General features: G+C 38.0%; 3 protein-coding genes and 1 long non-coding RNA gene across 10 annotated transcripts; 3 read left to right on the forward strand and 1 right to left on the reverse strand.

Annotated features, from left to right (window-relative positions):
* The first annotated feature begins 8,268 nt into the window (after nucleotides 1-8,268).
* On the forward strand, nucleotides 8,269-31,334 carry LOC109144245. Its single transcript, XR_002044870.3, has 3 exons — nucleotides 8,269-8,351; nucleotides 8,925-9,000; nucleotides 31,094-31,334. It is a non-coding gene; the product is annotated as an uncharacterized LOC109144245 (long non-coding RNA).
* Nucleotides 31,335-32,640: 1,306 nt separating this feature from the next.
* Nucleotides 32,641-102,802, reverse strand: PHKB (phosphorylase kinase regulatory subunit beta). 7 transcript variants are annotated; one of them, XM_039558145.1, is made up of 34 exons: nucleotides 102,658-102,773; nucleotides 100,130-100,224; nucleotides 99,153-99,274; nucleotides 96,157-96,174; nucleotides 93,976-94,065; nucleotides 92,048-92,186; nucleotides 91,297-91,396; nucleotides 89,414-89,521; nucleotides 87,414-87,494; nucleotides 84,002-84,117; nucleotides 78,008-78,071; nucleotides 75,310-75,405; nucleotides 73,492-73,689; nucleotides 72,849-72,906; nucleotides 70,877-70,954; nucleotides 68,896-69,054; nucleotides 64,881-64,975; nucleotides 58,123-58,178; nucleotides 57,864-57,957; nucleotides 54,283-54,366; nucleotides 53,990-54,094; nucleotides 53,102-53,184; nucleotides 52,931-53,021; nucleotides 50,510-50,571; nucleotides 50,261-50,423; nucleotides 49,373-49,454; nucleotides 47,201-47,258; nucleotides 45,364-45,454; nucleotides 43,593-43,795; nucleotides 41,334-41,468; nucleotides 37,859-37,988; nucleotides 37,367-37,474; nucleotides 35,898-36,038; nucleotides 32,641-33,653 (listed from the first exon to the last, which is right to left on the reverse strand). In XM_039558145.1, exons 7-34 carry the CDS (start codon nucleotides 91,336-91,338, stop codon nucleotides 33,516-33,518), a joined length of 2,919 nt encoding a protein of 972 aa, XP_039414079.1. In that variant the 5' UTR covers nucleotides 91,339-91,396; nucleotides 92,048-92,186; nucleotides 93,976-94,065; nucleotides 96,157-96,174; nucleotides 99,153-99,274; nucleotides 100,130-100,224; nucleotides 102,658-102,773; the 3' UTR covers nucleotides 32,641-33,515. The 7 variants fall into 7 exon arrangements, with proteins under 7 accessions (XP_039414079.1, XP_039414072.1, XP_039414074.1 ...); XM_039558138.1 differs by lacking the exon at nucleotides 99,153-99,274 and having other exon boundaries at nucleotides 100,130-100,242; nucleotides 102,658-102,745; XM_039558140.1 differs by lacking the exons at nucleotides 45,364-45,454; nucleotides 99,153-99,274 and adding an exon at nucleotides 46,324-46,414 and having other exon boundaries at nucleotides 100,130-100,242; nucleotides 102,658-102,745.
* A 68-nt stretch (nucleotides 102,803-102,870) lies between these two features.
* On the forward strand, nucleotides 102,871-176,548 carry ITFG1 (integrin alpha FG-GAP repeat containing 1). Its single transcript, XM_039558225.1, has 18 exons — nucleotides 102,871-103,087; nucleotides 106,494-106,566; nucleotides 107,988-108,133; nucleotides 109,912-109,969; nucleotides 110,573-110,647; nucleotides 112,168-112,262; nucleotides 124,221-124,282; nucleotides 126,149-126,233; nucleotides 138,619-138,713; nucleotides 146,613-146,785; nucleotides 153,941-154,091; nucleotides 154,342-154,450; nucleotides 157,026-157,069; nucleotides 158,937-159,015; nucleotides 168,227-168,351; nucleotides 169,222-169,304; nucleotides 170,926-171,043; nucleotides 174,452-176,548. The coding sequence occupies exons 1-18, from the start codon at nucleotides 102,898-102,900 to the stop codon at nucleotides 174,509-174,511; spliced, it is 1,821 nt and encodes a 606-aa protein (XP_039414159.1). The 5' UTR covers nucleotides 102,871-102,897; the 3' UTR covers nucleotides 174,512-176,548.
* Nucleotides 176,549-181,985: 5,437 nt separating this feature from the next.
* On the forward strand, nucleotides 181,986-212,415 carry NETO2 (neuropilin and tolloid like 2). Its single transcript, XM_039558399.1, has 9 exons — nucleotides 181,986-182,297; nucleotides 194,263-194,319; nucleotides 195,766-195,906; nucleotides 197,739-197,987; nucleotides 200,061-200,105; nucleotides 200,195-200,322; nucleotides 203,596-203,824; nucleotides 207,647-207,760; nucleotides 210,706-212,415. Exons 1-9 carry the CDS (start codon nucleotides 182,156-182,158, stop codon nucleotides 211,284-211,286), a joined length of 1,686 nt encoding a protein of 561 aa, XP_039414333.1. The 5' UTR covers nucleotides 181,986-182,155; the 3' UTR covers nucleotides 211,287-212,415.
* The last annotated feature ends 12,390 nt before the right edge of the window (nucleotides 212,416-224,805 follow it).

The raw sequence follows: 224,805 nt of genomic DNA on the forward strand, positions 1-224,805 counted from the left end.
CACTGTCTTTAAACAGAAAACTTTTGTCGAGTGATCTTCTAAAGCTTTTTTTCTTTCCAAAGAGGGGTTTTTTTGAACTAGTTTGCAATAAATTAAATCCTTACAAATTAAACTTGCAGTAGAAACATTGTCGAATCTGTGGAAATTACAGATGTTGCAACGACTCTGGCAGTTAAATCTTTCCTGTGCAGCAGTGCACAGCAGAGGGAGCCTGAGGAGGGAGGGAGTCAGCAGGAGACAGTAGGAGTGTGTGAATGGGAACACCAGATCCCTCAGTGCAGCCTGCACTTCTTCGGGAAGAGTAACAAAGCAAAGGCAAAGCATTTTGTAAGCACTGACAGGCACTAGGCAAATCTCGGCCGTTTGGAGTCACTGCACCCTTCAATACAGCTCTTCCCTCCATTTGTAATACAAAACCCACCTCTCTAAACCATAATTTCCCCACCTCTTTAACTTGATTCCTTTACAAACACTAAATCTGTTACGACTGTGCATCTTGCTGCTCTCATGATCTTTTATTTCCTTCCTCATACGGTTTTTGACCTGTCCCCACCAAACCATTTTGTTCCACATCTGAACTGTGCTATTCAGTGATCTATAACAGTGAACTCATGTGAGAACCTTGTTCATCCATACATCCAGCCCTCTGAGTGTCACACAGCCTATCCGAGCCTGGAGAACATGAAAGATTTTTTAGGCTGCTTTAGGTAACCTGAGGAAAACCACTTCAGAAGCCTTATTAGCACTTGCCAAGTCCTACTGAAATTCCTGGTATGCCTTAGTATATCATTAGGCCCCACTTTACAGACACATTTGTAGAAATATGTTTTCTCCCAGTTGACAGATGCCACTGAATCTCAAATTCAGTAGCAAAACACTTCATGTGATTTAAGCAACCTCACTCCAGTGTGATTAAATAATTATCAAAGAAACCTGGTAGAAAGAGCACAATTTAAACCTTGTGAAAGCATCCCTGAATAACCTTGGGTAAATTATTACCTACTTTGGTCTCTATAAAATAGAGATAGTGGTATTTCCTTCCATATAGGGGTACTATTCAGCTGAATAGAGGCCCTTAGGAAACAAATATAGGCCATAGTGCCACTTACAGAGCACAAATTTTACGCAAGTTCCCTTGAGAAGTCACATTGTTGAAGCCTGTAAGGCATTGACAGGAAGTTAAACACTTTGCATACAGTCTAATGCATATGGTTATTAGCAGTTTTCAATGTCTTCAAATCACTCACAGGAATAGAAACATTCATTTTAAAGATTAATTAACACAAATAAAAAGGACAAAGACAACCAAAATTTTGTTAAGACTTATTTTTCATTAGCACAGGAACAAAGGGGAGCACTCCATTGAATACAATGTCTTTGTTCCTTTATGTACATTTTTGTGAGCCTCTTAAACTGTAAGGCTAAATATATGGTATTTAGGATTCTTTATTGGAAGTTGGATGTACTTAAGCAAAAAATTCATTCAGAATCACTTTTAGACAGTACAGTATGGTTCTTAGTAGATATTTTGTATGCTATGTTTTTGATTACTAGATTGCATTACTCTTGTTCACAATAAATTAAAAATAAAAAGGAAAAAAATATTAGACCTAGATTTATTAAGTACAGGAAGAAATTAAGGCCAGTAACTATAAAACCACTCTGTGAAAAGCAGCGAGTTTTTTTGACTAAAGGCCTTTTTTATTTTTTAAACACCAGAAACTGTTTTACAAGATTGTAAAACCTTTTCTTATAACAACATCCAATATAATGTCACTTAGATACAAAAGAAGGTATTTGTGAACCTGACCTTTATGGTCATTTTCTCCAAACTCCACTATTGTTCAGACATGTTTCCCAATGCAGACAACTTAACAGTCCCCAATATGTAGGAAAAAAACCCCTCAGAGAAACTCTGAACTCTCAGGAGCTTAACTCTTCACATATGTGGCCATATCTGAAATAAAACTGCATTTTACTGCAGAGCATCAGAAACAAACATCTGTTTCTATATTTCATCTTATATCTTGTTATATTAAAGAAAAAAAAAAAAAGGGGGAGTGAGGGGGGGAGAAGACCACTACAGTAGTTATGGAACACAGTGATATTCATTAAATGTTAAGATACATTCAGATTCACAGAACTACCAGGCGTAATTTTTTTTTATAACTGGTATGAAACTGATGCAAAAAAAAAAATCTAAATCTGCTAGAACGGAGTATAGAGCACTTACATAAAGGTTAAGAGGTTAAAGGTTACTGTAAAAGGTTTTGCATTAAATGAATTATCTGCATGGCTAAACACAGGCAAATTTTACAGTATTTTCCAGTTCTTCCAGACATATTTTTAAAAAACCCAAATTCTGCATCTACATCTGTATACAGTCACAATTCCATAGTGACACATCTTTCCTTTGATGACAAGGCTTTGATTGAGACCTCTTATGGCAAGGATCATTTCCTTCAAGTTTAGATGATATTCAAATCAAATAATGTTTTGAAGGGGGAGCAAGGAAAACAGAAGAAATAAATTCATTTTTGTAGAAACAGATGGAGAAAATGCAGAACATTGTTATATTTCATGAAACTGCTGTCTGTGTAAGAAATGAAGCACAATTTATTATGTATTCATTTTGCCCATCTGCTAAGTGTATCATTAAGACAATGAATTCAGTTCATTTCCTTCACTCCCCAGCTAAGCAGTGCAATTAGAGATTTAGAACACAGCTACTGATAAAAGGAACTTTTTCTATTATTGTTTTTATTCCAAGTATTCTCTCATTAAATAGCTTGAAAGGCTTTCTTGCCTTCTCTTATTTTTTCTTACCAACTTCTCTTCCATATTTTCAGACAGATTCTGAGTTCTAGGGTTCAATACCATTTGGGGCATTTTTTTTTCCAACTGCATTTCTAGCCACATTAGAATATCTAGTGGGATGTAAAACAAAACCATTATTAACAATACAAAAAAATGGCTGGTTTGAGTTGCTGAAGTTTTTTCCTTCTTTTTAAGAAACAATGTAATTTTCTGTAAAATATAACACTTTAGAGATGATAATGACAATTGTGAAATATGGTAACTCAGTAAGACAGGGCTTTTTATTGTTATTACTGTATCACTGTCATGGAGATGAGAGGATATGAGCAATAAACAATAATAAATTATAAATATCTTCTCCTCAGTGTGGAATCCCAAAGGCTCAGGCATAACAATATGGCACAGAACCAGGATCCAACACTGGCAGTATAAGCGGCTGAAATAGAGGATAGAATGGGAACCATCGCGTCATCTGAGTGGCTTTACAGAGGATCACAAGATTTGCACAGACCTTGTGTTACTGTCAGTGATGAACATCGAGCCAAAATAGAGGCAAGATGGGCCCATCTACAGTTTTCTTCTGCCCTTTTTATTGTTTAACAGTATTACAACACATAAATAGTAGGAATATTTAGGTATATGCAGGTTAGGTATAAAAAACCCAAGAACCCACTTCAAAGCTACTAACATAAGATTTTTAATACCATGATTTCTGGTATTCAAAGTCTTGGGCCTTGCTCACATTGTAATGTCTCATCTTGATCTGTATGAGGATCACTTACCACAGATACAAGAGGGCTGTAATTAGCAGCATCATCACAGCCCTATTTTTGGTAGCATAGAGCGAGCAGCTTTTATCAGCACAGTTACATTAGGCACAAATTATCCCTCAGATGCCATAGTCATGTTTGTAGAAGCATGTTTTGGACACCAAGCCAGACCATCCAGCTTCTCAGCAATCCTGTTTTGGCAGTCACCCTGATAGTAAAAGCTTCATCTTTGACAATTCTGACTTTGGCTTTACTGCCAGGCACTAAATATGCTATTTCATTAAGTCCCTGTGCAAGTTCTCCAACAATAAAGCCTGTAAATGTAAAAGCATTTGCAACAAAGGGATCAGGTGGTCTACTTCCACAAAAAAACCCCCAAACAACAAAACAAATAAATAAAAAAAAAAAATCCAACCACCAAAAAGAACCCCAAAACAAACACAACTTGAAAAAAAAAATACAAACCATACATACTACCATACAAAAAGCACATCATTCTCTCAGGATAATGTGTTCCATATGGCTAAAACATTAAGGATGCCAATCTTTGTACATCAAGAAAATTGTTCAACAGAATTCAAATATACTGTTACTGACAAATGATTCACATTAAATCATTTTCAGCAGAAGTTCCAACTAATATATGCCAGCCACAAAGTTTTCTAATTGTAATCAATGTGCACTACATCAATTCAGCTCAGATGTGTTCTTTGTTCAGCTTTCTAGCTGTTCTGACAAAATCCCTTCAAAAAAAGAACTTGAATAAGACAATTACAAATCGTGCTAATGTCCTTTCCCTCAGTGCTTACACCTCTAATCAATAGTTATCATTACAGATGTAAGACTAGCAGTGATCACTTTAAACAAAAACAATATTCACAAAAGCAAGAAAATTCCTAATTAAGGTTGATATTTCCAATTCATTCTATCCACCCTAGATGCCACTGCTTTCAGAGCCTGTCAAATTACCCACAGGCTGAAGACTGAAGCTGCATCACAGGATTCAATAGGGACTGAGAACAGCCTAGTATGGAGTCCTCCCACTTCGAAATGGACTTTAAATTATATCAATCAGTAGTGGCTCCTGTAACACTTAAGATTTGCTTCTCAGTGAATTGTTTTTCCTTTCACAGTATCCAAAATGGCCTTCTGCATGAACAACAGATTTAAATTCTGATTTCATGCAGAAGTTTGCTATGACTCCATTACTACTGTTGCATCTCATGCATGTATTCCTCCTCCTTATCTGGTACCCCACTCACTGCTGAGGACTGAACAGTGTTCTTAGAATTCAGCAATGTCACATTGCTACTCTGAGTGAAACAATTTTAATAAATCTGATAATAATAACTGTGTTTTTTCCAGGAAGAACTGACATTTTTCAGGCAGCTTGATTACACCTAGATTTTTCCAAGTATATTTAAAGCCATTAAAGACTGAAGCAAGCAGTAAGTTTTAGTAAAGATGAAGGATTCCACTGTATTTATATATGTGTGAGATATTCATTAGACACTTTTCTCAGAAGAAAAGTGAAAAATTTTGGGGAAAAAAACCAGAAGATTCTCAGGTCCATGTAATACCTATTAAATGTTTAGGCAGAAAAAGTATTTTGACATTAAAAAAAAGACTGAAACTATCTTCATGGTTTCCCTCATTTGTTTGCATTGTTCCACCATACTGATTAAAGGGAGTTAAGAAAAATAACTTGGATCAGGATTGATGTTATTTGAGAGAATTCCTTGCATCAAAGTGAGGAAAATAAAGCAGGGAAAAGCCAGGTGAGGTTAGAAATTGCAGGCTCAAGCCTTGGTTTTACAGTTCTAAATGTCTGATTTAGCTGTTGAATGCCTGGAGCTAAAAAGAAATGATAGGAAAGGATATGCTTATGTAAAGAGAAAATCAATATAAATATGTCTTTCATTTATCAAAAGGCAGGGAAAATACACTCTTGAATAGTGAGGTCATCTTGTTTACATCAAAGTGCTGCATGACTTTATTGATTAAACTGGGAAATATGAAACTGGCATAATTTATGATAAATTCTAAAAGCAAGACTATTACTTCAAACAGGTGAAGAAACAGGGCATTCATTCACTTAATAAAATTTCTACACAAAAAATTCACAAGCCAGCATCTTTAAATTTTGCTGAACTGCAGCACAGAGTGTGAAAGAATGGAATCCCACAGTCCCATTACCTAAAGACAGCTCATCCATCAGACAGAAAATTTTTGATCAGTGGGGTAATCGTTTGAATTATTCCCAGATCCCATGGCAAAACAGGATGCTAATCTAATTTTTATTTTGCAAAATAAATTCTCCTCTGGAAATCTTCCTATAAAAAAAGCTTTTGTGGAGCCAAAACTGTGACAACATAACTTGGGATTACAGTCTAAAACCTTTCTTTAGTGGAGGCCAAACAAGATCTCCTAATAACGCAAAACTACTTCTGATAAATTAATAAAGAGTAATTGTGGTTTTCCTGACCCTTGAACTTTTGCACTATGTTCATGCTCAGTGGCTGTTAGACATTCTCAGCACAAACTGACCAATATAATACATTCATGGGGATGCAGTATGCTCATCCCATGACTATAAAAGTGGTATTTGTGCATATGAAACCTCATCATGAGGAAAAATATTTTATTGAAGCAAGATGCTAATGAAACTTAGACAACTCATCCATGATTAAGGGATACTTTTCCTTATTTCCTCAAAGCCAACATAACTATTCAGTTAACAGTGACAAAGTGTTAAAACCTGAGGCTCCAAGTGAACTGTGTGGATGCTCCGATCCTCAGCTTCCCCAGGGATGGGACAGCTGAGGACAGGATGTAGTGGCTACACGAGCACACCCTTCTACTCATTCTTGAAAAACAACCTGAATTTTGCTGCAGTGAGAGTTCATTAAAACAGGTTGCTTATCCAAGGAGAAGCACTAAGTATCAGTAGCCTGGAACAGAACTAAAGCAGAGCTGCCCTAGCATAGTTACAATTTTGTGAAAATATTTAGTGCATACGCTTTTCTCAAACTGTTCTATTGCTTTATAAATTAAAACAGATTCATGAAAGGTTCTGCTAGAATACTGATGAGGACAAAATGAATATTACTTTCTGGCTCATTTCTTGATATTAAAATATTCCCCACAAAGCAAAATACATTTTTAAATGATCCCTGAAAGAATAAGCTATTTCCCAGGTATCCGTAAACAAATGTGGTCGTGCCCTTTCAAGCTGCTGATTTCTGAAGCAGATCTCCAGCACCTTTATCACTACGGACCTGGCTGCAGTTTCCTTCTTATGCCTTCAGACACAGTCTTCTTTTTTTATTTTTTTGAGTTGGAAACCAATCAATCAATCTTTGACACAACAAATCGTTCACTTGCATTGTTTCTGCTCTAGTGGAAGCAAACCATTAAAATCAGATTTTTTTTTTTTTTATATGTGAGGTAGCTTTACAGCTTTGGTTTCCAGCAAATAATACCACTGCTGAGAGTCACATCGCCCCCTTTTCCTTCCATTGGCAACAGCTTCCCCTTATTACTTTTATCCACTAATGTTTTCTGAGTCACTTTGATTTGCTGACAAGTATGGCCCCTCCCCTAATGAAAAGATGTGCAATCCATTTTCACTACAGCCCTCTTGTTTCTAACAATGACAAAATACCTACTTTATGTCATGTTCTACTGCATGGCTAACAAGAACACAACATTTGAGCTGTGCATCTGTATTCTTAAAGCCTCAAATTAGCACCATTTTTAATATAACAATAATCCTATTAGCATAAATTCTCTGCTGTTGAATGATAACACACTCAAGTTAATTTAAATGGTTGAAATTATAGACTTTTATAGATCATTAAGACTATTAAAGAGACCATTCTTGATACCAAATTACATACATATCAGAGTCACCCTTACTATGGTTTGAATACAGACCCAAATAATCTGAAGTGAATTGTTTCTAGTTTGCTCGGTTCTACTCCTTTGCAGTTTTGTAGTCTCCAGATTATTATATCTGTTGCAACCACAAATATTATACACATGGCATCTGATATTAAAGAACTGTATAAACATTTTTGGTTTAGTAAAATCTGTTGTAGGCATTCACAGAAAGCTTTGGCAATTACAGTCTGATAATACAGTTTGAAGGTGTAATAACCAATTTTGAAAAAAAGTTATGCTGATGAACATCACTGAAACTGATACTTAAGTTAATAACTCAAATACTCTTAGTTAAATGTTTATATCCTTTAAATGAAACATGCTAAGTGCTTTTCTTTCCTGGAGTCTACAAAGTAAAAAGCACAAACATTAACTTTTTGGGGGAATTACAAAATTTTAGAGTATCTGTCTTAAAGCATCAGTGTTTCTACATTTGTTCTACTTATTTTTCTCTTCATAAACCATATACATATATTTTATCTTTTGAAATTTGTAGTTTCTCCAATCCCTACACCCCTGAGAAAAGTCCTGCGGGGCCTTACAACCCTGTGGTGCTTTGTCCCTCCTCCTCCTCCCTACGCAGGGCCACCATCACTGCTGGGAAGGTCCCCCCTCCCTCACTCGCTTGGTACCCACCTCCATCCCGTAGCTTCCCTCTCCTCAAGGTGCTTCCTCAGCTGAGTGGGGAAAAATGGGAAATCCTCCTCACGCCTTCAGTGATTCCTCACTCTCTTTGAGACCAGGAGTTTGTAAGGAGAAGGCTGAAGTAAAGCCACTACCCAGGGCACGCCTGCTCTGCTCCCTCACCACAGAGCCGCTCAGGTAAGGACGTTCTCTCAAGCTTTTCCCAAAGCACGGCCTAAGAAGGGACCATAGCCCCGAAGAGAAGAGTGAATACATGGCAGCCGACACAAAGAGGCAGCCTCGGGAAGCGGGAGCTCTCCCCCTTGTTCCAGGGCACCATCCCTGCCCTCAGGAGTGCGGAGGGGAGGCCGGCGCCACCTGGCCCCTCAGCCCAGAGCTCATGCCCCGCCTGAGGCGGCCGCTGCAGGGATGGCTTTTCCTTCCCTGCTCAGCAGCTTTCCCAGGGAGCAGCTGCGAGCCCCAGAGGAAATTCCTCCTTTCAGGTACTTCCTTCGGGCTCCCCGACACGGAGTCCCAGCGACTCCTCACACCTTCCCCGTGCCGGGCAGGCCTCCGGAGGGTGCTCAGGGAGGCACAAACCAGCTCCCGTTAGCGGCCCCTTCTTGTCAGGGTCCCATTTTACCATTTAATCTTTTGAGAAACAAGCCCTGCAACGGGTCTGGGGCGACCTTGCCTCTCCCCGGTTGTATCAACTCTGTCTGACAAGGTGACTTCGGGTAGGTGTGCAGCTCCTTCTCCTCTATCCCACAGGGGCTGGCGTTCCTGCTTGCCCAGCTGGAGCTTTTTCAATGACTGTGGAAAGAGCAGCTTTGAGGAAATGTCCCAGGTACAATTCTTCTGGTTTTGTTACTGTATATATACATGGTGTTTTACTGTCCTGGCAAGCCGGTTGTTTTTTTAGATGTATAAATGTGTAACTCTCAGTAGGTAGATTGCATAAGGTGATGTATAGAAAGTTCTAGGTGTAGGCAGCAACATTTTAGATGCAGTAGAATGAAAATTAGTGCAGCTAGTAGAAGGGAATAAAGATACTTGGGGTTGGTTGGTTGGGGTTTTTTGTTTGGTTTGGGGTTTTTTTGCACCGCAGTAACTTCTGCCCTATTTAGTTTGGTCAGTGGTTCTGGCAACAAAAACCTCCTCAATAGTTAAATATCTCGGCTTTTTCCCTTTTTTTTTTTTTACATTGTGCAAAATTTCTGCGCTGACAAAATCGTAAATGTTGACACTATGTAAGAATAGAATGGACTTTGCTTCACCTACTCTCTTTAATTTCGCAGAAATAAATGGGGGCTATGGAAATGCTATAAGTAAGCAGGTATCTTGATTAATTGCTGAAAAGATACAAACCTTGAAGAAGAACATTCTTCACAGTAAATAGATTTTCCTTCTTCAGTACTAGTAATTTATTTCTTTGTCCAGCACACTTTCAGGCAAAAAAACCTGTCTTCCTTCTCTTCCATTGGCAGGTGCTTACCTTGTCCTTGCAATGTGATTTATTATTGCCATGTTGCTGATCCGCACTCCTTATCTTCTGTACTTTTGGGTTTTGGGGGTCTTTAGGGGTTTTTTTAAGTGGAATCTTGTATTTTAAAAAGGCATAAAATTTTTTCTTCTGACAATTATTAGATTGCTACTTTTGCCCAGAGAAGAATTGAATGAGTGCAAAAGAGAGGGTTGTGAATCTGGTTTTTGCTTAGGTGAGCAGTTGTAGTAGTGGAGAATGCTACTGGCTCTCAAAGCTTGAAAATCTAGCTATGAATGTTCTGGATTTGCTGAACTTAAAATACCTAATTCATGTGACAAACCCACATTAAATTTTCCCATGGTGATTCAAGTCATTTGGATAAAAAAGTATACCTGCTGTGCTTTAGATTACAGACGAGGAGCTCTTCACTTTGAAAAGTTTTGAATTCAAGACCTACTACTCAAAGACTGTGATCAGTGTCTCAAAATATGAAACCAACCTGTTCCAGAAAATTCCATTAAAAAAATTAGTAATTCAAAGTTGTAGAAGTTATTTTAATCTATAAAGTTCAGACAATTCTAACATCAAGAACTTGTGAATAGTTAAAGAAAAAAAGAATTTATTTTTGTATTATTGTTGTACTAATATTTTAGTATTATTTGACAGTGCTCACCAAATAGCCCTGGAAGAACTCATTTGTATGAAATTCTGAAATGGTGTTTTGAAGAGACCAACTGAAATGTTTAGGCTTTCCTAACTGTCAGATTTCATGTCTGGTAGTCAAATGTATAAATGAGTAATACAGCACTTGGAACTGAAATTTGTAAAGAAAAATATGAGCATTCTCTGTAACACACAAACAAGGAATGAGGTAAGTGTTCCAATGCAAAGTACTTGTGCACAATGAGCCCACTGGAACCCACCTGTGAGCTAAGGGAAGTGTCAGGGGGTTTTACTTACTTGTAAACTGCTTATTTTTAATCTTAAACAATGTTAATAGAGCAACTGGCTTTAGGAATTAGTCATGGAAGTTAAGTATGACCTGAAAAGAAAGTAATGACATTTTGTGCAGAATGTGGACTTTGTCCTAAATAAATGACTGTTGTCCTTGCTGAGACCCTGAAGACCTTTACTTCATAGAGATATTATGTTCCCCTACACTCCTCTGACATCTTGTTAGTCAAGATGTTTATCTATATTAGAGTGGCTGACAATATAGGTTGTGTAAATAGCACAAATAATGAGTAACAAGGATAGAAAAGAGGAAAATGAAGCTCTAAACAAGGCAGTAATGGCTGTAGAACCATTATGTAGAACACAGCAAATTAATACAATTTTTTTAATTACTGCGATTTTCTTTCAAATCCATCCACAGCACTCATTCCATATTGTTCTTTCTCCAAGACAGCATGCTTATCTCATTTCTCTTAATTCCATTGTTCTTATCTATATTTCTGTGATGGGCACGTTTCTACAGCCAACTTTGAGACACAAAGAATAGATGGAGGTAGAAAGTGAACTTTAGACAGAATGAAAGCGCTGAAGTTTAAGAGTAGCTACGAAGTTTTATGTGCAACTCAAAGCTCTGCTTCTGTGCATGTGTAGAGCTGTGCTTGGCATTAAGGACCATTTGCTGCTTATCTCACTCCTAAGCCTGATAAATATCTCTAAAATAGCCATTTTTCTTCCTGAATCCAACATACATGATCAATAAGTGTTGAAAAGCACATTGAAGTTGTGCCAGCAGGAGTGGTTGGTGCACAAACCCCAGAAGCATTCTTATTCAAAGAAGAAGGCATCTTATATTAAATTTGTGTAGAGGGCAAAAAGAGTAGACCTCCACTATCAGATGAATTTTCATGTTTGGTGACTCAGATTGCTCTAAGGAAGTCCTAGTTTCAAAATTAAAACAAACAAACAAAAATCCCTGAAACTAACCAACCAAATGAAACCAAAGAGTCAGACCCCAAGAGCCACACAGACACCAAATATTTAAATCTTAAGAGAATGTTTGACTTATGTAAGATTGCACCAAGTGTAGGGAGGGGAAAGAAATAAAATAAACCTGCTACAGGTGTTTCTATGGATGACATTTCTTCCATCCCTTTGACTGGTAGAGCTGGAGATACTATTCTAAAACACTGCACAGATATTTAAGAAATGGCTAGGAGTAATGTTTGCAGACAAAATTAGGAAATAAGGTGGGAGGGAGGATATCAGCTTCAGAAAAGCTTTAAGCCCTCTAGAAGTGGTAGGTTCTCACTATCAAAATACCAGGAAAAGTTTAACAAAACTATCATAATCAAAGTTTTTGTTACTTTTTTGCAGATGTTTGAGTGTTATTTTCTTTGAGTTAGCTCTGCATTTCTCCTTCTGTCTCCTTGTAGTTGATGCATAACAATTTTTAATTTTAAAATATTACATCCCCTCAGTCTGTAAATAGCAGTTTGGCACCTGCGGCTTTTCCAGGACTAATTATGGAGTTTTATTTCCTGATGCTTTAATTAATCTTGTGTGAGCTGTAAATGTCAGTACACAGTTTTACAACATCTTTGCTGTTGGGAAGTCAAATAGTTGAAGGATTTTCTAACAGGATAACTTCCTCTTCCCTTTCAATTTACCGGGTCTAAATTTATGGCAAAATGCATCTGTCTGAAATGACTGCAGTGGTTTTAGTTCTTCATTTCTAAGCACTGTTTCTTTGCATGGTGTCACTGTTTTATTTGTATTCCAAGTTGAGATACAAGTGATACATGTTTGTTCAGACGCTATATCCTCTTACCTTCAGTTACAATGCCTTCAGGCTGGACTTTTCCTTTCTGATGTTGATGTAACCTAAATTTTTTTCTACTCCAGAAATAAAAATAGTGCTTCTGCCCTGTCACAGTTGGAACAGTTGTTAACCAGAGAACTGCACAGGAAGCAATTTCCCAAACCTGTGTCTCCTCTAGCTATGTAATATCAGAATGATGAGAACCTAATGGCTAACAATGAGCTGCCAGTTCTTAATGAAAACTATGCAGCAGTCTCAGTGATAGCCCTTCCCAGCCCTTTTGTCAAAGACTTTTGGCCCCTTGTATTCTAGATAAAGCTTTCAAAATACACCTAGTGTGCTTTTGAACTCTTCTTCATGTGCACAATCCATGAAGCATTAAATTTTCTGAGAATTGTTATAGCAGAAGTGTCTCTATATGAACTATTGGCAATCAATGAGCTGTTAAGCAGTTTGCTAAGCATTATACAAAATGCTAAGTCGTATGTATTGTCTTTCCAAAACCAACCTAACAAAAAACCTGGAATTATGAACATATTTGCTTTGAATGATTTCAGCTTTCTATAAGGGAATAAACCTACACCAAAAAAAAAAAAAGTTTTTATATCTCTATGTATATCTGTTTGGCTGACTGGAAATGTATTAAATGTGGTACCTTTCCCTTCAGATGGACTTTGAGATTTATGTACCAGTTTTAGGAGCCTCTTTTTTATTTAAAATAAAATCCGGAGCTTCCACAGTGTGGGCAGGAAATGTCCATTTTCCTTTGAACACTTGTGCATAGGAAGGAAAATGAGTTGTCTCAAGGATATTACTTGGTAATAAATATCCTGATTCAAGAACTTTGCCAAATGAAGAACCAGTGTGGTGTAGTAAAATGGAGATCAAATTAATCCTTGAGAATTATTTTCTTTCAGACTAAAGGGGGTTACTGATACCATTTTGGATTCCAGCCAGGGTATTTCCATTCATCTAGCAGGTTGTCTACTTGTTTTACCTTTCTAAGTTGCAAAAAATAAGGGAGGGAATAAAGCAGCATCTTCAAAAGGTTTTGTATTGTGAGAAGTTTGCAGGAGAAACGTATTATTTTCAGCAAGCCCCTCAAAGATCTCTACATTCAGAGTCTGTACATCTACAACACCTCCTAAGAAGCAGTGGATGCAACTCAAAGCCAGTTTTGGTCAGGAAAAGCCCTCCCATTAACTCTGAAATTTGCTGGTAGACCCATTATGTATATAACATATGTCAGATTTCATGCTAGTGGCAGTACCTGAAGTGATATATCAAGGTATCAGTAGGTTATCCTAATGTGTGTAGTACAAGTTTTACCTGTATAACAAAATCAAATATTCTCAATTCAGATTGGTTTGTTGGCAACAGAAGGCAAGGATCTGATTTCTTTAGGTTAGAGACAGGCTAATGCCAGCCTTCACTAACCAGTCCTTTCTTGCCATGTGTTACCACCCTCTGTCAGTAGCACAGTTTAAGAGGAAGCAGAATGTGGTAACATGTAAAACTTCCCAAATCCCTCCATGTGGGAGATGTATCTGTAAGGACCTGGCTAAGAGAAATCTGCATTGCTGTTGGAAATGGTTCTTCTGTGCATAATCACTACTGGATTTTTTCCTAGTTAACTTTCAAAGTTTATAGTACTCTGTCATCCCAGCTATTCTTTACTGGTTTAGAACTGAAGGCTGATTTGCATTTGGGGATTGGGTTTGTTGGCTTGGGGTTTTCCTCCTTGCCATTGCCTCAAAAACAGTTCTGTTTGGTTGCTTTATGCAGTTTGCAGAACCTTTTGATGAAACCTAAAGTAAGAGTAGAGCAATGTAAGCTCAAAGATTTTGCTTTCAAGTCCTGGGCCGCAAATAACTTGTGGCCACATGTGGAAGCAGTTTGCCAGGAGCAGCTGCATATCCAAATGAAGATGCCAGCAGCACTTTTCTGGTTATGTAAACAGTGATCTGACAATAGGTCCCCGGGTTACTGGACTTCAGATGTTGGTATCAAAACATCTTTGCAAACCAAGTATCGCAATATCCATGTTTAGCAGATCTGAGTTTATTTAACAGTTTGTTCAACTCCTCTGGTAAAATATTCTACCAAAACACTTGTTTCATGCTTTTGTGTGTTCAAGGGGATTTTTGGAGAACATTGCCATATAAAAAAAAATATATTCACATCAAATATTTCACTAGCAATAGGGACCCATGGGAATAAGATCAAAGATTACTTTTTGATGTCTTGAGACAGAAGCTAGACAGGGGTTTATGGTTCCTGTCATCAATAGGAAAAACATGACAGGAACTAAACATGAAAAGCTGTTGTCTGGTCTGACTGTTTTGAAATGGAACGTACCAGGACCTCTCAGTGAGCTGTATTGTAAAAGCATAGGGGCCATTGAGCTTTTTCCACGTGTGTGAAGTTAAAAGTAGTATTATTTTGCATTTTATTTCTCTCAGTGAGTCCTACAATATGCACTTGCATTGATACATTCAGAATGCCCAACATATATTTAAATAAAATGGATTTACATCAGTGTATCTGAGAATTGCTGAGAAAGATGCTCACTTGCTGTTTTTAAAAAATAGCATGTCTGCAAATAACTTCAGTTTTGAAATGTTACTTTCTGCTTCAGTTTATCCTTTTTTAAAATTTTGTGATATCCAAGTGTCCGTACATCATTTATTTTCTACCACGTTTTTTTCTATTTAGTGCTGGTTTTATCTCTTTTCTGCTTTTCTCTTAGTTTTTCTTTAGGATTATCTTGAGTGATTGATTTTCATACCAGTCTACTTTTAAAGCAGTGGTTTATAAGACTGTGTTGCCATCCAGAAACATCTTTCTTTTCCCTTCCCTGCTGTGTTTTATCAGCTGTGCTGGCAGAGATGTGTGTGCAGCGAGGCAGAGGATTAAATCAGGCAGCAGCCTGAGGGGACAGCCAAGGTGGCACTTCCACATCGGGATCAGGATGGGTGCTTGCTACGAGAAGGGCAGGGGGCACTGGGCTCCTCTCCTCACTTGGTCTCACCTGGTGGGGAGTGTTGGAGCCTTCCCAGAGTCAATAGTTACACTTTTTTTTTGCTGGACTGTTGCATTAAATTGTGTGGAGAGTTGAGAGTGCTGTAACCTAAAACCAGATAGAAATGAGGAGCAGAAGAGCAGAGTAGAACAGAGCCATTTTGGGGCTCAGAAGCAGTTATGGTCCTTGCTGACTCTTCTACTGGAGCCTCCTGCTTTTGGGTGAAGTGTCAAAAAGTGTCTGAACTGATGCAGGGAGAGCAGAACCACATCTCACATGGACTGACTTTAACAGCTGTAATTAGGAGCCCATTTGGCTCATTAAATTTCCTCATGAGAATCCTAGAGAAATATAATGAGTCCATGAAGAAGTGTTTTATTGAATCTTTTTTTTTTTGGTTTTTCCCTTCTAATGGGGTCACGTAGTACTGTGTCTTCAGTGCCAATACTGGTTCACGTCAATTTACTGACATTATTAACTTCACCATCACCAAGGGTAGTAGCTGACAGATTAAGGGCACTCTGGCAATCTGTACAGACTGAAATGTGTGTCAAAATGCTGCATTCACGCTTTGTATCTTAAGGTTTTAGTTTCATATATATAGGAGTTTTATGACTCTCATCACATTAACTACAAATGCAGATACACAAGCCTTGGGAGCAAATATCAATTTGCTTCACTTTAATAAGCTTAAAAATTCTGTTCAGTATGATGTTGATATCTAAGTACTTGGTCACAATAGAGTAAAAGGGGTGGAAATCTGTTTCTAACTGAGCTTTCTGTGTGTGATTGATGCTGTTGTTGATGTGTATTCATAGATAATTGGCCCTAGATTATGCATAAACTAACACATAGAGCAAAAATGTCAGCTTAACTGGTGTGGAATTTACGTACCCCTGTGCAGGAGAATAACCATGATGGTAATGCAGTTGCACTGTCTAGAGAATGCAGGTGTCAATGAAGTATTTTATTTGATAGTGTTTGTTGCCTCAGGTATTAAAAAATAAGCTGATGTTAAAAATAAAATATGTTTCATGTCACTGCAGCATTAGAGAAGTGCTTTTTCAGATTTTACAGATGATGGCTCAGGTTCTGTTAAATCAGGATGGATTGTGTCAGCCCCTCTCTGTTACATAACAGGATATGAGTGATAAAAACTGACAGAATGCTGTGGATGGAAATAAAATCTAGTTTCCTCAAACCTGGAATAGAAGGAATCCAAATTCTCATGAAGCATTTTGGTACTCTTAAGTACTAAAGAGGTACGGAGAGGGCTCTTACGCAGAAATAACTCTGCTGATGTCTTGGAACTGGTTTTCTGCTTTGTACACCAAGTACTGCTCCATGCAAGTAATTCTGCTTCAGTGGTGCCAATGAGAGTTTTGTTTTGCCTCTTATTTATGTCTTTAAAGCAGTCCTTTCAATAAACATATTTAACTCTTCCTAGTTCAGAATTAAAAACCAAATATTTTGTGCTTAGATTATTCTCCTAGCCTGCTTTTATTTTCTTAAGTATTCTTTCCAAGGTAGTTTTGCACTAGCAGATGCAGCCATAGAAACAACTTAATGGCTCATTTTGCTCTTTGTCCTTTAATATATAATTCCTTTTTTGTTTCTTCATATGTTCAGAATCTACAGCATGTCAAATAATAATTTCCTATTTTTTGTCCAATACAGATTTTTGAAATGTTGATGTTTTAATTTAACATAAACCTCTTAAATCTGAGTGTATTATTCTGTCTTTGTGTTCTCAATTCTAAATCAATCTACTAAGACGGGGTTTTTTGTTATGTTTGGTTTGGTTTGGTTTTTTTTACAGAATCATGCCTGTAGATACTGTAGATATTGCACATACTCTAGAAAAACACAGTATTAAATACAAGAAGATATAAGCTGTACTAAACCTTATTTTTGAACTGGGGTTGGCCTAATGATGGTATGCAGTGGACTAAAAGAATTCCTGATGATACTGGGAATTTCTCATTTGGTGCAGCTGGTTTCTTAATCAGTGCTGGGTCCTTTCATGTGGATGACCTGACCCAGTGTATTCTACAAGCAGCATTGTGCAGTTTGTCCTGTGTTCCAGGATGACATTTTCAGGAGTTTGCCTTAGGAGGGAGGGTATAAACCTGTAATTCCGAGACACCTGCTTTTTCTTGCCTCTGGCTCTTTGAACTTTTAATTGATCCCTCTGATTCTCCTTTATGTGGAATTCTTTTCTGGAGGAAGGACACCAATCTCCTTTCAGGGTTAATTCTATACGTAGTGAAAGAGACAGGCAGAGCAGTTTGGGGCACGGAGCAGCTCCAGTGATGCCCTCATTAGTCTCAGAAGGAAGGCAGGAGTGCAATTGCTGGGAAAAATATTCCGAGTCTAAGTCGTGCTTCAAGATTTGGTCATATGGCAGATAAGGAACACGAGCACATGCGTGTGCAGGGCAGTCATGGCAGCTCTTTTCCTGCCTGTTCCCTGTCCCTGAGTGTTAAACACTTTGGCGCTGGTGACTCCTGTTGTCCACTGTGTCAATAACAGACACAGTGGACACCTTTAGCACAGACACCAGCTCAGTGTGAGCCCAGCACGTCTGTTTGCAGAGCTGGGTAGTGGTGACTGCTGCAAACTGCACACCACAAAAGTGGATTGCTGCAGAAAATGTGCTTTTCCTGTGTTTAAAAGTCATAGCTTGACAGTTGTGATTTAATGTGCAACATGACAGGTGCTACAGTTTGGGTCATTTTCAATCTCTTCCTCACGCGTGGGCAGCTGTGGAGGCTGGAGACACTGCTGGAGCATGTTGGTAATGTGTGCTGCAGTTGCTTTAATCCCTGTTATAATGCTCAAACGGCAGCTTCCAGCTGCTCTTCCATTACATGCTGAACAAGTTTTTGACAATTTTGGTCTTTGAAAGATCAAACCCACATATTTATGGGTTGGAATCGTTACTGTCCTTTTATGGTGGTTGTTTTTAACATTGATATTACCTGTGTCAGGCTCCAGGAATTCTCTGCCACTGCACCAAACCACTAAAGGAGTCTGTGTAAATGAGAATAGCAAGTTGGCTACATAACAAAGATACAGGGTGTGCCCTCTGCATGCACTGCATCACTTGTGCTCTTTCTTTTTGGTACTGTGTGACGTGTGTCCCTTCTCCCCCCCTTTTTTCCATTTTGGACAATTAACCTCTCATTCTGGTCTCCAGTCTTCCCTTGATTTTATCGACCGTATATAAGAAATAACACGAAGAAAAAAAATACTATAATGGGAAGAGGTTTCTGGTTTGGTTTGATATTTTTTTTTTTTTTTTTTTTAAATTTAAGGCTAAAAATAATTTCACTGAGTGAATTATAGCCCTTGTTGATGGAGGTTTTTCTCTGAATTTTGTTTGGTTCACTGTGACAGGTTTTTTCCTTCTGTATTTCCTCAAAATATGCACCTTTTTGCTCACTGTTATGCCCAGTTACTAGCAAAGAATACTTCTATGCTTCCATATTCTGTGGTAATACCTGTTTAGTTATTACTTCTTCTGTAATGATGCAAAACCTGATGTGTTTCCATTCTCTGCATTTCAGCTCTCTTAATTTTTAATAATTTACCAGGCCACACAGAACAATGGATAAATCAATAAGCAACCAAACAGCTCATTCAAGATACTTAATATTTGCATTGTTAACTGATGTTGGTGAAAGCTAGACATTGGTAGAGCCTCTTTTGGCTCTGTATGAAAAAAAAATTAATTAATTGATACTCTTTAGCTCTCTGTCACCAGATACCTTTCATATATGAAAGCTATTAAATATGCCTTTTTTTATTTCCAAAACTTCTTTTTAATTTGCTTATGAATTACGCTGGCCTAGAAATTCCTAGCAGATTTTTCTAGATGCATTTATTGTATACCTGACTGTGTTTCCACTGAAAGCTACAAACATAACTAATGATATTTTCATAGTAACACCACAACATCCATTCTTTGTGGAATTCTCTGAAAATACACATGAAATTAACTATTTTTTTTTACATTAAAATAATCGTATTGTAGGAATGTTACAAGTCAAATTTGAGAAGAAGAATAAAAAAACCTAAATGTAAATGTTTTCTTGCAAAACTCCATAGAACACAAATCTAATGCTTGCCCAAAGAACCTGCATTAATGCATTAAGGGCCTTAACATCCCAATTCAAGAGAAATTAGTGTAATGTAATGGAAAAGTATAGCTGAGATGGACATGACCCCAGATTAGGGCACTTTCATTGAACATTATATTCTGTGGAGTTAGTCTGAGAAATTAATTTTCCAGCTTTAATGGGTTTTATGTTCCAGGTCATAGTGGACTTGAGGGTTTATCGCTGTTGCTAAAGAGCAGAAGACCATTAAGGTTGTTACATGATTTTTGTATCAATGTCATATGTGAAGGCTAGAGGGTTTGCCAGCAAGTTTCCAAAGTTTGTACTGTGGGAACAGGGAACAATAAAGCTTTTGGAAATGTATGTCTTTGAAAATGATTCTGTTTTAATGTATAGGTCAGAGCAACATTTTGACATCAGGAGAAGATGTTACTAAAGGCAGGCTTTGGTTCTAAATGGACTCAAATTCCTTAAGTATCTTGGATCAGGATAATCTTTTCAGGATAATTGCACCTCATCTTTTCTCATGCACAAGAGTATTTAATGTGATCTTCATAAAATATTAGCCACCAAAGTCATAGAGCAGGGATAAAAGTTTACCTCAGATATTGTAAAGAAAGCAATGATTTAAAAAAAAAAAAAAAAAAAAAGTAGAACCTTAATGCCTTACTGATTACCCTAAAATTGTTCCCATTATCAGGGAATGACAAAATCCATGAGTTAATTACCATGTATAAGGGCAAATGGAAACCTCCTCGCTGAGGATAGATTTGTTGTTCTGCAGAGTATATTTTGCTGAAGCAGGAAATGCTGTGATTGCCTCAGCTTAGGAAATAAAGGGGTAAATCTGTCCTGGAGAGGCCAGTTGTGTTTGGGAAAGAGGTCTGACTTCTGCTGACTCACTGTGAGGGAAGAAGAAATTACTGTGCCTTTCTATTTGGTTTTTGATGGAAGCTTCTTTACTTACTTTGTAGCAGTTCCTGAGTATTCTACACTGGGGAAACATAAGCTGTTCTCTGCAGTTTCCAGAAGCCTAAACAGAGTCACAGAGAAGGCAAGGGGATTGAGCACAGCTTTACAGAATTAGTCAGAAAGCTGGGTGTAGTACTTAAACACCCTAAAGTCACATTGTGCAGTTTGCTTTTAAGCAAATTGGTTCTGCAGACCAAAAACCACACACAGATACTACAGCAGAGGCTGTTGTATGGACATGGCAAGAGGTAGAGGCCTGTTTAACCCTGTGCACACATAAATTTGTGTACAGCCATGTATAGATATACACACACCCGTGTGGAGGCCAGCCAGCACAGGAGCATTAACCCGAGGTGGATATTTTGCTTTTGAAATTCAGGCTTTAGAACACAAAACTCCTCAGCAGTAACATTTTCCTCTTTCTGCAGGGTCTGAGACATGGTTTGTGGAAATCAGACATTGACTTGGCTCTCATATTTAAATAAAACCTGGAAATTGGGGAAGGATGTGAAATGTCCAGGTCAAGATGTAGATTAATCAAACTTTCTTGTTTAATTTGAAAGGTTTTTCTTTTGCTATCTCTTGCAAATGTCTGTATGAGAGTGGGGTGCCATTGATCAGCAATGAATCTGAAATAACATATTGGGTCTTCTTTTGACTAGCATGTATGATTTCATAATGCAGGTTAAACTTGGCCTCTTTTCACTTACAACTTAAAATTTTTAGTGTCAAAAAAGTTTGTACTTTATATGGAAACCATAAAACAACTAATATGACTCATAAGATTTGAAAACGATTCTGGCCTGTTTAGGTACTGGAAAAATGAACAGATGCAATACATGCCATCAAACTAATTTTTTGGAAGTAGTGGAAACCCACTTCATTTCTGGGTTAAATTGCCTGGCAGAAGTGCAGTTGCTGCCCAGCTTTCCTTTTATTCCTATAACATTTTATGTTACACAACATTAAAAAGCTCAGTGGAAGAAGTAGTAAACAATCAAAATTTTCATGAGTTAAGCTTTGAGTCCCCCATTTATCTAACTGATATAGCCTGGATATTTACTGATACAGCATTCCATGGTAGACAAATTATCCTTATGTGCTTCTAGGTATCCCCAGCAATCTGTAATAGCAAGCTTTATAGTGACAGCAAGCCAGGAACATAGTGTGTGGCAGGATTATACAGGGAAAGCTATCTGGGTTACAGAAATAAATTCTACTTCCCCAGAATAGCTGATGCTATTTCAGTCTTTAAGTCATTTAATTTAAATAGTTCCTGTCTTGAATTGTTGACAGTCTCCACATTAATGTCTTAGGTTTTTTTCAACCTTGCCATGTAGACTTTTGATGAATATGTATATATATCCCCCTCCCTCTGGTTATGGAGTTAGACACTAAAAACCGTGCAGTAGTCTGTAAAGAAAGCCTTGAAAATTAAGTAATCTGTTATTAGACTAACTTTTGAAGCACATAATATAGATTGGTCCTTTTCCAATGGCCTAGTGCTCTCTTCCTTTATCAAAAGAAAAGGAGAAATGTAAACTTTCCTGGTTAAACTGCAGAGACAGGAAAAGAAAATACAGCTGTGCTAGTGAAGCCATGCCAGTCTCTGGTGGATTTCTCCTTTTTTCCAGTTTCCCATAGTTCTCTGTGCCTGTTTTCCTTCTGCTGGTCCTTGCTGACTCTCATTAATAGTGAATATAGAGAAAGCTATTTTAGAGGGGAACCTGAACAGTCCTTATTGTCTAAAAAAAAAAAAATCATGTTTGAAGCATTTTGTCATTCCAGAATGAGGATTTCACATTTCCCTTCTTCTATCCTAATTGTTACGTTATATATAGTTTTCTAACTATTTTTGTGATTCTCTTTGAAATGTAGAGCAAGGGGGGTCATTTTGGTTTCATGTAACTTTGTTTGGATTTGGGATAGACTGCTGGTCATTCCTAGTAGAAAATTTTGGTGCAGTCAGACAGCAGAGATTTGGGTGGAAATCTTTATGGAATGGAGTGGTGGGCACAAAAATATGCCTAAGCACCAGGTTTGCAACAGTAAATAGCAAAAGTAATGAATTGTACCTTGAGGTCTGAGAAGAGGAGGAACAAAAATCTTTTGAACTGGAGCTGTTTTGTGCAGCTGCCTTCTTAGTTCAAAGACCCCAGAGGAAAAGTGAACCAGGTGCAGGATGTTTTTAGCTGTTCCCTCTTCCTGCTGTCTCCAGGGCGGGCTGTGTGCTCTGGACTGGTGCCACGTGGAGGGCTGGAGGCTGGGGACAGAGGGGAACTGTGCCAGTCCTGTCACTGCTCTCTCTGGTGACTCAGAGAGACTAACAATTAGAAAGGCTTGGTTTGCATCAATATTCAGCTACCTCTCTATGATATCTGAGTCTAGCATAACTTACAAATCTAATTTGTCTCTTAATTTAGTATGAGACATTCAGTCTTTAAATTTGCATGCTGTGAGAATCACTTAAAACTCAGTTCTGCCACAGTCAGTTTACTGTGTGCTCTCTGGTGCAGTATATGTTGCCTGTTCGCCTATCAAAGAATCCAGAGGGCTTTGTGAAATTTGTACAAAGTGTCTGAGGGTAGAACATGCTGAAAGGGTGGTTAGTTTAAGTGTTGCTAGCCCTTCAATTGGGAAAACTCAGAGAAATCTGAAACCACTAGTATAGAAAAGTTATTTAATGTAATAACAACAAAATGTAATTAATATTCACAGTATATTACACTTTCAATTTAAAGAGATCATTAGAACCTTGGTTTGGGCTGCTTAATGGATATAGGCTTTGCATTTTTGAGTTACAAACATTTTTAAGTCATGAAAGAATTAGTAACACCCAATCTTAGCATAACAGCTCCTCTCATAGAATTTAATAATTAATATCAAATCTGTAAGAGGAAGGTTTTTGTGGTTCAAAATAAATTATAGAAGAAATCAACAGAGAAATCTCTCCTGGCAAGCCTTGTGTATTTATTTCTGTCTATAAAAATAGTGCCTGATGAGAAGGGAATCTAAACTTTGCTTCCTTGCATTTAGTCATGTTTTCCTCCATCTTTGAGAAGGTTGACATTTTTAGCTTGTTTCCTCACTACAAACAGAAGGCATCAGATTTGCTTACACAATGATACAGAAAGCACAGTGGATGTTTAAAATGAGACTTCTTGGACACCAAAGGTGGCAAATCTTGTGACAAACTCTGTCTTGATTACCCAAGATTATTCTTGTTTTGAGATTTTCATTCAACCTTCTATCTTTACAAGCTAAATAAATTTTTTTAGCTTGGTTCAGAATTTGTCTGTGAGTATCATATTTTGGGATCACCATGAACAAGTTGGATGTATGTGCAAAGCACCTGTTGCAGTTCACCTAAAAGCACATATACCTTCTCTGTTGGCCTTGTTGGTTTGGGTTGATTTTTCTGCCCCCCACAAAGGTGAGCTTCTTTCTAAATTTTGTTGGTATTGCGAAAAAAAAGAAAAGTAACTGGAAATCATTTCCAGTAAATATTAATAACAATCTTTCCCTCTCCATGTAGTCTTCCTTATCTAAAATGAAAAGGTAAAATGTTGGATTTATTTTCTTCTCTTGTACAACCTTTATTTTAAGAGTGTTGCCTCTGTGAGTGAGCTTTCAACTAAGAAATTTCAGTATTTCTAACATGTCTATTGTCACCAGGATTTTTGTGTGAGTGTGATTTAAAATACGATTCATTTGAAAATTTCAACTGCTTTGTTTGTGCTGATCTAATTGTTGTATCCATGGAAACTGGAGGGCTAATGCCAGACAGCTGCCGAGTTCTCTTCTAAAATGTTATTGAAGTTTGTCAGTACAAAACTTCATAGGCCAGCTCCCAGTCTGCAGGCTTGGATATTGGAGATTTTCTGTGAGATTATGTAAAAGGCATGGTGAATCTTCTAAAGTAATCTTTTGTTTCACATCCCACTGTAGACTGTTATTTAACAAATTAAAAATTTGAGCTGACAGCCTCAAACACATAATGCTGTGACCTTTGGAACAGCCGGGTGGAGCAAGCAGCAGAGAGGAGTGACTGGTGTCTCAGGAGAAGTCAGTGGCAGCCTCTGGGGAAAAAGAATATGGGTAACACTCGGGAAATTGTTCATTATTGACTCAGACACTGAGGGAAACTTTACTATTGGTATAGGAGAGAGCAGCATCCCACAGTTCAAGTGAATGTATTTGAAAATCCTATCCAAAAATAGCCCCACTTGCTGGCATGGTACCAGGGTGCATTTTTAATAAAAGTAGTTTAGTTGTACTGTAGTAAAGCTCGTGTATTTGTTGTAACTTCATGGCAGATTTTTTTTTACCAGAAATAAGTAAAATGTGATATTTTAAAATATTACCATGCATAGTCTGTTGAGTATTTCTGCATTAAAGAGCAGTTCTAGGAAAGTCTGGGTCTAGTTAGTACTTTAATACAGGCATGGCTTTATTCATGAGCAGTCCTAATTGAGTCTGTGTTACCAGGGCTCCTCTAAGGGAAGATCTAAAATAAAGCTCTCTCTACTGCTTTCACCTTTTTCTATCCCAAAACTATGTTGGTTCTTGAGGGCTGAACTTTGTAAGGCTTGTATCAGTTTTTACTTGACTCTTTGTTCAAAACCACTGTAGATTTCAGAGGAAGTTTTGAATACTGAAATGTGTTTTGTATTGAAATTTTTAATTGAAAGTGATTTGTCAGTGAGATTGTACTGGAGTCACCTTTCAGTACAAGATCTGTTTTTCAGCAATCAAAAATTGATTTAAGTTCATCTGGTAGGAAGCTCTGAGTAAATTAATCTTACTGCCTTAATAGATCCCTGACTGAGATGCAAATGAAATGTTTTACATCTTGTCAGTGGAATGAACACAGGAATTGTTTTTCTAAAAGTCCAGTAGAAATTGAAGTTCTGATTCTGTACCTATAAAAGTTCTGTATGAATAGGATACAAATAATTTCCTACACATTAACTGGTTTTTGAACAAGAAATGGAAGAAGACTCAAGTCCTGCAATGACACCTTAGTGGGTTTTTTTGCTTCCCTGTCTTACACTGAACCTATTTTCTGTGGCGGCCTTTGTACCGATGACAAAATCCTCTGCAAAAGCTCTTTTCAGGAGAGGGATGGGGATGGAATTCTGGCTTTGGGTTGAAGCCTACAACAGGGTTTGCAGCACAGGCCAAGTCTCCCTGTGGTTTATCTACAGTGTAACTTGCTTATGAGTGCAGTGAAAAGGGAAAGATTGCTTGCACTATACCAAAGTGGTATTTCTTTCTTCATGGAGATGTCATTCCATCTTCTGCGAGAGCATCAGCAGTCATTATAAAGCATTAATGTTGAAACTACTGGCTCTAGTCTGTAATGCCATGTAACAATCTGGTGCAAAAACACAGCATTAAAAAGCTACAGGTTTGAGGGTGGGCTGCACAAAGGTTTGTGCCAGCTCAGGCAAGAACTACTTTGGTCATGTAAACAGGGGTGCCACTAACACAAAATGCCACAAAGGCATTTAGGCAGTGTCTGTTCCTTTGTAGGAAGCCAAATGTTTTCAGCTTTAAATGATATCAGCTTTAAGTATTTGCACGTAAAAATTATATGTGTAGAACTAAAACTCAGCTTAAAGACATGCAGGAGTGTTTTCTGGTTTTTTGAATTAATTAAATTTAAGTCTTTTATGCTGCTTTTTAGTCTCTTGATACTGACTTCAATCACTTAGTGATTGCTTAGTTGTTTGTTAAGGCATAGCTGATTCTATTCAAAAGCAATGACAACAAAAATCTTAAAATTATTTGAAAGAATGAATCACTACTGCCTGTGCAATAGTAAAGAGACGTAACCAATTCTTTGTTTGTCCTTGTCTTCTATCTTCTCTCTTGCATAACATCTTCCATCTTGAATCCTTGCTTTGCAAGGAACTGCAGAATACTTTCGGAAGCAATAATTTCTCTAACTGAAGCTTGGTTCAGAACAGTGTTCCAGTCTGACAGGTCATTTAGGTACAGAGGAAATAGTAATGTAGCATGATGGACTAGAAGAGATAGCTGACATCCCATAGACAAATACTTGCCTCTGCTTTATGCATTTTTTTGGTGCTTTATGTTAAAATTAATAAACTGCTGCTGTCTTTGAAGGTTTATCCTTTTCTATATGCAAATTGCAGTGTTGCTAGGGCAGTGCCACTGCAATCGGTATGGGAGGGAAGGTGTCAGTTGATCACGAACATCCACTCCAGCTGTCTCTTAACCTCTGTTCTATATATCCCAAAACGTACAATTTTCGTACACTTTCTTTTATTTTTGCATGACAAGTAAAGTGTTCTGAAATGAAAGCATTTAAAGTAAAGCAGAGTCATCTCCAGTACAAGACTTGATAGTGTAATGGGGTAAAGAAATTTTTAGCCAATTGAGGTGATGAGATATTTAATATAAAGGCTTCAAGATACAAATGAGTTCTCATAAGCACACTATTAACCTGATCTAAGGTAATGAATACTCCAGTATTGGGAGGCAGGTGGCATTAAGGTAAAAAAAAAATATCCAGAAGCAGTAGATTCATTTTGTCACTTGAGGCTTGATGCAAAGCTCGTGTGAATCATGGAACTGAAAGAGGCTGACAGGTCTGAATCTGAAAACTTGCATTGTGAAGAAACCTTAATTTGAGAAGGTTGGTGCACTCTGTCTTGGCCAATGTGTCAAAGGACAGGAAGGACATTATGATGTCTGCATGATAAGAGGATTTTGGAAACAAAAGATAAATTAGATCCAAATACTATTAATTGTTTTCATGTTCTCATATCTCACTATAAAAATTTTTTAATACATCTAACAAAAATAAACTTTCAAGGCTAAGATCTCGCAATATATTTGCATTTTTAAAATATATATTAAATTATTCCAATACTTCTTGTTTATATGTGGCATAAAAGATGTTAGCAGACCACATACAGGAGGAGGGACTGTAGCCTCCCCAAGCATGGTAGTTAAGCAGGTGCCTTCCTACTCATCAAGGAGAGGCATGGGAACCTGTCAAGGCTCTGGAGCAAAAGTCTCTTGCATCTTTCCCGTGAAACATCTGTGCTTTGAAGAGAGAGAGCATTTATTGCAGCTAGAAATATACAACATATTTGGCTGGGTGCTGTGAGGGTAGTTACTTGTCATTTGGTTGAGAGAAGAAAAATTTCTAACCATACATCAGGTTCTTTCCAGCAGAGATCAAAAAATCAGACTGCCAACCTCGACTTCCCATTTTGGAGGATTCTTGTGAATACAATAACTTACCATTTCCAGCAGCATACCAGTGATGTGTGTACAGTCTTTTGGGAATATTTTTGATGTTACTGCCTTGGCTGGAGTAAAATCAGGCACAGGAATAAAGCTGGAATGAGGCTGATTAGTGGTAACCTCTGCTGTCTGCATGTACAGGAACAGCTTACAAAATATCCTCTGATCCTGCCCGAAATCTTTTGGCCTTCCAGCCAACAGGAGGCATCAGTGGGGCACAGGGCTTGTCAGTCCAAGGCCTTTAGTGCGGGTCTGGCTGGTAACAGTGGTAGAGCACACACAGGTAAGGATGAGGTGGGACTGTTCATTGATATTTTTACCATCATATCTTCCCCATGTACTCTGAGATGGTAAGGAGGCCAGGAAGCACGTTTTAAAAGTGATTTCCCTGTGCCCAGTGCTTGCAGGGTTTACAGCAGCCACGCTTGGCCATGTGACAAAACACCCTTCTTGAGTTCATTTACATGGCTCTCTAGCCATCTCTTTTTTTCTGATTTTACACTTGGGTCTTCTACATCCTTGGAGAAGGGGAAATCACCAAAAGTAAGGCCAAAGCACAGCAAGTACTTAAATCATTTCACCTGTATTTAAACCTCTTGAGATCCCTACTACTGCAGAGAAAACATCATTGGGAAGGACATTTGTTCACTAAGAAAAGCGTTTTGGATTTAGTTAGCTCAGTCTGGAGACATGCCATGAAACTGTAGGGAGTCATTTTTGCATTCTTACAGTCAGTTTTCTTTTTTCTTGCAATGCTTTTATGTCCTAGCCAGCAATGTTAAACACCTTCCAAGTATATGGGAATCTCTGTTAACATTTTCTTTCTGGTTTGTTTTTATTATTTATCATTGATTATAGAGCGGATGCACAAACACTGCAGGTTAACAGAATGTGGTACAAACTTCTCTAAGCACATGGTTCATGTTTCCTTTAGAAATGTTGCAGCATTATTTATCTTCAGGCAATGCAAGTTCAGCTGTGCCGCAGACCTCACTAAATACACGTAGCCTGTCAATGGAACCCAGAAATCTGTGGGGTTTGCTTGCCCACAACTCAGTCACCTCCTGTGAGGGTCTGAGGTGCAGCCAGGTGACTCCTCCATGAGCAGCACCAGTACTTCCAGCTTTACTAGCACAGCTGACAGCCCTGCTGCAGGGACCACTGACTGAAAGAGGAGCCTTCAATAAGCAAACCAGGAATGTGAGATGTTTGTTTGCAGCTTGAGCAGCAATGTCAAAAAATATACACTTGAATAAATAGTCCCAGTCCCATTCAAGGAGGAATTAGATTATAGGTTTTAGGTTTTGGAACATAACCCAGGGGGACATCTGTACATTATTCTTCTGTGATGGGGTAGAAAGTGGGTTTAGGAGGTGTTATTTCCTTGCAAGTTATTTTTTAGTAAACTGTATTTCTTAGCAGAATAGTGTGATATGCAAGGTTTAGGTCTGTGGTACAGATATAAACCAACATGATGCCCTCTCTTCATACAGGCCCTTGCACCTGAGTGGATTTCCTGAAGTGCCAAGGCACAGAGACCTCTTTCTTTAGTTTCACTAATGTGAAAGTTAAGTAAGAAATGGTTCCTATGCATGATGTCACCCTTTCCCCCCTCTGTCTGGCCTCAACATTTCATCCCTAGAAACCTCAGCTATGGCATTCTGAAAAGGCTGTCTGAGCTTCCTGTCACTTGCCCATAAGAACAAGGCTCAGGTGAGATCAGTCCTTACTGTCTGGTGCTAGCAGGACCACCTGTTCCAAAGAGCATCTCTTGTCTCAGAAGGTTGTTATTTTATGAAATAAGAGTCTTAATTTTTGACCTGATCTGAAAAAAGTAGCAATTATCTTGTATCTATTTAGGTGAAGAGGGGAGTTAATTCCTCTTTCCCCTTCCCTTGTCAGAAACATGCAGTGTTATGGAAGGTTACAGAAAGAACCCTTGCAAGCCTTTAGGATTCATGAAAGACCCACCACATGTAGACTTTTATATTCCTTGTATCTGGTTTTTTCTGCATTTGTTTTTGTTCCAGTTCCTGCTAATGTGCAAAAGGAAAAGCATGTCCTGGTGGAGAAAATACCATTTATAGTTCCTAATGGCAGAGTGCTACATGGGTAAATGAAAAGAATGCAACTTCCTTATTCCAGTCCCACAAAACAAACACAAAGGGGAAATCCTTTAAGTTCTCTCTAGTTAAGATCTGAGCTGAGTTTCCTTCTTACCTTCTCCCCATACTCTCACACACAACCCATGGCTTGAACTGAGTGAAAGGAGCAGAGGTAAGTATGGACAGTGGATAGAACCCTGCACGTTTCCTTTGGGCTCTCAGCATGTTTTCCAACACTGTTGCATTTGTGTTTATAGCACAGCAAAGATTTTCTTGCTCATTTAATTTTCCCTTCCCATGCTGCAAGGCTTAGTTCATTAGCTTAAAAGACGGTCACGCTTCTGGAGAACAGAATATATTTGGCAGGGGGTTTGTGGATAGTAATTATCTAAAAATTCAATCAAGCCATTTTTTTGATTGATTTTTGGGATGAGATATACAGGCTTCAGTGGAATTAATTGCATCCTAGTATTTTTTTAATTAATGTTTTAAGCATCAGATTGCCCCACCGCTCCCACTTCCTTTGGTACATTTTATTTTTTTCCTCTTACCAACTACATAAAAAGTCCCTTCTAGGTATATACTCTGACCGTATGATTTTTTTTATTAACCATGTCTTCCACCTACAGTGATATTAGTATTGTAACACCCATGTAGCTGAAAGGGATTTTTATGGAAGGATAATTTTCAGTCTTAAAAATGCCACTGGCCAAGCAGGTAGACCTTCTTGAAAACTGCAGAAGGTACAGAAACATAAAATAACAGTTATTGTGAATGATGACCCTTTCTTAAGGAACTTATTTTCATGGCATGAACTCAATGTATAAGGCTTAAAGGAAGTATTTTAAATAGCAGAGAAAACAAAAAATAGGAGACCTAAATTACAAAAGCAGAATGGTATTATGACAGTAATCCTAAAGCTACTGTTATCTGACACTGCTTGTTGATGGACCTTGATGAGAAAATGTTGTTCAGAAAAATGCCCCATCAGTGCTGTGATACCATCACATGCCCTGCTCCAGGACTTGAGCTAAAAAAACCCCTGTTCAGATCTGCATGTCTTAGTACATTTTCTGCTGTGGTGGATTAGAAAGTAATGAAGAGGATTTCTCAGAAACTGAATTATTATTAACCTAGTTGTGCATTTTTTTTCTTTATCTGTTCTGTATCACTCACACAGACTGATGTGTAAGATAATAAGACTGAAAATGCATGTGGAGGAAAGCAACAAAGCCAACAGCAAAAATGCCAAGAAAGCCTTGAAATGCCTGTGTCAACTTCTTCCCTCCTGAATTCTCCTGAGGACTAGGGCAGTCTGAAATGTCTGATGCACTGGGAACATGACACCTATTAAGTGGCACAGGAATCCAGTGTGAAGATAATGGTTTTGGTAAAATTGAAAGTGACTGAGTTTGGGGGTGGAGAGGGGGGTGGGGTTATATGTATTTACATGAGGAGTTGACACTGGAGGTTGGTATTTCCCCTTTTTCTAATAGCACAGGAAAAATGTTTTTATAAAGCTGTAATTTAAAAGGCAACACTCTGAGAGCCATTTGTGTCAAGCTCCTCTATCTTACTCCTACTTCACCCTAAGAAAAATTAATGGTATTGTCCCTCCAGACTCAAGAACCTTTTTCAGAGAATGTGAACTCTGCTGGATTTTGGTATCTTCATCTTCTAATTTATCCTTATTTTGTAGCAGCTGAAAAATTGTCCCAATCATAATTTCATAAACCACATGTTCAAGGCTATAAAGGAAAACAGGAACAGTTTGCATGGATTTTCATTCCAGAGTTGTATAAGAGTAAGTGGTTACTGGCATTTTCATTCCTTTGCAGTTCTAAAGTTCAGACCAAGGTCAGCAAACCTGAGGCTTACCAATAACTGAGGTGCTAATTGAGTAAGAGCAAGAGAGAAGGAGAAAGTAGTGGTAAGAATTAAAGTGAGTTACACTTTAAATCGTAAGCAATTGCAAAACCAAAACCAGAGCTACTGTCAAAGAAACTGCCAGTGCTCCTGGAGTAATGTGTAGGTTCTGTATGTAAAGGATTGTTTCCTTTCAATAGCATTTACAGTTTATAGACAAGAATTATATTCTGTATTTGGATGGCAAGAGATACATCCATTTCCAATATTATTGTTAAAACCCACTAGAAACAGAGATCTTCCTACTCATGTTATCACTGAGCCATGGCCAGCTGCAGGCAACACTTAACAAAAGGGCAAGTGGAATCTATTGCAGCTGCTAACTCCTCGGGCAATAATGCAGTAAAAAACCCGAGGCCACGGACTGTTTGAAGGAGTGGCTCAGCCACTGTTCTGTGCTGCTGAACTGTCCCCACCTTGCTGCAGTCAGGGCAGTGCTGCAGCCAGCACTGGACTGCTCCAGGACAAACACTCCGCAGGCTGGGCCCACGCCCGAGCGACTGGGGCTGTCCTCTGGATCAGCATCCCTGTCCCCCTGCTTGCAAAGATAAATGTGTTACAGCAAGGGGAGCAGCAGGACCACTGGCTTTGCCCTCTAACAGCACCTGCCTTTGACATCAGCATGGCAATAAATCAGTCACAGCTGAGCTGCAGCTCCTCACTATCAGTTTAATTAGGAAATCGTTTAAAGACCTGTTCTAGAACTTTAGTATGTTTTGTGCTGCTAAAAGAGGCACTTCTGTGATTCAAGGTGGTTGCAATAGCAGGTCAAAGGTTGCCCTTAAAGTCAGCAGGAGTCTCTTTGCATGTCACTTAAAGTATTTTTATTTACGGGGTTTTTTTACAAGCATTTGCTTTTTATTATTTTCACCAAAATAAAGCATAGAGCATATAGTGTTTTCACACATTTAGGAAATAAATAAGTATATCTTGAATTCTTTAATGCCATGATACCATATGTAATACAAAGTTATTTCTTCATTGATTTTAATTTTAAATACAGCTTATTTGCCCTTTTTTTAAAAACAAAGTTTGATTGTGTTACCATACATTTCCCTTTTTAACTTATAGATGTTTAAATAACAACTGGGAAAATACAGTGATGTGTATTGCTAGAGATAAAAAATTGCTCTATTAGGATGAAACCTGTATATCAAGTTATCAACTGATAAATTAAAAAAACCCAACACATTAAATGAATGTGTCACTTGAACTGATAAAGAAAACCTTAAGAGAATAACAAATACTTCCCCTCCAATTTGTTTGTAGAATAATAAGAAAATAATCCAGTTTTTGTATTTCTACACTGATTGGTATGCATGTTAATTTATCTTCTACTTGTTTGCAACTATAAATGAATAGAGGTATAAAGACAAAATCTCATACTGCCATTCCCTTGAATTTACCAGCTACAGTAAATGCATAAGATCATAAATACATTCCCATTCAACTTAAACACTACAGGACTAACTTCATGTGCTCAGTTTCATGCTGCATAGTTGAGAAAGGAAAAAATCTGGTGGCACTTGGTATCTTTAATGGCACTTCTTTCAGCAAAGGGTAGGATACGTTTGTGTCACTAGCCAGGGCTACCCCTCAAAACAGTACCCTAAGTATACTTGAAAAATACATAGAACACTAAGTAAAACAGCAATTCCTGTGTTGTGTGCCAAGCTTTAGCTAATGGTACAAGGATCATCGTTGGTTGATTTCATTTCCCCTTCCAGCAGCAAAGTGATCACAGCCTTGCTCAAGTAGCTGCACGTTCCCTTTTTTCCAAGTGGGTGGGTGTTGTAGAATGCAGTCATGTCACTCTGCAGAGAGGGAAAGGAGGCTGCCATTAGTGTGAATGTGGAAAGCAGCCAAACCCAGAGAAACAAGAACAAAATCAAATATGTTAAAAATGCAAATGTGTTTTTTGGACTCTAAAACTAGAGAAAAATTCTGCTCAATTTTCAGAATTCTCCCATATGTACTTACCTGCATCTACTTTCCCACTGAGTTTTCCAGGACTGCACAGATACCACCTTCTTAACATTTTTTAAAATGTCATAGCTGACAGAGAACAACTGCTCTCCTAAAAGATGCAGCTGGGTGATGCCTGTGTGGTAGAATGGTGAGCCAGGGCCTTGGGTGTACACGAGGTGTAAACTGACTGAAGATTTATTCAGAAGGAAAAAATCCAAGATCCAAACCACAGGTAGCACATGAAGTCATTCATTAATCAGATCACCAAAATAGGTGTCCTTCACTGAACACCTGTTTTTCACAGTTAGTGACATTAAAACACCTGCTTACTCTCAAATTATGTACTAGCTGCTCTAAAAAAGGTTCAATGCTTTAATTCAGGAAATTGATTACTTTTATTATATCAAGGGCAGAGATTGTATGGAGAAAATACAAGACTTCTGTAGCTTTAGGGTGTGTCTAAACTTACTAGAATAAATAATTTTGATATTTATTACATGTTAACAGGGAATTAACAAAGTTCAGAATATTTGCAAGTCAGTTAATAGAAGACCATAGTTCAGACAACTGAGGAATTTTTAGCAGTGTTAGGAAACCTTGAGACAGAACACCCTAAGAACAATCCCAGACAGGGTTACAGTTAACTGCCAGCAGAATCCATCTGGGAATAGGGGAGAGTCAGGTGCCAGAAAATTTTAATGCAAGGAGCTGAATTTCCAACAACAATCTTAAATACTATTCACAACTCTAAACTGGGGGCTCTTTCTAAGAGATAAAAAGGCATTATTCTAAGTAGGTCTGGGCTTGGAGAAAAAAATTCATCACTTCAATAGAGGCTAGGGCAGCACCAGTAAAAACTGGGGCTTGCATGGAACTTTCCTTTCTGTTTCTAGCCACTGGGGATTTGCAGCTTGTCACAGAAGTCAGTAGGAAATTCCAGATGCTGTGTGGAGCTGGCACTTGAGAGCCATTTGTGCAGCTGATGGGTGGTTTTGCTACGGCCACAGAGTCACTACCCTCCAACATGGACCAAAAGGATCATAATTTCAAGAAAATTGTGTTCTTTTCTAAACAAAGGTATTTTGAAATTGACACATTGCTGGGGCTGGGTATTTGGCTTGCTTTCAAATTGTAGTACAAAAAATGAGTGGCAAAAAAAGTGAACATTGAAACATTTGAAAGAGTTCTTAAGCAGCACATCCTTCCTCATCTTTTAAAGGAGCTAAATTCAGCAAGAGGAAGGGCTGGTGCATGTCAATGAATGAATCAATAGATTCTTCAGAGCTAGCACAGATGACTTCAAATATATTGTGCACAATAAAATGCCAGCTGGAGTGAGGAAGATCATCCTCAGTAGATCTGGGACTTGGCCCCACTGCTTTACTCCTATCTTCTCCTTCAACCAGTCCAATAAACCTGGCTTTATTACAGAATTTCAGAGCTTTGAGGCACCAAAACTTGCAGTGAGAATATTTAGAGATCTTTAAAGCATAAAACCTATAATTCTAGTCAAGTAAATATTAAAAGCCTTTACTCCTTTATTTGAATTTTAACCAAAAGTTTGCCAGATCATGAATGCAACTCTAGCAGAAAAATCAGTAACTAAGAACAGTTCTGTATTGCAAGTTCTTACTTGAATACTGTCAGTATGACTCCTTTGGTTATTAAAGTTTTCTTAGTCTCTGTGTACATAAGATCCTCAGTTCACACTTCCTTGCTGAGCTTTAGTTTTTTTCTTTTATTTTGTTATTTTTAACTCTTCTCAGTTCTAGTGTCCTTCCTAATGAATTCTTTCCCCTTTGAGGATAACTCTTCCAGCTTTACTGAGACTCCACTGCAGAGCCATGGAACACTGAGTATTCTCCTTACCATAACATTTTGAATTTACAACTCAGCAGTAAAGTGCACCTCTTTCATCTCTGCTTAGAGGCTCTTTGCAGACCTAGGCAGCACTTGGATATATTAATTTCTTGTTTGTGTTCCATTCTGAACTTCTATCAATTGCTTTTTACTCTGAACTGCATGGAATTAACACTTAGAACTAACTTCAATAAGAATGGTAAATTCTGTAACAGCAATATTTCACTCACTTGATTTTCAGCTCCCTTTGGACTGCTGTGATCTTTCTGAAAGTCATGAAATGCTTCTTGCACCACTTTGTCCAAGTCCACTTTGTCCTGGAACTCTAGTTCAGGATTTCTCTCCAAAATAACAGATATAACCATCAGCAACTAGAAGGCAGAAAAAGATTGTAAGACTTTAAATTTCATTTTTTAGAATTCAGGTTACATAATAGCACTGCTAGTAATTGCATATGCCTCTTTGAAGCAGGAAGCCATTTAATAATGGCACAGGTAATAGTGCACAGATAATAGAATTCTGACTTTGATAAAAGAATCACTGGAAAAGCAGGCTTTTATAAAGGTTACAATTGCTGGTGACTGCCTATGTAAGGGCACAGTGTAAATGATTGACATTAACATCTAACTTGGCTGGGAGCCAGGGAAGTTATTTTCCATTTTCTTCAGTTCGCTGTGTGGCTGCACAAATGCTGGTGCTCGGTGGAGAGAGTGAAAAGCAGCAAACACTGAACCTCAGCAGTTGGTCTTCTGAGGCATAATCACAGATGGCAAAATTCTGTTATGACAAAGTTTATAAAAACCAAAGACAACAGTGAGCAGTAAAGCCTCTCTTCATCAGAATTTACATTCCTTATATCTAAAATGGCTTTAAAATAGGAAGGTGAACATGATGAGTGTCCTGTTGTAGTATCTACAGGTAGGCAGTGGAGTTTGCTCTGGCCACCTTGGGCTTGGTAATTTGGTTATCTTTCAGCAAAAACGGGGGCTGTTCCTGCAACCAGCCTGACCATGAGCTGTTAGCCAGAATTGAGAAGGGTTTGATGTTCCTGGGGAGTAGCACTCACAAGCACCAGGGACACGGACTTGGGGACTAACAATGAATGCTGCAATGAATAGACAGCACAGATGCCAGCAACGGTGCAGCTGCTCCTGATCTGTTCTAAAAGCAAACATTATATGCAGTGGTGGGGAAGGATTTAAACAGCCTCTTGCTTTACTGTTAGGATGAGGAACACAAGGAAATGGGAAGGTGGCTGATTCAGTAGTGTAAAGCTACTTACGTCAGCTACTAGACAGCTAAAAGCTACTAGACAGCCTCAGCAAAAAGGGAAAGAAGAACCCTTCAGAAGGCAAGCTGGTTATTTTAGAGCAGTTTTCCTTAGATCTAGAAAATTGTTAGGAAAAGGCTAAGGACTTGAAGGAAAGCTACTTCAGAATTATTAGATTTTTACCTTCTCTGACCTAATTATATTGGTACTGTCATTAATATTTGCCAAAGGGGAAGAACATCACAAACTTGCTCTATTCTGAACATGTAACAGGAACCTGGTTACTCATAAGCAATCGATGGAGAAACCACTGAAGCGAGTGTTTATATGGACAATGCTATTTCTTCAAATACATGAATCTGTTTTTTTGTTTTAGGCTGTAACATGCTAAGGCACATTATAAAATGTCATTAATTATTGGCCACAGACCTCTACGATGATCTGCCTGTATTGTGGCTGGTCGATGTTTTGCAGCATATCTTCAACTAGGAGGGAAAAATTCATTTCATACATCGTCATATCCGATAAGGTTGGTTGCTGAAAAACAAGTAATATTTTTATTCAAAGACCACATGCATTAAATCAAAACCACCCTGCAGCAGAGCCTACTTGCCTGTTGAACAGATAATACTCAACTAAGATATAATAACTGCTGTAGGATCAAAAAGGGAGCATATTTCAGAGTCCATGACTTGGAAAGAATCTTCTACACTTACGGTTTTATAAATGTGGTTTAAGAGAAATAGTTTGCTTTTATTCTATTCTAATTGTATTTTACTCCAAATAAAAAAGAAAACTTGAAAATACATTTTTTTCCCCCACTTAACAAGTTACTCCAAGTAAAAATAACCATTAATGATAAAACATTTCACCATTATTGTCAGGTGGAACAGCAATACCTGAGACTCTGTGCTGGTTTACCTGGGGCAAGAATCTCCCTGCCACGATTAAGCCATTGGGGGTTCTCTCCAGGATCTGCCACACGCGATCATAGAAGCCGGCGGGAGTTCTGTTCAGGGAGCCATCCAGCTGCCTCCTGTTCAGCCAGCTCCTGTGGGCACACAGGGACACCCTCAGCAAACCTGGCACTGCAAAGCCCTGGCCTGGGAGCAGGCAGGTGAGCAGTGACCCCAAAGCCATCTCCTGCTGCACTCACAGCACAGGTTGTGCTCCCTGCTGAGGTGCACCCTAAAGCAAACACAAGGGCTCAGCATGCAGAGATCACCATGGCACCCTTGGGGGTGTCTGTGCTTTATGGAACTGCAGAAAAACCAGCAACTGTGAAATCCATCCAGTGCAGGTCAGTAACGGTAGTAGATCAAACTCATCAGGTCTAATCATATTAGAAAAATGCATTTCAGCAGAATTGTTGAAGGCAGGGGTTGTTCCTGATGATCTGTAGAAAACAAGTGGCCTGCAAATTTAGAAAATTCAACAGAATGCTTTTGTTAAACTAAGGCTTTGAACAAACTGAGTTACATTCTTCATGAATCACAAATCCTGTTTGCCTTCAGAAGCATACTGTCCCCAACCTTTTTCTTTTTTACTTAAAACTATGAAGTCTGGAATTTAATTTTCATGGTTTTTTCTTCTCAGTGTTACTATAGGAATGGGGCTTTAGCCAAAATGTTTAAGACACCAGCAATGGAACTTGACAAAGTGGCATCCATGGGTATGATTTAATTGGTGGATTCATAAGACAGATTTAAGTTTTGTGTGGCAGTCCTGCATGTATTTGACAGAGAAGACTTCCTGAAGTTACTTAGTCCTTACTTGCTTTTTGAATTTTAAGTAGAAAAATAAACACACACATTATTTTTTAGAAAAACTACAATTAAATTACTGCTTTGCAACATGCCTTTCTATATTTCTAAGACCTGGTTCTGGTAGGCTGCTTGAAAAGAAAAAAAAAAAAAAGAAAAAAAAAAAAGGAAAAAAAAAAAAAGGAAATTCCCAGATCAACTTTAACAATATTGCTTTGCAGAACTTTTGTAGCCTAGCTCAAATTAATTCAGCACTAATAAGTTTGGAATTTTAGTTTTTGCTCCATTTGTATTGGTAGATTAACATGACACGTTTAGAATAAAATTACTTGTTTGCAAAATTACCTTTTCCTGCAGCCACCAGTGTGCTTGATGAAATTACTAAAATACCTTGCATTAAAAAACCCTTACTCTTAAATACTGGAGAGAAATTGTGAGAATTCCTTCTGAGATACAACCAGTAAAGAGAACACTAATTCTGACAACTCCATGCATGGTTTCACACTTAAGTTTCTTAGTGTGTCTTGGTTTGGCTTTTTCTGTTGGGTTTTTTTTTTAAGAAAAAAAAAGGAAAAACTTATCACTAAGTGGTGTGTTTTCTGAACAAGTTTGAGCTCTAGGTAATTGGGATACACTTTCTCAGAACAAAGGAGATGTTTAAAGTTAATACGATAAAGCCAGGGTTGACCCTACACACAGTGGGGCTTTTTTTCTGTATAACTGTACTGGATAAACATGACAAGTTAAGGAAAAGTGTCTCATAAATCACTTCTCAGTTATACGCTCAACTACCAAAAAGTTGTGTCTACTATGACAGTTTCATCCTATTGTCTGCACAGCTCTGTCCTTGGATTAGGACAAGAAAACTTCCATAAAAGCAAAAAGTCAGGTGGTGTGATAAAATAACAAGTTGTTTTCTTAATACAAAAAAATACGTATTTGAAGATGACAAAATGCTCTGACCCATCTACATTAATAGAGTAAGGAAGAGAGTCCTGCAAACTGAATAAGTAAAGTGAGTTTTATAACTGTTTGGACCATTAAAAGAACAATGCTCCATTTAAAAAGGGTTACTTGCAATCTTGTGACCTACATAAATAGATTAAAAAGTGTAATCTGTAGAGTCTTGTGCTTGCAAAAATTTTACCCTCTGTGAAAACCTGGAGAGAGGTGAGTTGTGGAGAGACTGTTAGGGAGGTAAATAGACCATTAGCCCTTGCTGTATGACAAATTAACTGGCAGTGAGATATGGTATCACATTAGCAGAGATTTTTCTTCCTAAAAAAAAAAAGAAAATCACAAGAGTAGGAAAAGAAAAAAAAAAAAAATTTTGTACTTCCTGGCAGGAAGAGAACTTTTAAAAACAAGTCACTAATGGGCAAGGAAAAATGAGTTAGTAATACTGTACAGGAAGAAGTTAGAAAAGAAGTCAAAAGACTGAAAGTTTTGAAGGATATGCTGGCGAGCTTTTGTACTCAGATAACCCAAAAAAGAATCCTCATCCTCAGAAAATCAACCCAAGTGCCCTTCAGTGACCTACCCATCACATGTTACAGGAATCAAAAGCAGCAGCTGCTGTGGCAACTCAGGTAAGATCTCTGATGAAGGATGGTGCCTGAATTGCTTACTGAGATTGACCAAACTGTTTCCTAAAGAGCATTAATATTTAATGGGAAATGCTGCAGAGGGGTTGTTCTGCTATGGTTTTACAGGACAATGTCAGCACCAACATGAGCAGAGACAGCAACTAAACAGCAAGCACTGATAAGCACAAACAAGACTCTGAAAAGCATCTGGGAGATACAGACCAGAGCCAGTGGGGCTGAGAGATGAGGCACCAATTTAAGGAGGTTGTTTCTCAGGGATTATAGACTGGGGAAAAACACAGGTGTGTTTTGAATGAAGCAGGAGCATAAGCAGCAGGATGTGTGGTGTAATTCCTCTTGGTTGAGAGAAAAGACCCATCATCCATTCAGTCAAGGACTATGGAAATTACCAGCAATATCATGTGCCAAAGTTGAACTTAACTTGAAGTAAAACCAAGAGGAAGAGTTTTAACTTCACTCTTATCCATACAGTTAAATGGAAATATTACAATTTTAACTTTTGTCTTGCATACTTTGTATCACAATGAATGTTCTTTTTGGCAGCTGGTTACAGCTCAGAGAAAAGATTCCAAGTTTCAGGCAGTACCACTATCTTCTAAGAATTCTAGAGAACATCTGCTCTTATTCATATAATAACCTAGAAGAAAGAGGGCACTGAACAGCAGACAAACTGTTCTTACAAGTTACTTAAGTAGAGGTATTGGGTAATTTTTGGCTCCTTTCCCCACATCAAAGAGTGTAATGGTTCACATTATAGCAGACAGATCTCTTGTCTGTGGCAGTAAAGAGACTTCCACATAGATAGAGCTGAAAAGGGAATATGCAATAGAAAAGAAACAATTCTAGAACCTGGCCCCATGTGAAAGAATGAAAAAGTGCATTTTTTGCTACCATCCCTTGAATAATTACATAACTGATTACAGATGCGTGGTGATTTCAGGTGCACACAAAGTAGTTCAGGAATGAAATGTACTTGAACAGAAGTTTCTGAATAAAAACAGGAGCCACAGCCCCACAGCTCATTACCTGCCCGGCTGCTGAGGCTGAAGAATATCCAGCAGAAGCTGCTTCACCTCACTGGGGGACATCTGGTACAAGTCCTTGGCTGGCATATCCCCAGCACGGATTTTGAGTTCATACTGCATAGCATGGATAATCCATCTACATAAGGGGAGGAATATATTTATTCATTAAATACAAAGTTTCCAAATAGGAAAAATTAGTCTAATAAAACAGCTCATAAGAATTCCACACAATCCTGCCATTTGGCTGTCAGGACATGCATAAAATATCAGACAAATATTCTCCTACTCTTCCTGTTTGATTGGAACATGATACAAGCTGAAAGGGATAATGCACAGATTTTAAGAAATGTGTTGTGAAGCATGTTTTCCATAGAGAAAATTGATTGGACTACATTCCCTATATCCCATGTTCATTAAGACAAACATTTACCTGCCTTTTGATGTTAAAATTCCTGCTCAGAATTATGCTCTGACAATATATGCATTTTGCTGATGAGTTTTAAAAAGCCATAAAATTTACAATATTTTACATTTAAAAAGACTTCAGGGCTTATGTCTACTTTTAGCCTTTGAAATTCCTTTTTGCAGTCTATCACGCTTTGTTTTTCTGCTTCTTTTTTAAAGAAAATTTGATTCAATAAAAATATAGCAACAGTGAAGATTTTTAGCTTTAGGTATCAAAGAGGCAGAACTTGGCAAAATGGTAAAGGGAAATGCCGAGTTTTATTGTGCACATTATGTAAAACCAGTGCTCCAGCCTCTGATGCAGTATCAAAGATGAAATAACGTACAGATACACCTGAAGCCAGATAAGCACAGAGCTCAGCCTCTTACCCTCTACACTGGTTCAGTTCAAGTAGGCATTACCAACAAAAGGCAATGTAACTGTTTTTTCTTCAAATAGTCCATAACACCTGATCAAGGCTTGGTTACGTCAGAGCCTTTCTGTGTTTATCTGAAAATGCAGTGTATTCTTAAGAGATTTAGGCTGTCATCTCTATAGCCACATTCTGTGGTCATTTAACTATTTAGCCAACAAGGTGCAGAATGTTTTTGCTTATATAAGCAAGTTATTTCTTCTCTAAGGAATTCTTAGTAACTACACAGAATTTGGACATGTCTGGCCAGCTGATTCAGTGTTGGTTAACATTTGAGGTTTCAAATGCATTGGCCGTGCAAGATACCAGGGAGTGTTAAGCAATATGGGCCCATCACATTATGCAGAACATAGTACTTTCATTTATTTTAGCGGGTGAATAGAGTCCTTCTCTTGTTACTAAGATTAACAACACAACTGGCTCAGGAATTCTTTCCCCACTCATGACTCAAATGTGTCTGAGTCCCTTGCTGGTATTTTCTCTTTGCAGTGGCCTACAAGCCACACCAAAGTCAAGACCGGACCTTCTGCTGAGCTCTTCACTGATAAGAGGTGAATTCAAGTCAGTTGGCTGGGAGTTTTTACAGTAATAGGGCTGTCAGAAACTTGATCTATTTCAGCATGAAACCCTGAAAACAAATCAATAACAAGACACTAAATCAAATCATTATCAAACTGGAACGGCTTTTCTGTGAGAAGGTTAATTTTGCTCACTGGAGTGGGTGATAACACTGAAATAAAGGAAATTGAATCTCTAGCATTAACCTTGGGAGAAAAAAAAAACCTGCGAAAAGGATTAGCTACAGAGAATAAGGAAGGGGAGGAAAGAGGAGTAACGTGGATCTGTAGAGAAGACAGAAAAGCATTTAAGTGCAAAAGGATAGATGTACTTCCAGTTAAACGTAATATAGGCAATTTTTGGTTTTATGATGACTGGAATGTACTGCTAAAGAAGATATATGAATCTTGTGTGCTAGAAAAAAGGCTGCTTGTATCTACCTCCAGTGCTGAAATGTTACATGTTTATGGAAAAAAATATGGAAGATGAAAGACTTAAGTTCTGATTCTAAAGCATGCTCACTGATTCTGTAAATCTCAGTCAGTAGCACCTGGCCTCTTCAAAGAAGTGCTTATTCAAATGCATTTCTCCTCCTAAATGTGAAAAATTAATTAACTTCTGTGGGTAGCAAAGTAAATGCAGATACCACGGAATGTGACAACATTCCAGCACAGCGTCGTTGTAGGTCACCTTGCCAAAGAACTAAATAGAACAGGTGGGAGCTAAATGATGTTTTAACCTCGATTCAAGTTTGTGGTTCTCTGAAGTCTGTACATTGCCCTGCAATTCCAGCAGTAATAAAGAAGAGCAGATACTTTACTGACCCAATGCGTATCTTCAGCATTCCACTGAACAGTTCTGGGGAATTTGAGATGATCCAGCCAATATGGATGACAAGTTCCTGCTGCACCACAGCTTCTCTTTCATCTTGTAATTGGCATTTTTCATAGATGATGTTCTTAATCACTGCTGGTGATAAGGGGTTAGAAATAACTGCTTCCTCCTGGCCAAAAGCTCCCAGTGTCACCTGTGGTACAGTGAAAACAGTTCAGAAAATAGGGACAGGAACAAAAGCTCTGCAAAGCAATTCAGAAACTAAACTGCATCAACTCTGCCTTGCTTGTTAACAATTTCACAATACAAGGGTAATTTTATTCCAATGGCTGATGCTTGTTAATACTATTAATTGGATGCTATTGAAGTAATAAACTTCACTAACAACCGCAGTGAATATGGAACATACTTTTCCAAATTAAAATACCAAGTACAAGACCATTGCTTTGGTTATAATCAGGACTGTACATTAGGTTTAGACAGTTATATAATTTCATACATTTTAGATGTGGAGCTCAATTAAAATTCAGAATTAAATTTATATTTTGTTTTCCTATTCCTACTAGCATGCTAAAAGTTACAGCCTTGATTTTAATAAAATGTATTGCTGGTTCTGGATTGTTTAATGACAAAAAAAGGAATTTTGTTAAAATTCTGGTTTGTTTTCAATCTACTGTCAGTAAGACAGTTTTTCTGTTCTAATAAAGATCATTGTTATTAAGTGATCAAGGAAGGGAAGCAAGGTTAAAAACTTGCAAATAGCCTTAAATTATGCTGCATGCAGGTGTAGTTTCTTCTACCACTGAGTAGCACTCAGTCTGGAGTAAGACAACAACATTACACATAAGCAAGTATACACATACATATATTTAATACAAAAATACAGAAATATTCAATTAGTATTATTTGGAAGCAGCTATTCGTGAACTTAATTAAAATTATTATGCTCAGGAAGAAAAATAATGTCCTCCTTAGGAAAGGAAAAAACACTGATGATCAAACTTTCTTTCAAACAGAAAACTCTGAAAGACCTTTTGCTCAGCTGCCACCCACAGGTTGTCTTATGCTCAATCATACAGAGATTTGCATTTAAGAGGTCTTTCAAAAGATGCCTTATTACTTCACTCCCTCTACTTTTGTGAATAAGAAGGCATATAGATAAAATCACAGAAAGGTTTGAGTGGGAGGGGACCTTAAAGATCATCTCATTCCAACGTTCCTGGCTCCAAACCCCATTTAACCTGGCCTTGAACACTCCCAAGGATGGGGCAGCCACAGATTCTCTGGGAACCTGCACCAGGCCCTCACCACCCTCACAGGGAAGAACTTCTTCCTAAGATCTACTCTAAACCTACCCTATCTCATTTTAAAGCAGTTCCCCTTTGTCCTGTCTCTACATGCCCTTGTCAAAAGTCCCTCTCCAGCTCTACTGGAGCCCCTTTAGGCATTTGAAGGGGTTCTGAGGTCTCACCAGAGACCTTAAACCCAAGGAGTTACATAAATCATGGCCTCTTCCCCTCTTCCCTAAAACCTGAACTGTCTTTTCAGTCTTATCCTGTCATTAATTAAAATTATTATTCAATTCCAAATACAATTATTAAACATATCTCTATTTTCTCTGGATTTTTCTTCTTTGGTAAGGTTTTTTTTTTAGCCATTGGGTACTTTTAAAAGAAGCATCAGAGGCCTTCAAAATGAACAAGCCATTTGTTTAGTTTCTGTTATCATTCCTTAATACATTTCTGAGGAGCAAAGACTTACCTGCTTGCCCTGAACTAAAACATTAGTAATAGATGGTGCAAGGCTGTCCACTAGTTTACCTAAAAGACTTGCTGCGAAGCGCACAACAGACCTGAGGGCAGAAAACAGAGCAATCCCACTACATATCACATGCTAGTTTAATGAATTCAGATATCAATTTGAAGTCTGCAACAGCAGAGATCTCAAAATTAACTCAGTGAATACATACATTATTTACAAAGTGGAATTCAGATCAGATTTTATGCAATCTTCTGTAGATTTTCATTTTTTAGTTTAGATACAGGTTAATGGATCAAAAATATATTTAGATAGAACTCATTAAACTACCAGTTCCATAAAAAGCTTCTTGTTCTCTTCTCGACATCATCTTGAACAAAGACAGGTAAGAAATCCCAGCTCCTCTTTTATGACATTTTCATCATTTTGCAAGATAACTTTGGTAATTTTTAAATCTATTTAAGGAAGAGTCAGGAAGATTTTGCAAGAGAAAGTACAACACATAACACCAAGGCTTTGCTGTGTGTTCCATGCTGAGGTAATACTTTGCATGTGTGGCATGAAAAGAAGAGACTTGTGTCACCTGCTAGGTTAAAAACAAGCTGTAACTTCTAAGAACCACATTTTTGCATATATGCAGTTGATAGTCAGAGATAAGAATATATTTAATAACAATTTATTGACACAATACAAACCTAACAGACCTGTAATTAAGCTTTTCTAGCACAGATTTTGAGGCTACTAAAAACCATTTATCTGCAGAGATGAGGAACAAGCTGTAATACTGTACGGTGTTAGTAAAAAACTCAAACATTTGATGTTGATTCCTGTGAAAACTGCTACACACTTCTTAAGATCAAGAGCAAAGCATTTCAAAAATGCATTAGCTGATACTATCAAAATGCAAAGAAGCAAAAAAAAATAATCTCACAGAGCTGCACTTCAGATTTCTGGGCACTTTACCTGTTTCCCATGTACCAGTAAAGTAGTAATATGTGGGGTTATAGAAGAAGAAAATTTCTGTGCAAATGCAGCACTGTAGCGCAACACCAACCTATATGTGTGTCACATGGCAATCATGGAAGAGAAATGAAAAATAGTTTACATATTTTGTTTCGAAAAATACTTCTGATTTTTATTATTTACAAAAAATACCACCAAGGTATTTTGGTTCTACCTCATTATTGGCAAAGGCCCATTTAACTGTACAAAGAGACAAAAATGAAAAACAGCTTTTATATTTACTGACCTGTTACAAATAGTTACAGAGTGAGAGAACAGAGTTCAGGACAGGCTTGACTTTGATAAAAAGAAATTAAACTTCTACTGAGCTTCAGGGCAAAGAAATTAATAAATAACATGTAAATATCAATCTGCTTGCTGAAACCTTTTAAAGTTACTGTGTCAAAGTCAGGCTCAAAGCAAATTACTTCAGGGCAATAAATCTGAGTTAGTGCATCAGCTTAAGTGATTTATATCTGATCACCAGCCATCCTACATAAAGCTATTGACAATATTTTATCATGCCCTGTAAGAAATAAGAATATTAACATTCTACTCACATTCTTTTAATTTAATGAGGCCTGTGTATTGGCAATAGCACTCAGTGCAAAACCAGCCTATTGCTTTCGTATTTTAAAAGAAAACAGTAAGAAACTGCTTCTTAATTTTTTGAAGTCTATTAAACCAGACCTGCAGCTGCCATGCACCAATACAATTGTCAGGAAAGCTGTCATTTTCCCTCCTTTAAGTGTGAGAGAATTCAGCCTTACTTTCTATAAACACATTAGGAAAACAAAATTGGTGTAAGCCAGAAGGAACACGATATTTGTATACAAACCAGAGCTTTCTGCTGCCAGCTCGTCTGTAGATTCTTTCTATATGCTCAGCAACAGTACCTAAAGGCATTTAACAGAAAAAAGAAAAACAAAACACAAGCAAAAAAAGATGCACAGTTTTAATTTAACAGTAATAAGGCAAGTTTGATGAGACCAGTTAATTCCGAATCTGCTTGAGTAAAGCACTTATCTATTATGCTCAACATCTAAAATTCAGATGCAATCAAGTCCTCTGTCTCCCAGTATATGTTGTAATTCAAAAAGCCAAACCAGATTTCGGCTAAATTTCCTGCTCATGCTATAGAGACACCTATAATATCACCTATTCCTACAATATATTGGGGAAGATTAATCCATATACAGATTTGGCCTATAAAGGTACACCCCATCATAAGGTGCATCCTCAAACTGCAGAACCCAGGGTTCTGCAGGTTCTGGTTTTAGATTTATGTTTCATTGATTGTTTGATTATTTAATGTCAGTCTCAATAGTCTCCATGCAGGGAATGCAGGGAACTCTTTGTCTTAATGACTCAGAGCATTTAATACAGGGTGCATATTAAAAAGGTTACCATCACCGACTGTTTCATATGGGATGGCACAAAAAGGTCTGTACAAGTTATCTCTGAATACTCAGAGGCACAACAGCACTTTCATTGGATCTAATTGGTTTCAACAGTTTTTAAGTTCATCATCATGATCCAATGGTTGTAGGTGGTAATGCTGCTTGCTTACAGAGGTTAGGGAATCTGCCTTGAGGTGTTTCTAGAGTAAGGAACACAATATACAAAGGACTGAAGAAAGCTCCTGAGGCTCCCAAAGCCTCACAACACTCCAGGTAACTGGTGGAAAAGGCCACTTCAGAGGCTACATGGGCCTAATGTGCAGATTCCAACCGTGACTTGCACCAATGCACTGGGTTATCAGCCTTATGTGGCTTTCCACTCCTTTGTGCAGTTTTGGGCACCACAACAGAAGGAAAATAAAAAGACATTAGAAAGTATCCAAAGGAGACACAGGAAGATTGTGAAGGATCTAGCAGAGAAGCCACGTGAGGAGTGGCTGAGGTCACTTGGCTTGTTGAGCCCAGAGAAGAGGAGACTGAGGAGAGACCTCATTGTGGTCTGCAGCATCTTCTAAAGGGACAGCAGAGGGGCAGGAACAGGTCTTCTCACTCTGGTGACCAGTGACAGGCTTCGAGGAAATGGCTGGAGCTGAGTCAGGGCAGGCTGTTTGCATAGCAGGAAAAGGTTTTTCACCCAGAAGGGGTTGGGCACTGAACAGGCTCCCCAGGGCAGTGGGCACAGCATCAAGCTTGTCTGAGCTCAAGAAGCATTTGGACAATGCTCTCAGGCACACGGGGGGATTGTTGGGCTGTCCCGTGAAGGACCAGGAGCTGATTTTGATGATCCTTGTGGGTCCCTTCCAACTCAGGATATCCTATGGATTCTATGACATTTTTAACATAGCAATACGGATGTAATGTATGTTTATGTCAACATGACAACTTTTCTCCACATGAACCAGCCATCTCACATGAAAATTAAGAAGCAGGGCTCTGTAACAGGAGGTGGGAAGTCCTACTGCTTAATTAATAAGCCCTCTTTTTCTGAGGAGTATTCATATATACAAAGGCAGCTAAAAAGCAGTCTTTGGAAGAAAAGATAAAACACCAAACTTTCCAGCACAAAATCCTAAAGCCTCAGTAGCCTTTTCAGAATTATATTACAGGAACTTAGACCCTGTGCTTTAAAACAAAGCCATAATACAAAACAGAGTTTCACAGATACATTGAATTGAAGTCAGATTACATCAAAGCAGAATAAAAATTCAGTATAAAGCCTCATATAGTTCAGACTGTTACAGACATATAGACTTACGTTTTGATTTTCTTTGTAAGGTCAAATCCTCTATTTCTTTTTAATCTATGCATTCAAAATTACAACCAGATACAGCACTGGCCTACAAACAATCTAAAAGAGTTCATATATCCAGCAGCTCATTCCCCACCACACCATCAATTTGCATGTCCTATTTAACACAGAAATTGCTTTAAATGGCACAGAAAACAGCTACACAACTGCTGGCATGCACAGCTATTATTCATGTTCATTGCAACTCAGCACACAGCTGCTTCCTCAATGCTCAGAACAGTCAAATGGAAGAAGTTCTTACCTTCCTTGGTGATAAAATTCGGCCCTTCCCTTTTAAGCAATATACTTGAGAGTAACGCTTGACTTGCCATGCAATTGCAGTCCTTAAATAAAAAACAGCAACAACAGAACCACAAATAGCCTTCAGATTTTCACTGAAGCAAAACCAGAACAGCTATTAAAAATTTCAGGTGAAACCAAAGGGCCTTTTTTCTTTTCAATTTAAGGAAAAGTCTACATATTTTATTTTCAAGGGGATTTCACAACTCTTCCATACCCTATGTATGCTGTATCCTTGTCACTGCTGCTTGCAGAGGCTTCTCTGTGGATCATATTAAGTTGTAATAATTTAACCTGGGAAAAGTTTCCTGGTTTTTCATTCTCAGGTCCTGTCACTTACAGCAGAAATGCTTGTAATGAAATAGGGAACCAAGCAGAATACTTGTGTATCAAACACTAGATCCAGAACAGTTACTGGTAGTTTTCCTCTAGATGCAGGAAAAATGCCAGATTGCAACTATCCCTTGATGCCATTGAGAAGTTTCCAGTCCATCCAAGTGAATACCCACTGCTCAAGTCTTTTGAACTACAGTTTGTCAATAAAATATCTATTCTTAAGACACATGACAAATGGATGCCCTCCTAGATGGTCACTAGCACCAAGGATGATTGGGGCAGCTGGGAGAATTGAGAGCCAACAGCTACATGTGAAGGGCCAGGAAGTTCTGTGATAAGATAAAGAGGAAGATTCCCTGAGTATGAAGGGGAACTTCAGACATTTTATGTTATTAGCTGTGCCACAACACTGATCTTGCTGATCTAAGTAGGCTGCTGGTAAAAAGAGTATCAGCACAGAATTTCTTATTTCATGAGAATGAAGTTACACTGTACTTTTATCAAGTTTTCTTACGTTAAGTTTCTGCAGGATCTCATACGTTGACTTGTTTTTCCAGTCATTAATATTTACATCTGGTTGCTGCTCAAGTTCAGAAGCATTGGGAGTACTAGACTGTCTCTTAACTTTTGAATGTTTTGGAAGATCCAGCTCCTCCAAACTCTTAAATACAGGAGCCCTGAAAAATAAGTATTTAATTTCTTCATAGTTCAGAAAATTTTAATTATCAAATAAGTCATCACTACTATTTACACATAGCCTTACTCTTCTGTTTCAGTGATTCTTAGGAAGTCAAGCTGTTCAACAACTGCTCCAGATATTAATGTCTGAAATGAAAAATTGAAAACAAATTTTAAAATATGTACATAACTATACAGCTATCTTTTCATCTCAGTATGTTGCTGGTGGTTTCCACTGAGAAAGTAGTTTTTTTATCTACAGTTCCAAATATTTTTACACTTTCAGAATATCTTCCCTCTTTCATGAGGAAAAAGACAGCTTAAGACAGCAGAAGTCTCTTGGGGCTGCTGTCTCCTTTTTGGTCATGTTCTGTTGTTCTTTTGCCCTGGCCAGCTTCATCGAGCAATGCCCAACCCCCAAAATCCAAGTCTGATGAAAACACTTGAGATGGAGGATGTGCATTCCTCAGAGACCTGTACAGTCCCCATGTTCTGGGTCCCAATGCTCATTATTCCAGGGATGGCTGAAGGCCAGGCAGTTTTCTTGTCATTTTCACTGATGTTTCAGGCAAACACTACAAAGAACATTCCTACACTCTATTCATTCCCTAATCCAAGCAGGCCTGGCCTAAGTTTGCACATCAAATGCATCTTACAAATACTTCCATCTCAAAAGATTACACACCTGAAACGCAGTGTTGCATTTATCTGATGTAGTCATTACAATTCACTCACTCTGCATTTATACGAATTCCCTATTTATCTACTGCCAGAGGAAATGTATTGTACTACAGCATTCTTAAGACTGCTTTTGATGGTTCTCATTAGCTAAATACAACTGAGTGTGTTTTGTGAACTTTTATATTCCATTTTCATTGTACATGAGTTGCAGTAAAACATTGATCTGTTACGCTCTGAGATGACAGAATATAAAAACCCTGCTTTGCTTTTATTACTGGTGCCATTCATTCTTTGCCTTGCCTATCTGCTTGAACACATGATGACAATGGAGGTAAAAATCAGAAAAGAGCCACAAATCTTCTGAGCATAAAAAATCTTAAATCAGATTTGGTACATTTTACAGGAAAAAAAGAGTATTCACCCAATTAGAGAGACAGATTCTCTCTGGGCATGTTTAACATGTGCACCTAAAGGAAGGAGCTGAATACAACTGACAAAGATCAATATATATTTTGTTGGAATAAATGAATTATTCAAGAAAACGCCATGAATTAGACATGTCCCTTGTTCTTTTCCCCAAATCCTCCCCTGTAATGAAACAAGACTGTTAATAAAATGTGACAACTGTGCAGTAAGACAGAGATTCCAGTTCAGCTGCTGGAGCAAGCACACAGTATCCCAGCAGGAAAGGCACCCACCACCATCTCCCCTGGCCTTCAAGCCAAACAAAGATTTGTTTGTAGTTTTCCCATGTGCTCTTTTTAATGGCTAACAAATAAAGCAAAGACCAGTGGCTGTCAACATCTTAAACCCTTTAAAACTCCTCCTTAATTATTATATTAGAAAAAAGATCTTTCCAGAAGGTCAGTGAATATGGAAGGGAAAGTTTATTCCCTGATGGCTGTCCAGTGTAGTGCTTAAAATAAGGACACAGATAGATGGAAAAATGTCTGATAAATCTTTCTTGCAAGGCAAGAAAGTCATTGCAGTTAAATTTAATAAACAAACAAACCAACCAACCAAACCACAACAACAACCCTGCAGCCAAATGAAAGGTTTTCCATGGGCAGTAATGGCATTTGCTATAGGAAGACTTAGTTGTACCAGGAGAGACTACACGACCTATGTGTGATCAGCAGAAATACATAAATACTTAAAGATTCCAAGGATATCTTAAACCACCATGGCTAGGAGCATTTCCTTTACAAATGACCCAGCTCTTCTACAAATTAATGATTTTCTAGGGAACAAGAAGTCATTACTCTGTCTTTAGTCTTCTCTCTTAAAAAAAAACCCAATAGTTCAATAGGTGTAAACTAAGATTAACTAGCACATAGGACTATGTAAAATCAGCACCTGTCTTGGTAATTTTCACATTTTAATGAAGGAATGTTCCTGCTTTGAGATTCATCCAAACAGCAAAGATGTTGAAACTAGATCTTAGTTCTTGTAAGAATTTTAATATATGTGAAGCACCTTTTTTTCCCCTCCGTGATTACCTAATCAAAAGAAATCCCTTAGTGCTTGACACCGTGGCTTTATCCTTTGGTAGTCATTTCACAAGACTGCCTAACAAAAAACACCGTTTTCCCTTCTGAAAATCCTCTGTGAAGATTATGACTTTCAAAAGACTCATCAAAAGGAATTAAAATAAACCCATGTTTCTGTTGATACAAAAAAAATAGTACCAAATGTCTTGAGTCTTGACTCCTTACTTTTATGAACTAAATAAAATCCTTGGAAGTCACATAAACCCCAAAAATAGCAAGAATACATGTACCAGTACCAGAAGGTAAGAACACAAAAGTCAGGAGAAACATCTTACCTGTACTCTGTCAACATGAACCTTCACTCCTCCAACAATTCCCTTTCTAAAGGCTGCCAGCATATCTAATATGGGACTGAATCTGCTCCCTCTGAAATTTGAAACAGAATTCCATTAATCTTGCAGTTGGGTAAATCCCACACAGCAAATCCTGCTCTTCTCTCTCCCTACCTTATGTTGTCTTCCCTGATCAGTACCACAAACAGGGGCCGGCCGTGCATTTTCCAGTACTGCTTAATGAACTGCAGGGCGTTCTGGGCAGGAAAGCATGTCAGTCACAAAAAATCCCAAACAACACAACAAGCACAACCTACCAGAACACACAGTACAAGACAGTAAAAGACTGATAGCCCTGAGAACACCAACAGGTTAAAAACACCTTAGCTACTAAAGCACCAACAGGTTTCTGCAACAGGTACAAGCTGCGGTCAAGCCCTGCTATTTCCTAAGTGTTCTGAAAATAGTCCTAAGCAAATGTATGGATCAGGGAGCAAACCAGGAGACAGTGCAGTGCTCTGAACTACAGGCAACGACCTAGAAAGGGTGTGAGGGGATCCAAGGCTTGAATGCCAGGGCATGGAATCACCAGGGCCACCTTCCGTGCACTGACATCGCTGCTCCAGCCCAGGGCACGTGGCAGGTGAGCTCTGCACTGCTGCTGACCTTACAGGGAAGGGGGGCAGGTTTTACTATTTGTGCAAAATCAAGTAGTGTTTCCTCCAGGTAAGGCTTTCATATTTCCTGTAAACACCAGTCTTGTTCCTTTTTTCAGCCAAGAACGTTTGTTCTCCCAAAGAAACAAATGATAATTTGCTTGCTGCCCTGAAGTACTCCCAATCACTTTGGGGGCAGTTTTTTTGTCACACAGAGATACTCACTAGAACTCACACTGGGCTGACAGGATATTTGTCTCAATACACTTTCTAGCAGCAAGTTTTTGTATTACAATAATACACACTGTACTGCATTCCTCCGTCAGTCTTCTGTTTTATCAGACTGCACAGTTTATTCTTCTACAGACTGTTTTTGTCAGTTATTCAGATGAGAAGTTACAAATACCTTAATGTCATCAATCAACATCATAACGTCCTGAGACATGTAGAAATCACTGAGATCAAAAATGATCGAGTAGCAAACTACAGTCTTCCCTAGTATTCGATAAATCTGTTGAGAGAGAAAACTTCCATTTATCTTCTCTTTAAAACATTCATAAGGGCCAAATACAAGGACTTGAAAGTCAGATACATGCATAAAATAACACTACATGTCAATTCTAGTTAAAATCATACAGAGACTAAACGTTTATCTAAATACATAGCAATAACAAGAATATAAACTTTTCTTGCAACAACCTTTGATGTCCCAAGGCAGCCTATGGGTCTGTCCGGTCTTCCAGATAATCCCAGTTTCTCATTGACTCCCAAATGGAAGTAAGCCTGTGAGAAAGAACCATGAAAACTGATATAAACCTAGATACCAGCCTTTCTCATGCTCCTGCCACGTCTCACAAAGAAGGCTGTGTGCAGTCTGCTTTGATTAGAAAATGATTCAGAAAATGTGGCTGTTATTTCTATTCAGGGTTGGTTTTTTTAAAAAACACTTCTTGTTTCCTATATTACGTCTTCTTTTTAATTTCTTGCTCCTATTACTTTTCTATTCTACATAAGTAAAATATTTATTGATTTTTCAAATTGCTTATTGAAATAATTTTTTTAAAGATCATTTGCATGTATTGGCTAGCCGAATTTGCCTTCTGTAATGCTTTTCCAGTGTGGATACATAACTAGAAGAGTAACATAAGAATCCTTTAAAGATCTTTATTCAAATGTTAGTACAAATCTGGAAAATTAATGCATCAGCAACACAAGCAAGAGGGAACTATCTCATTATTCATAGCTTGATTCTTATTAGAGTTATGTATGCCTAGCATTACTTCAACTGATAAAATTTTGCAAAAAATAATCTTCATTTATTACAGGGTATGAAAATAAAACCATAAGAAAACAACTAATCTGGGAGCAATAGAGTGTAAATGTATCAGCTAAACCTGACTGAAAGATGTAATTTTTCCTTATTTGGCCCAGTTTAGGTAAGGAACCCATCATTACTGCAGAATATTCAGAATTCTGAAAATTTTCTGAAGTCCAATCTTTCTTTATGTTATAGGAAGATAATTCAGAAGCAAATGGAAGCAAACACTTGAACAAACATTACACTCAACAGCTTTCTATTGCTGTCAGCTTTAGGCCTTCCTGATCCTACCACATGGTTCTGCCTTAATACCAAGAACTATTTTAAAAAGAAAATAAACAAAATTACCCACATGACCTGTTCATCCAGAGTCAGGAACAGTGTTCAAGTGGGAAAGGATGGAGACATCGGAACACTGATAGCTTTCAATAACCCATCTGCGCATAGCAAAGCCAAACAGTGCTGAACCTCTTTCTGTGGTAAATAAGGGAGACTGGAAGAATGGCAGTAGACAGGGCAATTTAACACTTAAAGGAGCTGCATTTTTCTGGAATGCAGAACATCAAATGCTTTCTTAACAAAAGCAGAGCTGCATTAGCGTTGTGACATTGTCTCTCTCCTTGAAGACTCTTTAGCTTGAGGCCTCATGTTTACACACAGGCTACTAAAGCAGTTTCCTCTTCTAGTGATAGTTCTCCATCCTGATCTGTTACAATCAAAGCTCAGATGCAGCACCAGGCACTGTAACAATGCACAGTTTCATTCAAGTCCAGCTGCTTCAAGAACCTTTGGTCTTTTATTTTTAATAAAATAAAAGCCCTCAATTCTGGATTACTAAAGCTGCTAATAGCAAGAAATGGCTGTGAAAGCAGACTGGGCTGTTGGGTTGATTTATGAGCATGAACCAAACTGCAGTGGTCTTGCACACCATCTGTTTCTGTGCTCCCTTTCCTCCTCTCAGTTCATGCCAGGGGTATTCTGCTCCTCTCCTGTGCTATACTTCCACTCCAGATGTACATTTTCCTATGTATTACGTGTGTCTTGTCCCATTTTATTGTTTATCTCTTCTTTCTCTCTCCGCTTTGTGGATATGTTTACTTGACTTCAAGTTCTACTTTCAATCCCGATCCATTTGTTTTACAGCGCTTTTTTGGACACGTGCCTGTTAATAAGTCCAGAGATTTAAACTGTTATCATGTGCTACTTAGAGCAGTTCAAAGGTTTCTGATTAAATTAAATACTCCTTAGAACTGACAGCATCAGTGTAGGAAATACTGAGATCCATATTTTCCATGGATCAACCTTCTGTTCCCCAAAATACAATGACTTCTCCATCACTGGCTTCCTCTCCCCACAAAGGATGACAAATAATACCAGAGTTTTTGTTTATTTGCTTTTTGGTTCATACTGATTATTGGCATAAGCCCAGAGATCAAACCCAGTTCTCATAACACCCCAAACACTCTCTCTACTTCACAGCTCTTATTAGAGCCTTTATTAGAAGCCCATTAGGAAGAGGTGTTGTAGCAGATGAATTAATATTTTTATGGCATTCTTTGAAAAGTAAATTTTGATGAGGCAGATGTACCTACCCATCATGAGGATAAGGGAAGTGTCAGAATTGCCAGATATCTCAACAGCTTTAGAAAAATAAATCCTAACACAGACATTTTCATAGATAGGAATTTAATTGATAATAAAACTTAATGAAGGTCTCATCTTTTTGTCAGGGAAACTAAAGAAGTGATGGATGACAGAGACAATATATACTTCTATGGTAAAGTTATGGAGTAGTCATTTGTTAAACCAAAGTTTCAGGTACAGAATTCCAGGACAGATACAGACAAAGAGAACATATTTTGGAATATATTATCAAGAAAGCTAGTGAGTAAAAATGGGTTCAGAAATGAACAAGGATGAATGGAAACATGGATATTTCTCTTCTCTCTGTTTCAGTACTTCTCAAGTGTTAGTGGCAGCCATTATTTAGGGTAAGCATTTTTCTGAATAAGCCACAGCCAGGTTTAGTACACCTGTTATCCTTGCAAACTTACGAGACCTGAAATATATCACTATATTCTCTATCTGTGAGTTTACTTTTTTCCTGTGTCCTACAGACTCCTGATCCAGATCATGGCATTGGCCATGTGACTTGATTTCTGAGGGAGAGCCCCACACGGTGCGTGGTCTGTCCTACCTCGGGACTGACAAACGAGAGTTTGTCACTGCACTGCCCCCAGACATTCATCGCTCTTGTGTGAGACCATTGCACAACACAAGGTTAGACAGGAGCTTTGTGGACCTGATCTACAAACAGGCCTAAAAGGGCCAGCCTAGGACTGTGAGTCAAGTCCCTCAGGAGACTTCTTGTCCCTAGAGAAAACAAGGCCTTCAGGGAGGATGAAGGGGATCCTGAAGATGATCCTTCATCCCAGTAATTTCTGACTGTGGGATTTTAAATGTGCTCAGCGAAAGAGTTAAACCAAAAAGGATTTCAAAACCGAAACTTCCTGGATATAGTCAATCCAAGGGAAAACAGTGACAGAGATGTGGATAATGCCTGTTACAGGGGCTGCACTATGAAATCCTATGATGGTTTGTGCCTACTGCATTAACCCATTTCTTTGACTATTGCTCATTTGCTTGTTTCTCCATTGAGATTCATTTAGTTTACCAACCTACTAATATTATTAAAATTTTATTATTCATTCATTATACTTTGAAAGTGGCTCAGGCAATAAGCCTAATCAGATAACATAGAACACATGGGCTCCCACGTTCCCCTGAAAGCTCCAGGCATCTGTAACTTCCAGTGCCAGCACACCTTGCAACTGCATGAGGAGAACACAAAAATGTAGGTAACAGCTTAGGGAGATACAAGGGTAATAGCTTGATATAAATCCTTATTTTTACAAAAGAAATATACAGATGGATTAATCATTTTAAATGCAGAATTCCTTACTTTGACAAGTTCTTTCTGAGCCCATATCTGAATTGGTTCCACCTGCTGGGGGGTCTGAGTTTGGATTCCATATGTGTTCAGAAAAACTTGGAGGCTAGAAATGAAATACAGATAAATTTAATGACAAATCACAGAATAGTTTTAACAATTCTCTTGGAAGCACATATATACAAGTAGCAGTATTTTATTCTACACCATTTCAGATGTATTGTTCAACCCTTCCTTAATATATAGGTACTTAACAAAAGTAAATACATACCGCTGGCTTTCTGCTATCAGGGCCACATGTACCACCACATCATTTTCTAAAGGACCCTAGAAAATAATGAGAAAATCATAACTAGCATTGCTAACTAAAGATTGTACTCAATATAGCATGACCAGGGACAACAGCTATTTAAACAATTCCCAGCTATGACAGACACCACTGTCTGCATTGCTTTCTTTTATGGTGTGAGCAAATTGAAAGATTTGTAAACCTCAAGACTACAGGAATACTACCAATAATACTCTGCAAGACACAATTTTGGGAATTAGTAATAAATAGACTTCTGGTAATCATTATACTTTTTGGATTAGTTTGGGCGTTTCTTTAATTAAGAAGAACTACATGGGGAAAATATTTTATTTCATACAAAAATTTAGAATTTATCCAATCAATATATCTCCTATATGCCTAATATGACCTAAAGGTTTGATACATAATTTTTTTATGAGTGAAATTATTCAGCTTTTTGGGTAAACAATAAAATTCACTTATGAATAATGACCTGATGATTTCAACCCTTTACTCTGAAAAATTGTCATCAGACAGCTGTTCTTTAGTGACATGAAAGACATATTACATTTTACAGAGGACAGCTGCATTTCCTTGCATTATTACACAGACACTTCATGTTTGAAATAAATACTAGCATTTTACATCAGGAAGCCATGCAAATAGGAGTGAATTCAACATGCTAGGTGAGATCATTGACTTGACTCCCTGGGTCTCAAACTGGCAATGCACCTTTTCTGTCACTGGCAGAATGAGCTATGAACAACCACCCTAGTCCTTGTTCACTCCTCTGGCATTCACTGGCTGTAAAATGACAGAACTAAAGAGCAGCTCACATTTTCATTGCTAAAAATGTTTCTTGCCTGCTTTTGAATAGAGACTACCAGAACATGAATGACAGAAATTAAACACATCTTCTATCAATTGTATAAAAGGACAGCATTTTTTGTGATGATAGAAGGGTAGACAAAGATTCAGAACAAGAAGTTCAGAGGGAACAATTGCTTGCTCAGGCATCTGTGAGCCTTGGTATCAATAAAGATCTCAGGGATTTGCAGAAGAAATTCTTGGTAACATTTTCCCAGAAGTCTGTCAGCAACACATTTGCACTAAAAATTTTGGACTTTTTGCCACATGGAATAAGTTTCTGATGAAAGTATATGCACAAAGACACCAGATGAAGAAGTTGGAAGTGACATTAAAAGATTTTCGTGTTCAGAATAAGATCATTGTGCTATCACTTGCATTAATATGAACAGTAGGAAAACTCAACCCAAAACTCGGCCATAATCATTGTGTATAAAACAAATACCCCACCTGAAAATGAGAGAGCCCCTTCCAAGATTATTGATTTGTAGACAGCCTGTCATCTAACCTGGGCAGTGGTCTTCAAGTTCAGACTCAATTATTACCCTCTAAATAAAGAACTTAGCAGGACTGTGTAACCACAGCCTGTAAAACGTATATAGCCCATGAGTTCTGCCTCTCACACACAGCCAAGGACAGGATTCATTTACAGCATTAAATGGTGGTTCTAACACAGGCCAAGACTACACAAATGCACAGCTGGCACAACACAAAGTCTGTGTTAAAAACTACTAGATCTTTCAAAGTATTGTGGGAAAAATGTAACTATCATTGCAGCACAACTACAGGATTGCTGCAACATTAAACAGAAAGTTACTTTCACTGTCATTTGACATGTCACAGCCTGGAGGATCACAAGTAGGGGCCTAGAGAAACACAGATCAAAATAACAGATAAAACACTCAAAAATGTAAGTCACCCTTTCCAACAATGATTGTGCTAGATAGCATTTCCTGTATATTTTTAAAAAAAGAGATACGGAAAAGCATTAAACTGCTAAATATTCCACTAAATAAATCTGGTTGTTGTTAGAAGTTCCATTTTAATGTCTTGGCTTTCTCATTTGTCTAATAAGGCCAGCTCAGATTCCCATAACATCAATCACTGTCTCCCTGAGACACCACAACAGCCCCCCTGCCCAGGCTCCCCCTCCTGCCTTGTGTTTCCACCTTGGATCCTTGGCAGAAGGGTCGGTTTCAGCTGCATTCTGCATGCTGTGCAGATGATAAATATACCTCAGAAGAACAAGATAAAAGACTGATTCGTTGTTCTTCCTCTCCAAAAAGAAGAACTTAAAAAAAAAAAAAAATCATCGTTTTTAACAAGGTTATAAACTGTTGGAGGTAGGATAAAGGGAAAAATCCCTTACTCCTTTCCTGGCACAAGCAGAGAAAGCAGCTCAGTATCAGCCTTTTGCTGCACTCTCTCTGCACAGATGTTACCACTGTGCCTTTCTGCTTTACACTGCCAGGAAACCTCAGAACTCTGAAAAAACCCCATTCATTGTGAGCATGTGAGAGAGGGGGCAGAGCATTGAAGAGCCCCGATGGAAATGGTACCCACCGGGCTTTCCAAGCACACGGAGCGAGGAGAGGCCAACGGAAACAGCTCACAACAGGAGAGACTGCACTGCACCCCCATGACCCACCTGGCTGCTCCTGACCCACAACCCAATGGTCACAGAGCTGCTCTGGCAGCACTGACCACTGCTGACCACCCTGTGCCCATTGGCACTGAGTTGCTTTTGGCAGCACTGACCACTGCTGACCACCCTGTGCCCATTGGCACTGACACACCAGACCCCTGAAATCAAACACAGCACACCTATGTGCCTCAAATTCCAAGAGAGTGTTTGGAGGTTTAGAATTGTGTTAACTGTGGTAGACAATTGAATTAACAGGAATGAAAGCAAGAATATGTTTATAATTAATATGACAAAACAAATCATCCAATATGGTTCCATCCAAATTAGACATGCTCTAATCCTAAACATAAAAAATCTTAAATTATCTCAGTCTACCTACAATTAATAATTTTAGTTCCTTCTTTACACGTTATCTATTTCCCTGAAAATAAAAAAAAAAAAAGCAGTCTATTATTTTGAATATTCTCTTCCCAATTCTCTTCATCAATAGGCATTCATCTTAATTCCCGGTAACTGAAATGAAATCCTTACAAATGATTGCTAACTCCACACAGCAAAACATTAAAAGAATACAGTCATCACATGCAGAGAATTCAGTCAATTAATTGTAACCGTAAACACATATTTCACCTTAACTCAGAAGATAAAATAGTCCTACTCCGGCAATTTAGTCAGATTATGATTTTTTGTTAAAAATGAAATTAAACATGAGACAGCAATAAACCGTCTTTCACATGTGCCAGTAAAATACAAAACAATTCCAAAAAACCCCCACCCTACCTCATTTCTCAAACATTATTGTTACCATCCAGGCCCTCCTCCACACTACATCCTCCCAAAACAGAATGCAACAACCCAGACTGAGTTATAATCTCTCCCAAATCTGGAGACAGTAAAGAGAAGTAACAAAATAAGCTCTTCTAAGGAATCCAGTTCTACAGAGTCACCCTGAACGAGAATTCCCTGCATTATCTCCTTTCAAAGCAAACAGAGTATGGATGATTCAATTTTTTTTTTTTTTTAAATTCCTGAATGGGCTCTAAGGTGACCATTAGGGCTGCAAAGCAAAGGAGAAAGAACCTCTCTGACTGCTGTTAGACCTCATTGTGCTTTGGAACACAGACTAAAAAAACCTAGCAAAGGCAGCCCTGCTCTGGCACCAACCACACTGGCACTTGCCCAAGGGCATATGAACACAGCCTCCTGAAAGTGGAAAATAGGGGGTTTTGGCATTGAATTAGGAGAAAAAACATTTCCTTCAAACTATAAACAGACCAAATTAATATTAGTGGCCATTAGGTTTTTACTGTACTGCTCAACTGATGCCTCAGTTTTCCACAAGCAATGAGATTGTCCTCTGATCTGATTTTCTGATGCACTCACAGCTGTAATTATACATAGTTATATATACAGTTTTCATAGCACTTTTGCCTTTGGGGGTCTATATTACCTTACTTTCCTTTGCCTAATTTTTCATTGATGCTTCCAAGCTGTAAAAGTAAGGTTGGCATATTTTAAATACTTTCCATTGCTTGCTTAAATCTACACTATTATGTGGGTATCGAACATATTTTTATAGAGGCACCAAAGCCACAAATATATTAAATTAATCACATTTTTTCAGTGGCAAGTGTTTAGAGTTTATAGTCAATGCAACCACAGTATGAAAATATGCCTACATGGAAAACACATTTCTTGAAGAAATATTTACTCAGCACAGAGTTTCAAATAAAAATTTTAAAAGCCTTCTTTTTGGTACATCTCCTGCCAAAACACTGTATCACAACAAAATTTATATACATGGGTATTTGAAAGTTTTGTGTATCCTTGTTTATGGCTTACAGGAATAAAATTTAATACAAGTGGAAATACTTTTCTGTTCAATTTAACTGAAATTCTTTAGCTATATGGAAAAGAGAAGACATCATTAAAGAGAAGAAACTACTTTTGATTTCTAAAGACATCATTAAGATGTGCTGTGTTCTCATTTTGTATGGTATTTTTAGTCATTTTCCCTGCACTTTAAGGCAAATACTAGATACTGATTTTGCATAAATTAGCTCAATTAGATAAAATGGCATAATCAAATATTCAGACAAACTGTTTAAACAAATCTAAAATGTGGATTAAAAAAAGCCAAACTCAAGACTCTTGGCTGGAACTTGAAGACCTTTGCTGATACAGCTCACCTGAGTCATGTCAGGACATTTTTGCATCTTTAACCTTCTCTTAATGATGACCCATTTGACATCTGCATGAAGGAACATTTTGCCCTGATACTGCTGTAGCAGTAAAACCACCCAAAATACTTCAGCAGCTGTTTCAGTACAAACAATCCCAAAGAAATTCCACAACCACCTGGCTGGCCATACCGGGACATGAACCCTTCTGGTCACCATCTCTGTCACACTGCTGCTCAGAGGCTGCAATGCCAAAGGCCTGATGCCAGAGGCTCCATTTCTCACTAACTCAGAAGGGCATCCCTTCCTTCTAACCCACACTGGGAACCACATCTTGGATAGTTTTGTCATTTACATATTGAAGAAACACGTGCACAGTCATCTATGGCAAAGGAATATCACCACTGGGAAGAACAGAGCTATAAGCAGACCTAGGCATGCCCAGAATTTCCTTCCTTCTTCATGCATTGTCTGCAGATGAAGTAAAATATCAAAAAGCTGTTTAAGTTATTTTCAATGCATTCAACACTGTTGACTTTTGAAGTCCCTATTACATTGCTGAATTTTACCAGGTAGCTGCATTTTACTAAGTTCTCTAGTGACTCAGTAAGTGGCCCTCGATGAGTAAGTTAAGAGAAAATAAATTACCATTGTATTATTTATTCTCAGTTTTGGGAAGCTCTCAGGGCAGAGGCTATTTCTCTCTGAGGATGTGGAAATTGCCTATCACATACTGGGTACCCCAAATAGCAGTAAAAATACTTTTCTACTAAGACATTTCCTGATGAGTCATAGAGTGCCTTTAGAACAAAGCCTCATCTTCTTCAAAGTGCTCAGCTGTGGCATATTAAAAGTGACTGGTTTGAAGAATCAAAGAAAGAGGAATTGGATGGGCTGCAGCAACCCTGACTCAGTACAGGCTCCTCCTGAGGGCACCCCTACAAGGGCCAGCAGCTCCCAGGTTCTGTCACATTCATAATCCCATGATGTAAGAACAAACAGAGAAACCAGGAACAAATGACATCACTGAGCTTTCATTATCTCACAGGAACATGGCACAAGTGCTGCACTGTGAACAATGAAAGTCTCATTATGAATGAACCAACAGCCAGGCACATGAATTACCTTGGTAACAGGAAATAGTAGGAAACTGAGGGGATAAGCAGCATTTGGATAGAACAAGAAAAACATTCTTCAGTTCTGAACTTGGAGTGAATCTTAAGATAAATACTTCATCTTTTATGCTTCAATAACAAATTCACCATGCTGAACAAGGAACTTCTTAAATATACATGCCTCATACCAAGAAATAAAAAAGGCTGAAACACATCTTTTAGTACACATTTCCATACACACAGTTCTTACCTCTTTAATAAAAGAACTCCCCTACATACAGACATGTTCATATCTTGCTATCCCATCCACTACAGATTTGAATTAACTGTGTTTCAAGAAGTCCCCATCCCTGGTCACTCACTCCTGCCATGCATTTAATCCAAATACAGGAGCACATGGAATCACAGAATCATTAAGCCTGGAAAGGACCTTCACAATCATCCAGTCCAACCATTGACCCAACACTCCTAAACCCACCACTGAACCCTGTTCGTAAATGCCACATCTGCACATCCTTTAAATACCTCCAGGGATGGTGTCTCAACCACACCAAAAAAAGAACCTCATCCTTGTAGCTCTTAGGAGCTCTGAATACAAAAAATATTAATATGTTGCAGTTGAAATTACTTTGAAGGTGTAAGAAAAGCAGGCTCATTCTTGCCTTCCTGACATAACTCAAAGACACATACTTATTAGCACCTATTTAAACATACATTTTATCTATCATTTTGACTGCATCACTTAATTTGAAGGCAAATGTGCATCACTTCCCCAAAACTGCAGCTGTTATAATCTTCCTTTTAAAAGCACTCCTCCAGCAATTCAGAAAATATACACACATTGAATACTTTCCTTGAACTTTAACTGCAATATTAGAGCACTTAGATGACAATTTTCCTGTAAAAATATTGTAATACTAAGCTAATGCTTACCTGATTTGAAAATCTCATGCTGATGTTCCGCTGGTCCTCGGGGGGTACATACCGGCCAATGGGGTCGAGATCTTTAGGACTCACTAATTTATCAGCTGAAAGCAAATGACAATAAAAATACAGAATGACTTGAGTACTTTCTGCAGCTTTTGTGAAGAAGTCATGTCAACTTGTGTGTTGTAGTTGGTTCTGCTTTGTTTTAGATTGACTTATAAAAGCACATTCTGAAAAATTCAGAATTCCATTAATTTTAAAATGAGTGACTCAAGCATTGTTCTTGCTACAGCTAATTACAATACTGTAGTATATAAAACCAAACCTTTATTTGCTCACAAAGGTATGTTAGTAGATTAGATGCAGACAACATACTCCACAACACAAGTCACGTAAAAAGCCCTTAATTCACAACCATGGAATTACTCTAGAGCTTTAACTATAAACTTAATGACCATCAAAAATTGTTTAGCTTTGAAGAAAAGCAGACAGCCTCTATCTCAAGGTAATCACATGACTTGAATCCTGGAAAGGACAAGAGATAAAGGTACCTCTCAGTATGGTATCTCACGAAGAAATTGTGAAAAAAAACCTAACTAAAGGTATTTGAAAACTAGCAAAGTCTATGTGGTGTTTTTTACATGGAGGGTGGAGAAACCCTACCAAACCTAAAACCCCAGTATTTTAACCCTCTCCTTAAAAAAAAATTAAGCCCTCCAATAAAAATATACTATTAAAAAGTTTCAGCAAATTCCTGGAATACAGGTTCATAATCGAGTATGAGCTATTATACCCTTAAAATAAGCATTCCCCTGCCAAAATTGTATTTTGACAGGAAACTGTCCAAACTTCATCTAATTTCTGCTACAGAGTAAGTCAAAACACATTCTCATTTCTTCTATCTCAAAGTCAACAATTTTGTACCTATTCTTAAAAGCCCCAACCCAAGGGAATAAGGTATTAATCTAAACCAGGAGTGACTCATGGCTCCACTCAGCTCCATGAGAAAACCAGCTCTGCCTTGATCAGAATGTTTCTGAATGCTACACCACAGAGTAAATGAAGGCAACAGCTTAAAGCTCAAAATATGCCCTGCCTGAAGCTTGCCAGGGCTAGGACTGCACAAAGTAATGGGGCAGTGGGGAGCAAACCTACGGGCAGCAGTGAGGGGCCCTGGCTGGGCAGCGCAGGGGGAAGCCCTGCCAGAACTTCTGCTGCCGGGAGCTCTGCCAGCCCTGGATGCTGTCCTGTCCTCAGCCTCCTGCTGGGACCATGCAGCTGGACTGCAGCCAGGAGAGGACCCTGTTCCTGGCTCTGCACTGCTCCTGCAGGGCCATGATCCATGAACACAAACCCAAGCAAAGCTAGAAGATAGAAGATTGCTATGAACAATAGATTAATATACTGACACATGAATTACCAAACCACATCTGAGCAAACCACTCATCTAAGCTCCAGTCCACACAGAATTCTTATGCTGGCTAAAGGAATGGAAACTACTTGAATTATGTGAAGTACTGCTGATGCAATGAAATAAATTAACCAAATGATTTCAAGATCAATGGGCTCTGCCTCATAGTTCTTAAAAACGAGAGGTTTCCAGGATATATGTTCTATTTCCACTGGTTTTAACACTGATTTACATTGCTCAGTAATTAAAATATATGGTCAGAATAATTTCATATTTAAAGAACTGTATCAATAGACTAATATAAAACAAGCTAACTCCTAGTGAATATTCATCACCATTATCACAAATACAAGTATTGGACTGCAAAAGCAGATTCCTTTGTTAGCTCCTTATCTGCATCAGCAGAAGCTGACAACATTCAATCCATTTGGTCTATAAAAATATTACTAAAACTCTTAGTTCCAGGCAGCACTGAATCCACAGAACAAGATACAAAAATTCTAAGGAAAAACAAAGGAAAGAGAGCTACTAAACAAAAGACTGAGTGAATTTTCAGTTCAGCTGAATACCTGAGATTCCTTTCCCTTACTCCAAAATGGGAACCTTAACATAAAGGTTTTACAAACCTCCTCATCCAAAGCAAGAAGGAAATTCTGTGAAAAACAGCATCACTACCTGCAAAACACATGCTTTTTTCCTTCATAAACAAGTTTTTCAGTTGCATAAACATGGGGTGCCTTCCAACAGTGACACACAGGCACTTTTACTGCCTCTATTACTTGGAGCATTTGTAAGAAGGATCAAAATTTTGATTTCCCTATTTCTGTTTGCCCCTCTGTGGGAGGGTAAGAATTGACTCAGGTTCGTGTTGCTGCATTTAGAAATATTTGGACCTCAAGAGGCAGAGCCCAGGCCCAGAGACAGCAGCAGGAGCTACAAAGGTGATACTGTGTGCTGCCTACACAGCAGGAGTGAGAAGGCTGAACAAACACAAATTAATTGATACCCTGGAGGCAACACAATGATTTCTGAATGGATAATGAAATGGGAAACCAATACCTTCCCAAGATATCAAAGTATTTGGAGCCAGGCTTCCGCTTAATTAGCGGCCACCAACAAGCAAAGTAACACACAAACACTTTCATCAAGGACAAGATTGTTATTCAGGTAGGTTTTCACCAGTAAGGAGCAAAATTGAATGCACCAATTCTAAATTAGTATGAGTAAATGGAGTTCCTGATATAACCAGTGGTGAACACATTGCTGTAAGATCTCCAAACCTTGTTTGCAAGGATTATGACAGAAGCGGGAAAAAATTACATTGAAATTTTGAATATTTTGGGAAAAAAAAAGAGAGGGTGAATGAAAAGTAGCAAATAAAGTGGAAAAAAAGTTTTGAAACAATAAAGGAAACAGTTACTAAAGACAACATTTCAAAAAAAGATTTAGCACAACTATTTAGAAAAAGCAGTGTGTAAGAATGTTCAGCAAAGAACTGAAACACAAGAATGTTATGTTACACAAATAACAGTTAGCAAACTATAAATAGAATTTATTTAACCAGCATTCTGCAGGTACAGAAATACACAAATATTCATAAGATCAATACTAGTGTAACTACTACAGTATACCTACACACACACACACTGGAGAATTACTTGGCTAATACACTTAGAAGACAAATTAGTTTTTTAATTAACAGTGGGATTGCCTGCATTTCCTTTGAAACATTGGCTAAAAGAGGAATTTTGCAAGGAATACAGCAAAACCAAACAGGTGGAGCACCAGACATACCCTGTCCCTCCATAGCTGAAGAGAAATCCACTGTTCTTGCCAACTGCTGAATTTTTAAACTCCCCTTCAATTTTTCTCATTTTTGTTACCAATAGCCTGTTTCCCTTTGGTGGGAAAAATAGTTTCCAGAACTCCATCTACTGATTACCTGCTGATCATGTTAAAATAAATCTTTCTCCTACAAGAAATCCTAAAGAAAAAACCCAACTGTGAAGATTTTTCTGGATTAACCACTCTTTATGCATTAGCCTATAATAAAATCACTTCAAGTAAGACTGAGAGTTAGTTTGTGACTGAAATGCACCGTAACAACCTTCAATGGTCAGACTTTGATACACACTTTCAATTGCTCATACAGTTTCTTCTTTTTAAAAGGGTAAAAATAACACAAGAATAAATCATTAACTTTCTCTGAGACTGCAGCTATTCAAAGTTTCGACCTGTCTTGATTAAAACAGTCAATAATTTTAATTCAATGCTATAAATCACTTACAAACATTACTGTAGAGGTGCAGCTGATACAGTTAACCCAGAAAGCATCACATTAATATATTCTGTCATGAAGAAAAAGAAATAAGAGGGAAAGCCAGGAAAAAAAATAAATCTATCATCTTATTTAGATTTTCAGTACTCTATGAAATATTCCACTAAGCTTTATAGTAGGCGGCATAAAAAAAAAAAAAAGACTGCAAAGCAATTTTTGCCTGACAGAGGACACACAAGCCACTCAAGGTCCATTCAAAACTCAAGCCAGAATGTTGTTCAGATTCAAGAGGAACACAGAGTGCACAGCTGCTGCAGGTGCTCAGCTCTCACCCAGCAGCTTGGCAATGATGTACACGGCCTGGCCCCACAGGAACAGCTTCCCGTCACGCCCGTTGTTACTGGGGAACCTCCTCTGGCTGCCAGGGCTCTTCTTCTCCAGCTCCACAAAGTCAGCAGGCACGTAGTAATACTTGGGGACAACAGGGCACCCTGGAGAATTGGACAGCAAGCACAGCCAGTAAGTAAATATCACTTTCCTCATTATTTGACTGGCATCCTCTAATAAAGCTGAAGTGGATCCAAACCAGGAAAAATTGCACCCCAGTAACAGTTTGATTGAACAGAGATTGTCATTCATTGTTATCTCTGCAGTGAGGAATCCCAGGACAATACTAAACTACTTTGTATTTCACCAGACATTTCCTCAGAATTTCTACCCAGAACAGGTATGTTATCTGTGCAGCACCTTCTGTGCAAACTAAAACTAAAAAAGTCACCTGAAGGAAAATGCAGTTCAGTTAAGAAGGCTTAACCAAAAGCAATGAACGCTGGGTCCCAGTGAAACACTTGGGGTATTGTGCCCCCCAGTTAACACAGGCTCAGTATCAGACAACTCTTTCCAACTAAAATTCCTGCTCAAAACAACTCAACTTGGTTTTGCACACTTTTATTCATTAAATGTTTAAAACCAACACTTGAACTTTGAAACAACATGAAACAAAATGGCATAACTTCTCTACTGGAAGATACATACCTTGTATCTAGAATTATGCCACAAGTATTGCTGATCATTGGAGATCAATTAACGTTATATCAAAACTCTTTAAGTGGACATGCATCAGGAATTGTGAGACATGATTACAAATGATTGACCTAATTACATGAAATTGAAAAGCAAATTAATATGCTTCCCGCATAATTTAATTCCACCTTAATATGGCTCTACTCTTGAATTAATTTGGATAAAGAACAGGTGATAAACAGAATAAAGTTGTAGTGTTTTACTCTTTGCTTAGAAAAACAACCTTAGTGGGAAGAAGCCAAGAAAAAATGGAAAAGAGAGAGTTATTAGAGAGACAATGTTCAAATGAGTGAGGCACCAAAACACATCCAGAAATTTTAAGACCTGGCATTTGTGATGACATTCAACAAAAGGAGCCACAAGATTAATTTAGTGTCCACAAAACTTCAAATACTCATTAATAATCAGAAAAAAGCACCAACCAGCAAGAAAAATTTGCTACATAATGCAAATTTGGTAAGGGAATGTTTGATTGTCTTAAAGAAATTAACTTCAAAAAGTTTAAAGAACAAGTCATATTCTGCATGTACTTGCATAACTGTACCACAGATGTAAGAACAGGTGACTAAAATGCTGAGTTTTAAAACTGGATTGTTCTGTTCTCAGGCCATTTCTTTTCCTCCCACTCAAACTTACGGTCTTTTTTTTAACTAAATTTTGGATGGATGTACCTGACAAGGTCACTATTAGCCTTATCTGCAGTGCCACAAAAATCCTGAAGCGCACAATTTAAATAAGAGAACATTTATATTTAAATGATTATATTGCTACTTTCCCACCTCTAAGCTGGAAACAATTTCACATGCATATACCAAATTATTTTTTAAAGCTTTCAGAATTAAGTGACAATGAATGATGTGTCCAAGTGGGACAGTGAAACACTCTGACTGCTGGTAGTTAATATTTGCCTGAAAAGTCAAAGTGAACTTTGTAAACAATGAAGCAGAGGTGAAGGAGGGGAGGAATGAGTGGGCACAGTGTAAATCTTACATTAGTATCAGTAGCATTTTTCCAGATAACGTTATTTTTATTATCACACTTTATGATGCCATGTATCTACACAAAAGAGGTTATTTTAGAATTAGTATTTTGCCATTGGGAAACATGTTGATATTCTTACTTCTCCTTTGCTCTGACCACAATATACATTAATAGGAAGGTCAATTTTTTTATAATTTCAGATCAATAAAAAGCTACAAGTGTTTCAGAAGAACCATTTCCAGATAATACCTTCAGGTGTATGTTGAAGCAGAGGGTCCAGAAGATCCTGATATTCCTTTACTTGTGTAGGATTTCCTTTAAAAATGCCTAAAAATAATCAAACAATAATTGATTTAATGGAAGAAATAATTTTTCCATGACCTTGAAGTTCATAAAAGAAGAAGAAAAAAAATTCCAGTGTTTACTTTTCAAAACTAAATATTTAGTGCCTACACACTAAATAGCTCATGAAAAGTAAAAGATGGATCTGTAGATCACAACAGTCAACTCCCTGATGCTGCTTTTTGGGAGGCACTGGTATGCTTGGGACTACCAGTCCCTTAAAAGTTGTTTTAGCAGAACTTCCCAAGATGAATCTGATGAATACCAGCATGATCAATGTTCAGTTTATTGAAAGTTCTTAAATGAAAATATATATTAACAATATAAAACCCTTTTCTGCTCAAAGAAAACACATCTATTTGACAAGCAAGGTGATGTTTTAAAGTAGAATATTTTTTAACATTTAAAGGGGAACAAGCTAGATAAAAACTTTACATCATAAATCTTATACTAATATTCCCTTTTTCAACCACCAAATTTTTTTTCTTTCCATGGCTCTTCAGTGCTCCATCAAACCCAAAGCTTGACAAGTATTGTTCACTACATTTTCAAATATTCCTGAGTATATACAGGAGTATATATAGTTGCCAAGAGACACAAATGCAATCAAAGTTTGCACACAAAAAAGGGTCTGTTTTAAGTGACACACCGGACTATTTCAAAACACTCAAGGATCGTCATGACGTAAGAGCAGTATCTGCTCCTCCCATGTCATTGTCTTTTTGCCATTGCTGAGTATACACTTCAAATTTTGCATTAAGAAAGCCTGTGGCTTTGGAGACATTTGCACAAAATCTACTAACAGAATTGTTCTACTGTCTAGAAGTGTGGGCCAAGCAAAAAGGACAAGGACAGTATGTGCAAAGTATGTATTTTTTAGGGTTTTTTGTATACAAGAAGAGTAAAATGCTTTTTTTATTCTTTTGCTAACTTCAGTTGAAGATGACTGTATTTTTGTTCTCAAAACTGCAAGTGGGCAGCATTAAATGTCAGTGCCTTTCTCCTCAGTTTTGGGCCTCACTGTTCGAAAAATGTCAAACATTTCTTTAGAAATATCAGTTGTGAAACCTTATTAGATCTTCAAACACAATACTTTAGTCTGTGGGTGGCCGCAGACAGAGGAGTCGAGGCTGATGGCAGATTTCTGTGCCCCTCGCTGTCTTTATCTGAAAACTATTCAACATGCTACAGGAGAAAGAAAAGATGGACAGATTTTACTCCATCTAAAAATCTTTTTGACAGTTGTAACCCTACTCATTTTCTTACCCAGACTTCTGTTCTATGCAAGTTTTAGCTTCTATCCTGAAATCATCCCTTGAACTTCTCTGGTGTGTCTCCTGTCCTCAAGTCAAGGGCTAGGTAATGTTGTTTTTGTTGCTCTTGTTTTGATTTTTATTTTATTATTCAGTCAGACTGACTACATGAAAAATCGTGGCCAGGAGGAAATTAGACCTTTCCTGGTTCCCTTTCTTCTCTTCTGAATTCTCATTCAATTGCCACACAATGCTGAACTTGAAAAGCCCTGGTGCACATTGAGCATGTCAGTGTGTTCTCCCTCCCTGTTCTCTCCCGTGCTGCTGTGAAGTTCTGATACATCTGAAAGTTTTTAGGCTTAAAAGGCAATGCAGGACAATGCCACAGATTGAAGCTTGTAACAAACCCTTATTGAGTTACATTCTAAAACCAGTGCACATTAGAAATGCTGAAATACAGGGATGCTTGGGGTTTTTTAACCCAGGAGGCAGAACTCTCAATGAGATGTTTAGTGTCACTGCATTATGGTTTACTTTGGCAGGACAGGAAAATAATTTTGTATCTTTCCTCTAAAAGCTCATCTCTCTAATGCCTTTAAGGAACAGGAATGTAAAGCTATACTTACCATCAATTATCATAAAAATAAAAAACAGAGGGAATTCACACTCAATGCCATCAAAAAGCTGCAAAGAAGGAAAATTCATCAGACATTTCATCATTTTCATTTAAGGACATGTATCTGAATAACCCTGTTGAATAATTTCTAAGCAACAAAAGACAAACATGAATGCAAAAATATTTTAGTACATTTAGGTTATCGCTTCTTAATTCTGTGGGCACTTTAACTGTGCCTTTATGTCTGCTGTGGCTTGCTCTCAAGCAGAATATTTAAATAATCTATTTTTTATTTTTCACAGAGAAACTACGGGGGAAAAAAGAAACAAATTTTCATTTAGATAACCTTAACTGATAAATACTGTGATCAAAAGCAAAACTGTTTTCCACACACTCAGACTGTAGTCAGCTGTGAAATGAAATGATAAATAATTTCCTTATTTGTTATGTGAAATCAACTGTACCCTAAATGTAAATGAAAGCACATTCATTACAAAACAAACCAATGACTCACTTGCTGACTTAGCAATCTCTGAAAACTGCACATGCAAATTACAGAAGGCATCTCCTTGCCTTGAAGCCTTTAGGAATCCCTGTGCAATTCTGATTCCAGGGCCTGGAGGGGTGTCAGGTACATGGGACAGGAATTTTACCTTAATTTCTGCTGGTTTATAATAACGCCGCGTTCTGTCCTCCAGGGCTGTTCTGTACCCATCTCTCAGAAATCTTTTAAATCCATATTTTCCTTTCAACTTCCTAATAATTTTATCTAGTGTTTGACCAAACAGAACCTCATCATCCAAAGCAAATGCAGGATAACTAAGACAGGGCAGAAGAGCTGCATCAGTATTCTGTAGCAGAGGGAGAAATAGGACATTACAAATTTAATTAGATCTCTGACAATTATTTGATGCACAAACAAAGACTGTTTAACTCACTAAGTGAAATACACATTTGGAACATTATCAAAATCATAGCACTAATATAGGGAAATAGTGTGCAAAATAAGACTTCTTAGCAAGTATCAGGATAAACTACAAACCAAATGTGCAGATACACAATTTAGAAGAGAACTCCATTTGACTCAGAATGTCACCTGTTTTACAGCTGATCATATGCAGGCATAATTGAAAACATTCTAACACTTTGTGTTTGGGGATTTTTATTTGTTTGTTTGCTTTTTAAATATATTCTCCAGATTATTCCTGGAGGAAACACAAACATTTGGGTATCATATGCTCAAAAAGAAGCACAAATATTTTATGAAGGTGCAATGCTGAAAAGTACCTATGATTAAATCATCATTTCTGAACAGCTTTTCCAGAAATATTCTTAGGGTGCTGAAACAAACAAGCCTATCTGTCAATTAGGAAGAAAAGAGAATAATTCCAAAAAAAAGTATGAGCAACCTTCTCAGGAACCATGTGGATCTATTCGGAATTAAAAACACAAGAAAAATTACTAACTAGTGCATCACCTCTACAGGTAAGCTTCCAGAAACACACAAGAAAGTATTCTTTTCTGCTGATATAGCCAAGATAGTCAACTGTTTAAAATAACTGTTTTTTCCAATATGACTGACACGAACTCGTAAAAGGAAGAAAAGGACACAAAGATTTCTATGGGACAAGTAAGTTATAAAATCAGCTTCTGTTGGAATATTTCAAGTCTCCAGCAAATAACAAACAACAAGAGTTCTAAAAGACCATTTGACTATTAAAAAAGTAGCTGACAGTGCCTTTTATTTTAATTATCCAGCACATTACAACTCTGCTGTAATTCTTCTACACAATAAGTAAACTATTAATGTATAAGATTAATAGCCTGTTTCATGAACAAAACTGCTATTATATTCCAGAATGAATAAAAAAGCAGAACTCTATTATCACTCAGTTTAAATTACTGATTTTCTAACACCAAATTTACCTTTGATGCTAGTACTGAAATAGATGTTTTTTTGACTAATCTATACTTATGTCACTTAGATTTACTCACTGAGGAAATACATTTGTAACAATAGCTTATAACAAAAAGAAATCACTCATATTCAGCAATTTATGATAAGCTAACCTTAAAGGCTTGTTTCCCAGACAAAACAAAGAATTAAAGCTAAAACAAAGGGTCTCAAAAGTGCAGACACGGTGTATAGTGGAAACTAGGCCAAAAGAAAAACAAATTACCAAGGCTGCAAATCTCACTTAAGTTATTTCAAATTTTATTTCAAAACTGTTTAGAAAGCTACCAAGAGGTTAACATTTTAATCTAAGTATTAAAAAAATAAAGAACACCATTTTCATTCCTCTTCAGAAAAACTACTGCATCACAGTGACACTTAAGAAGCAAAGATTTAACACGTTCCAAGTAAATTTCACCTTTATCAGGCAGATCAGAAGGTCCACCATACAACTAAAAATTCACATCCATTCGTTTTCTCCACACTCTGTTGAGGTGAATTTCTTTTAATGACTTACATGAGACCTTGACTCCCGGGGCAGCAATGAGCACAGGGTCTGTCTGTTCCGGTTATGGGCATCAAAATCCACAAATATAACAGACCAAGAGCAGCCCTGTGAACACAACATTGCATTTGTTTAAGGGAGAGGGAAGAAGGTTGGTGCATCCTGCTGAAACTCACTGGTTCTGTGTTTAATTTGTGTTGTCATTGCTTGATAGCTGAAAATTTTAATCAGAAAACATAGCACAACATCAAGTTGAAAATATTTTGGTTTTCAAATATACTGAAGTATAGCCAAAATTAGATGGTTTGATCACTGATTAGTAATTATATGATTCATTCAAGCTATTAACTCTTCCATTAATTCTTGAAGAATGAGGCCTGTATTAAGGACAAACAAAAGTGGTTGTTCGTCCTTATGAATGCAGGAAATGTTCTAAACAGTGATGCTGAATATTTCACTACAAGTCAGTTAGCAAACATACAACTGGATATTCAGCACAGGTAATGCTTTGGAAAAGGACTTTCATAGCAAATAAAAATGTTCTGCTTTTCAGTTATTTTAAGGACTGCATTATCAACATTTTGCTCCTTAGCAAAATCTACTTCCTTATAAAATCAGCAATTTTACACTATATTTCTCTGTCAACTTCTTGATGCTTCCTGAAACACTCAATCCCCCTGGCTGAGATAGAGTTTAAACAGAATCAATACATTTAGAAGTATTACCAGTAAGCAACTTCTGGCAAACTCTGGTTTGTTAATGAACAGGTATCTTCATACATGTTGCAACTGATAACGAATCTCAGGATCACTCCCTGACTGGAAGACACATTCAATGTGAATTCATTCCACTAAGGTCATAAATACCAGAAATTTTCATAAATCCACCAAATTTCTTCTAAACAACAGTCAGTTTTTTTGGTATACTACTTTCCTAGGAAGACTGTTCTAGAGCCCACCATTCTATTTATTAAAAACTTTAATTTCCAGTGAAGTTTCTACATAAATACCTCACCACACTTCTTCGTGTGTCAGTACTACCATCCACTGAGACACCTTTCCAAAGGGTTTTATTCTTACTCTTTAACTGCACTCTAAGTATACACACATATAAAAATACTCAGCTTTTGCTTTACTAGGGTAAGCAAAACATTTAGTTCACTGTCCTCATGGAAAATATAATCTGTTTTCTCAGTCATTCTAGCAAGATATACCCTGAATAGTGCTGCAGTAAGAATGTACACAAATAATCACATTGGCTTTGATGATTTGTTAACTTTCTTCTTAATCCAGATTCTGATTATTCACAAATCTCTAAACTCATCTACAAACTCTGAACACAACCTGCCTACACACACAGTTCCAAAATCTGTGATGCAGGGAAGGATTCTCTGGGGATTCAGGAGCAGGCTCATTTGCATTTTGTAAACCCACAAGCACCTTGTTTGACAAATGAACTACTTTTCACTCCTCTAAAGAACTGTAAACTTCTGTAGTAAGAACACCTTACAAAGACTTGATTTATGAAAAAATCTTTTTAAATTGTTTTTGCCCAAACCAATAGAGGACACGCAGCTCATACACAAATGACTGGTCCCACTCTGCCCAGGTCAGCCTTTAACATGTTCCTCGTGCTGTAAGTAGTGATTCCCCAGCAGTGATTTATGCAGGTTGCACCTGTGCAGCTGCAGGTGCAAACAAGTCTCTTGAGGGGCTCAGTGGGATTTCTCAAAGCTACTGGAACACAGCTGGAGCTAAGAACAAAGGCAAACTCTGCACAGACTGAAGGTCAAAATGGGTTCTGTTAATGCCAACTACAGATTTCGGAAACAAACTCTCAAAGCATTTAAACTGGTCTTGCTTCAGCAATTTATTCATCCATTTCAGAACTCAGCCAAGAATAATTTGGAAACCCAGCAGCCATGTTTACTTGAAACTGTTGGGAAGGTAAAGATTATAGATAAATATCATTTGTGAAATAATAACAATGCATGTATAGTGTCTGATCATTATTGAAGATCCTTACTAGCTCCTAGTTCTTAAGACTTGACATCAGCTTTTAGAACGTATGGCATCTCTCTTCCATGTGTGCATTTTCTAAACCCTTAATTTGGAAGAGTAGTCTTTTATTTTAGCTACAGACTACTGTAGGTATAGCACCAAAAAGAAAGATGCACATAGAAGGGGAATACAAGGCAGACAGAAACGTCTCAGAAAAGGTTTGCTTTCCTAATTGATCCAAGCCATATGAAAGGATGAGAAAAGACTTTATGGCTGTGCAACACACTGAAATAAAAAACAGGTTAAAAAGTGGGATTACATAAAAGCAGCTTGGTTAAAGTCTTGGTCAAAAGCCACGTGAAGGAAGCAGACAAAAGGAAGGCAATGCTTGAAGGTGGAGGAATACTCTAGTAACAGCAACAGATAAAGCTCTGAAGGAAAAAACCATTTTGGCAACAAAATTATTTTTAAGACTAAGCTGCCACTGCTTTAGAATTTTTTTAAGGGAAAATCCCAAGTAATTCTTGTTAGTAAGAGCACTAATGATTTTATCAGATAAATTCTGTACCTGAAACAGCAGCAGTTTGCAAACTAACTCACTTTAAAGCTGGAATCCAACAAATGTGCTAGATACTTCTGAATACCCTCTGATCCACCCTGTAAATCATTATTGCTAACAAAAAAGGAGGAAAACCAAACACTTTTATTACCTGATTTCCAAAGAGATTGAAACCGTTAATTGCTTCTAAAGCGGCTTTTGCCAGCCCCACGGAGCTGAGAACAAAACAAAAACACAGAGATATCACAATTCAAGCCCAGGCTAAAACTTCACACACTTGACAGATTTCAGTGCCATGATCTTTTCTTGATTTGCATTTTGTGCTTAACCTTAATGTTAATAAAATGATGAAGCAGCAGATTTGGGGTTGTTTTGGTGGTAGGTTGTTTTTTCTTTTCTCTGAAATACTACTCAGCATTTTTATTTGCCTTCAAATGTCAGAGACCATCTGAAAAAAGCACTTCTGTTCTCACCTTGCTATCAGACATCTGGCATTACGTATTTCAAGGTCTTGCTAATAGTGTACAGAGGATTTACTTCAGCACAATTTTTCAAACCAGCTCTCAAGCATTAAACTTCAAAAGACTGATTTCTAGCTTTCAATATAATAAAAGAACTCATCAATCCAGATTCATAAGAGAAGGATTTTCCAATGTCAACTATATAGAACCACATCTTTTATTTCACCCCATCACGAAGAAAACAGGACCCAGATATTCTATCAACAAGACTTCAAGTTAGCACTCACACTTAAAGACATTATGGACTAAAATCACTAATAACTATACAATTTAAAAATCAAATTCTATATTAAAATTGTTTATTAACTATCATGTAAATTCTACAGTACAAATAAAAATATACATTTTAACAAAGTCTTTTCATTAAAAAAGTGTAGTTTTCTATTTTCCTTGTGAGTACTTAAAAAAAAAGTGAAGAAGCATTCTTCTCCTCTCAGTTTCACTCCTCTCTTTTTCTCAGCTTTAAAGAATATATAATTACAGAGAGGCCAATTTCACTTATGTCCATTCAACTGCAGTAAGGAACTAAAGCATTAACATACACATAAAACACTACATTTTTTGCATGTTGATTCCAAAATTCCAGACATTATGGTCACATGGCATCCAAAAGTAAAATGTTACATGAGCTATTTCCTGAAAGTCCCAGTGTAGCGGTCCCAGGTTTCTGACAGTTCTGTCGAATGCAAACACTGCAGGTAGGGAAAGGCCTTTGCTCTGCTCACTCAGTGGTTACAGACAAGTGTACGACCTGGAATTACTCCAGAGGCCCAGCTAATTAAACAAACACCTCTTACATTCTCTTAGGCAGTCTGGTAAAACAGATTCAGAGCATCCAGTGAAACAAAGCATAGTTTGTTTATAAAAATAACTAATGAAACACTGAGTTATAGTAAATACTCAGATAATAAGCACTAACAATTCCCAACTTCTACAGAAGAGGAGTTGTGACTGTATTGACAAACAACTTCATCACTCAGCGCCCCCCCCCCCCCCCCCAAAAAAAATTTACAAGACTCAAATTGGCAGAAATCTGCAAACAGGGACTGTGCTTCAATCTTTATTTTTCTATACTCCATGCTGCACTCTGAGATGGAAGCAAACATTTTACCTTACTGTAAATAAACTGATTTTTACTATCTATTAATGCAAAATATGAAATTTCTAACTAACCCAAAATATGAAATTACTAACTAGCCCATATTTTAAATTTTAAATTTTAAATATTACACAGAAAATATTGAAAATAATGAAAAAAATTTAGTGCAGTTACAGGATTTGTATTTTTAAATATTACTTTACCTGTATTCATTCTAATATTAGAAATACTTTAGACTGATTTCACACTTTATCATTTATAAACCTCCATGTTCCTTTCTGAAACACTGCCAGAAATAATACTCCTGGGTGTCAGTTCTAATTGGTGCAACAAGAGAAAGCTGACCAGCTTAACCACAGCCTGCTCTGAGCAGCTGCCTCACCTCGGTGTCTTCTGATGCTGAAAGCTTTTAGAGCTGGAGAATGAGATGAAGAAATAAACTGAACTCAGAAGTGCTGTGAATGTAATTATTTTTCTGGCTTTGTTTCAAATACCAAAAAACAATGTAATTGTTCTAAAAAATTGCTCTATTCTAATTATCACCTAGTAATTAATCAAAAAAATTGACATGATGACTCAGAACAGAACTTTTCAGAGGAATTAATATTATTATCAAACTGCATATACAGAAGATGAAAATCAGAGAAATCCTGCACACTGAAGGCTGCATCACATGTTAAAATCTCGTATTTCCCTTTCAAGTAACAGTACTAATACCAACATTACACATTTTCAGAGTGAGAAAAAAGTTACTGATAAAAGGTAGAGAAGTAATAAATGTTCAACTGGTATTCAGATAACATAAAACTACTTAATCTGTCTACAAAATAGGATGATACTGCTTGAGGGAAGTTCAAGGCAAATATGTATAGCTTCCTTGAAATCATCTCTACTTTGCAGACTCAGTCATTATTCTACAGTAAGAATAATTTAATAATTACTGTCATTGATCACCATTTTTCTATCTCTAGTTATTGAAAGCCCATGGAGACTTCACTACTGTCACAATTACTTGCAAGTGACCATATAAATGTCCCAACATTGTCAATCACTCCCTTAACCACAGACACAAGTACTACTTGGGTTATCAAAAGTTTTATGGGTAAATGACAGGAGGAAGTAACTTTGAAAGAAAAAAAGAAGTCTGTGAACAGCCTTTGTATCAAGTGTGTCTTTAGAAGAGTGAACAATCACACAGCACAGCGCACTTCAGGACTGTGATCACACTTCACACATTTCATTCCTACTGATTCATGCCCTCCTGTTGGGCAAATTACTAAAGAGATTTTACAATAAACATTATGCTCATGTCTTTGTCTAGAAAATACATTCCTCATACTCTACAATTTAGTAACAAAAGAAATGGAGTGTCTTAACAAAATGATTTAATGGCAAAATGTATTTAATAAATACATTCCTCCTCATTAAGCCACTATGAACACACTGTACCAACTTGTGGGACTCTGCCTGGAGAAAAAGGTGCTTACTTGGAGGTGGTCCCAAAACAAAACCTAACCCAAACCCTCTTGAAACGTTCCTCTGAAAATTTCAGAGGATCAGTAAGTCATTGGCTGGAAGGGACATATTGAACTCATCTAGCCCTACAAAGCCATATAACATAACCAAGACCAATTTAAGTAAACCACATTCTCAACTAGACAAGTCTCAAAAACCTGCAAGAATGGAGGTTCTGTTTTGAGTATCCTGTTCTTTCCTTCACTGTGCTTCAAATGAAAAGGTTTCTCCTTAATTTCCTCACTGAACCTCACCAGGTGCAATCCTTAGACCTTACTGGAGCCACCAATTATTTTAATGTGTCAAGGATTATCAAAAGCAATCCTGCAATCATAGTGCTATGGGTAACATTTGACCATGAGCCATATTTAGGGCAGGGGAAGATGAGACTAACCTAGAGAAACCACTTACAGCTTGCTAAAAGAGGTTTAGTAAATGCACTAAAACAACATTCATAATTCCCACTAACTTTTAATTGTTAGATTCACCTCCTCAGTAAAATACTTGAGGGCAAACACTAAAATTCGCATATTCTTAGCAAATATAAATCAAAATACACCTTCAAGTATATCCACCCTTAACCCTCCTCCCATTCAATTTCTTGCCTCCATTCGAGTGCTGTGCATTTCAACTGCCATATCAAACACCACAGAGGATGTGAAAAATAAGCAAACAAGAAAAGATTTCTACATCACTAATAATTTTGTAACTATATAACCCAAAATGAAGAAGGAAGGACAGCACTATAGCAATGTAACACCTGCACTCCAGAGAAGAGCAAGACCGAGGCTCTGCAGTCCCGCATTCAGAATATGAGGATGCTGCACTTTGGCAATTTCCTCGTTCTCACAGTGCATATGGGAGGTGTCAGAGGCAGTTTGCACAGGTACTCAGCAGATGCCTGCAGAGCAGCTTGATCAAATGGTTACAGGACAAATCATTTTTCTGAAGTTCAGCCGTATGGGAAGGGATCACACTACAATAAAATCTTGCCTTTGAACCAATAAAAGACATTAATTTACATACATCAGTGAAGACCTGCTCCACAGAGTGTTTTGCTATTTATCATTTATTAGAAGTGTTTGGAGCTGTACTAAGAGAGAATACCAAGGCTGTGAAGGCTTAAAATATCTGCATCTTTTATCATGGGCCATAATGTGCAGCTGTTATTCACAGACTTCCAATTGTATAATATCCTCTTGGAAAAGAAAGCCTCTTTCAATAAAAGACAAGAATTCCCTACTCATTCTGAAAGCAAACACAGCCTGTATGGAGATTTCCAGCAGAGGCTTTAAGGGTCAGGAGTGCACCATCCATAACACTGACCCTGAAGAGACCACTCTGGGGTCCAAAACCACAGAAGACACACAACATCATTTGTGAGTAGACCTGATACTCGTAATTGCTTCACCAATCTAAAACAAAAATGTTTTTATAGCTCTCTTTGGTAGATACAATTGGAACATAAAGTATAAAGAGTATCTCAGTGTACCCAGGGCTTTCCTCAATAATATCTAAATATGTCTTTTGATGCATGTTTCCTGTCCATTTTTCCTGATTTATGAGAACAAGGGAAATTGCCTACCAGCTTTCTACAATGAAGCACAGTGCCCACACATACACAAAGAAAGATAAATAGGGGCAATACCTGTTTCTGATGACCAAAGTCTACTTCTTAAATTAGGATCAAGCTCTGCGCTTCCCTTTGTGCTAGCTCAATGATCTGTTAGATTGGCCCAGTCCATCTCACAAAAGTTTACCCTTAAAAAATCCAACTTATAAATGTCAGTCTAGATTAAGACAAAACAACATGCCCATTTCCATCTGCTTAAAAGATGCTCAGTTTTCCCTGGAGGAAATTCACATACTGAATAACCAGAATGCTGCAAACAACAGCAGGCACAGGAGTTTCAGTGTTCCTTTTGCACATTTCTATGAGATGAGATGTGGAAAGAAGCATTCGATTCTCTATGTGAATGCTCATGTAGTCTGGCATTTGACAATTCTGCAGACACAGTAGGAGAAAACAAAACCAGCAAAGTAATAAAGCAGATTATAGAACAACAACTTGGATTTTTTAGCTCTCATATTGATACAAATGTTCTATAAAAGCCCTGAAAAAACGGACTAAATTAAGAGTTTTGCTGCAAGAACATGTAACTATACCAACAGGTTAAAATATACATGCCTGCATGTGGACTAAAAAAAAAAATTCATTCTCAAATGACACCACAGATTTGTTTGACAATATTGAAGACTGGAAGAAACGTGTATTCTTTGCAAGCCCTTGATAATTAGGATGGTCAACAGTGTTTTACAAATCCTGAGATATCCGATCTATATCCATTTTTATGATTAATAAAACCTCAGAAGTCACAAAGTGAAGAAAACAATAGTAAAACTAGAAAAATCAAGTTGTCAGATTACAGATTTGATCCTTCAAGGCAGACAGCACATGAGCAATTCCAGTGAGGTGAGCAGGACCACTCCAGCATTAAAATGCTACCAGCATTGCTCCCTGTCTCCTGGGACAGGGCTCAGAACTCGCAGCATCTGAAGAACCTGGAAAAGCGTTTGGCACTAGGCTGCTCTCCAGTGTCCAGCATCATCTTCCCACCATGGTGGAGATGAGAAAAATCTCAACTCATAATTCAACGCCTTTTTAAAGCAGGATAATCCTAACCAGTTTTATGAATCCGATTCCAATCCCATTGCACATGCCTCAAGACCCTGAACTGTTCTGAACACAATTTTCAGAATTATATACAGGCAGCTGCACATAATTATTGGAATTTGAATATTCAAACAGCTAAGCATCCGTGTGGTTATTTCAGCATGCACATCATGATGAAATGATCTTCACATTTTCCCAAAATACATCCCTCAGTCTTTAGAGAACCTTAATTTAGTTCAAACAGTATTTTCATGCATTATTATTTTTAGCTCACCCCATGAATCCGTTTTATTCATTTACTTGCTTTGACTAAAAGAGCTACAATTTCTCACCTACCTTGAGTGCAGCTCTGGACTGCCATTGTTGTATTTACTGCCTCTTTCCCAGACACCAAAATCTGGCACACGATAGGCTCTCTCCACACAAAACACAAGATTTTGGATAAAGGACACCTGTAGGAAAGAAAAGTGACTGAAGGAAAATGAAAGCACAGTTTTTCTGTTTTATCCAAAAGATGAAGTTGCTCTCTCTTGTAACTGTTCTTTCCATCCTTTTCTGACTGAACCCAAAGAATGATGTTCCCAAGTTCAATTATTTTCTTTAAAACCAGTTCTTAATCACAATATGTTAAGAGCTCTCCCAACTGAGGTGTCAATGTGAATTTACAAAGAAGTTCCAACAAAGGCAGGGATAAAAATGATTTCATATTCAAGACACGTATTTGAAGAGCTCCAAAAAGGTGGTGTTTTGATCTTTTCAAAAAGATTTCTCCTAACAACATCAGAAACCAAAACAAAATTACAACACAAAAATCTTGGTGCTTTTTCTTAATTAATTTTAGAGAATTGATATGCCAAAATTTTATTAAATTAGCTCCAGATAATACATATTTATGCAGATTCAAACACACTCTTTTATAAAGATAAATTAAAATCTATACCAATTTATTATAATTAAAATCTCCTCTTGGACCAACACATTTCAACTGAATACTAAAGTACTGAAGGGTATTTTAAGGTATTTAAGGTGTGTTCAACTATAGCTGCGAACTTATTTAAGCAGATATTTGTTCCTGATTTACACTGTTGAAAGAGATATTTGGAGTTGCTCGACCGTAGAAAAATGAAATTGAGCATAAGTTTTACAGTTCACTTTAAAGAGTCCACAGATTAGAGCTTAGAGAAAATTTAACCACAAGCACGAGATTTACACCCAAAGCAGGGATTCCATTCCCTCCCATCCAAATTATTCTAGGGAACTGTGGAAAGGAAAATATTGCAATGGCTATAAACACAACCATATTGGGGAACTACAGAGAAAGATCCACTATGCTACAATCAAGTGATTTTTTTTTAATGACTATACTGAAAGGTACTTGCTTCTATTTTAAGTTACCTGTATATACCTCTGTTTTGCCTTTTTTCTCCATTTTTCTTTAAATTTAAAAAATTTACTATTTCAGATACACTCTTTATGCCAATACCAGTCCAGCAGCAACATTATAATTCTAGACACACTTGTCTCTGTATATAGTATGCCTATGCTAAAATTTCACCATGGGGTGCCCATGTACAATTATCTGCACACTAAATCTTTTCATAGCTACTACTTTCAAGAAAACCCTGTCTTACTCTTCAGCTATGCCCAGTATATTCATCCCTGTAATTTAGCACTTGGTTGTATTAAAATGAACTTTCTCTGAATGATGCCAGAAGACCCAGGGATTAAAAGTGTGGCCTTTCCCACATCTATCAGTAACTGAAATTTATATGAAGAGCAAATAGCACCACATAGAAATATATAACCTTACTGATTACTTTTTACCAGTGATGGTGTTTGGAACACAGGAAAAAAATTGTCAATTACAGACATTTTATGACACTAACTAGGGTTTCCAAACAGCAGATTTACAGCAAAAAAGCCATCAAATAGCTTGTTGCAAACCAAAATCTTCAGAGAACAAATCATTCATATGACAGGTATGTAAATGTTATAACCAGACCAATGCTATGGCACTTACAGAAATTATGGGTTGTGTGTTAAGCTTATTTATGCAAAGTTGAGCACGTGGAGATGGAAGCGTTATAAAGAGCACACACACAGCATGGATAACTGCAAATACTCATGGTGCTGGTTAATGTGTGGCTAACTGCTCTCATTCATTCACTCACACAAAGATACACTGTTATCTTTGCTGTGGATGCAAAGATGCAATTAAATTAATTTTCCACTGCCAACAGATGAACCAGAGGGTAACTCAGTGACAGCTGCCACGCCTGCCATGGAGAGGCAGCACTGCCTCTGAAGCCAAGGGCTCTGTGTACAAACATTCCCACAGCTGGTTTGGCAAACAGCACCCATCTGCCAGCACCCTGCACCGCGCCAGCACCGCTGCTCTGCAAGGGAAGGCCTGGATCCAGCCCTCCATGGTGGCACTGGGGAGGGACACCCAACTGCAGGTTTGGGCAGCAGAGTGCCACATCCTCTAGACACACGGGAAACCTTGGACATTTCATCATTATGTGGTGTTAACAGGATCTGACAATTGCTGAAGCCACGCAGAGACCAACAGAACATGCAGGTCTGTGGTAAAAAAATCTATGAATCTCCATAGTGCAGAGATTTAGACGGGACAGCTGCTAGGAAAATGACATCCTGGCAAGGAAGTGGAGAAGATCCACTGACTGGAGTCTATAAACGTGCACTTTTTCTGCAGAATCTGTAATTAAGCGCAAACATCTGGAGGATAACATAAATTATATATCAAGCTAATTAAATACTTAATTATATACATTTGCCTCCTCACAGATATAAAGGCAATTCAGAGGAAATAATACAGACCTATCATATGATCTAACTAAGAAAGAAAGAAAGAAGACATATTGCAATATTTAGTTTTCTAATTATCTAAAAAAAATCATTACTGAATATATATGTTTTAGAAAAATAATGCAAATTCACTATTACTGGAAAAATCTCCCTTTCTTTAATGGTAGTACTGCAAGCGCATTTAAGCTTTTTAAGGCAATACAGCAGCAACTATCAAACAGAACAGAGTAAATTTAAACAAATCCAGATTAAGAAAATTGGAGAAAAAAAGAATTAAAAAAGTATATATAAACACATCTGTGCTTTCCATTCCAGTTTCAAAACATAACCTCATTTTAGAGCAGGCCAGCAGGTTGTCCTGACATGACTTGTACTCAAGCCAAGGCTATTATTATCTTATTTACAGAAGAGTTAACACACTCTACAAACATCTCTTACTAAGATATAAAATTGTTTTATTTTCAATTAAAGATACAGCAAAACTTCTTAACCCTCATACACTTATATTTGAAGATAAAGTCCTTCAGGCTTCCCTGAAAATTAACCCCATTATTTATTATATTGAATTTCCACTGGACAGGATGCACTGACAGAGTTTGAAATAATATGAAAAATGAGAACAATGTAAGTAGAAGTTAATAATCCTAACAGACCTTTTAATTCTTGACTTTGTAGCTATCAGAAACAGCAGAGAACTACAAAAGTTTTGATGTCATGTTACATATACTCTTTGCACATCGAACACTTTTTTAGCTATTATTTTATTATCCATTCATTCCATTACTTTTTCTGAGTTCCACTCAAATCATAGAATACCTGCAGTGTATTTTCAGGACAATTACTTTACAGCTGGTAATGAAATAAAAACAAGAAAAACCACAATTTGAGGCATGTTTTAGGATGGGAAATCGATTTGTACCTCATCTGTGTTGTAGATAATCTGCAGCCCCGAAGAGATCATCTCAACCAAATAGAGGAGAAACAACGACACAGCATTGATCTGAAGTAATTAAACACAGAAAGGAAACTATAATTAACTTTCTGTTTATTGGAGTGATGTAAACAAACTAAACATGGTATAATTCACTAACAAAGATGGTCCCACTGTAACCCACTTCTGCTCCTTCAAAAATTCTGGATCTAATGATGTGGAAATGATCAATAGGAAAAGATGGCACAAACAAGCATTGTCCTCTAAAACTTCTGATGCTTTATGATTTTTTAATTTCAAACTGTGCTAGGAAAAGGTTTTCCCTTAGGCACACTGCTTTGACCCCTAGGTAATCACTTTAGTCACAAGCTGGTTTTGTGCTTCCATATATGACAATTTACTAGCAAGTAGGTTACCAGAAAGGCAAGCAGTATATTGAATAGTGCACAGCACACCTAGAAAGCAAATCACTTCAGCCCTAGTGGGAATTGTGGTGTTATCAGCTGACAGGAGGAGAATTACAACATTTAGGTATTATCAGATATGTGAAAAACTAATTTTTTTTTGTACCCATCCACAGCACATATAGTTAGCAGTAATTACCTTCAGCAGCTGTACAGATGTGCATCATAATGCCAACTCACTGAGGAATCAAAGGCAACTGCTGGTTGGGTTTTTTATTACAGAATTTTACTATAATTCAGAATTTATATAACTCCAATAGAGAAAGTAAGTTTAGCACAGTATGAGGTATAAACCACAATCTCATCATACGGAATTTAGAGAAACCATCTAGAACAAAAAAGTGGATTCTTATCTGGAGCACAGCAGATCAAAAATTAGGTCCAAGTTCTAAAAATCTGAAAGTATTTAAAGACCACTGACTCCAGTGTCTTATGCAAACTGAAAAGCACCGAGTACAGCAATAAGGGCTACATAATACATTCAATTTTCTCCAGCTAAGCCCCCTTCAGTTACTCTGTACTCTTGTCTCCACAGAGCTGAAAACCCTCTAATTTTGAGGTACGCTGATGACAGATGGGAATGTGCATTCATGTTTATGGGAAGGGTTGAGCTGCCACAAAAACCAGACTTTTAACTGTCATACAGTGCTCCCCAGGTCCCCAAATTGTCTCCTCCTGTAGATAAAACATGCCTTTTCAGGAAATTCCACTTAGAAGTCCAAAATGCTAACTTAAGGTAACTTCATAAAGCATTTTTCCCAGAACATACACTTTCTGAAAGCAGAACATTTACTGTACAAACTATTTAAGTAATACTGTCACCATGAAATGAAATAATCATCAACCTACTGTCTCAGTTCTGATTAATTTCACTAGCAAATTTTGAGCTAAAAGGACTATGCAGACTTATGGAATGCAAAATAACAAGGTCATGAAAGCAAAGGTGGGTCTGAAAGTAAAGAGAAGGGGAAATAAAAAGAGTAGATTAGAATTTAGAAAATGAGAGAAAATAAAACAATCAGTTATGCAATGAGTCTGACTAGAAACCACTATGCAAAGCAGTGAACAATTCCCAATTGGGCAAAGCTGTTGTCAGTGTACATTAAATGAATGAAAATTGCTCAAAATTATGGAAAATTAAGCTAGGAATGTTAATATTAACTGTTACGATTATATTACATCTTCCACTTTACTGACTACAACATTTTTTTGCCAGGATTATTTATTGACAGCCATCTGTTGGTCTCAAAAAGAAGCAACTTAGTAAACAACCAACCATCTACCTCTACAATCACACAGTTATTTCAGTACCTTCTTGCCAAAACATACCACTGAGTTATGTTTCAAAACACTCTTGTCTTTTTCAGTAGAAGATGCAAAAGGCAACTCAGTTTTACCACATACAGCACATCTAACACAAATTAAACCAAAATGAGACAGCAGCATTACAGAAGAATGGAGACAACAATAATATTATTAAAAAAATCAGCCAAACTTGGATTTACATCTACAGGCATGTGTTACCTGAAGGTGACCATACTCCTTATGGGAGAAAACCTCATCTCCAGTGTGTGCACTGAACACAGAATGCAAACATGCAGACGGTTTGGGGTCTTGTTTAAATTTCTGAACCTAAAAGTGAATTAAAGGCAAAACATAAAAGCAAAGTGAATCATTTTAGTATGTTTAGCAAACACAAATTCATCATATACCTTATTTAAATTATTATTATTACTACCAAACTAAAAAATTTCTTCGTTTGACCACTATGTAAACCTTACAATCAACAGTATCTTTTCGGAACAATTACTTTATAGCTGGCAATTAAATAAAACCAAGGTAACTCCATAACTCTTCAAGTCATGCTTTGCTCTCTGTCATAGGTTATGAGTAATGAGTATTTTGGACCAAACCACTACACTCTCCAACAAATTTTAGAATTTTCTAACCATTATTGCCAGTACCTGATCCATATTTCACAGTATTTTCAACACTGATGCTACCTTCATGAGATTTTCTTCTCTACCAACAAAACATACAGCACGTGCCTCAGAACAAGCAAACAAATACTGTATTGTGGAGTTGTCACATCCGCTCCACAAACACATTAAATACACTTCAGGTCAGAACTCATATGTTCATTGGCAATAGAACACAACATCTGCCATTTTTGTTACAACCAGCAGAATCTGCTCAGGTCATGTCCTGGGCATATATAATCCATATTATTAAAAAATATCTTCCTTTTACATGAGGCCATACACAGTCACTCAGAATAAAGTCCAGCTTGACTTCTGTCTGTTAGGTACCAGAAATCATTTATTACTACACTGTAGGAAGAGAAAAGCATCTGTAGTAAACAAGGCAAAACCAGACAGGCAGTGTGCCAGCAGTGTGACACCTCTGTTAATTTAACACTCATTATTCAGATCTGCACTCATCCCCAAAACAAACAGCTGTACATCAAAGAGAAAAACAGCAGCTCAAATGTAACAAGATCAATTTAGGTCAAGATTATTTAAAGATGTGAGACTCTCAAGAAACAATCCAACCCCCCAGAAAATGTATGTCAGCATAAATACAACTGGCAATAGAATACTTGCTTATTATTATTGTTACCTGTGGACTTCCCATTTCAGTTTGTGTGCTCAGCTGTAATGGAAGCTATGGGCTTCATGAAAACTATTTCTAATAATACAGTTAAAAGTCAGTGACCTGAAACTTCAAATAACCACATGGAATATATATATTTAACTACTTCTAGATCTGCTGCTAACCACTATGCAAAATTAATCCACCACACCTAAATTTTGATAAGGAGAAGGCCTGAATATTTAGAGTATACTCACAAGAGAATTATGGGCTGAGTAAATCAACTGTATTGCAACACAAATAAATTACTCTGTTTCCCCACTCATTTTGGAAACATGTGCCTTTGTGAACTTATGTCATTAAGTAATATACTGCTGGGAAATGTCTGCTAAAGAAACCAAGCAAAGCAATCAAAATTATCACCTAGGTAAGGAGAAGAACTGCAAACGCAATAACCAAGATAACAGTGCAAAGAAAACTCTCCAGCCTCAACAAAAAGTAGTTCTACATCTTTCCATTTAATCACTAAAAAGACATAAAACCCCCCACAACTACCAGTGGTGTAATATTTAAATGGGACAAATAACTGCAAAATGAACACAAAGAAGTTTCAAGCGTACACTGCACTTTCCTTCCCAAAATGCTCCTGTCTTCTATTCCCTAAAACAACGCTGTGACCTGACAACAATAAAGCAGCTGTTCTGAGCTGGGGCACACGGAAACACTGAATTTGATCTCTATTTAGCAGTTAGTTTTCCCAGTTTAATTAATCCCTTCGAATGAGGCGAGTGCTCACGTCTGCCGCACAGTTTTACCTTATCGGCCTGGCGCATGTAGCAGTAGAGAATTCCTCTCATGCACTTTATAGCAGAATGCTCCAGCTCATGAGTCCTTCCCTTGTCATCATCAATACGCCTGGGTGAGAGAGATAACTCATAAAACAAATTGCAAATGCATTGGAGGGGGAGAAGAAAAAAGGAGACATTAATGATTTGGAATATTAAGTATTTAACTAATGTTGCTGCATAGTGGTGCCCTCACTCATATCAACATATTTACTGCTCTGGTCATCCTTTCTTATTAAAAATAATAATAAAAAAAGGGGTTTTTTATGTGACTTACACAAGCATTCATATTTCAAAATTTAAGAATTAAAAAAAATTCTTCCTGATATTATAACATCCAGTCTCTTGCAAGTAAATTATTCTTAGTGCCTGCAACAAGCCTGCCAATGCCCTGAACTCTCCTACTAGATTTAAAACAAGCAGTATCCCTTGAGTACAATCTGCCAGAAGAACCTCTATTTTTAGTAGCATGCATTAATTCCTCTGTAACAAATACTGGTACCAATTACATTATATGAAAACATGTTTACTTACCAAAAGTAGAGTGACATTTTTAACCTAGCACCTTCATAAATATTTTTATTGAGATTTGGAAACACACCATTCTCTACAGGTTTACAAATGTACTTTTAATAAACTTCCATCTTTTAAAACCTTCCCAGGGAACTGAGTAAGAGAGGGAATGTAACTTGGCAGAGACACGAGTGTAGAAGTTATTCACCTGTAAGCAAGGGCCAACGCCCAGGCACAGGCAGCACAGTAAAGGCTGTCGTGGACTTTTGCCTTTTGGTTATCCCCGTAAGTCTTAGTAGGGAACAGACCTGTGGTTGGGCTTTGATGGAGCAGCAACGTTGATTTAACTGGAAGAAGGAAAAATAAAAAGGTTGTTAGCAACATTTGTATTTCTTCCCATTTCTGAATAGATTTTCAGGAATAGATCAAGGTGTGAACAACCTGTTAGAACATACACGAGATAAAATAAGAGAAAGAAAGGTAAGGAGAAACACACACAAAATTTGTTACATTGTTTTTACAGTCAAATTAGACCTTTTTACACAAAACCCCAGCAGAATTCAAAACTATTTCTATGACTCTGTTCTAGCACAACCCACTTTGTACAGAATTCCTACAAAGCAACCCAGTAATTTCCTTTCTATGCAAACAGAAGTAAAAAGTGACTACATTATGTCAACTGCCCCCCCAGTCAGTTAAATGCTTAAACTCTCCAGAACTCTACATTCATAATAATTACATTTTTAATTCAGGCCAGACAACTGCATCAATATTTATAGAAGTAGAAAGGAGTAAGTGAGGAAAAGGACAACTACAATTACTTAAGTCAGTACCTTGATACAAAAACAGAGTAAGACAGGAATTTTCAAGTTGCTAAAACTGAGTTCAGAAAAATACTAAATATTCTTTTAATTCTTTTTGTACTTCAATATTTTGCATTTGGGGAATTGTTTTTTCATAAGGCTATATAATAACCAGAATGCTACAAGACTGAAACTGGGCTTAATGCCCTCAAATGTGACCTTTCTAACAATAATCTGTTCAGCATAAGACAGGAAAGCAGGTTTTTTTTCCACAGATTGTTATCAAGCATCAATTTTATGAAGGCCTCTTTATTGTCCTTGTGGAATACTTAGAAACTAAGTATTTTAAATGAAAATTACAAGGTTTTACAGTTTTTTGCATTATATTCTTCCGTGTCATGATACCCTATAACAAAAACTTTGATAAAATATGACCTGAAAAAGTCAATATAGACTATTAAAAATGAAGCATAAATTCAGTAGTGATTCTTACTGTAGCAGCAGCATAATTGCCTGAGATAAATAGCAAGCACCATCACAGATTTGTTGCTGCCAAGTGTTAAAAAAGCAAATTGAACATCTCCTTTGTAAGAGAGCTAAAAGCAATGCATCTAAAAAAGCAACACATCTATGGATAAACCAGGTACAACTGAGATTTCACTTCAAAAAGCCATTTGAATGGAGTCTCATCCCACATTTTTAGAGTGATGGGAAAATTGTTTCTATTCTATACCCCCACCTGAGTAAAAATTAAATTTTAAACTGTCAGTTGCACAGCCATTAAGCAACCCTGATTTTAGAATACAGGCAGGACTTCATTATAACACAAACACACTAAAACCCAAAACAATCTAAGAAGCAATCATTGCTTCTTGAATGGTTTTGGCGTAAAATAGCCTCATAATGAAAAGAAAAGCACTAAAGTTGGCTTGAAATTAGCTAACAGATTAAATTTCAACACAAAAATACATTATGGCACCATTAATAACAAAAAAGAACTTCTAACTGATCACCTACCAAACTGCTCCAAGTGCTGCAAGAAAGCTTTTGTCCATTTAAATTTTTCCTCAGCTGTATCTGGTCAATGCTCCAATCCTAAGCTACCCCTTTATGCAAAATAATACTAAATTCAGTCTTACAGCTGGACTGGATTTTCAATAGACATTTTGATTTTCAGCAAGAAGTGTAACTCAGCCCTCCTCTTTGCATCTTCCAAACTTCCAGCAGAAGTTTAGGAAACTATCTTTAAGTAGGAATAACGTAGCACCGGTATTTATCATGCAAATATCAATTCTAACTCACATCCAGGTTAGTTCAAGCATTATTAACTTACCAATTCTATAGTAATGATTTAATTTATCCCACAGAGTTTCCCCCTCTGGTTTTGGAAGGTTAATACATTTAAGTGGCTCATAAATTGAACCTAAAATAAGAATAAAAAAGGAAAACCAAAATCAAGATCAGAATCAGTTTCATAATTCTAATACTGCTAAAAATTACTGCAATTGGGTATTTTTTCATGTTTGTTATACAAAAGCACAATTTACTGAACTTTAATTGAAACAAAAAAATTGTTATCTCTACAGTCTCAGAGAATTTTTTCTACAGTGCCTGTCTACACAAACCAGACCTCCATCTGTATCTCCAATGCCTCCTAGATACTCAACTACAGCAAATGCTACATATAGTTAATTATTGACGACAACCATTAAATGTTAAGAATTTTCTAGGAACATTTTCTTAGCACTCAAGTACGTTACAGAGAAAATTCCAGAAGATATGCAGAAAAAGAGAAGAGGGACAAAAGTAGACCATAGTCAATTATTACTGCCCTACCTGCCTTCTAAAATGGTGAAGATGTTCAATACTATCAGGGTTTCACCTATCCCAACCTTGTTTGTACCCACCACCAGAGTCAGCCCAGCTGATCTCATGTCAGAATAAGAGTGGCTTGTTCCCACATGCTACTGAAGCTTAAACGAGCTATTAAACAGATAAAGCCCACAAATTACCTGTATTCCAGAGAAATACAATGCTATCAATTCACCGTCTTTCATTCTCACTGTCCCACTGCTTCCCTATCTGCACCTGAGAAGTCAGTTTTATTGAGAGCTGACTTGAGCTACCTATTAAAAATTACTGGGGTGAACCATTTCCAAGTTCTAATTTCAGAGTAACATCTTGCTCTCCTCCATAAATCACTTGGGCTTTATTCAGTGTTCTGGACGGCAAGATCTCCCCTAAAGCCATGTGCTAACAGGAAGAATGAGAATTCCCCCTTTCCGGACTGGATGCTGCCCTTCTGAAAAGCTCAGGGAATGCAGGGCCAGGGAAGCCCAGCCAGCCAAGCAGTTCTGGCAGGACACAGTGAGTGCTCCTTTTCACAGTGCCTCTTTGGCAATCCCAGCACATTCCCAAGCATCAGACATGAGATTGTCCAAACACAGGACTCTCATCCCCATGAAATCAAGAAAACAAAATGAAGAAAAAGAAAAGTGTTCAAGAAAGAACTGGATGTGGCACTCAGTGCCTTGTCCAGTTGCCAAGACAGTGTTTGGTCAAATGCTGGACTTGATGACCTCAGTGGTCTTTTCCAACCTAATTGAAATGTGTGTGGAATGGTGACAGAAGCTTTATGAATCAAGTCCTTCAGTGGGGAGAGAACAAAATGTCTCTTGCCCTTCAAGAATTCGAACCTCACCCAGGTTAGTATTACCTTTGCTTTGCAAGCACAGGAGTGGAAAAATATCCACCCCTCCCTGAGCAGACCCCTGGGTGTCTGCTCTGCATGGAGGCCCTGGTGATGCTTCCCAACCCATCTGAGCTTCCCCTACAGCCTTTTCTTTCCTCTCTGGGTGAGGTTAAGTTAGAAATAAAAACCTGCATGTGGGAAAGGGCCTGAAAGGGAAGGACAGAGAGCCCAGTTTATTTGAGCTGCCTAAAAAAACAAAGTCAAAAGAAATGAAATTGTTCTGCAATGGAAAAGAAAAACTTGTAACATACCACAGCTTTTGTCTCTTCTATTACAATAAATAAATAAATAATGAACATTCTGAACCAATTTAAATCCATTTTTCAAAGCAATTTCGTTTTTCTACTTTTAGCCTACAAATCCCTGTCCATGAGATGATTCATAATTTATAGTGTTATACAATTAATTCAGTTATCTTGCAAAAGCACACAACACAGTGAGCTGCAGTAACTGTAATTTTGTACAGTGTTGTAGTGAAAGGACAGAATACACAAAGGAAAAAAAATCTTCAGGAAGTCAGTGCATAAAAAGCAGCAAATTTATGAGAAATTCACTTACTAGATTTTCAAAGGCAAAATTAAGATTCTACCTCTTAGATTAGCAAATTATATATCATATGCATATCCACCACCATATCTGTGTGTGAAATAGGTTCAGAATGCCCACTTCCTGCAGGCTGCTAACACACCTGAGCATCCACAGGCACACACACACACAAGTCAAAAGTTCCTGAACTAAAATTGTTCTAATTCAAATACTTACCAGACAAACTGTGACCCTCTGTGGCCAACAGAGAAACAAAACAAAGTTATCAAGAACAAAAAGCAAACATTCTTCTATTTCAGAGCATTCAAAGGTTTCAACTTTGTGCAGAAAGAAGATTAAACAGAATAGAGAGCATGAAAATGTCAAAACACCACCATCTACAAATTACATTATTCTAGATGTTCGAAACTTTAATAGAAATATAGTAAAACAGTCAGAGTAGACTGTTGATGGAACAGAAAGGTGAAATGAATTCTAAGTTTGAAAAACTGACAAAAAGGAAAGTTTTATGCTTTGGAAGTATTCCCTAAAATTACTCCTACTACAAGGAGGAGAACTTGCTTTAATCAAAGTTTTCCACATATTCTTCATTAATTCCTCATTAGCATCTATATAGTTTATGTTTTGCTTGGGTGTCTACAGCATTCTCCTGGAGAAATGATGTGGTAAATTACATTTCATTACTATCACAACTTAATCAAAGCAAGGAACAGTCAGGACAAACACGAAGCTGCTCCTTCCTTGTGCTTTTGGAGTGAGCCTGTAACACAGAGGAAGCTATTTTTAGGATGGCTGGAAAAAAAGCCTGTCTACAGTCTCATCCAAAATCTATTTAAGAGTTCAGCAATATAAAAACCTGTCATAGAAAGCTATTTTCAATTACATATTTAAAATAGGTTTTCAAACTGAAAAAAAAAAAAATTTAAAAAATGACAACAGCAAGACTGCAGCACTCTAAACATAACAGAATGACATATGCAAATAGTACCCTGGAGGTCTCAGTTTGTATGTTAGCATTTGGAAGGAACAGAATGAGGACATTAATTTTAAATACTGTTTTTCATAAATACATCACTTTGTTGTAGCCATACAGTGTGAGTTTTATTTTGGGTAAATAAGTAGGTGTGCTAGGAAGAACATAAAAACCCATTTTGTTGATTTACTATTTCTTCTGCTGTCTAGTGGTGTAACTATCCAATATTTAAATAGGGTATATGGGAGTTCAGCTTTTTTTCCACAAAGAATGAAGTGTGCCCATTATTTCCTTACACCACAAGTGCATTGCTGCAGGCAGCACCTACTTCAAGATCAGTAAAAAACTGATAGAAAATCAAAGTGTCACTTCCTGCATTAGTATAATTAATGTCTGATAAGAGAACACTCAAAGTCTTGATCCCAAGTCCAATTAAACCCTGTTTGCCTTTAGACATTGCACTGACTAAACATCCTATATTCATAATCTGAAGGAAAACTAATCCCCTTTCGTTTCCTACCATTTACAGGTTCCAGAGTAATATGATTTTGCCACTCTTCAAGTTGAATGATTACTAAAAATGATAGACATTCCTTTCAAAGTATTAAAGAACAGGAAGAAACTTCAATCCTTTGTATACACAAGCTCTGGAGGCTGAAAATATTATGTCATCCTGAAGTTAAAGTACTTTCCCATCCACCTCATTTTTATTCCAGTTATAGATTAGCATTAACTGCTCTTTAAGGGAAGAGATATAAACTGTCCAAATGTTTCAACTCAGAAGCTATGACCAAAATGACTTTAAAACAACTCTGCTCCCAAATTTGTATATACAGAAGCTTTGAACACACACACACCTCCTTGAAGATGGCAGTAATTGTGGATATTAAAGAAAAATAGGGATTAGAATGGAATTCTGTACTGAGTCTATGGATAAAGATTTGCTTTCAAGAAGCAAAGATTTCAACAAGCACGGTTTATTCAATTTTTTTCAAAGTACAGAATTAATATAAGCAAACACTTGCACAAAGTTAATCCCAAACAAATGGAAGCAACATGGCAAGAACTTTATTCCCAACATTTCACATGCCAGAAGAACACAAGAAAATGTTGATTTGCATAATTAAATCAGGACAGACCAAAAGAAAAAAGCTGAGAATACAAGATTTCTTTCTAGATTTGATAAGAATGAAAGCTGACCACAGCCTTTAATGTGACACTAGGTCTGGACATAATCAAACTCTTGAGCCAGGAACAAGCTCTGGACCTCAGAACACTGTAACTTTCATTACCCAGCATTAGTAAGGGCAATGACATCTTCACATTACAGAAGTCATTGGGACCAAAGAGGATTTTATTTCTACTCACAGCAAAGTTTAAGAAATGATATCACATGGGGATTTTTAATGACTACATACAGGAGGAAACTATGATTTCATAGTTGATGACCCTGCTTTGAGCAAGAGGCTGGAGTAGGTGCCATCCTGACAACCCTTCCAGACTGAACTGTTCTACAATTCAATGAAAAAAGGGTAAGGAAACACCAGGAGAAGGGCTTGGAGAAGAAGATGCAAAAGGTATTAAAGTTTTCCTCTACCTGAATACATAGTAGAAGTAAACAAAAGGTATGAATTGTTACCTAGGTTGAGTGATGATAACACAGGTAAAAATGAGTAAAATCTTGCAATAGTCTCATTAAAATAGGACTGAAGTGCCAAAGCTTTTAAACTATCATTTACAAAGCAAAAATCATGTGTTACACTGTGCAAGTAATTCAATTAGTATTTCACAGAATCACAGGATATCCTGAGTTGGAAGGGACCCACAAGAATTGTCGAAGTCCAGCTCCTGGCCCTGCACAGAACAAGCCCAGAATGCCACCCTGTGCCTGAGAGCATTGTCCAAATTCTTTCTGAGCTCTGTCAGGCTTGGTGCTGTGGCCTGTCCTGGGGAGCCTGTTCCAGTGCCCAACACCCTCTGGCTGAAGAACCTCCTTCTAATACCCAACTTAAACCTCCCCTGACACAGCTCCAGCCATTCCCTCAGGTCCTGTCACAGGTCACCAGAGAGGAAAAAGAAAAAAATATCTACCAATTTATTTTGTCCTTTCTCTGTTTCCTAATCATCTAAAGGTAGTTCTCTGTGCCATGTATTACACTTAATGCAAACTACTGATTTCAGGATTTACAGTAACTAACAACTCACAAAAGCTACTGAACACCAGAAATAAAATACTGACCATTGTGCCAGTACACAGGAACTTCACATAACCAAAATGCCAAAGTCTACCACACAAGCCTTGCAAATGCTACAGCCAAGGCAGGAAACCATTCAGGATATTCAAGGCAGGCATTGCCATTTCTGAGAATTCAAAACAGTAAGTGTTAAAACTACTAAAAATGTTTATTTTGCATCATAACAAGAGAAACATCAAGTATCTATATAATAATTAGGAAAGAGTTATTTTTTTTTTACACTGTAAATTCATCATATGTTCTTTGATGTAGAGAGAAGCAAAACTGAAAAGCCACGGGCAAGGCAGGGGAGTCCAAATCACCCAGTTGTATCCCCTTACTTGGTTAGTCTCACTAGCACTTGGACTACTACTGTGCTTCAACAAGGACTACACAAGAGTCTTCCCCAATCACAGTTTCACATATGGATATATCTGATCCCAGTCAAACTCCTTTCAAAATACACAGTAATAGTCTTGACTTCATGTATTCTAGCTTCTGCTGTACCTGAGGAGAAGCTGTGCCAAGGGCCTTTACTTTGCTTCCACTTAATTTCCACAAGTCAAACTTTGTAACCAATGATGACTGACTGACCGGAAATTTTACTTATCTCTAAACCAGTCACGTTGGGGCTTTTTAGGAGCCAATTGTAAACACCATTCTTAAGGCATCTTTCACGTGACTGTCATCTTAAAAGAGAAATTTGAGTTCAGAGATGGTTGCACTAAGGGATGCTGACAGGAACACAAAACACAAACAAAACAGGAAGATTTGACAGCAGATTTCAATCTAAGTAGATTACAATTTCAAGAAATTTACACTGAAAGAGTTCAAATTTTTAACTTAAACTTACAGTTTAAGTTCAACTGTACAGTGCTAAAAACCTACTAGCACAAAACACTGCTTGAAACAAAACACACAATTATTTTTTGTTGAATTAAATAGCCACAAACAAAAACAAAACACAGAACTGCACACTTACCAAATTTTAAAAAAGCATGCGCAGAGGAGGCTCTGTCATCATCCAAATTGGCCATTTCAAATTGGTGCAGCTAATCACAAACGTCTCAGGCTAAGCTACAGTAGGTTTCAAAACTGTTTAGTAAATGTTAAAGGCAATCAGCATTAAATTAAGTGAAAGCAATGTTAGTGGAGTTATTAACATGACAGAGTGCACAGCACAAACTTTCATTACATCTAATGTTTCCTTCTTCTACACTGACCTCTCAGTTTTATTTTGCTTTTACTTCCATGAAACTTATCTGAGTAAAAGGACACAGTTTACAAAAAATCCATCTTTTGGATATTTGATGTGAGCTTTGTTATTCAATAGAAAATTTGCTATAAACACCAAAAGGTGATGAATGCAATCTGATATATTCAAGACGAAATAAAAATACTGATTTAACTAGCACATAAGAAAGTGTGAAGCAACATTAATGACAAGAAGCTAAAACTCTGCTTATGCATAGTGCTGCTTTCATCCCATGTGAAATCTACACCAGGATGTTTCTTGCAGTCTTATATATTACTTATGGCACTGAATATCTCAGCTATTTGAGGTAGGACATCTTCCACTCTGGAATACACAATAAGAAAAAAAGTGTTTGCAATTATGATGACAAGTTTTTCCAAATCTTCAAAGTTTACATGTTTTTAAGTAACCAAAATTTCAGGGGCTTTAGATTAGTCAACTACTGAATACCTTTATAATCTGCTCCTAATCAGACTAGCAACAAATGAAACAGTATTTTATTGTTTCAGGAAGGGAAATGAAAATTTCTAAATAAAATTTGGTTTTACTGGAAAAAAAAGTAAGTCATAATTTAATACACATAAACATGAGGATACAAATTACCTCCCACAGGATTGAGTCTTACAAGATAAATTGCTGCAGGCTATAAAACATGAATCACTTGTGCATTTCAGGCACATGTGCCTGTACTCCATGTTTACTACACTTACTCCAAGCAGCACACTAGTAAAGAAAAACCAAAACCAAACCAAAGAGTGCTGTTTGTGAGCTGGGACTCCAGCACAGGCCTCAGCCAAACCAGAAACACATGGGGGAGTTTCAGTCACTTTCTACGATAATCCCAACCACGTTGCCTTCTGACAGGGCCAGAAAGGAAGTAAAAAGCCCTGAAGTTATACAAATTTCAACATAAAGATGCAGCAGTAAGCTTGAAATAGAAGAACATTATTTTTATTTTTAGATATGAATGTTACCTGAAAGATATTAAATAAAATTTGATTTTTAAATAAACTCTTTTATCAGAAGAACTTTTCAACTAAAATAATGTTTATTTCTTGAGTAAATTTCTTCAGTTATTATATAAAATGCCATGAACAAATCTCTAGACAATCTCTGGACAAAATCTGTATGAACTGGGAAAGAAAGAAGTGAACTATAGTAACAATCTGTCATTGCACAGAAGACAATTCTTTATACATTTAACAAAATTGTAACGGGCAGCAGCAGTTAAGAAAAGGTCAAGCGTTTGCAACCACCCAAATGCCTTCTGCAAACGCAGGCCTGACTCTGCTGCAGGGGATTCCCAAAGTTCGTGCGCTGCCCTGAGACTTGGGATTCACACACTCCGAACATGCAGCTGCCAGCCTTGGTTTTGTACAGCTCTGTGGCTACATTTGTCAATCAACCTTCAGATGACAGCACCGTGTAATCGTAACCGGCCGCAAAGTAACACCTCCTTTAGTGGGCAGTCTTAATCGTGGGATTTGCCAATCAATCTATACCTAAAAGGAACTTTTGAAGCCAAATTCATCAGGCCAGTCTTTAAACAACCAATTCTTTAGAGCCCTCATAAAGCCCCATTTTCCTCTCACACTGTCTGATCAGTCATTAGCACAACAAAACCAACCAAACATGCAAATAAGAAACAATTGAGTTTTACAAGCATGTATGGCATATAAATAAACACTGGGATCTTCTCGAAAACTTTTTTCATTAGAACAATTAAGCCCTATTAGGACTGTATTTTACTTTAAAAAAAATAAAAATTCAAACTCCGAGTTTTTTGAAGTTCAGAAATTCAGGCTAACTGGGCAAACATCACCCTTTGGTTTAGGCCAGAACGTAGCTGCCGCACAGTCCACGTTCAGAACAAGAAACTCTCATGCTGTAAAAAGGTTACGTTTATCTAAAAGAAACCTGGCAAAAGCTGGTGCATTCCTCTAAACACTTCATCTGTTCCACAGCTGCAACACTTTATACAACTGCGGTACTAAACACGCCACGAGCAGCTGCCTTTGCACCCGTGGGCACAAATGACACCTGAGCGGCACCTGGGGCTGTGCCCGCCAAGGCGTCCCCTGTGCCCCTCACGGCCGGGACCACCCGGGCACCGCCACCGGCGAGAGACACGGCGGGGACGGGGAAACAGCCCCGGGCCGGGCCGGGAGCGGGGCAGGGAGCGCGGGAACGGGGCGGTGAGCAACAGGAGGCAGAGGGATCCCCGAAGCTCCTCCGGGCTAGCCAAGAGGTCAGACCTGAGCGTTTGGAGCGAGCGCGCAACTCCAGCATCTTCCAGCTCACATCAGCCATGTGAGTCGCCGCCATCGCGGAGCGATCCCGGAGCGCCCCCGGCGCTGGGTGCAGGGCGCGGGCCGGGCCCTGCCTGGCTCCCGCCGTAAAGCGGCTCGCGCAGGCTCCGCCGCCGCTGCCGCAAACCGCGGGCCGGGCCCGCCCCGCGCTGCCGTCAGAGCGCGGGCGGGGCGAGGCCGTACGCGATGGGGGCCCGCGGGCCGTGCCCGCCGCTGGCCCCGCTGCTGGCCCTGGTCCTGCTGGCCCTGGCGGGGCCCGCCCGCGCCCTGCAGAATGTGACCGCTCAGCTCTTCGGGCCCGAGGCCCGAGGGACCCTGGCAGCCTTCGGCGACTTCAACTCGGACAAGCAGACGGACCTGTTCGTGCTGCGCGGCGGTGAGTGCGCGGCCGGGACCGGCGGCAGGCCCGTGGGCTCTGGGGGCACAGCCGCTGTGAGCTGGGCTCCTCGTCCTCTCGCAGCGCAGCCGGGGCCCGCGGGGCGCGGACAGCCCCGGGGATCGCCTCCCCCAGCCCCGGCAGCCCCGGGGGGAGGGGGTGCCAGCGGCTGCCGCGGGGCTGGGGGTGCGGGACGGCGCTCCCGGGGCGAGCTGCCCGGCGAGGAGCAGCAGGTGGGCTCGCTGAGCCCTACGATCCCTGTGGATCTGTGGGTTACCGGCTGCTCGCTGTCTCCCCGAGCACGGCCTGAGTGCCCGGGGCTGTGTCGCCGAGGGCCGGCGCAGTGAGCACTACACTGTTTGCAGGATGAAACTGACAGCTGCTTTGCTCCCGAGGTATTTCCTATGTGGAATACTATGTATTCAATTTGCACTGGAGTAAGGGTTCATATAGGGCATATATTTCTTTAAAGTTGAATTTATGGTCGTGAAATAATTCCTACAAGTGGAATGGTCATACATTGGTTTTTTGCTCCTGCTTTCACAATGTTTTTGGAAACGTTTTGCGGATGTGAGGAGGATAAATTGCACATTATCCTACTTTGAACGTTATGTTAAAGTGTCAGGGTAGAGAAATTTGTTACACACAGCTACCACCTGCCACAAGTTTCTCTTAAGGCTTCAGATATGGGAAGACCTCAAATCAGGGCTTATTTTCAGTGGTCAGTGTTATTTGCAGACATTAATCTTGGATTATTTTATTTTCTTGAAGTTGCACATTAAGATAATAAATTTATTCTCAAATTCACCTTTTTTATTCCTTCAATCTCAGAAATGTTTCTCTAAGTAGCTTTGGTAAAGCATGAGTGACTTTCCCATCTAGCTGAGGTATTGAAATGCATGGCTCCTTGAAAATGCTCCACTGGCTCATCTACTGAAAAAATGGTCAGAATTAAAATGAATGTCCATGATAAGAGATTTAGTTTCTACTTTCTTATCTTTCATATAAAAACATGGAAGTTTCAGAAAGGAGATTCGTTATTTATTTCTGTCTCCATAGCAGCACTTGATAAATCATTTTCCTATGTGATACTTACTGTAAAAATCAGCTTGAAATAACCTAATTGAAAACATTATTTTTCATAACCTAAGTCTTGATAAGAAGTAACTATAGAATGCCTTCAAAACAAAAGGTAATAGACAGTTCTAAATGGTGGGATAAATGGCAGCCAGTCGTAAACAGAGTGAGGAAATGAGCACTGGAGATGACATGAGAGTTTGGGGAACAGGGGTATGTAAAGCAGCCCAGTTCTAAGCATCCTGACCCTTAATAAGGAAATGGGAATGATGTCTTGGGCCTTTTGCTGGATATATATTATTGTTCTGATCTTGCATTACTTCAGTTGAATGAGAGTAATGTTCCATGTGCTCAGATGCATAAAAGAAAATCAGGTTGTGCTCATGTAAGAAATGATAAACTCGCTGAATGTATGGGGTAATCTAGATCCAGAAGTATCCTGTTGCAAGACCAATTCAAAAGTACCAGTGGACTCTGGGTTTAGTCACTTTTTGAAACTCAGAATATACAAATAAATGGAATTGTGCATACACTCACCTGTTTTGTGAGTCTATGCATGTGACAGGTAAGTGGGGAAGCTCTTGCTGGTTGCTTGTACCATCTCCTGGTTATGTTTGATGCCTCTGCTGGTAGTTCTGGGCAATGAGTGATCATTCCCCTAATCACCCGCTGCATTTCCTTGGGGAATTTGGGAAACTTCCGTGGTATTTATCCCTGATATATGTGTGTGTGTGTGTGTGTGTGTGTGTGTGTGTGTGTGTGTGTGTGTGTGATATATATATCTGCTATATATCACACAGATATTCATCCTGAAGACCTCTAATCTACATAATTGTTGTTTGTATGGAAACTGTTCCTGTTTTTTCACACCCTCCAATGCACTTTTTTTCTTTCTTACTGTCCTCTCATATCAGAAAGAATACAGAACTGCAAACAGCATTTAGGATTGATGTAGTGGTGTAGTAATTCTTTCTTCTGTTCATGTAATAATTTTTAATAGTTAATTTGTTTTGACTATTGGTAAGCACTGAGCTGGAATTTTCATATATCTATCTTTAATGACCAAAAAAATCTCATTTCTCAGTGTTGCAACTAACTTGGAACCTGGTATGTGTAAAAACCCATTTGCTTCTTCATCCTCATCATTACTTTACCAAATAGCCAATAAAAAAGCAGGTGAGAATCTGAGGTGTGAAATGGGAATACCTGGACTGTTCCACCAGTCAGCCCCCAGATATGCTGTCCAAAGCTGAGGCAGCCAGCACACTCCTGCCCCTCATCGTGTGCCAGGCCTTTCCCCCATTCAGGAATGTGTCCCATCCCTGCCGGGTGGGACTGAGCTGGTCTCCCCTGGCCTCTCTGAAAGGGCTCCTTTTCAGTTACTCGTGTGGTGGTGTAGTCTCCTTCTCTTCAACAGGTTTCTGGCAGGTGTCTTTTCTTCGTAGTGAGGAACCTTGTAGTCTGCTATTTCACAGCTGTGAACTCTGCTACAGAACAATGCTCTTAAAAAGTACTGTAGTAGCTCAAGTTTGGAGCCTTAGAATTGTTCTTTTATAGGTAATAGGTTTGTGATGCTGCAGGTAGGTTTATCAGAGAGTGAAGGAAAGAAAGAAAAAATACAGTTGTTTCACTGTGAGCTATTGTTTTACTTACAGAAGTAAGTGCATGTGTATTGTGGTTTACTGACTGAAAATTTTATTTCATCATTGAGGTTAAAGTTCTTCTTTCTCTTGCCTAAATTTCAGTTATTTCTGCAACATAAAATATGGGCTTTTATTTAGATTGTCCTGAAATAATGAAATGATACTTGCTTGTATCATTGCCTCTACGTGAGGAGATGCTGCAGGGAACCAAGTAACTTCTGAGTTTCCTTTAAAGTGCTTTTGGCAGCTGACATGGGAAAGCAGTATCAGATCCTGCTATCGTCAAGTATTAAACGAATTAATTTGAGTTAGCTTTTAAGCTTTAATTAGTTTTGTGGAACTGCTGCCTATTACTTTTCCAAGTGTAATATTTCTTAACTCATTACAGAAAGTTTTATTTTAAGTGATGTGATAAAAATGACAGAGAGAAGTTCTAACACTAAACCCCCAAAGAAGATTAGTGATATTAGCATTCCTTTGAGATGCAACTGGCTTTAAATTGGGTTAAAGAAGTGCTCCTTTTCCTTCCTTTTGAATGAGAAGGAAGTAGTGGTATGGGACATAACCACAAAGCTTTTGCTGTTGTGGGGAATGGTCATTTGGGGCACAGTTGTTTCAAGGTTGGGTTTGTATATAAGCCATTTACAGTCTTCCTCTGTTGCTCATGGTCTTGCTTGCTTTGGCAGGAAATGAGTTGGTTATCTTCTTGGCTGACCAGAAGGAACCCTACTTCAAGCCCCGTGTTAAGCTACCAATGAAGTAAGTATGGATATTCAATGCTGAAAGAACCTAAGGCTGTTTTCCTTGAAAGTGCCTCTCTGCACTCAGTGGGAACTGACTGCAATTGTCTGTGCTCTTGTTACCTCTTTGACTTGTTCAGTTTGCCCTTAGAGCTCTAGTTCTTTGACCAACTTCCTGATTCATTTCCTGATACATTTTTGTTTTGTTTTGATTTTGTGGGTCAGATGACTGAATTTGTGGAGATGAGTTTTGTCATTCATGTTGTTAACTAATAAGTGTGACTTCCCACCCCTTATGGAATTTTTATGGTTTAGGTTTTGTCCTCAAATTAGTATTTAAAATACCCATATATTGAAATATTTTTGCTGTTGATTTGGATCTTTATAATTTTATTTCTGAGTGAAGCAAACTGTCATTCCATATCATACATAGGTCTCTGTGGTGGGTATCTTTAGTCTCAATCCCAAGACATGTTTTCAGGGAAATTCATGCAGTTGTTGTAGTTACTAATGGAATCCAGCCAATACCATCTGCTTTAGAAGAGATGTGAAGATTGGTGTTCTGGTATTTCTATGTAGAGATCTGTTCCTTTCTCAAATTTACATGTGGCCTTTAAAAAAACATCAATTTTTAATAAATGTAAACCAATCTGTTTATGTGCATATGTATGTCTAGCTTTAATATCCTGTAATGCTATTACAGTTATTGCTTATGAATAATGCTTACCAATAGTATTATGTTTGTTAAAAGTTAAATTGCTTTTACAGCTCAGCTTCATCTTCTGTATTCTACATATTTTTATTTTTCCTTATTCCCTCCTGTCGTGGAAGGAACTAATTTGTTTAATGCATTAGAAATTACCTGCTTTTAATCCTTAACAGTGATCTGTGTTTGTGTGTGTAAAGCAGAGTCTGAGTAGGTAAGCAATTAAAAAAAGATAGGAAGAACAATCAAAGGTAGGAAGGAGTGGTAAGACCTGGAAGAAGATAGGAGGAAATGGCATTGTCTTTTAAAAAATCTACCTGTGCCTGACGCCTGCTGTTTAAACAGCTGCTGTTGCTTTATGTTCGTGCTCTTGGAATGAAACCAAAAGATCCTGCTCACTGAAACACATTTTAGAGGACTGGTTCTACAACAAATGCAAGGATTTAATGACGTGTAGATAGCATTAACAAACAGGATATGGCTGAAGAATGCCTGATAGCTGAAGTTTAGAGTTAAAATGTCATTTTCCTTAGACAATGACAGCCTGTCAGGTGCCTGATTTTGAGATACTTTTGCAATGGATAAGGACTTTATCATAAATAAGGTTGTGGAAGGGTAGTATTGTATTGGACCAACTAATTATAATTGGGCAAGCCTTTGGCCACACAAGTGCTTTTTTCAGGCACACCTTTTTACAATTATTTGCATGTGGGGGCTTTTGTTTTTAATTCCAGATCTCTCGGTGTCACCATAACCAGTGTGGTTCCTGGAGATTATGATGGAGATTCCCAAATGGATGTTCTCCTCACTACCCAGGCCCCAAGTCATGGCAAAGATGAACTTTCAGTGTTTATTTTCTGGGGACACAACCAAACGTTAGGTGAGTTGCTGAGACTGGTTCTTAATAAGACTGTTAAACTTCTTAATTCAAAGTATTGTCAAGAAGTTACAACTCATTTTTACAGTGTCGTGATTTTTATTACAATTAAAATAGGGATTAGCAGCTATTCAGCTTCACACCCATATATTATCTTGCTGTTAAACTGTGTTCAATAATTAATGAAAGAGAACAATGCTAAAATGTTTGCACTGTATTATGCAACAGATATAACCAAACATCATTCTAATTCGGCAGTACCTATTAACTGAAGAGCTGCTTCTCACAGCTCCCCATCATGCATGTCTGCTTCACAAAGACTATCTTAAAAGATTTATCTTCAGTTTAGAATGCACGGAGAGCCTGGTGTGAACTTCAGTGCATCGATTTGCAAGTAGCATTCCTAAACCTACTATCAGTAATATAAGTTATTATATAAGTAACATATACTACTATCAGTAATATCAGTGATACCATAATAAGTAACTTATATTACTATCAGTAATAAAAGTTACTATGAGTAACGCTTATTTATGTTAAACCAAATTCTTCAAAGACAGTGACACACTTAAGTGGGTGTTGGAAGAGAGGTTTCTAGAGTCTCTATTGCTGCAAGTTTTCAAGAACCTTGGAATGAAGTTTTCAGGAGTCTATTAGCAGTGTTCCTGGTATAGCTGATCCTGTCTTGGGGTAGACTCATGGACTGTGTGAACTCTTGAGGTCTGTTTTGTTTTCTGTTGACTTTGCTAGGAAAGGGTTTCAGGAAGAATTTATGGTTTGAACAAGGACAGATAAGCAAAAGAAGATACTATTTGAGTCCACAAAACCACTGAAGAATAATCACTATTGTAAACAACTGTGTTAAGGCATAGTTACAGGTGAGGCACTTTTGCCTTGGATACCATTGCTTCTGGCTTTAATCAGAGCTGAACCAAGCAACCTGGAAAAGTGCAATGGATCAAATATTAAGAGAATAGCAGATATCTCTAGTACTGGGAAGACTATGAGGACTCGGATTAAGTTAATCTGTCTTGCTTCACAAAAAAACCCCAGATATTGGCGGAAGCACAAATATGAGGCCTGGAAGAGGAGTCAGAGGTTAAAAATTCAGGCAGTGGTTGGTATGTGCTGAGGCTACTGGGAAGGTATGGGGTGTCTCCTTGGGTAATAGAAGTATGACAGACAAGTCAATAGGAGGGGACTGTTGTATAAAATGTGGAAATTTTAAAGACAAAACATTATGGAGAGAGGAGGGAAATGGGAATAATCTGGCAAGGAGTTTGGATTACAAGTAGAAGTGAAGTCTAAGGTGATAATCTGACTGGAACTTAGTCCTCATTTCCCAGTTAGAAAGTCTACCTTTAATGCTTATTTCAGATACTCGGTGTGTATAATTAAGAGTGTTTTTTACAGTGACAAAACATTAAACAGAAGTCTAACATAAAATGTTAAACTTTTAGCCTGTCATCATCCCAGCTGTTTCAGATTTCCTATATCTGTGTGATTGCATTCATACACAGAAGTAAGTTTCACTAAGATCTACTTAGAATAATTTGTTGAGGAGTTTAGTGGAGAGGGAAAAAGCCTTCAGTATTTTAACTATAACTCATCTTTCCTGCAAAATTTCAGGAAGCCATTTAGTTGTTTGTATCTTAAGTGGTGCCTTTTTTAAAATCATAAAACTGGTGGTTTTAAATGAATAGAAGAATGGTGTCTTAGTTGAAAATGCAAATATCAGAATATATTGGTAACCGAATCAAGTTAATGTTTTCTGTTTTCAGATCTTAACCATAAAACTATGTTAAATAAGACTTTTCATGATGAGCCTCTAGTAATGGAGTAAGTATGACCTACTTTTTTAGAAAACCATATTTACAGTGGTGACTAAGAGCAACTTAAATATGTTTTAATGCTAGAATTTGAAACACATGCTCTTTATCTTTTAAGGACAGGGTGTTTTGTGTAATGTTAACTGATCTAACAAAAGATGATGAACCAAAACAGTTACCTTTACAAGTCTTGTATATTATGTTATCCTGGCAATAGTAACAACATGATCTTATAATTTCTTTAATTTCAGTACTCTGCGTTATTCGGAAAAAAAGCTATTCATTTCTCAGTGAATTTTGTAAAGCAAAAACCTTACTGGCTTACCAAAATGAGCAAATATCCCTTTCACAATGTGCTTGCCTCTGTGTGAAATGCTGAACCAGAGGGGGGGGAAGTAGATCTGGAAAGCCAAACTACAGGCAGAGTGTGAAATACTGATAGACCTTTGCTGCTACCAGCAACTCGGACAAGAGCCAAAATTCAGATCAGACTCACAGCTGAGAGTTCTTCGTGACTCAGTGGGAAAATGTACAAGTATTGAAAAATTTAAGAACAGATGGTTTGAACTCCTGTAGTTACTGAAGTGGTACTGACATTGTTTTCTATTTTCAGCTTTAATGGAGACTTGATTCCTGATGTGTTTGGTGTCACAAGTGATTCAAATAAGCCGCAGATCCTGCTAGGCGGGTAAGCTGAGGGCTTCAGTGTCAGCATGGGCTTGGTAACTTGGGGATTGTGCATCCACTTGTCATTAAAGTGTAGGATTCATGTTCTACTCATCTGTGCAAATGGGAATCTTCTTTCTGTCCATGTATCGTCAAACAGTCAGTGACACTGTGCATCTGATCTTTAAAGTGTTATTTTATAGGGCATTTTAAGTAGACATTCTGTGAGAGCTGAGACAACAGAACCCCTGATATTTGACATCAGAAATAGGAAAGTTGTTTCTTGGAACAATTAGTTCCAAGAAGTTACAGTCTCATTTGTTTAGTACACTTTTGATATTTAGTATTATAATCTGCATCAAGACACAAATAAACTTACTCATCATAGCTCAAAATAAGACTGAGTGCTGTAGGTAACAGCATAAGCCATGTCTTGTACATGGAAAACAGCTTTGTCATCTGCTTAGAAAAGCACTTTTCTATTTTAATCTAAAATGTTTTAAAATATTTTCTAGATCTGTATGACAAATTTAATTGGCAATCTTCAAGACTCAATACACAGAAAAACCTAGAGAAAATATTTAATTATTTCTTTAAGATTAACTGATGCATTTTAACATTTCTAAGACAGTTATGATCTCTGGGAAGTAATCAGAATATTATTTCTTTTTTTACCATAAAATTAGTCAAGGAAGATAAGGGCTTCAATAATAGGTATGTAATGTCACTGGAATAAATAAAGCAATTCCAGACTAGTAGTAGTAGTATTTGTGCCTGCTGTTGTACAGTGCACATTGAGATTTTCCTGAGTGTTTTAGCTAAGGGTTCTGAAAGTTACATATCTGATGATTCAGCCACTGTGACTTTTGAAGGATTTTTTTGCACTTCAAATCACTGCTAATAGGGAGGTTTGCTGGAAGTTCAGCCATTTTTAGAACAGAAACCAGCAGGGCATGTATATTAATAAATAAATAGAAGTATCACCTGCTTGGGAAATTACATAATTAGCTAGTAGTCCATCATAATGTGAGGGTTTAATTCATGTGTTGATTCTTTAGTGAGCTGAAATAAAGTGTATTTACATGCAGCAGGCACAAGTTGCTCTAACAGCATGTGGTCACTTCTGCTCAGGTTTATTAATCAGAAAATAGATTCCAGAAGTACTCCAGAAGTCAAGCTGCTTGAGGAAACTGGGAAAGACAGGGATCAGTGTCTCAGGATTTGCATTACAATTGGAGCCTCGGCACTAACTATAACTTTGTGGGTAGTGATAATGTTCTGTGCAAAAAAAAAATTGCTTTAGAAAGTTCATGAAATGGAACTGAAGCCCCTGTGCTGTGAATCATCCTCCGTGGAACTTTTCAAGCAATTACTTGAATTATTTAGTATGTTGTAAGCTAAGTAGTAATTTTATCTTAGCATTAGGAGAATATGATTTCTGTCCAATTTTATTTAAAGTTTCACAATTTTTAAAGCTGTATTATTATGATTAACAGTCCCTACACATTGGTGAAATGTATTGCTTTCTATTCCTGTCTGTAGGAACTTGTCGTGGCACCCTGCGTTGGAAACTCAAAGTAAAATGTATATACCACACTCTCATGCCTTTATAGATTTAAATAATGATTTCACTGCTGGTAAGTCATAGAAGTGGTAAATGCCATCCTAAAAATAATTATCACTAAGTATACAATGTCATGTATTGCAGCTTCCTTCAGTAATTATATGATACTGCTACTTCTGATTTGGGTATTTTAATTACTTAATTCTAATATCTGAAATCTGAAAATTCTGGGTTTTAAAAAACAACTTTTAAAATAAATAGCATTTTCTGCTTCTTGATGATAATCATAACTATTGCTTGTTCTGAATGTTGTGTTCATCCTTAAAGTGTTGTTTCCTGCTCTTCACAATGCTGTACTCTAGTATTCAGCTGGCAACTGCATCAGGGCTGCAGTTTTTCATCTTGAGTCTGAAAATAATTTGATAATTTGATTCAGCAGAATGTTTTTAAGACTGGACTTAAATTTTTTTTTCAAGATTTCGTTATGACACTGCTTTTATTTTAGTGCAGTTCTATCACTGATAGAATTGACTGTATTCTTCCTTTATTTTGTTTGGGGTATTTTGTCAATGCAATCCAGTTACCATGATGAATCTATTTATCACTTACATACCTGGCTCATACTTCCAAGCACATTTAAATATTGTGCTAAACTTAATTTCTTCACACACTAAATTAATTCTGAAGTGCTTTATCTTCTGCTAGGTGTGCAATGTACATCAATTCATATATGGTAATTTTGGAAAGAGAGCTTATCTTTTTCCTGTTTATTGCATGGGAATGAGAGAGGAATGAGTCCATAAATTTAATTAAGATGCTTATAAACATTGGGGATTAAGTTAATTGCTTTAGCATGCAGTCAAACCTTAATATTCAGTTCTGGCACATTGCTATGTGAAGCTGTCAAGTGGAAATTCCAGCTGGAAAATTAAATATATGGTTGCTTACCATAATCAGTGTCATGTAATAACCAGTTCTAACACACTTAGCTCTAGAAGCATTTTGGAATTTTGTTTTAGTGGCATAAGCAGCATAGATGAGTATTCCAGGTAGCATTTTAAGTTGAGTACATTGAAATCTAAACACCAAGGTGAGTAAAAGTAGGAAGTCTGAGTTTCTTACATTGATCGGTCACAGATTGATCAAATTTTCAAGGTTGTTGACAGCTGCCAGGCTAAAGAATGTTCCAAGAGTTCTAGGTAGTACTGCTGGTATGTGGAAGCTCCTCTATTAAAAAGAAATGAGAGTCAGTATCTTTGTGTGGGTAGTGCTGGGAGCTTTTATGGATTCACATCTATTTTTATATCTCAAGATGTGAGTCGAAGCTTCTGTGAAGCTCTTCCCATAAAGATCCTGACTTTTACTTGCTTGTAGCAGCAAGGCTGTGACTCCTCAGGCTGAGGTACTACATTACAGTGTTATGTAGAGTGCTGTGGGAAGTGTTATGTTACAGGAACCTGGGGAAAGTTGTAAGGAAAATAATTCATTCTCACAAGAAAACTGGAGAAAATATTACAGTATTATTATTTTTTAAAGTAATGTTTTACTTCTAAGGTGGGAATGATACATTTTTTTTACTGTCCCTATCAAGATGGGACTAACTGGGAATAAGACATATGTTGCTGAAAAGTAGTATCAGTATATCTGATATTTCATGACTGATGTGTTTTTCCAAGAGTGCTTCCTGCCAAAATGAAAAGTCACCAATCATCTGGTCCTGCCTGCACATTTATGGCAGTTTTCTGACATCAGCTCTAGTAACTACTTGGAACTGGGGCTGCTGAGGAACACAGTTCATTGTCGCTGGGGTTATTAAGTTGATCCTACTCGCCGTGCAGGATTGTCAGAGCCAATGTAAACAGAGGGAAAAGGTTGACTCCTCTTCTAGTAGCAGCAGTTGTAGCCTGCCTTTAACCAAGCATGAAATTGTACCTTGAGTCTCACTGTGCCTCTTCCAAGAAATACCTGTGCAGTGTTCTCACCATGTGTGCTCTAATTTATGTGTCTGTACAGAGCTGGGCAAGTGACTCATAGGTAGTCATCAGAGTAGTCAGGTGATAGAAATTAAGGGGAAAAAAGGGCAAAACAACAAAAGCTGTAAGTGTGTGTGCTGTACTGGTGGGACTGTGGTGGTAAACGCACTCTACCAGGCAGGGCAGAGGCAGTACTGGGTTACCAGTGTGTGCCCACAAGCAGAGTGTTTTTCCATGGAGCCTGGCACTGCTTGGGTCACAGAGAGCTGGTGAGGAGGAGAGCATTCCTGTGACTCAGTATTCACCCACACAGCCATTCTTCAGTTGGAACAAAGCCTCATTAAGAACAGGGCTTGGTGCACATTAGAATTGTATTAATTAAAAGGGAGGCATTGACGAGATGCAGGGGAATAAACTGCCTGCTGAAATCATGTGGTCTGAAACACTTAATAATCATGGCATTTGATGCTGCTGTGGGACTTCTGGACTGAAAAATTCAGGCTGTTTACTTGCAGGCAATGCTACTATTCATGATTATAGAGTTGCACCTAATAAAGGATGCAGTGTTTTTTTTTTTTACAAATAGATCACCAGGACATGGCATTTTACTTGTTCTTGGTGGATTTTTTGCAGATTTTTTGAAATATTTTTCTAATATTCTGCAATATTTTGGGGCTCTTTTTATTCTGTAACAGATGCAGCCAATTTGATGAGTTTTAGCTGGGCTATTTTTGGCAACTCTATCATTATAAACAGCTTAGGAGATTTAAAGTGTGCTTGACATTAAAAAAACAATCCTCTCTGGGCTAAGAAGCTTTTTGCTAGTTTATTGCCTAACCCGTTTTCAACCTGCTGATATTAAACACTCAGAACGGAGCTTTTAATTGCCACACTTCTCATGCTCTGGGTGAAAAGAAGTTGAATTGTTATGATTTCATTATATGAGCACTTGCTTATAAAGATGTGTTTAATCCCTAACAGTGCTTCATGAAAGGCTAACAGTGTAAGGATTTTATAATCCAAAAATCCTCTAACCACAACAAAGATAATACTAATCTTTCTTGGTGAGAGATAAACTGGGCTGTTTTGGAGGGTAATGCTGCTGCTGTTCTTAAAGAAAAGCATCCTCATGCAAAAGTCTCAGCTCCCTATAATGATTAACTCAGTAAGTAATTCTGAGTTACACCAGGAATTTCATAAAAAACATGCAAAAATTTGCAGTACAAAACCTTTTACCAAAGGGTCTGTATGTGCTTAATGGATAAACTAAATACAAAACTTCTAAGTGTCTTTTGCATGCATATTAAGCACATGTTGCTCCAGGGAGGAGTATCTGGTTTGTAGAGTGGCTGAGTTGGGAAGAGATGTCTGGAAATGGTCTGGTCAAGCAGCCTCCCATCACTGTTACTGCTGGTACATGCGCTGAGAGAGGCTGCAAGATGAGGAGCAAATGTGGTGGTCCTTGTTACATCAGGGCTACTGGGTGTCTAGTAATTCATACTCACACTTGTCATTAATACCTTTTAACAGCTGGCTTAGGAAAATAATCTTGAAGCTGATAATAATAGGCTTGGCTGAACAGATTAATGTCAAGTGTATTTTATAAAGCAAACAGTCCAGGAGAGCATTTCCAAAGCAGGATCCTAAGTAAGAGGCCTGTCTTTAAAATGTCACCGTTGAAATTTTTAGGATAGTGATTATTTTGCTGTGTCTTTTTTTTTTTTTTTTCTAATTAGCCAACTTTGTTACTTTTATTGTAAGCGTCCTAAAATGTCAGATGTTCACTTAGGGCTAATGCTGTCTTTCTAGGCCAAAAATATAGTTCCTAATTGCTTGGGGGAAAAAAAACAGGATTATTAAACAATAAATCTGTTTGCATTCAAAGTTACAAGTCTTCTACCAAGAAGTCAGGCCCTATGCATAGTTCTAAAGTGCTCAAAGGCATGAGACAAGCTGCCTTGGACTGTGAATCACACTGTAACTTCATACTGTACATCTGTCAATGTATCCTTGAATGCTATGAAAAATAGCTGATGTATTAAATACTGTGTCACTTGGTTATGTGATTCCACAGTTTGGAAATGCTGGTTTTACAACTGATCTTGTGTTAAACACTAGCACATGGTGTATATAATTGGAGATTTTTCTGGAGCTGTTTATATAAAATGAAGGAAAAATCACAGATTTGGGTTTGGGAAAACTAAAGTGGAAAAATCATTAGTCAGAAACAGCTTGCTGTAAGCTAATTGTTAGTCTCTTTACTGATTTCTGGTGGTTAATTTTCTTATGTTGTTTTGCTTTGGGAATTCAGAAACCTAATGTACCAGAACGTTAACAATGTGTTTTCTTTTTGATTCCCACTTAGTTTAAATGCGTAAATGTAGATAGTTTTCTTCTTGAAAATCAATCATTCAAATCATAGGTGATATTTCTGTTGTAGTCATTTAAACCTGGATTCCGAAGATATTGTAATGCTCAGTGTCAGATTCTCTGGTCTTATTTTCAGTGAGTTTCCTCTTCATGGAAGCTGGCAGCCTCTCTGCAGCTCATATTACCAGCAAAGCTTATTTTCTGCAGTAGATCAGCATTTATTCGCTATTAAAATAGCTGGCAAACAAAGTATCTGAGTGGCATTTTAAAACTTGGATGGGGTGTGGGGGTTGTGTATATATATTTGAAGTCAAACTGTTCTCTCTGGTTTTGCCCCCTCCCCTACATTTCTCCCAGAGCAAATATTCAGTAAAGCCATGTCACTGTGTGTCATTCCTTGAAGAGCTACAATTTTTTAAATTTCTTAAGTGCTTTAGCTCTGATAGCAGAGTTTACAGCAAATAATGGAGGGAAAAAGTGTATCATATAAGATAGGATATATTTCAGAGGACTTTAGTCTGTAAAGTTTTGTTTGTTTTTCATTACTTCAACTCTTTACATGTTTGTTATCTCTAATTAAAAATGCTCTGGGTGATATGATCTCCTGTCACCTCCATTCCTCCACTTGTTCCTTCACAGTGTTCAATACCATAGAAAGTTCCTGCTCATAAAATCAAACCAGAGCTGGAATTAGCTGCATCTCCTGCTGCTGCTGGGACTGGGCTGCTTTTGCCAATGGCTTTACTCATCGCTTTCCTTACAAAGAGAACCAAAGGATGGGTAGAGATTGTTAGAGAAAAGGAAGAGTTTTAGGTTTAACTTCTTTTTCCTAATCTTTCTAAAGGAGCCCATAATCTCTGCTATCTGCTTAGCAGTTTTAATGCCATTATGAACTGTCTCAGAAGCTATTCCTTTTGCAATTTTTGATTATATACTGATATAACTATATACACCAGGGAGTTATAATAGTATATTTTTATGGGAATCAATAACTTAACACAGGTGAGAAGTAAATTGGTTCTGCCCCAAATAGCATTTTGTTGAGAAAACATGAATGTAAAAATGGGTTCTGAAAACACTCTTGAGAGTTGTCATTTTCTGTTCCTTGAAACAATGTTGTTGCCCTTATTCTGAAAATAAAGAGCATTTTCTGTCTGAAAGCTCATGTTTGAAGTGCTAAAAACCAAAAGGATAGTCCCACCTGTTCTGTGTGTTCAGAAGCATAAATCTAAAGCTGAAATCTAATTTAAAGTTCTCCGGTTAAGCAAAGCTTTTGAATTAATATATATGAATTCTTTCTATTGTAATTTTTAATAATGAAAGGGATTTTAGTGCTTAGTTATGTTGTTTATCATTGTTTATCACCTGTTTTACTAAATAGTTCCAGTAAAAACTTAATAAATTTTGAAAGACCCATTTGAACAGAATAAAGTCACAATCTCTTATTATATGCGTATTTCTTAAAAATTTACCAACACAAATTAGCTTGTTTGGAACGTATGAAGTCCTTTTGTTTTGCTTAAGTTTTTCAGAGGAGGAAGTTACTATTTCATGTAACTAGCACCAAAAATTTGTGAAAGTGAACTGCAGGCTCCTTAGCACTGGTACTTGTAGCCATGTCTGTGTTATAACAGCTAAATCATACAGCCGGGCAGTAGATTATTCCATTTGCTCTAGGACAGTCCTGATCCCAGTTTGACAAATCTGAATACCTCATGTAGAGGGCTTCTCTACCTGAAAGAAAAACTTATGGGCAGAAGCATGAAACATGTAAGATTTTGTTTTCTTTTTCCATGTAGTAGAGAAATAAAGCTGACTATATCCAACTTTTTTGTATAAAATTAGGTTTGTGCATACTAGGAGTATTCTACAGCTAAAACTGTATAATTACAACTAAAAAAATTGTAAATAATGTTTTTAATTTTGGTTTTAAATACTTTTTTTCCTACCAGTGTTCAATCTGTAATATAAATAGAGGAAAGTTCTCTCTTACTTTGCCTTAGGTTTTATAGCATTTAATGTTTTTAATACAGTTGCTACATTACCATTCTGTCAACACACTGCAAAGCAGAGATTTTTAATTCAGCACATTATTTACATGTAGATACAAGCAGGCACGTTCATCTCCAAAAGTAACTTCTGGTTAGAGAATATGCACAGACACCCCTGTTCTTCCACATTAATGAAAACATTTTTAGGCATGTTGGGAGTGTACACATGTATGTTGTAATTGACTACTTGCCTTGTCCATGGTGATAGTGTTTATAATAAGGGCACTTTCTCCCACCTCCTTTATTAACTTAAACTTCTGAAGTGAATTTGAAATCAAGCAGTAATTTAATGTTGCTTGTACCCTGGTGGCTTCTCAAGACAGTCAGATGCTGAGGGTTTTTATTCTGAAATAAAGCCCTCTGACATTAAACAGAAAGGTCAAATCAGTCATTAGTGAAATGAATGCTCCATCTAAAAATAGTACCATTTTTTATAACACTCAAAAGTGACAGAAAATAACAAGGATCATCAGAAGTAAACTTGGAGCAGGTTCTATATAGTTCGGTTTTATTGCAATTTCTAGTTCTAGTAAGTAAAATCAGTGGAAGTAGGGTGAGTTTGTAATAGTACCAGTTTTATTTACTGTTCTGATTAAAAGATTCATCAAAACTAGGAGCCTGCCAGGGATGGGGCAGCCACAGCTTCTCTGGGCAACCTGTGCAGGGCATCACCATCCTCACAGGGAAGAATTTCTTCCTTACCTCTAACCTAAACCTGCGCCCTTTCAGTTTAAGGCCATTCCCCCTTGCTCTATCTCTGCATGTCCTTGTCCAAAGCCCCTTCCCAGCTCTCTTTATGTTCTGGAAGGGGCTCTAAGGTTTCTCCTCTCCAGAACAGCTCCAACTCCCAGCCCATCTCCCCAGGAGAGGTGCTCCTGCCCTTGGATCCAGTGTGGTTGCCCTTCTCCAGGTGCTGGGTTCCCAGTAGCTGATTATCTTTAGTGCAGATCGGTGGTTCCTGAGCCCCATGGCACAAATCCCATGCTCTTGGTGCCTGAGCTGGGCCACTGTAGACATTAGTAGGTAGGTAAAGCTCCTTTAGATATAGTGTACAAGCATTGCCAGAAATGTGGCTAGTTCAAGATGGGGTGTGCTGTATTCAAATTACAGTGTTAGTATTTATGGCTGTGTCTGGGGTGACTTGGACATTGATACAGGATAGTTCTAAATGCACTAAATAAACTCAATGCAGTCTAGCCAGTCAAGTTTTATGTAGCTTTTGGGAGAAATTTTTCAGTCTTCAGTGGACCATATGTTGATACAATATTGAAATTCTCTGATCCTATCATGTAAAGATGGATGGAAGTGCTGTGGTTCCTCTATAACGAGCTTTAGGTTAGAGCTTGGAACACAGTACTTGAATAAGTTCCCTTTTACAGGCAGAAACGTACATTCTAATAATCTCTTTCCTTTTTTTGTAAGAATGAATGGTGAATTCAGTGTTTTTCCATATATGTGTTAGCTGGTGACCAAATGTAGCAGAACTTGGATAGCAGCATCTTATTACTAAGCCAGTTAAATTAAATTATAGCCAAATTCACTCACCAACTCACTTTTTAGGGTAAGTAAAATGCTAGTACACAGTGATTTTGTGTTGCAGCATTATCAGATACCTTCTGTATTAAGTGTTTGGTATATATTTAGTCTGATTTTCATTATTGTAGATCTAAAATGCCAGGTAACCTCCATGCTTCCTTATTGTATTCCCAGGCTGTTTAATTTTGTTGATGAATATTCAAATTACTTATGTTGTATTTATGTTAATCACTGGCTGTTAAATCCTAAATAGGATAGTGTATTTAAATGTGAACACACTTTACTTTGCATTTGTTTAAGAGAGAGGTTTTCTCTCAGGCAGTATTGGTTTTTTGCTACTACTTAGCAAAAAACCATTCACTTCGGCTGTAGGTGCTACATCTCAGGAAATCTGCCTGAATCTGGCATCGAGATCTTCCACCATCCCAACTATTGAGTATTTTCCTTATCTTTGCTCCATCATGTCACAAATTAAGGATGCAAGAAATGCCCTGCAGGCTTAGTCTAGTCGTCCATCCAGCTAGTTCAATTCTTTCTCTGACAGTAGCAGCAGGAAAGTGGATTTTTTTCCTCTTCCTGTTTAATATTTCCATTTGTATATCTACAGAATCTACAATTACTGTAGGGCTGTTAAAGGTACCCCCTTGTTTTTAGCATCCCTTCATGTACCTGTTGTCTAGTAAAACCATCACCTTTGTATTCTGTTACTAATTGCTTGTTGAGCTCCAGATTAGTTGATTTTATAACTTCAGATTGGAAATATCTCTCACTGTGCTGTTGTTAGGTTCATAAGAATTTGAACACCCCTCAATACCTTGTCTGTGCTTTTTAAATGTAGAGATCTTTATGGAATAGATTTTGTTTCTTACAGCTGAAATTGCAACCTGAACTGCCTTCCAAAGGCAATGTGCAGCATATCTATGCACAAGTGACTTTTGCTGAGCATATGTAATATGATAGGCATTCCTTGTAGGAAAAAGGGACTGAGTATTCTTGGTATAGCCAGAAGCAAAAAGTGTAGAAAAGATCTGTGTCTTCATTATTGTGTAGCCCCAGTACTGATCATACGGATATTAATGCATTTGTTGGCTCCATCTGTTCTCCTGCAGCTCTTAGATATTTAAGAATTTAGTTATAATAGATATGGAAAGCCATAGCAGTGAGGTGGGAGATATGTCATGGACCCCATTCCTTTGGAAAGGAAAGGCTCGCTTTGCTATGGCTGTTAGATATTTATAGATTGCACAGATTCTTGTTTCCTCTCTGAGATAATCTTGGAGTTAAAAACTTACATAGTCAAACCAGAAAGAATCATAAAGTAAGGTAGATTGAAAGTAACATTTGGGAATTAACTGGTCTAGAACACTGGTCCAGACAGGACTTGCTTTTTCTTACACATTTCTTTCACAAACTTGGGAGAAAACACTTGTAATTCTGAATTATACAAATCTGTGAATAGTTCCTTGGAGTGTCTAAATTGCATTACCTTTTTTATACTGCTGCTGCAAAGAAATGTTTTTGTTTGGTTTGGTTTGACATCTCTGACACTCTTGATCAAAATGGAAAATTACTTGTAAATAGTAACAATTTGATTTGGTTGCAGTGCAAGAGAGTTTAATCCCAGAATCATGCATGAGCATTTCAAACATGTAGCTTCTAAGAAGGCTTAAGGATAAAAAGGAGGACAATTGGCAATAAGGTACCAGTGGGATTGGTTCAGAGGGCTCTAGAGCTAGAGGTGGTGTTGCTGTACCTGTATTAAGTTGTCCTATGGGAAATCACAGCTTGTTTCTTTATGTAAGAGCAGCGTGGCACCAGCTCCTCTGCACTATTTTTAGATTACTTGCTCTCTTTGCCTGCCTTTGCATTTTGCCAGTGCAGTGTGATATTGCAGCAGCCTTGGAACGGCTCTGCTGTGTTGGTTCCATTCGTTCTATATAATGTTGTGTGCCTTGAGTTAGGAAAAAGGAGACACGGAGAGGAACAGAGTGCAAAAGTAATTTACTGACTTTGGAGAGAAACTGGTTTGGGGGAAAGAGTTTGGTGCAAAACAGGAGCATTGCTGAATGTAATCATCCTTAAGCTGCTGGAGGGAAAGGCAGTGCAGGGTCCTGCACCTGGGAGGAACAACCCCAGCACCTGCACGAGCTGGGGGTGACCTGGAACAGCTCTGAGGAGAAGGGCCTGGGGGTCCTGGTGACAGCCAGGCTGTCCATGAGCCAGCACCGTGTCCTTGTGACCATAAGGCCAATGGGATCGTGGGGGCCTTTAGGAAGAGCATTGGAGCAGGTCAGGGAGTGGGGCCAGTGGAGGGTGACAAAGATGATGAAGGGACTGGAGCATCTCTCTGATGAGGAAAGGCTGAGGGAGCTGAGCCTGTTCAGTGTCAAGCCTTGATCTAGCATGGTGACACTGGGTGAGTTATGTCTGGTGTTGGTAGCCATGCCACTTAGTCTCAGTCTGGGATAGAGTCCCCAAGTATGTATAAACAGTGGGAGTGCTGAGTTACTGCTCCCCAAGATCTCCTCTTGCACCAAGGACTGAGCAGAGAGAGGATTGACTCAGCAGTGAAGGTGGGAGGTCAGCTCTACAGTGTGAGGCAGAGTCAGGGAGGTGCTAGGGAAAGGTTACACTGCAGACAGAATGGCTGTGAGGGTCACCCAGCCAGCCCCAGCTGGGGATCAAATGCTCATCCTTTGCTGGGTATTTCAATAGAACACTTCAGAGCATGTTGTGGCATAACCCATATGCAGCATGGAATATTTCAGTACCAAGTACAGCAAGGACAACCCTATTTGAAATAATTATTTAAACCTCAAAAACATTTTTCTAAGATGTAGTGGCATTTTGGCCTGTAGGAAAATTAGTTAAAGCTTCTGTTATTCCATGTTCCTCTTTTACCCTCCATGAATGTTTTGGATATTTTAATATTTTTCTGGTTTATATCTGATAGTAATCAACAGTATTGCACAAGTTTCCTTCTAGATGCAAAGTTAATATTTGAAAGTGTATATAAGTTTTCTAACTTACATTTATGCTGTCTTCAGATTATTTTCATTATTTTTGACTCTCCTTCAAGAAATCCTTAAGTATCACTGTAATTCATTCCAAGTGCGCTATCATGCTTTTCATGTGTGTGCTGTAAAGGAAATGCCCATTTCACATATTCAGAGGAATAAAATTAAATGGTAAAGCTTTTAAGCTGTGGGAGAGAAGTCTATAAGCAAAATCTTTGTTGGTTTTTGTGTGTATGTGGGATTTTTGTTTGGGTTTTGCTTGTTAGGTGTGGGGAGGTTTATAGTTTTGTGGTTGTTGTTTGTTGCTGGGTTTTTTTTCCCTGGAACACAATATCCCTTATTGTGCCATTTGAAGTTCCCTGTACGGCCAGCCATCTACCTGCTTATTCCGTAAAACAGTTTAGGGTAAAGCATTAATATTCTCTTTTCTTTTTTTTTTTTTCCCCCTGAAAAGTAACCATTGTGTTCTAGCTCAAAGAATGGCAATTGAAATTGCCGGGAGGAAGGAGACAATGAAAAACAAGCTTTTAAAAGAGTAGTTTTCTTAAATCTGGATTTCTTAATACTAGACTTAATTTTTTCTTATTCTTCAACCTCCACTTTTTTTTTGTTTTAAATAAAGGCTTTTTCTTTCCATTTTCCTAATTTGGGGACTTTTCTAAATGGTGGTGAATAAGCTTCTGTTTAGGCCTTGCCAGATAAATCCTTTGAAGCTCTATTTTGCACTGTTTTGATGTTTGAGAAAATTTTAGTGTATAGGAAGCCAGAAATATTTCTCCATCTGCTTTTCTTCTCCTGTCAGTAGTGTATCTGTTGCTTAATTCGACATATCCCAAATAAAAGGCTAGTTTATATTTATTGATATTTATTTAAACAGAAGAGTACAAGACAGGAAAATAGTTTTGAGGGGTATGTTTTTAATCTTTCTTATTGTATATATTTACTTCTAAACATCACTGGAATATATTTGTAACTTCTAAAAGATAGGTAATATTTTTAAAATTAAATCTGTTTACTAATTGATTAAATATTTTTGTATGTAGTCTACTGTTAAATATTTTATTTCTCTTAAATTTTCTTACAGATTTGTTCCTTACCACATCACCAAATTCCAAAACCATTCAGTTTGAGACATGGGTAAACAAGGTAAGAGAAAAAACACAAATAACCATTCTGTTGAAACACAGACAAGTTACAAACCCCAAAGAGTCATTTTGTGACATTTATAGTGATTTATAGCTAAGAGACTGATTAGTTTGGTTTTATTCTTTATGTCTGAAAGATTTTTTTTTTTTTTTTTTTGAAAGTCAGCTTTTTTCTGACTGCAGGTCTTGGATAAGATTTTCTGGGACAGAGGCTCAAATGTTGCTTCTGACTATTACAATACATGTGCAAGTTACATTTGGGGAAATTCCTTTGTGTTAACTAAATATCATAACTGAAATTCAGGTTGAGGAGTAACAGATCAATGGATTAACATTTATTTATTTATTGAGATTCTGCTTTTGTATTGCCTGACCTGGCCAGGGGCATCCTTTGTACCTTGTTATCCAAAATGACTATAGCTAAAAGTTCACTATTTTATGATAATAGAAAGTGCTTAATGTGTTTCTTATTAGCTAAGGAATGAGTTTTTGAGGGTTTACCTGAAAATGCATCCATCCTATCACAGTGAGTCACTGTAGAACAGAGTCTTGTCTGAGATAATGTGTAGGAAGGAGTAATGAAAGCAGTGAGTCATGGATCTTGCTCTTACAGCTTTAGGTAGACTTTAAAAATCACCGGCTATTAAGTGTTTGTAAGTACACAAGGTGTTTGTCCTGTCTCCCGTTAGTGGGGGTCTTTTTTAATTTTCTTGCAAATACTAGACTGCATTATATATTTTGTATTGATAGATTTGCTTATCTTTAGAAAGAATTCTGTTCTTTGGAATCAATCAACCCAGTAAAATAGGTCATACATGTGAAATGCTTGTACATGTGTATGAACCTACAAATACCTTAACTGATCCATTAAAAGCTGTTAAATTGCTCTTTGTAGAAAAAAGTAGTTCCCTTCACTGATATTTGCCTATACAAGATATGCTTTTGGGGCCAACTAAGAGCAGGGCCTCTTCTATTTCACTGCATGGAAATGCATCCATTTTAATTTTTCTCATCAGAGTCATTATAAATTATATGTCAAGGTAAAGATACATAGTCAGACATCCAGTACAAACAGTACTAACTGTGTCCAGAGTTGCATGGAAGTCTACAAACTAAATATGACATGAGTCATGTTGGATATGGATAACGGTGCTCCGTTCCCAAGCCTTTGGCTCCGTGCCTTCCTGGGCATTTGTGGCAGAGCACTGCGCAGGAGCTGATGGCAGTGACTGGGGACATGGGCCTTGGGTCATCTGACATGGCTATGAAAACTCAACATCTTAAATGGGTTTGTTCAGCTGTGATCCAGTTCTGTGATAAACAATGATCCAGCACTTTTCATCTTTCTGATGGTATAATGGACTATTACTTTCTGTAGGCCTGGATTTTAATAACAGATAAGTAAAACAAGTTCTAAGCCAAACCTAATATTAAATCAGTTTATTTCCTAATAGAAGGCAAATCAGGACCCTATTTTTAACAGGTGTGTAGGTGTGTTGTTATATATTACATATGTCTATAAATTCACATGTCAATATGCAAAAATGCACAGTAGTATTCATAATCACTTAATTATCATTTAGATAATGTTGCTGAAATAATCCAATCTCTTCCTCATAGCACAGCAAAATATATGGAAATCGTATCTGAATATTACTATTGCTGGATTTCCATAAGAATACAGGAAGGCTTAGAAATGCAAAAACTCAGTCCTAATTTTTGAAAAGTGCAGTTTTTTCCATAGCTGAGATGTCTCTTATCTGCTAAAGCCCTTCATTAGTAATCTGTTTTTTCTTTGGTTCAAAAGTCAGTTTTTATCACTTAGTCTGCAATTCAGTCTTTCCATCATCTTTGTCCTGTTTGCTAGGATGGGAACTTCTCTAAAACTGGAAGAAGTAAGGAAATGCCCAGTGGTGCCAAAGTCGTTGGACAGTCCGTGTTTGCAGATTTTGGTGAGTTTTCTTCTTTTACACTGACCTGAGTGTTGCTTTCTCATGTTTTGGTTAGGTACTCTACACTGGAGAACAAATAAAGGTGTTTAGCTCTAAATGGAGTTTTTATGTTTCTCTACTTTTTCTGCTTTAATGTGTTATGTCTATTTGTAACTCTTGAAGTGTCTGGGAAAAATTATTAACAAATTCAGCTTTGGTTTTCCCAGTGCATTCTGCCTCACGTAGCTGATTTTTGTTGCTTTGAGATGCTTTGTTGCTTTAAACTTAATTTTATCAAACATTTGTCATGATTTTTGGTTTTTTCTCTAATCTTGTTCAGAAAACATTATCTGACTAAATGTTTCTAAATTCTTCACTTGTATGAACTAATAAAGACAAAATATAAATGAAATAAAATTACTTGAAGAAAGATTGCTGGAACACGGTAAAATCTTAATGGTTGTAATTGAAATTTCTGGAAGGCCTTTGGACAGGAGAAAAATTTAATTTATATGTAAATCTATTTTTGCAAGGGTTAGTGAAAGCCTATGTTTTTCTATTAGAATGTACCTTTCCAGTCAATTGTGGCTTATCAATGTGTGTCATGTTACAGAGAATGGGGCATGTTAGTTTTGTAATGCAAAAAATACTATTTTTCTGTGCACTAACAATTTTCCAACCAGAAGCAAAGTGTTGCAGGCCTGATTCTGCTGACATAATTGACTGTAAATAACTGCTTGGAAATGTAATTTTCTGTATTTATTCAACACGCTTGTTAACAGAGACTGAGCCTGTCTTTAAATGTTGTCAAATGGTAGCCTTGTTTCAGCATTTTCTTAAAAATTTATTTTAAAGAAAATGACAGTTTTTAAACTTCTTAGACCCAGGGTGTGACTCACTCTATGCTGCCACTTACAAGTGTTTTGAGGATGACATGTGAATGCAAGACACCTCTGCTGGATGGGTAATGGTCCTTAGATCAGATCTACAGGGAATGAAGTAAGGTAGAACCTGAACTGTGCCCTAGGCTCTTCTGTGAAATGTTTACCCCATTTTCTAAAATCTTTGACAAAGTTTTAATACAATATTTTACTATTTATCTTCAAGTTTGAATACTTATCTATATGGTATATGAAGGAAAGAATAGAATAATACAGTTTTTGCAGTTAAAAAAAAACTAAGTGTGCTGGGTCTTTTGTAATCATTTTCCAAGCTGATGTTCTGAATAATGTGTCTTAATAGGTACTAAATAGAAATTTTTTTATAATTTTTTAACAATGGCAATGTGAAAAGCTATCTTAATGTAGGATAATTTCATGTTAGGTGGCTAGCGAGCCCAAATGATACATCATAATTTTAGAAAGTTATAGTAATTAATGGAATTTTAATAAACCCTGGGATAGGTTTGCAAAGAGAAGTGGAGCTGTTCCAGTGCTAAAGTTGAAATTTTGAACATGCAGCTAAATGGAGTGTGCAGCACTATGGCAGGGCTGAGGTTGGGAGAAACGGCAGCATCCCAGGGGCTGCTGGGCTGGAGTTCCAGCACCACTTGTTTAATGCCCTGCTCTGCTAATTATCATCAAATTCATAGGCAGAGCACTGCTGTGAGGCAAGGTGGAGCAACCTCTCTAGTAAGGGTGAATATCAGAGAGCAAGTGTGTGCAGGGATGTAAAAAATACCTGCAAATCAGTGTAGAGGGGCAGCACATCTGCCAGAGCAGGGAGAGGCCAGGGACCACCAGTGTCACCATGGAGGAGACACTGACCTTCTGAACTGGTTACTCTGAAAGCTCTCAGCCCCTTCACCTCTGAGAACACTCAGATCTTGCCATGTGAGGGTCCCGCTTCCTCGTCATGAACAACTACGTACACACCTTCATCTTCATTCCAGATCACTCCACCTTAGCCAGAGGGAAGGATGGGAAAGGTCTCGTGGTGTTTCTTGCCCATGAATTTTTCTAAGTGAGTGAGAAGATTGCTATAAATGTGTGCTTTGATAAAGGAACAGAATTCATGCTGACAACTATGGAAATACTTAGAACTATGATTTCAAACCAGGGTACAAATTGAAGAAGAGCATCAATTTTTTTTCCCTTCCATCTTCTTAGCATTAATTTAAGACACTTAATGCAACAAATAGTTACTTTCTCACTGAACAAAGTTGAGGATGTTGAAGTGAATATGGTACTAAAGCAGCATATGAGTAATGAAGGGATATAATCCTAAACTCCATGTTCTTTATGAAAGGCAGTCTGAAGAAAGTTGAATAATATCCCGCCATCCAAAAATCATACTTAGACCATAATAATTGGTTGTGAGAGTGGCTGTACAGTAAATGGTGGTAGGAAGATAAAAAGCTTTAATTTTCATTCTGGTATTTTTTGTTCTGCACCAGTCCAACAACAAAGGGGAAAAATCTCACATTATGACTATAATGCTCTATCACAGTAACTGCATTTATTTACCCACTGTGCTGTGTCTGCTTAAGTACTTCAAAAAGCTGGCTTTGAGCGTACAGCTGCATGTACTGAGCTGGAGTTAAAAGACAATGCATTATTAGAAATGGATTGTCAGACTTTAACCTCTCCTGTTTTCAGTTTTCCATTTCAAAAATGACAGAATAATGATTGTTGTAAGTCAAAGGAAGTTAAGGTATGATGGTTTCCAGTTTGGAATAATTTGTCTATCTGTAGTGGGGCCTGATTGGTTGCACAACAAATCAAAATACCACAATGAAATGGAAAATGAGATGTGTTAGAAGATTGTGCTGCCTTCTACCTAGGCAGGTTTTGCCAAGCTGTGTGTGATGTGGAATGTGCTGTACACTCCCACTCTGCTCTGCCACAGGCATCCTCCTCTTGGCACTGGGATGCAGCCACTGGCACTAGAAATGTTCGAAATACAGGCACAAGCCTCTGACATTCTTACTTCTGGGTTGCCTGCCTCTGTTTTTCTTCCCCTTCCTTGACATTTTCTGTACCTCACAGCTGATATGCCAGCTTTGCCATTTGCTACAGGTCTCAAAGGGTTCTGTATCTATGCTTTCTCTCTGCCACTTCTCATGAACTTAACCTTGTGCATGTTGGACTCTGCAGTGTTGTCAGGTCCAGATGTGAGCTTGGGGCTGTGCCACTTGAGCTGCTGCCTTCCCTCTTACACCCACCTTTCTGCTTGTGCCCTGTTGCACTCCTGCAGTGCAAGATTCTGGTTTACTGATCACACCTGCATCTTAGCAAAATAAGCATTGTTTCAAAAGGTCGCTTTGTCTAACATTCTTTCCTGCTTCTGAAAATTTTATTTGAAGTACCCTTTCCAGCCATGAATATTTACCTGTCATTTGAAAAAAGGGGAGAGCTTTGTATAATATTCTGACTGAGAACTTCCAAAAACAACTAATTTGGGGTAAGATTTCCTTTCTTGAGCTACGCAGGTTGAACAACAGCTATCAAGTATAAATTATTTGGATAAGTGGAGTTGGAAAAAACAGCAATTAGGTGACTCATGAGAAACTGTCACAGATGTTGGTATAATATTAGTACCAAGTGTTCCTGAAGTACTGAAAAAATAAAGATATATTTTTTCATTAAAAGAATATGCAAATGTATGTTTGTATATATCTGAAAGTCTACTACAATTATATATATATATATATGTATGTGCGTATATTTTAATGGAAAATTACATAGAAGAATGTGTGTATATATCAATACATTTATGGTAATGGAGTAGACTTTACACTTTATGTCTAAGTTGGAACCTCTGTAATAAGTAGCACTCCCCTCTTTTACATGATAGCAGTGATTCGTACATTAATCTGGCCAAAGGACAGGGAACAATTGACAGATTTGTACTGCCCTTTTAAAAATGAATCAGAAATGCTTTTTGACGTCTCTTACAAATGGCATTTCAATTGATTAAGGTGAGCAGAGTTGGGCGCTAGAGGATTCTGCACTTATTTAGCTGCCACATTGCTCCAAACAAGTAAGAGCTCTTCATTATTACTTTTTCTATTCTTTTCATGTCACTATGGTAATTGCAGTGCAGTGGTTGCTATAGCAAAAATGATTAATCCTGCACTGTTGTTATCTGTGAGCCAGCAGAGGATTTTTATAAGATCTGCTTGTACTGTCTTTAGAGGAAATCATAGATGTTGTCTAGAATTCTGATAAATACTTGCAAGTATATAGAGAGTTTTATTAATTGTCACTTAAAGGACTAGGAAAATGTATTTTTAAAGAAATTGAAGGATTTCAATGGGACAATCTGAAAATGAGTGATTTTTTTGGGATGAGATGAATGTGATCCATCTTTCGGACACACAAACCTGCTATTTTCTTGTTAATTTAAAGATTAATGACATATGTTTTTCAAGTAGTGAGTCAGAAATGATTAGCATTGTGCTGATTATACAGTCCATTAATTCATTTCTATAGGAAATTCGTGTCATAATTGCTATTTAACTATGATTGGTTCAGTTGGATAGCGAGATTGATAGATCATCCGTTGGTATCTGAGATTGTAAAAGTTTGATTAATCAAACTTTTGATTAATCAGTCATTGATTTTGCTTAGTTAGGGCAAAGAACTTTGTTGTGGCCTGTATTTAAATGAGAGTAAAAATAGCTTTTTGAAATCAAACTTCATCATGGTGTCCTCATAAGTAAATACAGCACAACTCTTCCTTTCTCTTGGTAGCATTTAGTTAACTCAGTCCTTTATTTTTTAGTTACCACTTGGATTTCTTAACTACTGCCCTTTCCCGTCTCTAATTTAATAAGTTTGCGTTCACCCCTACTATGCACACTTGCTTGCTTTTTGACAAAACATGGGTTGGGTTTGTTAAAGTTCTATCAAAGTCTTTTAGAGACCTGAACTCAATTTTTTCTTGTATTTGAAATCCAGTTATCCAACTAATAATCCTAAGAGAATCTTCTCTGTTCTCCCCCCTACCTAGTAATCGAACTACTTCATGTATGTTAACTACTTGTATGACATGTGGTAGTAATTATCACTTTCCTTGTAAGAAATGATAGCTCATTATTGCCAGTTAATTATGTTTAAACAGGATAACATAGTGCCTAACCTTTGGGGGTTTTTCAGCCTTTCACTGCACTGTGCCAAATGCATTTTGTTGAAAGATTTTTATTTAAAGTAGACCTTAATTATCCTGCAGCTGAATATACTTTAAATGCACTGCTTTTCTGCCTGCAGTTGCATTTTGATTTTTTACCTTTTAATTTTGTCTGTCAACTTCATTTTAGCATCTGAATTTCTTTTTTCCTTCAGAATGTTGCATCCTCAGATGCAGTAGCAATGTATCAAAGGGAAATTTTAGTGGTACATCTGGTAAATAACCCCTTAAGAAAACCATTCTCCTTTGAGAACTGTGTTGTGAAAATACTTAGTGCTCCTGTAGAAAGGATTCTCTAGGAACCTTAAGGTGCAGGATGACAATACTTCTGTGTGTGAAATGCTCTGCATATGAGGAAAGCTGGGTTTACTGTGATCAGTTTGGATGAAAAAGATATGAAAGTTGATGGAAGTGAAGCCTTCCGAGTGACTTTAGATGTGGAAGAGATTCTTTTAGTACCAGATCCACTTCTGAAACAGCAGTATATAGAGCCATACCAAGTTAACTTGTGTTTTGAGTCCATGAAAGCGTATTTAGGAGCTAAGTCTGTCTTATTTTTTAATTGGTAACCAGTAATGCTCTTCAGTGATGCCTCAGTGTTTTACATGTAGTTCCCAAACTGTGTCCGTTTCTGAGGGGGGGAAATCAGGTTCCCGTATTTCGCCAAGGTCTTTCACATGTGCTGACAAATGCTAGTATCTCCTGGGAAAAAGAATTGCTGTTGCTTCATGTTAATTTTTGTCAAAGGGGCTTGTAAATTAAGAATTACTTTGCTTTCTTCCCAACAATAAAATTGGTGGAGTGCTGCTTGTGTCACTTGTTTATTCATTCCTTGTCGAACAGCTTCATCACAGGATTGAATTCATGGTTGGTGTAAGAGGAGCTCTCGACCTGGGTTGAGCTGACCCAAGGCAGTTATACCAGTGGCTTGCCTTGGTTACTGTTACCCCTTGGTTTGGCAGCACCCAGAGGTTTGTTGCCATGGGAGCTTTGAACATGTGTAATATCACAGAGCTCCAAACGTACAGCAAGGCTTGGGAGTTTGTTTTGAAATGAAACAGGTGAAACAAGCAGCTTTCAGCATAAACTGCAACAGGAGTTTCAGTGATGATTTTGTTTCGTGTGGAAGGGGGGTTCACACTGTATTTAATGCAGTTTCTTTTCCCTGCTTGGATCACATTTGAGGCAGAAGGCCGCACTGTTGGCTCCAGTGCAGCCTGGAAGTCTCTGTGTGCAGTTTGCTGGCATGCTGTGTTTAAGTGCTTCTGTGCAGTGGAGCTGTGAATATGGATTCTTTGGAAGGACTTAAAATCAGAATTGATTTAGTGTGAAGGAGAGGATGATGAGGATTTCTTTAATGTCCACAGTACTTTAAATCATCTGTAAAAGCTCTTGGCATCTGTTTTTTGAAGTTATGATTCACATTTTCTAAAAGCAGCTGACACTGATTGTTTTAGTAATGTGTAATTATCTTAGTAATTTATTATAACTGTCTCTGTCATGACCATCTCATTGAGCACCTAAAGGCACAGAGTGACAAGAGTTCTAATGATTTAATTACTTGAGAAGATAAATTTAAGATAATGAGCTTTCAAACATACCTTTATTTTGTTTGAATATCAAACTCAGTTTTACTTAGTGTAGGCTTCTTGCCTGCCCCAGAAGGGTAGTGCTACAGTATAACCCTACAGGGCTTCTTTCTTCTTTATCCTCTTACTGTTCTTCAGAACTGTGAATTAAAGACTCATGAGAGAGGAGAATGAGAACTGGGCAAAGACAAGAGGGAGAGATGTATGAGTGAGAACTTTGTGGTATATGAAGGGTCTTGTTTTTATGTTCAGAATTATGAAAGCTGACTTTCTTAGCCTGTATAGTTACCATATTTCTATTTCACTGAATAGTTAAGGTTGGAAAGGACCTCGACAGATCATCAACTCCAACCCCCAACTTGCTAGAAAACAATTTCTTTTTATTTAACAGAATCATAATAAGTTACCATAATCAGTCTATGATCTCAGAATAACCCCAAAAAGTTGATTCTATTTTTGTTTTTAAAGGAGCAGTAAGTAAGATTACACTGCAGCAGAAGTACAGAGCATTTAAATTAAAAAGGTTTAGATCATACACCCACCAAAAGCTGTCTTGCTCTTCATAGCTACAACTTTATCTTGCTGGATTATGAAACAGTTTTGGAGTGAGTGATCACAGAAGTTGTCATTTCCCCAGGTTCCATTTTCTTTTCAGAGCCCATTTTGGAAAGTACATTGCACAAGCATTAATCTAATAACCTATGAACCTGCTTGTAAAGGAGCACTTTTGTGACACCTTTTTCTATGTTTGTAAAGGAATTTGAACATTGGGATTGAGAATCTTTTGCCTAGGTTTACTCATGCTACATAAAGTACGAGTGTGTTTGCTTTACAAGCACCTCTCTGATACCTCTGGGTTTGGGAAGAAGTTTCTTGTGTGGAACTCCTTTACCCATTTGCTCTTTGTGAATTCAGTTTAAAATGTGTTCTCAGGCTGCAGTACCTCAGTATTGCTTTTGGAGCATCTAACAATTCTAATAACATTATGTTGGGTTTAATCTGATTGACAAGATGTTTTCTGCTCTCTCCCATTCAAATTTACTTTTAGAACAGATTGAAAATACTTGAGCTGTGGTTTATGCAAGTGTGAACATTCACAATCAGTGTTAAAGCTCAGCAGTGTCTCTCACAAAACCTCTCTGCAAGGTGTGCTCTCAGGGACCTGCACAGGCAGTGGCTTTGGAGTACTTGGATTGGGCTGCCTGCACTTGGCAAACATGGGCAAAGTATTGGAAAGAAGGCTCTGTATCCATGGTCTTTGTTTGAAATACAGCAAGCAGGCAGTTGTAAGTAATGATTCTCACATGATTCCTAGATGGAATAAGACTTCTAATTTTGTCTTTACATATTCAGACATAACTACAGGTTTGCAGGTGATGAGTACGTGGGACTGTTCTTTTTCTAGCCGGTTCCACTGCCTACAAAACTTGATCTTTACTAACCATGGAGTTATGCTGTATCACAGTCAAGACAGAGTCATGTGTTGAGAACGTGCTCATTAACAGTTGAGTTTCTGTTTCTATGTCAAAGGTGCTCCAAGCTGAGTGGTGCTAGTGCAGACATTTGTAGCCTGGAGTGTTTGGGCACACCTACTGCTACAAATTACATTGAAATTACAAACACAATTTCCACCAGTTTGGACTGAGATTTCATTTTTAAATCCATACAGTGATAGAAAGAGAGACTAGTAGACCCCAGAAACTAAGTGCAGGCTACAGAGGGTCTCCAGAAATAGGTTTCCTAAGTAGACCTAGGCTGAACGAGATTATTGAAGACATGTTATGCAAGGTATTTTTTATAAATACTTGAAACCAGTGGAGGTCTTAGAGGTTCATCCAGCCATTGTCACCAGTGCATGTTTTGTCACCTGTGAACACCTAATTGCACTGATCAGTTGTGCTAATGATACTCCTTTGAATGTCTGTCTTCCTTTTCCTTTGTGGAGAAATTTCACTTCAAGATCAGAGTTTAAAATTGAAGGATGTTTATTTACATTGAGATTGAAACCAGGCATGAAGATGAGAAGAGTTGCTCGGGTCAAAGATGAATTTGTTGTCATTGAGTTTGAGCTGTTAAGTGAGCAACTGCTGGGGGTGTTTTTTGTGTGGTCTTCAATGTCAGTAGTTTGCATTCCAGCAGGTGCTTCCAAGGTGGAATCATGTAAAGATGAAGAATGAAATACTTGCTTTCAAAACTGGAAAAGCTGCTGCATCGATTCGTTGGTTTCACAGTGTCTTTGAAAAAGCTTCAGAAATGCAGGAAACATTTCTGGTTATAAAAGATGAATCTGTGCATTGTAAGATGTGCTTTAGAAATAAAAACTGGAGAAGAAATAAGATACCATATTATGATAGAGATGAAAAATGTTGGGCTTTTCTTCTTTTGATTTCTACTTTTCTGTAATTTGACTAATTGTGGATTTTCTTAAACTATTTTGCTACAACTCAGAAGATATTCTTGTTTCATTGATGTCCTATTTCCAGCTACATTCTCAATGCTGGAGCTTTACTTGAAGCCTTTTAAGTTCAACATTTGTTCTGTCTGCTCTAAATACTGAATTAATGTTTTTATATCTCATCTTTGTGATCTTTAAATTCAGCTGAGCACAGAGTGTAGAAGAGGAGAATAAAAACCAACCAAACAAAATCCAAGCAAACCAGTCCGGTATCCATAGGATGGATATCTCTGTCTGAAAAACTTTCATGAGGTGGATACAACAATAATTTGAGATATGTGAGCTTAAGAATGGCCTCTCATCTTGTGTTCAAGATGTTTTTTGACAAAATTTATTTTTAAAATAAATCTTTTTTTCAAAACTGTGCTGTAAATTTTCAACAGATTTTTCTCATATCTTGAACTTTATTTTTTTAACTACTGGATTCTTAAATATATGTTATGCAGAATTGAAGAGAAATTGCAACTGAAAACATGATCCTGTAAAAGAAATTATGTAAATGGGGGTTTATCTTCTGGTCAAAGGAATTGAGGAAACTCTGGCCTTCCAATATAGAATGTATTTTGTAGTATTTTCTTTGCAGGGACAAAGGCTTGTTGCTTGATGCATATTTGCCTTCTATTCATTTGTTGATCATACTGAATTTTTTAATCAAGTCTTAAGTAATTTATCCAGAACACCTGCATCTGTAAGGTGATGGCTACACGTGTAATTATATGCCAGTTCTGTCCTTACTGTCCTAGGATTGGTTATTCCTCAAAGCTACAAGGGTGTTTTCATCAATGTCCTGCTCCACTCTGAACATTAACTACCCACACCGTCAAACTGAGTTATTGGCATAAAAAGATGAATGTTTGCAGTATAAGTAGAATCAAACATTTTATATTCCTCTCTGCTCCATAGCATAATTTAAAATGAGAACATCCTTGTTCTTATCCCTTTCTAAAACAGAGGAAGGTGGTTCTTTGTCCTTGCATGTTACTGAAAATCTTCTAAAATCGCTTCGGATGAAAACTTTTGTAGAAATGCAATTAAAATATTAGGGCTTAACTTACATTTTATATTCAGAAACGTATCTCTGCAACTTAATTCAATTTTAGCAAACCCTTCAATATTCCTATGGTTTATAATTTGCAAATTGAACACTTTTTTCCATTTAAGTTTAGAAAAAAAGGTAGTCCAACAGCATTTTAATCTAGTTCATGTAAGCAAAGATTCAAGACAGTAACATTTTAATTGTTGTTTTTGAATGATGCAGAAGGAAAGCAAACACTTTCAAAAGTTGGTGCTGATTTCAGATGGTCAGATTCAATAGTTGCTATGTTGATTTCTCTCTGTCCAGTGGGAATTCTCTTTCCCATCTCTTTGGATGTGAACTTACTGGATTTCTGTCACCTAGGCTACTTCACATCCTAACTTCTCTATCCTTGAGAACAGAGCTGCCATGAGGATTTTGGAGAGGTTTGGTGGTGAGGTAAAGTAATTCATGAGGCAGATGGGATGTAGGAAGCCACTAAAAGTTTGGCTTTATCACTTGGAGATATTTGGGGAAGTCTGATATTTTCATCACTCCTCCTCCCCTTATAACCCTCCTTTCCATCTCCCAACTTCCTGATGAAATAAGGGAGGGACCCAGAAAATGTAGCTGTGCACAGATATAGATGTAAACACACCCCCAAAAGGAGGTTCAGCTTCATGGAAGTACAAGCTGGCAGGCTGAGAAAGCCTTTCTTACGGTACAGGTAAATTACGACAGGACCTCTAGGCTGTGGCCAGTACTGTACTGAAAAATGAATAAGGGGTTCAGTGACTTCGGCAGATGATCCAGCGTTTGCATATTGGCTAAGGAGATTTCATGAAGCAATTTTTCCACTTGCCTAAATAAGCTGGTTTGGATTTCTGCAAACCCAAGCAGTAGGTATGCCTGAAGCCCCTTGATGCCCTGAGCACCTTTGTGGTTCATACAGAAATCCGTTTTGTAGCATGTTCGTAAGCTGCATTTCTGAAACATCAAACCAGTGAAAATGTAATTTATTGTGGGATAGCTGAGCAGCTGTCAGGGAGCCAGGCTGAGAGGATGTTTGTGACTGTAACCTGCAATATTTGATAGATATAAGATAGAATCCAGTAGTGGAAATGATTCAAGTAATTAACGTGCCAGATGAGGACCTCTCTTTATTTCAGTGTTCACAGTGAACAGTGGTTATCTCAGAATGAAATATCCAGCTCCTCAGAACTGTAAGGGCTAAGGGGCAAGTTGAAAGGGTGAATTTTTTTTATTACACTGTGAGCTTTGATTTCATAGCCTGGAAAAGTAGATTACCTGAAGTCTGCCTGAGCTGGGGATGCCATCTCTGTGGCAAGCCAGGTTTGGTTGTGGTCGGGATCTTACAGCCGTGGTTGTTGCTGCTGCTTCTTGGTGCTCGTGTTCCTCTCCCCCTCTGTGTTCTCCTTCCCAGCCCAGACAGGGAGCTTCCAGTGCTCACCTGGCCCCTGGGAGGGCTGCAAGTTCAGAATGGCAACATAGAGATTTCTCCTGGAGCAGATAATGGACAGTAAATTATTACTTTTTTCCTCACTATATGCTCTGTGTGTCAGAACTCTAGATGCAAATAGTCATTGCTTGTTTAAATATTAAAAGGTCATTATTCTGCTAAAGGTTTTGGAAATACATGGATTAAAGGCACTTAAAGAACATTTCTGAAAACCTGTAATTTACTCAAATTTACCTAATTCTGTAAGCCTGGGATTTATTAGCCATTGTGTTAATCAACTCTCCAGTGTTGTTTTTTGCGTTAAGTACAGATTAAGATATTACATGTAAACTCATGACTCTTCTTAGTCTTCCTGACAGCAGAAGAGTTTAAAACTAGTTCAGAAAATTAAGTAAGTTTTTATGGTGGACTTGTAATGGTGGATTTGTATTAAAAGTAATTTTCTTCCCAACTGAACATAGGGATTGATTAAATTACTAAGGACTTACTCTTCTCAGTAAAATTTAAAATTTCCTCAATATTATGGGTCAAGATAAAAATACAATAGCGAAGGCAATCTTCAAACAAAAGACCCAAGTTAGATTATTAGGTTGAGGATTTTGAGTAGGTCTAGTTTATCCCATGTAATTTTTCAGATTTAAAAAATAGTAAGTTATTCACAGCTGATTATTTCATGTAAACAGGGTTTCTGATTACAGAAACAAAGCTGACAGGCTTTTTTTTTTTCTCTTTGACAGATGGGGATGGACAAAGTGAACATTTATTACCAGTCTGTGAGGATGAAACATGTCAAAGAAGTGCCATCTACCTAACCAAGCTGGGATTGGATCAGGTAATGTGAATTTGAATAGCAAAGACAAAGCAAAATACTGTGCTTTATGAAATTATATGAAATAGAAATTTTTCAGGAAGGAAATGAAACCTCCTCACCTGTAATTATTAAATACGAGGGACTTGTATTTGTTCACTTGTGTTCCTTATCTGAAAAAATACAGGTTTAGTGGAAGAGGTTGCAAACCTAGAATTCTTTATAATGGATAATTCTACTCAAGAAAATGATGGACACTCCTGAAGAGTCGCTTTCTTGGTTGCAAAACACTGTATTCAAAGCACCATAACTGTCCCAGCATAAGATGAAAAGCAAGGTTTGTGTTAAGAGTTGGAAAGAAATCTAATTCAAATGATGAGCTTGTTTAGTTTAACTTAGGGTGTTATTTTAGAGTATAAATATATATATACACACACACAAACATCAAGTTGAACCAGCCCACACCTCTTACCCCTAATTTCTACTTTGTTTGTTATTAATGAAGTAAATTTCCAGGTGGTATAGAACACTTTCTTAGGCTGTGTATCTTCAGGGCTGGGTTTCTGTTAAACTGTTGGAGGTTCATTTGTTCATGACACTACTGGCTTTCAGAGACATGGTTTAAGTGTGTGATCGTCTGGTTGAAGTATTTACAGTAGCCTGATTTATAATAAAGTTGCAGCATACAATAAATTAACCAGATGTTTGTTGGATGGCTTAATAAATGTTCTACTAAATTCATATTTAGCAATGTGAACCTAAAGGCCAATGTGACCTATAAAGTGCTTGTAGCTGACAGCAAAACCCACTGTAGGGTACTCAGAGAAAATTACAATGTGTGCCATACATGTTGCTACCATGATAGGAATTACTGATTATTCCCTCACTGAAAAATTGAAAGTTTAATTTTGTGCTGATAGTATACTCTCTGATCTATAATTCAGAATTTATAGCTGAACTTGTTACAGTCTGTAGCCTAAGTTTAGAGCATAGATTTTCTCATTTAAGGAATCAAAATTTATAGAACACAGGCTGTAGCTTACTAGTGAGGAAAATCACTCTGTGTAGGAAAGCACACAGCTCCTAGTCAGTGCAGGAGGAATGACTGGGATGGAGCATGCCATCAGAGTAAGAAAGAGTAACTCTAAATTTGGTACTTTGTATCTTTTAGCTTTCTGAGCTTGGCAGCTCTGTTCTCAGAAGTCACGTTCTGCTGTGCACGCTGTTTGGTTGGTTGTGGTTGCTGGTTTCTTGTTTTGATTTGGATTTTTTTTTTTACATTGATCCCCTGTAAACACAGAACACAGACAATAGATTGTAGCACTGCTGGATGCACAGGGGTACAGCAGAGTTTGAGGTATGGGTCAGAGCCTTTGTACAAAGCAAGTGGATGCTCAGTTTGGAATCCTTGCATTGCTTCTGCCCCGGGGAGAGCTCAGGCTGCAGCCACATGCTGGAATGGGGGAGTAGCTGGGATGCTCTTTGGCAAAGGACAGCTGCACTTCAGCTCTCAGTTTAGTTCCTTACTCTTGATAATACAAGAATTAAAAGGCGTTTGAGTTTTGTTGCTCAAGTAAGTTTGAGGCAAATACTTTAAATTAAAGTAATTTCACTGTAGAAAGTGAACCCCCACACAAACAGTTGGAACCACTGAGAGTAGTGGGGTCTGAGGACCAGTTCTGGTAGCTGTTGTTCAGGATATGTTCCCAAAAGGAAGTGGTGCAGTGGTGGCAGAGGAAAGTGTGGGTCAATTTGCCTAATATCAGAACTTTTCCAAGTTAGAGTCTGTTTTTGTAACCTGCTCTGAAGTAACATTGCATGCAGCCAGTTTTCATCTTGCTTCATTACTTCATTTGTTTAGTCACAAATACATCAGATAGTTAACCTATATTTAATTTGTTTACTCAATTTAGGAATTTCACTGTGTAGTTTCAATTTGAGAATACTTTCCAAGATAATGACTTTCGACATCAAAATTAGCAGTTAAATATTGTCACATTATTTTAAACAGCAAAGAATCCAGGAGATTCTCAGCCTGCTAGAAAAAAAGTATTAAATAGTATTTAATTTAGACTTGCCTAGAAACTGTAAAGCAATTATCCCTCCCTATTTTTAGAATGACTTTAATTAAAAATGACAGTATCAAATGGCATGCAATAATGACTTGTTCTGGCCTAACCTTTTTAAAGAATTCTATCTAGAATACTCCTTTCTTGCACTTATCTGGAGGTGATGGAGCTTTTTCTTTGGAAATTTTTTCTCTTTTCTGTTCTGAAACAGTGAAAAGTATCAGTGTCTTCATTCATATGTCTGCAGTTTTCCCATGCATTGCATGCTTCATTCATATCAATTCTTACATTTATTTGAAAGTAAAATGTTTCATTTCACTGCATTTGGTCATTGTGAGGTCATATGACAAGCTTTGACTAAGGTTAATCTTCATGAGAAATGTTAAACATAAACTTTGTGGCAACGGACTGGAATAAATTCTGTTTACTAATCACTTTACAATTTGAGGGAAATAATAAGGAGCCCTTGTAGTGCAGAATGTGTTTCAACGAGGGTGTGGTATCCCTTGTGGAGCAGGTAGGTAATTATAGGGAGTCTGTGGGAAACTGAGAAATTGCAAGTCTATTATTGAAAAAATAGAAGACTCTGTATCTCCATTGTCTTAGTTCAGTTTTTGCTGCAGGGTTTTGTGGCTTATTTTTTTAGTTGAGGCTGTAGCAACAAATTCTTCTCAGAATCTAATTATTTTTTTAGAGAAACTGATCTCAAATCTGAAAAATCTCAAATGAGATGACAGTCTTGTAAAAAAATACTTTGCCTACTGGGCCTGGTTCTGTCCTTCCTGCTTGTTTGCTGTCGCGTTTGATGAAACCCAATGAGAAACAGTTAATGCAGTTCCATGATAAATATGATGCTTTGAGATGAAATGCATAACAATAAGAAATGCACATCTGTACAATTAGTGGCTCTAAAGCCTATAGTGAGGAGAGGCAGGCAATGGCATGTCAGGCTTTGCAGTTGTTCCAGTAAGATCCTGTCTGTCAGTATATTTCTCATGATGTCTTTGGCCCAACTGGATGGCTACTGGAAAGCCAGGCCAAGCTAGGAGAATTGTTTCAAGGATAACCCTTCATCATAGGTTTTAATTTATGTAATGTTGATTGGGGGGGTTTAAGTATTAGAAATGTCTCAGATTTTCTTCTTTCGGATGGTGGAGCAGAAGTAAAGGCCAACAAAATACGCACAAGTGACTTAAGGAGATACAGACCTCCTAAGGTTTTAATGGAATGTGAATGATTTCCATAGCAACAGCAGAATTGCTGTCAGATCCAAGTGGAATCCTATACACCGTTTCAGATTGTGGCAGGAGTTAGGACACCTCAGACTTCTTCACATTCACCTGCAATAGCTACAGTCTAATCTGGGAAATGTTTTAAAGTCGTTGGTACTGTTTAATGTAGGAACTCTAGATACTGTGATATTCTTAGAGATGACTAATCTTTCTTTAATTTTGCCAAGTATTCAGTATGATTTTTCATTTGTTTCCTGAGGCAAACACTATTATTTCAGTCCCTTCATCTGAGAGTTTCTTTGTGGGCTTGATGATTCTTACAACCTTTCTCTGTGCAATAGAAAGGTTATAGCTTTATTCCTCTTGGAAATCTAGCAGGTCTGAAGTAGAACACAGCAGTGCATCCTACTGCAAACCCCAGGTCTTTGTGGTGTCGTTCTCTAGGCCAGAGAGGGAGGTGACAGCATTGATTATCACCTGCAGTCAGTCAATGTCAGAAGTTTTTCTTCATTCCTGTGTAACAGTTTAAAGGGGGGGAATGGATTCAGCTGCTGTAGTTTTCATAAATGTCATGTTCTACAAGATCTTCTCATCATTTTTAAGTTGCTTGTCTTTCTGAAAGCAGCTGTGGGGCTGTGACCATTGCAAACATGACTTTTACTGCTTTGGTTAGTTTTTTTCTATGATTCTAAACCACTGCTGTGGAGTGTCAGCTTCTGGGCTTTGAACACCAGAAGTTAGTGATGTAAAGTACAGTCATTTCCTCAGCTGTCTAAGGGATTCAGGTGACCGCTGTATGCACTGAAAGCCTAAAGCTTGCTGAAATCCTGCCAGTTATTTGTTGTGTGCAGCTGAACTGCAGCGTATGGGGACTGAGAGAGGGAGCCCCGGGAAAGGGCTTGTGTTACTTCTGGTGCTGTGATAGCTCTTTTAGCCCACTCCTGATGCTCATCTTTGGCATTCCCAGAAAATGTGTTGGCCAGGAATGGGCTACCAATTTCCAAACTTTGCGACTTGCAGCTGGCTCCCTGCCTGTGTTCTGTGGCCTGGAAGCAGCAGCTGGCTGGGGGTGGGTTTTGTGCTTCATGGGTTTCTGGCCGTAATTTAAAAATGGAGATGTGTTAATCCCATAGTTTGGGCTCAAAGACCTGCTCACAAGCTTTCGAGCAAAAGAAGTCCCTTCCCTAATGTATAGAAGAATGTGGGCTCTGTAAGAAATGAGCCCTTTTACAGTGACTGCAAGGAACTTTACATTTTTCTCAAATCCCTAGATCTTTTTCAAAGTGAAAATTATGCTGTTTCCACAGGGCAAGAAAACATTCTTTTTTCTACTTCTTGAAAAACAAATGTTTGAAGAGTTTAAAAACAAATATTCAAGCACTTAAATATTTTTTATATTGTAGCCTACAAATCATTAATTGAAGCATCCAAAATATCTATATAAATGTTTTAAGTAATGATATTAGTGATGCTGTGCAATGGAATTTAACAGAAAAGGAAGAAGTAAATCTCATTTCTCTGACTGAATTTTATGTGTTCATCTAAAATTTCTTTTAAAAATACACTTACTCAATTTTTCAGTCTTTTCTCATCTGAGCTGTGTAGGAGAAATCATATGATCAGAAAACTGGAAAAAATAGCTTCATGTGTCCTCATTATACCCACCTATTTCCATCTTAGATAGAAATTAAAAAATTAGTTCTGGTCTTTTCCTTTTAAAATAGTAACAGGAAACAGGAAGCTTAAAGTAATTGTCTGGATTATCAAATACAAAATAAGCAGAGGATTTGTATTGTTGACAATCACGTTTTCAGTTTTTTGCCTTTTGTACTGAACTATATGTCCCGAGGCACTCGAACAATTAATCTTGCATTACATTACATAGTAGTGCAGTTCGTAATAGAAATCTACAGAAGGAGTTTCGCCAAAAGCGTGGATTACTCTGAATTTAAACTGTCAGAGCAAGTTACATCTAGTGCTGGAATGGGATCTGGTTGTGCATCAAACAAGGCTGATGTTCTTGAACTGTGACACAGCTGCTCTTAGGAAAAGTCCCACAGCTGCTTCAGTGGCATGGATGGATTTACTCTGTGCATCAATGGTGCTGGTGCTTGGTAGTAACAGGTGATGTTTTGCTCACCTGTTGTTTTTTGTCTCTTGTTGTAGACCTTAGGAATGTGAAATTGCCTTCTATGAACCATTCTGAATAGAGTAAAAAGAGAAACAAATTTGTATTTGTGCCTAAAAATTCATTTTTAATTTTGTCTCTTTAAGATAGTGTTACCTGGGAACATTTAGAAAGTATATGATGGATATAATTGGATTTTACTGCAACGACTGTGTGAACAATACCATGTAAAGTAAAAGCTATATTATATTTCATGGTTCTGATTTCAATCACTGTTTTTCAAAATTAGACTATTTTGCAATAATATTATTTCATCTGTCTTCTGCATGACAAGTAAGTACTAAGAAATCCAACCCTTTGAAAAATTTCCCTCAGGGTAAGAGTCTTTCCCTTATTTTCTGTTTCTTAGACTTTTCCAAACCTTCAGCAAGTAAGAGTAACTAACTAGACATATGCATGTTGTTTGGTGTGAGGGTCCAAGTGTGTTTCATTTCGGGTTTGAGGTAGCAGCAGGTGCTGCAGATGATGATTTAGTTCAAAGCCATGGCCTACGCGGGCAGCACGCGCTGGGTGTGTGCAGTGACAGGCAGGACTGCCCCAGGCTTCTCAGCCATCTCTGGGATCCACACAACACCAACCTCACTGCATTTCTGCAGACATTTTGGGAGCTTCTCTAAACTGCCTGTGCTTTTTTGTAATCCCAAGGGAGCAGTCAAGTGTCAGACACGATTGCCATGTGGCAGGAATGTTGTTGATTACTGGATTGTGCTAGCGAGGGAGTCTTTCCATGGCAGGATATGAACTGTCATGGATCTCGTTCTGGTTCCTGAAATAGCTAAATTAAGGCTTGGGTGAGAGACATGTAAGATCCGTTAAGTGCTTTTGATGTTGCTGATAGTGATCCTTTAAGATGGCACCCCTCTGTCCTTTTGAAGGCATTGTCAGTTAGTTGACATATAAAATTACTTCTGACTTTTAAAATGACACTGATTTTTTCTGTAGCACTGAAATATTAACCCTGGCACTTCAGCTTCATACTAACTTGCAAAATTACCTTGATTTTAATTAAGATAAATTCCTATTTAGCACCTCTGCAGCATTTTGGAAAGTAAGTGCAGTTGCATTCTGTTTCTTGTCCTGGAGAAATTATACTTCTCATTTCTTTCGTACTTTCAGTTTGATACTTTATTCTTAATTTCTTATCAAACAGTTCAGTATCTGGTGCTTCGGGGGAGATAGGAGGGGAATTAATCTTGAACTTCTAAATATCCATGAATAATAGAATTGTTCAAGTTGAAATGAACCTTGGGAGATCCAGCCTCCAGCTTTAAGCAGGAACAAACTGAATTCAGACCATGTTGTTTAGAGCTTTGTCCAGTCAGACTTTGAAAACCCCCAAGGACAAAGGCCCTGCAACTTCTCAGGGCCTCATTTGTAGTTTAATTTGGTTGTTTATCTCTAGTCAGAACCTCCCTTGTGTCAGTCTGACCATTTTCTCTTGCTCTTCTGCCATATATCACAGTAGAGAGCCTGGCTCCATCTCATCAGCTGGTTCCTTGCAGGCACTGCAAGATCCTGCCTTAATCTTCTGTTCTCCAAATAATCCCCGTGCCCTCAGCCTGTCCTCTGAGGAAGTACTCAGTGCCCGACTATCTTGTTGACCCTTCTCTGAACACACTCAGTATTCTCAAATCCTTCTTGAACTGTGGGGCATAAAACTGGACACAGAATGCAGATGCAGATGAACAAGTGCTGAATAAAGAGAAATCCTGGGTCATCCTGATGAGCAGGAGCACAGGCAGCAGCTCTGGTGCAGAGCTGGTTTGCTGCCCAAGCTGCTGTGCCCAGCTTTACCTTCCTGCTCAGCAGGACCCTCCCCTCCCTCAGGAGGGCTGGTACCCAGCTGAGCACTGCCCAGCCTGTGCCAGTGCAGGGCTTTACTGCTGGTGCAGGGTGTCTGTAGCTGAGTGTCGGTTTTGCCTATTCTTGCCTTTCTAGGTCCCCTCTGAATGGCCATCCTGTCCTGCAGCATACTGACAGTATCCAGCAGTTTGGTGTTGGCCGCAAACCTAAAGAGGCTGCATCCATCCTCCAGTGTTACGATGTCTATTGCATTGCCTTGCAATTCCAGGGGAAAAAATGAGACTCAGGATCTCATGGCCCTGATGGTTTGGGTTTACCTACACTTAAAGATTTGTATAAATTCCAGGCAAGCGTGAATTTCAGTTAAGGGGTTCGTGAATGTCCCCATATGCTGGTTGTATTCTTACAACCTTAACTATATTTTCCTGTTCTGGAATAACTGAGTGCATAAGAAATACTTCAAATTATTTTTTTCATTTGGTGACAGAGTTAGGAAATAATCCTTATTTGTAAGTGGTTAAGAATCCTGATGAAGTGAAGAAGTGGCAGCTGTTTTAAATAGAATTACATTGTTTAAGTAAATAAAATGGATTTATTTACCTTGCTGGGGTTTTTTTGTTTTGTTTTACAGTGGATTCCAGTCTTGCAAGACTTCAGAAATAAAGACACTGTCTGGGGCTTTGTACCATATCAAAATGACAAATCTTCAACAGAAATTTCATTTCCAATTACACTTCATATTGGAGATTACAATATGGATGGATACCCAGATGCACTTGCTATACTAAAGAACACTTCTGGAAGGTAGAGTATATGCAAACTTAGAAATAAAGCTATCAGATTAATGTTCAATCATCAGTCATAGAAATTACTAACTTCAGTGCATCTCATCCATTTTATCCAGTGAACAAGACTTTTGATCTCTGCTAACTGTTTCCCTTTGAACAAAAGTGTGCATTTTTCATGCTACATTCAGAATGCATAATTACATAGGCTTAAACTGGGACTCTGGGTGGGGAATTGCATCAGGGACTGGAGTATGAGGCAGCATTTTAGGCACTCCTCCCAGAGCTCAGGGGCTGATTCTCTCCCTTTCCTTTCCCAAATAATCTTCTGTAAATTCCTGACTTCAGCTGTCAGTTCTGACTAGTCACACCAGGCTGGTGAGAGCTGGGGAACCTGTTCCGTGCTGTCACATGGAGTGAGCACTGACTGGTGACTCTGCTGAAAAATGCAATAGTGGTTTGCCCTTTTTGAGAACCAGGAATTTACCAGTGATTTTTTTACTGTCCAAGTCTAACTGAAAATAAATAACACACGCACCCCAACCCCCCTAAAAAAGAAACTTCTAACCCTTCGTATTAAATTTTTCAGCATAATCTTCTCATCCTCCTTTTTTAAATTTTTTTTCCTCCTTGCTTGCTTTCCCAATACTTTCTATTGCTACCATCTGGTGCTAGGTAGGAGAGGGCATGTGGGGATGCTCACAGGGAGACTGTTGTACACAGAGGAGTCAGTGATCCATGTAAGAGCTGACCTGAGTAGGTGCATTCCCGAGCTGTTCCGCACGTGCTGCCGGATAAACGCTGCCGGCTGATCGCAACAGAGCAGCCTGTGGGCAGCTCTCACCTGGCACCTGGGGATGCTGCTGCTGGCATGTCCTTATCTTTACCTTGAAGTGTACAGCACGTTTGCATGTGAACATGCTTTTGCTTGACAGTAGGGATGATGAATAGGCTTGTTCGCTTCGGAGAAAAACGGAGAGCCCTAGAGACCATGGTGTCAGTGAACCTCAGTACAGACAGGATCTGTGCACGTATCCTGCAGTCTGTCTGTGCTGCACAACTGACTCTGCCAGCATCTGCAGAGATGGAAGATTATCTGTGCTATTCCCTTTTTCTTCATGTCATCACTTGTAAGAGGTATTTTAACGCATACTTTGTGGAGTCTTAATGTCTTCCTTACTTGACAAATACTTGCACTAATGCATTACAAAGCAGAGTAAGTGTCTCATACAGATGTATTTGTTATCTTCCTTTACGTGGTGTTTTGGATGAGCTTGGGTGTCGGTTCACAATTCAAATGAATACTCAATAAGGAAAACAAGTGAGGAGCTCACTTTGATGCTTCAGACAGTAAGAGAATTTGGTGCTGAAGTCCAAGAAGTCAATTCAGGTCTTCTAGTGGTTGCCTAAACATGAGTCACCCACTGACATTTTTGTGTTAGAGTTCTTCAGATAGTGACACACCTAAAAATGACCCAGTTTGAAGAGTAGCGTGCCTGTATTCAGCCTACGTGATGTGATTCATGACAAGGCTGTGAGCAGCTGAGCTCTGTCTGTACCTCTGAGCCTTAAAATAACAGCAGAGCAGCTGTTTCTATTCAGACACGGCAGACAAGAAGGAGGTGATGCTGTTACTGCCCAGAACTTGCCAGGCAAAGTTAAAGCACTCAGGCCCTGAATGTCACGTGTTTGACTCCAGACTTTCCTCAGCTAGGACTTTGCATCTTCTGTTCAGCAGTCATTGAATAAAGACTGCAGACAGTCTAGAGAGCAAACTAGAACCAGCCTTCCTTTTGCCAAAGGAACACGGTGACATAGAAACTGTAAAGTTGCTGTCTTTGCTTTTGCTTAAGCCTCAGAAATCCTGTGTTTTGAGCTGTACTATCGTGTATGCTGATAGCTGGTGCACTTCAGAAGGGCTGCGTGAAGATTTATGGAGTTCAGAAATGTACTTGAAGCTGTTTTAACTTTTAAGGGTCTTAGGAGCTTCTGTCCTCTGGCTGATCTATAATTTACTGCAATGTAGTATCATGTAAAATCATTAAAGTGTTTGTAAATAGTTAGTCCAGTAGAAGCTCAGAAGTCACATATGTCTTGTTGCAATGAACTACTGTGATACACTTTTATTCTCCTTGCTTCTGAATTTGTTTGCTTATTCAATTGAGTGCATTCAAAACTATTTTTAAACTCGACATCAAAGTTGAGTGACACAGTAGGGCATAAGGACTGAAGGTACTGGCAGATGATGTGACAAGCTATTAAAAAAAGGAGGTTCAGAAAATTGAGGAATTCTGGCAAAAACAAAGTAAGTAACCTAAAAATGAAGAAATACATTGCATGTTAACATTGTATATATCCAGTATTTACAGTAAAGTAATGGAAACATGCTTTGTAGTTTGGGATGGGAACGAAAATCACTTTTTTTTGCACTCACTATGAAATGTCCCATTCAATATTAATTCATTGGTTCTGAGAGACTTAAGCAAATACTTCCTTTTAAAATGTGCAACTGGATCACTGATTGGAGAGAATTAAAACAGTGTGGGAATTAAATTAAAAGCTGTCCTTAAATTAGAGCAAATTAAAATGAAAACCTTATTTAATCGATTTTAAACACTTCTGGATCAAGCTGTTTATTTCTTTCTCTGAAGCCTTTCATGCTATATCTAGAGATCTAATTTCAGTGATTGATTACTGTGATTAAATGATAAAAGCATTTTTGTAAACTCTTGACCTCAATCTGTGCTATCATTTAGGAAGCCTGGTTTTTACTTGCTGCCTGTAACATAAAGAAATTAAAGCAGGCAGAAACAATTTTGTTCATCTGAAAGTATACCAATACATGAAAATGGAAGAAAAGGATTAAAATCAATTATATGCTTCCATCACAATTCAGGAAAGTACTTTCAGATCAAATCCTTACAAATCCCTACAAAAGACTGAAATAAAGATACCATAGTTGGGTATAAGGTTGATTGACTGTCCTGCCCAGTGGGCATGCCAGGAAAATGGTCAATAGCTTCAAGTATTGTCAGAACTGTTGTAAGACTCTGCTGTTTCATCTCCTGCTATTGATGCCTTTTCCTGGTCTTAAAATCAAGAATCAAACATGGTTAGAAGGGAAAAAGGGATTTTACCTCTGTATTTATTTTAAGGATCCTTAGGTGCACTACATCCAGGTGGAACGTGCCAAAATGTACACTGCAATGCACACTCCTGATAGATCAGGTGTAACATTATAGGTCTTACTATAGCTATGAAAAATTCCCCAATGAGAGGCTTGAGTGAGCCCCCCTCCCCAAGGAACCTTCCCCTGGATGGTTCTATCTTAGTTTACAAAATGTGTTCTGGAGAGGACCTTGGGGTCTGGGGCTTTCAGATCCCTAACTATGAAGCTTCTAAGATGTTTAGTCTCCTAGCTTGACAAATAAGTTTAAGAATGTAAGCTAAAAACCACTAAAGATAAAAAAGTTATAAAAAGGTATATAAAAGGGGTATAAAAGAAAAGGTAAAAATCATCATGGCATCACCATAACCCCTTGATTTCAAATTACAGTGTGTACTATTCCGACAGTGTGGAGCCATTCCTTACCAACAGCAAAAAAGGAATGTCATTTGTGGTTGCAGGTGTTGTGGGGGTTTGAACCTTTTGAGCCTTTATTAAGACTCAATGAATTCCAGCAGGTGAAGGTGCTAAATGCACTGTAGGTCCTCACATATTTGTCTGTTCAGTCTGAATTCTTTTAACTTTTGACTTGAGTTAGAAACCTGCACATTAGAATTCAAGTCCACAGGTTTTTCTTCAGGGTAGATACATACATGAATTCTGTATTAGAAATTGTGTGTGTATATAGAATAATAATAGGTGAAGGGATTTTATCAATAGTTAGTAATTGGTTCAGCTATACCTCCTATCTTACCTAAATGAATTCATTTTTTCACATGCTGATTTTAAATTGACTCTGGTGACATTGGAAGTGTAAGTACTGCATGTGAGTTTATAAACATCTATCTTTCTCCCATCTAATTAGATGAAACAAATTTTGTTTAACCGTTGTTTCCAATTAGATGCTAGTAATTGGCATCTTGCATTGCAAATATGTAATCTTAAGTCTTTCAAATCCATTTTTATTCAAAGGGAATGTTTTTCATGGTCAAGTTGGCAATACTTTTCTCTCTGACGCTGGTGATAGCAGTAAAGACTGAAACTTGGATATAAACATCTGGATATGGAAAGTTGAATAAAAAACTTTTAAGTACGATAGACTTCTAGAAAGTTTTCTAGGTGTTCATGCTCAGTTTGAAATTAATGTATATGTATTAATCCTTTATATGGAAGGACTTATTTGACCAAATTATCTCTTCCTAAATCATTATTAGTTGCCACTTGTCAAAAGGAAGGCTGGCTAGAGAACTTCTTTTAAAGGAAGGATTGATGAGCACCTTGTAATTGAGAAAATCTAAAAAAACCAGAGGCAAATTCAGTTATTCTGAATGTCTGGAGTAAGATATTGATAATTTAGATGTCCCTGGTATTACTGTAAATGAACTAGCCTAAAACTGACAGCATGAGAGATGTATGAAATTAGCAGTAAATAATTAATTCTAATTGCAAAGGAATGTGTTAAATTAAAACTGAGATAAGTCTTCAGTCTTTTTTGGTGTTAAGCCTTACTTATAGTTATTCAGCCTTATTAAATCTACCTTTCCTGCACAGATGACTTTGGTCAGAAGGTTCCAAATTGGCATATAACATACTTGGAATAAAGTTACGTAGGTAGTAAATGATTAAGCTGCAGCTGTATATTGGTGCATATAGCTCAATATTTGAAGTGCTGGAAATGGTATGTTAGGGGCAATAGGCTGGTTTTAGTTCAGAGTTCTTGTGCTCTGTCTCTTGTAGCATTGAAGCTGAATTGTTTGGTATTGACTGTTACATGTTTGTAGAGCACTTCAGCATTGATTTTTTACATTTTACCATTACCGAAATGTCTTCCTTTATAGGCTTTCAAGGACATTGCTTTGTCATTTTAAGGATGCGGATGATTATCTTTGTTACAGGGAGATTCTTTCTAATGGGAAATCTTCAAAATTTGGTTGAAAATAACAGGTCATAAGCTTGCACTTATTTATCTAGCAGAAATGAAACATGGAAGTAGATACTTGGATTCTAGAGCTGCTTTTGTATGACAGGCCTAAATCATGTAAGGATTCAACTGGCAGCTCACAGGCCAAATCCAGATGTCTCCCAGGAACTACCTGAGCAGCTGAGGAGGCAGAGAACAGCTCATTCTCTCCCGTCTGATGACAGTCAGGGCCTCGAACTCCCTGTTGCTGCAGCATGGCCTGCACAGCAACATTTCTTCCTCGCAGGCTGAGATGCAGCACATGGGACGGGGGATGCTACATCTATGAATTAATTAATTTCCTCTACAAGAGAGCTCTCCTACAGTGCACTTCTTGGGTTTTCAGCATCTGTTTAGGGTTTGAGTTTGCTTTTTTCTTCCTGCTGTTTGTCTTATGTTTCTCTTGTAGATACAGAAGAGTGAAGGAACGTGGCATTTCCATACTCAGTGGCACTTTGATTAATGTTTTCCTTTTTTCTCAGTTGCAAGGAAAGAAAATAAAAAAGGTTCCTGTAGTAAATAAACTTCTTTTGTCTATTCATTAACAAGGCTTCTAGTTTAGACTTGAGCAGTGTGCAGAGTGTAATGCAAACCTGACATTTGTCTTTTAAATAATTATCATCTAAGTAACTTCTGACAATTAAAAAAATCTGAACTGAAAGAATCTTTGTAAAAGTTTGTCCAAATTTTAAATAGCTATGTTGAGATGAGGAAAAAGAGAAATTGAAACAATCTGCTTAGCTCAGCTTGTCACCTTCTCTTGTAGTTGGCTGTTCTGGTATGATACTTAGGTAGTACATGAAATGAATGTGAGCACTTAAGAATTTCACGTTGTGATTATGAGTTCTCAGATACAGATAATGCAACACATTAAATATTGCAGATGACCTCATTTCCTTTTGGCCATATGTTAATTCAGTGGTTTCCCTAAGGAGAAGTGCCTTTGTGTGCCTGTGCATCCTGGATGCTGCTGAGACACAGAAAGCACCTCTCTGTCCCCACACAGCCGGCAGCGTGTTCAGGGTCACACTGAGGACGTGGTTCTGGCTGTTGCCCTGGGCTCTGACAGCTGAGCTGCCTTTACAGAACACTGCTCTGGCTCCTGGCTCTGCCCGCAGAAGGAGAGGAGGAAACTTTATCTGTTTCCATTGCCGAGGCAGTGAAGGATTCTAGCAGGCTCCCAGGATACCAACCTGCCTGAAGAGTTGGACTCAGGTTGGCAAAGTGTGAGGTTTTCCCATTCCAGAAGCATTGATACATTATCAGGGAGAGTGGGATCCTTGTGTCTCCTGTAGGAACTCAGAGTGCAATAAAGTGTCAGTCTCCCACTGACCCACAGGCACCTATTGGATACTCTCCAGAAGGGAGATTTTTCTACACTAGCTCTGGTATTCTGCATAGTTTCTATGTTTCTTGCTTAGTATTGCAGCCTGTCTTTGTGTTAGATGTCAGCAAGTGCCCAATTTGGTTTGTCTTGCCCTATTTTTACTGCACTACTAGGTTGAGGTTTGTGTTTTATATTTTGCTTGTAACAGTGGAAAACATACAAATAGAGATTTGATTTAATATTAAATATATGTAAAATATGCAGTGTGTAAGAAAAAGTATTAATGGAGCTGGGATGGGAAGAAGCTGTCATGAAATAATGGAAAAGCATGGACATGTTTTAAATAGTGTTTAAGCTGAAGGACTGTGAAGGGGATTAAGAAAAATGGCAGATAAATTCACTTGTACTTTTTTCAGAATAATGTAAGGATATGTTCAGTCCTTGACTGGATGGTTAATTAAGTTATTCCTGTTGATTTCAATCTATTTATTTAGTGTATTCATTGTTTTAAGTCAGTCATGACAATGATTGTAATTCTGTCTGTAATGTTCCTGTAAGTACTTACGGATTTTTCAAGCACCCAGTGGCTGCTATCTTTGTTTTTATTACATTAAACTCTAGAGCACTTAAACTATTTAATTACAATATTTTTAAAATATCTATAATTTAGACTTTATCTCGAGTAAGTTAGTTTATATATTTTTATATATATGTTTTACAGCAATCAACAAGCATTTTTACTAGAAAATGTCCCGTGCAACAACGTGAGCTGCAAGAGCGTGCGGCGCATGTTCAAGGTGTTCTGGGAGCTCTCGGATCTCAATCAGATCAAAGATGCCGTGGTAGCGACCTTCTTTGACATCTATGAGGATGTAAGTGCAGCTCCTCACCCCAGCAAACAGGGTCTGAGTGTGCCTGTGCCTGTGCCTGTGCCCTGCACAAACCTTGGCATCCCTGCTTAGCTGTGGATGGCCCTTTCTGTCCCAAATTGATTAGGATTATATTCATAATGTTTGGAAGATATTAAAATAAATAGTGAAAGTGTAAACTTTGCTGCACAGCATTTTTTTTCAAGAGTAAATAAGTATTCTAATGTAAACTTGGGATTTTTTTCCCCTCTAGGGAATCTTGGATATCATTGTGCTAAGCAAAGGCTACTCCAACAAGGACTTTGCTATCCATACATTGAAAAATAACTTCGAAGCAGATGCCTATTTTGTTAAAGTTATTGGTAAGTTATCAATACGTAATCAAAATGGGATGTTGAGAAGAATGTGAATATTTGAACCTTTGCATATGAAAACATTATGGTAAAGTTCTGTACCTCTGCCATATTGAGCCTGCTCTGCTGGAGTTGGTGCATGTGTCATGTGGGAATGATGCAGAATCGCCTTCAAAACAGGCTGGTTTAATTTCGGAACCTCTGGTGTAGTGTGATTTGCTTACACTGCATGGTTTGTTCTGAGGGTCACTTTGCACCCCTGTGGGAGTCAGTTCTGTGTTTCCAGCCCAAATCTTACCCTGAGAGCACAGAGTGGCCATAAACACGGCCAGGGTATGTGAATTAATGAGAGTTGGTTTAAAAGGCTTGAGTTAGATTAGGATGTTCATAATTAGGTTTTTAAACTGCGTGCCCTACTGTGCTCTTCAACTGCAAAGGTGTTGAGCTTTGAGCTCATTCCTTGTCTGTCTTCCTTGACTCTTCGCGAATGAGTGAAAAATGAGGCTGTATGGGAGCCTATGAAGACAAAGCTCAATAGCAACAACCAGAGGTTCACCTTCAAAAATTGTATTTGCCTTCACGTTACTTAAATGCATCCAATCCTCTGGAGCATACATTCTGCACACCATAAGAGAACAGAACTGCAGCTACTGCTGGGGGCTGATGCAATTATTACTTTGTCCACAGCTTGAGCTCTGTTCTCATCGTGATAGTGTTTAATAATTTATCATATTGATGGAAGCCTTCTTTTAAATAATACCATATATCTGTAGAGTAATTCACAAAAGGATGCAGAAGATCCTCTGGAAAAATCTTACACTTCACAAAGCCATATCAGAATAATAATTGTGTGATATTTGAATGGGGAAGGGAGTAATTTGCAACATGCTTTTTGATTCACTCTGTGTAAATCTATCTTAAAAACTGGGGCAAGCCTTTTTTTAGCACCCTTTTAGGGTGTGAGTATTTTTGCGTAGAAACCCCAGGAAATGGGAATTAATGAGTGTCTAAAAATATTTTTACTGTGATACAGGGGAAGGTATTTCTAACAAAATGTGCTTTGTGTGAGTTAATGTATCAATAAATGCATTGTGTTCACTTATTTGGCAAATGAGAGCAGCTTTGTTCATTATAACTGATGTCAAATGTACTTGGTCAGGTAATTTGTTCCAGGAGTGAAACTGAACAGCAAATTTCAGTGTGGCCTTTTGCATCAAAATGGGGAGAGTTGGTTTCATTTGCATACTCACCTATGTGTAACAGATAAAATAAGCTTGTAGCTTTAAAAGTCTGATTGTAGATACATATAGTCTTCAAATTCTACTTTGCCACATGTTCATCTTAACTGTCCGGATCTTGGGGGGATTTGGACTGTATAAAATATTAGCTCTTACTGTATTTAGAAATTTCAACATTTTTAAATCACAAGTGAAGAATGATAATTTAGGAATCTTGACAGTTGTTGATATTCACACACAAATTATTAGAAAAATTCCTTGGCTAGAGCAGTGCCATTTCTGACTCACATAGGGAATGATTCCTAATCAGACTGTGAACATCTTACATGCGCCTTTCGGTATTTCCCTAGTCCCAAACATTTTGTACCCTTAATTCTATGGACCCTCAAAGAAGATGGAAAATGCTTTTAAAAACTCCTGGTGGTTAGGATGACCTGCCCTTAAATCTGGTCCAAATCTTCCTTGTTTGTCTGCCACACTTGCTTTGGGATACTATAATTCATGGAGAAGTAATGTTTTTCCCTGGCTTGTGTACCTGGTATGTATTCTCTTCCCTGCCCATACCCATTACTGGCCTGCTGCTCAACCAAACTGTTGTCATTAGAAGCCCAGATTTTGCATCAGAATGGACCTTAGATTATTGTATGTGTGTGGGTTTTGTTGTTTTGTTCTAATACTCAGTGTGACAGGATGTCCTGGCTTACAGAACAGATGGCTTTCACTGTCCCTCGTGTAGGTTTTCAACAGAGATTTCTGAATATAACTGATTTTTCGAACTAGTAAGTTTTAAACAAGTAATTGGAACAACTGTCACGGGCTTTAGGTATTAATTAGCATTATATACATCTGCTTATAATACTTTTGAATTAATAGAGTAAGTGGGTAATGGGATTTTTGCTTGTTACAGCTTTTGTGAATTGCTTTAAATCAAGTTCCAAAATTTTGCCTTGTATAGAAGGAAAAGCCTTTATGTTTTTATCATTTAAAACAGTAAAGCTGAATCTCTGCCAGTGTTTTAAATGGTTATAAATTAAGACTAATGAATAAAATGTATAGATCACTATTTAAAAAATGTTTTAATTTGGAATTTTTCTAAGTGGCAAATCTGTCCTTTTGCAGATGGTTAACCAGTAAGGTGGGATAAAACAGTGACTGATGAATTTCTGCCAAGTGTGCTTCCAACAGATTAGGAAATGTATTAACATAAATCACAGAGAAGATACTTGTTTTCTTTGTGTTTTAATGGCTACCTGACACTATCACTAGACTTCACCAGATTTCAAAGGTGGTGCTTCTAAGATGGTTTGGGAACATAAACACAACAAGCTCACTTTTTGTTCTTGCAGTTCTCAGCGGCCTCTGTTCTAATGACTGTCCTCGGAAAATAACAGTAAGTGTAATAACTATGGCTTTGTTTAGTATTTAGCTTCAAATAAGCTGAAGTCTAATTATACCGAAAGCTTTCAGCATATTAAAAGAGTTACCAACTGGAAGAATGTGTAATCCAAATCATGACTGGCCAACTTCTGCTGCTGTGTGACCCATAACTTTGGGCAGCTGCTGCTTAGAGCTGGAATCAACTGAGTGATTGTGCAGGAGCTTTGTTACCTGGCACTGGGGGCCGGGATATACCAGAGACAAGAGGAACTTGGGTGCCCAAACTGTGAATTGTGCCACGTCTTGGTGGGCACTTAGAAAGTCCAGGCAAAACTGACAGTGGGGCAGATCCAGCCATGGAGCCACTTCTGGCTAAATTCCAGCAGTGGGCACAGCCAAGGAAGGAAGTGCACTGGGCTCTGATGGTTCTGCAGACAGGTCCATACACATGTGCTGTTTTCTGTTTAGATTACTTTATTTATCTCCAGAGATCCTGCAACTCACCCACCAAACTTCCAATTAGCAAATTGTTTAGCAATGTTCACAGTGAAAGTTGGCCTGAGAGAGGAACTTAGAGGAATCAGTGGCAGCAGTAGCACTTCAGCTCTGCAAAAATTTCACATTTAATTTTGACTTGAAAATAGAAAAACTGCTTCAAATGGGGCTAACCTTCGCTTCAAGACTATTTTGAAGACATGGGGTTTAATTTCTGTTATAAAATAATGAGGTTTGGTAGCATCATTAACTTTATTACAAAAATGGAGGGTTTAAAAAGCAAATCTTCACAGCAGATGTTGGTGAACATTTCATTATTGAGATCACTGAAACACTATTGCCTCCATTGTAATAGGAGTTCTCTGTCAGAAAGTAACATAAGGTACATTATGCCAGAGGACAGCTATGTGGTAGGAAAAAAAAAAATCTAAATTTCACCTTATTCCCTCATCTTTCATGGATCTGCATTAGCATCACCTTTGTGGTCTCCTTACTTTTCATTCTAATCAGTTATTGTTTTCAGGCTTTGATCTCATCTGTCATCATTATCACTTACTCTTGTGGTTTAAACTTACTATTTTTTGAGGCATGGTGTGAAACATGTCATCATCTCTTTTAGTGTTCTTCTGTAACTTACTTGAAAGCTCTCTGCTGGATTTGATGCCTTAATATCATCTTGAATTCAGTGCTAGGAAAAAAAAAAACAACAAAAAATTTCTTTAAAATCTATTCTTGTAGTTGTGTCTCATCCTCTCCCTTCCCCACCCCTTCCTACTTAGGTGCATTTGTTATGGTTCATCACTCAGTAATGCGCAACTTCCTTGGATGTTTGGTTTTATTATTTTTCCTCATGACCGTATATTGATGTTTATGTACATTTCCTTCCTCAAGAAAATCTGCTTAAATTAGATACCAATACTCAACACATAACTGTTCACTTTCATGAATTAAATGAAACACCACTAAATAATGATAAAAAAGATGGAACTTGTGTAGTATTTTTCAATTCAGAAATACCATCAAGATAGTGCATTTTCTCGGTATGAATGAGTTCTGCTTTTTCAGAACATGCAGTCATTTCTTTGAATTTTTAGGGGTTTTTTATTTTAGCTGTAGCTTCCAAGGAAACCTTTTGCCAGATGACTGAATAGTATTGCTTTCTTCATGGGAAACTAAACATTACTTAGCCAACTGATTACCCTGGTTTTGAAAACTGATTTCCACATAATGCTATGACCAAAACAGTTGCAAGATTCTGAAGTTAAAATATAAAAAATAAATTATTAATGTAAAAACATTTTTCTTCAGTTTACTGTTTAATTACTATAGCTTTTTCTGTTCCTAAAATTTTGCCTTCCTTTTTCTTTGGTTTTTATCCCTTGCAGCCCTTTGGAGTTAATCAGCCTGGTCCTTACATCATGTACACCACTGTAGATGCAAATGGGTACCTGAAAAATGGGTCAGGTAAGAGAAACTCCCTGTGAGAATACCCAAGGCAGTCTGTCTGTGTATGTGCTTCTCAGCAACCTGAAGAGTTGGAAAGGTGACAGAGGGAAATGGGAATGGTTTCAATGGTGCCTTCAGTTTACAGTGCCAAACCCCCTGCCGTTCTCTTCCTTCTTTACAGATTGCATTTTTATTACAAACATTGCAATTGCATTATTTTTTCATTTGTCCTGTGCCAGTTGGGTTTGAACAGTTGGCTGTATCTGAAAAATTGTTGGGTAAAATATCATCAGTTTGTGAAATAGCATAAGCTTCTAATTTCTTCCTAAGCAATTATGTTTTAAGAGACTGCAGTGGTCTTGAAATACCTGTATACAATCCTAGTAGCCAAATGACAAAGGATCAGGGTAACACTACACGCAGGATGTATTTGTCTGGAGTTGTTCACTACAACTGGTGGCTAACAAAATCAAATTCTGAGTAGCCTGAGGAAGCTGGAGAGGAAATGCCTGTGTCCTTTCAGGTAATACAGGAGCTATAGGTTCTCAATCGTTAGGTAACAGGGTCAAAATCAAGGGGAAGGAGTGCTTGGTGCAACTTGTATTGTAACTAAAGATTTAATGGCCTGAGATGGCACAGATGCCACAGTTTGCAGGAGTCCAAAAACAAAGCAGCCAAAGAGAGAATAATCCATTAGGCCATGGTACAAGCAGTGCCTGATGTTAGAATATCCTGGGGTTTATGCTGCCTTCCTAGGTGTGTACTAGTGGCTCCTAGAAAAAGCAGGAGACTGTACAAAGTGGTTTATTAGTCTCATTTATGACTGTTAATCTTAGGACTTATAATAGACTCACTTCTTGCTTAGGCAAAAAATCCGAAACTCAAAAGCTGAACATAATCAGAGTATGAAGGTCCGTAAGTGCAGTCATCTGCATCTGTCACTCCAGTCTCAGATTTAAAAGAAAAACGTTCCAGTAGTTCACTGGGAAGACAGTATTCTGTATAACACTAACTTACATAAAAGCAGTAATTTAGGGGGGAAAATGCCAACATGTTAAGGTCCTGGGTCAGTCTGAATCACTAGCAATGCTCTCTCACCATGAATAGTGTACTCAGGACTTAATTTCATCTGAAAAAAATTAAAGAGAAAGAAGATGTCCTGAAATACAAACCAGATAGCTGCAAAAACATTATCTCGATACCCTAGCACTTCTGTACTTGTACATGCTTAAATAAAGATATTTTTCTTCCTCTGTGTCATGGAACAATGCTCACATCTTACAACTGTGTGGAATAAAACAAGCTTAAAATTTGGACCTATTTCATGTATCATTTTCCTTTTTTTTCCTCTCTCTTCCAAGAACAAAAGCAAACGCATTTTTCTTAAACATTTTTTTTAGGGTTTGCTGAGGTTGGTTGGTTGTGGCTTTGTTTGTTTGTTTGTTTGTTTGGGTTTGGGGGGGCAGTTCTTCTAGAAATGCAGTGTTTTTACAACTTACTCTAAGAAACTGTTATCAAATGTGATTTAATACTGCTATATTCCCTTCACAGCTACCATATTTACCATAATAAAAACCTAACAGAGTCCAGGCATGATGAATTTCCCTTTCTGTTCTGACATTATGAAATAACAGTAATGAATTCCAAGTGCATTTATGACCCCAGCAGTGTTGCAACATGGAATTTTCTAATGCTGTCTTTGATCAGTTTCTCAACACTAAGTTAATAGATTTTTTTGAGTCTGTATAATTCCTGCAAGAACTTTTCAAAGTCATGTTTTCTGAGGGTATTACATTAAGTTTGTAGCTAGATCTTCTTATCTTGCAAGTGTTACGTGTAAGATTCAGTAAATGTTCTAACTAGAATTACTGGCCTACAGATTGTTGTCTTGAAAAACAGCCCATTACATCACAATCCTCTTCTATTTGACTATCAAGAAATCATCAAGCCATACTTCTTATGTACTGGTAGGGAATACCAAACCCACATGGTATTTTTGGGCCATGTATAAACCTACAAAACATCTTTTCCACATTAAGTTTTTATTTATTTAGCATCAATATGCTATTTTAAAACAAATTTTCATCAACTTATTTGCCTTCCTTATATAATATTATGGGACAATCCATACTTGAAGCTTTTCATTATCTGAAAGGTGTAATGAGCTAATCAAAATTTTAAAAGAATTAATCCCTTTCCCAAGAGGTAACCTGAGTAAAAACATAGTTCTTTTTCTGATGAAAACAAAATTCACCATCCCCTTTTCGTGTCCCCCTCCAAAGCCAGCTGCTATTATTTGTTGCCTTTATGGCTGCTCTCAGTGGGGGAACAGTTGTTGGCTGGACCACTGCAACCAGTCACGTGAAGTTATCCCTCCAGCCCTGGGCTTAAGTAAATCACTAAGTACTCAAAGCCATGGCCCTCACTCTGCTTCTGATCTCCTAAATTCTGCAGGACTTTAGTTGTGAGTTATGGCATCTTTCATGTAGGCAATATTTGTGCAAATAGTAAAATAAAAAGGCCCATATGGCTGTCCTTATCTAATTCATTTAAAGGTTCTTTGATCTGCCAAGCCTTAATTACAGGAAATTTGCATAATTATGAGGGTTTTCTTAAAAACATTGTTAGAATTGTTCTGTCTCCTATTAACATTCCAGTATGTTGTTAAAAGATAGCAGAATAACAATTAGCATGTATTCTGTGCTCTTTTTTTCACATCGTTCAATTCACTTGTAATCTTACAAGAAATACTGTTAAATTAGCTACAAGGAGTAGCAACTGCCAACATGGGCATTAGAATGGAGAAGTTCTGGGCCTTACATCTGCAGTTAATATCTCCTCAGACCTTCTCTTCCTGAGCGGAAAATCAACTGCAACAGCTTCTTCAAATATTTAAGGCATTTCATGCTTGAGATCAGACCAGGTCCAGTGTAAATCTGGGAGAAGTACACAAACTCAAATTTAAGTCATGCTTTCTGATCCATGTCCTGCAAACTGCCTTCTCCCTTTTCTTTTGGAGTTGTTATTTTTAGGGAGTTCCCACAGTTAAGTATGAGTGTCAGCCAGGATTTTCAGCTCTACATAGACATTTCCAGGCTTTTATTGGGAGAATACCTTCTGTGTTTCAGCCTGTGCTATGCACATCTGAATTGTCTCTTCTGAAGTAAAAATATGCTGATAGAGTTTGAAATAAATAGGCTCATACTTGCAGCTTGTGTCTACCAAACATATGCATTCTGTGGGCCAGGAACAAGGGGCAGTAAATATTTCAGGTTTCTTCAAAGCTCCATATCCATAGGAAGATGACAAGAGTAGCTTCCCTGAATGGCTCATATGGATCAAGTCATAATTTGTTTAAGCATCTGTGTGAGTGAAGCTGTGTAGACTGATGGCCTTTGCAGTTCTCGTTACAGAGCCCTTTCATTTTGCTGGTTTTGCTTTGTTTTGTTTTAAACCTTCCATGGCAGAATGACCTTTCACATGCTGTGAATTAGTGCCCTTCTGGTTTTTTGAAATCTGCTTACTCTTCCCTGTTGTTGCATTGAGTTCTCCTGCTGTTTAACTAAATTGAATTGTGAGGTGAACACAAATGTCTAGCAGCTATTATAGTCGTGAATTTAAACATAAACATTGCAATATGTACCCAAAAAAAAGCAAAAGAAGCTTATGTTCAATGGCCATTTGACACTGCAAGGTTCATTGTGTAGAATTCCACTATACAGAAAGAAGTGTATTCATGGAACAAGCTGGAATAATTTAATAATTGAATAGCTGGATTCTATTAAGAGGGATTTTCTGGTTGCTATAGGTGGGAATTGCCTGCTAGTATGTTTTTCTGTATAACTCTCTTTTGTTTAAAAATCTTACTTTAACTTGTAATATTGCTTGCAATATTACCAAACCTTGGATATTTGGGCATTACAAATGACACAGCTTCTGCCTATCAGCAATATGATAATTTCATTGTTTGAGGGGTTTTAAAGAGTTACCAATTTAACTTCTATAATTTTATGGTGTAAAGGTATTTTTCATAAAAATACATATTCTCATATAAATGCATCAGGTTTGGAGTTTGGGCTTGCAGAAGTATCCCAAGTGTTTTCAGCACAGCAATCATCGATGTCCCAAGTCCCAAGAGCGCACTTTGAACTGCCTTTCCCATGTTACTGCTGGTACGCCAGAACCAGGTATTGCAGAAAAGGTTGCAAGGTGAAGCTGTGTACTGCATTAATCTGGAATTTCCTATTAGGTGGACTAAGGAAAAGAGGCAGCCAGCTGGGGAAAGCAGGGAGACACCCCCAGCCCTTAGAACACTCAAGTTACCATTGCATATTTTAAGCAGAAAAAGAATTCTTTGACCACTACGTTTTTTTCCAACCAGTGACCTCCAAAGGCAGTAATAAAGGAACTGGAGTAAAGCTTTCAACTAAAGCCAAGCAAATCAATTTCTCCAACTTTCTATGAAGGTTCCAAGTTTGAAGTTGTTGCATTTTTGTTAGTTTGGGTTCTTTTCCTGAAAGCTTCTTCATAAATTCTTAGGCATAGTCCGTGGGTTTTTCATTACTATCAGTTAAATTTTCCCTTTCTCTTGCAGTAAGTGGTTCTGGCATATTTTCAAATAAAATAAGGAGCTGCCAGTTTCAAAAATTGGGGAAATACTCAGTGCAGTTTAGTCCAATACTGGTAATGGCTGCAGAGTGGACATCACTGCAGTGTCTCAGCTGTGCAGGGAAGTGACACACGGTCACTGTGAGATTGTACCAAAATCTTGAACTGCCTTTGTCTTGTTCCAGCTCTTGCCTGTGTGTTGTTCCCAGGTATGCAGCAATCGATGCAACTTCTGCATGGCAGGCTTTGGACTAATTTTTACTTTTTCTAGGATGCATATGTTTGTTTAATCTATATTAAAAAAAGTCATTGATATGCTGACCTCAGTATTCAAGTAGGTGATGGTACTTACATGCAAGTCTGAGACTAAAGGATACACTTTGGAATCCTAAATAGTATTACTGAATTTTGAATTGCTCAGAATGGCTTTTAATTGACTAATTAAATGCAAATAATATTTTGTTAAGAAAAGCATAATAAAAAAACTTACAAGGAATGCTTCAGAAAACCACGAGTTGAAATCAGATTTTCCATTAATATTTCAGTTCTGTGTGATCTCACATGTTCTGCTCTATTATTTCACAAAATAAGTTTATTTAACCTGATTGACCACTATCAGTATTGTGCATCTATTTCTGTAGGCTCAATGAGGCTGTTCCTAAATCCAATATTACATGTTGTCAGTGCTGTTTAAACAAGAGAAAGCATTGCTTTTACATGTAAATGCAACCACCTTCCCCATAAAGTTAAACTCTTCAGCCTGAAATAAGCTGTTGAGGACATTTCAGTTCAGCTCAGGGTAGAACAGGCTACCCTTGGGTTTTCAGCAAGTTTATATCAGGATAATGGAAACAGAAGGAAAATTACTTAATTCAGGTATAAAAGAACAAGTACTGGATGTGTCAGAGACAACACATGGCTCTGGTTTTCAGACAACACTTTAGAAAGGTTAATGATACAAATTGCTTCCAATTTTATATGCCAGACTTCAGAGGTAAGGAGATTGATTCCAAAAGGTCCAGAATGGATTCTGAATATCAAACTCTGCAAAATCTTCTGAGGTTAGCTGCCCAACATCATTAGCTTTTTCTTACAAATTTGATATCTGACAGGCTGGAACCATGGAAAAGCATGTCCTAAAATGTTGAGGATTTTACTCTGCCCAAGGTGTTTTGAAGCAATAAACTTAATGACTTACGATCTAAAACGAGAATATGAACACCACCACTGGTACCAATACCATAGCCCATGATATCTGTGTGCTTCTAAATAGCATTTTTGAAATGAGAAGCTTAAGGCAAAAGACAATAGTATTGAATAGTCTTAAAAGCAGCATTAAAAAGAAACCATGTGTAGCATGGTCAGGAGAAGGTTTTTTAATTCTTGTTTATAGTAACAGTTCTACTGAGGAAGTAAAACAAACTGTGAAGCAACAGCCACTTCTTCCATCTTGCCTACACTGACTTCAAAAAACCTAAAGAACAATTTTAATGTAAGAAATAAATTCCACTTTCCCCCTGGAAGATGCAAAACTATTTTCAAGTTTTCTTAGAACAAGTAGAAAGCTGTTATGAGTAGTTTCACAAGAGGGCAAATTGCTATGGTTGCTATTGAAATTAAATTTGAATTATTTTCTTAAGTAAATTACTTACTGGTGACTGGGAACTTCAGATAATGTCAATAAACTGTTGACAGTACTCTCTGTAATTTCTCTTTTTATTTTTCATCTTGGTCCGGGGCTTTTATGTTTCTCAGGTGAGCAGTTGTCATTCTTAATTATTTGGTTGCAATTCTAAATGGAACTTTTCAGTAAGCATCAAACAGAATTTATGATAGATACAGGGTGAGGAAAGCAAGAGTCTCAAAGTTCTCGTGTGCTTAGTCAGCTTGAGTGTAAACTGGAACCTTCTACATGCTATCATCCTGCTTAGCTAACACGTCCCCATTTTAAAGGCAAATAAAAAAATAAGTATGTGCACACTTTCTGCCTGCTGTGTAGAAGAAAACATTCCTTTCTGACCTTTGCAAATGATCTGTTTACATCCTGAAGGTAAGATTTCATTATCCTTATCTTAGTAGGCACAAGAACCAGCATTAGTAGCCATGAAATTATGCAGTGCTTTAAGAATTCTAGCTGCATTATGTGACTCTCTAACCTCTTTAAGGCTGACTGCACACAGTATATGACATTTTCTTTTATTCCCTTTAATTTAGTTGACATTCATTTCATTTGTAAGATGAAAGAAAAAAGCAATATCTTAGTTGCAGTCTTCTCATGATCCTAAATATTTCACTCAAAAGTAATTCTAAAAGCTTTTTGATGTTACAACAGTACCTTGTTCTTTTGGGGAAAGTCCTTCAGCATTCAGCATTAGTGAAACAATTTCTAAAAGAAAATATTTTTTATGTTGCAGCATGATCAAGTAACACATCTGGTTTGTTTCTATAATGAAGTTAAATTAAATAAACCCACCTTTGCCAGCTACTTGTATATTGGTAACTGGAGGTTGCAGATAGTACGTAATTTGAGAATTACTCCCATTTTAGATTTGAATGTTGACACCTAGAGATTGAGCAGTTTAGCCAAGATCATGTTAGGGAAGTCAGTGGCAAGGCAGGAACCGATTCAGGACTCAAATCCTATGCTGTCCTATTCTGTGTTATCTCAAGTTACTGGAAAAATCCCTGTTGTTAAAGAGAAAAGCTGCTCAGTCAGTGCTTTGTGCCACATCATCTGTAATCCAGAAATTTACCTAACAATGTGGACAGTACACCTTCTTCTCACAATAGAGACCTGAAAGTACAAACCCAACTTAAATATTTCCTCATTTGCTTGCTCATTACATGGTTCTGGGTGGGGAAAAAGTAAATCTAAAATGTGTATAATCTTTAGGAAGACTGTTACTGTTTCTTTTTACTAATAGCATTTTAGCTTAATAAAAAGGTAACTGCATCGAGCTGATTTTTCAGATCTCAGTTGACATTTATCTTGCTTTTTAAAATAAATTATTATAATTCTAAACCCACAATAATACAGAATATTTACCTCCTGATTAAACAGGCCTGTTTCAAAACATCCCTGACAGCATATGGCAAGTGGCTTCCTCAAAAGCTGGTAGGGGCAGGGAGGATCACAAAAAACAGAACCATGAAGTAATCATTGTAATGAGCAGGGGTTCAGAATTACCAGCCTGCAATACAGGGAGTAGTTTGTCTCCAGAGGAGCATACAAGAGCTGAAGAGCTGCTTCTGGAAGTGGGTGTCGTGTCTTTGTCCCTTGGTGAAGTGCTGCTGTATTGTCACCAATGCTTGCACTTTCTGGCCATCTCCAGGACCCAGGAATGGGAGGTTGGGTTTGGTTTTTCTTGAAAGGGTATTTGGCTTTGCCAAAGAAGTGGTGGTGGTCAGTTAGGAGTTTTTCCTGCCCCTGTGTTCACCACAGCTGTGCAGGATGTGGTGTCACCAGTCTGGCCCACAGCTGGTAGGCTGAGGTAAAGTGCTGCCTCCTGAATTGAGCCTTGGATGGGAGTGTGGAGAGGTAAAAAGGGTTGTCTGTAAATTCATTACAAAACCTGGATTCCTGTTCTTTAATTCACATTCTGTTGCATTTTGGTGTTTAACTTATAATTTCCAGTTTCAGGCATAATGTATTAGGGGTCAAAGCAGAGAGAAATCTGAAGCTCTAAAAATACTGACTAAACCACATCCTCGTGAAAAGCTGTTTCTGTTGGTCACAGAAACCCACTTGTGGTTGTCAAGTGTCCCTTGAACTCATTCCTGTTAATCTGGTGAAGGCTGCATTCACTGCGGTGCTTCTTGAGGTGCTGATACCATTCCTGCTGAGGAACCTGCTCACTTGCTAAGTGGCTTCTAGAGAACAAAGAACCCACACAGAATCTGAATCTGTTGGCCAGAAATTAAAAGATTACAAGATTTTTTTATATAAATGGAATACTGGATACTTTGGAAGTGGCATGCCAGTGAAGTTGTTGATAACTGCAGCACTTGTCTGTTTCCTCACTGCCTTTTCAGGAAACCAAGAGTCTTATTTTCCACCGACAGTTTCTCCTTTAATTATTATTATTAACTTGCAATCACTGCAATCCTGTTTTCATTAAATTAATTTATTCTTTGAAAATTTGTTCATGAGAATTTACTTAGCTAATTTGGTGACACAGTAATTACTGATTAACATTGACAAGAATTAAAGTGAACCTTCACATGTTGAGTCTGATCTTGTAAATCAGTGGGGCAAGAGACTTGACACTAATCATATAAAAATAAATGCAGATAGTTGATTTCTTCTCAACCTGTAACGAATAATGGAGATTCGGTTTAACACAGGAATGATGCTCAAAAGAATTATCTACCTAGAAATGTAAAGCATTTAAGCTCTTCTCCAGGTGAGTGCTCACAGGTAGTTTGGAAATGTGGGATTGAGCCTTTAAGAATTACATACTCATGCAATTGGTTAAAATTTTTTAAACATTTTTGTTACTGAGGAATGTGTATTTGTGTAACAAGTTGGTAGTTTGGAGATTGATTCATTCATTCATTCATTCATTGAGGGTTTTTTCCCCCTAAAATACCTACTTGTGCTTCCTTTCTGCTTTCCTTCCAGCTGGCCAGCTCAGCCAGTCAGCACATTACGCTCTCCAGCTGCCCTACAACGTGCTGGGCTTGGGCCGCAGCGCCAATTTCCTCGACCACTTGTACGTTGGCATTCCTCGTCCCTTAGGAGAAAAGGTTGGTTGACATTTAAGATTGTCAAGCTAATATTTATGGTGCTACCTTTCCTTAGAGACTTTGGATGGGAATACTGCTGGGACACTTCTTTTTTCATTTTCTGAAGTAAGAATATCAAAGAAGTAAGTTTGCATACAGAAAGGTTTGTCCAAAAGAACCAGTTTGCCCAGTTTTTTGGGGAGTGTATAAGCTCTGAAGCCAAAATAAAACCAAAAGAAGACTGAAACTGTCTGTAAATGTTAGCACAGGTATGTAGTGCTTGTTTGTAGGGCAAATCGGTATTAGGTCTGAGGGTTCAGTTATTCTGCGCTGCAGTAGCTGTAGGGCTTTCCCGGGGTCGCTCTGGCCAGGCTGGGACTCACTTAATCCCTTCTGCCTTGGTGATAAAACCATGGTCAGTGTCATGGGAGGGGGAGATTACTGTGATTCTCTAATCTTCGCGTGAAACATAAAAGTGGGGTCCTCACCATTTTCAGTCTTTAAAGATCTGATGGTACCACTTTGAAAAGTGAGGTACTCAAATTGGCCAAATTCTGATTTAGGTAATTGCTTTGCCTGCCTCCTTTGTAGAATCAGTTCTTTTCTTCTTTCCCTGTTATGTTGTTGCTTTGTACTTTTAAAGCAGATGCTGTGTTTCATGTCAGCAATAGTTATTCTGCTTTTTAATTTTGGGGGGTGGGTTTTAAAGCATTTTGGAGCTTTCAGAATAACAGGTTTATAAAAAGATAAGGGATTAATCACTTATATTTAAAATTTTAAAAAAACCTTACAACTCTTTATTTCTCCTTTTGTACGTTTCAACAAAGAATTTCTTTGCTTTTAGGTATGTTGGTTTGTTAAGAATTGACACAGCCTTTGTTTTTCTTTCAGTCCATAAGAAAACAAGAATGGACAGCTATCATACCAAACTCCCAGCTTATAGTCATTCCCTATCCTCACAATGTTCCTCGAAGGTAATGTGATCATTTGCATTTGCACTTCCCAAAATTACATTAATACACAGTTTACATTAGGCATTACGTGTAGGTTTAGAAATAGTTATTTGTATAGAAAGTTACTGAAGAACAAGGGCAGGGGGTCAGTTCTGAGCTGAAGCTGAGAATGCTGCTGAGGTATTTACACAGCCTCTCAGATGGTGCCCGTAAACAATCAAAACCTATTACCAGCTCAGACAAACAATCAAAAAGTATTACCAGCTCCACTCCTGTAAATAATAACATACTTGCTAGATTTAACAACATCCTCAGTGACAAATTACAAGCATGGTAATGGTTGAATTAAGCATTTTTGTTTCACCAAACATGCAATTTCAGTCTGGTTCCATAGAAAAGCTTTGCTTCAGCCCTTCTGAATGCAGTAGCTGTTGCTACAGGAATGAATGTTTTCCTTTAAGGGAAGGTGAATGGGTTGGTTGCACGAGAGCTTGAACACAGAATCCGCTTTGCAATTAAAATGTTTCTCCCAGAAAGAGAGCACGTTTCTCTTTTTGCATTTAGAGAAAACATTAGTCAAATATTCCAGCTGCGTTTTGCCGCTTGATCTACCAGTGAGGTCAGTTGCATTTATCATGCAGAAATGATTCTGACATCAGTTCAGCAGTTAATTTTACTATAGAACGAATAACAGTGGAGAAGTGATGTGCTGCTTGAGTTGCTAATTAACAACCACAGAAATAACATCTGCCAGATGAAAATTAACAGTCTTACAGTAAGTTACAGTCTTGAGGTATTTAAAGGTATGTGCTATGCAAAACAATTTCTGTTATTGTATCTTTAAACTATTTTTACTTTCGTATAAAGTGGGTTTGTGGACCTTGTAGAATAACAGAGGATGGAATCCCCAGAAGAAATCAGATTTCATAATAAAAGTTTTTGGTTTTGTTTTTTTTTTTTAATATAGGTAAGTGTTTTCCTGAGAGGCCTCAACACAGAACCTGCTGCTGACAGCTTTCCCATGATAGGAAACCTGTAGTACGAAAAGGGGATTCCTTGGGCCTCAGAACCCCACATGATTTGAGGGATGTTTTCCAGGAGCCCTAAAGTGCTTAATTTTGTTGATCTTCAGCTATAATCAACTGGTTTTGTTGTCTAGAACTGCAGTTGTCCCTGTAAACTTCAGACAAAGAGAACTGGACCCATGAGCCTGTCCAAGAGGAGCTTCTTATGTGGAGCAAAAATCTTTCAGGCTTACTTCCTCCTGCTGCTCCATGGCCCCAGGCCCCAGGCATTCCTGTGAAAGGTTTCCTTATGCATTTTACTTCGGCCTAGGCAAGGCAGAAAATAAATGTCCTAATGAGAAAAAACTCATTCCCTGAGGATATCCATAGCATTCATGAAAAGTTAAACAGAGATTGTACTTAGACATGGTATTACTCAAAAATAGTTATATTAAGCCATATATTTCCAAGTAAACATCATTAAGCTTCAGTCTCTTAAGTAGAGCTGCTTGTTTCTGTAGACCGAGTTGTCACCTGTCTTACCCTAACAGGTTCTTTTCATCTTTGTAAGTTAAATCTGTTTTCTGCTTCTTAATGAAGGGTATTAATGTTTCCTTGGATTTTCTTCTTTTGTGTAGCTGGAGTGCCAAGCTGTATTTGACCCCAAGTAACATTGTACTGCTAACAGCTATAGCCTTAATTGGTGTCTGCGTTTTCATCCTGGCAATAATTGGCATATTACACTGGCAAGAAAAGGTAAGCTAATTTACTAGAATATTTTCTGTGTATTTTCTATACTATTTAGCACTCCCTAATATTTTAAAGACCTGTACATTGGTTTGGGTTTTTTTTACTATTTTTCTACAGTATAATAATTTCTGACACAGACTGAATTAAGTCCCAAAAGGTGTTATTATTAATTAAATATTTACTACACGTTTAAAAATTGGCATTATTTTTATTTAAGCTCTAAGACACTTAAGCTTGTCCATGTTGCTCTTCATTTCCTTTTTCCATTAAGCTGTTATTTTCAACTTAAATGAGACATCTTTGTTTCATATCTAAGCTTTCCATTTTGCAGCTTTAAGGAGAACTGTTTTGGGAAATGGAACATAAACTCATTTACTTACCTTGAGTTCCACTGGCAATCTAAAAATAAGGAGAAAGTCTTTTTTGTGTATCTCTCTCTACTGGTTGCACTGAAATTAGCATTCAGGAATGTATAGGGAGTCAATCGTGCATATTGCCTGCTTTGCTCTGTGGGTCTGAATTATACTTGCAGGGTATAGAAATCCATTGATTTGAAGAAGCATTTTGAAAGGGGCCTTTCATGTCACAAAAGAAATACATTCCCACTTTTCTTAACTATGCTCAGTTCACAATCATACCCAACTGGCAGAGTTGCCAATAAATGTTACTACATACCCAAACCATAATCTTAGCTGTCAGATAAAATTACTGCACATTCTGGCATGGTAGCACTGTTTGTTATTTTGTGCTCGTGGAAATAAAATGACCTTGTTAAACATTCAGATAAGCTTTGTGCATGCTTCATATTTAAATGTTATTTGTCTGTCAATCTTCACCCTTCAAAATGTTAAATACAGTCTCCAACTAATAATAAAGCTGGGAATAAGACACACAAAGGAAAGAAATACAAAGTTTATGATGGCTGTCGTTAGCATGTTCTGCTGTACCAAGAAAGCACTGCTTACTGGTAGCTCAGGGCTGGGCACTGCCTGGGTTTAATTCTCTCTCCAACATATCTTTAGCAAACAAGAGTAGCAGTAAAGGTACTTGGACTTTGAGTTGGGGAAGGATTAACTATGCCTAATTCTGTCTGGAGAAATGGAGATTTAATGGCAACGTTCTGAACAGTTTTTATACAGCAATTCAAGCATTGTAGTGTAAGGAAGGACTCAGCCCAGAGTGAGTGCTTTTAGAGCTGTTTTAAGCCCCAGGTGTGTGAATTAAGTGGTGTTGGTTATATTGTAATTTCATTTCCAACTCTGCAGCACAAAGTAGGCACAAATATATGGACAAATTATGTGTATTTTCAGACCACTGTATAAACATGCATTAATTCCTATACTTTTCTGATGGATTTTTACCTTCCCAATTTTTAGAAGTGGTTGAGATACTGAACCAGTAAGAATGTTCACCAAGGCTGTATTGTGCGTCACTGACATGTGTAAAGTTAAACTCCAAAGTTCCTTGTTTCTAAGCTTGTTCTAGTTTACTGTCTCTCAGCAATTCTCTCATAAAAATACTGTCCAGGCTAAATGCCACTTTCCCTTGCAGTTCTCTGGAGTACGTGTAACAAAGAAAGGAAGGGGAAATGAACTGGCACTTAAAATATTTTTCTTTCCCCCAGAGGATGAATGTGTCTGTAAGATGCAGTGTTTTATTCAGCAGTTTAAATAAACCCTGTACTCTGACCTCTGCAGATAAGTAGTAACAGGAGCCCTTTGTCCACAGTAGTTCTTATACACTCATCTGCCAGTTAAGTATTGAAGTATTGAAATAACTGTAGGATTTAGGGGTAGGTGTTGGTCTGTCCTGCCTTAGAAATTTTGAATGCATTGAAGAAAAAAAAGCTTTGAAATCTCAGTTACTAGATTTTAGTTTTGATACATCAAATGAAAGAGAAAGTGAAGAATTGACACCATTCTCCGTCTTACAACAAATAACATCTTGCTACATTTGCTACAGCCATCATTAGTCCTTATTCTCATTCTTGATAACTTGCTTTGGGGTCATGAGGCTGGTTTTGGAAACACTGCACAGTGATGGAATACTGCTAGAGAGGGTTAGCTGGATCCAGCAGAGTATCAGTTACTGTCAAATTTGAAGCAGTAATTTTTTCAGGAAGCATACAAGAAATGGAGTGGAAATTGTTTTCTAAGTGAGACGATGAAATTTTGCGGAATGTGACAAGCATTTCGGTGTAGGAAAGAGTGTGCCACTCCCCCCTTCCCACCCCTTTTTTGACATCCAGAATACTACTGACACTGATAAAGTCCCTGCCAAAAAAGCCAGGCTGATATATCTTAAACCTCACTGACAGCTCTGCTGCTGCTACAAAATGCAGTAAAATCCATATTTAATCCAATGGAGTTGCTATCACACATAAACATTGTGTAATGAGGAAATCTTTGGCCTTGAGCCAAAGCAGATGACGAGCTCTCATGGCAGAAGACGGGCACCGATTTCTGCCACAATTGTGTATTTTTATCAACTGAGACACAAATGTGAATGCCCACACAGCACCTACTGGAGAGGCTTCTCTTCATTTTACTCCTTAAAAAAACAAAAAAGAAAGAAAGAAGTTGGGTCTGTGCAAGCTAAAAAGCATTTCAGTCTGCTTTGCCAAATTCTCTCATGCTGGGATTTACACATACTGTCTGTCATGACAAAAGCACTGTTTTCTAAAGAAGTTTGCACTGTGTGTTCAAGAATCCTTGAAGAAATGCTTCCATCCTCTGTTAAGTCCTTTAGCACACAAGAGGAGACATGTGGGAGAGGACATGTTTTTACACATGACATGGATTATAGGTACAATTTAAATATGCTTCTTTTTTCCCAGCACCACCCAATTTACTCTATCAGCAGGTCAATGTGTGTTCTGCATAAATAAGCAGGGAAATGCATCCTACTTCACATTTTCATAATACAAACAAAAAACACAGAACATTTGTCACATACTTGGTGCTGTTAATTGTTGGTTGAACTGCCATCTTGCTCTAAAGTTGTATTTAACAGAATGTTTGTTAAATGAGGTTCTTTGTACCTGTAACATAAATTACATTTACAGTTAGTCCAAAGTACTTTCATCTTATATCTATAATGCAGACAAAAAGCGTACCAGGAAACAGTCTTCAGATTTGAATTATTCCTTCTGAAAAGCATTATTAGAAATAACAGAAAATAATGGGTCATAAATACTAAAAAAGTGAGCATTAACAGCAGAAGCTAATTTTGCGTAGATTATTGCTATTTCAAGCTGATATCATTTAAAAGTTAATTGTTGGGGCTTTTACTAAGCTTTTTAGCCTTTTGTCAAATGGCTTGAAAAAAATCAACCATTCTCTGACACTTGATGGCTCATTTCTGTAAAGTATTGCTCTAGATTCCACAAAGTGTTTTTTTATTATTATTTTTCAGAAAGCAGATGACAGAGAGAAGCGACAGGAGGCTCATCGGTTCCATTTTGATGCTATGTGACATGCCTTAATATTTATGAAGGAGCTGCTACTCATTTGCTTAATTGAAAGACTAAATTCTGATTTTTTAAATTATTACCATGAAAGTACTGTTGGTGTGTTATTTGTAAATGTTGCATTATCTGGTATTTATTTGGAAAGTATTAAAATTAGACCTGAATGTCTCACAAGGCCTTTCAGTTAAGAGACTGTATATAATAGAATTTGGCCTTTATTTAACAGAACTGTAAATTTATTTTTCTTAGTAAAGGGATCAAGTTGCATGTATCATTGTTTATGTACCAATTCTTTAGTAATATTTGATAGAAAGAAAGCTGTGTAAATTAAGTGTAGCATTTCAGCGAGCAGAATACCTTGTACCACTTGAATTGGTCTTGTCCTTTATTCATTCCTGCAAAACAACCTGGTTTCTGAAAATTAAACTTGTGCAATTTCTCAGATGACTTAATCGTTAATTATTTTGATCGTATTAAATGGTGCTTAACCTAAAGTATTCTGTATTTTTCTTTGTTTAAATCTATATGTGCAATAGTTAAAGAACTTAGGAAGTAGGGAACCAAAAGCAACCTGCAGTGTAATGCTAGTTCAGTCATCCTGGGATAAATGCAGTATTTATGTGTGCTAGTTCTAGGGAGAAGACAACGCATTAAAAAATTAAAATCATAAAAATGTATCAGCATTACATAAACTGCTTTTATAATTAAACTATAACCACATTTATTTTAGAAAGGAACAAAGTCATTATGAAAGTAACTATTTTTTTAACATAAGAAAGGTATGGGATTTTTTATTTCGTTTTGTTTTTCAAGATGTTAAAAGAAACATTTTTGAGTAGAGATTGAGAATTGACACCCTAAAATGTATTGCTAGGTGATGAGATACACAAAGATTAAATTAAGAGTGTAATAGGACACTCAGAATAATCAATGCACATTTTCTATGTACACTGCTATGCCCAAATTTCATAAGGCTGTAATAATGACAGAAGACGAGTCGCTCAACTTCAAGTATTTTAAGTGGTGATGAAGTTACAGTTGCTCAGTGTACTTGGGATCCTGGAAGAATCTCTGAGAATAATCATGCTTTTATTTTACATGAGTTTACATGATTAATTTTGCATTTACATCAGTTACTTTGCATTTCTTACACCATTTGATAAACTAGAACATCCTTTCTCAACAAACTGAAAGTGTTGGTGTTCAAGGCACTCACGTGTGCTGTGGTTCCCTGCTCACGTCTGGCACTTGCCTGGAATGCTCCCTGTGCCTGGCAGTGCAGCCCCAGACAAGAGGGAGCAGGTCCAAAGCTGGGCTAGTGGTGCCCACCCTGAGTACCAGTCAGACCCTGGGTTACCATGGCAATGCTGAACACTGACCCATTCATACAGCAGCACCAAGCCAAAAGGCAGAGCAGCAGTGTCCTGAGCTCTGAAGTTTCACTGGGTATTTCCAATATGCACTGATCAGATGCCAGCAGAGGAGACTCTCATATCACATTACTGTTATTATTCAGGACAGAGCATTTCCTTAATGCACACCTTCAATTTTTCTCATGAAAAGGTAAGTTGTTTTTTTCATAGGTAAATACTTAATGCTTTTGGACTTTTTAAACCACATTGATAGAATTGGTTCCCACCAGCAAAAGAAAGAACAATTTCATGATTAGGAGGATGCACAGTTCAGTACATTTTCCTGTCATTTTCAGATGGTTGGAGAATAATGCTAAATGCATAATGCACTGTGGCAGCAAAGTTGTCTGTAGCCCTCTATCACAATATAATACACATAGATTAGCTTCCTTATGTTTTTTGAAAAAGCAATTAGGAATAAAATAACCTCATGCTGACATTTAAGCTGTTGTACGAAACAATGAACTTGGTATCTTTTGCTCTGAGGTATTTTGCATGCTCAGTAATGCATCATTGCATCGCTATATACAATATAATAAAGTTTACCCCAGGTTCTAAGTACTTGTAGCATGGCTCACACAGTCTATGCATACTGTTTCGAATTAAGGCATTAAATATTGTAAAACCTGATGTCAGAGGTTTCATGTTGTACTTTGCTTCTCTCTTCTATAAGCATTAAACATATGTTTGGGAAGGTTATTGCCCTTCTACCAGGAAGTTTAAGAAAGCAGCATCAATTAGAAAGTTGTAGTTCCAGGTGATTGTCACAGTAACTGAGAAGTGAGAAATAGTTCGAGCTACATAAATTTTCAAACTGCAGCCACTCTAACACAGCCCTGGTGAGAAATGCTATTGGAAGCTTCCTTGGTGTGAAATTTCACCTATATAAAAATACTGTTGACAGGCCAACTGACAGATGGCTGTTGAAATACCATCTTTCTTTGTTCTCATTTTCCATGAGAAGCTTTAAGACTGAATCTTCCTACCAGATTTATCATTAATGCACTATAATCCCCCAACAAAAGAACCAACTTTTGTGCTGCAGATTAACAGGCATGTTCTATATAGTATGATATTCCTCCTGTGCTGAGGCCATCCTGCTTAACAGAGAAATTAAAAACATTTACTACAGTTAATTGAGACGTAATCACTACACATGCACCGAGTCAATTCAGGACTTCTATAGAATCACAGAATGGTTTCGGTTGGAAAGAACTTTAAAGATCATTCAGTTCCAGCCCCCCTGCCATGGGCAGGGACACCTTCCGCTCTCCCAGGTTGCTCCAAGCCCCATTCAGCCTGGCCTTGAACACTTCCAGGGATGAGGCATCCACAGCTTCTCTGGGAACCTGTGCCAGGGTCTCCCCCCACCCTCAAAGGGAAGAATTTATTCCTAACACCTAATCTAAACCTCCTCACTGCCAATATGAAGCCATTCCCCCTTGTCCTGTCATTCCATCCCTTGTATATGTTTCTTTGTAGGCTCCTTTCATGCACTGGAAGGCCACAATTAGGTCACCCCAAAGCCTTCTCTTCTCCAGGCTGAACAATCCCAATTCTCTCAGCCTTTCCTCCCAGCAAAGCTGCTCCATCCCTCTGATCATCCTGGTGCCTCCTCTGGCCTGGCTCCAGCAGCTCCAGGTCCTTCCTGGGCTGGCCCCAGGGCTGGGGCAGCTCTTCAGGTGGGGTCTCACCTGCGTGGGGCAGAGGGACAGAATCCCCACTCCCTTACTGCCCCCCCACCCCAGTCCTTCTCTGCAGGTTTGCTCTTGACCTATTGATCCCCAGCCTGTACCAGTATTTGATATTCATACCTGAATAGATACCAATATATTGTAATTGATACATATATATAACTTCTTTCAAATCAATGACACCAAAATAGAGCAGGAGAAGTCAATCCATAAGCTTCTGCTATATTATAATCAACAGTGTAAAAACATTAGCTATCTCTGTTTTGAAGGTATTAATACCCAAAATATTTTTTTTTAAATTTAGACAATAAAATTGTTCTTAAAATAATCTCATACTTTGCAAATACTTAGTACCAATCCTAAAGGAATGGGGAAATGTTTTTTCAAAGAAGTATGTTAAGAAATCAAGAGCAGTAGAGGAGTAAAACATTGCTATGCTGCTTTAGTAACCGTACTATCCATTCTGGGGACAGGATCTAGTTCCTGAGGCACTGGTAATATTGGCCTCCCTGTCACTTGGAAAATAATCAGCTACACAGCACTATTTTTATAATTCCTGACTTCAGTGAAAAATGTGATCCCATCTATGATACATTCCATAACAGTTATAACCTAATTTTGAAATTAATGAATTTTTCAACATATGCCAAAAAAGTTTGTAGGTATATTCTAACAGTCAGATCTAATTATATTGCCTCGCAAATAGAGAAGTGCACTGTAAGCTTTCTGAAGGCTATCAGTTTTCTTCCTGACTATTCAAAAGTTTGCAGTGTTTATTACTCAGTAGTAAATAACAAAGCCAACTGTACATACTTATGTATGATTATGTATTACATATTGCAATACAATTACAGTTGTATTATAATACAATACTGAGGCACTTGCACCTTCTATAATTATCTAATTAGAAATAATATAATGAAATTAGGATTTCTCAAAAGCACCTAAATTGTACTGACAAAACCAAGTACCAGAACAGTTAAAACATAACTCCTCGTCCCCTTTCATAGTTATTCACTGTTGATGTCTACATTTTTGCAACCTCTTTTAAAAATAATGTCCAAATAGCTGTTGGTCTAAGGCTGTTTGTGTTGTACAGTTTGCTACTCAAGAGCAGAAAATATTTTAGGTAACATTAAAGTTAAAACTTCTCACAGAACAGCAAATCAAAGGAAGTTTTAAGAAGGAGGCAAACCCAGTTCTAATAATACAAATGTAAGCCTTTAGCAGCAGCAGAGCACTGTTGTAACTGACTCATTCATCAGCTGCTCAGGCAGGTGTTTACCTCCATCAGAATGAGTCCCACTGCCTTCCTTGAGCTACTGCTATTCAAAAATAATCATGAGGACTCGATAGAGCATCAAAACAATACACAGCTGGCTGTCCAAAAGATGTCTTCAACCTTTCTTGGCTCCCAAACTCAAGTTTAATTAAGTCAAGCTTACTGCCAGTTTGACCCGGTGGCAAAGCGTTTTTTCCTCCCTGGAAACCTACACTCTGCAGGCTCATGAGACGGGAACTGAAAGCGTCTTCAGACCTGTCACCAGTGAAAGCACCACCTGTAATGAGAACTCCAGCAAAAACAAAGCAACAGGGATGTCCACAGGAGAAATGTCTCTGAAAACAGCAGTAAAGAGTGGCAAAGTGTGCCCCAAATCTACAAATTGGTGCTACTCCCTGCCTCTCCCGCGCTGACAGCTTGACACAGCCCTGGAAAGAGAACAGGATGGAAAAGCTGCTCACTTCCCCAAGTTTGTAATAGCTCTGTTCAACCTTCTAATGGACAAACCAGAAGTTCAGCTCTTCAGTTAAACTGACTGTAGCGGATTGCGTCTTTGCAGTTGCTACTCAAACTTGTACTGAGCACATGGCATTACAAAGGTTTTCTCCTGTCTCTTTGGTGAGAGACAATTGACCACAAATAGTTCTCTTGAATGCAAATTCAGCCTGAGATCTGAGAATCAGGCCGGTTCTCATTTCTTATATCATCACAAGTAATAAAAATATCCAAGTCAAATTTTGCCATCAGCTATGCTGTGCATTCCAAAAAAATTTAAAAAAAGCAGGCAACCCCCTGTTTCCTAACAATCTGCACAACAGCACAGTCAGATTTTAATTATGTACTTGCAGAGAGGATAAAAAATTGTGGATGATGCCCAGATACAGTAGTCTTTGATTTTTTTTGCATTACTACAGTAAACATTTTTGTTAGTAAAGAAAATAATGCCAAGTAGATACACCTATTGAGGACTTCTTTATGTATAGGAGTTTTCACTACAGAACTTAACATTTCATCACACAGCTATAAATACATGGTTAAGAGGGGAACAGAGGAATCGCTTTATCCACTGCTGGAATGTAGCAGCTATTTCATAATTCATGGAAAAACTACGCTTTGAGGAGGACTGTATCATCTCTATTTGAAACTGAAAGGACAATTCAAGTAAGTAGAATAATATAATTATGTAACTTGGGATTTTGCCAGACCATCAAGCTTAATACTTCATGAAGCTTCTTGCAACACTGAAATGGATCTTTAATACCCAGTAAAGCTCAGGACCTTTGCTGCGAGGTCTCGCCGGGGGTCCGGGAGGAGCTGCCGTCCCCCGCCCCGCAGCCCCGCGGGGCCCCGCGCTCGCTCCCTCCCGCTGCTCTCCGCTGCCTTCTCCATTTAATTCGCCCTCACTGACAATCACACTGACTTGAAGCGCCTGAAATATTTAACAGATAATCTGAAAGCAAGAGAATGACCTTTTCTAACAGGATAGGCTGACCTTTGAACATTGTAGAAAGAATTTAACATTCAAATACACAGCACTAAACCACAAGGAAATCAGAGCTTCACCTGGCACGCTCGTGTTAGACACTCTACTGAGCTGCTCTACTCCTTAAGCAGACGGACTCGCAAGTGGCAATTACGCGTATAATTTACAGTTTGCAAAATCTGTTGGGTCTAGCGAGTGGGTTGGTTCCAAATTGCTGCCACAAAGTGCCTGCGCTCGGACAGCGGAGTTCCGCGTGGGGCACATGGAGGTGCAGCCGTGCACGTCTGCGCAGGACCTGAATGAAGTGGAGACCGCGACCTCCTCCTCCGTCCTGGGAGCGGGGCCGAGGCAGCTCCCGGACACAGCAGCACCGCAGCAGCTCCTGCGGGCCCGGGCCGGGGGCGCCCGGACGGCTCCTGCCCTTTGCGCAAAGCTTTGCAACATGCACAGGTCTAAACACCTCCGTGTTTCAGTACTTCTGGAGCCTGAGCGAAAGATCTCAGCCTCGCCTGATCGGCAGTTCCAGGGAGGAGACATCCTGTAGGAAATGCCCAGCGATTCTTCAACCCGTGTTGCCTATGGGAAATTTGAAAGCATCTCTAAGGGACTACCGTGTTGCTATCATTTTACACGTAACCTATGGGCACTACGCCCTTCCGCGGCATGCCCCCGGCTGTCCGGCACAGCCGCGGCTCTCGCCCTCACGCACCTCCCTCGGCAGCTCGGAGGGGTCTGTCAGGACGGGACTTCCCGCGGCGGGATCTGCTGGCCGGGGTCTCTCCCTCCCTGCCCTTCCCCCGACACCGCCACCTGCCTCCACCTCAGGCCCTTTCCCTAAGTAACATCTCCCCTCACAAGCTAACACGATGTGATGGATAACCAGAGGGACAGGAGCCAGGGCAGGCAGCAGGCTAAGTGCGCCTTTTTATTAACTTCTTGTAAAGTAATAGCTCCATTTTAGCTGTCACTCCTGTCAAACAACAGCCGCACACTAGCTGTGATGGGCTCTTCCCGGCGCCGGAGCTGCAGGGAGCACACTGCAGCCAGGCAGGCAGATGGGCACGCCGCACTGCCGGAGCCGCGCGGGCTGCCTGCCACCAGCGAGGGGGCGAAGGGGAGCAAAAGAAGACCAAGGGAAGCACCGGGTCCCTTTTACCCCATCGGGACCCACTCAGATGCCAAACAAAGCCGGGCAGCCGGGATTCAGGCTTATCCGAGCTACCGTGTCCTGGAGAGGGGCCGCACGGCTCGCCCCCTCCGCCGCGGGGACGCTCTCCGGGCGGCCAGCACCGCGCAAGGGAAAACCCCGGCAGACGGGGGGCAGGATGGGCCTGTGGCGTGAGGCACGGCGGGGCACCGAGGTGGGGCGCTTCAACGGGGCCAGCCCCGGCTGCCCGTGGGGACGGGGTGAGGACAGCTGCTGCCCCAGCGCCGTCGCCCCCGCCTCGGTGCCCGGCCGAGCGGGAGGAGCACAGCGGCCCCGCCGGCTGCGGCTGTGGCTGTGGCTGCTTGCGGGGCTCCGTCGGGGGCGGGCACATGCGTACAAGCAGCTCATCCAGGCAAACACCCCTCACATCTTAAATGAGCTTCATTTAGCAGCAGCCGCTTCAGTCGGGCTGGGAGCTGCCGGGCTGCGTTTGCAGCGCTGCGCGGGGAGCCCCCCGGGGTAGGCCAGCCTCGACGGAGCCCGCCGCGCCCCGCTCTCAATGGGACTGAGCGCGGCGGCGGCTCCGCGCTCGGGCGGCGGAGGCTGAGCGCGCCCCGCGGGGGCGCCGGGCATGGCCGCGGGCGGCGGGGGCCGAGCCGTAGCCGCGGGCACAGCGCCCTCGCGGGGGGCACCGCCGCGGCCATGGAGCGCCGCTGATCGCCGCCGCCGCCGGGAGACAATGGCCCTGCACAAACTCTGCTCGGTGCTGGAAGGTAGGAGCCGCGGGCGGCACAGCGCCCCGCCGGAGAGGGGACCGCGGTACCCCCGGCGGCGCCCCCCCTTCGGCTGCCCGTGCTGCCCCCCGATGCCCTCCCAGCGCCGGCGGAAACTTCGTAGCGGGGAACGCGGGGACTGTGCAGGGGCGGCCGCCCTGCTGCTGCCGGGGCTACTCCTCCCGGGCAGCTGCCGGGGCTACTCCTCCGGGCAGCTGCCGGGGCTACTCCTCCCGGGCAGCTGCCGGGGCTACTCCTCCCGGGCAGCTGCCGGCGCCCCGCACCTCCCCATTGCACCGCCCCACGGCCCCGCGTCCCTGCCCAGCGGCCACCGCTCCCCGGCTCCACTCTGCCCCACGCGAGACACAGCGCTGCGGCGCCGGCTCGGGGCTGCGGGGCGGGCGCTGCCGGAGCCCAGCGGGGCCGGGCCGGGGGCCCGCACCCGTCCCGGGCTGCTCCCGGTCCCGCGGGCGGGCGGCGCAGGCACCTCGGGTTTGGGGGTCCCAGCGGCAGGGACACCTCGGGTTCGGGGAGGTCGCAGCCTGCAGAAACGTGGGTCACAGTAGCAGCGACTCTACCCTAGTGCCCCTTATATTCCCGAGACACAGCGACAATACCCTACGCTCGTCTTTTCACAGTAAAAATACTCTCTGCTTTCGGGACTCTGCTGACGAGCTCAACACTGTTCAGCTTATCACACTTGTTATCGGGAACAAGATTTGTTTTCAGTAAGGTTTTCACAAAATCAGTCACCTGAGTCACAAGCTACACCCTGACCGGTGTTTACCGGTGCTTTTTTTCTTGAGGCTTTTAAATCTTGTTTCTAACTTATTTTTTTGTTCGGAGGTAAACAACCGAGCAAGGCTTCTCATCCGACCATTTCTTTGTCTGTGCTATTACTTACACAGCTCGATAATGGGCGAGGGTTTTCTGTTAGAAAATAAAGCTCGATGTGGCACTTAACCTTGTGCCTCAAGAGATTATTTCTAGCATTCTGTATCTTCTTCAGCAATAGCAGACTTGATGGGGATTCCAGTCTATTTTTTTTATGATTATTATTATTTTAAATTATTCTGTGAGGAGATGTTGGTGTGACTGCATGCATTATTGAAGCCAACAAGGCATTACTGCAGAGTGGAGAACTGTTGTGTATACATTGATGTCTTCCCACAGTATGAAAGTTGTAAAGAAGTCTGGTTTAAATCCAGAATGGTTCCATGTGCCATAAAATCCCATGTTCCTGGCATGAAGGACTTCATGTCCTTAGGATTTCAGTAAATATTTTTCATTTATTAGCATAATAACTGAGAGACAGAAGATAACTTGTTCTAAATAAATGTCTGTCTCTCTCTATATAGTTAACCATCCACTGAGTTTAGACAACATAGGAACATATGGCTTACATGGGGAAGACAAGGCATTTAGATTTTTTTTTCTACTGCCTCTTTTAAGTGACATATCTAAATATCACAAGCCACTATAAAACAACCATAAACTACAACTGATGTATCTACTACTTAAATACTTTATACACATGCAGATTTAATTACATTTCAGAAATAAGGGATTGCTGCAAAATTGACTGTACAGGTTTTCCACTGAACAGACCTATACATTTTTTATAATCACACTAGTGTCCGGGCAAAAAGTCCCTCTACAGGAAGTTTTTTGTATTACTCATAATCTATAAATTGCACAAAGCCATTAGTCAATAAGCTGTTAGTATTCTAAATGCATCCCTTGCCATGACTACAGAAACAACCTTTCATTACTTAGCATCATACACTCCCTTTTATCTCTGCTTCACTTGAAGTCATTACACAGTCCCATTATTACACCTAATCAGAAACAAAAAAGTATATGCCTGTAGATAGACATATAGATTTAGTTCCAGAAGGAAACTGCTGGGAATAAAATGCAAATAAACCCTCCATGTTTTACAAATTGCATCTTAAATTCTGCATGGAAGCTCTACCTACAGTGGCAGTAATTTTTTTTTCCTCCATACAAATAGCTTCATGTGCAGAACTGGGGGAGTTCTGCTAAACCATAAATGAAGTACCATGAAGCTCAGTGTATCGTGACAAATCATATTTTATTTAATACTTCTTAGAAACAGTTTAGTCTTCTGTTCTTAACAGGGAATACATGTGTACATTTCTGTCATCCACAAAGGTTCTATTTTGTGTGTGGTTGTGTTACCTCATGGCAGAAAAGAGCCCATCATACTTCGTGGCAGTTGATATTTCTTATTAACCTTGTTCAGAACTATTCTTCTGTTCTTCCTCAGCTATTAATAACAAGGGCTGATTTAAATAAACATCTTAATGTAATTATTTCTGTCTCTGTCCATAGTGTTCAGCAAAACTTTTGAAAGTCTCATCCTGAGTCCCATCATCCTGCATGGATTCTTTGCTCTCCTCCAGCTCTCCCAGGCAGCAGTGCTGAGTGGTAGCACTGGTGGAGCACAACAGCCCTGGGATTGCAGTGGCTGCAGCTTTTGCTCAAGTTGAGCCCAGCCAATGCCCACCTGCTTTCTCAGTGGGGTCTGTAACCTCTCAGAGGCCAAAAGCTTGCTGCATTTGGGCTGTTGGAAGACAAAGCCTTTTCCTCCTGCCTCCAGTTCCCAGTGACATCTTAAACACACTAGAATCATTCCCTGAGCCTGGCACAGCTTGCAAAATGCAACTGCTCTGCAACAATAAAGCACCATAACTCTCCATGAGAGAGAAAAGCAGCTGCTTTCATAATAAAGTCATGACCCTGTTCTGCTTAGGAAGTAAATATACCTATTTTGAATTTCCTCTTATCTGGTATTCCCCCAAAATGCGTTTGCTAAAAGCTTGTTCCCATGCTTCAAATATGCTCCCTCTTTCGTTTCCATATGCTGTTATTTGCTTAAAAAAACTGTACAAGCCGTCAGTTAAATCCATCCTGTATATTAGTTTTGGTCTATTTCAGTTAATACATTGGAGTAATTTAGAAAGCCAAAAAGAGAATTCAGAAGAAAGCTTCTGACCCAATAATTCAACAAGCAGCCAGGGCTAGAACAAATTACTGCTACATTCCCAACCTTCCAGTGGACTACAGAATTATTTCCAACTCTGTCAGGTTGCAAGAATGTGGACTGCTGTGATTTAACTTTCTGCCATTCTACTCAGGCTTCCCATTTGCATTTTGGCGTGATTTTAACAGTTAATTTCTCACAAGTAGTGTTAGGAAGTAATGCTTCCTTCCACACAAAAGCTAGAAATTATGGCTGCCTGTTTCCAAAACCAAAAGGTGTAATGATGCTACAAAAAGCTGAAAACAAGCAGAAAAAAGGTAATTAAAAAATCTCCTAATAGTTTCATAATTTGTTCATTGAAGCCAAAAACAAAGTACTGACTGTAGAAGCTACAGTGACCCTAATGAAGGCAGTATCAAGTGAAGTCAGAATATTATTTTTTACTTAATAAGCAGTATCTACTTGCAACCTTTTCTGCTGCACTGAAAAAAAGTGAAGCCCCAAACTCCTTGCAGTGCTAAGCAGTTCAGCAGAAGTAACTCAAGTAACTGCGGAACAGGTTTCAAAAAACTGCAGTGTTAAAAACAAGGCAAGTATTTGGTAGTGTGTATTATACCTTGCTCTTAATACACATACAAATTTAATATTCAAAATGCAGCACTCTGCAACATAACTTGAAAAACATTAACTCCCTCCCTTTCCTAAGACATAGTTGACCACGACCACTAAAATTTTTACAGAACAAGTTGGTTACAATTACATTGATATTAATAGCAGATTTCAGTGTATAAATCAGATATGTGGCTGTAGCCAGTGTACAGAATAACACTGGATTGAAGCTTGAGGAGCCACTGAATTATGTATCCCTGTATAATGAAAAAGTTAAGATTTTCAGCATCTTCCTTAAGGTTTAATTCACAGGGAGAGATTAGACAGAAAAAAATCACCCCTGAAGTAAAACTTTACAAGCTATTTATCATTTATGAACCTGTCAGAAAGTCACAATTTAATTCATTGCAGAAATGAAGAGAGCTGCTAATTGCACATACTCTTGTACATGTAGTTTACATACAAAACAAACCCATCACTAGGGTCTGGACTGAAGCAAAATTTTAGTGTCTTGGATTCAAGTTGGGGTTCTAGCAATGCAAACAAGCATGCTTCTTTTCTGCCTTATATACTCCAATTTGTTTTTTTAATTAATGAAGCACTTACAGTATAGGACAATTTAAACAGCATGCTACATTTAAACAGCTTGCTGCCTCTGTCAGTATATGACTGGCAACTGCCATCTCAAATACCACAAGATAGGGAGTTGGGGGAGCATAAATTCTACAACAAAAATCAGCAGATAACTTTTAATTTAAAAAATCCATATTTCTTTTAGATTATCTTTGTGCTTCACTCAGTTTTCTGTTAGTACAAAGCTGACCCCACTATGCAGCAGGAAAGGATGGCCAATATGTTAACAAATCATTTCACAAAACCTCATTATTTATCATATGGTAAAATTGATGAACACAAAGTTAAGTCTCTTTTTAAGGGACTGAGTGTGAGGAGCTGGGAAAGAAAAAATTGTACATAAATTTTTGCCAGACATGACAGAAGATAGCAGAAAAGGATTTTTAATATTAATTGCATAACAGACATTCCAGAAAAGATTTCCACTGAAAAACATAGTATATTGCTAATAAATAAGAGAAGATAAAGAAGTCTGGTATAATCAGATCGATTTTTAAGTTGAAAGTATCACTATCCAATTTCTCTAGGAATAAGTTATCTCTGGGAAAGATGTATTCAGAATAGTCATGTGCAGCAGGATCAGCTCTATCAGCTAGAGGGAAATCATCTGAACTTGAAGTCAGTGTATATATTTTAATAAGGTCTTTGAAACCGCTCATCAATATGGTTTGCACATGCAGGCTTCTCATCAGGCTCTTGCTGCACACAGCTTGGAGATGAGAAAAAAGGCTCTTCCATATAAAAAGGAAAGTTTCTGTTTTAAAAATGAAAGCTATCATTCTTCTGGCAGAAGTTTTGCTGGCAGACACACCCAGGGATGGATTATAAGTAACAGGATGTGGAGCAACTGGTAAAATGAAGCAGCTCACAGCTGCTTATACATTTCTAATAGAGGACAGGATCAGAAATGTTAAATGTTCTGAGCAAACCTAGAGGGGACTCTGTCACAGATCCATCCAAGCATGAATTTTTCTGGAGATGATTTTTATCAAAGGGACGTGGGAGAACTGCACTTACTTCCTGAATCAGTTAACCTGGTTTCTCTGCAGAGATAGAGACCCAATTTGTTCCTCTGGCAATCTTAAAGAAAGGAATCCCTACTGGAAACAGCTGGAGTGAGATGAAACTGTTATATCTGAGAATAGACCTGAGTGCATTCAGATATCCTGCTGGCAGCTAATGGCTAACAAGATTTGGATCTTAGAATGCGCCAAAGTCACTGTTAATAGCTGGTGAAGCCCACTTCTGCTATCAAGCTTTTGTGAGAAGGATTAAAAATGTGTTGGCAGCTCCACTAGCATGCTCTGGGTTAGACTTAAAACCAGCTAAAATATGTCTTGCCTGATGCACACCTTCATCTCTGTACTTTATTCTGTGGTGATCGTGCTGTATGTTCCAGTATGAGGAAATCACTGGAGCATAAGTTGTAGGCAGCCACCTTAACTGCTCCTTGATACTCATTTTACCTATCTGCAAATGTTCTGTTGAGACCACAGTAGATTAAGGAATGTGTACAGACTATGAACTGTAAAAATGTTTGGGATTCAAAAACTGCTGTTTTCATCCTCAGCAATAGAATTGTTAGCCTGAAATATAGCAGCAACAGATGCAATTCCTTTTGTCAATTAACAAACATAGTGAATGCTAGGAAGAGAGAGACAAATCTCATTCCTTGAAATTTACAGTTTGTGTTTCTGAGCTAAAAATGGCTTTAATCCAAAAGCGGTTAATAAGCTCTTTGAAAGAAGAGGAGGTGACCATCCACACAGAATTGCATGACATCCAAAGTGTCTGGACACTTTACCTGTCTGTCTGAATTGCACAAGTTCTTTACAAGACCATCTATCAGTCAGTCAGTCACTTTGAATTTGTGCAGCAACTAATCCTTGATCAGAGTCCTTAAAAGCAACCAAAACATATGTAATTTATGTTGGCCAGAGGATAGGATAGGATATGACATCATAAATGTCCCCAGCACATTAATAGCGAATATTAATGTTTAGACACCTGTGAGTAAAAAATGGATATAAAAGCTGAAATAACTGTGATGAGCAGTTGCTGAAAGTAATGTTAATTTTAGCACACAGGGCAAATGAGGAGCTAGGTTTAAGAAGAATACACAGAAAAGGAATCATTCCCATAAGGCAAAACAGAGTATATGATTAAGATCAAGCATTTGTTACTCTAGGCTGTATCTGCCAGAAAGAAGCAGGCATCCTGGCAAGACTTTCCAACATGCATGACCTGTGTGTTGCCAATTACCATCTATCTGGACTATGTGTGTACAAGGTGCTGCCTAATCCAGGGAGCAGAGCACAGAGATCCAATGAATCCTGCTTTAAGCAAAGTGTGTCATCTTTATCCCTAGGATTCTGGCTACCACTATGCTAAGAATGCGTAATACTCTAAATGATTAAGCTTTATTTTAAAAAACGGTGGAATTTTTCACTGTGTTTCTCAGTTGTGCCTGACTGCTCACCAGTTTGATATTCAGCTTGCCCTGCATGCATAGATCCCCCATTGTCATCGCTGAAGACAGACACTGCTCTCAGAGCCACACAGCAAATCTAGTCTGTTGTCTCTGTGTGAAGATCCCTAGAGCATGCAGAAAGAGCAAAGGAAAGACATATCATAGGGAGCTCAGAGCTGTACTGTATCCCATGAAATCTGAAGAATGTGTTTTGCTAGAAAGTACAAGCAGATGTCAGATTCGCAGCCTGAAGCACTTGTTTTTCTATGCAACATGCTGATTTCTCAGTATTGGGCTGAGCACCCATTTACTGCAAAACTAACTATATTATTCTCATTTTTAAAGAGAAGTAGGAGCCACACATTTGTGAACCTCTCTATATATACTCCAATGCAGTAATTGACGTTTTTTTTTAAGCTTAGATTTATTTTTAAAAATTTTTAAAATGCCAACAGAGAGCATCTTGACTCCTGCAAACAATGCAGAGTTTATTACACCAGTTCAGAGGCTTCTTTTATATTATGCCATAAGCCTACTTCAACAACAGAATAGTAAGAACTTGCACTGTATGTTTAGTGTCTTCACTTTTCAAAATTTATACAGCTGTCTGCAGGCTATGTGATATAAAATATTTCATGCAAAGAAGGGAAGAAAATGAAAAATCCATTCTTTTAAAAAACAGAGACAGAAGCTTGCTGCTTTTTCTGTATTCCTAGTTCATGCTCACACAGGTAAAAACTATTAGAGCTTTAAATGGTAGTACAAAACTGTGCACCATAATTCATGAAATACAAGTCTGTAGCAAATACCAGATTCATGAATAAAAGAAGCTCCTCAATCTCTGCCTCAGTGTCCATGCTGCTTGATGATAGCTTAATGATGGCCTCTTCTGCAGGGTACAGATCATGAAGTGGAAGCTCAATGTAAGGTGCAGAAGCACGAACTTTTATTACATTTATCGCTTAAGTATCTCTAAATTCATCAGGTCAGTGTCCCATAGCTCAGTATCCTTTGGTAGAATTCTCACCATATTCCTCCAGTAAAAACAAAACACTCAGCTCTCCCCTTGCATCCCTTTGATATTCAGTGCAGTCCTGCACTGTGTGTGCTGTTGCTTACATCAGCTAGGCGTGTTCAAGTGGCATTTTTATTCACTGCTTCTGTTCCCTGTACCATAATCGACTGTAGAGCTAAGCTTAGACTTATCTTTCATCCACACTGAAGAACAGTCATGTCAGAGAGAGCTGTAAGAGACTTTAAAAGAGAAAAAAAGGAACAGAGGAATACTGTGTCCCATTGTAAGTTCAGGGGTGGTACAAGTATTTGAATTGCAGTTTATTAGAAATAACAAGATCATTCTTCATTCTTCTGGAAGTGCTACAAGACTCATAGTGAAAGTGGTTCAGTCTCTTATGTCCTAATTGCTGTGTCTGTGTCCCTGCTGCACTACCAGGACAGTGGTTCAGCACTAGCTCTCTACTACATCGTCTTCCAGGATTTGTCTCTTCCCTAGACAGCTTCCTTCTTATGGATTTGTACTGTCCAAATTAGTCTTTGAGAATCAAAATTATTTTTCCAGGAAGTAGTATGGATTCAGGACACCAGGAGAGTGCTTTGTAGTTGTTTAAATGCGCACAAAAATGGGTTAATGGAAACAGTCTGAAAAGTCTAAAAATATCCTGATTTTTTTTCCTTTTCTCTTCATCCTGAATATTGATAGACCTTGTTTTCAGCCCCCAAACTCCTGTTTGCTTTCCCACATTATACTGTGTCATGTCAATGCACTCAGTTAAAGGCAATACTACCTCAGTCAATCCTGCCCAGTACTCAGGAAGAACAGGTAAGTCCTCTCCACCTTTGTGCCAGCAATGTCACACAGATAAGGACAGCACACATCCAGAGCATTAGCTAGAGACACCCCTTTTCTTTATCATACTGTCACCCTGGATAACAGTAGTAGCAAAGGAAAACCCTGGAACATTTGCTACTTGGCCTACTCCGAATACATCTTAAGGGTTGTTGAGAGCATGAGAAGGATGGGCATTGCCAGGGAAGGGCAAGAATGAGGTAGAAGAGATTAAAACTGAAGAGGATGAAAAGGGCAGGGAACAGAGAGAAGATGCCCCGTACTATTCCCAGTCATCCATATAATATGACAAAAGGAAGACAGTAAGACAAATATTCAGCCCAAATCTTCTGCAGTTGCCTGCATAACCATGCAGCTCTGCATGGAATATGCACTGTTTGTTTGCATTTACACGCATACAAGTGCTGGACTATTTATAGAAACAGCACAGCTTTAGTGAAAGCCAATCAGGCTTTCTGAAGTCCTTTTAGGGGGCTTGTTTCTTTATCCACATCGTCAAGAAGGGAAATCAATGGTTAGTATAACAGAACACCTATTCTTATGTTGTTTCCATCAGTACAACACTGAAATAAACATAGATGCATATTGATATTTTTTAAAAAATGGATACTGTAACAGTGGTAGCCATAGTAAAGAGCTGTACTAAATAAAAACCAAAGCAAACCAACAAACCCTCAAATTTTCACTGTTACTTGAAAGTGACTATTTGCATTAATTTTGTTAGTCACATGTTTATTTCACTCCTGTTTCTCTGTGTGTTTGTTTTAAGAAAAAAAGTCAAAGCTCATTTTGCATTTTAAGAAGCGACGTAAGTTATACAGAGCTTTCTCTCTCCTTGCAAAACAGAGGGTGGGCACAGCACATCTTTAAGAAAGGTGAATTCAATAGAACATACTGACACATGATTTACACAGGATTGGGGAAACTGCCTTTACTTTAACAGTAAAGGCCAGCTTTGAAGTGTTGCGCCAAAACCAGTGTAGAAAAAACCCAAAGAAAAGAGACTGACAACTTCATAACCACTGTCAAGATTCTCTGTTAGGGACAAATGATCTCAGGAGTACTAATGCATTGTAATTCATGCAACTCATAAACTCAGATTTTTCAGTGTAGAGTTTAAACAGAGAAGCTGAAAAAATAAACTGCAAATAATTTTGAAATAATATAATCTATATAAGAAATAGTAAAAACTAAAACCAGCTGAATACTAATGTCAATCATATGTTAATAAAGATGGGATATTTGTTTATTTGCTTTAAGGCTCTAGTGAACGTCCATAACCTGAATACCAGTAATGGGTGCTAGATACTTTCTTCTGAAGGAGGAATTTTCAGTCTAGGATGAGTCAGCAATGATTAGCAGCAGATACTTTGTATTTGGATAATGACAGATAGTATATTTTTAAGTATATTAATATTGATGAAAATGCAGAATTATTGCAAAGATGGAAATTGAAAAACTACTTAAATCTTCACCTACTCTAACATAATCCATCCCTAAAAATCAAGTAAGCTTCTAAGAACATTGCACTTGTTTGCAAGACCCATATGGTATTTTAGAAAACACCCACAGTTATGAACCTGACTTACACAGAAAAAGCACTTGTTGGTGAGGAGAGTTTCAGAATGAAACCCAGTCTGCTTCAATATGGATAGAGAGAAGAAAGGCCAGCAGAAACATACATAATAAAACATAAATTCTAGAAGGACACTTTCAGGAGCAGACTTTGATTCCTTTTATCTTTTCCCAAGATAATATATCCATGCCACTGTTAGAGGAGCATCTGGATGAGTTGAGTCAAGATCACTGTGGTTTGCAGTCAGTGCATGCTCATTCTGGAGCTCTAAAGGGCTCAAAGTCCAACAGCAACACAGGGAAAACCACAGATGGAGAAAATGCCATTTCAACTGAGCACTAAATTGCCTGAGCAACAAGGCAGAAAAGCTGGGAAAATAAAATTAACTTCTTGAATGTGACAATAAAATTCCTGTTGAAATCTCTTCTTTGCCCTGCAGTGCTAAGGCCATGCCTGCCTGACAAGTAGATTAAGAACATGGGAAAGGCCAAATCAGGTTACATCAAAGGTCCATCTAGCCTGGTATCTTCTTTTACAGAGATACAGAAGCAGAAAGAGTATAAAAAGAGCAAATTATATTTGCCTCAAATACATCCCAGACTTCCAACAATTTATGGCTTAAGGTGTTTCTGAAACAGAATTTTCTACCTGAAGGATGCATTATGAAGCATGTGCATTAAAAAAAACAAAACAAAAAAAAAAGGCCAAAAAAATAAAGGCCAACAAAAAACTAACGAAGAAAAAGAAAAGAAATCTTTTTTAGCCACCTGCTCGCTTTGTCTGACACGCCCTGGTTCTCTGATGGAAGAGACAAGTAGTAGTTGCTGAGTTCTCAATGATACTTGAGATTTTGTAACTTGTATCCTATCTCCCCTCAGCCAGCTTTTGTCCAGCGCAGTCCAGGCCTGCTTAGCTAGTTCTGTAAGAAATGTGTCCAGAATTTCTGGGATACTCCAGATGGACGCAAATGAAACATTTGAAGAGTGGCATATCAATATACTCTTATTTCATTCTCTTTCCCCCTCCTGGTAATCCCAAACAATTTGAGGTGACAAAGCATTTTAGGAAAATCTGAACATTAAGCCTGCTTTAAAATTGCTGATGGACTGTGGAATATGGAATCTTTCATATGTGCTGTTCATACTGATGCTTCTTGAGTGCAGGGAATGTGTAAATGCAAGGGAAAGGCCAAAAGTAAAGCAGCCAGGAAGGAAGCAAGGGAGGGGGGAGGCTCTCCATCTCCAGAACTTGCATCTGCCCATTTTCTACTGCCCCATCATTTGCAGAAATTGCTGGTATTTTGTGGCAACATCACAACAATGAGTCTTGCAAGCACAGTTCTGTGAAATCTATGCAGGGGTTAAGACCATGCAGTGTCTCCTGTGGTCTGGATTAATTTCTTGGAAGCTGGAGAAGTCTTTTACACACATTATGCAAATAGAGTTTTAAGATAAATATGATTTATTATAGCAGTGAAACATCTTGTTTGAGGATATAAAAGTTTTATAGACAATAGATACCATGCAAACTCTAGAAAATACTCTTAAAGTCCCCTCAAACAATTAATTGCTGTTCTCATACACACTTTCTTGAGGAACCTGGAAGAAGGACCAGCAGTGCATGTAGACTGCACTGGTTTCATAAGTTGAAATTTTAAAGAAAACACATTAATTAATTACATATTTTTGTATGTTCTGAGTTGTTTTGGTCAGTGATGCCAGGATTTGCATGAGTTGTGACTGCAGAAAATTCTGTGACTTCGAAGAATTACTGATGTTTTTCCTGTCTAACTTCTTTCATCAGTGTTGCTTGTAACAATCCTGGTAGTGGAAGGCATTGCCATTGCGCAGAAGACACAAGGTACATTTTAGTTTAATGATTTTCTCTCAAAAAATGTAACCGTTTTTTAACTTCTAATTGAGCATTATAAGTGAAAGGAAGTGTTTGCATTCAGATTTTAATAGCTCTTGAATTACGAACATGAATTGTAGTATTTTCCATTTCCCCCCATCTGCTGCATTTTCTCCCAAATGAACAAAGCCATCCAGTCACAAAGAACGTGGAAGTTTCACTTTCCCAGGTAATGTTCTACAGTTTTAGATGTTAGAGGTGAGAAAGAAACTACCACGGAAATTCATGTTTTCTGTATCTGACAACAAGCTTTTCAAATAGTCCACCCACAAACATTTTTGAAGCCTGCTGAGTGGGGAAGGAATCAATTTCACAAACCTTTTTTTTTCATATGTGGGATTACCTACACTTAAGGGAGAAGAATTCCTTGAACTGCCACCTACAGAATTTCCTTGAAAAATCTCTGCAGGAGAGAGAGTTTTCACCCCCATAAATCAAAAAGCTGTCAAGATACCAGTGGAAGGTGATGTAATTTACTGGAGGCATCTAAGACCTGTACCAGCATGGATGTCCTCTCACAGCAAATTAAAACTGTGTAAATATAAATAACACTATGAGGGCACCCTGTGAGATTTAGGAAATATCTAGCAGAAACCACATATCCTGTCTTACTCTCTCCATTTCTGCTGATACCAAGGAGAAGGGTCAAAGGTATTTAAGAATGTCAGAGATCATACTATTCCCAACCTCTTCTCCATGGATGAGGAAATCTGAACCAAGCTTCTGTGAATGGTCCAGCATGAAGAATTATCTTACTAAACTGTATAATCTCAGTCACAGAACACATTTCCCTGTACATCCAGAAGAGGAGCTTTGATCATAAATGAGACCCTTAGCTACCAGGGCAATCTATCTATTGCTAGTAATTTTATTAACTACCATTGCTGGATTTAGTGTATTTGCATATTGTAATTCATTCTGTTATAAACACTCTGTATTCCAACAAATTACTGTAAATAGGTATCCCACCTAAGTATAGCATATTCTGGAATCAGGGTCAAAACCAGTGAAAGCTGACAAGTATTTCCGATTATATTTACATTGGAACAGAAATGACATAAGCCATAAAATAATGGTATTGGCAGCCACTGTGACTATTTCACCTAGAAAGAAGAGTATCAAAAACCTGAACTGAGTTGGGTAAAAAAAAAAAAAATTACTCCTTCTCTTTCCTTTCCAAGGATCTCTGGACATATTTGGTATTCAAAAACTGTGATATCTTTAGGATATACCCCAAAATTAAACATAGGATTTTCTTAGATAGATATTAATGAACAGCTTACAAGATGGCTGGCAACCAAAATAAAAACCAAAATAAATTAGTTACCTCTTTATAGGCTATGTGTCATGCTTGCAGAACAAACTTATTTGATCACTTCTTTCTTTTTTCTTAAGGTGGACAAAATATAGGAGTGAATCGCATTCCTCCCGCCCAGTGTGACAACTGGGTCCGGACCAGTAATGGAGGACATTTTGCTTCACCAAACTACCCAAACATGTACCCACCCAATCAAGAGTGCATCTATATCTTAGAAGGTACATGCTGTATTTTGTTTAGCTTTGCTGTAATCTTACTGTTAAATGGAAAATCTTGAACTATTAAAGCTGTCATCTTACACTGCTGTAAAGTGTTGCATGGCCATACTGGTAATATAATGAATTCTGCAGTCATTTACTTGAACAAGAAGCAAAATTTGCTCTCTCAAGAAATAATAACAAATAAATAAGAAATGCAAACATTAAGAAACTAGCTATGTAGAATAAGACATACCCTCACAGCCAGGAAAAGCAGCAGCATATCTACTGTAATCTGTGAGGGTACAGAATTATTAAGATAAAAATTGTAGCTTGTTATCTTAATATCACTGATAATAGATTGCAAAAGATGAAGACTATTTCATACTATGCTGTATTGTTCTGTCTCACCAGCAGAAAACCTTTACGCTGTCCTTCATTAATAAAAAAGGTATATCTGGCTGCCATAGCACTGTACTAAAAATACAGAGATTTGTTAGCACTGCTGAGGTCACTATTAAAATAATGTGATGAGGACAAAAAAATATCATTAGCTAGAATAAAACCATATTCCAACGAGAATATCTTAAATAAAGGCTGCAAGACTTGAGACACTCCAATTATTTTTCCTCTTATTAGAGTGCACCCAAAACCCACTCAAGTCAGCTAAAAATATTAGTCAGCCTAATCATCAGATTCATATCAATTAATTGAAATATTTCAAGTAATGAGGTTTGGTGAGTTTTTATTTGTACAGTACAGTAGTGGTTCACAGACCCCTCACTTTGGCTTGTTCACATGCACATCTTGGTTTTGCACCTTGTGTGCCTGGGAGTGCCCCAGAGAGCAGGCAGCCTGTCCTGCTGCAGGGCTGGGGCACAGGCAGCTTTCAGCTCTCCTCAGTCCTTCCACAGGAGCATTGTGGGTGCCTGAGTGGGGCCAAGGTCCTCCAGAATTTCTAGCCAAGATCTGCTCCTTTGTGCAGACCACTGCCAACATTCACAGCAGCTACAAATGTGTGTAGCTCGTGTGAGTGAGGCAGAAGGTCTGATGGGAGTGCTGGAGCCATGTGAGTAAATCCTTTCCACATTCAGGAAAAGCAGGCAGCGTGTGATGCCTCAGTGCTGTCACTCCACATCCCAGTGAGGATCGGGAAGTTCATGTAGCGCAGCCGATGCCAAGAACAAGGAACACTAAAGCCATTCATACAGGAGAAAGTCTTGGGATCCAAACCACGGATGTGAGAGTCTGGATTTAGGGCTCTGATCCAAATCCTGATATTAGGCTGCCACTGGCTCAGACTCACCAACATCTGTAGTCACCTGCATATTACTGACATACATGAAGCACTTACACTTCTCTGAATATTCTAATAAAAGATGCCTTCTGTAAAAGAATCTACAGAGCTGGACTTCATGTTTAAGAAATAATGAGTAGTTCTTCATACCTTTCTCTTTTCCATTCTTTCATGCGTAGCTCAGTGTTTTGTCCTTTTTTATGTATTTTGCTTTCACAGAACACTTGCTTTAATTTATATCTTAATATTAAACCTTGTTTGAATACCTTTGCATATATGTTAATATCTGTTATATGTGCTGCATTAAATCAATGTGATTTCTGAATTTTCAACAATTAAGATCAGCAAGCAAAAAACTTTGTATGATTCTAGTCAAAAGTATCTTTTGGAAAATAATTTTTAAAATTTTTGTAGCAGACTGCAGATGTGTTTTGAGAAGTTTCCAGTTTCTTTTTCATCTTGCTGTTTTGAAGGCCTGTCTCTTCATTTCTTCATCTCTTTGTGTTTTTTTGCCCAGATCTATGTTTAATATTTTGCTCAATTTTTTTATGTCTAGCTGCTCCACGACAAAGAATTGAGTTGACCTTTGATGAACCCTATTACATAGAACCCTCATTTGAATGTCGGTTTGATCATCTGGAGGTTCGAGATGGACCTTTTGGGTTCTCCCCTCTAATTAATCGTTACTGTGGTCTGAAAAGTCCTGCACTAATTAGATCAACAGGGAGATTTATGTGGATCAAGTTCATTTCTGATGAAGAGCTGGAAGGAAAAGGATTTCAAGCAAAGTACTCATTTATACCAGGTAAAGATGTCTAAAATTCTGAATTAATGACCATCTGCTCCCGTTGAACTCTGTGGGTGTGTTTATTCTACAAGCCTAGAGCTGCATTTCAGCATAAGCACTTAGGGAGGCACAGTGACAGAGTGATAGCCACAGTGTCAGTCCTGCTAATCCTACAGGGTACTTGGCTAAAAACACTTGGGGAATCTTGACTGAAGCAAATTACAGGTCTGTAGTTTGCTAGTGAAGAAGACAGTTGAGCTTGTTCATGCTGAAGTCTTCAGCAGCACCCCTCTTTATTGCTCAAACTTATACGAGTTTCACCAGTGGTGGGAAAGAGCATTTATGCAGACAAAGAGCTGCCTTTTCACCAGTGTCTCTTCTAGGAGTACAAGACACTGGATAAAAACACCCAAAGCAGCTTTACAATAGCATTCCAGCCAGATTCAAAACATTTGAATCTCCATTCTGAAAATCCAGAGCAAATATCTGCACAGTCTAAGGTCAAACTCTCAGTGTATCTGGATTCCCTCAACCCTTGGGCTCAGGCAACAGAGCTGCTCTTTGCTCAAAGTGCTGTGCAGTTCACAGGTACGAAGGAGAGGACAATGTGCTGACAGTGCCTTTAGACAAACAAAAATTACATCTGCTCTGTGGAGCTACTTAAACCTGGCAGGGCATCCTTCTTACATGAAAATTTGACCTGATGTCCTTGTGCAGTGCTTGACTACTACTGTACTTCATAGATACTACACATGTAGTTATTAGCATTTTATTGTCCTTTGGGACAAAAGAAAATATACAAGTGTCAGCTCTACCATTTCGATAAATGTATACACAAACATAACTTAATGTTATCTCTACCCAGAGCACATGAAAACACAATTCATGATTATGGTATTACTGCTTAGGGATTTAAACTTGGAAACTTCAGATTAACATGTTGACCAGAGCATCGGGAATAACATGATAAAATGTTTTCAAAGGGACAATACTTAGCATTTTGCTAAGTCCGTTTCCAAAGCCATTTCATCAACATCACTTTCAAAACTAAATTATGATAGTTGCAGGCTGGAACTTTAAATATACATATAAATTGTATATTATTTTCACAATAGATTGCAACAACTGAAGGACTGGTATTTTCCTTCCTCTACATTTATATGAAGTGTGGTAAAATATTTCACAGTTAGGAAAATGAAAGGGATACTCCTGCTTTATAAAAAAATCAGTTTACAAAGAAGGTTGAAAACCTTGCAGAATTTTGCATATAGTGATCATAGATTTCACCATAGGTAAATAAAAAGAGGAGGGCAAAGAAGGCATTTCCAAACTGTGCTGAGTCTTAAGCTCAGAACTGAGGCATTGTAGGGGCAGTGATAAACTTCCTATAAAGAAAAAAACCATTCATAGGATCACAGAAGGATCCAAACTCTGGACCTTCATTTGGAAAAGAAATTTGTACCAAACAGGTGTGCACTTTTGCATGAACTAGTGCTTTCTTTGCATAGAACAACATTTCGTAAACCGTGTCTTGAACTGTTTTACGTGGTCTAATACAAGAGACACAGATACCCCAGGAAAAAGTACCTTTAGGATTGAACTGATCTTCTTCACATACTTTTTGAAGAACAGTTAGCAATTTCAAAGTGTTGATATATTCTGCTGAGCTCAGTTCAAATTGTTCAGAACTACACAGACAGCAGTCTGATAAAATAAATCTAAATAAGTTTTTTGCACAGAGAAAGATCCCCCATACTCTTGTGGAGCTCCAGTGATTTCGGTGAAAACTGACATAGTTAAATTCAGAATATAATGTAGGAACAAAATACCGAGTAGTAATTTTTGGTGTTATGCTAGAAATCTCAGCTGTCAGGATAGAATTACCTTTTTCAGATAAGGTCAATCTTTGTGGAATAATGTTCTCATCTAAAAAAACTTTGTCTCTATATGCACCAATTGGCTCAGTAAACTTTCTGGCAGTTTTTATTGTGACATAATAAAAAATGGGCATAATCTGCAGATAATACTAAAGCTTGAAGTGATTCTCAAGCACTGATAGCCCTTGTGATTCATGACTTCTTTCTATTACAGATCCTGACTTCACTTACCTAGGAGGTATTTTAAATCCCATCCCAGGTACAGTGTCACAGTAACAATTTCTTTATACATTAAATTTTAAATTAATGTCATATTGCATTTGACAGCAAGGTATATCTTCTCCCTAGACTGCCAATTTGAGCTCTCAGGAGCTGATGGAATAGTACGTTCCAGTCAAGTAGAACAAGAAGGAAAAACAAAACCAGGACAAGCAGTTGACTGTATATGGACAATTAAAGCTACTCCAAATGCTAAGGTGGGTTTTGTTCATATAACTCAATATATAATGGGTTTCCATGACATTAGCAACAGGCAATGGTCACTAACTGTGATTTGCATAATGTTGTACTTCCACTGAAATGAGTCATGTAGCAGTGGCTTAGGAAATCCAGAGAGAGAATTGTTTCTGAAAATAAACTTATACAAGTCCACAGTGCTGGCTTCCTATTATTTGAAGTTTCAAACACCAAATAACTGTGAGAGCTATTTAAGCAACAATTTTCAGGGGCATTTGACTTGGACTCTGGTTTTATTGGAAGACTGCAGGCAGAAATTCTGGCTGACATCTTCAGTAATTTCCAGTAAATCTCACTGCCAAAGCTTAACATTTTGCCTTCAGTGGTTCTATTGGTGAATTTGTTTCTGTTCAAAGTCAGCAGAACATGGGCCTGCTTCTCCCATCTAATTCACAACCAGCACCTTAAAACCCACTTTCATCAGCAGTCTGAGCTAAATGGAAAGGCTTTGTTAGGCAGAAAGAAGGATAAAATCCTATTCACAACCCCAAAATACAATAACTACAACCTGAATCATATTAGTTTCAGAATCATATTTGTCAAATATTAATTGCACAGAAGAGCACATGCTTTTCTCCATATAGCATACATATCTTTAATTTTGCTTCTTCTTGCACATGCATAAAAATTAAAAAATATTTTTAAGTAGCTGCCAAGATGACAAACCTTCCCTCTGCCTTCTAACACACTCCTAATAGTTAACTGACCAACCCAGTTAACCACCTTGCAAGTGCATTCTGAAACAGCATCCAAGAAGATGATAATAAGAGGACAAGACAAGAAAGAAATTAAAAGTCCATTAATATATTTGAGCCTTTGAGGAAGTGAGTCAACTCCCAAGAGCCCTATACTAGTCTAAGTAATAGAAGCAGTTCTTCCAGAAACAATAACAAACCCATTTTCTCTCTACATTGCCACTTCAATGCACCAGGTCTTGTGCTTAAGTATTTTAATAAATTACTGAATGTTGCCAGAATGCAGAGTTATAGTTGGGTGAGTCCTGAAAATAGATCATCATCCTATATTATCGATTTAAAACATTACATAAAAATAATTCTTAGTATTCTGACAGTGGTTTCACAAGCTCCAATTCAGGCAGAATTATGATAAAATCCATTAGATCTCATAATGTGCAGTCTCTTGAGAAAAAAAAAGCACAGACATTTTTAATTTCCTCAATTTAGTAATAAAAATAAACTTCTAAAACTGACACAAGTGCAGCAATGAAAGTACTTTTAAAATGTGTATAGCAGATACTTAATAAATTACCTCCATATTTCATAAAATTACCAGAATAATCAGTGTAATGTGAGAGTAAGGACCTTTTATACTTGCCTAACACATTAATCCAAAGAATCTTGTGGAGAGGTGAGCACTTTTAATGGGATTATTCCTTTGTTATCATACAAATAATAGCTCTACTAAAAGTGTGCTAAATTATTTTTAGTTTCCATTGTAATTTTGTAGCACATAGATAAAGTCAATCATTAAAAGAAAATACCATCTCTCAGGGCAAATACTAGCAATTGCAGCTCACATCCATGTTTTTGAGATAAGTCATCAGTGGAAGACAGGTTCTCAATGTAGCTGAGAATTTCCAGCAGTAAATCTAACAAAAACAGCAGGGCAGGGGGGAAAAAAAGAAAATAGAAAAAAAGAAAAAATACGCTGAAAATCACAGAACAGTGAGGTGAAGCATGAGCTAATACAGCACAGGCTGCATCTTCAGACAGAAGGTGCAAGGGAAGGCAGTGCTGGCCAACCTGCCTCAGGAAGCAGTGGGAAGGAAAAGCCAAGGGGTACAAGTGTCACCTGTCTTTCCCTGTGCTCTTTTACCATGTCTTCAATAAAGCCTGATAGGTGTAGGAAGGGGGTGGGGGCATATCTTTTTTTGTCTCTCACAGGTGGTTGGTTTTGTTTTAGCAAATTCTTTCTAACTCAGTTATAAAAGGCTTTGGCACTCAGTGAGACTAAAATCGAGCTATGGCAAAGGAGCAGCAAACTGGGTAATAAAGCACAAGTATGGGATTCATCTGCCCTGACCTCCTGCTTCCCACCTGAGCAGGAGTCCCAGAGTTCTTAGGCAGACACATAAAAGCCCTGATGTGCAGAAGCTCTGCAGCAGCCCTGGTATGGGCCAGAGAGGTGGTTGGGAGCAGTGCTCAAACAGCTTCAGGCTGGAGCGGGCTGAGGTGAGGAACACACGGGAGATCGCGTGGATAGGGGAGGAGCATCTCAGCCTCCACCTGGACACATTTCTTCTCTGTCAACACAATGGCTATCTAAGAATTTTTTAAGTCTAAAATGGCCTTTGTACCATGCTTAGGTGACTTGGCTTCACATCTCAAAACTTTCAGAAGAATTTTGAGAATTCCAATACAGCCGTTGAAGAGATTAAAAAACCTTTTGATGTGTTCATGTAATTTTAACTGAATTACAGTCTTGCATGAGTTTCCTGCCCCAGCAAAATAAATTATTTACTTACTCTTTAAATACCATCTCAATCTTCTAATTTCCTTGCTGCACGTGTTCTAACACATATGCTGCCTTCTCTTGGATTAAATTTCTGCTTTTAGAAGTATTAAGATTAGCTTAAATTCATTAATTCTTCCTACACAGACAGCTTACTTTTCTCTCATTTCCATTTTTATTCAAATTACTCCTGACTTCATGGTTTGTGTCTTCTATAACACAGCTATGGTTCAGTAATTAGCTTTCATTATGAAGCAATAAATTTTAATTTCTTTCTTTTACTTCTGAGCTTTTCTGGCTAGACTCCTTCCCTTATATTTTAACATTGTTTTTATGAATTAAAAAGAAAAGAAAGAGAACAGGCAAAGTACTTTTAAAATTATTTCAGTACATTTATACATTCCTTGTGTGTCTCTTTCAGAGAAATAAACTTCAAATTTAGCAGAACTTCTTGGGGGTTTCTTCACCAAGTATGTTGCTTTGTACTGTTTTTCCAAAGGGAGCAGAAATAAATCAAAGTAAATTTTTAAATAAAGAACGTTTTGCAGAGCAGGGAGAAGTGAAACAGACACCCAAGACAAATTTCAGGTAATACTCCACATGGACATCTAATAAGACAATGGAAGTTTAAAAGAGTTGTGAATTGGGAATTACATATATATGTATGTGTAAGGGAACAAAACATTCAGGATTTGCTAAGAAAGAAAATCCTCCTCTCTGTATTTCTTCTCCTAAAGATATTGATTCCTCTTTCCTAACAGATCTATATGCGATTTCTGGACTATCAAATGGAGCACTCTAATGAATGCAAAAGGAACTTCGTTGCTGTGTATGATGGGAGCAGTTCCATTGAAAACCTGAAGGCCAAGTTCTGCAGCACAGTGGCCAACGATGTCACACTGCAGACAGGGACAGGGGTGGTGCGGATGTGGGCAGATGAAGGCAGCAGACTGAGCAGGTTCAGAATGCTCTTCACCTCCTTTGTGGATCGTAAGTAGATCTGAAAGTGCCAATTCTCCTGGTATCAGGGTATTTCAAGTATTTTAGGAAAAGCATCAGCTGAATGCTAGGCAGCAGGAATACATGAAAAAGGTTGTATCTGTTTCCTTCATATAGTAGCAGGTAAATTAGATAATTGCTTCATTACCGTTCTAACATGGTTCCTGCAGAAAAGCTTTCCTCCGTTCTTGAAAGATTTATTTTCCATTTGAATTCAGCAGTACTGCCCTAGTCTACCTTCTTCTCACAAAGAGATGTCCTTCTCTACAAATGAGCACAAATGTACTTCAAAAAGACAACAGTGGGACTGAAGTGTGCTCTCCCACTAGCTCCCAGTTCCCTGCCAGACACCACAACAGGCTCTTCTTAAGCCCACTCTGGCTGTTCAGAAGAGTAGAAGACAAGCCTGATCCTTTAAAGTCTCACTCTCCTTCCTATCCACAGCTCTATCTTCAGTTGTGGGTCTGGAACTACACCCCGTCCAGTCAAGCTGCTCCCTTACCCTCAGCTGCATTTGGCTCTAAAGGACGCCACAGGTGCTCCCTTAGCAAAGCCCTGTGGTGTTGCACAACCATGAATAAGCAGTTAAATTCAAGTTTTTCAAGATGGCTATAATTAAAGCAGAGTTGTAAATGCCATCTGGGTTTTTGCTTGGATTCTATAGCCTGGGTTAGACATAGTCTTTATTTTCATTGTAAATTAAGATGTTTCTTGAAAGCAGGTTTTTTGTGAGATTTTTTTTCTTCTAAGGGTGTTCTCCCTGAATGGAATTTTGTTGCCTCACATATTTAGAGAGGACAATACTGTCCACATTGCAGAACCTGGAAATAAATGGCACTAAAGCAGACTAAGTTCAGAACTGCAGAGCAGATCTGAGATACATGGGGAGAGCTCTTAAATGTTCCCATTTTAGGAAATCAGACCTATGCTTGTGCTAAAGGTTTTCAAAAAGTTTTGCTTGAAGAATAAATAGTACAGATTTGCTGACAAAAAAACCCTTTTCTAAGATAACGTATCTGTAGCCAGTCCTGAAAGAGATCCTGGTTGCTACCTTGCAAGAAAGTTCAGGTTACAGGCAATAGGTAGATTTTATGTTCTGTTCCATAAAACAGTAAATTTTAACATAGGAGAAAAGCTGCTTTTTGTAAAACAATCTTTCTAAAGTAACAGATATGTAGAAGAGAAATAGCTTCTAGCTTACTTTGAATACCGGGTAATAAGGAGCAATTGCATGTTTCAAGATAGTCTACTGCTTAACCTACAAGAGGCATTTAATAAGCTTTAGATATTGAGAATTTAAGTAAATGTCAGTTTTAAGTGCAACTTGCAAAAATTGATAACTGCTTTTCCAGTAGCTTTTATTTCAATACAATTATTAACATTGGTGATAATGCAAGTTATTCCAGCTTTCAGTTGCTATGAACTTTGCCAGGGAAATGATCTATTTATATTACAAATATTGGAGTGGGTTTTTTGTTGTTGACTTTGGGGTTTTTGGGGGGGTTATGGGGGGTTTTTTAATGCAAGAAGTTGAAACACTAAGTACTCCTAAAGGTAGCTAACTTTCCAAATTTATGAGTTTAAAACAACTCAAAAGTCATTGGCAGAAGAACATCTGCAAAGGTATGTGGTTATTGTTATTTACTTGAGATACTGCCTTTCTTGGATTGGGTCATTGAAAAGTATGTGGCTGAAAAGTGTTTCAAGTATTTTTATATAATCTAGTCATAAGCAACTTTTCTAACTGAAAAAAGTGAATCTGAGCTTATCTTATTTTCAGATTGTTAAGATATTTTTCTCTTCTACCTTGCTAATGATTTGTAATTATATGAAGCCAACCCTGAAAACGATCAATATTTCTGGAAAGATTTCCATAAATGAAATAGTGCATGACAGTCACCTAACACACACCTAGTGCTGCTTGCAGATTTGACTAAGTAATTCAGCTAACAGCAATGGGAAAAATCGATGTATTTGATTCCTGGCTTGATTCAATACATAAGAAATGCTGGATACAAAGAGCACTGTGAGCATTGCACCACTTTTGGGCTGCTGTTATGGGAAGAGTCCAACTATGTCCTTGAAGTCCTAGGCTGGAACTGATAAATTATTGTGACTTTTAGACTTCAAACTCCCCAAATAACAGACAAAAGGAGAATAAGTCCATTTCTCCCATCTTCATGAATTGTGAACAAAAGCCACGCCTACAAAAAGTTAAAGAGGCTACACAGACATAAAATAGAGACTATGCTGGCAGATGGAAAACAACAGCAGAATGCATCATCCAAACATACAGAACTGTAAAAAAATTCACCTGTTCAGGGAAATAAAAAAGGAAATGTCTTACATTATGCCATAACTGACAGTGGGCCTGATCTCAACCTTTCAAAGGACTGATCCTGTTTTAAAGCAGTGTTCTTCAGACTAGATCTACTTTCCAAACAATTAAATTCCCAACTCACTTGAGCAAGGAAGTGATGTGATAGCTACCATGACATTTTTAAGCACTGAAATTACATAGATAAACTGTTCCAGAATAACACTCTAAGTATATGCTGTATTCATACTTGCACTACAATTAAAGTAAGTTCTTGTATGGGACTTCTTGCCAGATTGCCAGGGTTAAGCGGTAACAGCAAATACAAAAGCTTAAAACCAATGAGTCTAGGTTACTGAACTTCAGTGGAGTAAGCAATGGGAAAACAATACATATTTAATTTAAGAATGCAAAATCAGAATGAAAGGTTTGAATGTTCTTTTTCTTAGGCATAACTCCTCTTTTTGTCATTGAGATTCTCAAGCCTAACAGAAGGACCGAGTGAGAAACGCAGTGTTCAGGAGCAGTCATTCCCTCTGCTCTACCCTTTGGGTTTCCTGTTATGTTTCAGAGAATCCAGACGGCTCAAGAACACATTCTTTCTGTGAAACCAAATAGTAGAATGTCTATCACACATCTTTGCTGTTGAATATATAACTGACTCCACTAATAACAGAGGTTTCCATCATTAAAATACCGCATTACTGAAACAAAGGGAAAACCAATTTCTTGTCCAATGCACTGAATTCATAAATAATACCTTATGTATATTATACAACATCCTGAAAAGAATTATTACTATTTTTTAATATCTTTTTTCTAATGTCAAGGAGCTGTAACAAATACTCACAAAAACATAGGGCAGCTTTCTAGTTAAATTCTTTCTTCAAATTTCTGACTATATATAGATAGATATATAAAAAGCTAAACTGTACTGTCTCAATCCCTGCATTAGCTCTAATAGGAGGATTTGGGAGCTTTTGATTCACAAGCAGGAATTACTTAGATGCCTCTAGTTATTGAAATCTCTTGCAATTACTGAAACAGTCCTCCACACACTGAAATCTGATTTGCCTTAAGATATTAATGGGCTCTAAAATGCAGATGTTCAGGGAGTGCTTCACAACATCTACACAGAAGGTGCTCTGCAGAATAAATATATAATTGATAGTGAGCATGCGATTTTTAAGTATTACGTTTTGAAAGACACATACTAAAGCCTTCTTCCGTTACCTGTGTTTTGTGACTGTCTCTATTTGCTACCTACCCCTTTGGAGCAAGAATTGGTTTTGTAGCATTGATAATATGCTGAAAGCAATCACATGAAGAGAGAGAAGAGCATCATAATAATTAGTGCTGTGCAAGAGAAGTGATTGTGTTTTAAACAGAGCGGAAGAATGCATGTTAAAAACCCCAAACACAGGAGCTTACTAGTTTTATTGTAAGGTGTCAATTACTGAAAATTCTGAATGTTTTCTCTCTCTTCTCTCTTGCAGCTCCCTGCTCAGGCAGCACTTACTTCTGCCATAGCAACATGTGCATCAATAATTCTTTAGTCTGCAATGGCATTCAGAACTGTGCATACCCTTGGGATGAGAATCACTGCAGAGGTGAATATAGTGCAAATCACAGCCTTTTATGAGCTAGGCTGGTCAGTTTGCCTTTCAAGAAATAAATGAAATGTCTTTTTCCTGGAAATATGCTGAAGATAGCTATTCTGCTAATCTCAGGAAGGTGTTCCAAATTTTTTATTTAAACTCAGGACACATGTAAGCATTCTGAATATTGATCTTACTGCTTTTAACTAAATTTCTTCTTCTTCAGCATATACTCTCTATTTTAAAGGGATATCAGCTTGATAAGAAATAGAATTTAGTATTTTTGAGGCTGCATCCTATCAATTTCTAAACTTTAACTGAAGCAGGGATTGTAGGGACAAGTAATACCTTTTAGAGATAAAAATAAAGAGCTGAAAAAACACAGAAAAATTTTCAAGCACAAAAAGCCTTTCTCAGGGCTGAAATAGAAGCAATGATCCTCAGAGACAATTACAAAACATTTGTTTAGAGTTGTAAATCATAGGCTATTTCAGGATAAATTCAACTGCTGTATATGATGTGGAAAAGGATGGAAGAAAGGAGGAATTGTTAGGAAGCATGAAATAAACACTTACTGAAAACAGACATGTGTAAATTGCTGCTTCTAGAACATGGATTGTGGAGTATTATTATCACAACTACAGTAAAGACTTGCTTCAATCATCAGGCTTTGTAGGAAAAATTCTTGTAATTTGAAGAAATTGTTATTCTGTTAAAGCACAAACATTCTCCCGTGCTTCAAGAACAGCTCAGTTGTCAGAGTTAGAACAAAACCAGTCTAAGGTTAACAGTTTTTCTTTCTAAAGAAAACAATAGAACAAAACCACTTGAGCTTGTTTGCTTAGGGTTTTTTGACAAACAGAATGGCATCAATAGCTCTGAACACAAAACTCCAGAACATTTAAATATGTATTCCATTTCAAAGGGAAACTGACCCTGCAGAAAGGGTCAAAACCTTCTCTACAGAAAGTCTTGAAAGAAGATGTCTTTTCAATGCACAAATCCTGCTTGAATTTTTTAAGTAAATAAACATTTTAAAAACCCTACTTTTTAATTGTGTTTTAGGTAAACAAAGGAATTCACACCACTAATAGATGTTCTAATGTAAGACATATTGTGGAAGTTTTCCAGTTAACAAAACTGATCCTTAATTCCCAAGTTTGCAATGTAAAACTAAGCTTCCTCTAAATAATCCTTGCCTTTCATAATATTCATCATTCCCTCTAAAGTTAAATTTCCAAATCTCTTTCCCATCTTTACCAGCTGCTTTCTAGACTCTCCCCTAGAATCCACACTTCACTCATGTACTGCAATATTATAAAGATTAATTCCATAAAAACCGTGCCTTCCCCAATATTTGTAAATTGCTGTATCTGGTGCTGAACAACCTGTCACGTTTTATGTTGAATGCAATCTAAATTCTGCTGTAATACTTGCACAGCAAAAATTAAGAGGCAGCTGAAGACTAGATCCACATTGCCAGCTAAGGGAGACTGAGGCAACCAAATAAGCAATACTTAGCCTTAAAAAGAGAGCTGCTCACAATTGTGCTCAGTTCCTGCAGGCACCCAGAGTTCTCATTTAGTCCGTATCAATAGCTACATAAATCTGAGCATATTGTGACCTACTTATGCCTAAGCCCTGTAAGACAAAAATTGATAGAGAAGTCAGTTGTGTGCAATTTATTTTAAGAGACTGGAGAAGACATCGCCTTTTGCAAAACAACTTTCTGATTAAAATTTCTGTCAAGAATTAAGAAACCTAGATGCAGACAAGAGAACTTCCATGGCACTGAAATTCATACCTCCCACCATGGATGGTACCACTGAGATCTAAGCTAGGCAGGACAAGGCACAATATCCTCCTTCAATACAAAGGTAGAAAGTAGCTCAAAGTAAATAGGCCAAGCTCTGAAGCAGAAATGTAATTTCTTATTAGCCAACTCCTTGGGAGTCTCTGCTTAGTGTAAGGGTTGTTTCAAATAACACGTGATGGTGTATTGCTCTCCCCATGCACTGTGTGGTACTTAGGTGCACAACACACATATTCAGATGCCAGGAGCCAGATATCTGAAAATATTGTGCAAGATTTAGGCTACTACATTTTCTTTTACATAGTCTTAAATGCTTTTCTTCCACTAACCAGTGTTGCTGTGTACAAATCTTACCCCTAGGGTAAGAACGTTTATGGAACTGAAATCCAACTGGAAAACTTTAGTCTTCAACTAAGAATTTTAAATATGGAAAACCATCTTGTTCTGATGATGCCATCTTGTGTGTTTTCACATGAAGTACTAGCCAAAATTGCCATATGATTTGGGTTGGTTGGTGTGTCCCCCTGCCTTTTTTTTTTTTTTAAGCAACTTGATCTTTGGACTCTTAGAACTGGAATATAGCTTTGCTAAAGCTCCCTGTGATGAATTAGGTATAACAGACTTACACAAAAACACAGCCATTAAATTTCCAAGAGATGTGAAAACAAACAGTACAGTCTTTGTTATATCTGATAATATTTCACTTTTAAAGAAGAACTAGACAATTTTAAATCTAGCTTTTCTTCTACTGACATCACTGGGAATGTTACCAGCAGGAGCAAACCATGGTAAGAGAAACATCATATGTAGCTGGATTTAGCTTATTTAAGGTTAATTTAAGCCTATTTAACTCACAGATTTAAGAATGCAGACCATCAGTAAAGGTTCAGGATGGAAGGCACACCCCAGCTGCGTCAGCATGCACTGGTTCACAGAGTTGCACCTGCCACTGAATTATCATATGGTAGCCACTAATGACAGGGAATTAGACAAATCCCATTGACATACAGGTCTAGTCTCCAGTCCTATTAAGTAATTTTATCACTTGCATGGTAATCACAATACAGTTTTGCTTTGTTTAAATACATTATCAAAAGTGTAGAAATTAATAAATGTCTTGTCATAATCGGTTTTTTCTTTGCAGAAAAGAAAAAAGCTGGATTGTTTGAACAAATCACCAAAACCCATGGGACAATCATTGGCATCACAACAGGGATAGTTTTAGTTCTTCTCATAATTTCAATTCTAGTGCAAGTAAAGCAACCTCGCAAAAAGGTTATGGCTTGCAAGACTGCCTTCAATAAAACTGGTTTCCAGGAAGTATTTGATCCTCCACATTATGAACTCTTTTCACTAAGGGACAAAGAAATTTCTGCAGATTTGGCAGATTTATCAGAGGAACTTGAAAACTATCAGAAACTGCGCCGCCCTTCAACAGCTTCCAGATGCATTCACGACCACCACTGTGGCTCCCAGGCCTCCAATATCAAGCAGAGCAGGACCAACCTGAGCTCCATGGAACTGCCCTTCCGCAATGACTTTGCGCAGCCCCAGCCCATGAAAACATTTAACAGCACATTCAAGAAAAGCACTTACTCTTTCAAGCAAGCTCACGACTGCCCCGAGCAGGTCATAGAAGACAGGGTGATGGAGGAGATTCCATGTGAAATTTATGTTAGAGGAAGGGAAGATACAGCACAAGGTTCATTATCTATTGACTTTTAACTTCCTGCTGAAGGTGGTATCGGTGTATATACAAAATGCTCGTGTACAATGACAGTGTATATATTAAAAGTGTACCATATGCAGCGTGTGAGATGCACACACTTTTAGCTTATTCATTTCAAAAAACAAAACCAGTCTTCATAATTAGTTCTTACTGAAAAAATGGTGGATTTCCTCCCATCTTCCCAAGCTAGCTGTCTAGTGGAGGAGTAAGACAGAGACTTGTGCATGGAAATTATAAGATAGGATATTGGAAGAAAAAACCTTACAACTACTAATCACTGAACACTGAAAACAATGACTACTATTCTCTTCTTCATACCATTTTCTCTTCTTTAGATGTCTGCTTTTCAAGACAATTTTAATACCTCACTTGCCTAAATAAAAGTAGTTAAGTGCACCACGTGTATGTCAACATAGGTGTCTTATTGTATTTGTCAAATTGGAAGTAGAGTTAGTATTAAGTGCCGGTTAAGACTCATGAATTATGTTACAGCCATCTGTTTCACTTGCCTTGTTATCATTTCCACACTCTATGCTTTGTGAGAAATAAGTGAAAAGGGTTACTGCCTTTAAACAACATCAAGTTATATTAATTTTAGTACATTTGGAAATAGCTTTCCAGCTTTCAGTTAAAACACAAGTGAGTAGTCATTTTATTCTAGATGCAGACTTTTACAACAGTTTTCTTTCAAGAAGGTTTAGGATTTTAAAATATTCTGCCATATATTATAGCTCCATATGGCGCACTGATTTCACAGCTCTGTACTTAGGAAACAATTTTGTTCCTGAGTTTTCCAAGTATTTACATAAATAGATTGTACTGTACATTTGTCTCTTAAAATAGCGTTTTACTCCTTGTTGCAGCCAATCTTCCCTACTGAAATCAGTGATGATACTTTTAGCTCATGTCCTACTTGCCTGAAGAGAACTGCTCTGAGGTCTGTGTGATTACTGGGTATATGAAGGTACTGGAAACAAATCACAAAGCAACTCTGATTAACCCCTATGGAATCCTTCTTGTGCCCCTTGTTTCCACTTGGAAAACTGCACATTTCATATCTTTTTAAATGGTAGCTTGGACCTAATTTAAAAATTTTTACAATATAGAAAAAATTTTTAAAATATATTCTCATTGTGGTTTTTAAGCTTTTGATATACTTTGATACTGTACAGACTATTTCTTATATCCAAACCTAGCACCTGTACAGCAGGCTTCTTTCAGTGTCCTCTTAGCAGCTCTGAATAACCTGCAGTGGCTGCTGCACACACCACAATTTGCCAAGAATACTTACCATAACTTCTGCATTAGCCTACACTTTCTTCCCTGGGTACTTTGAGCTTATTTGGGTATTTTGTTTACAGGAAACCTTTGACTAAAGCTGACCCCCCCAGCTTGCACTGGGCATAGCCTTTATTTACAAATGTATGTCAAACCATAGTGTTTGTTGTGCTGACTGTAGTATAAAAAAAACCCAAAAACATCTTAACATATGACCCTTGCAACTGAAAAATAATTTCTTTGAAATAAAATATGAACAACAGGTGTAATCACAGATTTTCATTAGAATGATAAAGATTTTTTTTTTAATGCTTAAAATGTACAACATTTAAGGGGAAAAAAGAAAGGGGAACTGAGTTTCTTCAGCACTCCCCAACTTGAAAATTAACCTTGTCTCCTATCTAAAAAGAGCTTAATCAGCTCATATCTTAGCCCCATGAGGCTATATCCTGGTACCAGTTTTTGTGCTGGTCCCAGAATGTATTTCAATTTGAAAGAATGAAAATGGACTTTATTTTTAGATGCACAAAATGCAGAAAATAAATATTTTAAAAATATAGCTAATTTTTACTTGAAATTTTTTGAATATTTAATCAAAACATTTCGCAGATTTTACTTACTTCTCATTGATCTCAAGATAAAATATCTCACCATGACCTATAGGACACACAATGCTATTTGTGACAGTCTGTTATTTCCAGATTCTTTCAACAAGTAATACATAGTTTTACACAGGTCATTCTTATCCATACAACTGTTGTAAATGCTAGGTTTGCATGACTTAAGTTTTATTTTCTTTTTAAGGTATATTTATCCATGTGCTAAAAACAATGTGACCCCTACTCTTTCCCAACTTATGTTGTCCTTGAACATTAAACCTGTACTAATAAAACAAATAGGAAACCTGCAGAGCCCAAGTCTGTGGAGAAGAGGGAAATTGAAGAACTTCCCAAATGGCTTGAGTAATACTTCAGTCTCTGTCGCAGCCTTGTGATTACATGATCAGCACACAGTTGCCTTCTGGCTACCCCAGAGCACACAGGGGAGCTCCCACAACCAGTCCTGGCTTTTGAGCATAACTGTTTCCAATATCCTGTGGTGTGTTTGAAAACCAATCTGCCTACACAGCCCATGACAGGGTGGGGTTCAGTTACTGAGCTGTGCTTTGAGAAATAAGTCCTAACTATTACAGCCATACTTCCACTTTCAGTATAATCAACTTCCCTTCACTGTAGAGAAAAACTAACTGGATAAACTGCTGGGTATCACAGTACAAAAAGCTTAGGCTTTTAGCGAAAGAATCTAGTATTGGTTTTGCAGTGTCAATCCAGTTGAAGCTGATGTTGTGGTCTTTAAACTTTTTTGGGGAATTGGTGAAGAATACCACATTTCATACTAGTGCAATATCTGAGTACCATTAGTCTACTTCCATTGTCTCCATCCTAAATTGATACATTTCTAGGAGCATCCTGATTTGCACTCCATTGTACCCATATCTGCAATACCCTGTGCTAGCACTGAATGCTCCTTAGCAAAGACACACTCACTAGACACACACTGACCAGGAAAATACCGACAGCATTGACTACTTTTTGGTATTTCTAATTCATTTTTCCTTTTAGCATAGTAGCTTAGACTATCTAAGCAAACTATCTGTGAAGAATGATTTGTGATGAAAACTGTATAAGTAAACCTACAGCCAACATGAAAATAAAAGTGGCTGTGGTTTACAACTCGTGTGAGTTCTGTGAGCAGACATCTGCATTTACAGAGATAATGACAGTGGCACAGGAAGCTCGGGCTTAATGCTGTTCCTGACTCCTTGGTGATCACAGAAATACCAATGTGTACTTAAAATGCACTGGATTCTCTTGTCTGCTATAGACAAGATGACCTCATAGCATCTACAAATTACAATGGCATATTGCAATAATGACTGTGTATTTTTACTAAACCAATACAAAGAAGGGTTATGAAAAGAACTGTCACTGATTTACAAGAAAAGGTGTTTGTCATGTGAACACAGAATCTTTATGTCCTTAAAATACACTGCTTTGTTTTTCACTTGGTACAAAGAATTCTGTGCATTAGCAGCAAATCTGCTGAATGAGGGAAAAAGGCATGTCTTATTTGTAAAACAAATTTGACCCTAAATAAGGTTCTTATATCATTGATCATGACATTTAATTTTCCAAATTATTTTAAGTACAGTCCTTTATCTGAAAGGATACCAACAGCACAAGTAATTAAAAAAAAAAAATCTGAAAAATTTAAAAATATCTTAGCACATATACCTAGGAAGATGAGTAAATTACTGCTTGAAATGGAACAACTGAATTCATGTGGATGTATGAAACCACAGCTACAGTCTGAGCTTCCTGTATGGTCAGGCTCTATGTATCTGTCCACAGCAAAACTCTGTCAAGTCCATTTACTTTTACATGTCCTTATTTCAAAGTTGACGTATAAGTCCTATGATTGCTTAGGTCTGTAGACTGTTTATCAAAACAAGATTCCTAATCCATGTCAGCCTGAAAGATAAGCTGATTTTACACTGAGATCACACTGCTAAAACTGAATATTCATTATAATGGGAGAAAGGATTTTAAAATCAAAAACCTGGATGAGTTGATTCATGCTTTAAAAATTAGTATTTACAGCACCTATCTCAACCTAACAATATAAAAGCTACTATTTTTGCAACTGAAAAAGTCAGTCATCTGATATCTAATAAGCATCTCTGTACAGCATAAATCCCCCTTGTAAATGCACAAATCACATGTCAATATACTGTAATATGTGGTTCTGTGTCACCATGGAACTGCAAGTTTATTTTCATATTCAAATTCCTTTGCTACACTCCATTTTCCACAATCAGCTTAACAAAAATCTTTTCCCATCTGTTTTATAGATCAAGAACAGTAATTTCTGAATGGTCAACTTGTTCCCTCTTATCTCACTATTGAAGATAATCTACCATATACCAGATAAAACAGCTTAGTTTTTATAAGTCTGTTCTTACAGAGTCAAGCTCAGGGAGAAACAAAGAACTTGATGTCTTTGTACCTCTCTCCACTGCCATCTCATAATTTATGGTAATAACTTGTATACTGGAGAAACCCCTAAAAACTTTATGCCAAATTCTGTTCAAGAAAAAACAAAATATTATGATAAATCAAATAATAGATACCTAAGACCTACACACCTCAAAAATGCAAAATAATTTCCTGATTTGAAATCTGTATCATTCCTTCTGAAGGATGGAATGATGTCAACCGTTAGTGCTCTTAAAAGATGCATATCACATCATTTTCCCCAAATAATTACTTCTCATCCCAAACACAGGTTTCCTAGACATCTTTAATGTGCTAAAACTTATTTCAATAATTTATTAATTCATATATAGAAATATATGCATATTACAACTTATAATTAGCCTCAAAGTTCATTATCACCTACATAAAGTTGCTTCTGTCTTCCTTCGAAATGTTATTTAGGAGCAAGGATTATACTGCGAAGTATTTATCATTAAACCACAGCATCTGAGCGTTTAAGCATTATGTTAATTTCTAAGACTGTACTGCAGCTTATTTTCCACCAGAGAAGTAAGAGACTACAAAGAAAACTCAAAGCTCACAGGATTATCTGCTTAACCTCAAATGAATATGGCTAAACTGGAACAAAGTACATCAGTGTTCTAATATTCAAGGTTTAGTATTTCATGGGGAAGTAATATCAGCATTAAAAGAGCCTGTGGCTTTTTGTGAGAGGATTTAGTTTGCCCCTGGTTTGCTCATAACACGCCTGTAACAACTACTGCATTCACCTGTGAGTAACACAAGAATCCAGGGTTTAAGCTATTTGCAGAGAGAGGAGAGGAGTTGATAATTAAAGAATTCTTGGTTTAAAATACAAAAGGGGAAACAATCAAATATTAACCACTGGATATTTCTGATACAATATTTAACTCACCCTCCAATGCAGTTGAATTACCCTCAAGATAATAAAGTCCATAATTCTACCTAAGCAACATTTTAGGTTCCCTCACTTCAGTAAGCACCCTCAAATACTTCTAATAATTTGGGAAAATCCAGCTGTTAGGCCTGAGTTTACTGGCTAGCATTCTCAGCTACTACTGATTATTATAGAAAAAGATGATTCAGTGGTTAATGGGGGTGAAAAAAGCAGGAAAATACTCTTGAAAGCAATTGTAAGATAAAAAATTCCTAGGAAGACAAGTCAATAAATCCCAAGTCTCTTCACCATTGTAATCAATCTTCTATTTGTAAAGAACAAATAGCCAAGGTACATAAGGAATACCACTCATTACTGGCTCTTCACTGTATTTTTAATAACCCAATAGAGCAATTGAAGGCCTGAGGCCACGTCAAATAATTTTAATTTTTCTGTAGTAATGAAAAACAAAGAGACCTAGTAGAGTGAAGATGTTTGCTTTTCACTTACCAGAGGCAAAAGATTCTGCACAGGCCATTTAATTTTCTGTCATCGTTAAATGTTATCTTTAACAGTAAAGGGAATTCTGGAATATAAAAAACCAGCACAAAATATCTATGTATAATTCAAGTGTATAGTAAACAAACCAAAAGTAACAGATACTTAAAATAATCTCATATATTAGGTAATTTTTAGCGCTCTGTATGACTCCTAAGGTTATCACATTCCCCCAGACACTTCTGTATTTCGTCTGTTTCAATACATTTGAACACAAGCTCTCATATCTCTGCAAGAAAAGTAGGAATAAAGAAAACTAAGTTCTTTGCCTTTAAGATCCAGAACTAATAAAGCTTCAGACTTGGAAAGCTTTACTGTACTGCACTTTCCTCATCAGACTAGAAGAAAAGACAGACATTAGCATAAGGAAAAGACACCCTTTACTTGAACTATCAGAATACAAACTTTACTTATGAATTGTCAGAACATACAAGTTTGGTGTGTTTGGTTGTTTCTTAATTTCCTTCTATTATTAACATCATAAGATAAAATGCTCTCTAAAGCAAATGTAGAATTTTGCCCACAAAGAGCTATAAGAAGTAGATTTAAATATTGCATGATGGTGTTTAAAATTAAGAAATATCTGGTTTAAATGCCAATTTATAAAGTATAAAAAGCTGCATTACATACATTCAGAAAATAGTTTCCATTACAAGTTGCCAGATGTTTAACATTAGGATTTAATGACAACATTTTAGCACCACCTCTAACACTACTGCAGCTGAAAAATACTAATGCTCAACAAAAGAAATAAAAAGCATAAATGCATTCCTTTTTCAGTACTCTCTCTTCCCCTCAGGAACATAAGTAAAGGCTACCAACTGTTCTTTAGCAACAGTACCAAACAAGGAGCTCAAGGTAAGAAGTACCCCTCAAGGCTTAGGGGAACATCAACAAAAAGTAGAAAAAATAAAAGTTATTTCTACATTAATTTTCCTATTCCTAAATAGCTTGTGCATCATTTAAAAACAAACAAAAATATGCAGGGTGATCATACAAGGACCACAATTACTGAGGGAAATGGATGTAATTGAATTTAGTTTTATGTGAATCAGAACTGGAGGTCATGGCTTATCCTTGCCATAGGACTGCACAGAAATTCATCTTGCCAAAAACCCGAAAGATAAGGAACAATCATGTCAGACTTCGAGTATAATAAAAAATTATTTCTGTAAAACTGCAAGAAACTGCAACTTGTTTGGTTGCCTTGTTGAGTTACAAAGAACAGCTGACACCAACTGAAGGAAGTGGCAGAAAGCCAAGCCCATCTCAAAGCAGAAACACTTGTCTGCTGTATATTTGCAGATGTAATAACCTGTCTCCTGCTTGCCTAACCATGGGGCTACCTTCCATTCTTTCATCATGGAAGCACTTCCAGGAGTGATGGGAGAATATTTGAAATGAATGACAATCTTGCCTGTGGGCCCCAGGCCAATCTTAACAGAAATACCCAGTATGATATATCCAGGGAGAAGAAGTAAATGGCTTTGATTCACTTTCAGACAGGAGTCAAATTCTAGGGTCTAATATAAAGTCCACCAGATTCAGTGTAAAAGCATCCAAAAAAAAATCATACACTCTCTTAAGGAGCAAGATCTGGATGCCCTATGAATAATAGACATTAGTTTCACTGATAGTACTGGAATACTTTTCAACACAAAAGCACACTCAAGCTAAAAGATTTCAAGACAGCCAAACATCTAGAGTGCTATTTTGAAGGGTAATTCACTATGTTAATGATCCTATTGATTAACAGCAAACCCCTCTTATTAAGGTTAGATGTGCATATTGATTTTTTTCTTTTTAAGGAAGACTTTGTATGAATATTAATGGATAATGCCTAAAATTGACAAACTGAAAGAAGATTTAGCAAATTAAATGAAACCAGGTTCTCCATTCCCAGCAGCAAGCTACATTAGCAAAATGCCACATCTGATCTAATGCTTATTTTACTATTTTTAAAAGGGTTTTGGAAGAAAATCTTTGTCACAACCTCTTACAGAAAGGGAAAAAAGGTAGTAAAGTATAAACATAGAAAGGTTAGGTTACAAAAGTATGAGAATAGATACTACACAACCACAGCCCAAAAAGGGCTGAAAAACTGAGTTGTGGATGTAGCCCGAGGCATAACTCATGTGTCTCTCCAGCACCAATATAAAGCTGAAAATTGAAAATAGGTTTACTTTTCTGGAACTCAGAAACACTACAGCATCATTGAAACACCCCAGTCTTTTAGTGCACAGTTTGTTTCATTGTTACCAGTGAAGTTTTTCCCTCATCTATGGGTCTAATTTTACTGACACCCCTGAACTCTTTACACTGTAGCAGTTGGCTGCAGAGATGCATCTCTCATGGTCCTGACGGGGCATAAAGTAGATAAATGACCAAGTTCCTCGTTTCTAGTGCAAAAAACCTCTTAAGCACAGACAAATCTGATTATTCAAGAGTATTGTCCTCTTTAGCCTGCTCCAGCAGCAAACATTTTAAAAAATGGCTAAACCTATTTTTTCATCAGATGGGGCCATGTGTCCAGTAATATCTGCACACAGCACATACAAATAAATATATCTTCATTGGTTTCATGTCAGCGTTAGCTCAAATAATAACAAAAGTACCCTCAGATTGAATATGCTGCCAAAGCCAGCCAGCTCTGCTTTTTCCTACGGTATTATCATCCGTTAAAGCTGTTGATTGTGAAATTACTTTCTATCCCTGTCCTTCACACCATCTGACCAAGCCCAGACTACTGCTCTCTGCTGTCTGTATGCAGATAATAATTCATATTCCAATGCAAATAAACATAAGAAAGTACAATGTTATGTTCACATAGCAGTAATTTAAAATACTGACCCATTAATATCTGTCACGAATAGGAGAGACAATCTGCTAAACAGTTATCCAGCAGCCCTATAAGAATGCACACATATGATTTAAAATATGTATATGTTCATCTTGGACAACCTAAATTTAAATAAGTATGTGTACAGGATAGAAAGAAGGATATTGTGGAAAATGTAACAGAAGAGTTAGACATTTCTTGTTTTATTAGCACCTTACTATCAGCATTAAAGATCAATAATGCATGACTATCTAGAAATTAGATGCTCAAACAACTGAAGAGAGAGGTAAGCTTGAATAACCTATCACATCAATCTTCAGGGAAACAAATTAGGGTACGTTACTGTCACAGGTTTTGCTTGACATGGATTCAGATTTTAATCCAGTTATGTGGAAAGCCTTAGGAACATCAAAGAAATAACTTCCCCCCCCCTGCTCCTGAGCACAAACAAGTGAAAAGTCTTTTAATAAATCCTTTAAGCTGGATACATAGCTCATACAGAGGGAAAAAGAACAAAAAATATATATATTTCTCTAAATTCGGACTTACTCTGGAAGAAGGAATGATGCCTCAATTACACCCCTACCAAAACAGAAGCTTTTAGAAAATTCTTTCACTAGACAGCTGTTCATTGAATTGCTACATTAATGTACATTTGAGGCTTTGAAGTCAGGGGGCCAAAGCAGAAATGGATCAAGAAAAAAAGGCATGCCATGCCCCTTTTACAATTACATTAATTATTTTTCCCATCTCTGTGGAAAGGTTATTTACTGTATCCAGTATCCTAGCAAGACTGAGTGGGGAGACAAGATAAATACTTTTTATTTCATTTACAGAACTTGTATAGCTCACTTATTTCATTAGATTTGTCACGACTTACAGTGGTCAAAGTAAGAGCAAAATTCTCTTTACATCCTGATAAGCATACGACTGAAAGGCTTCTGCTCCTCCATTAAGGCCAACCAAAGCACCCTGGGGGCAAAATAAATAAGTAATGAACAGAAAGGAAAAACCTACTTGCAGTGATGAGATATTCTGGTAATAACTAAGTCACAACATTGCCATGGAAGAAGAATCTCAGGGGTCAAGTACCTAATTCCTGTGCCCACTCCACTTGCAGACTCCAAAATCATTCAGTAAAGCTTGTGAGTAAAGGTGCATCTATTCACCTATCTATAAAGGTGCATCAAGTATTCCAACCATTTCAAGGTTTTGTCTGCAGCTGTGGACTGTAATTTTAAGTACACAACTGTACTACAATCTTATCACAAAATAATACTGATTGGATAAGGATATGAACGGAGACAAGTTCCAAAATACAGAACAATAACTTTCCTCTCTGGAGTCATGGTTTTTCTTCCCAATTCTGCGATTGTTAACTGTGTTTTCTTGGTTGAGACGCTGGAGATCAAATGATCCAATTTTTCTATTAATTTAATTTATGCAGTAATAAAATGCAACTGTCTGCCCTAAATATTACCAATGGTGTTACCAATACCAGTTCTCTATAAAATTCAGTTTTGCTTCTAAATGTTACAGCAGACATGAAATATTCACCTTAGGCTCTTCAACTTTACACTGCTGTGTGCTCCTGAAACAAGACAGCATGCACATCACTAACAGGAATCTGCATTCTCCTCATTATATTTTCCTCCAAAACAAGCTCTGGCAATTTTCCAGAGCTATTTTCCCAGCATAGAAAAAACCCAAAACAACAATGAAGAAAGAGGAGTATTAAAAAACCACATACAAATAACTGCTTTATCCAAGCTAGAGGGAAAAAAAAAACCAGCAACACACAGAAGTTATCCAGTTCCCAAACAGCTTAACCATCTTCCACTTCCATACATATGACTACTTCCTGCTGTCTCTGGACAAAGTGGAACCACTACTCTCATTTGTGCTTAAAAACCAATAAAATTGTGTTATGATATATAAGCAACAAAGAGCAAAACAAAATCTGACCACAATGTCCCTTTCATGATGTAGGGCATGATGCTTCTCACAAGTCTCAATCACAAGATCTCTTTAAAATTAGATTTAAAACCATCCAAAGTGAACAACAAGAACAGCAAGAAGGTAAATATAACTTTTTGCCAAAATGTTAAGCTATCTGAAGACATTGTCAGGATCCTGACTACACAGCTATCACACCTTGCCCAAATTCTCTCTACTTTTTCTTTTATCTGGGTCCTGAAATATGAGCAATTGGAGTGTATTTATTAGTGAATAAATTATATTTATATTTTTTAAAAGTCAGAAGTAAGCATCCATACAAACTTGCAAATACACAGGAGCATTAGTGATAAATCTTTTCCATTTTCTGCACCCAGAGTACTGGCCTTGTTGTTGCTATAGGGATTATGCTGACAGTAGCTTTTGGCAGCATAGGAACAGGTGACATTCATTATTTAGGTCATGTTCTTCTAGAGTAAACATTTGTAAACAAATTACTGATTAAACTGCCATTTCCTGGCCAACAGTACACTCATGTCATCTGGTTTTGGGCACAGTTCCTCCCACTTCTAACAGAGAGGATACAAGAAGTGCAAAAGAAAAAAGAAGTCGCAAAATAGATTCAACTGTTTTGACACAGAAAGAAGCATAATAAGAATGACCAAACTCTGCACCAGAGGCAGCTAACAAAGCCAGGTGAATTGTGTTCTCTTTGTCTTTCAGAAGAAAAAAAGCCAGCAAAACAAAACCAAAAACCTAGCAAAAAACAGAAAAGGGTGGGAAAAAGAACAAACTCATTTTCTCTACAGCATCATCAAAAATTCTGACTTTGTAGTAACTTTGAATTTTGATTCAATTTAAATCAACACAATTCTATAAAGGTTGGAATGGTCACAGTGAATGGCAGCAAGGGTTAGTGACTATACTTGATATTAAATTGAAATGTCTCCATTCACTGGCTTAGATCTATTAACTGTTTTTTTAAAAATCTATTGTTTTTTAACTTATGCTCAGCACTTCTCTGTATCTAGTGCCCAAACATCTCTCAGGTAGAAAGTAAAAGCAGCCTTTCCAGCAAGAAGGGAAGTTTTAGATTACAATACTGTACAAAATAGTCCATTCCCTGTTGAAAAAAAGCCCATAACATTGCAAGAAAAAAAGCATCTTAGTAATGGATTATTTAAAGTCTTCAAGAAGAGTCTGCTTTTGTAGAAACTAAGCACAAAATTAGAGAAAATGGAAACAAATACTTCATTTATACCCATGGCTATGAAAGCAGATTAAAAAAAAAGATGAAAGGCTGCAGGTTCCACTCCTGCATATCCTGAGCCACAACAGGCTCAAAAGGCTATGAACATATTTTTGCTCTCCCAGGGAAAGAGAGGACTAGAATAGAAATTGTAAACTCCAGAGATGATCCCTATCCTTTCAAGACATACCTCAATAACAGAGGGGTTTTTTAAAAAAAGGTAATTATCAAGAGAACAAACTAAATATATAATAGATTTTAAACTGCTCTAGTACTGGAAATATTTGCGGATTGGTACTTTTTTAAGAGCAACCTAAGAAGCATATCAAGTCTAGTATAAATAATTTCTTAATGATCCTCAAGCCCTTTTACATTTATTGCTAGTGACAACACTCAAATACAAGACAGTTTAGTAAATAATATAGCAATTAATTATGGTAATTAAGTTTCTTTCAACTGAAGAAACTGACTGCTTGAAAAGAGATAAAGGATATATTTTGACTCACTCAGCTGAGCAGTTATTTGTGTAAGCAGCCTACTATCTTTGATAAATCTAGTCACATAAGTAATAACTGTGTAGAAACGAGTAGTTTTTATGATAAATGAAATCCTTACTTTCAGGTGCTCATAAAACTCATGTTCTAGCCAAAAAGGAGAAGGAGCTCTAGACACAGGCAAAGCAGGTGGCTGCCCAACATGGAAGCTCTTGGAGGCAGCAAACCTGCAATAGTGCTGCCACCTGCTATTCCTACAAGTGCTCAACTCTATAGAGATCCTGACAGCTGAGTTTGTGGGGTTTTTATAGCTTAGAGGGTCTTTGCTCCTCCAGGGTCTCAGCGTTTAAAGTTAGAGACTGAGCAGTGATTCTATAGAATGCCTCTACCTCCATAAGGAAAATAAGCTGTAAAAGCCTGCTTGCTTTCTTGCCACAGGACCACGGAATAATATGGCTCCTTTAGGCAAAAGTGTACTACTAAAACAAACAAAAAAACTCAAACAAAACCCCCCAAACTTTTCACCCACATCTGTCTGCTTATAGGAAATTCAGCAGGAGGTTCTAGAGAGAGCAGAAGGAAGATTGGCACAAGACAAGTCTTCATTCTCTTGTCAGTAAGGCCCACATTTTGGGCTCACATTGCCGTATTCTGCTCATATCCACCAGCAAGCAAGAGCTCACATGATTTCTGTCTTTTGAGGCGTATCAGTGATGCTTTGCTCATGTGTTTCTGTCATAGGATTTTGCATTCTTTTTCCTGCGAAAAATGCTTACCAATGCTGCTCTAATACAGTTACAATATAACATTTCCCATCACTATTCCTTTGAAGATTTTATTTCCAGACAGCCCTGACAAAACAAGTCCATCTCAATGCTACTTTATCCAACCTTAAAACATAGGGTTTAGAGATGACAGTTGAATATTATAGTCTTTGTTTTGGCAAAGCACCATATATCACATCTGTCCAAGTTGTGTACTGTGAAACTATATATCCTAAGCACTAGAAGCACCAAAATGCAGATCTTATGTTTTTAAGCAAAAGTGGATAAAACCAGTCCTTTTTCTATTTGTCGGTGTTTTCTTTTTCTTGACTCAACATTATTTACAGATAAGCTACAAACTATAGAAAGTCGATAAAAAGAAAGCTGAACTAACAAAGCACATGACAGTAAACAGCTTATCAG

Source organism: Corvus cornix, chromosome 11 (genome assembly GCF_000738735.6).
Source record: "Corvus cornix cornix isolate S_Up_H32 chromosome 11, ASM73873v5, whole genome shotgun sequence".
In the NCBI taxonomy this organism is placed as follows: domain Eukaryota; kingdom Metazoa; phylum Chordata; class Aves; order Passeriformes; family Corvidae; genus Corvus; species Corvus cornix.

What these genes read in the sequence shown, in the direction of transcription:
- PHKB (XM_039558138.1), bottom strand. Translation starts at nt 100,184, where the DNA reads ATGGCCAATTTGGATGATGACAGAGCCTCCTCTGCGCATGCTTTTTTA. An exon ending in GCATGAGATTTTCAAATCAG is followed by an intron (nt 58,179 to 64,880) that starts GTAAGCATTAGC and finishes ATTATTTTCTAG; the next exon opens with GGTCCTTTAGAAAATGATGT. An exon ending in CTGATAGCAGAAAGCCAGCG is followed by an intron (nt 57,958 to 58,122) that starts GTATGTATTTAC and finishes TTTCATTTCTAG; the next exon opens with CCTCCAAGTTTTTCTGAACA.
- ITFG1 (XM_039558225.1), top strand. Translation starts at nt 102,898, where the DNA reads ATGGGGGCCCGCGGGCCGTGCCCGCCGCTGGCCCCGCTGCTGGCCCTG. An exon ending in CCTGTTCGTGCTGCGCGGCG is followed by an intron (nt 103,088 to 106,493) that starts GTGAGTGCGCGG and finishes TTGCTTTGGCAG; the next exon opens with GAAATGAGTTGGTTATCTTC. An exon ending in TATTACACTGGCAAGAAAAG is followed by an intron (nt 171,044 to 174,451) that starts GTAAGCTAATTT and finishes ATTATTTTTCAG; the next exon opens with AAAGCAGATGACAGAGAGAA.
- NETO2 (XM_039558399.1), top strand. Translation starts at nt 182,156, where the DNA reads ATGGCCGCGGGCGGCGGGGGCCGAGCCGTAGCCGCGGGCACAGCGCCC. An exon ending in CTTCACCTCCTTTGTGGATC is followed by an intron (nt 203,825 to 207,646) that starts GTAAGTAGATCT and finishes TCTCTCTTGCAG; the next exon opens with CTCCCTGCTCAGGCAGCACT. An exon ending in GGATGAGAATCACTGCAGAG is followed by an intron (nt 207,761 to 210,705) that starts GTGAATATAGTG and finishes TTTTCTTTGCAG; the next exon opens with AAAAGAAAAAAGCTGGATTG.